The 288,358-nt window shown below is 41.2% G+C and overlaps 2 protein-coding genes across 2 annotated transcripts; both read left to right on the top strand.

The window, feature by feature from the left end:
- Window positions 1-4,203: 4,203 nt before the first annotated feature.
- tmem67 (transmembrane protein 67) lies at window positions 4,204-175,894 on the top strand. The gene is made up of 27 exons (XM_060824041.1): window positions 4,204-4,312; window positions 5,066-5,157; window positions 21,580-21,644; window positions 24,992-25,058; window positions 25,613-25,687; window positions 40,759-40,821; window positions 43,998-44,158; window positions 50,657-50,765; window positions 59,286-59,372; window positions 66,563-66,628; window positions 70,243-70,399; window positions 72,739-72,862; window positions 75,877-75,982; window positions 98,048-98,104; window positions 109,570-109,668; window positions 120,580-120,678; window positions 121,163-121,249; window positions 125,282-125,381; window positions 137,352-137,491; window positions 146,726-146,866; window positions 151,294-151,374; window positions 151,499-151,615; window positions 159,129-159,245; window positions 159,335-159,439; window positions 170,100-170,202; window positions 171,077-171,219; window positions 175,814-175,894. Exons 1-27 carry the CDS (start codon window positions 4,204-4,206, stop codon window positions 175,892-175,894), a joined length of 2,751 nt encoding a protein of 916 aa, XP_060680024.1.
- A 30,163-nt stretch (window positions 175,895-206,057) lies between these two features.
- Window positions 206,058-217,780, top strand: pdp1 (pyruvate dehydrogenase phosphatase catalytic subunit 1). The gene is made up of 2 exons (XM_060823665.1): window positions 206,058-206,149; window positions 213,075-217,780. Exon 2 carries the CDS (start codon window positions 213,119-213,121, stop codon window positions 214,742-214,744), a length of 1,626 nt encoding a protein of 541 aa, XP_060679648.1. The 5' UTR covers window positions 206,058-206,149; window positions 213,075-213,118; the 3' UTR covers window positions 214,745-217,780.
- The last annotated feature ends 70,578 nt before the right edge of the window (window positions 217,781-288,358 follow it).

Consider the following 288,358-nt stretch of genomic DNA (forward strand, 5'->3'; position numbering starts at 1 on the left):
CTCCCTCTTTATGGGCATTTAAACGGACATTGGATAGGCATATGGAGGAAAGAGGGCTAGTGTAGGTTAGATGGGCTTGGATCGGCGCAACATCGAGGGCCAAAGGGCCTATACTGCGCTGTATTTTTCTATGTTCTATGATAACTGCATACTTAGGGTCACTCATCTCTTAACCCTACATGCAAATAATGCAATGTAGCTGCAGTAATTTAACATGGAAACCACAAACATGTTACATGAGCGGATGAGCACAGCAGGACTACCAGCATATATAGATTTAAATTGTGACCATCCAATAGAGATTGCCAGGGTACACATGATTGTCAAAGACCAAAAAAACTTAAACTGAGTAAGTTCAGAAATTCCATTAATTGTACCTGACAGGTTTGATGTTGCTTGAAATTTCAAAGGTTACGTCGTATTGCACCTCAGAAAAAATGCAATTCTATCAATTAACCATCCTAGAAAGAGCAAAAATTCACATACAGGAAATGAATTAGATGATGTCGAATGTGCATTACCACACAAACACCTCAAGGTACACTGAGCCAATTGGAAGTCTGCATAAGGATGCAGACAGCAGCATAGATGTGTTAAACTTCAATCAGAACAGCAAATGACTCACAAATGAAGACATTGTGGAAAGGAATCATTGAAGTTTGGCCTGACATGATACAAAAGGTCACAGGCATTCATAGATGATTTTGGCCTCTTAGAGAAGAACTTGGTATCTGGAAATGTGTAATCTTCAAAAGGTACTTGTACTCAGAGCTTTTTCTGCTCAGACATGTCACAACTACAGCAAAGACAAAATCGCATAGAGCAGATGAGATGACTGACAAATCATCTCATTGAAGATCCCTAGCCATAGAAAAGTTAGTGAGGATATGCGACACATGTCAAATCCACCAGCCATCATTTCATAGAGAACCTCAACATCTGCATGAAATTGTTTCAGTCTCTTGATCCAAAATCAGCACTGGTCTTATAGACAGCTTTATCGTAGTTGTTGATTATTTCTCCAAATTTCCAATTATCAGCCAGGTGAAAAAAAGAACTCTTCAAGCTCATCAGTAGCAGACATACTGAGTGCCATTTTAGTCTGTTTGGAGCAGCTGAAAAAAGAAAATTTCTAACATTGGGCTGGCACATGTTCAAGGATTTGTGTGCCACATGGGACATGAACCATCTAACCTTTTCACTACATTACCATAGATCAAATTGTCTTGCCAAGTAAATGGTGCACACCATTAAATCACTTATCCTGTAGTTTAGGACAACAAAACAAAGTTTTTAATGTTGCTATGTTATAGCTTGGAGCTACCTCTCTAAATAGGGGATTAACATCACCTTCAAAGATCATGTTCAGAACTTAAGTGAGAAAGGTCTTGGCAGAATGTTTTTATTGACAAACAAGGCAGGATGAATATGGTACATGATTGACATACAAATGCAGAATTGTTTCCACTACACGGAGGATAAATTGTCAGAATCGCTATCATGGAAACATGCAGAAATGTGCAAAGTGTACCAAAGTCTAATAATGCCACAATATCCAACAGAGTAATGTTGAGAAGGAACAAAAGCCAGCAAAGAAAAGCACATCATATGTAAAGTGAGCACAGTGTATACTAAAGCAGGCACAGGTGGAAACACTATGATGGAACAGAGGCATAACAACCAATGCACCAATAACATAGCTACAAACCAAGAACTACCATGGACAAAAATCCATATCTCCAGAAGGCTACACTACACAAAGATCTGGAAGAGCTGTCAAACTACTGACATTATCTATCGAATTCTTAAGATGAAATCTTTCCAGGCCTAAATGTTGTGGGCTATGGCGAGAAACTTTGGGAAACTCAGTGGAAAATCCAGTGAGGAGTTTCTCAACATCAACACCATATCACCCCATTTTCTAACCAAGTTTTGAATGATCAGATGAGATTCATGCTAGTGAGTAACAAGAGGTCTATTAGGATGTATTAAAATAATTATTATTACCTTATCTCATCTTATCAATATGTAGTTTGCCAATCTCCCAAATGCCATGTAGGAATTGGACAGTGACAGTTCCCAACATGAAAGTCATACTGGTAACCTGACGACTGATATTCACCACTTGCACCTCTGGATTCTCAACAAGTCATTAGTTTCTCAGCATACATTCCATGGACAGCAACCACACACATTCCCCATCTATCAGAACTCCACTGGCAAAGTGAGATGCCAATTGCCTGCTACCAGTTATCTTCTGACCTACTTGTCTTGAGCAAATAAAATGAGCCATGCAGGACACTGTTATGTGCTCATGCATTTTATGATCACTATCTCTATACATATAAATTTTACAATCACTAACTCTACAATTAGTTTTGCGATCAACCAATGTCATTGTCTTTTCATTTATAACATACAAGAGCTATTTTTGGGAGATAAAAAGGGAATGTCCCGTTTAGAAATTCAACATGCCGATGACAATCTTGATCAAATGGACCAATGGGCTGAGAAGTAGCAGATGGAGTTTAATTTGGATAAATGTGAGGTGCAGCATTTTGGGAAAGCAAATCAGAGCAGGACTTATACACTTAATGGTAAGACCCTAAGGTGTGTTGCTGAGCAAAGAGACCTCGGAGTGCAGGTTCATAGCTCATTGAAAGAGGAGTTGCAGGTAGATAGAATATTGAAGAAGGTGTTTGCTATGCTTTCCTTTATTGGCATTGAGTATAGCAATTGGGAGGTCATGTACAGGATGTTGGTTAGGCCACTTTTGGAATATTGCAGTTCTGGTCTCCTTCCTATTGGAAGGATGTTATGAAACTTGAAAGGGTTCAGAAAAGATTTATGAGGGTGTTGCCAGTGTTGGGGAATTTGAGCTATAGGGAGAGGCTGAACAGGCTGGGGCTGTTTTCCATGGAGAGTCGAAAACTGAGGGGTGGCCTCATAGAGATTTGTAAAATAATGAGGGGCATGGATAGGATAAACAGATGAAGTCTTTTCCTTAGGATGGGGGAGTTCATAATTAGAGGGCATAGGTTTAGGGTGAGAGGGGAAAGATATAAAAGGGAACAAAGGGGCAACTCTTTCACACAGAGGATGGTGCGTGTATGGAATTAGCTGCCAGAGGAAGTGGTGGAGGGTGGTACAATTGCAACATTTAAGAGGCATCTGGATGGGTATATGAGTAGGAAGGGTTGAGAAGGATATGGGCCAAGTGCTGGCAAATGGGACTAGATTAGGTTGGGATATCTGGTCGGCATGGACTAGTTGGACCAAAGAGTCTGTTTCCATGCTGTCCATCTCTATGACTCTATGACCCCAATGACGTAACCAGAGGCAATGGGCCCTATAGCACTGTTGACAAAGGATGTGTCATGTTCTGTCTGTACTTGGTTAACTGTTTAAAAATGCATCAGAAATTTTTAAGTAAATTGAATCCACATATTCATTTGTGTTATATATAGGCACATTACCCACTGAAATTATTATCCACCCTTATTTCTTGAGAAAATGAGTCTACTTCTTGAATTGCTGCAGTTTACCTTCTCAATTTACTTTGGCATAACTAAGAACCTTGTAAGGTAATTTCAAAAGCAATTAAGAGTCCATTGTTTTGCTGTATGTCTACAGTCTCTTGTAGTATAGTGGTAGTTAGGAGGCCTTGGTTCAAATCCCACCTGCTCCAGCGATGTCTGATAACACATCTGAACAGGTTGATTAAAAATATCTTGCTGTGAGCCTGAATTCACAGATAGACAAGACAAAAATAGCAGATTACCTTCCCTAAATAACTTTTTTTAATCAATTGCACCTTTAAGAACAACCATTTATTTTTATGGTTATCGTTATTACAATTAGCTTTTACTCCGGAATTATTAAGATAACTGAATTTGAATACATCTCCAGATTGTTGCTCAAATTCTCCAGTAGAAATTACTCCATTACAATACCAGGAACTTTGTATTGTAAATGCCATAATGTTAGGACGGTAGTTTAAATTTTAAGTCATCAGAAACTTATAACTAGCTCAGTTATGCTGGTGATGCGCTAGCTATCTGATAGTTATGAGTACAAATCCCACTGTAACACATGGTGAAATTTAACTTGCAATTGAAAAATAACTATGAAAATTGCTGAGCTTGCTTAAAGGGACAGATTTTTAGAAATTTGTAAAAGTTGGAAAAAGTAAGGGTAAGGGCTATGGACAGGAGGTTGAAGGCTCTGACTCAAATATTGGAGCAAATGGACAGCAGAATAAAACACTTTGAGGAAGGGTGTAAGTTCAGTGGAACTGGTTATGGCCATCACGGTAGGAGAGTGTAATTGCAATTTGACAACTTTATATAACTAACATTAAATGTAGCTATAGAACTCTATCATGCAAATATAGGAATTAGGAGCGAATGATTTTAAAGTGATAAGTAAATTACATCTATATACCTGAAGCCAACCTCAAGCCCATTTGCCCCAAATAGCACACTTTGTCTTAACACTTCACCTACTGGAGACACACCACTACTCCAACCTCCCCACCTCCCAATCCCACATCCTGCTCAGTAATCCCCATGTAATACAATAGGACCTCAACTAGGAAAATAGATGAATCATTTGTCTGTGCACTTACTATATACAATATCTCTTTCCCTGTTATACATTTTTGGCAACATTTCTCAAGTATAATTTACATTTCCGCATTTGCTGTTAAGACTACCAATGTAAAGTTGTTATACTACAATGATACTTCATACTTGTACTTATACTACAAAGTTGTAGGACTTCAGCTTTAGACCCCAGTACTTATCAGAGGAAGGCTTCCATATTCTGCCAAATTACCCTAAGTTTTGCTATAAATAATAATATAAAGTTATTATAAATCATTAAAAACTGTAACTATAAGAAGGGAACTGAAGCTTGTTTGTGTGTTATACTTCATGTATACACTGCCCGCTTATTCCTGTTCACCTTAACAGTAAATTGAATCATGACTCCGTATGCTTTACCATGGAAGTTTGTCCTGCGTGTAGTTTTGATTTGACGAAAAAAATTTATTATCTTCTTTCAGGTACATCATGTGTGTGTCTTCCTGGTTATAAATTAGTCTCGAACAATGGTGGCCCTGTCATTGAATGTAAAAAATGCCCCATTGTATATTCAGTAAGTAAATTGCTTTAGTATTTTATCTGAACTTGTGTTAATTTTCATTTCGTCTTGATGTCAAGCACAGTTGATCTGTCTTCACCTGTGGAATTGAAATCTTTAGTTCATGTGAGAGCCCAAACTATGATAATTTCTGGACCTGAATGGTAGAACACAAATTAACCATTGATGAAGAGGTTGCTGTTGAGTAAGTGGTGCTTGATAAATACTATCAACAACACCTTTCAACAATCAAGAGTGGAGTGCTGGAAAAGCACAGCGGGTCATGCAGCATCTAAGGAGCGGGAGAATTGACATTTTGGGCAAGAGCCTGATGAAGGGCTCTTGCCCGAAAAGTCAATTCTCCTGTTCCTTGGATGCTGCCTGATCTGCTGTGCTCTTCCAGCAAACTATTCTCGAGCCTGATCTACAGCATCTACTGTCCTCACTTTCTCCTAGTTGATTTGAACACCTTTCAACAGTTTGCTGATGATCAAGAGCAGGCTGATTGGATGATTGGTCAATTTGTCTTACTTTTTGGCATTGTACATGTCTTGGCAATCTTCGCTATTGTCAGGCAGACATCTGTGTAGAAGCTGTACTAGAACAGTTTGGCCAAAGAGATGGCTAGTATTAGAGCACAATTGTCAATACCAATGCCGGCTGCTTTTGAGGACTGGGATAAAACCGAGGAAAATGTCAGCGAAAAATTTCACAGACTTCAGTCAAACTCTAGCCAAAAAGTGATTTTATTAGTAAAACATCAAGAATTTTTAAGCAATATCCAGTATTTGTACATATTTTATCAATTGAATGAAATAAAGACTCTGTAAACATGCTTTTTTTAATCTAATTATGTTCAGTATGGCTTCCTTTGTTTATGATGAGATCAGTTATCCGAACAATCAGTTATCTGAACAAAATGCTCCCCACCTGTCTTGTTCAGATAATCGAGGTTGTTCTGTACAAGACAATATTGCCTGTCCCACACAGTCTTTGCTGTGCCCTGCATGTTTAGCCATTTCTAGATAGCAGATTGGAATGTCTGAAGATTGAAATCTATTACAGCTTAGAATAAGGTCTCAGCAACTAATCTGTATGTAATTCATAACAACTTTAGGCAGTGCTGGTTGCACTCCATGCTGATTAATGCACGCCTGACTGTGTGACATTTTAATACATGATATAGGTTTACATTGGAGGTTCAAAATGACAGCACAGGGGTAAAATCACCATGATTGTGCCTGTACAAATCCTTTTAGAAGAAACTGAAGAGGCCTTATGGGTCCAAAAAGGCTACAGAGCCCATTTTTGTTTCTCATAAAAACCACCTTAAAAGAATGGAAAGATGGAAAAGGCAAGACATTTGAGGAGGAACCTCTAAAATATAGAGCAAAAGCAATGTACATGTACAAATTCCATAAATGCATTTTGACAGTTTTTTTTGACATGGCTGTATAATTTTTAAAAATATATTTTAGTAATTATTGTAATTATTTTCAAGGCAGTCACCCACGATGGATGGAGCTGTATTAGATGTCCCCCAGGTGCCAGTGTAGACAATCATGGAAAATGTCAGTGTCTACCAGGATACATCCTGGGTATGTGTTGCATTATGGTACTGTGAGATGGAAATATTTTTCCTTTGTGCTAATATTAGGAATTAAAACATGGTTTGTTTTTAATTCTTTAAAAGAAGAAAAGTTCCAGAACATTGTACTGTTAAAGTTGAGACTCCTAATTATTGTGAAATCAAGCTCCAGCAGCTCTGAATGTCCATGCTGGCATCAGCATCTCTTTGTCATATAGAATAAACCTTTTCTCCGATGTCATCCATGAACCATGTTCTGCGCAACTGTTGATTCTTTTGTTGCCTCACACATTGTCACATCATAGTATTGATAGTAATCTGATTGAAGTGTGGTACCTTTTCCTCAATTAAGCCATCACATCTGATTAATCTTCCACTACTTACCCTGTCAAGTCTATCACAATGTCTACACGGTGCTTATCATCAAATATCACTCCAGCTGAGTCCCTATACTGCTGACATTTTCTTCTTAACTCTTAGACAAAATCATCATTCACTACCACCATTCCAAAGTACAATACAAATTCTCTCCCTTTGTCCTCTGCATTGAATCACTTCTCATTCTCAGCGAGTTCAACATCCTCTCAGTCTCACTATGTTCATGAATATAAGAATTAGGAACAGGAGTAACTCATTTGATCCCTCAAGCCTGCACTATCATTCAATTAGATTATGGATGATCTGATTGTGACTTCAACATCATTTTCCTGTCTACCATTGATAATCTTTGACACTATTGTTCATGAAAAACTCTGTTCTCTTTTCTCTGGGTCATCTCAAAATTCTATGCAAATTCTTCAGCCCATATTCGTGGCCACCGTCTTTGATGTTCTCATCTCACATGGACCTGCTACACTGTGTTATCAGTAACAAGTAAAGTCGACTCTTTTTTTTCCATAAATTCCTTTCACTCCCACCCTACCCCAATGCCGTTATTATGTGTCTGACACTTGAAAAAGACTTGCTGAATTCACTTAGAACTACACGGGTGGCACGGTGGCACAGTGGTTAGCACTGCTGCCTCACAGCGCCTGTAGAGCCGGGTTCAATTCCCGACTCAGGCGACTGACTGTGTGGAGTTTGCACGTTCTCCCCGTGTCTGCGTGGGTTTCCTCCGGGTGCTCCGGTTTCCTCCCACAGTCCAAAGATGTGCGGGTCAGGTGAATTGGCCAAGCTAAATTGCCCGTAGTGTTAGGTAAGGGGTAAATGTAGGGGTATGGGTGGGTTGCGCTTCGGCGGGTCGGTGTGGACTTGTTGGGCCGAAGGGCCTGTTTCCACACTGTAAGTCTAATCTAATCTAATCTAATCTACACTTTCAAAGCTCCAGTTGTCTGCCTTTGGTCTTCCATTCATTACAGTATTTCTGTAGCTATTAATTTGTTTAACCATACACCCACCTTAACTTTGATACACAATAGACCCAATAAAATCATTCCCCACTTTCTCGTCCTGCTACACTACTAATGTCTATTTCTTTAGATCTAAGCAATAAAGAGTTGAAAGGATACAGCATCCAAATGGTTTTTCATCCAACACAAAAAATGATTGTAGCTCATAAAATGCAATAAAGTCCTGCTTATTTTTCTGAAACTGGTCATAATTATAGGATCACCCTGGAATGCTAAAATAACCCCGGTATCTTTTCTCTTATGCTTACAGTCTTCGTAAACCATTCACACTTGTCTCCTCGATCATCACATCTAACAATATGTACAAAAAGCTCATGAGCAGTTTTGTCAATAAGCTGGATAGCCTTTAATCACTGAATCTGCTGTATCCAAGCTCGTTCACTGGTTCAAACTTATTGTAAAGGTTTCTATTTTCCTGGCCCTGAACTTGTGACTTTCTCAACTTTTTTCTACAACCTTTCCTCATACCAACTCTGAACTCTGTTGACATTATTCTGACTTAATTGCTGACCATTGCTCCTCATGCTAGCCAATTTTTTTTTCTTTTTTAGATGGTGACTCTTTATCTCCTTGGTATCTGATAGCATCACTTATTTCCTCAAAAAACCCTTGATTCCACCACTTGCAAACTATGACAACCTCCCCATCTACATATTCCTTTCCTGTCCAGTGTCCATGAACTTACTGATTCTTCCCAAATCCATGCCCAGCTTTCTCAGAACTCTAAGTTTGAATTTGTCCAATCAGGTTTCCACCCTTGCCATAGTATTGAAATGACTCTTATCAACATTCTAGACTGTTGCATACGATTCATTCTTATCTAGCTTATCATTGTTCAAGTATCACTTGTCATAACTTCTCTGTCCACTGCTCTGTTTTTGCAAAATATAACTTCCGAAAGTGCTTCACAAGAATGTTACAAAACACAATATCACCACCTTCTCAAGGTCAATAAGAAGTGGGCAGTAAATGCTGGCTTAACCAGTGATGACCACATCACATTAACAAATTAAAAATATATGGCCCCGAACTACAGATGTAAGTATTAGTCAGATGACCAAAACCTGATATAAGTTAAAATTTAAACAATATTTTAAAGAATAAATGAAAGGTAGAGAAGTAGAATGGTTGGGAGAAGGAGTTCCAGTTGCTGGTCCAGACACAGCTAACTGCACGGTCAGCAATGTTAGAACAGTTAAAAATGGGGATATTTTTGAGGTTGAAATTGGACAAGTTAGATTTTACCGGGGGTGAGTGACTGAATAAGTATACAGAGTTAGGAAGTTGTGAGGCCATGATAGGATCTGGAAAAGAAGATGGCAACTTGAACATCAAGACATTGCCTGACCTGGAACTAATATAGGTCAACTCTAGAAAAGAGTGAGCAATGAGCAAGGTTGTCTGCTTTCTGCTTCTGCTTTAGTTGTGTTATGGCAGACTACTATCCATGTTCTACTAACATTAATATAGATTATACTAGCTAAACCAGATGCATTCTGCTGAAATGGTGGTAATGTTGATGATGAAAGCCTTCAAATAGAAATAATCGAACGATGGGTCTTGAAGGTTTGACAATCTTGACAATTTCCTTTGTCAGCTTGTTCCACTGCTGTGAAAACAAAATGCTGCAGGTGTTGGAAATCTGAAATAAAAGCATAAAATGTGAGGCAAATTCAGCTGATCTCAACTATGGAGAGAGAAATAGAGTTAATATTTTGAACCCGTCCATTAATTCTGCCTCTCTCCACAGATGCTGTCAGACCTGCTGAGTTTCTTCAGTACTATGTTATCGTAATACTGCAGGATTGCTCTTAGGAAGAAAGATTGTTGATACATGGTCTTGGAAATAAATAGTCTTTGTAATTGTATGAATGGATACTTTGTGTTTCGTCATTGCTGGAGGGTACTAAGTACTTGTATTTCTCAATTTCCACCAGTCTATTCCATATTTTATTGATCATGATACTTGTTGTGGTTCTGTTCGCCGAGCTGGGAATTTGTGTTGCTGACGTTTCGTCCCCTGTCTAGGTGACATCTGCAGTGCTTGGGAGCCTCCTGTGAAGTGCTTCTGTGTTGTTTCCTCCGGCATTTATAGTGGTTTGTCTCTGCCGCTTCCGGTTGTCAGTTCCAGCTGTCCGCTGCAGTGGCCGGTATATTGGGTCCAGGTCGATGTGTTTGTTGATAGAATCTGTGGGTGAGTGCCATGCCTCTGGGAATTCCCTGGCTGTTCTCTGTTTGGCTTGTCCTATAATAGCAGCGTTGTCCCAGTCGAACTCACATTGCCTGTCATCTGTGTGATTGGCTACTAAGGATAGCTGGTCGTGTTGTTTCGTGGCTAGTTGGTGTTCATGGATATGGATCGTTAGCTGTCTTCCTGTTTGTCCTATGTAGTGTTTTGTGCTGTCCTTGCATGGGATTTTGTACACTACATTGGTTTTTCTCATGCTGGGTATCAGGTCCTTTGTCCTGGTGAGTTGTTGTCTGAGAGTGGCTGTTGGTTTGTGTGCTGTTATGAGTCCAGAGTTATATTTCTGGACTACCTAAAGTGCACAAACCTGACATCCTGCTCAGACCAATCATATCGCTACCAGGGACATCATCACACAAACTTGCTAAAGAACTACAACAGAAACTGAAACACCTGATCAGCAGATCCAGACACTCTATACAGTCAACACAGGAATTCTTGGACATCATCAGAAATATACACATAGACAAGGAAGAACCTATGGTCTCATTCAATGTAATGGCACTATTCACCTCTATCGACAAAGCCCCAGCCAGAGAAACAATAGCCAACCTGCTGGACATCCAGAACAGACAACAAGAAAGGGAACCTATCAACAAAGACTGCATACTCCAACCACTGGATCTGTGCATCAAACACACTTCACATTCAACAACAAATATATGAACAAATCAATGGCACACCCATGGGCTCACCCATCTCTGGACTCATAGCGGAAGCTGTAATGCAAAGATTAGAACAAACAGTCTTACTGCAAATTCAACCCAAACTCTGGGTCAGATACATGGACGACATCTTTGTAATCATTAAAAACACAGAAATAGAAAACACACACCGGATCATCAACGCCAAATTCACAGGAATCAGATTCACTAGAGAGGAAGAAAAGGACAACCAACTCCCATTCCTAGACGTGATAGTACAGAGAACACTGAACGGAGAATTCACTACAAAGGTATACAGGAAAGCCACACACACAGACCAAGTTCTGAACTATGAAAGCAACCACACTAACACACACAAAATAAGTTGCATCAAGACATTGTTGAAAGGGGCCACAACACACTGCAGCACACCAGAACTGCAAAAAGAGGAAGAAGAACACCTTTACAATGTATTCGCCAAAAACGGATACCCCCGCAATTTCATCAACACATGCCTAAGGGAAAGACAACAAAATGAGGACATGCCACAACCCAAAGGACTAGCCACACTACCATACATCAAGAACATTTCTGAACTGACAGCCAGACTACGACCACCACTAGGACTCATAACAGCACACAAACCAACAGACACTCTCAGACAACAACTCACCAGGACAAAGGACCCGATACCCAGCATGAGAAAAACCAATGTAGTGTACAAAATCCCATGCAAGGACTGCACAAACACTACATAGGACAAACAGGAAGACAGCTAACGATCCATATCCATGAACACCAACTAGCCACGAAACAACACGACCAGCTATCCTTAGTAGCCAATCACACAGATGACAGGCAATGTGAGTTCGACTGGGACAACACTGCTATTAAAGGACAAGCCAAACAGAGAACAGCCAGGGAATTCCCAGAGGCATGGCACTCACCCACAGATTCTATCAACAAACACATCGACCTGGACCCAATATACCGGCCACTGCAGCGGACAGCTGGAACTGACAACCGGAAGCGGCAGAGACAAACCACTATAAATGCCAGAGGAAACAACACAGAAGCGCTTCACAGGAGGCTCCCAAGCACTGAGGATGTCACCTAGACAGGGGACGAAACGTTTGCAATTCAAATTCCCAGCTCGGTGAACAGAGCCACAACAATGAGCACCCGAGCTACAAATCTTCTCTCAAATTTTGATCATGATACTTTACTACCTCCATTGTTGTAGTGACTTCCATTTCAAAGCTCTGATCATGTATACCAGAAGAAGTGGTAGAGGCCAGTGCCGTTGCAACATTTAAAAGACATTTGGACAAATAGGAAATGTTTAGAAGGATATGGGCTAAATGCAGGCAAAAACCAAAATAGTTCAGCTTAGGAAACTTGGTCAGCATGGACAAGTCGGACCAAAGGGTCTGTTTCCATGCTGTATGACTCTGACTCTATGTCATGTTAGGGTGTTTCCAGCGCTGATTTGTGATGCACGTCTTTGGATCACCACAACCTTATTGATATTTCTCATCAAATGGGAATCCCACATACCATTTGGTTATACCAGGTTTAGACAACAACATGCTTCATAAACAACAACTCAATAATATTTTTGTTCCAGTACCAAAAGTTCCTCCTCAGAAATACATGAATCCGTTTATTTTGGATACTACCTGGTGGAATCCCCAATGAAGATGGTTTTCACGTTGTGAAACTTGAATGGGTTCAGAAACGATTTACAAGGATGTTGCCAGGATTTGAGCTATAGGGAAGGGTTGAGTAGGCTAGGGCTGTTTTCCCTTGAGTATTGGAGGCTGATGGGTGACCTTATAGAGATTTATAAAATCATGAAGGGCATGGATAGAGTAAATAAACAAGATCTTGTCCCTGGGGTGGGGGAGTCTAGAACTAGAGGGCATAGGTTTAGGTTGAGAGGGTTAAGATATAAAAGTGACCTCAGGGTCAACTTTTTCACGCAGAGGGTGGTACACGTGTGCAATGAGCTGCCAGAAGAAGTGGTAGAGGCTAGTACAATTGTAGCATTTAACAGGCATCTGGATAGGTATATGAATAGGGTTTGGAGGGATATGGGTCAGATGCTGGCAGGTGGCACTAGATTGGGTTAGGATATCCAGTCAGCATGGACGAGTTGGACCGAAGGGTCTGTTTCTGTGCTGTACATTTCTATGATTCCATGACTCTATAAACCATCAAGTCTGACTGTGCATCTATCTACTGGAGAATTTGACTACAAATTTAGAGCCATCAAATGCCATTTCCTATTTGTCCTCCCATATTTGCATTTCTAGAAGATCATTTTGCATTTTTCTCTCATTTATAAACCACATGGTCATCTGCAAATAATTACACCTTTTTTTAAAATCATTTGGAAGACCACTTACGTATGGCAGAATGTACAAAGGTCCCAAAACTGTTCACTGGATACAACTTAAAGGCCATCCCTAGGAAAAGATGTTTGCCCTTGCATACTAGTCTTTGCTAAGTAATGTTAGATCAAATTTAATAATGTGGAACCAGCTTGAGAAGTTGGTTAGTGAACTGTATAATGGGATTAAGATCTTCAACGGTTCAATTCTAAGATTCACTGATTAAATTTGAACCTAAGAAATGTGCAATTTCACAAGTTGTCATGTTGAAGTTGTACAGGACATTATTTTGGCCTGTTGTGGAGTACAGTATGCAGTTTTGATTGCCCTCCTATCAGAGATATCTTACTAAATTGGAGATGGTTCAGAAAAGACTTAGCAGTTACTTCCCGGTATGAAGGATTTGAGTTCTAAAAATAGGCTGCATAGGCCAGACATTTTTCACTGGAACATAGGAGGTTGACGAGTGGCCTTATGGAGGTTTATAAAATGAGAGGCATAGGTAATGTGAATAGCAAGGGTCTATTGAATAGACTCTATTCCTACAATAGATGAGTTTAAAGCTAGGGGCATATTTTTAACGTGAGAGGAGAAAGATTTGAAAAGAGGCAACGCTTTTACACAGACAGTGATTCATGTGTGAAATGAACTGCCAGAGAAAGTGGTGAATGCTGATAGAGTTATAACATTTAAAAGGCATTTGAATAAATACATTAATAGGAAATATTTTGAGTGATATGGGCCAAACACAGGCAAATGGGACTAGTTTAGTTTGAGAACATAGTTGGCATGGACTAGTTGGACCGGAGGGTCTGTATCCATGCTCTCTGATTGTAAGAGATACAGGCTTATTTCAGAGAGGACATTACTGCTAACGGACCAGCTCAAACATATGGATTGTTGCCAATAATATCCTTTCTCAGATGGATAGCGCTAAATAGAGAGTAAATATTGTGAGAATTTGGAAAATTGATTTTAATAAGGCAAATTTTTGTTTGATAAAATCGCTGAACAGGTTGAATAGGACAAAAAAGTTAAATAATGTTGCTTTAAATTAACACAGGCTAGTTGATCTTCCTTGTTTGCAATGAGTAATTGCCATCTGGGTGCCTTTCAAGTGTGTGGCACCCTCACTGCTAGAATGTACTAGTGGGGTGAGATCTTCCTGCCTGCTCAACACCACCCCATTAGATTTGCTGTTGCACTTGTGCAAAAACCTGTATCTGGGAACCATGATTGCGTAAAAGAAACACCCAATCAACCTTAAATGAAAGTGACTGTTGCTGGACTACACTTCCTAATAGAAGATTTTGCCAAATGTCTTTGATTTTCTTTTCTTCATTTACTTATCAGTGCAAATTCCTGGACTAATGAATCTCAATAGTGCTAAACTAACAATAATTATTCAATCCAGAACTTTGTTTCAAGTTTTACAGAAAATATCTAATCTCAGAAGATAATTTGCTGCGAAATATGCTCACTCCCAAATCGCAATGGTGCGAAAGTGGTGACTGAATCTCTTAGTTTCAAGTTTTAAAGAAATGCCAATAATATTTATCCTAAAATGCATTATTGTCAGTATGTACATCAACACTTTTAACAGGTTAGGCAATGAACTGAATAATGACTTTGAGCATCAGATGAGAACATTGGATAATTTTATACAAGTAGTTTAAACTGCTCGCTTTGTTAACAGCTATTTAGTGTTTTAGTGAAAACATGCTAACTATATATTGTGTTTGTTGACAATGTTTAAAGCTCTGGCTATTGCATTAAAGGAGTATTATTTTACTGAGCTAAGAGTTCTATATTTATGTGGTGTTATTTATTGACTGCAACTCTGATGGGAAACTGACATTTTTAAAGTTTGGGTGAACTTAATCGTAATGATCCAAACTATTTATACTCAAGAACATATTACAATTAAAATTGTTTAATATGGAATTTTTATTCCTTTTAAGTGGAAAGGCATATTAATGGACCACCATTAAAAGAAGCAAAGTGTGAGCCGTGTTATAATACTGCCCCATCTTTCTCTACGCCAGACGTTTCTGCAAAACTGTACGTAATATTTACCAACATTCTCATATATTAGCAATGCAAATTTTTATATTAAATATCATTTAAACTTTTTTATGAGCTATAGATTGATCATTAATGGGTGCTTTCTTTTTGAATAAATGTTGTCAGAAAGAAAAATTAAGTAAATGGCCAACTATTGATACTACTGAAAACATGGTTAAAAACATGGAAAAGATTTGTGTTCAAGTTATATTTTTTCAGTAAATTATATTATGGTAGACGGTAGTTTATTTCTGTGTTTGAAAGTTGAAACTGTAATCCTTGGCATGCTTACACTGATCATGATAGAGCTTTGAGACCTAATTTGAACAATTGTAGTACAGTCCCGACTAGATCCTGTGTGGCATTTCTCTCCATAAAACTATTGACAGCTTATGCAAACCACAGGGGTTTAAATGGCATTGCAAGCAAATAATATACCAGGCTGCTTTAATTTCTAAAGAAGCAGTCCCTATAATAGTACAACTGCATGAATGAAGTGACAGTTCATAGATAACTCCTGCTGAAGACTCAACTGAAAGGAATGTTGCAGTGCTCCAGGGATTGGGCTATTCTGGAGGTCAGGAGAGGTGCCCTCATTGTACCAATGACATGAAACCTTCACAGAAGGGAGGGTGTGCAGATGGCATGATCCAGGATGTCATGCTGACAAGACTGTAATGTTGAAAAAGCTTAAGGACTTGACTAGAGTGGTCAAATGGGTGACCACACTGTTGTTGGAAATCTTCTAGAGTCTAAAAAAGAAATAAGGACATTTAGAAAAGCTTAACACAATCAAACAAGAGTCAACATATTTTCATGACAGGAAAATCATGTTTGACAAGTTTTCCAGAGTTCTTTGAAGATAGAGCAAGCAGTTGATAAAGGAGACCAGTAGATTGAAACTGTTCAGAAAAGATTTACAAGAATGTTGCCAGGGTTTGAGCTATAAGGAGTGGCTGAATAGGCTGGGAATGTTCTCTTTGGAGCTTCGGAGGCTGAGGGGTGACCTTATCGAGGTTTATCAAATCATGAGGGGCATAGATAGGATAAAAAGACAAGGTATTTTCCCTGGGCTGGAGGAGTCCAGAATTAGAGGGCATAGGTTTAGGGTGACAGGGGAAAGATTTAAAAGGGACCTAAGAGGCAAATTTTATGCAGAGGGTGGTGTGTGTTTCGAATAAGCTGCCAGAGGAAGTCGTGGAGACTAGGACATTTAAAAGGCATCTGGATGGGTATATGAATAGGAAGGGTTTAGAGGGATGTGGGCTAAATTCTGGCAAATGGGATTAGCTTAGGTTAGGATATCTGGTCGGTATGGACAATATGGACTGAAGGATCTGTTTCCGTGATGTACACCTCCATGATTCTATGTAGCGCATTTGGGTTGCCAGAAGGAATTTGTTAATGTTCTACATAAAAGTTTATTCCACAAGATAGGACCTCATCATATCGGAGTAATGTATTAGTAGTGACTGAGGATTGATTAACACACAGAAAACAGAGAATTGAAATCAATGGGTCTTTTTCATGTTGGAAATATGTAAGTCGTAGTGTTCTGCAAAAATCCATTCCAGGCCCTCAATTATTTACGATCTACATTAATGAGTTGAAGGAGGGGGAGGGTGTAACGAATCCAGATTTGCTGATGTTGGAGAAATTGGTGGGAGTACATGCTATGATAAGGAGATAAGGAGCCTGTAAAGAGATATATGTAAGTTGTGTGTGTGGACAAAAACATGAGAGATGGAGATGGAGTTTCATGTAGGAAATGGAGAGAGCCTGCCACAAACTGCAGCACAGCCAAATGTGGCTGTTCTTGTGAATGAAATACAAAAAATATCAGCATGCAACTACAGCAAATAATCAAGAAGGCAAATAGAATTTTGGCTTTTATTGTCTGAGGTTTGCAGTTTAAAAATAGAAAGTCCGATTAGAGTTGTGCAAGATGTTTGTGAGGCAACACTTGGAATACTATATTCAGTTTTGGTCTCTGTATTTAAGAAATGATGTACTGACATTGGAGATAGGACAAAAGAGGGTCAGTAGGCCTATTCCTTGGATGAAGAAATTGGCATTAATAACAGATAACCTTTATTCATTAGAGTTTAGAAGAATGGGGGTGATTTAAATATTCAAGATTTACAGGAGGCTTAACAGCCTGGATGTGAAGAAGATGTTTCAACGTGGTTACAAAATAAATCCATCTTGAGAGGTGAAGGAATTTCTTCTCACAGAGGGTAGTGAATGGCTGGAATTCTCAAGTCTAGACAGTTATGGAGGTTAGATGACTAGAAGTGTTTAAAGAATAAGTCAACAGATTTTTGAAATATTGAGGAGTTGAGGGTTTTGAGGAACTGGGAAGAAAGAAGGTTTGTAGCGTCTGGCAGATCAGCTATGATTCTACTGCTTGAGGGGCTGCTCTTGCTCCTATTTCTGATTTTCTTATGTTCTTTGCAATAGTCCTCCCTTATATCTTTGGGCTTTCAGGTTGTTAAGAACTTACACCTTCTCAGCTTACAAAGGGATATGGAAAATGCAACCCATAGACCTGTGTAGAGGAGACACTATTGTCTGACCTTTAACTCAGAGTCACCAGTTCACGTTTAGGGGTTGGCATAGAGTCACGATCAGCCTTTGCAGTCTGATTCACCAAGCACAAGTGAGATGCAGCCAGGCCAGGCAATAGATTGTCAAATGTTGTAATGACATCACAGCACTTAGTGGGATTAATCCTTACAGTTGCTTGAAAGAGTCAAGAGTGCTTGAAACAAGGATTTGTGGTCCACACAGTAGGTTAATGATGAAGGAACCTACATATTATGTATTAGTCACAGGTGCCTTTCATCTGTACTTTATAGGTGTCAGTGTATGTCCTGTGAAGGGCCTCTCATCACAGATTGACATTTTCCTCTCACAGAAGGAAACAATTATCCACCCACTTCACTTTTTTTTAATTCAGTCTCACTTAGCCAACATTCATTGCTCATCCCTAGTTATCCTTGCAAAGGTTCCAGTGAGCTACCTTCTTTGAACTACTGCAGTTAATTTGGTTATTTACACCCATAATGCTTAAGACACTCTTGAGAAATCTCTCTTTAAGTTCATAGTAGAATGCCATAGAAAAGCAAGCCATTGGTAATGACAGAAAAACCAGCAGAATTAGGACAAGAGTCTGAAAAAGGTGAAGAAGTCCATGGAAAAGTAAATTAAACCATTATCCAGCAGCTGCAGAGAAGCTGGCTTCCCACTTTGCCTCTCTGCCAGCCTCCCAGACAGTGATACAGAAGAACATGCTGCTGATAAGTCCTCTGAAGAGCTGTGAACAATGGGAAGTTAACGCTGCAAGCGGAAGAGATATATTGGGGTTAGGGAGGAAGTGGGAGATAAAAAATTAAATGTTTGTGCTTAAATGATTGAAAGGGACACCATGAAGAACTTGCAGGCAGGGCGGGGCGATGTAGAGTAAGTGGGTCTTTATACCACAGCTCTAAGGATAGCTTCTTCCATGTGTGAAAGGAACTATATGATAACAATGTCAGATCATATGGAACTGGAGCTAGTAGGATTCCAGAAGACACTCTCTTTCAATTGTTAATGTTTAAAGACCTTAAACAGTTTGTGCAAGAAAATGGTATTGAAGATCAGCCATGATCGTAATGAGCAAAATGGGATCAATGTGGTGAATTTTTTTCGGTTCGTGTGTGCTCCAGTTACGTGCCAGTTATCAAGTCTGAATATTGTTCAAGTCTTGCTGCACATGGATCTAGACTCCTTCCTCTAGACTCTGAAGAATCCCACATGTTGCTGAACATAGTGCAGTCATCAGCAGACATTCCCACATCTGACTTTATAATGGAGAGTAACTAATTAAGAGGGCAGCTGAAAGTGGGACACTACCTTGAGGAACTGCTGCAGTGGAGCCTAGGGACTGAAATTATTGATGGACAACAACTGTAAATATCTTCCTTTGTAGTAGGTATGACCTTGACCAACGGATATTTTTCCCCTGATTTCCTTTGACTCTAGGTTTGCTTGGGCTCCTTGATACCCATGATATTCCTTTACTTATTCAAATGCTGTTTTTGATATTAACAAAAGTTGCTTCCATCTTTCCTCTGGAGTTCAGCTCTTTTCTTGGATCAAAACTGTAACAAGGTTAGAAGCTGAATAGCCTTAGCAGAACCTGAACTGAGTAAGTGCCATAATAACGTGATGTCAGCATCTCTTCCATTACTGGTGATCAAGAGTCGATTGATCGGACAGTAAATGGCATTGTTGGATAGTCCTACATTTTATGGACACAACATAACCGAGCAATTGGAGGTAATTGGAGGCATTATTGCTGGACTGTTAATCCAGAGACCCAGGTAATGTTCTGTTGATCTGGGTTTGAGTCCTGCCACAGCCAGTAGTGTACATGAATTCAATAAAAATCTGGAATTAAGAGCCTAATAATGACCATGAATTCATTGTTGATTGTCAGGAAAATCCATCTAGTTCACTAATGTCTTTTATGGAAGAAAACTGCCATGTTTACCTGGTCTGGCTGACATGTGACTCCAGATCCATAGCAATGTGGCTGACTCTTAACTGCCCTCTGGGCAATTAAGGATGGAGAATAAATACTGGCCTAGCCAGAGACACTCTCATCTGTGAATGAATAAAAATAATCTTCCCACATTGTCGGCCAGGTGTTAGTTTTGTAGCGGTATTAGAACAGTTTGGCCAGGGGTGCTGCTATTTTTAGGGCAGGTCTTCAGTAATATTGCTGAAATATTGTTAGGACTTATGGAATTTACTGCATCCAATGCCCTCAACTTTTTCCTGATATCATGTGAAGTGAATCAAATTGACTGAAGACTGGTAGCTGTGAGACAATGGATCTCAGAAGGAAGCCCAAGATTGGTTATCCGCTTGGCATTGCTGTCTGAAAATTGTTGCAAATGTTTCAGCCTTGACTTTTGCATTGTCTTTTGCTGAGCTCACTGCTATTGATGGAGGTATCTGTGAAGTCTTCTCATCCCCCTGTGTTTTTTTAACTGTACACCACCATTCATAACAGGATATCACAAGACTGCAGAGCTGAGATCTAATCTGTTAGTTCTGTGTTTTCACCTGCTGCTTCCACTGTTCGGCATGATAGTCTTGCATTACAGCTTCACTTGGTTGACAGCTTTTTTTTTGGATATATCTGGTGCTGCTCCTGACCTGCTTAATGCACTCTTCACCAAATGTCCCTTCTTGATGTTAATGGTAGGATGCGGGTAAGCCATATCAAGAGGTTACAGATTATGGTTGAATACAGTTGTTCTGCTGCTGATGGCCGACAGCTCCTTGTGGGTGCCCAGGTTTCTGTTGGAAGATCTGATGATTAGGGATGGATTAAGCACTCTACTAGGTGAGTACAGATGGGAGTCGGTTGGTGGATATCAAAAAGATAGAATGTTTCTGTCACATTCTTTATTATCATCTATGGAGTAGATAGTGAGACTAGGTAAGCTTCTGGACTGCAAAATTTAATATTCTTTTATTCTTATTAGAGAACGCAAAGCATTCCAAAGCATTTTTGCTCTATGGAAAATGATAACTTGTCATTATACATAACAATAGCTTGACTGCAGACTAAATTTTATAATATGTAGTCAGTCTTGATAAGATGAAAATGCCTGAAAATGTTATTTTTTTCTCTGTGGTTAATAGTCACAATAACTCAAATACAAATGTGTTGCTTTTCAGTATCAATAAGTCAAAGAATGGATACAATAAAGTAATTCTTTAATTCTATGTTGTCAGTGTTATACGCAAACAGGAAGAAGGAAGGGTACAAACTACAGATAGAAAATAGTGGCTAATTGCACTAAACACTCAAGTGAATAGATAATATTAACTTGTTTCGACTATTTATAAGGGAGATGAGAATGAGGGCAAAGATTGAAAAAATTACATTTCGTTTTGCATCATTCATTTTATGTGCTATTGATAATTGTAATAAAAGCCTAAAATCCTTGCATTAAATAACAATTAACAGTTATACACCTACTGAAATTTGCATTTAGTTTTAAAGTGAAATTGTGTTGTATAACATTTCTAGGCTTATTCCCTGGATTCCAGTGGGCAGTATATTACTGATTGGTCCCTGCATGGCTTTACTGCCAAGTAAGGGAATCACGGGTGAATCCATGCCATACATTAGAAAGATGCGAAACTACAAAATTATCACATCATCGAGTCTGACCAACTGATGAAAAAGCTAGAACCCCAGATGTTCCATCCAAGAAAGATGAAGCAATGGTCGCAATTGTTGCCAGGGGCACGGTTTTCACAGGGGTTTCATCTTAAGTGGCCTGTAGTCAGGCTCTCAATCCTATATGTCCATAAGAAATAGGAATAACAATAGACCATTCGGTCCCTCAAGCCTTCTGTGCCATTCAATAGAATCATGGCTAATCCGACTAATAACTCACATCCACTTCCTGCGGTATCTCCATAACTCTTGATTCCTCTACTCTTCAGGAATCTATTCTTCTCAGCCTTAAATATACACAAGGACTCTGCCCCAACAGGCATCTGTGGCAAGAACTTCCAAAGACTTACAACCCTCTGAGTGAATAAATTCCTCCTCACCTCATTCTGAAATTGGCAGCCCTTTATTTTGAAGAGCTGCAGGGCCAAATACCTTGTAGATTGAAGAACATAAGAAAGTAGCAGCTGGTAGTTGAAGGCAAGATTAAAAAGAGAGGGAGCTTCAAGAAGGAGGCGCTCACCTGCCAATTTTTTAAGTTTGAAATTAAGAAATAGATCAATCACTGGTGGGCAGGAATGGGATTAATAATGAGAAGGCTACTGGCAGTGCAGCCAGTGAAGGCCTTCAATCATTCTTAGAGTGCTCATCCTCCAGTCTGCTGTGGGGACACCAACTCCAGGCACCTAAACTAGCCACTGTCATCTAGAGGAAGTGGAAGCAGACTGGAAAATCCCAGACATCTTTCATTGGTCTTTCTATTACTGAAAAGGGAAGACTCTGAAAGCAGTAATGAACATGGGAAGACTTCAAAGGTGTAACTGAATTTTTAAAAGGAAGATTTGAAGATAGGCCATCTGCTAGATTTCAAAACTCTTCCAGAATAAAACAACTGGAAAAGGACAACATTCGAGAGGCAGATAACAAAGACCTCAGAAGACTTTGATAACAAAGTGATAGTGCAGAAAGACTCCAAAAGGCATAAAAAAGAACCTTGGAAGACATTGAATCATAACAATGAACTAGGAAATCTCTGGAGAGGATAAACATAATTGGAATGTCTCAGCAGTAAGAAGGAAAACCCAAAATATTCACCTGGGTCAGTCAGATGCAGCAGAATTTCAGGTTGGTAGGTCAGATAGACCATTTGATAATGTGGAAGGAAAACTGTAAGGCCAAAAGTGGGAGCACTGGAGGCAGCCATTTTAGCACTTGATGTGGGAGAAGTTAGTTCAGTACTGGTAATTGGCTTGCAGTGGTTGAAGTCTGTGTAAGTCAGATCAGCAAACATAAAACTCCAAGGTCTAATAGACATGGACCTTCACATTGATTTGTAAATAACCATGGAGAACAAAACATCATTGAGACATTATTTGCACACAGAAATCAGAATACCTCATTTTGAGCTGGAATGCATGTTTTAATCTAGTTCTGTTTGAGAGAATTGATGCAATACTTCAGAATGAACTCAGGAGACAATTTCACTAAGAATTTCAAAAACTAGTCAAGTGTTTAGGTTATTGAAGTAGGAGTTTCATGGTATACAACAAGAACATGCTAAACTAATCAGCTTTTACACTCCCAGGAAGTTTCCTCATTGTTTGTTAGGAACTGATTGAAAGAGGAGTCACATGTCCCAAAAAAAACATAAGAATAGGAGTAGGCCATTCAGCTCCTGAAGCCTGTTCCATCATTCAAAGAAACCATGACTGATCTATGGCCTAACTCTACATAACTGCCTTTGGCCCAAATTCATGAATACCTTTGCTTATCAAATTATTATCTACCTCAGATTTAAAATTAATAACTGATCTTGTATCAATTGCTGTTTGAAGAGAGTTCGAAATCTCTACCACTCTTTGTACAGAAGTGCTTCCTAACATCTCTCCTGAATGGGCGAAATTGAGGACTCCAGATGCTGGAGATTAGAGTCGAAAGTGTAGTGCTGGGAAAACACAGCAGGTCAGACAGCATCATAGAGAGGGAGAATTGAAGAGCTTTTGCCTGAAACATTGATTCTCCTGCTCCTTGGATGCTGCCTGACCCGTCGTGCTTTACCAGCACCACATTCTCGACACTGTTTATCTTGCCCTCCTTGCATTCAAGTTGATGCTATGGTTCTTGGATCAAAATCTAATTGTCATTTTAATTCATTTGCATCTCTTCTTTAATGTATGGTCTGCATTCTTTATTGATTTTAATGCGTGCCTGATCTGCTGGGTGGGGGAGGGGGTTAGATCCTTCTTCATTTTACCTTATCAAACATTTGGTAAATACTTTTGTTTTCCTTTCAGGATTCAGGACACTGATTATACCAAGCCTCATAGGAGGTCCCTAAAGGCAGATAATTGAATGTAGTCAGTATTTTGAATGCTTTGTCAAGCTTTAGTTGATTTTTTAAAAAATGGATTTTCTTTACTCCTTGGTATAACTGAGTGAGTACCACACACAATCTCAGTGCTACATTGTCTTAGGAACAATTACTAGTCCTGAGCACCAGTAAGTTTACAAAAATGGATAAACTGGATATCAGGGGTTAAGCTATGTGGAGGGATTATACAAATTAGGCCTGTTTTCTTATTATTATCTTTTTCTTATCCCAGATCCAACCTGTCTTTCTCCCTCAAAACACTTTCCAGCAAAGACTGAAAAATGAAAATCAGAGTCTAGGAAATTCTCCCCTTAACCTTATCTCTTCTGAGTAGTTCCCTAGGAACTCTAAGTTATTAACATGCAATCAGAGACACAATTGACAGGTTTAAAGTTGGCTTAGTTCTAATTAGACTTAGAGCTGGTAACACAAGACCACTGACAAAACATCTGTTCTGTGTGGTTAGACTTTCAATGATCAGACAATTGTAAATGAAAGTTTGAATTTAACTCTTCAATAAATAAATTTTGCTTGTGTGGCTTGTATGTTGGAGGATTACATGCAAAATGTTCCCTGTATTTTTTAAGAATGTAAATGCAAGATCAAGATTTTCTCCTTAGCCAAAAGTTCCTGAGTAATTTACACTCACTGGAAACAGCAAACCTAATGGATTTTATATGGATCTTCTATTGGCCTTAAAGTAATCAAATTTATGCTTCATTGAGCAATCTAAATTTGATGAAATGTCTGTTTGGTGCAGCATTGGTGGATGTAGGGGTGGAAGATGGTGCAATATGCATATTTTGGGGGTGGTGGACTGAAGGTAGTGGGGCGCAGGATGGCAGGGTATTAACTTAAAAATGTTTTAAATGTTTTGGCTCTTTCCACCAGCTGCATCAGATGTCATGAAACATTCATCAATACCACACACTCTTGTGATTGCCAGTCAAACATTCTGGTAAGAAAATGTTATTCTGAAATTATCTCACAACTATGCTGTAACTACTAGGGGTAAAAGGTTTGCTCCTCATTTCTCAAAATGTGCACCAATGTATGGATTGGAAATCCACTTAATAGCAATGTTATTTTGTCAAATGTGCAAACATATGCTTGATAATGTTACACTGTATCGGCAGGAGAAAGTGAGGACTGCAGATGCTGAAGATCAGAGCTGAAAATGTGTTGCTGGAAAAGCGCAGCAGGTCAGGCAACATCCAAGGGGCAGGAGAATCGACGTTTCGGGCATGAGCCTGAAGAAGGGCTCATGTCCAAAACGTCGATTCTCCTGCTCTTTGGATGATGCCTGAACTGCTGCGCTTTTCCAGCAACACATTTTCAACACTGTATCGGCATACAAGTATTTAAAATCTTTTTTTTTGTTCCACTCTAATATCATTGTTTTAAAATTTCAGGATAAGATTATTTAAAATAATATGCTCAAGGGAGGAACAAACCTGAGGGGGAACTACAGTTAACTGATCTATTACCAACATTACTTCTGTTTGTTTCTAGACTGGAGGATTGTGTTTTCATGCTGATCCAAAAACTTTGACTTCTTCAGTTATTACAAATATTATCTATAGAAAGGTGAGCATTACAAGACTTAACAGTGGTGCCGGAAGCAAATGAATAGTCTCAGCCTAATTTCTGTAACATTGCAACTGTACATTTAGGTATGGAGAAGAGCTTATATCTTTTAGCAATAATTGTGGAAAACATATTATTGATATTAATGCAAATCAGGATATCTGAATGTATTTTTCTGTGCATGAATATCAGGAGTGGCAATTTTATAATTTTAATGATAGAACGATTTTTAAAAATTCAAATAATCATCATTTGTGGATAACTCAATGTCCATGTACCATCCATTCTTAACTAAAAATGTTAAAGGTAGTACCAAGCATAAAAAAAAGCATAAAATCATGCAAAGACTTATCATAGGTATGAAAATTGGACAGAATATAAAAACATATATAAATAAAATAAATATATGCAAAACAAAAATGACCAAAAGAAGCAGGAAGTTATGTAATGAGAGAAAGCTAGACAAAAATATGAATATAAACATTAAACGTGTTATCAATATTTTAAAAGGAAAAGCATTAATAAAGTGAACGTTGAACCTATAAAATATGAGTATCGAGAATAGATAATAGAAAAGAAAGAGATTTGAACGGAGCAGGTGTTTGACTGCTTTTCTCTATAGAGATGAGTGACATCAACAGAAGCAGCTAAATCTGGGGATGTCTGGGATACAGAAACTCAGAGACATTACAATCTCCAGAAACTCAGTGGTACTGAATAAATTGTTGGAACTGTTGCTGACAAGCACTGTAGGATTTAAAGGAAGTGGCTAATGAGGTAGTTCATGCATTGTTTTAAGTTTTCCAAAATGTCCTTAATTTCAGGAAGATCCCATCAGATTTGAAGATAAAAAATGAAACTTCTTTATTCATGGAAACATAGAACAATAGATAGGTTACAGCAAAGGTTGGTGTTCAGCCTGTACCAGTACTTGCACTGGCTGAATAAATTAACAGGCATTCCACTCCTACTTTCTAACACCTCGTCTATGTGCGTTAGAACATGTTGCACTTATGCTACAGATCCAGCTTCCTTTTATATAGATTGAGGGTGTCCACTTCAAGGACCAAACTGGGTACCAAATTCTGGAGACCCACTACCCAGCGAGTCAAAAAGGTTTTGCAAAAGTCCCCTCTCGTTCTTCCCCTAATCACTTGAATCTGTACCTCTAATAACTGACCTCTGCAGGTGGCAGATCTTGCCTGTCCACTCTATCCAAATAGGCGAAAGTGCATACTGCAGATGCTGGAGATTCGAGTCAAGATTAGAATAGTTCTGGAAAAGCACAGCAGGTCAGGCCGCATCCGAGGAGCAGGAAAATTAATGTTTCGAGCAATTATGTCACCTCTGAGCTTCCTCTGTTTTCAGGAAAACAACCTTGGCCTATCTAATCGCTTCTCTCAGCTGCAGCTTTCAAGCCCCAGATAATATTTTTGTAAATCTCACTGCACCCTCTCAGAGCAATTATATCCCTTCCTGTAAATATGGTGACTTGAACTGTATACAAAATTCCAACACTAACCAATGTCTTGTATTGTTCCAGCATTACTTGGTACTTTTGTATTCAGTACCTGACAAATGAAGCAGAGCATTACATATGCCTTCTTTATCACTTTGCCTAAATGTTCATCCACCTTCAGGAACCAGTGGAAATGTACTCCAGATCTGTAACTTCCTCTGCCCTTCTCAGTCCTTGATTATTATGATTATTCCTTGTTTTGTTTGTTCTCACCAAATGCATAAGCGTACACTTTCCAGATTAAAATCCATTTACCACTTTTCCACCCACTCAACCAAGCTATTGATATCATCTTGCAGTCATCAGACACCGTCTTCACGATCAATCACCTAGCCAAATTTTATGTTGTCTGTAAATTTCCCCATCATGGCTCTGACATTTAAGTCTAAATAATGAAAATATAATAACAAGAGACCCAATACTGAACCCTGTGGAGCACTATTGGAAACTGCTTTTCATTCACAAATGTCAGCTGTCAATCATTACCCTTTGTCTCCTTTCACTGAACTAATTTTGGATTAGCGCATCACATTCCTCTGTGTCCTATGGGATTTAATTTTTCTGACCAGTCTGTCATGTGGGACCTTGTGAAATGCCTTTCTAAGAACAATATAGACAACATCCATTGCTCTGCATTCAAAAATTCTCCTGTAACTCCCTAAAAAACATTCTACTGAGTTTATAAGACATGACCTTCCTTTAAAGAAATGATGTTGATTGTCCCTAATTAATATATGCCTTTTCAAGTTACTGATAATCCTTTCTCTCAGTATTTATTCAAATTTTTTGCTCATTAATCACCTATAATTATTCAGCTGATCACTTGCACCCTTTCTTGGTTAGTAGTGCAATGTCTGCAAACCTTTAATACTCTGGTATTTCAGCTCTCTCTAGTGCAAATTGGAAAATGATTCTTAAAGAACGAGCTATTTCCTGGCAATATCTGTGGAGAGAAAGCAGAATTAATGTTTTGAGTCTGGTTATTCTTCTTCAGAACCCATTTGCAATGTTAACTCTGCTTTCTTTCCACAGGTGCTATCAGACTTGCAGAGTTTTCCCAATTATTTCTGTTTTTGTTTCCACAACAGTTTTTTTTTATGTTGTATTTCCTCCTCGGCTTCTTTTAAGAGCCTGGATACTATTCATCCAGCCTTCATCATTTATCCACCTTGAAGAAAGCCAATCCATCCAATACTTGCACACTCCATGAGAAATGCAGGTAAAGGCTGGGTCTGGTTGAGATGAAGTTTGGAGGGTCACTGTGGACTTGATGAGCTGAATGGCCTGCTTCCACACTGTACATCTCTATGATCTATGATCTATTAAGATTGATATCTACAAAATAGTCACCCATTGTACCTTCATCCGCTTAGAGTCATAGAGATGTACAGTATGGAAACAGACCCTTCGGTCCAACCCGTCCATGCCTACCAGATGTCCCAACCCAATCTACTCCCACCTGCCACACCCGGCCCGTATTCTTCCAAACCCTTCCTATTCATATAACCATCCAAATGCCTTTTAAATGTTGCAATTGTACCACTCTCCATCACTTCCTCTGGCAGCTCATTCCATACACGAACCACCCTCTGTGTGAAAAAATTGCCCCTTAGGTTTCTTTTATAGCTTTCCCCTCTCACCCTAAACCTATGCCCTCCAGTTCTGGACTCTCCGACCACAAGGAAATGACTTTGTCTACTTATCCTATCCATGCCCCTCATGATTTTGTAATCCTCTCTAAGGTCACCCCTCAACCTCCGACGCTCCAGTGAAATCAGCCCCAGCCTGTTCAGCTCTCCCTATAACTCAAATCCTCCAACCCTGGTAACATCCTTGTAAATCTTTTCTGAACCCTTTCAAGTTTCACAACATCTTTCCGACAGGAAAGAGACCAGAATTGCACACAATATTCCAACAGTGGCCTAACCAATGTCCTGTACAGCCGCAACATGACCTCCCAACTCCTGTACTCAATACTCCGACCAATAAAGGAAAGTATACCAACCGCCTTCTCACTATCCTATCTACCTTTAAAGAAGCTATGAACCTGCACTCCAAGATCTCTTTGTTCAGCAACACTCCCTAGGACCTTTATGTGTATAAGTCCTGCTAAGATTTGCTTTCCCAAAATGCAGCATCTCGCATTTATCTGCATTAAACTCCATCTGCCACTTCTCAGCCCACTGGCCCATCTGGTCCAGATCCTGTTGTAATCTGAGGTAACCCTCTTCGTTGCCCACTACATCTCCAATTTTGATGTCAGCTGCAAACTTACTAACTGTACCTCTTATGCTCACATCCAAATCATTTATGTAAATGACAAAAAGTATTGGACCCAGCACCAATCTTTGTGGCACTCCACTAGTCACAGGCTTCCAATCTAAAAAACAATCCTCCACCACCACCCTGTGTCTTCTACCTTTGAGTCAGTTCTGTATCCAAATGGCTAAGTCTCCCTTTATTCCGTGAGATCTAATCTTGCTAAACAGTCTCCCATGAGGAACCTTGTCGAACACCTTACTGAAGTCCATATAGATCATATCTACCGCTCTGTCCTCATCAATCCTCTTTGTTACTTCTTCAAAAAACTCAATCAAGTTTGTGAGACATGATTTCCCACGCACAAAGCCATGTTGACTATCCCAAATCAATCCTTTCCTTTCCAAATACATGTACATCCTGTCCCTCAGGATTCCCTCCAACATTCCCCCTACCACCACACCCACTCCAGTTACTGACTACACCCCCTCCCAGCTCCACGCCTACACCGGGTCGTAGCTCCCAGCCCTGCCGAGTTTTCACCATATCCCCCTGAGGTTGAATGATCAGTCCTCAGCAAAGGCCTCACCTTTATCCCCCTCCGCCCACACATCAATGAATTTAATACACACCGTGACGTCGAACACTTCTTCCGCCGCCTCCTCCTCTGAGCTTACTTTTCCAATCAGGACTCCCGTCCACCTTCAGAAGACCCCTTTTCCCGCCTCCAGCACACTCCATTCACCTGAACATCCCGCGCTGGCCTATTACACACCGTCGATCTCTTCATTTCCAACTGCTGCCGAGACATTAACTGCCTCAACCTGTCTACCCCCCTCCCCCACTTCAACCTCTCACCCTCACAACGCACAGCCTTCCACTCCCTCTGCTCCAAACCCAACCTCGCCATCAAACCAGCAGATAAAGGGAGTGCAGTGGCAGTTTGGTGCACTGACCTTTACACTGCTGAAGCCAGACGCCAACTCAAAGACACCTCCTCCTATCGCCCCCCTCGACCATGACCCCACCCCCCCCATCACCATACCATCATTCCCCAGACCATACAGAACCTCATCACCTCAGGAGATCTCCCACCTACAGCTTCCAACCTCATAGTCCAGGAACCCCGCACTGCCCGGTCTACCTCCTTCCCAAGATCCACAAGCCTGACCACCCTGGCCGACCCATTATTTCAGCATGATACTGCCCCACTGAACTCATCTTTACCTACCTCAACACTGTCCTATCCCCCCTAGTCCAGGAACTCCCCACATATGTTCGAGACACCACCCACGCCCTCCATCTTCGCCAAGACTTCCGTTTCCCCGGCCCCCAATGCCTCATCTTCACCATGGATATCCAATCCTTCTATACCTCCATCTGCCATGACCAGGGCCTCCAAGCCCTCCATTCCTTCCTCTCCCGACATTCCCAATAGTACCCTTCCACTGACACTCTCATTCATTTGGCTGAACTGGTCCTCACCCTTAACAATTTCTCCTTCGAATCCTCCCACTTCCTCCAGACCAAAGGGGTAGCCATGGACACCCGTATAGGCCCCAGCTATGCCTGTCTCTTTGTTGGCTATGTAGAACAGTCCATCTTCCATAGTTACACCGGCACCATTCCCCACCTCTTCCTACGCTACATTGATGACTGCATTGGCGCCACCTCATGCTCCTGCACAATTCATCGACTTCACCAACACATTCCACCCTGGCCTCTCCATCTCCATTAATGACGACCGACTTGACACTGACATTTTTTACAAACCCACCGACTCCCACAGCTACCTGATTACACCTCTTCCCACCGTACCTCCTGCAAAAATGCCATCCCGTATTCCCAATTCCTCCGCCTCCGCCGTATCTGTTCCCAGGAGGACCAGTTCCACCACAGAACACTCCAGATGACCTCCTTCTTTAGAGACTACAATTTCCCTTCCCACGTGGTTAAAGATGCCCTCCAACGCATCTCGTCCACATCCCGCACCTCCACCTCAGACCCCAACCCTCCAACTGTAACAAGGACAGAACCCGCTGATGCTCACCTTCCACCCTACCAACCTTCGCATAAACCACATCATCCGACGACATTTCTGCTGCCTCCAAACAGACCCCACCACCAGGGATATATTTCCCTCCCCACCCCTTTCTGCTTTCCGCAAAGACTGTTCCCTCCGTGACTACTTGGTCAGGTCCACGCCCCCCAACAACCCACCCTCCCTTCTGGCACCTTCCCCTGCCACTGCAGAAATTGTAAAACCTGTGCCCACACCTCCTCCCTCACCTCTATCCAAGGCCCCAAAGGAGCCTTCCACATTCATCAATATCATTTATTGTATCCGTTGCTCCCGATGCGGTCTCCTCTACATTGGGGAGACTGGATGCCTCCTAGCAGAGCGCTTTAGGGAACATCTCCGGGATACCCGCATCAATCAACCCCACCGCCCTGTGGCCCAACATTTCAGCTCCCCCTCCCACTCTGCTGAGGACATGTAGGTCCTGGGCCTCCTTCACCGCCGCTCCCTCACCACCCGACGCCTGGAGGAAGAACACCTCACCTTCTGCCTGGGAACACTTCAATCCCAGGGCATCAATGTGGACATTTACCAGTTTCCTCATTTCCCCTTCCCCCACCTCACCCCAGTTACAACCTTCCATCTCAGCACCGTTCCCATGACCTGTACTACCTGCCTATCTTCCTTTCCACCTATCCACTCCACCCTCTTCTCTGACATATCACCTTCATTCCCACCCCCATTCACCCATCGTACTCTTTGCTACTTTCCCCTACCCTCCTCTCTGACCTATCACCTCCATACCCACCCCCATTCACAAATTGTACTCTATGCTACTTTCTCCCCACCCCACCCTCCTCTCATTTACCTCTCCACCCTGCAGGCACCCTGCCTCTAATCCTGATGAAGAGTTTTTGCCCGTAACGTTGATTTTCCTGCTCCTCAGATGCTGCCTGACCTGCTGTGCTTTTCCAGCACTACTCTAATCTAGATTTTGAAAGTTCTTGCCTAATACCGTCAAAATTAGCCTTTCTCCAATTTAGAACTTCAACTTTTAGATCTAGTCTATCCTTTTCCATCACTATTTTAAATCTAATGGAATTATGGTCATTGGCCCCAAAGTGCTCCCCCACTGACACCTCAGTCACCTGCCCTGCCTTATTTCCCAAGAGTAGGTCAAGTTTTGCACCTTCTCTAGTAGGTACATCCACATATTGAATCAGAAAATTTTCTTGTACACACTTAACAAATTCCTCTCCATCTAAACCCTTAAAATTATGGCAGTCCCAGTCTATGTTTGGAAAGTTCAAACCCGCTACCATAACCACCCTATTATTCTTACAGATAGCTGAGATCTCCCAACTAGTTTGTTTCTCAATTTCCCTCTGACTATTAGGGGGTCTATAATACAATCCCAATCAGGTTATCATCCCTTTCTTATTTCTCAGTTCCACCCAAATAACTTCCCTGGATGTATTTCCAGGAATATCCTCCCTCAGCACAGCTGTAATGCTGCCCCTTATCAAAAACGCCACTCCCCCTCCTCTCTTGCCTCCCTTCCTGTAGCATTTGTATCCTGGAACATTAAGCTACAAGTCCTGCCCATCCCTGAATTATGTTTCTGTAATTGTTATGATATCCCAGTCCCATGTTCCTAACCATGCCCTGAATTCATCTGCCTTCCCCATTGGGCCCCTTGCATTGAAATAAATGCAATTTAATGTATTAGTCCTACCTTGTCCCTGCCTGCCCTGACAATTTGACTTGCTTCTGTTCTCAACTGTACTAGTCTCGATTGATCTCTTTCCTCACTATCTCCCTGGGTACCCTCCCACCTTACTAGTTTAAATGCTCCCGAGCAGTTCCAGCAAATTTCCCTGCCAGTATATTAGTCCCCTTCCAATTTAGGTGCAATGCCTCCTTCTTGTACAGGTCACTTCTACCCCAAAAGAGATTTCAATGATCCAAAAATGTGAATCCTTCTCCCATACACCAGCTCCTCAGCCATGCATTCATCTGCTATATCCTCCTATTCCTTCCCTCACTAGCTCGTGGCACCGGGAGTATTCCAGATATTACTACTCTCAAGGACTTCCTTTTTAATTCCCGCCTAACTCTCTGTAATCACTCTCTTCAGACTCTCAACCTTTTCCCTTCCTATGTCGTTAATTCCAATGTGGACAACGACCTCTTGCTGGCCCCTCTCCCCCTTGAGAAAATTCTGCACCCTCTCTGAGACATCCTTGATCCTGGCACCATTCTGATTTTTCAGTGCTGGCAATAGAAATGTCTGTCTGTACCTCAGACTAGAGAATCCCTGAACACAATTGATCTCTTGGAACCCAGTGTACCCCTCGTTGCATTAGAGCCAGTCTCAATACCAGAAACCTTGCTGTTCGTGCTACGTTCCCCTGAGAATCCATCACCCCCTCCATTTTCCAAAACAGCATACTTGTTTGAAATGGGTATAGCCACAGAAGGCTCTTGCACTAGGTGCCTCCCTCTTTAACCTTTCCTGGAGTTAACCTATCTATGTGACTCTATCTGAGACTTTTCCCCTTCCTATAACTGCCATCCATCACATACTGTTGCTGTTGCAAATTCCTCATTGCTTCTAACTGTCTCTCCAACTAATCCATTCGATCTGATAAGATTCGCAACCAACAGCATTTATTGCAGATATAATCCGCAGTAACCCTTAAACTATCTTTAAACTCCCACATCTGACAAGAAACACATATCACTCTACTAAAGGCCATTTTTGCTTCTTCACAATCTACATGCCCAGAAAATAACACCATCTTATTCCTCTACAAAACACTGCCCCAGGTTAAATGAATAATTATGGCTTATATATCAAGAGACATATCTCAAAAAACATATAATCAAGAAAGAACTCACTCTACTCACTACTGCAGACTTTCTATTGGCCACTTAAAACAATTAACTTATCTGATTCTGTGCTGTGAACTTCGCCCAAACAGTTCCTCCAAGATCAGTTGTGAATTTCACTGTTTTTTAATTTTCCTAGATGCACTCCGATGTCCAACGATACATGAATTCAAAGAGCAAAGGCAGTAATTGTGCAGGTTCACTGCTGTGCCAGTTTCTTCCTCTCTCTCTCTCTCTCTCTATCTCTCTTCTGCACTGACCTCACCATGTGCTTCCTTTGTCTGTTCTTCTCCCTTTTAAAACTGCTTTTGACATTTTTTTCCCAAAGTTCCAAAGCAATGCAACAGCATATAAAACAGTAATTGCTGCTCCTGGAATTCAAGGAAATCACCTCCAGCACTTAAAATATCTCAAAAAAAGGAGCAGCTGTTACAGCCAGAAATTTTTCCCATCCTCCATCTTGGATTACCCACTTGCCAAACTTAATTTCCTAAGACTAATTTTAAAATTGCATCCTCTCTCATTGGGCTTGTGAATGTAGTTCAAGCATTTTGTGCCCTCTGTCTCTTTCACACTGTATCTGATATTTCGGTAATTGAAGCTGGCAACTTTTAGAATCATATAATCATAAAGTAGAGAATCCCATCTAGTTTGCACTGATCAAAACTACTCTAAATCTACACTAGTACTTTCCAGCATTTGGCCTGTAGCCTTGAATGTTATGACATTTCAAGTCCTCATCTAAGTACATTTTGTGAAGTTTTCTGCCTCAACTATCCAACCAATTCATGCTTTCCAGATTCCCATCAGTGTCTTGGTGAAATGGTTTTCCTCCCATTCCCTCTAATCCTTCTGCCTTTCACCTTAAAATTATGGCCCCTGATCATGTCTCTCATAATGAGCAGGGTGGATAGAAAGCAGCTGTCCCTTAGTCAAAATATACTGGCACGGATAGAGGATTGGTTGACTGGTAGAAGGCCGAGAGTGGGATAAATATGTCTTTTTGAAGGTGGCAGCCGGTGACTAGTGGAATTCTGCAGGGGTCAGTGTTGGGACCACAACTATTCACGTTGTACATTAATGATCTGGATGAAGGAACTGAGAACGTTATTGCTAAATTTGTAGATGACACAAAGATTGATGAAGGGACAAGTAGTTTTGAGGAAGCAGGAGGTTTCAGAAGGATTTGCTTGGGCCAGGAGAGTGGGCAAAGGATTGGCAATTGAAGTACCATGTGGGGAAGTGTGAGGTTATGCACTTTGGGAGGAAGAATAGAAGTGTAGACAATTTCTAAATGGGAAAAATCTTCAGAAATCTGAAGCACAAATGGACTTAGGAGTACTAATTCAGAATTCTCTTAAGATTAACATGTAGATTCAGTTGACATTTGGAGAGGCAAATGGATTGTTAGCATTCATTTCAAAAGGATGAGAATATAGGAACAGAAATGTAGTGCTGAGGCTGTTTGAAACTCTGGTCAGTTTATATTTGGAATATTGTGAGCAATTTTGGGCCCCGTACCTATGGAGGGATGCGCTTGTGTTGGAGTAGGTCCAGAGGAGGTTTACAGAAATTATCCTGGAGATGAAGGGCTTGTCATATGAGGAGTTAAAGACTCGGGGTCGATACTCAGTGGAATCTAGAAGGATGAGGGAGAATCTCTTGGAGGCTTACTAGGAGGCCTGGATAGAGTGGTTACGGAGAAGATGTTTTCACTGGTGGGAAAAACTAGGACCCAAAGGTACAATCTCGGACTGAAGATATGACCCTTTAGAATTGAAATGAGGAGGAATTTCTTTAGCCAAAGGAAGGTGTACCTGTTAACCTCATTGTTGAGAAGACTGTGGAGTTCAAGTCATTGAGTGTATTTAAGGCAGAGATAGGTCGGCTCTTGCTCAGGAAGGGGATCTAGGATGATGGGGAGAAGGCAGAAGAATGGGGCTAAGAATAGACTCGATGTGCTGAATGGCATGATTCTGCTTCTGTGTCTTATGGTCTGTGCTCTTATAATATTATAAACTTCAATCAGATCTCCTCTCAGCCTCATCTGCTCTAAGGAAAACAACCCGAGTCTATCCACCCTCTCTTCATAGCTTAACAGCTCCATCCTCTACAATTCTTCCAGTGCAATTACATTCTTCTTATGGTGTCCAGAATTGCATACATTATCCCAGTTGTGGTTTAACCAAATTATTGGCCTATTGTTTTTTAACTCAGAAATATGCCTCCATATTTGCTGCTCCAACTCTCTCCTGTAATTTCAGGTCTCTAGCAGTGTGGCTTTTTGAATTTTTGAATTTTTTAATCCCATGTGGCCTCTTTTATTTTTCATTTCATACATCGATTCTCCTCATTGCTGTAGTTGATTCATGAACTAAAAATATGACCGTACCTTCTCTCTATTCTGCTTGGAAGACTCCATATTGTTGAAAGCTGAGCTGACATTTTTGCACTTTTAAACTAAGTTTCTATTGTAACAATGCTGTCATGATATCTGTACCATCAGCTCATTTGCTTAATTTACTGTACTCCTTGCATTTACATACATGTGGTTTCATACAGTTAAATTCCTGTGCTGTACAACTTTTGACCTTTGTGCTTCTTCTATCTTTCAGTCACTCAAAATATTGTCACTTCATTTTCTGCTGTGAATTTGTCATCAGTTTCTCAAACCCTGCCTATCCAGCTTAAACCTTCCCAGACAGAACAGGCAAATTTCCCTCAGATGTAGATGATCTAGCTTGTATAGGCTCCATATTCCCCTCAACCAGTTGCAGAGAACACAAATCTGACTCCCACCCTCTCATACCAGTTTTCCAGGCATTTGTTCAATTGGTCAATTTCCAGGGCATGCGACTTGGAGTAACCTCACACTACTTATTTTGAGTTCCTGCCTTTCAATCACCTACCCAGAGATATGATTCCATCTGATGGTACTATTAAACAAACAAGATCCCAGAATGAAATCTGGCTTGAGGCTTAATATCGGAGAGGACTTGAAAGAGATGACAGATTACTGACCTCTGTTGTTATAGCAAGACCTTCAACCTCTTGACTTTACAAGGATCCCTAGACCAGCCTGCCTCAAGGCAACAGCGTCCCTCAACCTTTAAAATCTCTATGCCAACCATTTCAGTGCTCCACAGGATGCATTAGTGGCATGCAAGATGTAAGGAAGTGACATTTGCCATGTTCTGAAGGATCAATTATGTCTCAGTTATTATTGCCAGGTGAAAAGATCAGTTAGCTTCAGCATTAGCCAGCAGTTCCCACAAGTACATGGGTAAACAACGACATGCACATGCCCATTAAGGCTCACTGGAAGTGATTAACTGCATTTGTAAATCAAAAGAGATTTCACTCACTTAATGTTCAAGTTGCCTTTGAACATCAGAACTATACAGATATGTGCTTGTTTCCAGAGAACTTCCATGAAACATACATCTAAAGGATTGGATACTGGATAATGTGGGCAATCCCCTCTGAACAGGCTCTTGGTGCCAGTGCATCATTCCCAGTGCCTGCAGAGGAACATTACAATGCTGAACATTGCTCAACACAAGCAACTAAATCGGACATTAGGATTGTCTGAGTTGCATTTCTGATACCTTAACTGGTCCAGCAGATCTTTACAGAACGTGGCTTGCATGATATCAAGACTGTTTTCTGCCTTATCTTGCATGACATTGCAGAGATAAGGATAATGCTAGTTGAGGACATGGAGGAACCTGTAACCTTCTTATATGAAGATAAGGGGAAGATATATGAGGGTAAAAAATGAGATCTGCAGATGCTGGAGATCACAGCTGAAAATGTGTTGCTGGTTAAAGCACAGCAGGTTAGGCAGCATCCAAGGAATAGGAAATTCGACGTTTCGGGCATTAGCCCTTCATCAGGAATGAGGAGAGTGTGCCAAGCAGGCTAAGATAAAAGGTAGGGAGGAGGGACTTGGGGGAGGGGCGATGGAGATGTGATAGGTGGAAAGAGGTCAAGGTGAAGGTGATAGGCTGGAGTGGGGTGGGAGCGGAGAGGTCAGGAAGAAGGTCAGGATCTTCACGAAACGTCGAATTTCCTATTCCTTGGATGCTGCCTAACCTGCTGTGCTTTAACCAGCAACACATTTTCAGCGAAGATATATGAGGATAAGGAAGACAGAGATGTTGTGCCAGTTCTTGCCATGCAAAGTTGCTGTGAGGAACGAGCTCATCTTCAGTTCTGGAAAAGAGTGAGGACTGCAAATGCTGGAGAGTCAGAGTTGAAAAGTGTGGCACTGGAAAAACACAGGCAGCATCTCAAGAGCAGGAGAGTTGACATTTCAGGCAGAAACCCTTCATCAAGAATGTGGAGGGAGATGGGAGCTGAGAGATAGAGGTTTGGTAGTTGGGCTCTTTTCAACTCACCTTCAATTCTCCCAACTGATGCATCTGACAAACCTTAGTTTCCTCCCCTGCAAGCCTCTGCCTGCTAGGATTGCATAAGCATCTCTGCTAGCCTCCATGCAAATCTATCTCAGTACAGAGTACTTCTTCCATTAGAAGATCGAGTGGGTTGACTATTCTCAAATGGCTGAAAAGAGATTATTCCCCTAGAGAGTGCCAAATGTCAAGATTAGATTACTTATAGTGTGGAAACAGGCCCTTCAGCCCAACAAATCTACACCGACCCGCCCCCCTCCACCCAGACCCATTCCCCAACATTTACCCCTGCCCCTAACACTACGGGCAATTTAGCATGACCAATTCACCTAACCTGCACATTTTTGGACTGTGGGAGGAAACCGGACCACCCAGAGGAAACCCACACAGATACAGGGAGAATGTGCAAACTCCACGTAGTTAGTCGCCTGAGGCGGGGATTGAACCTGGGTCTCTGGCGCTGTGAGGCAGCGGTGCTAACCACTGTGCCACTGTGCCGTCCACAAAGATGTTTCGTATGCTCAAAAAAAATCAGTGTGTTTCCTCACATTACAAATGTCAAAGGTTGTAGGGATAATGCAGGAATATGATGTTAATGTAAGATATCAGCCATGATCTCATTGAATGGTTGAGTAGGTTCAAAAGGGTGAATGACCCCTTCCCACTCCTATTTGTTATATTTATATTTCTCTCAGACTCCTTTATTCAGCAACGGTTGCCAAACGTGAAGTCTCCTTGACATCTCACTTGTGCAGGCAACAATGTGGTAGTGTGTTAGAGATTAGTTGCTGTTGGATGTTAATATATGTGTATGAGATTTGTATGTTTGAAGCAATGTGACATGTGTGCACAGACATCAGTCACTGACATCTCCATACATGATGAGACAAACTAGTTAGTTGGAGAAATTGACAAATGTGAAAAGTAATGTGATTTTGTGTAATCAGGGCTTTGACAATGTGGACAAGAAGCAGCAAAATCATCCATGATAGCTTCACTGACTATGCTTTCAGTGCAAAATTGGCACCCTATAGGGGAGTCATCTCTTTCAGACCATTTGAAAATGGTCAACCCATTAGATTAGACACATAACAGCTTTGTGCGGTCTGATACACCTTTGCTGGTCCTTCCAGTATGAAAAAAATCATTGATTTAGTAGATTATAATTGTAAAACCACAGTGGCTGTAAGAGTGCAAAAGAAATGTGTAATTGACACAAAGCTCGTGATGACTAAAATACCAAGAGAGTAAAAATGTATAAAATTAGATAAGGTATACCTTATAACACATACCTAATTGTATCTTCAATGATTTTCCATTTGTTAATTTCTGCCTAGCAAATTTGGACAACCATTTCACACATACAATTTATGTTTGTAGCCTTGTATAGGAGCACAAAAGAAGCAATGCCCAAGATGTCTTTAACACATAAGTAAAGGCTGATAATGTAAGAAAGTTGCTGCTGGCCATTATCACTTAGTGCCAATATGAGTTATAAAATAATGGAGTTCTACTGGAATAGACTATCAGACACATGAACAATAAGGGATCTTGTTTATGTGAGAGAATGCCTAATTACTTCTACGCCTACATGAATATTGGTGCTTTCCTCCTATCAATTTAATATTTAGTTTTTTGCATTTCTTGTGGCTTTGCTTAAGGCAGCCTTGTTAACAGCTTTTCAACAATAACGTGTGAGTAATAATATCTCAATTTTCACATAATCACGTTGCTGAACTTTAACATTTTTGTTCTGTAGTTATTTTAATTCTTCCTTCGTAAAGCAATTTTCATGGAAGCAACTAAAACTTGTAACATTCATAGCTACAAATCTGAAGATAACGTTATTGCATGCATATCCTGTTAATGTGCAAAACTTGAAACTTTATTTGAAAATATTCAAAAATCTTCGGTATTCCGAAGTATTTGTTTCAAGTTGACTAAGACTTATGTTTTAACTTTACAGAATTTAATTGTGTCATCTGCCTGGTTTGCCAGCAACTTGAAAGCATCAGCTATTTCATGTTTGGTAAGTTCCAGGAAAATATTTTCGGCAGAATTTTAACTTTAACATTTTGAAATCTCAAACCTGAGTCCAACCTGCCTCCGACATATCATGTTGTAAAAGTGGATTCTGGATCACTAAGTGTGTCAATCGTCTGCTTTTCAGACAGGGAACAGCCAGTAACAGTTTTACAAAGGATTCCTGCCACCCTTTTGACAGGATTTTTTTTGCTAACCAATGGAGGCAGAATTTTCAGATCCAGCAGGAAAAGAAGCCAAAAAAGGTCTGATGCAAACATCAAACACATTTACAATGCTGCTTGAGGCCAGTGAGAACAGGAGTATTTCCTGTTGACCCAAGTTTACCTCATTATAGATCCAGTAATCAGTTCATTCTCCAAACAAACCTCCAAAGCACTGAGTATGTGTACGCCCCCTCCCAACCATAACTTTCTGAACCTGGGCAATCTCCAACTCCACCCCTGCCTCATCAGCGATTTCTTGCTATCCCATCTCTGTAGTCTCCGCCACCACTGTGATCACTTACAATTCCCAGCTATCCCTCCCTAACCCCACATCCACAATACCAGATTCACCCTGTGATCTTTTGCGCATCTTCCCCATGATATCTAATACCACCCCACTTGCAATCTGATTTATCTCATCCTTCCACAATATCCAACTCTCAATATTCAACTCTCAACTTCTGATATCTCTTCAACTCTGTGATCCTTAGTGTCCATTAAGAACATCAACTCTTCCAGGCCAACAGAGCCTCCAACTTCTTCTTTGTTCCTAACCTCACAAACACAAGAATACCAGAAATGCGAACAAGCATCAACCATATAGAGTCATAGAGTCATAGAGATGTACAGCATGGAAACAGACCCTTCAGTCCAACCTGTCCACGCTGACCAGATATCCCAACCCAATCTAGTCCCACCTGCCAGCACCCAGCTCATATCCCTCCAAACCCTTCCTGTTCATATACCCATCCAAATGCCTCTTAAATGTTGCAATTGTACTAGCCTCCACCACATCCTCTGGCAGCTCATTCCATTCATGTATCACCCTCTGCGTGAAAAAGTTGCCCCTTAGGTCTCTTTTATATCTTTCCCCTCTCACCCTAAACATTAACCCTCGAGTTCTGGAGTCCCCGATCCCAGAACTATTTATCTATTTGTCTGTTTATCCTATCCATTCCCCTCATAATTTTGTAAGGTCACCCCTCAGCCTCTGACACTCCAGGGAAAACAGCCCCAGCTTGTTCAGCCTCTCCCTATAGCTCAAATCCTCCAACCCTGGCAACATCCTTGTAAATCTTTTCTGAACCCTTTCATGTTTCACAACCTCTTTCCGATAGGAAGGAAACTGGAATTGCACGCAATATTCCAACAGTGGCCTAACCAATGTCCTGTACAGCCGCAACGTGACCTCCCAACTCCTGTATTCAATACCTTAACCAATAAAAGAAAGCATACCAAATGCCTTCTTCACTATCCTATCTATCTGTGACTCCACTTTCAAGGAACTATGAACCTGCACTCCAAGGTCTTTTTGTTCAGCAACACTCCCTAGGACCTTACCATTAAGTGTATTAGTCCTGCTAAGATTTGCTTTCCCAAAATGCAGCATCTTGCATTTATCTGCATTAAACTCCATCTGTCACTTCTGACCCCATTGGCCCATCTGGTAACCCTCCTCGCTGTCCACTATACCTCCAATTTTGGTGTCATCTGCAAACTTACTAACTGTACCTCTAATGCTCAAATCATTTATGTAAATGACAAAAAGTAGAGGACCCAGCACCAAACCTTGTGGTACTCCACTGGTCACAGGCCTCCAGTCTGAAAAACAACCCTCCACCACCACCCTGTGGTTAGTTCTCCCTTTGTTCCAGGAGATCTAACCTTGCTAATCAGTCTCCCATGGGGAATCTTGTCGAACGCCTTACTGAAGTCCATATAGATCACATCTACTGCTCTTCCCTCATCAATCTTCTTTGTTACTTCTTCAAAAAACTCCATCAAGTTTGTGAGACATGATTTCCCATGCACAAAGCCAATTATGCCTGCTGCACTTAATAAAAACCAAAAGAACTGCAGATGCTGTAAATCAGACACCAATACAGAAGTTCTGGAAAAGCTCAGCAGGTCAGGCAGCATTTATGAAGGGAAATCAGTTTCGGGTCCAGTGATCCTTCCTCAAGCCTGCTCTGTTTGTTAATTTAAAGCGTATTGATCTTGGGCTTTACCTCCATTTCCCAGATCCCCTCACCATATCCCTTGCCTTCCTGAGAAACCAAAATATCTATCTGAGCTCACACACTTCTGCAGCAGCAACTCACAGTTCTGAGGAAGGGTCAGTTGACTCCAAACATTAACTCTGATTTCTCTTCACAGATACTGCCAGACTTGCTGAGATTTTCCAGCAATGTCTGTTATTGCTTCTGATTTACAGTATCCACAGTTCTTTCAGTTTTTATTTAACATCAATATGGAGTCTGACTTTGGTCTCCCCTCCACCTCCCACCCCAACTGAACCAACCCAGTCGCCATAATCTCTCTCCCACTATCCATTTCTAATAGCCCTCCAATCTTTTCCTCCCCCTGCTCTGCAGCTCCCTGTGATCTTCTGTCACAGGTTTATCCCCCAACAGGCAACCTGCCCCTCCATCAGGCTGGTTGTCAAGAATCCTTGAAGAAAAATGTTTAAAAGACAGGTTCTATTAATTTTAGTAAAATATAAGGGGATTCCCTGATGGAAATCTATCTACCAACAACCTCAGCTCTCTTCACTATCCTGTTTTAAATAGCAAAGCTTTTGAATTCAATATCAAGCTATTGAAACTTCTAAACTTTTGTTTGCATAAACACTTAAAATAAATTCTGACAAAGTAAGAAAAAAGCTGCAATGTACGAACTATAGCTTACTTTTATAATGTTCCTTTGTTTGCTATTTGAGCAGAGACATTAATATTTTAAAATTATCTGGTTAAAATAGCCAAAAAAGCCATTAAATATGTTTAGTATCGTACACCTACATCAGACACAGCAAGTGTTAAGTTTCATTTTATTCACTGTGTCGTTAATTAGTCTAATGCAATAAGTGAAATTTTATTAAGTTGTATCTATTAATGGTGATTCCCTTTCATTCAAAAATTAATTGTTTTACTTCACACTCCTATGTTTATATTTTCAGAGGTTTGCAAATCTGACTGCTTGCCAGGCTTTGGGAAACATGTGTGTCATGACAATGAATTCAATAAACATTGAAGCACCACCTAATGATGCTTGTGGACTTTTTCAAACAATACATAAAAATACTGTACACCTTGGAATTACCCATTCAGTACCTTCTTGGTAAGTTGGAAGAATTTTCCTTTGCCTGACATTGAATAGTCAGCATTTTGATCATCAAATAAGATGATGTATTAAAATCAATGTGTTTTTCTGGGATTCAGCATGTAAAATAAAATAAGAATTGCAAGATTAACTCGGCAGATCTGATTGCAACTGGTTAACATTTCGAGTCCAACAGCGCTTCTCCAGAATCTTCTTTGGAAGATGTTTAAGACAGTGTCTTGAAGACAGAGATACATGGGTTCTTGATTGGTAAGGGATCAAGGGTTAAGAGGAGAAGGCTGGAGAATCAGGTTGAGAAATATATCAGCTATGATCAAGTTGCAGAGCAGACTTCACTGAAAGCAAAAAATGCTGTAAATCACAGTGAGTTAGGCAGCATCGGTGGAGAAAGAGCAAACTAACACTTCACCAGCTCTGAAGAAGAGTCATCTAGATTCAAAACATTAGCTTGCTGTCTCCAAGGATGCTGCTTGACTTGCTATGATTTCCAGCATTTTTGCATTCAGTACAGATTGTAGCATCTGCAGTATCTTTTCCTGCAGAGCAGACTTGATTGTCCAAGTGTCCTAATTCTGCTTCTATCTGTTATGGTCTTTCTTCTTCAGTTCTGAAGAAATCATCGAACTTGAATTTTAATAGTGTTTTTCTCTCTCTACAGAAGCTGCCAGAACAGGTGATTTTCTCCAGTACTTTCTGTTTTTATTTCAGATCTCCAGTATGCATAATATTTTACTTTCATATTGTATTTTACTTTTATATTATCTACTTTTTTGTTTTCTGTGTAATATTAAAGGAGAATACTGATGCTAACGTTGCCAGTGGGTCAGACACATTTTAATAGGCTACCCCTTAATGAAATAATCCACAGGCATGGGATCAGCTTTCACATGTACGCTAACATCTAGCCCAATCTCTCTCTCAAATATCTCTATGGTATCAGATTATTTGTCAGGCATCAAGTCCGGGATGAATCACAACTTTCTTTTGTTCAACATTGGGAAGTTTGAATATATCACCTAAGAACTCCATACTTCTGGCACTGAAACCATCCATCTTTTCTTTCAGGCTATTAGCTATTAAGATTATTTGCAATCTTGGTTTCCTGTCCTGTTTAACTTGAGATGATCTTAAATTCTGCATTTACAAACTAATCAGTTCAATCTCTGCAGCTTTGCTGGCATCCCTTCATACTTCAGTTACTTCGCTACTGAAACTATGATTAACTTTTGACTTGCTTATTGCTTTCCAAATTGAGCCCTCATCTGCAACTCTTCATTAACTCAAACTCAAAACCCTAACTGAAAATTTTGTTGCCAATATCCTGTTTCAAACTATTTTCCAATCACCAATCAGTCCATTTTACTGATATGTTTTGAAATATATTCACCAACTGCATTTGTTTAAAATTATGTCCATATGAATAAACTATAACTTGATTTACCTTTATTCGTTCATGGCCAATCCTTAAAACTGCACTGTAGTACTTCAGGCACCGAAGAAGTTTGAGATGTTTTCTAATCACCTGAGATGTTATTATGTGTCTCTGGAGCAGGTGGGACTTGAATCTGGTCTGCTGGCTCAGAGGTAGGGACACTAGCACTGCATTACAAGAGTCTACTAAAGAAACTTTAAGGTGGTTAAGGAAAGTTGAAATACCAATGTAACTCAGTCAAAAATCATACGACCCCAGGGTATAGTTTGCGGTTTCAAATAAACCTGTTGGACTACAACCTGGTGTCATGTGATTTTTGACTTTGTCCACCCCAGTCCAACACCAGCACCTCCACATCAGTGTAACTCAGGCTTAGTGAAAAATGCCACTGGGAGCTTTGCAAGAGTGACCATCTGGAGAGTTGATAAGGGGCTGATTACCTCAATAAACTGACTGCAGAATATTTTGATGGAAAGTGCTTAACTTAATGCACTTTCTGAAAAGCATCAAGCTGATTGGAACAATTGAATTGCAGACTATCTTGAACTTTAATTAACAATGTACTTGTTTTTTCCTGTTCAGTTCCTACTAGAGATTTCAACAGAACTTTTAATAAACATTAGGAGAGTTATGGTGCACTGTTAAACTTCACCAAATATCTTCACATTTATTTTGGAAATTCTCTGAGTACGTCTCGGAAAAAGAGCAAGTGATGTGCTACTCCTTCTTCAAAAACAGAATTGCTGGTGAAACTCAGCAGGTTTGGCAGCATCAGTGAGGAGAAAGCAAAGTTAATGTTTTGAGATCAGTGATTCTTTATCAGAACTCATCATTGACTCTGATTTCTCTGCGTAGATGCTGAAGACCCAATGAATTTTGCCAACAATTTCTGCTTTTGTTTTGAATCTCCAGTATCCGCAGTTCTTTTGTTTTATTGTATCATGCTACTCCTTCTCATTGAACACCTTATACAAATCACCAGGTAAAATGTTTGTTAAGCCATCTGGTTGCAAGCCCCTTGGTCTGCAGAATGAATGTGAGGAAGACGTGAAATTAGGCAGAGCAGGACTAGCTGCTGCAAGAATCTGTTTCTTGAAATGGTGAAGCTGTCCTACAAAGAGAGACAGAGAAGACTGTAATCTGTGGAGTTTAGACAAATGAAGTTATCTCATATAAACTTACAGAATTCCTAAAGGAATTGGTATACATAGAAAAGGAGGTTCCTCTTGGCTGTAGACTCTGGAGCTAAAGGACATAATCTCAGAACAAAAGGCAAGCCATTTTGCAATTAGCTGAGCAGGAACTTCACTTAGAGGGTGGTGAATGTTTGGAATTTCTCATCCGAGAGAGTTGTGAGAACTCAGTCATTAATAAATTCAAGAGAGAGAGCTTGATGGATTGATAACCAAGATTCTTTCCAGAACCTCTGCTTCCTTTCTTCCTGGCACTCCCTGTTGATCTCATCAGTACTGAGCTTTACAATGTTTCCACACACCACTTTGAATTACAACTACATCTCTCAACATCATCCCTTGAACCCCATTCCTGTAGTTTAGCCATGCTAACCATCATGTTGCCTGTTCCCCATTGAGCCTATGGTGGTGGTGACCATGAATGAAACCTTCTCACAGATGTTAGTGGGTATAATAGGGCCTCTCAACAATGTGAGATTCTCAACTTGCAATTCAACACTTGTTTTAAATGTTGAGAATTTCATTTTTGCCACTCTCACACAATTTTCCCAACTTTCTCACCAATGTTCACATTGTTCTACATTGGGAAGAGTCCAGATTCTGGATTAGTGCTGCTGGAAGAGCACAGCAGTTCAGGCAGCATCCAAGGAACAGTAAAATCAACGTTTCGGGCAAAAGCCCTTCATCAGGCTTTTGCCCGAAACGTCGATTTTACTGCTTCTCGGATGCTGCCTGAACTGCTGTGCTCTTCCAGCACCACTAATCCAGAATCTGGTTTCCAGCATCTGCAGTCATTGTTTTGACCTGGGAAGAGTCCACCCTAGTTATGAATTATATCAATGGAAATGGAGATAATATGTAAATATTGCATTGAGACAAATGATCAGCCACAATCCAGAAGGATGGAGAAGGCTCATGACGCTGAATGGCTTATTACTACTCCTATGTTCAGGTGCTGCTGCTTGTTTCCAGCTAACTCCACATCTTCAGTAGAAGTGAGTAAGTGGAGTGCACCAAGACTGCTCAACTGAAATAGTTTCTAATCAGCATTTAAATGTTGACTCTGCAATTCGTTTTTAATCATGATAATCATCAGCTAACCTCAAATCTCCACGCTAATGCTATACTTTCAAATAAGAAGTAACCATCTGCACAAGAGAAAATCTAACCATCGGCCCATGATGTTCAATGACATTGCCATTTCTGATTCTACCACTATCAATACCCTGAGGAGACCTTAAACTAAATTGGATGAGCCATGTAATAATGTGGCTACAAGTGTAGATTAAAGTCTATGAGTTCTATGATAAATCAGGGTGATTAAGAAGGTCTTTGTGACATTCTTGCTTTAATCATTCAGACCTTTAAGTGTACGATTTGGAACGTTGTGTTGAGATGATACAGGAAGTTGAGACTATACAGGATAGAGTACTTCTGCAATTGTGGTTGCCCTGTTATAGGAAAGATATTATCAAAGTGAAGGGGGTTCATAAAGATTTACCAGGATGTTGGCAGGAGTTGAGAGTTTGAGTCATAAAAATCGGCTTTCACGGAAGCGTAGCAGGTTGATAGGTGACCTTGTAGAGGTTTATAAAATCATGAGGGGCATAGATAAGATGAATAGGAAATGTCTTTTCCCTAAGGTGGGCGAGTTCAAAATTAGGGTGCATGTTTTTAAGTTGAGGGGTGAAAGATTTAAAAAGGACATGGGGGGCAACTGTTTTATACAAAGAGTGGTTAGTGTGTGGAATCAACTGCCAAAGATTTTGGATTTCGGTACAGTTTCAATGTTTAAAATACATTTGGACAAGTGCATGAATAGCAAAAGTTGGAAGAATATGGACGAAATGCAGGTAGGTGGAACTAGTTTAGATTGGGAGCTACAAGATGCTCTGCTGTGACTTACCAAGTCTCCTTTAACAGTGCCTTCCAAAACCACAACCTCAACCAATTAGAAGGACAAACGCAGGCACAATCCAGGAACCAAAACAGTTCAATCACCATACCTTCTTCAGGGCAATTAGGATGGACAATAAATGCTGGCAGAGCCAGCGATCACCACATCTAATGACCAATTTTTACATGGCATGTAATGATCACAGAACTCATTAGCAACAGTTTTAGCCCTTTCAAAAATGTTACCACGTTGTATTTAAAACTGTTATGGAGCTTGAACCTATTACCTTAATATCTGAATGCTATCAGGTGTATCAAGTTTGCATGTTTAAAACGGGTTAAAATTATGATTACTTTATGGCACCTCATTGTGTTTAAAATTGTTATGGAGCTTGAACCAATTACTTTAAGATCTGAATGCAAACAGGTATATCAAATTTGCATGTTTAAAACGAGTTCAAATTATGATTAACTTATGGCTCACTTAAGGAACATTGAGAACTGCATGTGCTACACTTTATGCTTCTAGCAACTAACTGTATCTAACTATATGTAAATATATTGCAACAATGCAGTCAAATCTACCTTTTGTACAGCATGAGTGGTTACTTAATAGAATGTTATAAGAATATAATATCTGTAACCAAAGCAATGTAGAAACTAAAGGCAACATTAATTAGTAAGAGAAAAGAGCCAGAGTCATGAATGGCATTCAGGAAAGCCATTCAGCCTATCATGTCCATGCCAATTCCCCTGACAATAGTACAGTTCATAAGACAAGAAGTTGTAGGTGCATGAGTAGGCTATTCAGCCCATCATTTAACGAGAAAATGGTTGCTCTGATAATCCTCAACTTCATTTTCCTGCCTTTTCCGTATAACATACAATTTTTATGTTGATCACAAATCTCTGTGTCTCAGCTGTGAATATACTTCATCCAGCCTCATCACAACCCTCTAGGGTAAAAAAACATTCACAGGCTCATTACACTTTGAGAGAAAAAGTTCTTCCTCCTCTCTGGCTGAAATGGGCAACCACCTTGAGGTATTGCCTTTGATCATTGGCACTTCCACAAGCGGACACCACCTCCCTTTCCTATCAATCCTCCCTAAGAAGCTTGTATCTTTCAATAAAATTGCCTCTCACTATTTGAAAGTCCAATGATTACCTGTCTAACCTACTCAACCATCAAAAAAAAAGAGTATTAGTCATCTGTTGAGCAATTTAGTCACCATTACTTGTGGTTTATTTGTTTCATAAAAGGGCTTCATGCTTAAAGTTTTGTCCCGATTCCTTCAAATTGTTCTTTGGAATTTCAAATATCTTTTAAAATACTATTGGTTTCTCTGGGATTCCAGCATGTGGAATATTTCACATAGCTCACAAATAGATGGGTAAAGCATGGGCCAGAATCATTGTTCTGAAGAAGGGTCACTGGACCCAAAATGTTAACTCTGCTTTCTCTCTGTAGATGTTACCAGATCTGCTGAGTTTTTCCAGCAATTTCTGTTTCTGTTCCAGAATTGTTATTCTGTTTTTTTTTCTCTCCACAGATGCTAACTGACTTGTTGAATATTTCCAGCATTTTCAACTTTATGTTACAAATCTGTGTTGGCTATCTCTATTTAGACAATATTTCTTATTCTTTACTTATGAATTTTAATACTTTTCCCAGACTGATAAGTTGCTAGTTTTCTTAGTTAGGTTTCTGGTAGGTAGCTGATGACATAATGGTGATATCACTATGCTAGTAATCTCAGCCTGGCTAGTGCACCAAGGGTATAGGTTCCAGCCCTTACGATTGCAATGGGTAAGTTTTAATCAATAGATTAATTTTAGAAGTTTGATGTTGGAAGTAAATCTCAATAAAGATCAGAAAACTAGCATGTAAGAATTGATCTGTTTTACTCATGCCCTTTAGCAGTGGAAGCCTGCTTATTTGTAACAAATGCATTGAAAATTATCTTTTCTCAGGCGTAGAAATCTGCCCTGGTTGTACTATGAAGGCCACACAGATGGTTTAGCACCCAGAACTTTTCATCAAGATCCATTTCCAACAGTATTTTATTTCAAGACATTTCAAGTTAGTGTATCAGTTTTTTTTTAAATTTTAGTAAATTTTATCATTGATGAGTCAAAATGGCATGAAAGGAAATTAAAATAAAGTTCCTTATATATCAGGATTTACTGGCTCCAAAACCTGGTTTTTGCAAAGCTAAAGTCACTTACAGATTATCATGACAATGTGAAAAGGAATAAGGATTTTAATGTTTAAACGTAGCTGGTACATAGTGGATTATAATGATTCCCTTGTCAAAAGTATTTACCAGTACATGCCATTAGTGATAACACTGTAAAGACATAAAGAGTTAACTCTGAAAATACATGGCTTAGAAGCACAGTGCATTAAATCTTTATGTAGTGTTGTATAATTTTGTTTCATATTAACATTGTTCATAAAATAGTTTCAATATATCCATTTAATGTTGTAAGTTTTTCTGTAATCATAAGTTTTTCTGTATTAATCCATAATCTGGTCTCACGCCTCAGAACTGCAATTGTTATGGTGCAGAAAGAGGCCATTTGGCCCATCATACCTGCATTAACTGTTCAAATAAGCATTATTATCTAGTGCCAGTGTCCTGACTCCATCTTTCCAGGCAGTGCATTCCATATTTCCATGTTTTGTGTGAAAACCTTTTATGAAAGGGACCAGCTTTAAATATCTACTCCAACCAGCCTACTCATGATTTTGAAAACTTCTATCAAATGCTGTCTCGGCCTTCTTCTCTCAAAGGAGAAGTGTCCAACTTCTTAGATTCATCCTCATAATTGAAGTTTCTTGTTCCTGGAACCATTCTTGTCAGTTATTTCTGCACTGTCTTCAGTGCATTCACATCTTTCCAAAATGTGGTGCCCACAACTCCAGCTGAGGCCTAACAAGGTCTCATACAAGTTCAACATATCTCTTTGCTCTGGAAGTGTATGCCCCTGTTAATAAAGCTGAAGACACTGTATGCTTTATGAACTGGTATCCACTTGACCTGCTACCTTCAATGATCTGAGCACATATATACCTAGGTCCCTCTGCTCTTGTAACCCCTTTAGCATTTAATGTTGTCTTTCAATGTTCTTCATACCAAGAGCATCACATCACACTTACGTGTATCAAAGCTGCTACCCATCCATCCACATCACCAACTTGTCAAAATTCTTTTGGAGTTCCATACTCTCCTCTTCACAGTTTACAATATTTCTAAGTTTTGTGTTACCTGCAAACTTTGAAATTGTCCCCTGCACACCAAGACCCAGATTATTAATTTATGTTCGGAAAAATGTCCTTTTCACTAGTGTTTGTGCCAGTTCTCTCATTTATCTTCTCCCATTCCCACCCGGTTTTCTTACTTTTAAAGTTCCCCAGTATCCAGTACTACAACTGGGAACTTCAGCTGCTTTGCTATGTCTTCCAGTAGGCTTCCAGGATATTTTCCACCCCAGCTTCTGAAATGGCTACTGGCCTTGAACCAGTTCTTGGCCTTGAACAAGCTCCTGGCCTTGAACCAGCTCCTGGCCTTGAACAAGCTTCTGGCCTTGAACCAGCTCCTGACCTGCTGTCCTTGGCCTCAGTCTCTGTTGTCGCTGACTTCTAAACTGCACTTTGTTCTTACCCTAGTTCTAGGATCTATTCTTCACATCTGGCTCTTGGATGCTGGGCCCTATTTTGAATTGAGTCTGATGTCCTGGGCTCAGTCTAGTGTCAGATGTTGGCCAGTAAAACATTGTTCACGTTCTTTAATTTCTACCTGTAATGATCAACTTCTACTAGAAATCACCTTGTCAATATTAAAATAATGTACAAAAACAGAAATTGCTGAAAAAACTCAGCAGGTCTTGACAGACCTGTGGAGAAAACACAGAGTTAAAGTTTCAGGTCCAGTACTGAAGGGCCACTGGACCCAAAATATTAACCCTGTTTTCTCTCCACAGATGTTGCCAGACCTGCTGAGCTCTTCCAGCAATTTGGTTTTGGTTCTGATTTCTAGCATTTGCAGTTCTTTAAGTTTTTTTCTAAATACTGTGGTGTGAGAGAGTGGGGAAAGAGGGAGGTCAGACAGCTCAATCAGCTGCGCAGCTGATTGCTAAATTGTTAAAGTTAACTTGAGAATGTAACTTTTAAAAACATTTGCGATTTACATATGAAAGAACTGAAGCCAACATGGTCATTCTAACCAATGAGAGACTTAACAAACAATCCAGGTCTTTTGCAATATATAATTTCAGTTACATCACATAGTAAACTTTTGCTCTCAATTTTGTATCTTACAATCTTATACTCCACAACCACCTGATGAAGGAGCAGCACTCAGAAAGCTAGTACTTTCAATTAAACCTGTTGGACTATAACATGGTGTTATGTGATTTTTAACTTTATACACCCCAGTCCAACACCGGCATCTCCAAATCATGCTGGGAGCTGGTTTGCCATGCAGAGTAAAATCAACAGTGTGGTTTTGATTCCTCACCAAATGCAGTTGGCATGAAAGGTTGTATCTTCTCAATGTCACCCAATCACAGATGACCCTCAGGTTACACTAACACCAGTCATCGCTCTCTCTCTCTCTCCCTCTCTCTCTCTCTTTCTCTCGCTCTCTTGCTCTCTCTCTCTCTCTAATGAGAGACTGGCCCTATGGCGGTATTACTTCAAGGAAGTAATGATTTTGCCATGTATTGTATTGCTTTTGTGAAGTAATAATGTATTTTACAATCTATTTCAACTAACAATGCATAGCATTATACACATGCGATACTATATGTTGCTTTTTTTGTGCAGAGGAACATAATCCTAGCATTAGCATTAACTTCTATGGTAATCTATGATTTACTTAAAATTGTTTCACTGAAAATCATGGGACTCTCTACACGATTGAGGACTTCAGCAATTACGTTATGACAAGGGATTAGACAAATTAGGGCTGTTTTGTCTAGAATTTAGGAGGTTAAGGGATGATCTGATCAAAGTCTTTAAGATATTAACAGGAAAAGAGACAGGGTAGGTGAAGGTAAACTATATTGACTGGTTGGAGATTCTAAAACTACAGGCAAAATCCAAACATTTGGGCAAAATCATTCAGGAGAAATGTTAGAAAGGCTGGTGTGATTTGTAAGTATCTTCCGCAAATGGCAGTTGATGCTATATCAGTTATTAATTTTAAATATGAGATAGATCATTTTTTGTTAAGCAAAGGTATTTAGAGTTATGGGCCAAAAACAGACATCTGGAGTTAGGCCACAGATCAGCCATGGTTTCATTGAATTGTGGTTGAAAATGTGTTGCTGGAAAAGCGCAGCAGGTCAGGCAGCATCCAATGAGCAAGAGAATCGACGTTTCGGGCATAAGCCCTTCTTCAGGAATGAGGAAAGTGTGTCCAGCAGGCTAAGATAAAAGGTAGGGAGGAGGGACTTGGGGGAGGGGTGCTGGAAATGCGATAGTTGGAAGGAGGTCAAGGTGAGGGTGTTAGGCCAGAGTGGGGGTGGGGGCGGAGAGGTCGGGAAGAAGATTGTAGGTTAGGAAGGCGGTGCTACGTTCGAGGGATTTGACTGAGACAAAGTGGGGAGAGGGGAAATGAGGAAACTGGAGAAATCTGAGTTCATCTCTTGTAGTTGGAGGGTTCCCAGGCGGAAGATGAGGCGCTCTTCCACCAGCCATCGTGTTATTATGGTCTGGCAATGGAGGAGTCCAAGGACCTGCATATCCTTAGTGGAGTGGGAGGGGGAGTTGAAGTATCGAGCCACAGGGTGGTTGGGTTGGTTGGTCCTCACCTGCAATCTTCTTCCTGACTTCCTAACCTGCAATCTTCTTCCTGACCTCTCCGCCCCACCCCCACTCCAGCCTATCACCCTCACCTTAACCTCCTTCCACCTATCGCATTTCCAACACCCCTCCCCAAGTCCCTCCTCCCTACCTTTTATCTTAGCCTGCTGGACGCACTTTCCTCATTCCTGAAGAAGGGCTTATGCCCAAAATGTCGAATCTCCTGCTCCTTGGATGCTGCCTGACCTGCTGTGCTTTTCCAGCAACACATTTTCAGCTCTAATCTCCAGCATCTGCAGTCCTCACTTTCTCTTCATTGAATTGTGGAACAGGCCTGAGGGCGTGAATGGCTACTCCTGTTTCTATGTTTCTAAAATGCAGTAACAATGGAAAATTAGATTCTTGATGTCAACACAAAACATCTGACTTTCTGCAAAACATTTTAAAAGACAACCTTTTATATGGTAATCCTGTTATTGAACTGCAAGGGCAATATGCAGGTTGCTATTTTACTAGGCAGTGGAGAGAAACTATCCAGTGACAATTTTTAAAACTTCATTCATGAGATGCAGATATCACTTGGCAAAATCAGCATTTATTGCCCATGCATAGTTACATTCTCCAAAATTTCCATAGACAGTGTCTATCAGCACTTCACTAGCTACAAATTTTGGCATTAACAAAGTGCTAGCTTTGTCATATCACGTAGGCACATCTCAAGCTCACTTATAACACAATTCACCACTTTGAATACTGAATTTTAGAGCTCACTAAAATCTTTCATTACAACATGCCAGGCCACTTTGCATACATGGCCAGGTACTGTCTTATACATTAGAAGAAAGTGCACCTCTGGGCTCTTATGTTGTTTTCTGAGCACTCACTCATTTTGCACTTACTTGGATGTCTTCAGCATTTCTGCTTTACCTTCCTTTTACATTGCTGCTTCATTCAGAACTTATAGGTTCACAGTAATTCTGTACTGCCTTGTCTTTTAGTGAGAACAGAAAGCCAGATTATAGTCCAACAGGTTTAATTGGAAGCACTAGCTTTCGGACTTCTCCAAATTTCTCACCATCTCTGTGGCCTTTGAGAACCCTCTTGCCCCCAGGACTTACTGAGGCCTATGTCTGAACTGATTTGAGAGGACTGGCCTAACTAAAGATGACTTGGATCTCAAACTGATCTCTGCACAGCTCCCCAACTGACTGATTTGCATTCCCAGGACTTCAATCAAAAACTAACCTGTTGGTATGTAGAAGAGTTAATGTGAAGAAGCACAAGTCAAAATAAGTCAATGGAAGACGACAGAGCATTGGAGGCATGAACTACTGCACCAGTGTGTGGTCATCAAAGGTCACCCTGGCTACGATTGAGGGAAGGCAGTGCATAACAATGTTGGGCATCACTAAGCAATAAGCTAGTAATCAACATGTCGATTACAAATCCTGGACACAAGGAATCCTGACCATGACATTGATTGTTACGAATTAATCCCACCATTTCTGTGACTTATGAAATGTCACCTGCAGTCCACAGATCATAAATATACTGTAAGGCCTCATATGCTGCACATGGGCCCCAGTCACCTTTCTTAGATCATTTGGAGATTGGGGCTGGTTCCTCCCTCATTTACAATATTTTACTGTTTGTATTCAACATGAATTGTCGAGCTTAAATCTAAATAGGTCAAACAAATGTTAAAGATCCATGTAGTGGCATCCCATGGTGCTCATTGTCAGAACTTTCCATCTCCTACTGTTTTTGAAAACTAGAGCAGACTGCAACTGCTGACTGATCACATTGTTGAGGAGTTTGGTGAAATCATCATTCATTGACTATAAATTTAGTGATAGTTGAAAGGCAAGCGGCTCCTGTTATTCATATTTTTGTTTTTTTTTGTAAGTGTATACTTGGAAAATAGAAGTTTGGAATGCTTGTTGCAGAAGATGAGTCTTTTATCTGTATAACTCGAAGTAAAAGTGGAACTTTCTGCAGGAGCTAGACTTGCCAGTGTTCATTCGGAGTAATATGTGGCTACATGTTCAAAGGTGAAGAAAGAACTGGTGGCTGGCCAGGCCGGCCTTTGGGAAGCTGTTATTAGGATGCTGCTGATGTCTGCAGAAGACAAGAAAGGGAGTGAGTTGTGCAAAAACATTACAGATTCATGAGTTCAGAATTGTGAAGATGGATACCTTCTACTGTGTTGGGTGGCACTAGCTCCATGCTAAATGAAGGATAGAGTTCCAACTGTTCCATCATATCAAGATTGGACATCCTTGAGGTGCTGTGGGCCATCAACAGAAGCAGAATTGTGATCTAACACTATTTGCAATGTTATGGCCTAGCATAACAACCATTCAACCATTATCATCAAGCCAGTCTAAAGAAATGGGCATACCTAGAGCAACAGCAGGCATACCTCAAACTGAGTTATCAACCTGGTGAAACTATAAATCAGGAGTACTGTGTGCTAAACAGCACTGACAGCAAATGATCAGGTAAGTAATTGCACAACCAAAGGGTTGGGTCGAAGCTCTGCAATCTTGTATTATCTAGTCATGAATGGTGGTGGACATTTAAGCAATTCATTGGAGGAGGAAGCTCCTCAAATATCCCCATTCTCAGCGATGGAGGAGCTCTGTACGTTAATGCAAACAATAAGACTGAAACATTTGTAATAATATCTAACCAGAAGTGCCAAGCAGATGATCCATCTTAGCCTCCTCAAGAGGTTCCCAGCCATCTTACATGTCGGTCTTCAGCTAGCTCAACTCACTTCACATATGTCAAAAAATAGTTGAAGGCGCTGGATGCTGTAAAGGCTCCAGTCCTCAAAATAATATTTGAAGAGGTGTGCTCCAGAAATTGCTCTGCCCCAAACAATCTGGAAAATGTCCGAGGTATGTCCCATACACAGAAAGGAGGACAAATCCAACTCAGTCAATTACGAATACACCGATTTACTATCGATCATCAGTAAAATGATTGAAGGTGTCATCAATTACTTTCAAGCAGCACTTGGCTAGCAATAATCTGTCCACTGATGTTCACTCCCTGGATACCCAGGACCACTAATTTCCTGACTTCATTACAGCCTTGGTTTAAGCATTGACAAGAATCGAGTTCCAGAGGTGACATGAAAGTGACTGCCTTTAACAACAAGGTTGTGTTTGACTGAGAATGGTATTGAGGAGCCCTAGCAAAACTAATTTCAGTGAGAGTTGGGGGAAATCTCTCTGTTTGTTCAAGTCATGTCTAATACATAAGAAACTGGTTGTGGTCATTGGATGTCAAACATTTCATCTCCAAGACCTCTCCACAGGTGTCTTCAGGATAGTTCCCTGGACCCAAACATCTTCAGTTGGTTCATCAATGACCCTGTCTCTGTTATGAGGTCAGAGGTGGAGATGTTTGCTGATGATTGCATAAGACAGCATCAGCAACTAGCCTGCTGAGACTTCATAATCCTTTTAAATAATACGAGCAAGCAATAAATATCGTTTAATGTTTCCTGATATGCTGTCAAGTTAGAGCTTCAGTGTGAAATTCAGAAAGTGAAGTGAAGGCTACAAATCAGCATTATTACTGACTCATGTTGTTATCACCCTGTTCTGTGTGTCACCAGTGGTCATTAGGCATGTATCTTCACATACTTGCACCAAAATGTCTTGCTCACTTCTACTTGGAAATTTTATTGTGCACATGGGATCCTATCTTTTCCTTTTTGAGCTTGATGCAATCACACAACATCTTTAAAAAAAAGAGGTTAAATAGACTAATTAAATTATTAGTATGTTACAGGTAGGTACCTTTGATGGATTTCACTCAATCAGCTACTTGAAACATTATCCTGCACCCAGACTTTGCGCACGGCAAGTTACCACATTTAAATTGATTCAAGTTAATTGTTTTTGATTGTGGATCGATTAATTGAATAATTTTAGGCATGGACCTTGTAAAATTCTCTGATCACTTTCAAGATGTTCCACAGTTCTTTTATATTTCCTGAAAGTGAAGATTTGTCCTAACTTTCAAAGGTTTCTCCAACTTATAACTTGAGAAGACCTTTTTCTTATACTAATGTAATTAATGAAGACTGGTGAGACAATTTTAATTCATACATATAATGGGGTGACGGATAAACAAATAGAAGGTGTCTATAGCTCACTCACAGTCTGGTAATGAGACCCGAGTTATTTCAAGCAGCAAGTGTGGAAGACAGAAATTTAATCAGATTGCACACTAGGCTCATTGATGGTTGGAGGGTGGAGAAAATAGGCTATACTGTTTTCTCCCTCATTCTTCCCTTTCCTCGCTGGAGAGTTATTCCTGCTGTATAACATAACATTTGCTTTGTCAAACAAAAGTATGAATTGATCAGAAATACAAAATCTGCATTTTCCATATTTGCTTCAATTATTTCTTATTTGAAGATAAACACACAAGCTAAATTGTGGTTCTGAGAAGGTATACAATTATTAAATTAATAAATCATATCTCAGCTGGTCAGTTGCAGTGTATTAATCATCTTGAATCTTATCTTCCCTTTCTTCTGATTGTTTCTGCAAATACCATCCATAGACACTATAATCTACCATTTTTTCCCCGACTTGAAAAGTCAACTAGATTAATCATGTCCCTCACAAAATGTTGGTAGTTTAATTTGACCATCTGATACTTTTCCAAATGGTTGTCTATATTGTGTGGTACCTTTAAACTTAAATATAAGAAAATGCTGTGAACCATGATTACAGTTATTCTTTATTATTAACTTTTTTCTGCTGACAGCGTATGGAACTACAGTTAATTATTGCCAAATTTGATGCACGTGGCTATTTTCTTGATTGGGAAAAAGTAACTGGAGGCACTCTACAGGTAATCTTTGTAAAATATTTATTATATAAGGTGTTATTTGGATGACCTTTACTTTTTATTAAATTTCAAACTTTAAGTCTCAAAAACTCACTTAGTTACTAACTCATTGATTTCTTGTTAAATTTTATCATAGTTAATTGTCAAATTATTAAATATTAGGAAGACTGGAACCATTGTTTTCTATTCATGCCACTTCCAAATTGACCACTCTATCTCTCTCACTGGCAACAGTGCGATTAAGCCAATCTGTTCTCATCCTTACTTTCACATTTCACCTCTGAGCAGAGGTTCTGATCTCATATTTGCACCACCACCGATTCTTCCCTTTTGCGCACTGGAACATTGCCCAACTTCACCCTTATTGAGAATTGCAAAATTGTTACAGAAGGAGGCAAGTTGGCCCCTAGTGCCTACACCAGTTCTATTGCCTTATGTCAATCTCCTTCCTTTTCCCAATAGCCCTGCACACCATTTCTATTTAAAGAATAATCCAATGCTCTGTTCAGTACCTGAATTGAACCTAACTCCACCACATTTCCAGACATTGCATTCCATTCCGTAACTACTTGCTGTGTGAAAAAGTTTTTTTTTCACACATCAGCCTTGCTTCTTTTGAGCATCATGATAAATCTATGCCCTCTCATTTGTTTCTTTTTCATGACAGGGGATAGATTCTTCCTTTCTACTTATTCACCACACTCATGATTTTAAAAACCTCTATCAAATCTCCTCTCCGCCTTCTTCTGTCCAAGGAAAACAGTTCCAAGTTCCTCAGTCTGTCCTCATAACTGAAGTTTCTCACTCCCAGAACCACTTTTGTAAATCTTTTCTGCACTCTGTCCAACACAATTCAGATCTTTATTATGATATTAGTACCCACAACTCTACACAATACTCCAGCAGATGTCGAACAAGTGTCCTGTGCAAGTCAACATCATCTCCTTTTATACGCTGTCCTTTTAATATGGGGTGGGGGGGGAAAGAGAGTGGGGGGAGATTGGCAATGGTTTTGGACCAAGTAGTCTTAGGCTAGTAAAGTCCTTTAGGAACTGAAACTGCCATCTTACATGCTTTGGCCTACATGTGACTCTAGTCCATAGCAATGAGGTTTACTCTCAACTGTGTTCTGAAGTTGTCGAGCAAGCTATGTAATAATCAGTGCAAAGTCTTAACAGAGAAATGAAACTGGCATCAACCTAAGCAACTGAGGAAGTGGCAACACTGAAACAGCTCCTTACCCAAGTGCCAAAATTGAAAGTGCTCAGAGACTATTCATCTGATATACCTTACAGTCAATGTCCCAGACACCACCATTGCCAATAAAAGTGAGTAAAGGCCAGGCGTTGCCCATCTTCAATTCTTGAGAATCCATCCACCACCATTCATGACATTAACATCATGTAATCCCCCAGTATCAACGTTCTGAGGATTACTATTGACCAGAAACTCAACTGGACTTATCACATAAATGGTTTCTACAAGATTAGGTCAGAGGCTAGGAATACTGCAGTGTGTAACTCATGTTCTGACTCTCCTGTCCACGATCATAAGGCGCAAGTCAGGAATGCGATGGAATACTCTCCATTTGCCTAATTGAGTGCAGCTCTAACAACACTCAAGAAGCTTGACACATGCAGGACAAAGCAGCCTGCTTGATTGATACCACATGCACAAACCTACGCTCCACCCAGCACTGATGCTCAGTAGCTGCTGTATGTACCATCCATAAGATACACTGAAGAAATTCTCCAAAGATCCTTAGACAGCATCTTCCAAACCCACAACCACTTCCATATAAATAATAAGGGCAAAAAATCCTTGGGAGCATCACCACATACAAGTTCCCCTCCAAGACATTCACAATCCTTAGAAATATATCAAAATCTTGGACTCTGATGGCATTGTAAGACTATTGTACACCACATGGACTGTAGCAATTCAATAATTGCACCACCTTCGCAAAGGCAACTAGAGACAGATAATAAATACTGATCCAACCAGTGATGCCCACGTCCCACAAGTGAATATAAAAAAGCCAACTGCACTGTATGCTTTATTAACTGCTCTCTCCACTTGTTTGCTATCTTCAATGACCTGTACAGATACACATCCAGGCCTCTCTGCTCCAGCAGCCCCTTTAGAATCGTGCACCCTATTTTGTATTGTTTTTCACAAACAAAGCGCACTATTTCACACTTCTCTGCTTTGAACTTTTTCTGACACCTATCCGTTCACTGCGCCAACCTGTTAATATATTTCGGGAGTTTTACACTGCCCTCCTTACAGTTTGCAAGTTTTCCAAGTTTTGTTTCATCTGCAAACTTTGAAATTATCCCCGGCATACCAAGCTCCAGATCATTTACATATATATCAGGAAATGCAAAAGTACTAATACTAACATACTAACTCCATGGGGAATTCCACCACAAATCTTCCTCTAGCCTGAAAAAAATCCATTGACTGTTACTCTCTGTTTCCTCAGTTTGCCAAATTTGTATCAATGTTGTTTTTATCCCTTTCATACTCTGGCTTTCTTCACAAGTTTGTTATGTGGTACTGCATCAAATTCCTTCTAAATCGAAATATACCACATCAACAATGCTGTCCTCATCAAATACTTGCTGTTATATCTTAAAAAAAAATTCAGCAAGTTAGTTAAATATGATTCTCCCTTTTAGTAATCTGTGCTGACTCTTCTCAATCAATCCAACTTTTTCCAGGGATTACCAATGGGGATCCACAGGGATCAGATCAGGGATTGCAACTGACCCAATATAATCTGGAAAAATGTGATGTTGTTCATTTTGGAAGCTATTTTAAAAAACAGTATAGTAACTGTACAAATCTGCAATACACCAGGACTTGATGGTACTTGTGCACAAAACACAAAAAGCTAGCACACAGATGCAGCAGGTAATCAGGAAGGCTACTGGAATGTCATCCCTTATTTCAAGGCGGTTGGTGTATAAGAGGAAGGATGTTTTACTGCAACTGTACAAGTTGCTGGTTGAGACCATGTCTTGAGTACTTTGAGCAGTTTTGATCCCCTTATTTAAGGAAAGATATTGATTCATTGGAGGCAGTTCAGAGAAGGTTCACTTGATATGGAAAGATTGTCTATTGAACAAAAGCTAAAGTTAAAAATCACACAACACCAGGCTATAGTCTAACAGGTTTATTTGGAAGCACTAACCTTCAAGGCGCTGCTTTTTCATCAGATGGTTGTCCTGATGAAGAGACAGTGCCTCGAAAGCTAGTGCTTCCAAATCAACCTGTTGGACTATATCTTGGTGTTATGTGATTTTTAACTTTGTCCAACACCGGCACCTCCAAATCAGAACAAAAGCTAAACAGATTGGAATTTAGAAGAATGAGAGATTATCTCATTTAAGCGTTTAGGATTCTTAAGGACCTTTCCAGGGTAAATTCTGAGAGGATGTTTCACCTCATGGGAGAGTTTAGGACCAGAGGGCATCTGGGGATAAAAGGGTGACAATTTAAGACCAAGATGAGGAGGAATTTCTTCTCAGGCTTGTGAGTCTTTGGAGCTCCTTGCCACAGAGAGCTGGGGCGAGAGTCTTTGTGAATATTTACGACTGAGAGATAGATTCTTGATCAGCATGGGAATGAAGGGTGAAAGAGAAAAGGCAGGAAAGTGGATGTGAGAAATATTGGAGCAGTCATGATCCTACTGAATGGCTGAGCAAGCTACTCCTGTTCCTACTTCTCATGGTCTTATGCTCTTACTAATTCTGTCCCGACTAATTGTTTCTGGAAGTTCCCCACTGCTGAAGTTAAACTAATCATTCTGTAATTATTGGAATTATCCTTACAATCTTTCTTTAACAAGGTTGTAATGTTACAATCCTCTGGGCGTCTGGCACATTCCCCATGTCCAGAGAAGACTGAATGACAGTGACCAGTGCCTCCACAATTCCTATCCTCACTTCTTTAAAATCCTTAGGTGCATCATGTCTGATCAACTTTAAGTGCCAACAATTTATCCCGGATTTCTTCCTTAATAATTTTGAACACTTCTAGAGAGCGAGAGAGAGTAGATTTTATTTATCATTTCTACCATATACAACTGATACAGTAAAAAACGAGACCGCGTTCGTCCAGGACCAAGGTGCTACATGGACAGCACAAACCACACGATCGTACAAAGGGCGGCATAAATGCATAAAAAGTTCTAGTTCTAGTTACGGAGTTTCCTCCTGTGACACCGTGGCTTGGACAGCACCCTCTTTTGTCGAGAGAGATGCAAAGTATTCACTTAGCACCTCAGCCATGTCTTTGCCTCCATGTATAAATCCCGTTTTTGTTCTCTGATTGGCAATACTCATCTTTTAATGACTCTCCTACTGGTTTTGAACTGAAAACTTGCAGATTTTGATTAATTGCTAGTCTATTCTCATACTTCCTCTTATTTAAATTTTCACTTCCCACAAACCTTCAGTATTCCAATTGAGTCTTCATTCCACTGATGATTAAACATTTTCCCATAAAGTGTAGGAGACTAAGGAATGACCTCATAGATGTTTATAAAATTATGAGGAGCATAGATAAGGTGAATAGCCAATGATTTTTCCTCAGGGTAGGACTGTTCGAAACTAGAGGACATAAGTTTAACGTGAGGGTGGTAAGATTTAAAAGGGGCGACTTTTTCATACAGAGGATGGTGTGTATATGGAATGAGCTGCCAGAGGAATTTGTAGAAGTAAATACAATCTTAGCATTTAAAAACATTTGGATAGATATATGGATAGGAAGGTTTCTTGGGTCATGGACCAATAGCAGCCAAATGGAAATAGTTCAATTTAAGAAACCTGGTCACATGGATGAGTTGGGCCGAAGGGTCTGTTTCCATGTGATGTGCCTCTCTGACTTTATAGCCTACATTTAATCATTTGTTATCCATATATTGACTACTCAGTGCAATCCTGTCTGGTCTCCCATGTTCTGTCCTTCAAATTGCTGTTGACCATGATTTAATTTGAGTCAAATCCTGTTTACCTCTATCCAGCTTTATTTACCGATCTACTTTGGCTCCAATTCAAGCAATTTCTTAATTTTAGAATAACCATCCATGTTTTCTAATTCCTCCATGTCTTTCCTTTTCTCTATCTTCTCCCTAATGTCCAAAGGCTTCCAAACTATCTTCACCTACTGACTATCCTCGATTTGAATTGCCTAGGACTTCTGTTGTCATAAATTCTGGAATATCCTTCCAGTTCTACTTCTAAGACATTCATTGAAACCTATCTCTTTGAACAAACATTTGGTCACATCACATAGTCGGTTGGATTATGTGTTCCCCTGCCACATTTGAGGATGGGGTAGCATGCAAAATTCAGCAAGAGTCTTGCTGAATTAAGCATTTACCTGCCTGTACATAGCTCCACATCAGTCAAATGAAGACAAAGACTTTGTCAGGTATCTCATCCTCCCTTTGGCTGCTGAGACTTCTACATGACCAATTTGTGGAAGTCACTTAAGAGAATGGCCCATGCCAGTCAGTGAGCCTTGCAGCCTTACTCATTTCAGACAGATGTTGGGCAAGAATTATCTCTTTTAAAGTTACCCTGGGATAAACAGACATATCTCCAGTTATTCTTCTCATTATGGCAAGCAAGAGGGGATTTAGCTTTAAATTGAGGGGTGATAGATATAGGACAGATGTCAGAGGTAGGTTCTTTACTCAGAGCAGTAAGGGTGTGGGATGCCCTGCCTGCAATAATAGTAGTAGACTCGCCAACTTTAAGGACATTTAAATGGTAATTGGATAAATGTATGGATGATAATGGAATAGTATAGGTAAGATGGGCTTTAGATTGGTTTCACATGTCTGTGCAACATCAAGGGCCTGGACTGCGCTATAATGTACTGTGTTCTTTGTTCTCCCCACCCTTGCTTCTGATACCCACCTTCTCCCCATCTCTCAATCTTCAGTGCCTATTAGAACTTTGGACCCAGATTTGTCTGGACTTTTCAACATATACTTTCTGCAATGGACCCTTCTCCCAGTGATATGGTTAGCAGCTCTGTGGTACAAGGTGTTTTCCCAAGTGGGGCAAAATGGGGATCTTATAGAACTGTTTTAGATTATAGAATCATAGAATCCCTACAGTATGGAAACAGGCCCTTCGACCTGACAAGTCGACACTGACCCTCTGAAAAGTATCTCACCCTACCCTATTACTCTACATTTGCCTCTAAACTACACATCCCTGAACACTGTGGGCAATTTAGCATGGTCAATTCATCTAACCTGCACATCTTTGGATTGTGGGAGGAAACCGGAGCACCCAGAGGAAGCCCATGCAGACAAGGGGAAAATGTGCAAACTCCACACAGACAGTTGCCTGAGGCTGGAATCAAAACCAGATCCCTGGCACTGTGAGGCAGCAGTGCTAACCATTGAGCCACTGTGCTGGTGAGAGGCATGTCATGAGAGGCATGGATAAGGTGAATGCACTCAGTCTTTTTCCCAGGAATTGAGGACTAGAGGGTGTTAGTTTAAAGTAAGAGGGGAAAGAATAAAAGGGGACTTGAGGTGCAACATTTTTACACAGAGGATGGTATGCATATAGAATGAGCTGTACAACATTTAAAAGGCATTTGGATAGAAAAGATTTAGAAGGATGTGGACCCCGTGCAGGGAAATAAGGTTAGTGTGGATGGGCATTTTGGACAGCATGGACCAGTTTGAGCATGTCTCCGTGCTGTAGGACTCTCTGACTGTATAAGTCATGCTAACAACTAGTTAATGCTTAACTGAGACTACAGTAATTGGTTACTGACTAAATTCAACCTAACACCTGATGTGGCTAGATGTGATATTGTGTTCTATAAAGCTGTTCAGACAGACTGGAACATTTTATTACTTTGGAGATGCTAGATAAATTTGGGTTGTCCTTATTAATTTGCCTTGAGGCCTATTTCATCACATTAATCCATGTAAAATATTGTGATTCTCCTTTAGATTAAGAAAAACACATCACTAATATTTCCAGTTTCCAAACTATCTAAGTAGGAGATACAATATTTATATATATATATTATATACATCAGATGTCTTTTGTTTTTAAGTTATTAGGTTTAAAGTCTATTTATACTTACAGTCTAAGTATAGCCACAGTTTATTTTGATATGAGAGTAAATGTTTTATTTATTGTTCATCCTTACAGTTGTGCCCAGATACCATGGCTAAACTGAATGCTGCTTATGTCTTTGGAATTACGTATCAGCAGCAAGTGAGTGGGACTAACGCTATTCATTACTAAATGATATCCAACTTTTTATGCTATATTTAATCTATAGAGATACTGAAGTTTATTTATTTTAGACTTATAACACCACCTTTAAAGAAATCAAAGACAGGAAAAAGAGGGAACTGCAGGCAAGTTAGTCTGATAAGACACATGAGGAAAATGAAGAAACCCATTCTCAATAAAGCAGTAATAGCACTTCGAAACTTGAGTAAGCAGAGTCAGCATGGTTATTTAAGTGGAAAATTGTGCTTGAAAAACTTACTAAATTTTTTTTTACGATGTCACTCACATCATACATAAAGGGGAATTGATGGTTATAAATTTTTGAATCTTCTAAGTTATTTGACAGGATGCAACATTGTAAAACGTTACACAAGACCTCAATTCTACATTCCTGCCTAAACCCAATAATCTTTCATTCCATTGCTTGTCAAAAGTCTATTTACTTCCATCTTAAAAATATTCATAGATAATGCCTGCTTTTGAGGAAGAGAGTTCCAAAACGTCACGACCTCTTATTTTAAACAATGACCCCTATTTCCAGGGAATTCCAGTATTTTGATCCAATGACAATGAAGGAATGAAGATGCATTTCCAAGTCAGGATGGGTTCGAGGGGAACTTGCTAGTTCCCATGTATTTGCTGCCCTTATCCTTCTAGGTGGAAGTGGCCATGGGTTTGGAAAGTTCTGTCAAAGGATCTTTGGAGAATTTCTGCAGTGCTTCTTGGAGGTAGTACACACTGCTGCTACTGAGCATCAGTGATGGAGGGAGTGGATGCTTGAAGATTTGGTGCCAATCCAGCAGACTGCTATGTCTGAATGGTGTCAAGCATCTTGACTGTTGTTGTCGTTGAATCCATCCAGACAAAAGGAGAGTATTCTATCACACTCCTGACTTGGGCCTTGTCGATATGGATAGATTTGGGGAATCTGCAAATGAGTTACTTGCCACAGTATTCCTATAACCTGACCTGCTCTTGTAGCCACTGTGTTTAGCCAGTTAGGTTTCTGTCAAGAGTAATTTAAGGATGTTAATAGTGGGGGATTCAATTATGGTAAACCGTTGAATGTCAATGGATGCTGGTTCTATTGTCTCTTATTGGAGCTGATCATTGCCTGGCATTTGTACAGTTACTTGTCCAGTAGTAACATTAGTTGGGATCATAACATTTTCCATTTCAAGTTTTCTTGATTCTGTATCTCTTTACTCTTTGTTCTTTTCCTCTTCAAGTTTTTTTTAAAATTTCTAACTGTGTCTTAGCTCATTGCAGTTGTGACATTTCAATTTCAGATTTCTCTTCTATCAGTTCCAAATGTTGGCTATCCCTTGGAGTATTTCTTCCTTATGAAATCCTACTTTTATTTCCACCATTGATTTATCTGCTAATTCTCTCAGTTTAGCTTCAGACAGAAATTTCAAATAACCTACTGTTACATCTTCCATTTCTTAACATGCAGATCATGCTCAACAGGCTATTACAAACTACTCCTGTTACCATTTTTTATGATCTTACGTTTCTAAACAGTATCTGTTTCCATGCTGTACATCTCTATGACTCTAAGTTTAGTATTTTATACATTTTATGCTTCAATTTATCTTTTTTGTAAAATAGTTAAGCATAGATTAATTAAAATGTAATTTAACTCCAGTCTGGAAATGTAACTTATTTAGAATGGTAACATGCTTCTTCAGTACTTACTAAAGGTCTTTACAAGTTTAAATCAATAAAAAAAGCTGCTGAATAAGCTATTGCATTGTAGCATAACATGATAAAGCTCCAAAATTGTTACACTATAGAATAGTTGTACATCTATTTACATTTTCAATACCAAGCAACTTTCAAGTATGTCCCAACAAGAGAATAAATCAGTTATTTTCCCATATACCCCTTAGAAATCTTTGTTGACTGATCCAAGTTAAAGCATATTTCATTAAATGCTATTTCGGAAAATATCATAGGTTCTCATGGCATTCTAAGAATTTCATTTTTAAAAACTGCCCTGTAATTTCCTGAATTATCTGTTTCATTTTCTTAAGAAAAAAATTATATTTGTAACATGGCATTTCGGCAGAATTTCCTTGCAACTGATTTCACAATTTACAGTCAGAGACCGCACAATTTATTTCCCAGTTTTCTTCAGTTAGTTTTATAGACCTAAGACTCCAAACCCTAGATTGCCTAACTTGTGTAAACGCTTTGGCATAATTACTCTTTAAATGGTTAACTCCAGTTAACTTTTAAGCACAGAGAAAAACATAACTTACATTTATATCCTGCCTTTCTGACCCTTGCACAGCCTGAAATATTTTTCTTTTGCCTAATACCTATATGTATTTAATAGATTTTTTGAAATAGGACAATTAATGTGCCTATAAATGGAAGTAACATTCTTAACCATGATCTAGAAATTAACACATTTTCTAAAATTCTGTAAAGTATGAGGAAAATGGGAAACGAGTAAGCAAGTATATCTTACATAAAGTTGTTTAAAAATTACCTGGAATGAATTCAGAAGGCCAGTAAACCGGATTTTGGGTCAGTGCAGTCATCAACCTTTAGCCAAATCCTTACAGTAAATGTAGAGTTGAAACCTTTACTTTTTTAACACCCAGGTACGGTATCTTAATGCATTTCAATAGCATTTATTCTTTCTAAAGATACTTCAGAACACTATTGAGAGTAGAAATTTTGCCAAGGAGCAAAAATGCAGTTGAAAAGGAAGATTCTAAAAAAATGATTGACAATGTACAGAGAAGTGAAAAGGCAAAAATGCAACAAATGAGAGTTCTACAGGTTGAATGTGGAATGAACCACTGTTGTTAGAGGGGGAGAAAACATAGAAACTTGGGAACAGAAGTAGGCCATTCAACCCTCTGTGCCTGTTCCACCATTCAATGACATCCTTGCTGATCTGTGGACTAATTCGAGATATTTGCCTTTGGTCTATATCCCTTAATACCTTACTACCTTTGCTTAAAAAGTATAAGGACAAGATGTAAGATATCAGTGGAAAGTGCATGCATGGATGTGCAACTGGAGGAATTCATAGAAATTGATCAGAGACTGCTGATCAATTTGAAAGTGAAGATGAAGACCTTAACATTGATTCTCTCAATACAAGAGGTCAATAGAGTTCAATAATTTCAAAACAATGCAATTAATCACATGGGTAAGAACTTATACTATAAGCAGAAGTAGAAACTTAGTAACAAGTTCTTTGGAGAAATCAGTCATAAGCTCTTCAATGTATATATTGGGAAATTGGAGAGCAATATTGGCTAGACAATATTGTACAGGATCATGGTTAGGAATGTTACATCCATTTTTAGGCACCTTAATTGCTCTATTTCAAAAATCTATTAAATACCTACAGGTATTTGCTAAAACACTTGTTGACAAATTACATGTAAGGAAAGAAGGTGAGTTTGAGAGTTAGGAAATATGTTTAGTTCCATAGCTTGGATTAAATTCTTGGAATGGATATTTTAAATAACACAAGTCCTATAATGTCATCTGAAGATTATTTTCCCTTCTAAGAGAATTTTTACACATTGTGTCATTTTTTTAACTTGTTTATTTTCTTTCTTGAACAGTGTATAATTCCTGTTTCCAAGCTTTTATCTGATTACGATGACATTCAATTTTATGACTTATACATGCTTTACGAAGGGGAAGATGGCGAGGATAAACTTCATCCTATTGCAGTTCGTAACTTAAACTTTCAATATAATGGACAATTCATTAACCAAGGTAATCATGAGACCATTATATAGCATTTATTGTTGAATTACCGAAGTTTAATTCACAAATATTTCTGACTTAGCCAAGTGCAAGATAATACTGTAACTTTATTGAATTAGACATTAAAAATATTTGTTCCTACTTGTGAGCCCTTTTTATATAGGAGGTCTTGTGGCACAACATTCTTGCCTCTCAGCCAGGCATTCTGGGTTCAAGTCTCACTCTGTGCCGTGCAAAGGCATTTGTAACCTAGCTGAACAGATTGATTGTCAGCCACCAAATACTTTTAATATACTATACTTCCACCACCTCATCCCAGATCTAACCCTCCAACTTGGCACAGCCTTTTTGAACGGTCCTACTTATATATCTTCCTTCCCACCTATCCATTCCGCCCTCCCCCTGACCTATCACTATCACCCTCACCTGCATTTATCTATTGCCTTCCCAGCTGCCTTCTCCACACACACACCTCTGATGAAGGGATTGTGCCTGAAACGTCAACTCTCCTGCTGTTTGAATGCTGCCGGACCTGCTGTGCTTTTGATGCTGTGGTTCCTATCCTCGATTAATGGGGATGGTTAGCAGCAGGAGCCAGCTGTAAAGCCAGCTGCCCAATTCAAGGTGATCTGCCAGCATTATGGTAACTCTATTTAAAATAGGACAAAGTTAAAAAAGGTAAACAATTGAGAGAGATTTTGGAGGAGCAGTACCATCAAATGCATGTTCCTTTCAATTATGCAACTAAAGTAACTGAAAAGTTTGATTTCTCTTCTGACTTTTAAATAATAGAAGTTACTTGTCCATTTGCTATATTCTTAAAACATTTAATGGTATAAACTACTTTGTTTAGTTGGGAAGAGAAGTAGGCTGTTTGGCTCTTGCTGTTCTGTCATTTGATTAAACGATGACTGATCTGTTTTTTTTTACACTGCTCCTGCAAGTTAGTTCAGATTGTGCATATTTTGAGGATATTAAAGTAAGTTACTCGGATTTTATTTGTGAATTACGAGATAATGCTTAATTTGACTGAATACAAATGTCTCGATAGAAAGGTTGGCCGCTTCCATAAAAAGCAAGGTTCACAAAAACATTCAGCAGTTGCTGGAAATGTACACAAACCTGCACTCCATGACTTTAGCTATTACTGCTCAGCATCAATGGCAAGGGGATCGAGGAACCTCAACCTCACTCCAGATGCGCTCCAGAGACAATGTGGTGGTGCGAGCTGGTTCCCGCAAGAGAAGGAACATCATATAGGCCTCCCCAAAAGACTCGTCTCAGAGCATTCCAGACTGTTCCATCTTAATTGAAGGGAAACTCAAGACTAGGAGGTCATCTGGTAGAGAATGAAGTCTATTTGTTGTAGATCACCTCTCAAAGAGGAAAAACAATTTCAAGAGAGAAGAGGTACTTTTAAAACACCTGTCATATAGCTGTGGCTCTTTCGTGCTTTTGACAGTTTTTATTTCATTCATTTTATGATGAGAACAACATTCCAGCTTCCCAAGAAATTCACATATACCTGCATGATCTGAGCCCTCCATTCACAAATGCCCCTGGGGACCATCCGCTCAAACCTTTAAGGACAGAAAACTCCAATATAGGACAGAGCACTCAGCCATGGAGGCTGTGACTATACCTAGATATAGTTGAAGGGTAAAGAAAAACTGATCTCTGAGGGCACATAGTTGGCACTTCATTGTACAGGGAATATCATGCTTGTATAGATATTGGCACTTTAAATTTGATAATTATTTTAGTTGCAGCTATAAAGATGAAAATACAGAAGCTATAGTATCGAAACTAAGCATGTACTGATTCACCTTTACCCACTTTGCTTGTTACAACTTCAAAGAATTCAAATAATTCAAACACTATTTCCTCTTTATTAAACTTGACTCTGCTTCATTGTTTATGATTTTCAAATTGTCCTGCAACTATTTCCTTAATGATGGATTTCAGCAATTTCCCAATGAAAGATTTTGAGTTAACAGACCTGTAGCTTCTTACCCTTCATCTTCCAGTTTCTTGAATGACATGTTACATTTGGGGTTTTCCAATTCCCTGATACCTTTCCAGATCCTGGCAATTGTTTGAAGATTGCAACCAATGCATCCACTATCTTTGCAGCCATTTGTTTTACGTTCCTAAGTTGCAGGCCATCAAACCATGAATGTACATCATTGGGAAATTATGGAACCTCAGTTTCCCAGCCTTTAATTCTAATAGCAAGAAGGTGATAGATTGTGGAGGTCAGTTTCATTATTATTTTCAGTATATGCCTGGAATTTAAAAACTTTGTGCTTGTTTTTGAATTATTTTTCAAACTGTTTTTCATTTCACAGTTAATACAGAGAATAACTGGCGTTTTACTAGACGTATTTTCTTGGTGGATACTTTATCTGGTCGTGAAACTAACCTAAAGAACCAACCAAAGGTGATTAGAGTTGCTAACAGTATAACAATCAGGTGAGAAAAAGCTTTGGTATGAATGCAGACTGGAAATGTTCAGTTTTCATGTAAGTTGCCTGACATACTTTTGAGATGCCCTGGTTAGCCAAAGAGGGTGAAAATCTTATGGAGTAGTGTTTTTCCATCTTCACTATATTTAGGGAATATCACTTTGCTAGACCCAGTCGAGAATGAAGCCTATCTTTATCTCTCTATACAAAAAAAACTAAAATTAATGTTTTTATTCATTCCTTTTATTATTAGAACAACATTCTAACTTCCCAAAAAAGTCACATATACCTGTGTGATCTGCTTGTAGTCAGGATTTGCACATCAGGCAATGGGTCTCCTTCCTATCCACAAAGGCATCTCAGATGAAACCTTGGTGATCAAAGAATCCAGTATGTGATTCCCCACTACCTGCACCTGATGGAAACTAACCACTATTCTCTCAGTCTGAAATAAAAGAAAACAGCATAGATCCTTTGATAATCTGAGAAACGAACCTCGTAGAAAATAGTTGAGAGTCAAAATCACCCTTAATACTATTGGTGTTTTTAACTTTTAATTCTCAATTCCTCAACAGTGCATTTCATTGGTGCTTTATCTATTGCATGCCAAGGCCACTGAGGTAACACACAGCAAGAAACTGACAAGGTGGAAAGGCTTTGATCAAAAGCATGAAAGAGCCACAGCCATATGAGAGATGTTTTAAAAGTATCTCTTCTCACTTGAAATTGTTTTTCCTCTTTGAGAGGCGATGTGCAACAAGTCAGAATGCAGTTCACCTGTCTAGCACTTCACTCTTCCCCTGCTGCTCTGCTCTGCTGCCAGCCTCATCAACAGCACAGATGCAGCTTGTGCACCTGTATCATTTACTTCAGGTAGAGGGACAAGATCAGAAGCCACATTACTTCCAGCTGCACCAGCAGGAACAACAGTAGCAGCAGCAGTTTCTTTCTCCTCAACAGGGTAATTGGATGAAAATGAAGAAGGTTGTAGTTGTAAGGAGGTGAAACCTCCTCTTTGTAGGCACACTACCTGACTGAAAATTACCAAACTCTGATATCTTATAGAAAAACTAGTTATAAGGCTGATCTAGTTCAGTTTCTCAGCATTGGTAACACTGAGGATGTTGATAATGCAAGATTCAATGATGATAATGCCAAGTAATGGCAAAGGAAAATAGTTAAATTCTTTCCTGTTGAAGATGGTCATTGCCTGGCATTAATGCAACATTCATTATCTACTTCCTTGCCAGCACTCAGTATCCTATAAGTCATTTTACGTGCTCAAAATTCTGAATCAATCAATGGACTCCATATTTTATCTTTAAACTTGAGAACTCAATGCCAATTTCAGTATGACTTCCATGATGTGAGTGTTACTTGCAACTCACTAACCTAAGTGAAATGTTGTCAAGGTACTGGAAGAGCTTGGCTAGGGATACAGCTAGTTCTAGATCACAAATCTGAAGTTGTACAGCCAAAATGTTATCAGGGAAATAGCCTTCGCAATATCCAGTGTCAGTAAATTCTTGACATTACAATGGAATGGATCAAATTATTGGTGAATTTTATTTTAAAGTCTCTTCTTCTGGTTAATTGTTTTAATTGTCTACAATCATCCACAACTACATGTTTGATTTGAGCCGTGGTTGTGAAATCACTTAGCTTTGTCAAATTGGCTGATTCTTTTTGACGCAAATAAGTCAATATAAGTTTATATCAAAACTTGCAACATTGTTGTAAAATAGCTGCCTCCAAAGTTCCAGTCTGAACTTGCCCATAGAGCTTGTATCCTGATGCCAAATGCAATTTCTTAGTATAAAAGCACAATAACTTGTATTTACATTGCACCTTTAATATTGTTAAATTCTAAAAGCATTTCACAGAGTAGATAGATACTGGTTAGGAATAGTTATGTCAGAGGATGTAACTGAGAATATAGATAAATATGTAGATTTTGAGGAGTTTTTAAAGTTAGGTAAGAGTTTGCAAGTCAGAGGAGTTTATTAAGGGAATCCCAAAGAGAAGAAGTTCTTTCATTGGAAATAGAACGTACAGGATGTTGAATCTGTAGACCAAAGGAGTAGAACTGTGGTGAAAGTTTTGAGGAGGTTGCATCAATGTGGCCATGTTTAGCTAAGAACAGATTTGTTAAGTGAAAACAATTAGTTTTATTTCACTAAACTGTGGGTTAGGAAACTCTTTTCAAGAAGACATCTAGGGATCGATTCTTGTGAACTGGATGGAAAGGCGTATCCACAGAACCTAAGTAGATGGCTAGACATCTTTGTTTCTTTTCCTGGCAACCTTACAGGGACTGCTGGCTGAGCAACAAGATTGGCAAATACATTCAGTTCAACAGACGTTTGAGTGATAATTTTGTTTGATTGATATCTTTATTACCCTATGATAACCTGATCTTTTAAAGAGTTTTTTTCATGTATTTATGTATGTATTTATTTACATAAGACTAATAGATGTGATTATGATTTTTTTGTCATTGATGCTATGAACATTTTATGAGAAGTGATGAGGGGCAAGGTATTTCAAAGGCAATGTTGAAAAGTGTTTAGTCTGTTTCTGACTCAGGACTATGGATCCCCTACTTTTCAGAACTCCTCTGAGGTGCCATGATCTACTAACAGAGTATGCTCAGTGTCATCAAAATTGTTGAAATGTCTGAAATGCCGCAAATGGATCTATGAAGGGTAAAAGTGCCATTGAGCTCATTGGCTGCACCATTATGCCATGCTGACAAAAATAGGCGAAAATAGCAATGGAGTTAGGAATACAGGAATCACGCCTTGCCCATCATTTGATCCAGTCCAACTCCAAGATAGTCCATAAATTTAAGCATTTCTGTAAAATGGGAGCACTACATGCTGCCCATCAGAATTTCAGTCAACTAATTTATTTACTAAATTAAAGAAAACAGTAGATATAATTTCTTATCAGATCATAACTTGTAGCTGAATTTGTGAAAACATCCAAATGGATTTTAACTTTATTGACATCTTGTTACAGGGTCAATCTTGTGCCTAACACTCTACAAGGAAATATCTATCCTCCTACTCTGATTGTCTCCTACAAAAGTATTAAGATCCAAGATCCAGATCAACAGTCTGTTTCAGTAAGCAAAATTTCCACTTCAAAAATATTCAAAGAGCAAAGTGTAGATGAACAAAATTGACTCTGATTCTCATAGTGGCACACTTTGTGGCCAGCAGCAAAACAATATCATTTGCCACTGACCTCAGAGAAAGCTGCCCACAAAAAGCAATCTTCAGGGTATCCATTTTACCTTTCCAATGTTAATTTGAATCTGACATTGAGAATAGTGATCTTATCAAGGGGGATAACCAACCAAATTCTTTCAAGTATTCTCATATACAACAAACCATGAAATAAAATGTACTGCTGTGACCATGAATTATGAGCCACGAAGAGCAGCACAAGAGGAGGGTTATTTGATAAATCCCTGGTTCTTATTAAGGAGTAAATGAACTTTATGAACAGGGAATTTAGAATTTTGTTTATTTAGATTCCAGTAAAATTATTGAATAAAGCATCAAACACAAGACTGGTTGACAGGCTGAAAAGCACACCATAGATCAAGTATTAAAATGGTTAGAAAGTTAACTGAAACAGGAAGAAAGCAAAGTCTATTTTTATGGACTAGACTGGGCCCCCTCAAAATACATTAAGAATAAAACGTAACGTCTAACCTTTTCTTATTTTAAAGGCAAGTGCCAATAGTTTCATTCCAGATGCAATTCAATTGGTCAAATTACCAGTCTTGAAGCAAAAAAAAACTTTATTAATTCACAATAGTTAAAACACAACAAAAGAAAGAAGCAATTAGAATAACTTAACTCTATTGGAAAACTTAACAGAATGATAGATTATTTTCCTACTAAACAGTATTTATTCCAATGTAGTAACATCCTATGAATGCACCCTTAGTAAAAGGCAAGTTTGAAGAACAGGTTGTCTCACATGCAACTCCAGCAGCAGGAGGGAAACAAAACATCAAGAGACAACTCTGAGAGAGACAGTAGCAGGGAGAAATACACTGCAGCCTCCATCCAGTTTCAAGACCCAGCAACAACTGCTGAAAAACTAAAAGAAAAATCCTGGTTCTTTGGAAGCTTGTTCCACTCATTCAGGCTGCTTCTGTCATTCCTGCTTTAAAAATAAATCCGAAGGTCTCACAAGCTGTTTACTTGAAGATATTTCAATAGACAGCTCGATATCTCTGCCTTACAACCTCTCTTCAAAAACAAAAGCAAGATAAACCCCGTGTCTGCGTGGGTTTCCTCCGGGTGCTCCGGTTTCCTCCCACAGTCCAAAGATGTGCGGGTCAGCTGAATTGGCCATGCTAAATTGCCCGTAGTGTTAGGTAAGGGGTAAATGTATGGGTATGGGTATGTTGCGCTTCGGCGGGTCGGTGTGGACTTGTTGGGCCGAAGGGCCTGTTTCCACACTATGAGTAATCTAATCAAGTAATCTAATCTAATCTAATCAAAATATACCTCTTAAAACCATAGTATCATCATACCCTGGAACTGAATTTATACCCAAAATGTCAATTCTCCTATTCCTCGGATGCTGCCTGACCTGACATGTTTTTCCAGTGCCACACTTTTTGATTCTGATCTCCAGTATCTGCGGTCCTCACTTTCTTCTGAATTAATGCAAGCCCAGGTATTATTTTTAACATGCGTAGATAACATGCAAGTGAAGGCAGAAACAAACTTTTTCAAATTTGTTAATGCATTAAATTAGGGGTGTAATAATCAATAGGGAATAAGGGAGTTCGAACTAAGGAAGAACTAGATACTTCGGGTAGTTGGGCTTGCATTAGTAATGTCATCAATTTTGGCTAAATGTAAATATATGTAATAGTAAATGAAATAGGTATCAGTAAAAAAAAACTATAATAATACAAGTTTATAGTTTTTTACAATACAAAAACCAGGAGAGAAATTTGAGCATATTGATACACAGATCCATGGGTAGGACTGCACTGGGAAACTATGGAGTAGAGCAAGCATTTTATTAAATGTTTAAGCTTGGAGCAGAGCATTCTTGGTGTTAATCATAATCTAAGATAAAGAGATGCTGGAGAAGTTGGGCCTGCTTTCATACAAAAAGAACAGGTTTGGAACTGATACTTTAGTATCATGACTCTATCTATCAACAAAATAAATAATATGGCATAGTAAATTGGAAAGAAAAAGGGGACATTGCTTCAAAATTATAAACATTGTGGTGCAAAGATCATTTATATTGAACTACCACAGTAGGCAATAGCGTAGTGATATTACCAGTAGACTAGTAATTCAGAGACCCGCATAATGCTCACAGGACCTGGCTCAGGCTTCAGATCCCATGACAGCAGATGGTAGAATAAGAATTCAAAAAATCTGGAATTAGAAGTCTAAAGATAGCCATGAACTCATTTGTAAATATCTAGCTGGTTCATTCATGCCCTTTATGGAGGGTAGTCTGCTGTGCTTACCTGACTGACCCCACACCAGAAGTGTAGCAATGTGGTTGACTCTTAGCTACCCTCTGAATGGCCTAGCAATGACTTAGTGGTCAAACTGTTTAAATGACTCTAAAGAATAAAATCAGGCAGACCATCTGGCAAAAACAATGGAATTAAACCAACATCAGCAATTCCAGTCAATTGAGCCTGCAAAATTCATGGTACGAACATCTGGGAACTTGTCCCAGGCGTTGGGAGATAGACTAGTCAAGCAACAGCCAAACATTGTCATACTCAGAATCGTCTCCTGATGCCATCATCACCATCCCTGAAGAAATAGCAAAATAAGATCATAAGATATTGAGGCAGAAATAGGCCATGTAAGTCGATAAAGTCTTCTCCACCATTCAATGTGATCTAGCAATCCTTGACTCCACTTTTCTACTGTTTCCTATAATCCTTGATTCCCTTACTGATTAAAAATCTACTTATCCCAGCCTTCAATCTTCTTAACAACCCAGACTCTGCAGCATTCGATGGTAAAGAATTCCAGCGATTCAGACATCTCCATCTCAAATGGGCCAATCCTTACACTGAGATTATGCCCTCTGGTCCTATTCTCCCACAAATAGAAAGAAACTTTCCATATCTACCCTGTCAAGTGTTCTAGGAATCTTATATGTTTCAATAGATTGCTTCTTATTCTGAAAAACTGTGATGTGTACAACCCCACTCTATTCAATTCCTCTTCATAAGAAAACCCTTTCATGCCTGAGATCAATCTAATAAATGTTCTCTGGAATGGATATAATGCCATTATATCTTTTCTTAGATAATGAAACCAAAATGGGCGGCACGGTGGCACAGTGGTTAGCACTGCTGCCTCACAGCGCCTGAGACCCGGGTTCAATTCCCGACTCAGGCGACTGACTGTGTGGAGTTTGCACATTCTCCCCGGGTCTGCGTGGGTTTCCTCCGGGTGCTCCGGTTTCCTCCCACAGTCACAAAGATGTGCGGGTCAGGTGAATTGGCCATGCTAAGTTGCCTGTAGTGTTAGGTAAGGGGTAAATGTAGGGGTATGGGTGGGTTGCGCTTCGGCGAGTCGTGTGGACTTGTTGGGCCAAAGGGCTTGTTTCCACACTGTAAGTAATCTAATCTAATCAAAACTGTTCATAGTATTCTGGGTGTTGTCTGGCTAGTACCATATGTGTTTGTAGGAAGACTTCTCTCTGTGTTTATGCCATTACCTTTGAAATAAAAGCCAAAATTTGCTTGCATAGTAGAGATTAGAATTATTTGTAATCATGGCATTATGCATGCAGTGGGGTTCAAATGGTGTCCATAAGCAATCATGACCAGATTGAAGTGGTATTTGAATAGTCATAATCACAGGAGACCTTAAAAGTGCGACCAGTAGCCACAAACTACAAAGTTAATGCAAAATCTCATTGACTGTACAAGACACGGAACTGATACTTCTCACCTTCAACTGGAAGTATTTTGCAGTATACTCTTATATACAATTATGCTTTTCTTAGATGATGCGGGGCTGGGAGTACAAGGTCTCGGTACTCATGTAGTACTTAAATTATTTTACTGTTTATTTGTGATGTTACTGCTGCTGTATTCATTGGAATAAGGTCCAATATCATGTAGAGCCATTCTGTGGCCCTCATTGTCAGAGTGCTCTATGTCCACTGTGTGGAGGAGTATGTTAAGTTGTCATGTGTGAGTGATGTGAATGCTTTATTATGGAGCTATGTTATAGACCAGACCAAGTCCACTCAAAGCATGTCAAGGAGATAACTGAGACCCGAACTTTTTTTTAATTTTAAAGGCATTGCATTTCGGTTGCATCAATTGATAAAACAATCAGGTTTGAAGCAAAACAGCTTTATTTATACACTACAGAAAAATACAGATAAAATAAAAATTAAAGAATTGCTGAACTATAACTCTATCAAAGTACTTAACAAAATAACAAACTACTCATTAACTGTTTCAGTATAGTAATATTCCATAAGCATACCCTTTGCAAAGTTAAATTCAATAAACATAGATTTTCTCACATGCAATTCCAGCAGCAGGAAGATAACCCAAATGTTTAGCTGGGTTATCATCATTCACAATTTCAACAGCTACAGAAAGCTGAACTGAAATCCTGGTTCTGTGGGTGCTTGACCCCACCCATTCAGGCTGCTTCCATTGTTCTAACTTTCAAAAAGAAACCAAAGCCACAGAGTGTTTACTTTATTGGCTTGAAGTAGATGTTTTTAATCTTCTGTCTCAACCTCTCTTCATTAAAAAAAGGACAAAATACACCTTTTAAGGCCATAGTGTTGTCAAACCTCCCCTCTTAAATAAAAATAACCATCAACATACAAAGATAGTTTCATTATTAATAACTTTAATCTTAAGCTATTAGTACACTACAATATATTTATATTACATTGACTCTAAGCATTCACTACTACTGTCCATTTCAGTCTATCTTTTCCTACCACCAAAAGTCTCCATTGTCCTTCATCAAAGTCGCAACAGCACATTGGCAAGTACGTTTTCTCGTCCGGCCACAGATGCAGCATGGGTTCATGAAAGGCAGGTTATGTTTAACTAGTTAGTTAAACAAATTATGTTTAACTTTACTGTAATTCTTTGAGGACATTACAAGTACAGTGGACAACAGGGAACTGGTGGATCTGATGTATTTAGGTTTCCAGAAGGTATTCAACAAGGTGCCGCACAAAAGTCTGCTGCAAAAAACAAAGACAGATAATGTATCAGCATGGATTGAGGTTTGATTAATAGACAGAAAGCAAAACGTGGGATTAAATGGGTTTTTCTGGTTGTAGATCAGTGTTGGGACCATAATTGTTGACAATTTACGTAGATGATTTGGAGTTGGGGACCAAGTGTGTGTCAAATTTTGCAAATGACACTAAGATAAATTGTAGAGCAAAGTGAGCAGAGGACACTGAAAGTCTGCAGCGCATATAGGTAGGTTAAGTGAGTGGTGTCTAGTGTATAACGGAGTACAATATTAGTAAATATGAGGTCATCCATTTTGGTAGGAATAACAGCAAAATGCAGTATTGTTTAAATGGAGAAAAATTGCAGCATGCTGCTGTGCAGAGGGACCTGGGTACTCTTGTGCATGAATCTCAAAATGTTGGTTTGCAGTGCAGCAGGTAATTAAGAAAGCAAATGGAATATTGCCCTTCGTTGCTAGAGGGCTGGAGTTTAAAAACAGGGAGGTTATGCTGCAGCTGTATAGCGTGATACCTGGTGTATTCTGTACAGTTTTGGTCTCCTTACTTGAAAGAGGATGTACTGGCACTGGAAGGGGTGCAGAGGAAGTTCACTAGATTGATTCCAGAGTTGAGAGGGTTGGTTAATGAGGAGAGATTGAGGAGACTCGCACTATACTCATTGGAATTTAGAAGAATGAGGGTCATATAGAAACGTATAAAATTATGAATGGAATAGATAAGATAGAAGCAGAGAGATTGTTTCCACTGGCAGGTGAAACTAGAAGTAGAGGGAGCGGATTTAGGCTGCAAATGTGTTGCTGGTCAAAGCACAGCAGGTTAGGCAGCATCTCAGGAATAGAGAATTCGACGTTTCGAGCATAAGCCCTTCATCAGGAATAGGAGAGAGAGAGCCAAGCAGGCTAAGATAAAAGGTAGGGAGGAGGGACTAGGGGGAGGGGCGATGGAGGTGGGATAGGGAGCGGATTTAGGACAGAGCTGAGGTGGAACTTCTCTCAAATGGTTGTGAACCTTTAGAATTCCCTGCCCAGTGAAGCAGTTGAGGCTACCTTATTGAATGTTTTTAAGGCATATATGTTTAAACAGTAAAGGAATTAAGAGTTATGGTGAGCGAGTGAGTAAGTAGAGCTGAGTCCACAGAAATGATTAGCCTTGATCTTATTGAATGGGGGAGCAAGCTAGTGGCACCTGATGGCCTACTCCTGCTCCTAATTTGTGTGTTCTTATTATGCATAGTGTCCACATTGAATGGCTGCAATAACAAGTTCCATTACATAGTCTGGATTTTTTAACCTTAATATATTTCCAGAAACTGTAAAGGGTTATGATCAATATGTACAATTATTGAAATGTAACGCCAACACAAACTCAAAGTCTTCTTCTCAATTCTGGAATATTTCTGTTGATGATTATTCAATTCTCTGTAAAAATAGCTGGTACTTCTTTCTATCTTCTCGTCATCTTCTTGCAAGAGTACAACACCGATACCTACATCACTTGCATCAATAGCCATTTCAAATGGATTCACGTAATTAGGTGTGGCTAACACTGAGACAGTGGTTAGCACAGTTTCAGGCTGTCAAATGCCTTCTTACAATCCTCCATCCACTGAAATTTTCTGAACTTCTTCGACAAGTCAGTTAGTGATGCAACCATACTGCTAAAGGTTGGCATGAATTTGCGACAAAAAACATTCAATCTCAAGTTAAAAATCACACAACACCAGGTTATAGTCCAACAGGTTTAATTGGAAGCACACTAGCTTTCAGAGCTCTGCTCCTTCATCAAGTGGTCATGGAGGACACAATTCTAAGGCATAGAATTTATAGCAAAACTTTGCAGTGTGATGTAACTGAAATTATACATTGAAAAATACCTTGATTGTCTGTTGAATCTTTTATCTGTTCGAACACCATGATAGTTTCACTTCTTTCATGTGTAAATCACAAAACTTTTTTTAAAAAAGTTGTATTTTCAGGTTAACTGTAACAATTGGTGTTAGCTAGACAATATGTTGAAGGTGTTAGCCCTCTGTGTTCTCTGTCTATGCCATGATGTTTAGATTGATTCTAATCTAAAAAGTGAGATAAGAGTTTTACATGAATTCATGCCGTTTTTGAGCAGAGTACAATGTAACTCTGCAAGTACAAATTCACCCCACAAAATATATGTATATGTGTGCATGTGGGTCTGTCTGTCTGTCTGGTTTGGAGGGTTGTGAGTGTGTGCGAGAGTTATATGTGCGCGTGTGTGAGTGTAGATTGTCTTAAGTCCGTGCGGGGGTGCATGTGTGAGTGTAGGTGTGTGTGTGTGTGTGTGTGTGTGTGTGTGTGTGTGTGTGTGTGTTAGGAGTGTCTGTGTGTGTATAGTGCAATGGTGGTCACCTGTAGTGTGACATGAACCCAAGGTCCTGGTTGAGGCCTTCCCTATGGCTATGGAACTTAGCTATCAGCCTCTGCTCAGCCACTTTTCGCTGCTGCCTGTCCCAAAGTCTGCCTTGGAGGTTGGTCGCCCAAAAGTCCAAAATCGAATGTCCTGGGCTGCTGAAGTGTTCCCCAACTGGGAGGGAACACTCCTGTCTGTTGATTGTTGTGCGGTGCCCATTCATCCATTGCTGTAACCTTTGCTCAGTTTCCCCAATGTACTATGCCTCAGGGCATCCTTGCCTGCAAGGTATAAGATAGACAATGTTGGCTGAGTCACATGAGTAGCTGCTACATACATAGTGGGAGGTATCCTCACGTGTAATGGTGGTATCTATGTCCACACTCTGACACGTTTTGCAGCACCTACAGTGACAGGGTTGTATGGAGTTGTCCTGATAGCCGGGCAGCTTGGTATGAACAATGATCTGTTTTCAGTTTGGCGGTTGTTTAAAGGCAAGCAGTGGAAGTGTGGGGAAGGCCTTTGCGAGGCGCTCATCCTCTTTGATAATGTGTTGCACGATGAACATGGCGTAGTTTTTCAGCTCTTGGGAGGTACTGAACAATGAAGGGTACCCTGTCGGTTGCAGCACGTGTCTGTCTCCTGAGGAGGTCATTGCGGTTCCCTGTTGCGGCGCGTCGGAACTGGCGCTCAATGAGTTGAGCATTGTATCCTGTTCTTATGAGGGTATCCCTGAGAACTCCCAGGTGCCCGTCACATTCCTCCTCATCTGAGCAGTTCTGGTGTATGCATAGGGCTTGTCCATAGGGGATGGCTATTTTAATATGTTTTGGTGGAAGCTGGAGAAGTGTAGCATCATGATGTTGTCTGTGGGTTTGTGGTAGAGTGTGGTGCTGAGGTGTCCATCCTTGATGGAGATGCATGTGTCCAAGAATGAGACAGATAGTTGAGAGTAATCAATGGTGAGTTTGATGGTGGGATGAAACTTTTGATATCACTGTGAGATATCACCCATCACTCGCCATGGGTGCAGAGGAAGAAAACGTCATCAATGTACCTGATGTATAATGTTGGTTGGAGATCCTGCGTAGAGAAGACATTTTATTCAAACCTGTGCATGAAGAAGTTGGCATATTGGAGTGCATATTTGTTCCCCATGGCTGTTCCCTCTATCTGGATGAAGAGCTGGTTGTCAAAGGTGAAGATGTTGTGATCGAGAATAAAGCGGATGAGTGGTAGGATGGTGTTTGGAGATTGGCAGTTGTTTTTGTTGAGTACTGAGGCTGTTGCCGCGGTGCCATCATTGTGGGGGATGCAGGTGCTGAAACATCCATCGTGACGAGGAATGTTCCCGGTTCGACTGGTCCATGGGTGCTGGGTTTCTATAAGAAATCCGTAGTGTCACGATAGAAGCTGGGAATCCCCTGTACAATAGGTTTCAAGATGCCTTCAACATAGCCGAGAGATTCTCATACAGGGTCCCATTGCCTGATACGATGGGACGTCCTGGAACCTTGGGTTCATGTCACACTCCAGGTGACCACCATTGCACTACACACACACACACACACACACACACACACACACACACACACACACACACACACACACACACACACACACACACACACACACACACACTCCTATACACAATGACACACATATACACAGACATGCACACAGACACTCACATACACCCTTACAGACACACACATTCCCACACTCACACATGCATCCTCTCAGAGACTTAGACCACTCTACACTCACGCAACACATTTACACTCTCTCTCACAGACTCTCACAACCCCCCACCTCAGACACACACACACACACTCCTACCCTCACAGACTTAAGACACTCTACATTCACATACCACACATATACACACTCTCACACTCACAACTGCCCAACCCAGACACACATACACAAACAAAGACCCACATACACAGATATACATATATTTTGTGGGGTGAATTTGTTCTTGCAGAGTTACATTGTACATTGCTCAAAAACTGCAAGAATTCATGTAAAACTCTGTATCTCATTTTTTAGATTAGAATCAATCTAAACATCATGGCATAGACAGAAAACACAGGGGGGGGCTAACACCTTCAAAGTATTGTCTAGCTAACACTAATTGTTACAGTTAACCTGAAAATGAAACTTTAAAAAGGAAGTTTTGTGATTTACACATGAAAGAAGTGAAACTATTATGGTATTCAACAGATGAAAGATTAAACAGACAATCAAGATATTTTTCAATTTATAATTTTACACTGAAAAGTTTTGCTATAAATTCTGTACCTTACAATTGTGTCCTCCACAACCACCTGATGAAGGAGCGGCGCTCCGAAAGCTAGTGTGCCTCCAATTAAGCCTGTTGGATTATAACCTGGTGTTGTGAGATTTTTAACTTTGTACACCCCAGTCCAACACCGGCATTTCCAAATCATTCAATTCCAAGAATTATAATACTTTCCTCTTTGTTGGTGGTATGAGAAACTTCCCAATAATCTTTGATTTTCATATCCCATGGAGCCATTTGACCATGTTCAATGACATGGCCCAGGAGTGTGCATTGAGCTTTTGCAAATTAATTCTTAGCCAGTTTTATCACCAAGCCCAGCTCCAAGTTGATCAAACAATTCTGATAGATGCAGCAAATGTTCCTTCCAAGAGTGACTAAAAATCACTAGATCATCGATATACACCACAAAATTGGGTAACCGTGAAATTACCTTTTTGGTTAGTCTTTGAAATATGGCTGGTGCATTTTTATAACAAATGGAATGACTTTGAACTGGTATAGGTGAAAGTGAGGACTGCAGATGTGAGAAATGCAAGAGTGTGGTGCTGGAAAAGCACAGTCAGTTGGGCAGCATTTGAGGAGCAGGAAACCTGACGTTTCAGGCAAAAGCTCTTCATCAGGAAAGAGGCTGGGAGCATTCGGGTGTGGAGAGATTAATGGGAGGGAGGTGGGGCTGGGGGGAAGATAGCTGAGAGCGCAATAGGTGGATGGAGGTGGGGGTAATGATGATAGGTCAGAGGGGAGAGTGGAGTGGAAAGGTGGAAAGAAAGATGGACAGGTCATGAGGGCAGTGCTGCGCTGGAAGGTTAGAACTGGGATAAGGTGGGGAGGGGAAATAATGAAACTAGTGAAATCCACATTGATACCCTGACGTTGGAGGGTCCCGAGGCGGAAGATGAGGCATTCTTCCTCCAAGCGTCGAGTAGTAAGAGAGTGGCGATGGAGGTGGCCCAGGACCTGCATGTCCTTGGCAGATGAGGAGAAGGAGTTGAAGTGTTCGGCCACGGGGGGGTGGGGTTGATTGATGCGGGTGTCCCAGAGATGTTCTCTGAAATGCTCTGCAAATAAACGTCCTGTTTCCCCAGTGTAGAGGAGTCCGCATCGGGAGTAACGGATACAGTAAATGGCATATGTGGAAGTGCAGGTGAAACGTTGATGGATGGGGAAAGCTTCTTTGGGGCTTTGGATGGAAGTGAGCGGGGAGGTGTAGACACAGGTTTTACAATTCCTGCAGTGGCTGGGGAAGGTGCTGGGAGGGCAAGATGGGTTGTTGGGGGGCATGGACCTGATGAGGTAGTTGCAGAAAGCGGATGGGGTGGAGACGGAAATATGTCTCTGGTGGTGGGACCCATTTGTCGGTGGCAGAAATGGCGGAGGATGATGCAATGTATTCGGAGGTTGGTGGGGTGGAAGATGAGGACAAGGGGATATCTGTCCTTGCTGCAGTTGGAGGGGGTGAGGTTCAAGGGCGAGAAGTGGATGAGAAACACTGGAGGACATCATCAACCAAGTGGGAGGGGAAATTGTGGTCTTTAAAGAAGGAGGCCATCTGGTGTGTTCTGTGGTGGAACTGGTTCTCCTGGGAGCAGATGCAGCAGAGGCAGCTCTAGTGAGGCCCCAGAGGCCCAATGGATAAGGAGCTGGCTTCCTGAGCCAGGGATTATAGATTCAAGTCCCATCTGGATAGGGCATGAGATTTGTTCCCCGCAGTTACACTGCCACCACTCCCCACCTTTTCCTCCTTTATTTTGAAGACTGCATCAGCACCACCTCGTGCTCCCACGAGGAGGTTAATCACTTCATCAACTTCACCAACTCATTCCACCCCGACCTTAAATTCACCTGGACCATCTCAGACACCTCCATCCCCTTCCTGGACCTCTCTGACTCCATCAATGGTGACCAACTCAACACTGATATTTTCTACAAATCCACTGACTCTCACAGCTACCTGGATTACACCTCCTCTCACCATGCCTCACATAAAAAAAATGCTATCCCTTATTCCCAATTCTTCCACCTCCACTGCATCTCCTGCCAGGAGGACCAGTTCCACCACAGAACACACCAGATGGCCTCCTTCTTTAAAGACTGCAGTTTCCCCTCCCTCATTGTTGATGATGCCCCCAGTGCATCTCAGCCACTTCCCGCCCCTCAACCCTCGAATCCCAACCCCTCCAACCACAAGGACCTCCCACCCCAACAACCTCCGTATACATCACATCATCCTCTGCCATTTCCACCATCTGCAAACGAACTCCACAACGAGAGATATATTTCCCTTCCCTCCCCTATCTGCTTTCCATAAAGACCACTCCCTCCATGACTTCCTCGTCAGGTCCACGCCCCCCAACAACCCACTCTCCCCTCCCAGCGCCCCTACAGCACGAATTGCAAAACCTGCGCCCACACCTTCCCATCACCTCTGTCCAATGTCCCAAAGGAGCCTTCCACATCCATCAAAGTTTCACCTGCACTTCCACACACATCATTTACTGTATCCGTTGCTCCAAATACAGTATCCTCTACACTGGGGAGACACCATGCCTTCTCGCAGAGCACTTTAAAGAACATCTCTGGGACACACGTACTAACCAATCCCACTATCTCGTGACCGAACACTTCAACTCCCTCTCCTATTCTGCTGAGGACATGCAGGTCCTGGGCCTCCTCCATCGCCACTTCCTTACCACCCTACGCCTGGAGGAAGAACGCCTCATCATGCGCCTCAGGTCCCTCCAATCCCATGACATCAATGTGGATTTCACCAGTTTCCTCATTTCCCTTCCCCCCACCTTACCCTCGTTCCAACCTTCCAGCTCAGCACCGCCCTTATGACCTGTCCTACCTGCCCATCTTCCTTCCCACCTATCCACTTCACCTTCCCTTCCAACCTATCACTATTCCCCTCACCTCCATCCACCTATTGCAATCTGTTACCTTCCCCCCAGTCCCATCCCCCTCCCATTTATCTCACCACCCCCGAGACTCCCAGTCTCATTCCTGATGAAGGGCTTTTGCTCAAAACATTGATTTTCCTTCTCCTCAGATGCTGCTTGACCTGCTGTGCTTTTCCAACACCACATTCTTGACTTTTAACTGGTACAGTGTACTTGGTGTCACCAAAGCCGAAATTTCTTTTGCTTTTTCGGATAAAGGTACCCGCCAGTACCCTTTGAGTAAGTCCAACTGAGAATTACAAGTTGCTTGTCTCACCTTCTCAATGCAGTCATATGAATCAGATTTTGCATTGTCTTTGCAATAGTCCACACATAATCATTGTGTACCATCTGGTTTTGGTACTATTGCAATGTGTGAGCTCCATCAGCTGCAACTCACTTCAATTATAATGTCTTCAAGAATGTGTTCAATCTCTTTTTGAACTTGTGCCAACTTTAAAAGATTAAGTCTGTAACCATATTGCTTAAATTGGAAAAGCAGTTTCCTATTTCTATATCATGTGTAATTAGATTTGTACTTCCCAACTTATTCCTACAAATCTTTCCATGTGATTGTAATAACTCTTTCAGGTCATTTCAATTTTACTCTGAAAGGTAATTCAATATTTGTCACAATTTTTGAGAACTTTCTCAGTGTTGAATTTAATTTCAGGAATGTCAAATTCAGAATTCTTTGAACTTGGTTCTTCACTTTGTATTGTAACCAATAACACATTCTCCTTTTGCTTTCCTTCCCAATCAAAATGCCTTTAGAGGATACTTACATGACACACTTTGTGAGATTTCTTTCTATCTCATGTTTTTATTAAATAATTCAGTTCAGTCAATTTCCTCTCAATTTGATAAGGCCCACTTAACCTTACCTTTTAAGATTCACTGACATTGGTAGTAAAATTAAGAGTTTATCATCACTGACTATTTTTGCTTGTCGACTTCCATTTTCATCACATGCTGTACCAATTTTAATTGCTTTTGCCCAAAATGTCGATTTTCCTGCTCCTCGAATGCTGCCAGATCTGCTGTGTTTTTCCAGCACCACTCTAATTTTGAATCAAATCTCCAGCATCTGCAGTACCCATTTCTGCCTACTTTTAAATACAGTCTAGCCAACTTGCCAGCTGTATTTTTTCTCTCCATAAAATTTGACACATAGTCCACAAATGTGGTCTCTGAACTGAAATTCACCAATTTTCTTTAATTACTTTTAGTGGTCCTCTCACCTCATGCTCAAAAACAAATTCGAATGGACTGAATTTAGTTGATTTGTGAGGTGCATCTCTAATTGCAAAAAATACAAATGGACTTTCTTTATCTCAATTCTCTGAATAGTCTTGATCATAAACCAGCAACATAATTTTTAAAGTTGGATGCCACTGTTCTAATGCTCCCTGCGATTCTGGATGGTATGCACTGGATTTGCATTGTTTTATTCCTGTGCTATCCATAACTTCCTTGAATAATTTTGATGTAAAATTAAGTCCTTGGTCCAATTGCATCTCTGCGGGCAATCTGTAAATGGTAAAAACAAGTGACTAATTCCTCTACAATCCTTTAGCCATGTATTTGTGTAATGGAATGGTCTCTGGAAATCTAGTAGACATGTCCATTATGGTCAACAAATACTGACTCTCACTTTTTGTTTTAAGTAGCGGTCCTAAGCAATCAATTATGACGCTTATCAAAGGTTCCTCAGTTGCGGGAATTGGTATTAAGAGCATTGGTTTTATCACAGCTTGAGGTTTTCCAAATACCTAACACCTATGACATATCAAGCATTAGTCAACCACATCCTTATGCAATCCAGGTCAATAAAAATGTTTTTGTATTTTGGCTTGAGTTTTCCTTATTCCCAAATGACCTCCTAATTCATGTGTTATCCATAACATCTCCTTTCAATATCCTACTGGTAATACAACTTGATGAACTTCTGCCCATTTTTTATCTGCCTGAATATGTGATGGTCTTTGTTTCCTCATCAAGACATTTTTTTAGGATATATTTGAGATAGTGACATTCTGGAGTACACTCAAATTATTTTTCTGTGTATGCTTTTTGATAGAACTGCTTTAGTTTTTTTTACCTTATCTTTATGTTGTAATTCAATTAATTTCTCTGAACTAAAAACATCCAATTAGTACTTGTTTTTTCCTCAACATTTTTTCATCAAACATGGTCTCTGATAATTGTACTTCAACTTCATTATTTTAATTCCTGGATTTCTCTTCCTTTCTGCTCCTCCTGTGGCTTTGTGACCTTGGTACTACACAGTAAGGAATAATTCCACCATATACTTCCTGTAAAACTTCATTTGCCTGAGTTTTCACTGGCTTGTCAATCACAGTAGGGATCACTCTCACCTGTGATTCAGCTGTATCATTACCCAGGATAAGCTACATTCTGGAACCGAGACTTTCTCTTATTACTCCTATCACCATTTCGTTAATTTTCACCAGATTCTCCTTCCGAATTGCACATCTTTTCATCTCCTACCCCATCAAAAACTCAGTTCCTTCCGTATATTTTAAAATTTTAGTTTCTCGACCTACTTATCCTTGTATCCTCACCCAAGCAAATAGATTCGTCTCAATCAACCCCCGATCATGTTGTACATTCTTTATTAGCTTTTTGGTTTCAACTGTGTTACCTTTTACCACTTAAACAACGTTCACTAGCTTATCTTGTTTGTCCATATCTGTCATAGAGTCATAGAGATGTACAGCACAGAAACAGGCCCTTCGGTCCAACTTGTCCATGCCGACCAGATATCCCAACCCAATCTAGTCCCACCTGCCAGCACTGACCCATATCCCTCCAAACCCTTCCTATCCGTATACCCATCCAGATGCCTTTTAAATGTTGCAGTTGTACTAGCCTCCACCACTTCCTCTGGCTACTCATTCCATACATGTACCACCCTTTGCATGAAAAAGTTGCACCTTGGGTCCCTTTTATATCTTGCCCCTCTCAGCCTAATCCTAAGCACTCTAGTTCTGGACTTCTCCACCCCAGGGAAAAGACTTTGTCTATTTATCCTATCCATGCCCCTCATGATTTTATAAACCTCTGTAAGGTAACCCCTCAGCCTCCGACACTCCAGGGATCATTCTCTCCCTGTAGCTCAAATCCTCCATCCCTGACAACATGCTTGTAAATCTTTTCTGAACCCTTTCAAGTTTCTCAACATCCTTCCATTAAAAAGGAGACCAGAACTGCATGCAATATTCCAACAATGGCCTAACCAATGTCCTGTACTCAATACTCTGACCAATAAAAGAAAGCATACCAAATGCCTTCTTCACTATCCTATCTACCTGCGACTCTATTTTCAAGGAGCTATGAACCTGCACTCCAAGGTCTCTTTGTTCAGCAACACTCTCTAGGACCTTACCATTAAGTGTATAAGTCCTGCTAAGGTTTGCTTTCCCAAAATGCAGCACCTCACATTTATCTAAATTAAACTCCATCTGCCACTTCTCAGCCCATTGGCCCATCTGGTCAAGATTCTGTTGTAATCTGAGGTGACCCTCTTTGCTGCCCACTACACCTCCAATTTTGGTGTCATCTGCAAACTGACTAACTATACCTATTATACTCACATCCAAATCATTTATATAAATGATGAAAAGTAATGGAACTAGCACCAATCCTTGTGGCATACTTTTCATGTCGAAACAAATTTCTCATGTGTAAACTGTTCTTCCAAGATGTTCAGAAGTTCTAATATTCTTTGCTATTAGGTAATTATCTTATTCTGTGTTTTAGCCAGCCATAGTTCCATTGGTTGCATTATAGTCTCTCAGCCAGAGGGTCTAACTTCCACTCCAGAGACCAGAGTTTAAAAATCAAGGTTGACAATCCTAGGTTTCTGGATTAGTGATGCTGGAAGAGCACAGCAGTTCAGGCAGCATCCGAGGAACAGTAAAATCGACGTTTCAGGCAAAAGCCCTTCATCAGGAATAAAGGCAGAGAGCCTGAAGCGTAGAGAGATAAGCTAGAGGAGGGTAGGGGTGGGGAGAAAGTAGCATAGAGTACAATAGGTGAGTGGGGGAGTGGAGGGCCCCACCCCCACCCTCCTCTAGCTTATCTCTCCACGCTTCAGGCTCTCTGCCTTCATTCCTGATGAAGGGCTTTTGCCCGAAACATCGATTTTACTGCTCCTCGGATGTTGCCTGAACTGCTGTGCTCTTCCAGCACCACTAATCCAGAATCTGGTTTCCAGCATCTGCAGTCATTGTTTTTACCTAATACTAGGTTTCTTTCATTCTCAACTGGATGTAAAACATCACACAGCTCTACCTTGTGGAATAGTTCAGACTTGGAAGTTCTCCCTCGCTTTCTTGCTAACATAAGCACAGTGACTTAATTTGGTCCACTTTATTACAGTGAAAACACCTGACCATTTTTACTTCTCTTTCCCCATCATGGGGTTCCTTTTTACCTTATGGTAAACCCATCTTTACTGTCGTCAATGAGATCTCCTTTCCTTTCTCTTTTTCCCAATTTCCATCCCTCACAGATTGAAATTGTGTCTGAAGCTGAACTTTGATTTATGAACCAACACATAATCATCTGGCATTTCTGCTGCTATTATCACAGTCTTAACTCTGTGCCCTTCAACATGAGTTCTCACTCTTTCAGGAAGTGACTTTTGAACTTCTTCAAAAAATACTCTTTTTACAAGTGTTAAATGTCTGATTTATTTTCAATGCCCTTATTCACCTATCAAAATTACTTTGTTTAATCCTTTCAAACGCAATGTAGGTTTGACCATGGTTCCTTCTTAGATTCCTAAAATGTTGCCTGAGACTTCTGGTACTAGCTCATATGCACTTACAATGGTACATTTCACCTCACCATAATCCCCAGATACCTTCTCTAATAGTGATGCAAATACCTCACTAGATCTGTAAAGAACAACACAACACAGGAACAGGCCTTTCAACTCTCCAAGTCTGAACCAATACATTTTGCCCTTGCATATTGAAACCATGTTCACCTACAAGATCCGTATCTCTCTATTCCCTTCCTATTCATGTATTGATCCAGGTGCTTCTTGAATGATGCTATTGTGTCTGCTTTCAACACCTACTCTGGCAGTCTGTTGCAGACAATCACCATTCTTTCTGTGAAAAAGCTTGCCTCGCACATCTCTTTTCCATTCCCCCTCACACCTTGAAACTGTGCTCCTAGTAATTGACCCCTCCCAATAATTGAAAAAAGCCTCATACTTTCCACTCTATTCTGGCAAAAAGCTTGTACTTCCAAATGAATCTGTTGGACTATAACCTGGTGTTGTGTGGTTTTTAACTTTGTCCTCCACATCATCACTCTATCCATGCCATTCATAATCTTATAAACCTCTATCAGGTCACCCCTCAATCTCCTGCGTTCCATTGAAACAAACCCAGTCTATCCAACTTTCCTTCATAGCTAAAATCCTGCATACTAGGCAACATCCTGGTAAACTTTTTCTATACCTTGTCCAAAGCATGCACAGCCTTCTGGTAGTATGGTGAACAGAAATGTATGCAATATTCCAAATGTGGCCTAACTGAAGTTCTACAAAACTGGAGCATAACTTGTCTATCTTTATACTCAATGCCCCTTCCGATGAACACAAGCTTGCATTAAATCTATTTTACTACCTTACCTACCTGTGCTGCCATCTTCAGTGATCTGTGGACCTGCACACCCAGATCTCTCTGCATGTCAATCCTCCTAAGGGTTCTGCCATTCACTGTATAATTTCCATCTGTACTTGACCTTCCAAAATGCAACACCTCATATTTGTCTGGATTAAACTCCATCTGCCATTTTTCTGTCCTTGTCTCCAACTGCTGTATCCTCAGACAATCTTCCTCACTATCCGCAACTCCACCAATCTTTGTACCATTCGCAAACTTAGCAAATAGATCAGCTATATATTTCTCCAAATCATTTATGTAGATCATGAACAGCAGAGGTCCCAACACTGATCCTTGTGGAACACTACTAGTCACAACCCTTCATTCCGAAAAGCATCATTCCAATGATACCCGCTGTCTCCTATCACTAAGCCAGTTCTGTATCCATCTTGCCAGCTCACCCCTGATACCATGTGACTTCACTTTTTGTATCAATCTACCACGAGGGACCTTTTCAAAGGCTTTACTGATGTCTATGTAGATAACATCAACTGCTTTTGTCTCATCAATCAACTTTGTCACCTCCTTAAAAAACATGATCAAGTTAGGGAGGCATGACCACCCCAGCACAAAACCATGTTGTTTATCACTAATCAGTCCATTTGCTTCTAAGTGCTAATAGATCTTGTTCCTGAGAATCTTTTCCAATAATTTCCCTAACAGTAATGTGAGGTTCACAGGCCTGTAATTTTCTGGATTATTTCTATAACTCTTTTTAAACAATGGGACAACATTGGCTATCCTTTAGTCTTCTGGGATCACATCTGTGGCCGAAGAAGATATAAAGATGTCCGTCAATGTTCCAGCAATTTATTCTCTTGCCTCCATCAATATTCTGGGAGAGATGCCATTATGACCCTGGGCCTATCTTTTTTAATCATTTTAAGATGCAGAACGCCACTTCCTTCTTAACAGCAACTTGGCTTAGAAGTTCAACACTCCCTTCCTTGAGATCAGCTTCCACAAATTCTTTCTCTTTCATGAATACTGATACAAAGTATTATTCTAAGACCTCACTTATCTCTTTGGGCTCTGCACATACATTCCTTCCTTTGTTCTTGAGTGGGCTAACCCTTTCCGTGGCTACCCTCTTGTTTTTTGTATATGTATAAAAAGCCTTGAGATTCTCCATAATCCTGTTTGCTAATGACTTTTCATGACCCCTTTTAGCCCTTTTAATTCCTTCCTTAAGTTATTTCCAATTTTCCTTATACACTTGAAGGACTTTGTCAGTTCCCAGCCTCCTAAACCTTCCATATGCATCCTTTGTCTTATTTTATTTGTTTAGCCACTTTCTCAAATAAAATGAAATGAAAATGTCTTCTACATCCTTCTCATCAACCTTAAGCAATGCTTGGACACATTTAAACAGATCCCCACTAGGCCTTTGGCTACAATGGGATTGCTCTCTGTCACTGTCTTCATCAGTATTCCTACTTCTTATCCCCACCTCCATCATTTTAAGTTGACTTTGAGTTTTCAGTTCCAACCTCTGAATCTCAAAAGCTCTCTCTTTCTCCCTTTCTTCTGCTCGGCCATCCCTTCCTTTTCTTTTTCCTTTGCTTTTAATCATAATTCAAATGGTTTCATTTTCTTTTCTCTGTCTTTTTGGTCTGCCATTTTTATTTTGTCCCTCGTCATTGCTTCTAATTCAAGCAGCTTCATATTCAATTGAATTTTAGCAATCTCCAATGACTCTGAATGCTGGCAATTGTAAATGCTGTGCTATTGCCACAATTATTATCCCTTTCTCCACACATAGGGGTAAGTCCAACTAAAACTTGTTTGCTAATGCTGAAAGTTTTGCCTTGCTCACTTTGTGTAAAACACACAAAGTGACTTGTCTACACACAGAAATCTCTGAGCGACTGAAAGAGCCATTAATAGACAAGGCACACCCTGTTTAAACCAAGGGCATGTGACATCTGAAATTTAAAAAAGGACCAACATATGCCACTCACTGCCTTTGAATCCAATAATCGTAAACCCAACCTGGAATTACAGATTTTGATCCCAACAAGAGTCCCCAATTTGTTATGGACCAGACCAAACCCCTTCAAACCATATCAAGGAGATCACCCAGACCCTAACATTTTCGTATTTTAAAGGCAAGTGCTAGGCATTGCATTCCAAATGCAATTTGATTGGTCAAACTATCAGACTTGAAGATAAACACACTTTATTCATACACTCTGATTAAAATAAGACATAGGGTCTTGTTTTTATATAATGCTTTTAATGTAATAAAATGCCAAAATGTGCTTCTTGGAAGCATTGTAGGAATGCACAGATACATATGCAATGAAGCGTAAGTTGTGCTACTATTGCGTTCTGATGTACATTACCTTCTGGTTGCTGTTTGAAAACACCCACAGTGGAAGACAACTCTGGACTGCTAATGCTTAACCAAGTGAATGGCTTGGGTGGAAAGATGGCATTAGTGCCAGGGATCCTAGGATATCCCAGTGGTGGCAAGAATTTCTGCCCATCATGAATGACAGCCTAGGACAAGTGAGGTACCATAGGGATATGGTTAATAAGTTTAGGTTGTGATAATAGTGTGTGAAAACTTGCTTGGCACATCAAACAGAAACTTTTTGAAACTTGAGAAAAATCACTGCCGATTTCTGATAAAACTCAACCCAAAACATATCTGAACAGATGATTAAAGGTTAAATGAGAGGGCAAAGAAAAAGGGCATATGGAATGTAATGCTGAAAAATGTGGTTATCTACTTTGGCTATCGTGCAAACGAACTTTGATGTCATTATGCACAAATCATAAAAGGTCTGCATGCAAGTACAGAAAGTAGCTAATAGGCAAAGGAAGTATTCACCTTTATTGAAAAGAGGATGGAGTTTAAAAGTTGATAAATCGAGCTACAGCTATATAGGGCATTGGGTTAGATCTCATCTAAAGTACTGTGTATTATTCTGATCACTTCAGTTAAGGTGAGATATATTGAAATTGGAGGCATTTCACACAAGATTGCCTAGGCTGTTTCCTGGGATGGAGGAGTTGTCCTATGAGGAAAGAATCTGCAGATTGTCCTAAATATATTGGAATTTAGAAGAATTAGAACTTACCATAATAATGAAAAATAAGATTCTGCAGTGCCTTGACAGGGTAGGTGCGAAATAAATGTTTTGTTTCATGGCGAATCTTGAATAAAGGCGCAGTGTTTAAAATTAGGGGTTCTCCCATTTATGATTGAGATGAGGAGGATTTTTTTTTCTCTAAGAAGGTCATCAGTGTTTGGAATTCTCTTTGCAGTGTGCAGTGGAGGCTGGGTCATTGTACAGGCTGTCTTAAATTATTGATCAACAAGTGAACCAAGTTTTATGGAGAGAGCCATAATTATACTCTGGTGGAACAGCTCAAAGAACTGAATGTCCTAATCTCGCTCCTATTTCTTAAAACTTTCTTGAGGCCATTGATATTGGTCAATTAGCACATACCTATTCCCAAAATTCTGATTGTCCTCATCAAACACAACCGTTGGCATCTAAATTTGCTACTTAGGTTTTTAAGGAATGAGCGATTAGCTTGAAATAAACTTTGGATGCTTTATTTGATTTTTTTTCCCTTATGTCCAACAGATATCCTTTTCAGTTGAATATGAAATGGACTTGTCATCAGCTTATCAGAATACAGAGGTAGGTTTCTGTTTGAAAGAATTATTCTGTTATTTCAACTAAAGATTCGCCTTAGTAACCAACAGTTTGTTCTTGTCACTGAAACTTTAATCATGATAATCACAGTTGTTTATGGTTCACAACGAACCTTAACAATAATTAACTTCAAGGTGTTCAAAGTGAAGGTAATTGAAGTAATATAAAATCTGAAAGCGGAACAGAATGAGACATGACCTTTACAGTACAAGTGAGCTACAAGTTTGCCCAACAGATTCAAAGATCAGATTACCATTATAATCAGAGTTTGAGATTAAAACAGAGCGTACTGGAGAAACTCAGCTGGACTGTCAGAAAGACCGAATTAACTCTCCAAGTTTAATATAATTCACCTTCAGAGCCCACAGATGCTGTCAGATAGGCAACTCAGCCATCAGGATTCACTCTGTTTGCTTCAGAAAACATGTGAATCTCTCTCATTATACTGTCCGCTGCTACCATTACATTCTTCTTTGCACCACACCCCCCTCCCCTTAATGACTTCAGGTACCACAAAGCCACTATCAGAGCTAAATATGTCCTACACACAAAAAAACAGGATAAATCCAACCAGGCCAATTACTGACATGCCTGACTCTCGATCATCAGTGATGTGATGAAAGATGTTATCAACAGTGCTATTAAACAGCACCTGCTTAGCAACAACCTGCTCATTTACTCCTAGTTTAGATTCCGCTGAAATCGCTCAGATCCTGACCTCATTACAGCCTTGGTTCAAAGGTGGACAAAAGAGCTAAATTCCATAGATGAGGCGGCGGTGACCGTCCTTGACATCAAGGCTGCATTTAACCGAGTGTGGCATCAAGGAGCACTAGCAAAACTGAAATCACTGGGTAAAAGCAAATTACTGCGGATTTGAAATCACTGGGACTAAGGAGACAAATTCTCTTCTATTTGGAGTCATACCTGATGCATAAGAAGATGGTTGTAGTTTTTGGAAGTATGCCATCTCAACTCCAGGTCATCTCTGCAGGAGTTTCTCAGATTAATTCCTATGAGTTCCTAGGAACTAAGGCCATCATAAGGTCAGAAGGGATTTTGATGATGATTGCATATTGTTCAGCACCATTCAAGACTCCTTAGATACTGAAGCATTCCATGTTCAAATGCAACAAAATCTGGACAATATCCAGGTTTGAGCTGACAAGTGGCAACTAACATTATGCCACACAAATGCCAGGCAATAACCATCTCCAATAAGAGACAATCTAACCATCTCAACTTGACATTCAATGGTGTTACCATCACTCTCAACATCCTGGGGATTACTATTGACCGGAAAATCAACTGGACTCACCATATAAATACAGTCACTACAAGAACAGGTTAGAGGCTAGGAATACGGCAGTGACTTATTCACCTCCTGACTCCCAAAGGTTTGTCCACCATCTACACGGCACAAGTCATAAATGCGGTAGATTACTCACTATTGCCTGGATGAGTGCAACTCTAACAACACTGAAGAAGCTTGACACCAACCAGGACAAAGCAGCCTGCTTGATTGGCACTACATCCACAAGTAGCACTGCTGCCTCACAGCGCTAGAGACCTAGGTTCAATTCCCGCCTCAGGCGACTGACTGTGTGGAGTTTGCACGTTCTCCCCATGTCTGCGTGGGTTTCCTCCGGGTGTTCCGGTTTCCTCCCACAGTCCAAAGATGTGCGGGTCAGGTGATTTGGCCGTGCTAAATTGCCCGTAGTGTTAGGTAAGTGTAGGGGTATGGGCGGGTTGCGCTTCGGCGGGTCGGTGAGGACTTGTTGGGCCGAAGGGCCTGTTTCTACACTGTAAGTAATCTAATCTAATCTAATCTAAGTATTGCACTCCCTCCACCATCGATGAGCAGCACTCAGCAAATATCCTTAGACAGCATTTTCCAAGTCCACGATCACGACCAAATACAAAGGCAGCAGATACCTGAAAACAACGGTAGGTTTCCCTCCATTCCACTTACCATCCTCATTTAGAAATATATGACTGTTCCTTCAGTGTTGTTGGGTCAAAATCATGGAATTTCTTCTCTAAGGACATTGTGGATGGCAGCGGATTATGAAGGCAGATCACCACCGCATCTCAAGGGCAACTATGGACGGGCAATAAATTCTGACCAACTATTGACAGCTATATCCCACGAGTGAATATATAAATAAAAAGTTGGTTCATGCACCCTGCAGCCTTCCCTCTCGTCCAAACAAGGTGGACAATTGCAAAGGCTGAGGCTCCTACCCTGTGGCTTCCTGTACCTGTCTCACTTGAAGTTACACCCTCCTATCCCTAACAACTGGCCAAATCAAATTGCTATGTTTGATTTTCATTTCACCATTCATTCCACAAGTAAAGAAATAACCACAAAGACCAGTGGTGTCGTGCCATTCATGCTTGTGGAAGAGTTCTTTGATCTCTCTGCAGATATGCACAGTGCTGCTGGGGCACCTGCCAGTAATATATTGAATCTTCTTTGCTACTTCTCCATCGATATGAAGTTTCTGAAAACCTCAAAGGATAGCATCTGTGTCTGCTGAGTAGGGCTTGGCAGATTTTGCAGTACTCCACATAATATCCAATTCCAACTCTCTCCGTAAGCAGCATTTGCACACTTTAATGTGTGAGTCATCAAGCGAACACCCAACAATGATGCTGTCAGCAAGTTAACAAGAATGCACAAAACAAAGAACTGTAGTTGCTGGAGATCTGAAACAAACAAAACAGAAAGTTCTGGAAAAATTGACAGGTCTGACAGCGTCTGTGGAAAGAAAGATACAGTTCTTGTTCCAAGTCCAGTGACCTTTGTCAAAACTGAAAGCAGCTGGAAAATGTCGGTATTTATGCTGATGATGAGGAGGAGGAATGATATGGATAGTTGAAGACAGTGTCCAGAGAATGAAAGAAAGGGAAGCAGACAAAGGGATTGTTGATGGTAAGCCAGGGAAGAAGGGAAGCTGAATAGCTGCTTTGAGTGGCTGAAAATGGGTTGGCTGTGCTTGACATCCTCAGACCCTTTAAGGACTTCATTGCTTCTAATCTGATGATTGCACCTCGCTCAGTTAGGCCTCAAACATACCACTTCTTTCTCAATCGAAGATTCCCCAATACCATGGCCACCAACCTGGGGCCTCAGCTATGTCCAGCCATCTCCCACACTTCTGCTGTCACCCCTTTCCTTCCCTCCCACAACAATGCTAGAGTACCTCTTGTCCTCACTTTCTACCCCATGAGCTTCCACATCCAAAGGATCTTAAGCTGCCATCTCCAGCAGGAAGCCATCACCAAACAGATATTCTCCTCCTCTTCCTTGCCAGCATTCCACAGGAACTGTTCCTTCCAGGACCACCCTGGTCCATTCTCGACCACTTCTAATACCTCCCAACACCCCATGGCATCTTCCCATGAAATCATAGAAGGTGTAATACTTCCCCATTTACCTTGTCCCTCCTCACTATCCAAGACCCCATACATAACTTGCAGGTGAACCATTGATTTTCCTGCATTTCATCCAACCTCGTCTACCATATTCACTGTTCTCAATACAGTCTCCCATGCACCAGGGAGGTAAAATACAGGCTGGATGGCTGCTGTGAAGAACTCATATGCTCTACCAGTAAAAATGACTCTGAGCTTCTAGTTGCTTTCCACTTCATGGCCCTTCACGTTCCTATGCCAATATTTCTGTCTCACACCTGCTGAAGTGCTTCAGTGAGGCTCAACACAAGGTGGAAGAACAACAACTCATCTTTCACTCAGACACCTTACAGCCTCAGGACTCAATATTGAGTTTAACAATTTTAGATGATGAATACATCCCACCTTATTCATAACTTACCCCCTTTTCCGTCCCCACAAACACATATCTCCAGGGCCTGTCCTGTCCTTGTTCCCAGCACAGCCAACACATTTTCAACCACTCGTGGTCCGCATTATCACCTGTTCAGCATTTATTCTTCCCTGATTTACAATTCACTTGATTACTTCATTTTTTTCTTTCTTTGGGCACCATCTCCATTTATTCAGCTCAGTTATCAACAAAAATACCACCATTTCCTAACTGCTTTCAATTCTGACAAAGAGTCACTGGACTCAAAATGTTAACTCTGTTCTTCCCTCGACAGATAGAAAAGTGCTCTGGTCTGCAACTGTTAAGTTTGTTAAAACTCCACAAATGTCCAATGGATCTTTCTCTTCGGCTTCCAGTTGAGAGATAACAAGAGGGTGCTATGGACCAGGCCAGACTCCCTCAAAACATTTCAAGAAAGTAGCCTGGACCCGAACTTTACTAGTTGTTTTAAGCAGGTGTACAGTGGATATTCCAGGAGTGATGCAGCTGGCCCAACCATTTAGTTTTAAACAAAACAGAATTTTTTGCAAGATTACCAAATGTAACACAAAAGAAAGAGAACCAAATAGAGAATAACTTAATCTATAGAGTCATAGAGATGTACAGCGCAGAAACAGATCCTTTGGTCCAACTCATCCATGCCAATCAGATATCATCACCTAATTTAGTCCCATTAGCATCTGGGCCATATCCCTCAAAACCCTTCTCATTCACATACCCATCCAGATACTTTTTAAAAGTTGTAATTCTGAAAACCCAACAGATTATCCCAGTTTAATAATGCTGTTCCAAATCCCTGCAACTAAAGGTAAAATTAAACACAGGGTTTTAAAGGAGAGATGTCAGAGAAATTCCACATAGAACACCCTCCATGTAGCTGTTTCTTTGACTAGTTGCCTCAAAACTGAGTGCCTGCTTTCTCTGAGCAGCCAGACTGCTAAAACCAATCCAGAGAAAAGCTGAACTGGGAGAACTGGCCACTCCCTTCTCATTGTGCAAGTGTTTAATTTTAAACTTGAAAGCCTTTTTCTTGAGGCAGTAAATGTTAGCTATAATCATCTTGGCCCTAAAACCTAACCAAACTAGACCTCTCAGCAACTCTGCCTCGTACAACACTTTTGAAAAAAACCAAGGACAACATACCTTTTTAAAGAAACAGTGTCATCACAAGAGCCAGCTCCAGCTCCCTGATTCATGAAACATGCTTTCTTTTCTAAAGAGAGAAAGAATAGACATTTACGAGAAAGTAATGGCATGAATTGAATAAATGAATGAAAGAATGAACAAATGAGATAGATGCTCCTGATAGATAAGTTGATTTGAGGAGTGACATACTGGAGTAAGCTTGAAAAGGCACACTGCTGGGGTCATTCATATTAGACTGTAAGTGAATGTATCTCTGCATTTCTGCTTTTAGATTTTAATCAAGGAGCAATGCACCAGAGTCCTGCTGCAGACCACATGTATAGCATCCAACCATGCCTCTCGCTTTCCCTAGTTCACCTCTTGCTTCCATCAGTAGGAAGCAATAGCTCCTTATGCACCCTTATAGCCCCAGCATCACAATCAAGGTGGAGTCACTAAAAGCAAGGCACAACCTTTGAAATGTGTACTACACTTCTTCAGATTTCCTTTTATACTGGAGTTGACTGAATCAGGTTATCAATATACTCCCCCAAACAAATTTGGTTGCAAAACCAAGAAATAAAATGGTAACAAAATGATTAACTTATAAAGTCACTGATAGATGGACTCCAACTACTCCTTGGCAACAGGGAAATGGAATCCTGACATGAGAGAGAAGAGAGGCTGAGATAGAATTAGAAGACAATAGTGACTGAGATTGGAAGGAAAAGGAAACAGAGTAGGTAAGAAAAGAATAAGTTTAGCAAGGGTAAATGGAATATATTTAGATGCAAGGAACCTGAGGAATAATATAGATGAGCTGGGGGTACAGTTAGGCACATTTGACTTTGATTTTATAGCTATGCCTGAAACTTGCTGAAAGATGTCAGTAATGGCAGTCCAGCATTCCTGATTTGTAGTATATTTAAGTGAGATAGAGAGGGGGATAAAAGAGGACAGTGAGGAGGGAATGTATCTTGGAAGAATCATCAAATTTTGCCATATAGTTAGAAGAAACACACAAAGGGCAAACACACTTGTGGGTGTTTATATTGGCCTCCAGTCAGGGACATAGAGGGATGAAGCATGTAATCAAATTTCAGAAAACGGTAAGAATATTAAAGCAGTAATATGAAGGGATTTTAACCACCCAAATATTCACTAAGATAGTTCTAATGTGCAAGGTAGGGAATGGACAAAATTCTTAAATCAAATCCAGAAGTACCTTTTTTAGCCAGTGTGTAGAAATCTCAAAAGGACAGGGGGCAGTTTTCAACCTAATATTCAGAAATGAGCCCAGACAGGTTGAGAGCATATCCATAGTGAAGAAATCTGGAGTTTGTGGCTATAACTTGGTTATATTTAGGATAGTTACAGAAAAGGATAAGTATGGGCTATGAATGAATGTTCTAAACTGGAAAATGCTGATTTGACTAAGTTAAGTTAACAATAACTTAAGATCCATGGGTGACATGACAAATTGGATCCAAAATTGACTTAATGGTAGAAAACAAAGAATGGTAATAGAGGCGGTTTGCATGACTGGAAACTGGTGTCTAGTGGCATTCTACATGGATCAGTGCTGGATGCTTTATTGTTCTGTGTGGGGGAATGATAAGCAAGTTTGTGGATGACATGAAGATCGGCTGGGTAATTAACAGATCGAAAGAAGGTCTTAGGAATTTGTTAGATGAACAAAGAAGTGTGACTTGGAATTTAACCCTGAAATGTGTGAGGTGATGCACTTTGGAAGAAGTAGCAAGATAAGGGCATACTTAGTTAATGGTGGGACCTAGAAAACTCAGAGGAACTGAAGGATCTTAGGGTGCTTGTTCACAGATCTGTGAAGTGTAGGGTAGCTAAGGAAGTTTATTAGACACTTGCCTTTACCAGTTATGACAGATTATAAGAGCAGAGAGGTTATGTTGGAACTAAACAAACCTTTGGTGAGGCGAGAGTTGGAGTACAGTTCTGGTTACCACAGTATAGGAAGGCTTTGGTTGTATTGGAGGGAATGCAGAAGAGGTTCACCAGGATGTTGTTTGAGGTGAATTTTTTAGCTACAAATAGAGGCTGGATAAACTCAGGTTGTTTTGTTTGGAGCAGAGAGAACTGAAAGGGGACCTGATAGAAGTGTATAAAATTATGAGGGGCATGGAAAGGGTGGATAAAAAGCAGCTTTTTCCTTTAGTTGCAGAATCATTAACAAGGGGGCATAATCTTAAAGTGAAAGACAGCAGGTTTAGAAGTGTTTTGAAGATTGTATTTTCACCCAGAGAGTGGTGGGAATCTTTAACGCACTGCCTGGGAGGGTGGTTGAGGAGGGTTACCTCATAACCTTTAAAATGTACTTGGATGAGCGCATGAAATGTGATCCCATTCAAGGCTATGGTCATAATGCTGGACTTGTGCAGATTATAGAATAGTTTTAATGGTGCAGACTCGATGGATCAAAGATTCTCTTTTGTTTGGTATGATTCTGCAATTTGGCCCAGAGTAGCCTGGGAGCAGCCATTTGCAGATAAAACTGTCAGAGCAATGGGAGGCATTCCAGAACGAAGTAATGAGAGTACAGGCAAATATGTTCCAGTAAAGACAAAGGGTGAGACTAGGACCATGGACTCCTGGGTGTCAAGGGTCCTTAACGTTAGGATTATGTTAAAAAAAAGATTCTTTTGGCAGATATTGACAGCTCAATCTTGCAGACTCCTAGGAGAAATGCAGGGGTGATCCACTGTGGTTGTTTTCCTTAGAGCCTTGAAGTTTGAGAGGAGACTTGATAGAGGTGTATAAGATTATGAGGAGCAGAGATAGGGTGAATAGGAAGCATTTTCTCCATTAGTAGAGGGGTGAATAAACAGGGATCGTAGATTTAAGGCAGGGCACTAAACAGAGGAGTTGAAGCAAATTTTTTTTCGCTCGAGTGTGGACTGTGTCTGAAACTCATATCTTGAAAGAGTGGTTGAGTCAGAAATTCTTGTAACATTTCAGCAGTACTTGGATATTCACTTGCATTGACATAGCCTGCAGGACTATGGGCTAAATGCTAGAAAATGGAATTAATGCAGTCAGATCTTTGTTCACCAGCACGGAAACAGTGGACCAAATTACATTCTTCTGTGCTATAATCGTCTATGTATGTGTGAGACTTACAATCAACCATTTTTAATCTTTGGACATGATGATTACAGTTTTTCCCTTGTATCATTCTGAAATAGTTGCAAGAGACTAAGTTCAAGAAGATACAAATCTGTATAGACTTTATCTTATGAATGACTTGTCAGTGTCTCTTTCACAACCTGATTCATAATACCTTATTCGTTATTTCTTATTTGATCCATCTGTACATGACTTTTGAAAAGTATGTTAGGTGCTGGTAATGTTTCAAAGTTTTTTAAGCTTTGTTTGCTGCATACAGTAAATTACATTTATGATGATTTGAGAAAATTATCACAATTATTTTTTAATTCACTCATGGGATATGAATGACACTGGCTGGGCCAGTATTTATTATACATCCCTAGTTGCCCTTGAGAAGGTGGTCATGAGCTGCTTCTGCAGTGTTTGTGCTGTTGGTCCATCACCAGTTCATTAAGGATCATCCATGATTTTAATGCAGCATCAGTGAAGGAACAGTGACTTTTTCTTTACGTATCTGGATGGTGGGTGGCTTGAAATGAAGTTTGCAGGTGGTGGTATTCCCATGTATTTATTTTTCCTCTCCTTCTAGATAGTAGTATTTGTGGTTTTGGAAGATGCTAATGAAGGAGATTTGGCAAATTTCTGCAGTGCATCTTGTACACCGTGCTGCTTCCATGTGTCAGCAGTGAAAAGAGTGAATGTTAGTGGGCGCAGTGCCAATAAAGCTTTGTCCTGGCTAATGTAAACATTCTTGAATATTGTTGGAGCTGCACTAATCAAGGCAAATGGAGAATATTTCATCACACTCCTGATTTGTGCCTTGTAGATAGTATAAAGGCTTTGAGGAATCAGGAGGTGAGTTGCTCACAGGATTCTTTGTCTCTTACATACTCTTGCAGCCACAGTACTGTATATGATTAGTCCAGTTTAACTCCTAGTCGATGGTAACCCCCAGGATGTTAGTAGTGGGGGATTCACTGATGGTTATGTCTTTGAATGTTAAAAGGTGATGTTTAGATTCTTTTTGGTTGGAGATGGCATTGTCTGGCATTTGTGCAGTGTGAATGTTATTTGCCACTTTTCAGCCCAAGATTGTCCAGGTCTTGCTATATTTGGACTTGGAACTGTTTCAGTACCTAAAGAGTCATGATGCTGAACATTATGCAGTCATCAACAACGTGCCCACTTCTGACCTTATGGTGAAGGAAAAGCCATTGATGAAGCAGCTGGAGATGGTTCAGTCTAGAACATTACTTTGATGGTTTTCTGCAGAGATGTCCTGGAGCTGAGATGACTGACCTCCAACAACCATATTAATAAGTCACTGTTGATGGAACAGGTAAATATAATTATGAGAAGAATTATTTTGCAATATTTATTCTTCAGTTACTCAATTGAAATTGGTATGATACTGATACTGTTTTCAAGTAGGTTTTTCTTTGCTTTAACATCACTGGCTCTAAGGTCTCACCTATGCACTTCCAATTTAACTGCTTACCAATACACATTTATACAGTTTTTTAAAATGTGTTATAGAAGGAGTGTTTAGAGAAGATTGCCATAATGCCAGAATCAGTTGTCAAATGGTTTTTGTTGGCTGCCCATAACCACTGATCAAATTATCTGAATAAAAAAGTTATTTACAAAATGCATATGTATGTATTAGGCTTGAGGGTCAATACATTTACATTTAAGTAAAATAGACCTTTTGGAAGCATTTTGGAAATTCTTTGGTAACTATGGTAATCAGCAGGACGACCTGTCTTTCCTACCACCCATCCAAAATAAAATCTCAGTTTGAGAATTAAAGGGGTAAATTAGAACATAGAACATAGAATAATACAGCACAGAACAGGCCCTTCGGCCCACGATGTTATGCCGAACATTTGTCCTCGCTTAAGCACCTATCCATGTATCTATCCAATTGCTGCTTAAAGGTCACCAATGATTCTGACTCTGCCACTCCCACAGGCAGCGCATTCCATGCCCCCACCACTCTCTGGGTAAAGAACCTACCCCTGACATCCCCCCTATACCTTCCACCCTTCACCTTAAATTTATGTTCCCTTGTAATACTCTGTTGTACCCAGGGAAGAAGTCTCTGTCACCCCTCATCCTTCGCCATTCCAATGAGAAAAGGTCTAGCACTCTCAACTTATCCTCATATGACCTATTCTCCATTCCAGGCAACATCCTGGTAAATCTCCTCTGCACCCTCTCCAAAGCTTCCACATCTTTCCTAAAATGAGGCGACCAGAACTGCACACAATACTCCAAATGTGGCCTTACCAAGGTCCTGTACAGCTGCAACATCACCTCACGACCCTTGAATTCAATCCCTCTGCTAATGAACGCTAATACACCATAGGCTTTCTTATAAGCTCTATCTACCTAAGTGGTAACTTTCAAAGAGCTAGAACATAGACCCCAAGATCCCTCTGCTCCTCCACCTTACTAAGAACCCTACCGTTAACCCTGTATTCCGCATTCTTATTTGTCCTTCCAAAATGGACAACCTCACACTTGACAGGATTGAACTCCACCTGCCACTCCTCAGCCCAGCTCTGCATCATATCTAAGTCCCTTTGCAGCCGACAACAGCCTTCCTCACTATCCACAACTCCACCAATCTTCGTATCATCTGCAAATTTACTGACCCACCCTTCAACTCCTTCTTCCAAGTCATTAATAAAAAAAGATTCTTGCGATGCCATCCACTTTTCTTTTATGAAACATTTGTTAAGAGTGCTGCATTTATATAAAAAACTAATGTACTTATTAGGTTGACTTAAAAGAGATTCTGTTTGAGTAGCTGATTAATTAATTAGGTAAAAACAAGGACTGCAGATGCTGGAAACCAGATTCTAGATTAGAGTGGTGCTGGAAAAGCACAACAGTTCAGGCAGCATCCGAGGAGCAGGAAAATCAACGTTTTGGGCAAAAACCCTTCATCAGGAGGGCCTGCTCTGATTAATTAAGTAGTAAATTCAAGGACCTTTTCTGTTATCCAGCTTCGCTTGAACAACATATTTAGTAGACTTGATTAGGTCATCTGAAATTGACAGGGAGATAAAGCGGAACAAGGAGGGGACTTTACACATGGGAAAGGAGGAACTCACTTGCATAACTACAGTAATGCAAAATCCAGATTCTGCAAGTTGGCCCTATCTACTCTCATAATCAGTGATAAAAATATGTTGACAAAGTGCAAATGTTGGAGTTGGGGGTTGAGGGTCAAGGAGAGGTGTGTGAGTGGATGATATAAAGTAAAAGACAAGAAAAACTTTTATAAACTGAATTCATTGTTCTTTGGTTCCTTTTTCTCCTGCTTTAGATCGCATTGGGTTTCCTGTGTGGCTTATCAGTGATATGCTCTGTTTTGAAGACAGCCAGTTGGAGAAGACGAGTTGGATATCAAATGATTGACGTTCCAGTAAGTGTGCATTTAAGAAGTTTTTTTTTATTATTGTGTACCTCTTATGGGAGAACCTAGTAGAATTTGGAGAACTTGTGCATATAACCATCCTAAATTTCTAATATGTATTTGGGGCATGAACTTACGAGAGCTCAAGTCTGGGACGTTACTTTTAAAATGATTTTTTTTATTATCTTCATCAATTCAGTTGATATTTTGTTTTCTCCTTTAGTGTTCCTGATGCCATGTATCATTCCCGAACTGAGAGGGTGGCATACAAATCAATAACGTCTTTGCATAAATACTTAGTGGCTTGTGGATTCCTTATTATTTGTGATATTCATTTGGTGTAAATGAGAAAGTAGGGGGGATGATAAATCAGTTTGCGGCCAGGAGGTTGACAGTGAGGAAGGAGGTGTTAGGTTACAGGAAGATAGAAACCAATTGGTTAAATGGGCAGATCATTATCAGATGGAAATTAACTCTGATAAGTATGAGATGACACACTTTGGAAGAAGGAGCAAAACAAGGGAGTACTCAATGGTTGGCTGGACACTAGGAAACTCAGAAGAAAAGGGGAATCTTGGGGTGCTTGTCAACAAATCCCTGACGGTCACTGGAGCATAGAAGGTTGATGGGTGACCTTATAGGGGTTTATAAGGTCATAAGGGGTTGAGATAAGGTGAATAGCAGAGGTATTTTCCCTAGGTTTGGGAAGTTTAAATTAGAGGACATAATGTTAAGATGAAAGGAGAAAGATTTAAGAAGAATCAGAGGGGCAACATTTTCACACATTGGATGGTTTGTGTTGTAGAATGAACTGCAAGAAGAAGTAGTAGATGCAGATACAGTTACAATATTTGAAAGACATTTGGACGGATACATGGATAGGAAAGGTTTAGAGAGATATTGGCCAAATGCAGGCAAATAGGACTAGTGTAGTTTTGAAATGTTGATTGGCATGGACTAGTTGGACTGAAAGGTCTGTTTCTGTGCCGTATGATTCTATAATTCTATGACAGGTTAATTATGGAAGGCCTATGGGATGCTTACCTTTATCAGTCACAGCATAGATTATAAGAGCACTGAGGTCATGTTGGAGCTGTACAGAATCTTGGTTAGGCCACAGTTTTGATCACCACACTATAGGAAGGGTGTGATTGCAAAGGAGATTCACCAAAATGTTGCCTGAAGTGGAGCATTTCAGCAATGGAGAGAGGCTGAATAAGATCAGGTTACTGTATTTGGAGTAGAAATGTTTGTGGGGAAACCTGATGGAGGTGTATAAGATTATAGGGAGAATGGACAGAGTAAATAAAAAGAAGCTTTTCACCTGAATCAAAAGGTCAGTAAGAAGAGGGCATAATTTTAAAGTGAAAGGCAAGAAATATTGAGGGGATTCAAGAAAACACTTTTCACCCAGAAATTGGTGATGGTCTGGAAATTACTGACTGGGAGGGTAGTTGATGCAGAATCCTCACAACTTTAAAAAGTACTTGCATGAGTACAGGAAACGTCAAAATATTCAAGGCAAAGTGCCGAGTGCAGGAAAGTGGGACGAGTGTAGGTAGTTCTTTTTTTTTGATGTCACTGGGGGCGGAAGTTGCTGCGGCGACGGCAACCGAAGGGGCGGAAATGGTTGTGGCGATGAAAGAACCATTGTCATTCCCGATAGCCGCGGAAGTCGATGATCTTCCTGGCGATCGTGGAAGCGGTTGTCTGGGCGGCGATCGCGGAGGCTGCGAGGTCGGTGGGGGCGGAAGTGACGTCACGGTCGGCGGCGGCCGTTGGTGCCGCGGGCGCTGTAGCGGCCGTGTGCGTAATGGCGTCCGACAGATTGCAGAGGCCGATGGAAGATTCTGGAACAGTTGAGGAACCACGAGTGTGGGGTTAAGTACATGAAAGTTTTCGGTACTTACTGTCTTTAATTTCTGATATGGCTAGGAAGAACTGTTTGTTTAGTGTATGGATTCTTCTGTAGATGAAGGACAGTAGAGGTCCTTTACATGTTTGTGAGAGTGTTGTCCTGAGCTGGGATAGGGCTGATTGCAGGGAATGTAGGTAGTGACGCATGGCTGCAAGGGTGGAGTGGAGGATCCGGAGGGAGGTCTGTTGCTGGAGGCTTCGGATTTGTTGTAGGTACAGGTTGTCCTGGTTGGGTCCAAATTTTGTTGGTTGGAATGTAGTCCGGAGTCCGTGTGGGATCAGTCGGTTCCGTAGGCAGGTGCTGTGAGGAAGGAGATGTGGCTGTGGTAGCGGGTCTGTTTGAGAATGTGGCTGAACAGCTTCTGTGCAGAGGAGATGACCAGGGGGGTGCAGTGAGAGGGAGACTCACTGAAATCCTTGTAGAGGGAGGAAGAGAGCTTCTTCAAGGAAGGCATCCTTGCAAGAGAATTCGCAGTAGGTTAAAATCTTCGAGTAAAAAGTGAGGTCTGCAGATGCTGGAGATCAGAGCTGAAAATGTGTTGCTGGTTAAAGTGCAGCAGGTCAGGCAGCATCCAAGGAACAGGAAATTCAATGTTTCGGGCAAAAGCCCTTCATCAGGAAGGGCTTTTGCCCGAAACATTGAATTTCCTGTTCCTTGGATGCTGCCTGACTTGCTGCGCTTTAACCAGCAACACATTTTCAGCTCTGATCTCCAGCATCTGCAGACCTCACTTTTTACTCGAGTGTAGGTAGTGGCATGTTCTGTCTCTCTCTTTCTTAAAGCTACAGTACACGCATTCAAATTCATAACACCTCCCCCTATTTTGGACAATTCAAAAATGATGGGCCGAAGGCACTCTTCTGTGCTGTACTATTCTATGATTTATGGGGAGGTGTTAACATTGTGATCATGTCATTGGACTACTAATCCCAAACCCTCGACCTATATTTAAGAGCCATGTGGTCACATCCCCCAATTGTAGATGGTGAAAGTTGAATTCAATTTTAAAATAGTCTAGAATTAAAAAGCCAGTCTAATGTCAACCATGTAACCATCATCAACTCTTATAAAAAAAACCCTGTTTCAGAAATGTAATTTAGGAAAGGAAACCTGCCATCCTTAAACAGTCTGACCTACATGTGACTTTAGACTCCAGCAATATGGTTGTTTGTTAATAAATGCTGACCTAGCCAATGAACCCATATTCCCGGAACAATATAAAATGAAATTTGGCCTCCAACATGTGCAGTAGTCATAATCAGCCAGTATCTTTTACTAAATTCTATGATTGTCTTGCCTAATGTTGGCCTCAAAGGGAACCTAACCTCTGGGGACAACCTTCACCTAAAATAGATAGTTGGCTCGGATGGATAAGTGGTTTATGGTTTATAAGACAGTTAGTGTCTGAAAAACATTAATTGACATCAAAAGATAAGCTCAACCATCAAATGTAAAAGATTGTTCCCATGAGAGGCAAGCAAGACTTCTTTCCTATGAGTTCTGCAATGGTAACATCATTAGCCTGTCATTATACAAGTTGATGGTAGCAATATGTTTCTAAAGATTTCATTTAGATGTAGAACCATGAAATGATAGAAATGATACAGCCATTTGGTCCATTTTCTCCATGAAGACCAAAACACACACAGATATCTTTTCTAATCCCATCTTCCTGCAAACAGTTCATAGACCTGCAGCTTACAGCACATCAGGTACAGATCCAGATACTTTCTGAAGGAGTTTAGGGTTTCTGCGTCCACCACTAACTCAGGCAGTGAATTCCAGATACGTGAGCTTGAATCTATGACCCCTAGGTTTTGAACTGTCTGCCAAAGGAAACAGGTTCCTCTTATCTATCTCTACCCCTCGCAATATTGTATACCTCAATCATGTTGCCCCTTAGCCTTCTCTGTTCCAAGGAAAACAACCCCAACCTCTCCAATCTATCCTCATAGTTACAATTCCTCAGTCCAGGCAGCATTCTGTTGAATCTTCTCTGCACTCTTCCCAGAACAATTATGTCTTTCCTGACCAGAACTGCATACAGTGCTCCAGTTGTGGACTTGCCGTGTCTTATACAGTTTCATCATTATATTCCTACTTTTGTAATACCTCGAGCATTCTAAATGCCTTCTTTTCAACCTGATCTACCTGTACTGCTACCTCTACTACTATCACTTTAATGCCAAAATCTGTCACTTCATCTACCCATTTATATCATTTGGTACTTACAGCTATCCACTTCACTATCTACTACAGGACAATTTTTGTGTCGTCTGCCAGTTTCCCAATTATGGACGAAAGTGGGTACTGCAGATGCTGGAAATTAGAGTCAAGATTAGAATGGTGGTGGAAAAGCACAGCAGGTCAGGCAGCATCCGAGAAGCAGGAAAATCGACGTTTTGGGTAAAAGCCCTTCATCAGGAAATTGTGCCCCACATTAAAGTCCAAATTGTTAATATATTAAACAAACAGCTAGGGTACCAACACCAAGCCCTATGGAACACCACTTGAAACAGCTTTCTATTTGCAAGAACAGACATCAACCATTACATTTTGTTTCCTATTGTTAAGTCAACTTTGGATCCAATTCACCACATTATGCTGTATCCAATGGACTTTTACCTTTTTGACCAGTCTGCCATGTAAAACCAAATGCCTTACAAAATTTTATGTAGATAACATCCACTGCACTACCCTCATGATCCTCCTTGTCACTTGCTCAATGAAAATAATTATATTTGTAAGACATGACCTTCCCGTAACAAACCTATGCTGACTTTCCTTGACTAGTCCATGCCTCTCTCAGGATTGAATATAATAAGTTGCCCATCACCAAAGTAAGACTAACTGGTCTATAATCATTTGGCATTTCCTTTGTACCCTTTTAAAACAATGGAACCGCATGTGCTTTCCTCCAGTCCTTCGACACTGCACCTGTGTCTAGTGAAGAGTGGAAATTTTCCTTCAGAGCATCTGCTATTTCCTCCCTGACCTCTAGGAAACAATCCACAAGACCCTGGCAATTTTTCTACTCCAGCTCCTCTAACACTTCCTCTTTTGTTATGATTTCTTTGTGCAATATGTCATATTGCTTCTTTTGGCTGACTATATCCACACCATCCCCTTCTTTTGTGAAAGCTGTTACAACATGGAGATGAACCTTTTCTGTTAATGAACCAAACACCCGGAAAAGCTCACCTCTCCTTGTAATCTGTTAAAATGTGAGTGACAGAAAACTCCCAAATTCCACTATTTAAAGAAAATAAATTGATGTATTTTCTTTAAACATCAATTTATTTTCTAACTGTAAAAGAGAACATTAAACAAAAAACATTCACAAATCTAAGCCCGCCTTTCTCTTAACTGCTTACTATCTGCCTCCAACTCTATAACAATATGCTATTCCAATAAGTTTTTAAAATTATATCAACTTAATTTCAAAACCACCTAGTCCCTATATTCTTCTGTGCCTTCGCTCTGGCTGTGAATCTTTCTGGATCATCTTCGTTCTTTTTACTGTGATTATGTTTCACATGAAAAGGTACCTTTGATAGAGAGTGTTTTTCTAATTGCTTGGAGAGCAAGATGTTAGGTGGGAAAATTGCTGTCCAGTTTCTCCCTCTATGGGAGTTGCTCTCTGACCAAATTTCAAAATGGCTGCATTTTTATAGACCCCCAACATTGATCATCTCCATTGGTTTGATGTTGGCAAAACAATAAATTCAAACTCGATTAGGTTTTAGTATCCTGTGGCATAATTTAATCTCATTGGTTAAATTTTAATTGTTAGCAAAACAGCATCCAAAACTCAGATATCCATTTCACAGCCAAATGTTACATAGTTTCAACTTTCCTGTACATCTAGTCATATACACAGGTGCTGCACGCTCTTGGTTCAGAACAGCATTCTTTCTGTCTTAAAGGTACAATATATGCCTTCAACTTCAGAACACCTCCTCCCTTAAGAAGAAAAATTAACCATCATAATTTTTTTCTCTAATTCTTAATCTCATTTATATGAACTACATATGTCATTCGTATAAGTTATACTTTACAATTTAAGTTCTGCACACATATATAACATTGAAATCTGTAAAATCTTATCTGTACTTTTTCCTTTAAATCTGCCATAATGCATCTTCTATCACATGTTTACAACCCGCAACATGTACAATTTGTAAATTAAAAGTCTGTAACATAACACTCCAATCAAATAGTTTCATATTTTTGTCTTTAAATCTTTCCAAGAATGTAAGAGGATTATGGTCGGTGTACACAACCATCTCCGACACATTGTACGTCACATAAACATTAAAATGTTGTCAGACCAGCACCAAAATCAATAATTCTTTTTCAATGGTAGAGTAATTACTCTGGTGGGTGATGAGGTTCTTTGAAATGTAACCAATTTACTGTTCAATTCCATTATCATCTTCCTATAGTAGTACAGCTTCAACTCCTACATCACTAGCATCGATTGCAACTTTGAAGGGTTTCACAAACATTGGTGTAGCTAAAACTGGTGTTCTGGTTAATATGGCTTTTAAATTCTCAAACACTTCTTGCATTGTTCTGGCCACTGAAATTTTGTGTTCTTCTTTAGTAAATCCATAAGCAATGCCTCCATACTGCTGAAGTTTGGAATAAACTTCAAGTAAAATCCGCTCAGTCCTAAAAATTGAAGCACCTCTTTCTTCAAGGATGGGCATAGAATTTCTTTCATGTTCCCTGGGGTCAACCTTCTATGTCCAATGTTATGTCCCAAGAACAAGGCCTCTGTCTTTGTGAATTATGTTTTCTTTAAGTTATTCCAGTTTTGCTTCTCATACTCATTCAAAGAGCTCTGCCAACTCTACCATGTGATCTTTCCATGATCACTAAAGACCACTCCATCATCCAGATAAACTGCACAGTTTGTTAATCCACCACAACTCTGTTCATGAGTCTTTGGAATGTGGCTGAGGATTTATGCACGGTGGCGCAGTGGTGAGCACTGCTGCCTCACAGCGCCAGAGACCCGGGTTCAAATCCCGCCTCAGCTGACTGTCTGTGTGGAGTTTGCACATTCTCCCCTTGTCAGCGTGGGTTTCCTCAGGGTGCTCCAGTTTCCTCTCACAGTCCAAAAACATGCAGGTTAGGTGAATTGGCCATTCTAAATTGCCCGTAGTGTTAAGTGAAGGGGTAGATGTAGGGAATGGGTCTGGGTGGGTTGCACTTTGGCGAGACGGTGTGGACTTGTTGGGCCGAAGGGCCTGTTTCCACATTGTAAGTAATCTAATCTAACCTAAGTAATCTAATTCTTCATTCCAAAGGGCAACACTTTGAATTGATATAGCCTATTTGGGGTTACAAATGCAGTAACTTCTTCTACTTCCTCTGGTAAAGGTACCTGCCAATAATGCAGTAAGTCCAACTTCATGATATAAGTGGCTTGACGTACTTTCTGTATACAGTCCTCTGATCTTGCTATTGGATAGGAGTCCAATTTTGTTACAGCATTGACCTTCCAATAGTCCACACAAAATTGTCAAGTCCCATCAGGTTTGGGAACTGACACGATTGGCAAACTCCACTCACTCTGACTCAATTAAATGATATCTTCATTGATCATCTCATCCACTTGCTTTTGGCCTGTGGGGCTTTGAAAGCATTAAGCCTGTAGGGGTGTTGTTTTGTCGGAACAGCATTTCCATCTTCTGCCTCATGCACCATAGTATTAGTCCTCCCCATCTTATTCTTGCATATGTGCTGAAACAAACCTTTCAACTCATTTCTTTACTCTTGAGACAGATAGCTTTCTAACCTATCCCACACCTCAAGGACTTCCTCATTATTTAACGTATTTTGAGGCACAAACGCCATGACATCTGGATTTGATTCTCCACTCTGCAGGGCAGTAACTAACATTTATAGTAGTTCCCTGTCTCCACTGTATTAAGGTTTCAATATATTCACGTGATGTACCTGATACAGTATTTTCCTATCGACATCTTTACCAGATAGCTTACCTGACTGAGCTTTTTCTCAATTTGAAAGGGACCCTAATTTTGGCTTTGGAGGGATCTCCTACCACTGGTAACAATACTAATACATCATCCCCGCAGGAAAACATCTGAATTTTAGATTTTATTATCTGCCACCTGCTTCATTCTATGCTGTGCCCTCTTTAAATGCTGCTTAGCTAGCTCACCTACCTGATTCAATCTGTCCCTCACCTCAGATACATAATCCGGGTATGAGATCTCTGACTTTGGCCTAATCATTTTTTCTTTAATTAATTTCAAAGGTCCTCTCACTTCATGTCCAAATATTAACTGAAAGGAAGTACCTGAGTAGATTCATTTTGCGCATCTCTAATGGCAAACAATATGATTGGGATACCTTTATCCCAATCATTCGTGTAATCCAGACAGTATGCTCTTAACATGGTCTTCAGGGTTTCCAAGGCTCCCTGGGATTCAGGATGGTACACATTTGATTTAAAGTGCTGTATACCTAAGCGCACCATGACTTCCTTAAACAGCCTAGCAGTAAAATTAGACCCTGACTGAATCTCTGAGTAGCTCATGCCTTAAAACTCTGTAATGGAATTGCCTTTTGAAACCTGGTAGACACATCCATTATTAGATTAGATTAGATTACTTACAGTGTGGAAACAGGCCCTTCGGCCCAACAAGTCCACACCGACCCACCGAAGCGCAACCCACCCATACCCCTACATTTACCCCTTATCTAACACTATGGGCAATTTAGCATGGCAAATTCACCTGATCCACACATCTTTGGACTGTGGAAGGAAACCGAAGCATCTGGAGGAAACCCACGCAGACACGGGCAAATTCCATACAGTCAGTCGCCTGAGGCGGGAATTGAACCCAGGTCTCTGGCGCTGTGAGGCAGCAGTGCTAACCACTGTGCCGCCCACTGATGATTAGATTACTTAGTGTGGAAGCAGGGTCTTCAGCCCAACACGTCCACACCTACCCTCCAAAGGGCAACCCTACATTTACCCCTTCACCTGACACTACAGGCAACTTAGCATGGCCAATTCACATAACCTGCACATCTTTGGACTGTGGGATGAAACCAGAGCACCCATGCAGACAGGGAGAATGTGCAAACTCCACACAGACAGTTGCCCAAGATGGGAATTGAACCCGGGTCTCTGACGCTGTGAGACAGCAGTGCTAACCACTGTGCCATCGTGCCGCCCATGGTTAGTAAGTACTGGTTCCACTTTTAGATTTTAGGAGGGGACCTACACAATCAATCATAACCCGTGTGAAAGGTTCTTTGAATGCAGGAAATGGCAACAAAGGTGCTGGTTTTATTATGGTATGTGGCATTTGCCATATATGTCAAAATTTGGCAGTTTTGACATATATGGCAAAATTTAACCACATCTTTGTGCAGTCCAGGCCAATAGAAGTGGTTGTGTACATTAGCCTGAGTCACTGATTTATCCTTTAACAGTCCTGTCCAGACTATCTCAACTAAATTACTTCTCCATTTTGTAAAATTTGGCTTAACCAAGTTTAAAACTTTTACTCCTGATTTATCTCCGCCCTTTTATTATTGCATCCTTGTATTTTACAATGTGGTACCAATATTACTGTCTCGTAAAATATATCAGCAGTGTGATATCCTAAAAAAAAACTTCAATTCATCAAAAGTCATATGCAACATAAAAAAAGGAAAAAAAGTCTAAAAAAAAAGTGTCTCTTGAAATATTCAATCATTGAGGAACACACGGAGCATGTCATACTCTGCAAAGGTAGCAGCAGAAGTAATAACAGCTCCTAGAAATGTGAACCAGCCAGAAACAGTGAAAAACGTTGATGAAGCTCATGTAGACCAGGGAGATTTTTCCAAAGCTGCAAGGGAAAAAGTCCAAATATAGTCGAGGATACAGTGATTGATATTGGACATCTTAAGTAAATTTAGTCCCTTAGAGGAAGGGTCAAAGTTTTTACATTGAAGTAAAATTTCTAAGAAGACACTAGTGGAGCATTAAATTGCTATATTAATAATCATACATTGTTAAAATCAGCTAAAATTATGAGAAAAGTAACAAAACTTCTTTGCAAAAAATGACACTCATTCAGAAAATCATTGGAGCAGTGGTCCTATTTGATGAATAGGAGTGAGATATATATATTATATATAGTTAAACTGAAATTATTGCTTTAAGATGTCAGAGCAGTGTGACACCATACTCTTTCCAATGTAAAATCATGCAAAATGCTTGAAGAAGCACACCAATATCCTCGGCAGTGTCAAAGGGTGCAAACATCACCAAGAGAAGGGAAGAAGGTGCAAAGTAACAGTCTTCTGCATCTTGGGCAAAAATAAAAAATCTCCAAATTTTAAAGCATTTTAACAATTTTTAAAATACTTTTTCAGCAGAAATTAGAACATAGTCCGGAAATATTTGGAAGTTTTCCAAATTTAATTACTAAAAATTACAGAAATTTCTGGATAAAATAAACTAGGAAGATAGGAATTAAGATTCTTCCTTAAAACAACAAAACATATGTACAAAGCTTTATTCACAATTCATTTTCAGAATACATCAGTTAAGAATACTTACAATATTCGAGACAGAAAATATTTTAAAAACATGCTTGAAATCAATATTAATACAATTTTACTAATTGTATAATTTAAACCACTGAAGAGCACAATTATCTATATTTAAAAAATAAAAAAAAACTTGCAACAGCTTTCAAATCATTGAAATAGGGGAAACAACATCCATGAAATAGGATGACAATGGAGAAGGACATTACACTTGCCAGCAAATTTAATATCAAAAACCATTCAGACAAGGAATTGAACTGAATTTTATGATACAAACAAGACAGAAACTACAAAAGAGAAACGTGAAGCCTGAATAGTGTAAAAGCAAAGCTGCAGAACTATTATTTAAATAATAACTATAGATTAGTTACAGCCTTAAATGAGACAAAAATTACAATTGATATTTTTTTTCAATCCAGATAATCTTGAAGTTCTTGCTGTTTTATGCTGGAGACTTGGCGAATGCCTTCTTTGTTGTGTTATTTGGAACAGGCCTTTACTGGCTTATATTTTTCAAGGTATCTGTAAACATATAACACTATAATTTAATGTGTTGCAATTATAATATCACTACAAATTGTATGCTCCATATCAAGTAATATTTATTTCAATTTGTCAATTTCTAAGTGTTTTGATTAAACCTATTATAAATCACATATTCATTCAAAGCACATTTATTTTTCTAAAGATACCGTATCTGACTGTTTTCTCGGCATAAGTTCAGTGCATCAGCTGTTTATTACTTACACTGTATATCTTCGAGTAAGACCTTCCTTTATAAGCATGTTATTTGCTATCAAAATAAGTTAATAACGAACACATTGGGGATCGACCCACACCAAATGCACTGTAGAAGTTCAGAAAGTCAGCTGAGCAACACTTTGTCAAGGATGTCCAGGAAAAGGCAATAAATGTTTGTCCAGCTAGCAAAGCCAACATCCCACAAATGAATGTTTTTAAAAATTACATTGATACTTGTTTAGATATTATTTGTTTCTTCAGGGTCAACGGATTGCTTCTGTTTTTCTGCCCACACCTAGCCAAGAAAGACACTTTATTGCATCTGTGGTCAGTGCATTTGCCCTAAAGGTATGTGCATAAAGGATATCTTTGGGTTTGCACTGCAATGTATCCTCAGGTCAATGTATTTTAACAGATGTTCTTTCCCAACTGCCACTGATCAATGAAAAAGCATAGAATCGGTTGGAAGACTGGAGGATGTTACAGAGCTAGCTGCAAATGTGTTGCTGGTCAAAGCACAGCAGGCCAGGCAGCATCTCAGGAATAGAGAATTCGACGTTTCGAGCATAAGCCCTTCATCAGGAATAAGAGAGAGAGCCAAGCAGGCTAAGATAAAAGGTAGGGAGGAGGGACTAGGGGGAGGAGCGATGGAGGTCGGATAGGTGGAAGGAGGTCAAGGTGAGGGTGATAGGCCGGAGTGGGGTGGGGGCGGAGAGGTCAGGAAGAGGATTGCAGGTTAGGAGGGCGGTGCTGAGTTGAGGGAACCGACTGAGACAAGGTGGGGGGAGGGGAAATGAGGAAACTGGAGAAATCTGAATTCATACCTTGTGGTTGGAGGGTTCCCAGGCAGAAGATGAGGCGCTCCTCCTCCAGCCGTCGTGTTGTTGTGTTCTGCCGGTGGAGGAGTCCAAGGACCTGCATGTCCTCGGTGGAGTGGGAGGGAGAGTTAAAGTGTTGAGCCACGGGGTGATTGGGTTGGTTGGTTCGGGCGGCCCGGAGGTGTTCTCTGAAGCGTTCCGCAAGTAAGTGGCCTGTCTCACCAATATAGAGGAGGCCACATCGGGTGCAGCGGATGCAATAGATGATGTGTGTGGAGGTACAGGTGAACTTGTGGTGGGTATGGAAGGATCCCTTGGGGCCTTGGAGGGAAGTGAGTGTGGAGGTGTGGGCGCAAGTTTTACATTTCCTGCGGTTGCAGGGGAAGGTGCCGGGGGTGGAGGTTGGGTTGGTGGGGGGTGTGGATCTGACGAGGGAGTCACGAAGGGAGTGGTCCTTGCGGAACGCTGATAGGGGAGGGGAGGGAAATATATCCTTGGTGGTGGGGTCCGTTTGGAGGTGGCGGAAATGGCGGCGGATGATACGTTGTATGTGGAGGTTGGTGGGGTGGTAGGTGAGAACCAGTGGGGTTCTGTCTTGGTGGCGGTTGGAGGAGCAGGGCTCAAGGGCAGAGGAGCGGGAAGTGAAGGAGATGCGGTGGAGGGCATCGTCGATCACGTCTGGGGGGAATCTGCGGTCCTTGAAGAAGGAGGCCATCTGGGCTGTGCGGTGTTGGAATTGGTCCTCCTGGGAGCAGATGCAGCGGAGACGAAGGAATTGGGAATATGGGATGGAGTTTTTGCAGGGTGGGAGGAGGTGTAGTCCAGGTAGCTGTGGGAGTCAGTCGGTTTATAATAGATGTCTGTGTTGAGTCGGTCGCCCGAGATAGAAATGGAAAGGTCTAAGAAGGGGAGGGAGAAGTCTGAGACAGTCCAGGTGAATTTCAGGTCGGGATGGAAGGTGTTAGTAAAGTTGATGAACTGTTCAACCTCCTCGTGGGAGCACGAGGCAGCGCCGATACAGTCATCGATGTAGCGGAGGAAAAGGTGGGGGGTGGTGCCAGTGTAGTTGCGGAAGCTTCCCCGGTCCCCAACGCCTTATTTTCACTATGGACATCCAGTCCCTGTACACCTCCATCCCCCATCACGAAGGACTCAAAGCTCTCCGCTTCTTCCTTTCCCGCCGCACCAACCAGTACCCTTCCACTGACACCCTCCTTTGACTGACTGAACTGGTCCTCACCCTGAATAACTTCTCTTTTCAATACTCCCACTTCCTCCAAACTAAAGGAGTTGCCATGGGCACCCGCATGGACCCCAGCTATGCCTGTCTCTTCGTAGGATATGTGGAACAGTCCATCTTCCGCAACTACACTGGCACCACCCCCCACCTTTTCCTCCGCTACATCGATGACTGTATCGGCGCTGCCTCGTGCTCCCACGAGGAGGTTGAACAGTTCATCAACTTTACTAACACCTTCCATCCCGACCTGAAATTCACTTGGACTGTCTCAGACTCCTCCCTCCCCTTCTTAGACCTTTCCATTTCTATCTCGGGCGACCGACTCAACACAGACATCTATTATAAACCGACTGACTCCCACAGCTACCTGGACTACACCTCCTCCCACCCTGCAAAAACGCCATCCCATATTCCCAATTCCTTCGTCTCCGCCGCATCTGCTCCCAGGAGGACCAATTCCAACACCGCACAGCCCAGATGGCCTCCTTCTTCAAGGACCGCAGATTCCCCCCAGACATGATCGACGATGCCCTCCACCGCATCTCCTCCACTTCCCGCTCCTCCGCCCTTGAGCCCCGCTCCTCCAACCGCCACCAAGACAGAACCCCACTGGTTCTCACCTACCACCCCACCAACCTCCGCATACAATGTATCATCCGCCGCCATTTCCGCCACCTCCAAACGGACCCCACCACCAAGGATATATTTCCCTCCCCTCCCCTATCAGCGTTCCGCAAGGACCACTCCCTTCGTGACTCCCTCGTCAGATCCACACCCCCCACCAACCCAACCTCCACCCCCGGCACCTTCCCCTGCAACCGCAGGAAATGTAAAACTTGCGCCCACACCTCCACACTCACTTCCCTCCAAGGCCCCAAGGGATCCTTCCATATCCACCACAAGTTCACCTGTACCTCCACACACATCATCTATTGCATCCGCTGCACCCGATGTGGCCTCCTCTATATTGGTGAGACAGGCCGCTTACTTGCGGAACGCTTCAGAGAACACCTCCGGGCCGCCCGAACCAACCAATCCAATCACCCCGTGGCTCAACACTTTAACTCTCCCTCCCACTCCACCGAGGACATGCAGGTCCTTGGACTCCTCCACCGGCAGAACACAACAACACGACGGCTGGAGGAGGAGCGCCTCATCTTCCGCCTGGGAACCCTCCAACCACAAGGTATGAATTCAGATTTCTCCAGTTTCCTCATTTCCCCTCCCCCCACCTTGTCTCAGTCGGTTCCTTCAACTCAGCACCGCCCTCCTAACCTGCAATCCTCTTCCTGACCTCTCCGCCCCCACCCCACTCCGGCCTATCACCCTCACCTTGACCTCCTTCCACCTATCCCACCTCCATCGCCCCTCCCCCTAGTCCCTCCTCCCTACCTTTTATCTTAGCCTGCTTGGCTCTCTCTCTTATTCCTGATGAAGGGCTTATGCTCGAAACGTCGAATTCTCTATTCCTGAGATGCTGCCTGGCCTGCTGTGCTTTGACCAGCAACACATTTGCAGCTGTGATCTCCAGCATCTGCAGACCTCATTTTTTACTCGATGTTACAGAGCTAGACTGGAATAGGCCTATAGACTATTTTGTAAATGAAGATGTGGATCTTGAATGTGATGTCCTTGAACACAGATGCACATTCAAAGATGGTGAATGTATCATGTAAATATCAAATACACAAAGAATAGGAGGTCCTCACTCATTCCATCAAAACATGTTTCCTGTTGAAACTGTCAAAAGGTTTTGCAAGCACTAAACCTAGAAGGAATCCCATGAGAAGCTGTCTATTTGGATATACATGGTATCATTAAAACTGAACTTGACTGCATGAGATCAATCATGAGAAATCCTTTTACTCAATGAGTGATTAGGATTTGGAATTCACTACTCAAGTATGTGATGGTGTCAGATAAAATCAGGGCTTACAAAAGGGAATTGGAAGAACCTAGACAGAAAACAAATGCAGGCAACAGGTAAGGGTGGGAAGTGGGATTAGATGACTTGCTCTTCCAGAGAGCAAAAAGTGGACCATATAATATTGGTCCATGCTCTAAGCATTCTATGATTCTATAATATGTAATGATCCAAACGTACCGTGAAAAACGCACATACTGCAGTTAATCAAGTATATTTATTGCTCAACGCATTATCTTCACAATTCCAGATCCCATCCCTAAACTGATATTACTGTAATCCTTTTATTTCTATGTTTTACTTGTTCATCACATTGTCATGTTTACTCTGTTCAATTTATTTTAACATCAAACTTATTATTTATTTTTATTTTCATCATTTTTGTTGTCAACTCTTAGTTTATTCAGCTTTTACATCAACTGGGAATACAGTTAACTATGGATATCTTTTTCATTGACTGGGAAAGACCCAAGGGTAAAATTGTTAAGTCCGTTGCAGGTAAATATTACACTTTGTCATCTATATTTCCTACTTTGCTATTTCGTTCAAATACTCACTTTTAAAATGTTGACAGATTTATTAATTATTTTGTGCATTTCTATTGTTGTTATGATTCCATTTTTTAAACCATATGAAATTTAAGTCTGAATGTCATCCACTGGAAGATGCTTACAGGACTAGAACATACACTTTACAATCCCATACTGTTATCTTTTACAGCCTGCCAATCAGAGATTCTCTTGACCTGAAATGAGTTTCATGCAATATTAAAAATTATGACCAGGGAACTGTAGGCTCATTAATTTAATTTCAAATATAACTGATTAATTCAATTATACGTTTGTAGTTATACGTTATGGTTGTCTAATTCAAAAAAAAGGTTGTGAGGATCAGTCCAACAATTACAGACTAGTTAGTTTATCATCACTGATGGAGAAATATCTAGAAACAATTTTACTCGGGATAGAAATAACAGTCATGTTGGAAAATTTAGTTTGATTCAGAAGGGTCACCATGGACTTGTTAAGGGAAAATCATGTCTAACTAACTTGCTGAAGATTTTGATGAGGACAAGACTGTTGGTGTGATAAACATGGACTTCCAAAATGTATTTAAAACAGTAGCACACAACAGACTTGTGAAAAAAATTATAATCCGTAGATTGAAAGAAACAGAAACAATAGTTTCCTCCGGCGGTCCGGGGATGTGCAGGTCGGGTGGGTTGGCCATTCTAGGATTGCCCCTGGTGTTGGGTGCAATGGTCAGGGGTGAATGGGGGATGGGGGACTGGTTAGTCTTCGGGGGTTGGTGTGGACTTGTTGCGCCGAAGGACCTGTTTCCATTCTGTAAGAAATCTAATCTCACTGGGCCACCATGCCACCTTGTTTTATGAAATGATGGAGTAATTGTATCAGAGAAGCTTGTATTAAATTAGATTCCCTGCAATGTGGAGGCAGGCTCTTCGGCCCGGCCGGTCCGCGCCGACCCTCCGATGGGTGGCCCATCCAGACCCTCTTCCCTCCGGCTGGTGCGCCTAACACTATGGGCAATTTGGCATGGCCACGCAGACACGGGGAGAGTGTGCGGACTCTGCATGGACAGTCGCCCGAGGCTGGAATCGAAACTGGGCCCCTGGCTGGCCACTGAGCCACTGTGTCGCCCTAGATTAGATGATTGCAAAGCTCACACTGGCTAGTTAGAGGAGGCTGGAGAGATCAAGAGAGGCAAGATGATGAAGGAATTTAGATGTGCAGATATGAATTTTAAAATAGATTCAGGAATCAATGTGGGTCACACAGCACAAAGTGAAGGGAATTATGTCCAAAATAATACAAGGCGTATGTGGTTCAGATGGCCTCCTGTTTATGGAGGGTACAGTGTTGCTCGTTGGCAGCTGTCTCAGTGAGTTACCATTTTTGAAGCTGCACATTGTGTGAGGCTGTGAATGAGGAGTGGGATGGAGTGTTTTGGAGATGTTTGTTGCTTGGTATGACTCATCCTTATCTGTGATGAGTGTGTTTGCAATTCCATGCAGTGCTAAGCTTGTAAAACCTGTACTTAAGTGAAAGGAACTAGTGTAATGTGCTATCAGTACCGAACCCTACTTTACATATTTAGCAGTCACAGAATGCATTCTTCCTCATAGGCCTTCTATATATAACTACCTCAGCTTTCAATACCAGCCCCCCAGACTTGACAATCACTGATACAGAACTTTCCACTCAGACTCCCAAACTAATGTTTATAGGAATGTTATGAATTTACATAATGACAATATTCCTGCTGATTGAGTGATAGCGTCATTTCACCCTTGTCAAATCTGTTTTCTTTGTGCCCTACATAATAAGAGAGAGGTGATGGTATCATCACTGTACTGTTAATCCAAAGACCTAAGGAATGCTAGATTCAAAGGGGATTACAGCATGGAAACAGGCTACCCAGTTTTCACAATTAAACTAGACACATTTCCTCCATTTGATCCATATCTCTCCATACCTATCAGATCCATACATTTCTTCAAATATTTATCTTTTTAATAGAATCTCTACAACGTGGAAGTTGGTCATTCGGCCTACCAAGTAAAGTCAGACCCTCCAAAGAGGATCCCACCCAAACCAACCCCTCTACCCTATCCCGTAACCTTGCATTTCCCATGGCAAACGTGAGGACTCCAGATGCTGGAAACCAGTTTAGATCAGAGTGTTGCTGGAAAAGCACAGCCGGTCAGGCAGCATCCGAGGAGCAGGAAAGTCAATGTTTTGGGCAAAAGCCCTTCATCAAGAATGGAGGCAGGGAACCTCCAGGGTAGAGAGGTAAATGGGAGGGGGATGGGGGTGGGGAGAAAGTAGCATAGAGTACAATAGGGGAATGGGGGTGGGGATGGAGGTGATAGGTCAGAGAGGATGGTGGGACCGGGGTGGAGGATTTAAGCTATAGGGAGAGGCTGGATGGGTTGGGACTATTTTCCCTGGAGCATCAGAGGCTGGGGGTGACCTTGTAGAGGTTTGTGGAATCATGGGGGGCATGGATAGAATAGGGGGCCGGGGTCGGGGTCTTGTCCCTGGTGTCGGTGGGGGGTGGTTCCAGAGCTGGCAGGCGTGGGTTTGGGGTGAGAGGGGAAGGATATGGAGGACAACTTTTTCACACAAAGGGTGGTACGTGTATGGAATGAGCTGCCAGAGGATGTGGTGGAGGCTGGTACGATTGCAACATTTAAGAGGCATTTGGGTGGGTATACGAATAGGAAGGGTTTGGAGGGATATGGGCCAGGTGCTGGCAGGTGGGGCTAGATTGGAATGGGATATCTGTCGGCATGCACGGGTTGGACCGAAGGGTCTGTCTCTGTGCTGTACATCTCTATGACTATGACTCTAAGTACAAAATTGGCTGAAGGCTTAGAAACAGAGATTAATGGTTAATGAATACTTCTTAAGTCTGAAGACAGTTTATGTAGAGTTCTCCAGGAACTAGTAGCGAGACCATTGCATTACTTGAGAAATATAATCTAGCTCTTGGTTTGCAGTGGACAGTTTCAAAGTTTCAAATTGCATAAAATTTGGGAATGTTGTAAAAAGAGAGATATAGATTAGATTAGATTAGATTAGATTCCCTACAGTGTGGGAACAGGCCCAACGAGTGCACACCAGCTCTCCGAAGAACAACCCACCCAAACCCACTTCACTACATTCACCCCTGACTAATGCACCTAACACCACGGGTAATTTAGCATGGCCAATTCACCTAACCTGCATATCTTTGGACTTCAAATGTGCATTAACACATTGTTGAAGTAGCTGGTTAATTGGCAGATAAAGTCCAGTGTGGAGATGTGTGAGGTGATGGTACAAAGAATATGCACAGTGTAAAGTATAGGATATTATTCTAAGGGTTTAAAGGAGCAGAGACACCTAGGTGTTTATGTGCATATGTCATTAGAGGCAGCAGTACAGATAAAGGATGCTGTTAATAAAGCATTGATTTCATTGATATGGAGATAGCATACAGGAAATTATGATGAACTTAAATAAGCCATTGATTAGATCTTTCCTTATTTCTGAAGAAGGGCTTATGCCCGAAACGTCGATTCCCCTGCTCTTTGGATGCTGCCTGACCTGCTGCGCTTTTCCAGCAACACATTTTCAGCTCTGATTTCCAGCATCTGCAGTCCTCACTTTCTCCCCATTGATTAGATCTCAACTGGATTACTGTGAACAATCAAGTAATCAAACAATCAAATCGTGGGCTGAAGGGCCTGTTCTGTGCTGTGTTCTAAAGGCATAATTCTGCAGATGTTGGAAAATTTGAAATAAACACAAAGAATGTTGGAGAAACCCAGTAGGTCTGGCAACATCTGTGGAAACAGGAACAGAGTTAATATTTCAAATCCAGTATGACCTTTTTCAGTATCCTGAAGAAGAGTGATATGGAGAAGAGTCATACTGAACTGGAAACATAACTCTGTTTCTCTATGTTCAAATGTTGCTGAATTTCCCTAGCATTCTTTGTGTTTGTTACCTTGTACAGTTCTGGGTGCAACAACAAAGGAACAAAGTGAATGAATTGGAGAGAGTGGAGAAGACGTTTAAGAAAATAGTGAAACTCAGAAGGTCTGGCAACATCTGTGCAGAGAGAAACAGTTAACATTTTGTATCTGCTATGACTGTTTTTACTATGGAGAAAGAAATGGAGGCCAGGGAACTCAGAGAAATAAATATTGGTGTCTTGAAAAGAGTCCGCAATACAGAAAAGGAAGCGCTGGATAGCTCAAAAAACATAAAGGTGAATAAATGCCTCTAAATATACCTTAAAATCTTCCTATTCATGTATCCATCCAGATGACTTTTAAATGATGTAATAATACCCACCTCCACCACTTCTTCTGGCAGCTCATTCCATACATGCACTACCCTCTGCATGAAAAACTTGTCCCTCAAGTCACTTTTAAATCTTCCACGTCTCACCATAAATCTATGCCGTCTGGTTTTGAACACACCTACCCTGGGAAAAAGACCTTTAATCATCCTATCATAAAATCATAGAATATCTACAGTGTGGAAGCAGGCCATTCCGCCCATCAAGTCAACTCCACCCCTCCAAAAAGCATTCCATCAATGCCCCTACTTTATCCCTGTAACCCTGCATTTCCCATGGCTAATCAATCTAGCCTGCACATCCCTAGAAACAATGGGTGATATAACATGGCCAATCCACTCAACCTGAACTTATTTGGACTGCAGGAGGAAACCAGAGCACCCGGAGGAATCCCACGCAGACATGGAGAGAATATGCAAACTCAATACAGATAGTCACCCGAGGCTGGAATTGAACCCAGGTCCCTGCTAACCACTGAGCCACCATGCCACCCTAATAAGGCTGTGTGATGTTTATACAATTAGATGACATGCCACGCTATGGTGGTGACATCCTGATCATGCCCCCTAAAGCAATATCACACACCTACTGTGAGATGTAACACATCTCCCTTTTTCCAAAGAAAAGCAATCCCAACAGACAAATGTCATTCATACATGTCAATTCAATGTGTTGTCGATTATGCTGTCAATTCAACAATTTGACATACATGTAAAAATAGAATTAACAAGATTAATAATTCAAACTTTGATATTATATCTTGCCGGGTGAATCCACTTGGCACTTCTGGCTGAAGATGAATAAAAATGCTTAAGCACCATCTTTTGCACTTATCTGCTCAGCTCCCCCATGATTAAAGGTGGCATTTAAGATGTAGTTGCCATTTCCAGGGAGTTGTTTAATGGCTGTATTTGTTGACACCAATGTATGTTCTTTATGCATCACTTTAAATTAACCTTTCCAGTTTTCCAAGTGGAGGGGTGGGGGAGACGTAGCTGGTGATGGATGGAGAAATCAGGACTGGTGGGGGGGGTGGGCAGAATTAGGACACGGGGGTGTGGTTGTTGTGGGTCTTTTCTGTGTAGGTTAAGGAGACTAGCATGGAGACAAGGAGAGGGAGATTGAGACTGAGAGAAGACCAAAGGGAATGGGGAAGAGAGCCAGGGAGTACAGAAAGGACACTCCAATGCCTTCCTTCCGCCCCGTCTTCTCGGATCATAGGCTCTCTATGTCTCCTCCAGAATCCAGAAATCTCCTTCTTACCACCCCATGCTGTGGCTTCTGTGCCTTCTTCCCTTCTTATTCCGAGGGTTTTCCCACTCCGCCACCACTGAACCCCAGTTCAAAATCACGCGTGCTTCCTTCTGCATGCTCAGCACTATACTCCTCACGATTTTATAAGCTTTGATAAGGTCACCCTTCTGGCTCTGAAGCTCCAGCGACAAAACCCCAGCCTCTCCCTATTGCATAAACCCTCCAATCACAGCAACATCCTTGTACATTTTTTCTGAACCCTTCCAAGTTTAACAACATATTTCCGATAGCAGGGAGACCAGAACTGAATGCAGTAATCTGAAAACAGCTTAACCAATTTCAGTGCTTCCAGATCTTTTTCCTAGGTAACCCCATTTTCATGTCTCAGACTTTGGAGACTCAGGATGAATTTCTTTTGGGGGAGGCAGTGTAGTAGTTTCAGATGGTGGGGTGCAAGAAACCTTTGTTTGTTACACAGAGTGGTAGGGTTCTTCAGAGTATCACAGAATCCTTACAACATGGAAGCAGGCCATTCAGCCCATCACATCCACATGACCCTCCAAAGAGTATCCCACCCAAACCCATCTCCTACCCTATCCCCATAATTCTGCATTAACCACGGCCAATCCCACCTAATCTGCACATCTTTGAATTATGGGACTAAACCGGGACACCTGGAGGGAACCCAAACAGTTACAGGGAGAATGCGCCAACTCCACACTGACAGTCGCCCGAGGTGGAATTGAACCCTCATCCCTGGTGCTGTGAGGCAACAGTGCTCACCACTGAGTCACTGTGCTGCCCCAGTTGTGTTGCATCAGTTGTAACCCTTGAGTGAAAGGAATTGGTCATGCCCACCCTCTTTAATTTCCATTTCCCCCTCTTTTTACCACGGCTCACATTTCAACCGGCCACCTTTCGTCATCTGTATTCTTATCTTCCCCCACTCACTCCCCTGTGGGTCAACTGATGAAAAGGCAGGTGGAATGAACTTATCCTTTTTCCGATGCTGGGAATCGAGTCTCGAAGTGGTCAATTAAACCATATCCAGGAGAAGCCTTTTTTAAAAGAGCCTTCCAGCTGTCCCAAATTAGCCTAATTCCGCTGCAGCCATTGGTGTTTTAGAGCTAAAACCACAAAATCCTGTCTGCCAGTTTGGGAAGCCCTGTACTGAGAGACAAGGAAGTCCAGGTGTCCAAAGAGACCTGGGTGTCCATTTTCATGAGTGACAAAAAGTTAAAGATTTGAGTTCAGAAAAAAAGTTGTCTTGTTGCAGTGGGGCCATGTTATTTCGATAGGGGCAGACCATTAAGACAGAAGGAAAGGAATTTCTTGACAGGATGATGAATGTTTGTAATTGACTATACCAGTGGACCATGGAAGCTGAATCATCCAGTATATTCAAGACAGAGATTGATAGATTTCAGGAAACTCTTGACATTAAAGGGTCTAAAGAGAGCACAGCAAACGGATAGTGGAACAACCTCTTTGTGCTGAATTGCCTACTACTGCTACTCCATCATTCAAGGAGAGTGGTGGGAAAGGGGGTTTTGATGTCAATGCAGTGACTGAAGCACAGAGCATTGCCTGAGTTGACCCACCCCTCGTCAACCCAGGCCACTCGACTGTTCCCAGGCTTTTCGATCTTACTTGACTCTCCTCCACCCATCCTGTCAATCCCGCTTGTATATCTCTCCAACCTCCCCTCGTAACCACACACTTGATGCTTTCGATCTCACTTGCCTCTCTTTTCCCTGCCCAATCCTGTCGATACCGCATATTTCTTCCTCAAACCAACACTCCTCACCACATTCTGTCAAAGCCACTTCTTCCCATTCCCCATCTGGTCACTCCCACAGCTATCAATCCCGCTCCTGTATCCCACCCCTGATCTTATCAATCCTGCTTGCCTCTCTTTGCACCCTTCTTCCCTGATCCCATGCATCCAGCCTGTTGACCCTACGTCTGTCTTCCCTCGATCCTGCCTGTCTCAAATCCTGCCCTTTATGCTGTCCATCCATGCCTATCGATTTTGCTTCTCTTCCCCTGTCTCTATTTCGCTTGTCTCTGTCCTCTACCCCCATCCTGTCAATTCTGCTTGTCTCCCTCGCACTCACCACCACTTCATGTTGTGCTTTTATTTAAGAAAGGCTCTAAGGAGAAGCCTGGGAAGTGTAGACCTGTGTGTCTGACATCAGTGGTGGGGTTAAGTTGTTGGAGGGGATTCTGAGAAATAGGATTTACATGCATTTGGAGAGGCAAGGACTGGTTAGGGATAGTCAGCTAGCTTTGTGCATGGGAAATCATCTTACAAACTTGATTGAGGTTTTTGAGGATGTAAGGCAATTACTGAAGGCAGAGTGGTAGACGTTGTGTACATGGATTTTAGTAAAGTCTTTGAACAAGATCTCTTTACAATCTTAGATAACCTGTTGACTACACCATCAATTTTTGTGTCATCTGCAAACTTACTAACCATACTGCCTAAATTCTCATCTGAATCATTTACATAAATTATAAACAAGAGTGGGCCCAGCACTGATCCCTGCAGAACATTGCTAGTCACAGGCCTCCAGTCTGAAAAAACACTCTACTACCACCCTCTGTCTCGCACTGTCAAGTCAATTTTCTATCTAATTGGCAAACTCTCTCTAAATCCTATATCATCTAACTTTACTAATTAGTCCATCATGCTGAGGACTCAGTTTTCAGCTGCTAGATCTGCAGTGAATGCAGAAAGGCGGCACAGTGACACAGGGATCAGCACTGCTGTCTCACTGCACCAGGGTCCCAGATTCGATTCCAGCTTCGGGCAACTGTCTGTGTGGAGATTTCACATTCTCCTCGTGTCTGCGTGGGTTTCCTCCGGCTGGTCCGGTTTCCTCCCACAGGATGTGCAGGTTTGGTGAATTGACCATGCTAAGTTGCCCATTGTATTAGATGCATTAGTCAGAGGGAAATGGGTCTGGGTGGGTTAGTCTTCGGTGAGTCGGTAAGGACTTGTAGGGCCGAGGGGACTGTTTCCACACTGTAGGGAATCTCAAAAAAAAATTACTTCACATGGTAGTAGTTCTATAGAATGCTCAGTGTGAAGATGGGTCCTTGTCTCTACAAAGACTCTGCTGGTGGAAGGAAGCATCACAACAGATAAGTAACTGAGATGAGGAAAAAGCTTTCCATCTTTGTTATCCCACTATCTACTGCACTCCCAGTTCAACAATAATTTCCTTCAAGGCGTGGAACCGAACCAATCTTGCTGATAGACATTGACATCCACCTACTCCCACCCTCCTCTTCTCTTCTCCCTATCTCCTCTCTCTCACACACACACACACACACACACACACGAATACACTTTGAAACGGTTATTCTACAAGATTGCTAAAACTGTGTCTACTTATAGCTCCTCTGGCTTCTTATCTTAATCTGTTGCATTTTCATAGTTTTACCACAGTGATTAAAAAACTTGCTACTATTGTTTCATAAAAGGTTCAGCTGTGATCTGTATCTTTGTTGCTTTTCTGTGGCTTCCTATGCCTTTAGCAACTTTCAGAAGCTCTGTAAGTTCCTGTGTTCCTCTATTATTAGCTGTACTCTGACACCACGTTACAACCTTGCAGAGTAACAGTCTGGCTCATATTGTGGCTTTACTAAAGTGGTGAATGAGGTTGCCTGCAGTAATGCTGCACATACAGGTCAAATGATCATGGCAAGTCAGGACAATCATTAGTACTGTATTGTATTTCTATCCAAAACAATGCACTACAAAAATTAATTTAATGTGTTGTCTGCTGCCAGACTAATAGGAGTGTGAATCTTACCCTGTCCCACTTGTAGAGAACTAAGTTTTAAAACTAACTCACAAATGTTTCTGAAAATCCAAATACAACGCCTCCTCCACCCACCAATTAATAATGACTGCAAAATAAAACATTTGTATCAGAAAGATGCAATGGCCTAGAAATTTGATCAAGCCATGTCCATTTTTGGCTTGATCAAATTTCTAGGCCATTGCGTCTTTCTGAAACAAATGTTTTATTTTGCAGTCATTATTAATTGGTGGGTGGAGGAGGCGTTGTATTTGGATTTTCAGAAACATTGGTGAGTTAGTTTTAAAACTTAGTTCTCTACAAAGATAGGATTTTGGTAGGAAGACTTTAGACTGGATTAGTATTCGCTGGTTTCCTGTAGGCCGAAAATGGTTACTGATTACAGCAGATTTTCTTGCAGGCCAGTTCCAAGTGGTCAATATTGTGACTACTCCCTCTTGTGATTTTCATTAATGATATGTATGTTGGAGGAATAGTATATAAGTTTGCAGTTACAGAGTCACGCAGCATAGAAGCAGACCTTTTGGTCCAACTCATCCTTGTCAACCAAGTTTCTCAAACTAAACTAGTTCCATTTGCATGCATTTGACTAATATCCCTCCAAGCTTTTCCTATTCATGTACCTGTCCAAATGTCTTTTAAATGTTCTAACTATACCTGCATCTACCATTTCCTCGAGTAAAGAGTGAAGTCTGCATACGCTGGAGATCAGAGCTGAAAATGTGCTGCTGGTTAAAGCACAGCAGGTTAGGCAGCATCCAAGGAACAGGAAATTCGACGTTTCGGGCCAGAGCCCTTCATCAGGAATCCATTCCACATACAAACTATCCACTGTGTCAAAAATTTGCCCCTTAGGTCCCTTTTAATTCTCTCTCCTCTCACCTTAAAATTACGCACTCTATTTTTGAACTCCCCAACCCTAAGGAAAACCCTTCGCTATTCACCTGATCTATGCTCCTCTTGATTTTATAAAACTCAATCTCTTATGCTCCTTCAGAGATCTGTGGAGAAGCACACGAGATCTGTGAGTACAATAATATTGGATAAAAGTAATGCATACAGATCTTGATATGGTAGTGGAATGGGCTCAAGTTTGGCAAATTGGCAAATCAATAGGCATGTGGACATAGTTAATGCAAAATATATTTATATCCAAACAAAACAGAAATCAGTATTAGAGAAATTATTTTTCATAACTAAAGCCATTAGTACTAGCTAAAACAAATAGAGTATTAAGTTGATTGCTAGGAGTTTGGTCTTTTAATCAAAGAAAAGTTGTAATAGCATTAGAAGCAGGTCAGGAAATGTTAAATTTACAGATTCCTTTACTGAGGTTATGTTATGAGGACAGTTTAGACAATTTGAGCCTGTATCCATTGCAGTTTAGAAGTATTGGAGTTGATCTTATTGAAACATCAGCTCCTGATGTTAATTGACAAGATGAAATCTAAGAAAATATTTTCCCTTGAGGGAGAGACTAGAACTCGGGAACACAATTTAAAAAATAAGGATCATTTAAGATGGATATGTCGAGAAATTATTTTCTCTCATAGAATATTTCATCTAAGGAATTCTGTTCTCCAGAGAGCATATTTTGAGACAGATTCTTCATTGTAAAGAGGGACAATATGTATGGAATAGACAGAGAAGTAAAATTGAGGCCACAATTTCATCAGCTACAATCTTATCAAATAGTGGAGCAGACTCAAAGAGCTTACTTCTGCTTCAAATTCATACGTTCATGTGATTCACTATAGAAGGAAAGATAGAATGATGGTCGACAAAGGGAAAAAAAAGCAGTTGGTATTTTCAGCATAATTTTATGCCAGAGATAAAAATTAAATATGAACAGTTTGGTTGAGTTGGAAAGTAAGAGTGGAGAAAGGTAAAAGATGACAGGTCAATTATTAAAGTAACTTTATAATAGATTATTATAAAAGTGGGATGCTTTTAGATAATATGAAAGGTTATCTCTGCATTACATGAAAATACATTAAAATTATTAAAATACATTAAAAGAATTTCTACATTGGTAAAAGGAAAGGCACACAAATGGAAATAAATAATGAATTTACAAACTGATATAAATAGAAGGCTTGAATGAAAGCAGAAAATGCTCGAAAAATAATTATGTCCAACTGCCTTAAAAATCTTAAAGGAAAATAAACTCAAGTTTCATTCACTCCTCATCAGAACTGTACTCTGGCAAAATTTTATACACAGATTGTCATTTCTAAAACAGAAACAGGATCTTTACTTATTTAATACTACTGCTTTCTATAAAGGGAAGTGGAAGTGTAGCTTAACCCATGTGTTACTAAAATCTATATTCTGACTACAATATTGCAGTGGGTCCAAGTGAATTATGAAATACTGCTACTGAGCTTAGTAACATGCCTTTCCTTTGTTTAAAGCTGATTATTTTGTGATGCATTTTCTATTCTGTGTCTGTTTTGGATTTTAATACTTTTTAATTCATATATAAATCAAATTGTTTGTTCATTGCTTATAGGTGGAGGTGATATAAAGACTGCCCCAGCTCCTGTGAGCATTTGGAGGACGTACTTTGTCGCAAATGAATGGAATAACATCCAAACAATCAGAAAAACTAATCCTATTTTTCAACTTATTACTGTTATTTTCTTTTTGAAAGTAAGTTTAACATCAAATAGGTGAGGAAAAGAACAAGCATTCAAAAAATTGAAATAAAATTAAAACCAGTCAAAGTAAAATTAAATTCATTTAAAATAACTTTAATTGAATAATATACTTGAGATTGCTACAATCGTAAGAAGCTGGGGGCAAAGACACAACCTGAGAAGGGGAAAGGTATACGAATAATTTAGATTATATCCCATTATGTACGTGGTAATATCTAAGATAGGCAGCCAAATAAGAGATTGCAGGTCCATGCTTGAGTATGCATTTGAGGAAGTGGGTGATTAGGACTATTACTGTTTCAAACTTGAATAACAATAAAATGCTGAGGATGATGGAAATCTGGAATTAAGACAGAATGTTCTTGGAAAGATTAGACAGGTCTGACCCTATCAGGCAAAAAGAGAAACAAAGTTAACATTTGGGTCCAATGTGACTCTTCTTCAGAAGTTTAGAGCAATTGGATTCAAAAGGTTAACTCTACTTCTGTCTCCACAGATGCTGCCAGATCTGCAGAGATTTCTCAGCATATTTTATTGTCCTTTGGGATTTAATTTGCCTTTTTTCAATCTTGTACTTTCCCAGATTTCAAAGACAAAGTACAAGTTGTTACTGTTTATGGTCACCTTTATGGAGAGGAGGTGCTTTTGTACGTTTTCGGGCAATACAGTTAGTCATCAATTCAGTGATTACTCAAGATATAAACATTTTTATTCTTCCACTTTACCTTACATTTTCCTGTATACAAAGGTATACAGGAAAACCACACACACAGACCAAATCCTGAACTACGAAAGCAACCACCCCAACACACACGAAAGGAGTTGCATCAGGACACTGTTCAAAAGAGCCAAAACACACTGCGGTACACCGGAACTGCAAAAAGAGGAAGAAGAACACCTATACAATGTATTCGCCAAAAACGGATACCCGCGCAATTTTATCAACAGACACCTAAGGGAAAGACAACGGAACGAGGACATGCCACAACCCAAAGGACTAGCCACACTACCATACATCAAGTGCATTTCCGAACTGACAGCCAAACTACTGCGACCACTAGGACTCATAACAGCACACAAACCAACAGCCACTTGCAGTCAACAACTCACCAGAACGAAGGACCCGATACCCAGCATGAACAAAACTAATGTAGTGTACAAAATCACATGCAAGGACTGCACAAAACACTACATAGGACAAACAGGAAGACAGCTAACAATCCACATCCATGAACACCAACTAGCCACAAAACGACACGACCAGCTATCCTTAGTAACCACACACGCAGATGACAAGCAACATGAGTTCGACTGGGACAACATTACTATTATAGGACAAGCCAAACAGAGAACAGCCAGGGAATTCCTAGAGGCATGGCACTCATCCACAGCTTCAATCAATAAGCACATCGACCTGGACCCAATATACCGACCACTGCAGCGGACAGCTGGAACTGACAATTGGAAGCGGCAGATTCAAACCACTACAAATGCCGGAGGAAACATCACAGAAGCGCTTCACAGGAGGCTCCCAAGCACTGAGGATGTCAGCTAGACAGGGGATGAAACATTTGCAACACAAATTCCCAGCTCGGCGAACAGAACCACAACAATGAGCACCCGAGCTACAAATCTTTTCACAAACTTTACCTTGTCCAATAAAAGAAAATATTCAGATTTACTTCTTTTTCCTCTACATTACCTATCTTTCTCACAGCTTCAAAGATCGGTGGACATGTGCTCCCAAATCTCTCACTTCCTTTTTCCCTCTCAAAATTCTCTCATTTGTTCTGTCCCCTGCTTTCCTTGCCCTCACAAAATACATTACGTCATACATCTCTGTATTGAATTCCACTTGTGACTATTCTATCCACTAAATTAAAACTCTGAAATCCATTCTGGAGTCAACAACTATCTTCTTTGCCGTCAACTACCTTGCCAAATTTTGTGTCATCTACAAATTTCCTAACTACACCTCCCACATTTAAAGCCAAATCAGTAATATATATATATATAAAACAAACAGCAAGATTATCAATACTGAGCCTGTGGAACGGCATGGAAACTACTTTCTGTTTGCAAAAACATTTTCGTTGTTTGCTATCACTGAGCCAAGTTTGGATTCAACTCACCTGAGACCTCTGCATCCCATAAGCTTTTATATTTTTGACCCATTACCATGTGGTAAATGTCCCTTTAAAATACATGTAGACAACATCTACTGCAGTATCCTTATCCAGCACCTTGTTATTTCCTCAAAAAATTCAATTAATTTAATAATTTACTTTTCATTTACAAAATCAGGCAAATTTCTCCTGATTATGCTTTGCCTTTCTACGATAGAGACAAAAAAAACTGCAGATGCTGGAATCAAAAGTAGACAGGTAGGAGGCTGGGAGAATACTGCAAGCCAGGCAGCATCAGGAGGTGCTGAAGACGACGTTTCGAAGGTAACTCTTCTTCAGGAGTGGGGGTGGGAGCTGCAGATAAAGGGGGTGACGGAGGCAGGGTGGTCCCCCTCAGCCTGGAAAACTCAAAATTGAGTTCTCCAGTTTCAAATAACCACCCTCCCCATCCCCTAACTCCCATCCCAGCCCCTCCTCCTCCCACTGCTCCTTGCTACCATCAGATTCATTCCTCCCATTGACCAACCAGATTGTACCCACTACCTTTCTTCACCTATCCCCACGTCACCAACCTGCCTCCCACCACCCCCTTTATCTGCAGCTCCCTCTACACCTACACCCAGTCCTGAAGAAGGGTTACACCCAAAACGTCAACTTCTGCGTCTCCTGATGCTGCTTGGCTTGCTGTTTTCTTCCAGGCTCTGTTTCTCTGAATTAATTCAAACAATTTGCCTACCAAGGAAGTTGGGCTAATTAGTCTATAATAATTTGGCATTAACCTTTTGTGGTCAAGTGACTCTGAGCCCAAAATTGGACATCTCAATTGACCCATAGCCAGAGAAATTGGGCCTGACAGAAATAGACTACACTAATTTAAACTGCTATTACCTACAGTGGAAACGAAGGTTAGAGAGATCATGAAGATTTAGGAAAACCAGTTACAACCAGTCCAAGGGTTGTACATTGGAAAAGCATAGATCAGATCTCTGTATCTGACTTCCACTCAGTGCCTGAAGGCATGCATTTGACACCTCCCCAGCATTGGATGTTGGCACAACACCATTGGATGCTTTGAACCTCACTCATGATCCAATTGGTCAGAAGCCATAGAATATTCAGAAAGGACAGCACCTCATTTTCTGCGGGACATCCACAGCCTTTTGGATTCAATATTGAGTTCAACAATTTTAGGGCTTAAGACATCTTCGCCCATGTCCTTACCCCAACCCTACCAGGCCTTGTTATCACATGGTCTGCTATTACAGAGCAGCCATCATTAGCCGCTAATTGTATACTAATAGCTATTCATTCTCCCCAGCTGATCATTATCCACTCCTTAGTCTTTCTAACCTCTCTTCGCTCTTCTCTCTCTCTTTCTCTCTCCCTCCCTCTCTCTCTCTCTCTGTCTGTCTTATGGGCTTTATCTCCACTTATCATATACTCTTACCTGCTCCCTCCACTCTATCGTTTGCATTAAAAAAAACAACCTTTTTCCTAGCTACCATTAGTTCAAAGGAAGAGTCACTCAACCCGAAACATTAACTCTGATTTCTCAGCACAGATGCTGTCAGACCTGCTGAGCATTTCCAGCAATTTCTGGTTTTGTTGTTTTTAAATATTGGTACAGTGTTTGCAAAGTGCCATTCCTCTGATACCTTGCCTGTATTTCTTGAGTTAAAATTCTTGTCTTTGTTTTCTTTTTTTCCTGCTCTCCCCAATTTTCTATAGTCCTCTGGGCTTTCTGTAATATTAAGTTGTTTGTGATTATTATAAGGTTTCTTTTCCTGTTTTGACTTAGCTGGATATCCATTGAGTTCTAATGTTGGCAGCATTACCTTTTGTCTTTGTCTTTACTAATTTGTCATTGATATTACTTCACATTTCTGTATCCAATCTCCTTTTGCTCGACCACCTCTCAATTTTCACACAATCATAGAATCCTACAGTGTGGAAGTAGTCCATGGGCCTATCGAGTCCACACCAACCCTCTGAAGAGGCACCCACCTATCCTATCCTGTCCCTGAAACCTTACATTTCCCATGGGCTAATTTATGTAGCCTGCACATCCTTGGACACTATGGGACAATCTAGCATGGCAAATCCACCTAACCTGCACATCTTTGGACTGTGGGAGGAACCTGGAGCACCCAAAGGAAATCCACATAGACACAAACTCAACGCAGACAGTTGCTTGAGGGTGGAATTGAACCTGGGTCTCTGGTGCTGTGAGGCAGTAGTGCTCATCACTGAATCACAGTGCCTCCCTTTGAACTATTATGCCATCCTTTCTGCACTAGCTTTCCAGCAATGTATTCAGTTCTTCTCCAAGGGTCATCACTAAAATAAGTCATAAGTTCAGTTTCATTTCTGCTACCAACTAACCAGCAGTCACTGTCCATATTAGTATATTGGTACAATCAACATAGATAGCAAGAGGAATGAAATACTGCAGGCAGAGTTAGAGCATTAAGAAAAAGATCTAACAAATAGGACATCAAGGATAGTAAGTCCAAATTCAATCTCCGTGTGAGTATAAAAGTAAGACAAAGTTTCTGTAGAGGACCATAGGGTTAACTTCTCATTAGAGCGAGATGACTGGTCATGAATTATCTTGAGGGTCACTATGCCTCAGGCAGGAGGTGAGATTGGGAATGTGAAACCTTCGGTGTGACCTCAGCCAGAAAAGGAATTGGAGCTGCATTATTGGTGTTACTCTGCAATGCATTGCAAACCAGCTGTCCATTCAACTGAATATAACATAAAAACAGGAAGGTAATAAAGATGAATACATGGCTGAGGGGATGGTGCAGAAGTAAGGGCTTTAGATCCCTGAACTCAAACTCAAAGTCAATTCTGGAAGCTGAAATACGGACAGATTGCACCTGAACAGAGTCACTACCAATTTCCTTGCAGCAGTTTGCTAGAGCTATTGGGAAGAGTTTAAGCTGCCTTGGCAGGAATGTAGTAGCCAGGAAATATTATCTATTGAATTGTAAAAGACAAACAGTCCCAGTACAGAAAAAGCATGGAAGCAAAATACTGCAGATGCTGAAAATCTGAAAGAAACACACAGAATGCTGAAGACCCAAAGCAGGCTGGCAGCATCTGTGGAGAGAGAGAGACAGAGTCAATGTTCTGAGTCTGGTATGACTTGTTTTCTCCAGCATCCTCCATATTTGTTCGAAATAGTATGATATTAAATAGGGACAAAGTAAAAAAAGGTTGATGAGGGGCATGGATAATGTTAATAGCCAAGGTCTTTCCACGTATGGAGTCAGATATTACGAGGGGGCATAGCTTTAAATTAAGGGGTGGTAGGTATAGGACAGGTATTAGGGGTAGATTCTTTACTCAGCGAGTCGTGAGTTCATGGAATGCCCTGCCAGTAACAGTGGTGGACTCTCCCTCTTTATGGGCATTTAAATGGGCATTGGATAGGCATTTGGAGGAAAGTGGGCTAGTGTAGGTTAGGTGGGCTTGGATCGGCGCAACATCGAGGGTCGAAGTGCCTGTACTGCGCTGTATTTTTCTATGTTCTATGTTCTATGTCTTTTTCCCAGGGAAGGGAAGTCCAAAACCAGAGGACATAGGTTTAATATGAGAGGGGAAAGATTTAAAAAGGACCTGATGAACAACTTTTTCACGCAAAGAGGAATATGTAGCCCTGGCCAGATCCAGGAAAATGGGGCTGATTCAGCATGGTTTTTTTCAAGGGGACATCATGCCTGAAAAATCTGGTAGAATTCTTTGAGAAAGTAGACAAAGTTCTTCAAAAGAGCCAATGGACTAATCCATTTGGATTTCGAGAAGATCTTTGACAAGATGCTCCACAGAAGGTTTCTAAAAAGTGCCCATGGTGTTCAGTGTAAGGTACTGGCACAGTAAGAGAATTAGCTGACTGGCAGAAGACAGAGAGTGGGGATAAAAGAGTCTTTTTTTCAGGATGGTGCCAGTGACACAGACTATTTCTGAAACATAAAAGGAATCCTAGTTCAGCATTCTCTTAAGATTAACATGAAGGTTCAGTTAGTAGTTGGGAAGGCAAATAAATGGTAGCATTAATTTCAAGAAGTCTAGAATACAAGAGCAAGGATGTACTGCTGAGGCTGTATAAGGCTTTGGTCAGAATGCATTTGGAATATTATAAGCATTTTTTGGCCTCAGGAAGGATGTGTTGGCATTCGAAGGAGTCCAGAGGAGGTGTGCAAGATTGATCCTGAGGATGAAGGGCTTGTAACATGAAGAGTGGTTGAAGATTTTGGGTCTGTGTTTGACAGACTTTAGTAGAATGGGGAGAGGAGATCTTATTGAAAGTTACAGAACGCTGAGAGGCTTAGATAGAGTGTACATAAAGTCATAGAGTCATAAAGATGTACAGCATTGAAATAAACCCTTCAATCCAATGCTGTATTGTCCATGCTGACCAGATATCCTAAACTAATCTTGTCCCATTTGCCAGCACTTGGCCCATATTTCTTTGAACCCTTCCTATTCATAAACCCATTGAGATGCCTTTTAAATATTGTAACTGTACCAGCCTCCACCGTTTCCTCTGCAGCAGCTCATTCCATTCATGCACCACCCTCTGCATGAAAAAATTGCCCCTTGAGTCCCTTTTAAATTTTTCTCCTCTCACCCCAAACTTTTGCCTTCAAGTTCTGGACTTCTCCACTCCAGGGAAAAGACCTTGCCTATTTACCCTTGTCCATGTCCCTCATGATTTTATAAACCTCTATAAGGTTACCCTTCAGTCTCTGATACTCCAGGGAAAACAGTCCCAACCTATTCAGCCCGCCCTATAGCTCAAGACCTCCAACCCTGGCAACAGGCTTCTAAATCTTTTCTGAACCATTTTAATTTTCACAAAATCTTTCCTACAAAGAAGGAGACCAGAATTGCATATAATATTCCAAAGTGGCCTAACCAATCTCCTGTACAGCCACAACATGACCTCCCAACTCCTATACTCGATGCTCTGACCAGTAAAGGCAAGCATACTGAACACCTTGTTCACTATCTTATTTACATGCGACTCCACTTTCAAAGAATTATTAACCTGCACTCCAAGGTATCTTTGTTCAGCAACACTCCCCAGGACCTTCCCATTAAGTATATATGTCCTGCCTTGATTTGCCTTTCCAAAACACAGCACCTCACATTTATCTAAATTGAATTCTATTTGCCAAACCTCGGCCTATCTGATCAAGATCCCGTAGTAATCTGACGTAACCTTCTTGAGTGTCCACTCCATCTCCAATTTTGGATATACTGGAAGAGACTTAGGAAAGATGGAATTACTGAGGCAATGACCATAATTCTCCATTCCACCTTAGACAGAGGGGTAGTCCCAGAGCACTAGGGAATTACAATGTTGCACCTTTATTTAACATTTTATGTCAGAGTACAAGACACTCAGATGCTTGCCAGAAAAGCACATGAGATGACTGTAAGCAGAAATCATGTGTACACAGTTAGTGCAACAAGCTCAAAAATCAGCACTACAGACTTTTACAAGTTATGGTTCTGCAGAAGCCATCATCTTCTACATTACTGAAGTGACCATTCTTCATTTTTGGGCCTAGATAGTAAATTGAGGGCATCACAGTGAAAATTGATTTTGTTATCTCCCAACAGCACATGTACAGTCCAGAAATAGTGACTGTATTGTGATAGGGAACATAAGTTTGACAAATATTGTTTTTTATTCTTTGCTCACCTTAAGGTTGCTGAAGCTCATTACAAAACCTGAGAATAATATTGGTCGTGATCAGAAATAGGATCTTTCTTGTGCCTGGTGTCGTGGATAACACCAATAATTTGATTTTACATAGTGACTTCACACAGAAATAAATCCCAAGACATTTCAGCAAAATACAAGAGTTGTTGACCACAAATAACAATTTGATTTTGCAGTACTGCTATAATATAAAGGAAATGCCACTTGCCTGTGAAGGAATGAACAACTACTCTGAGAGGTCATTCTTCTGTCTTTAAGCTCCTCAAAGGCAGTTGTGTCACCTGTGGCAAATATAAGCATTATTGTCAATCTCATTATATATTATTCCTTCTTGATGGCTAAGGAAGGGGTTTATAGACAAGCAGGCAGAAAACCATATTGTTGAGGCTTTAAATGTGCTGTTGAGTGTACCACACCACATGGAACTCAGTGTCTCAAGAAAGTGTCTCACCACTACATTCTCAAGGCCAGCTGGAGTAGGCATAGTGATACACACATCCCACGAATAAAATAAATGGTGACAACATCAGTGAAACATACTGCTAACTGGTCTGCACAGATCAGCATCAGAGCTCAACGCCAGGAAGATAAATCCTGTCAAGCCTGTTTCTGTTTTGCACTGGTTTCTCCGTTGCAAACTTTATTGCAAGATTACTTTGTAGGTTTTGCTGTGGATATACTTTTTTTGTCTAATTTTATGTTTTGTACATCAGTGTTCTTTTTGTTCAAACTTTGATTTTCGACTGACCACATGATATAATACTGTCATATAACATAACCTATAATGCGCTTAGAGTATTGTGTTCAGTTTTGATCAGCTGGTTATAGGGAGGATATTATTAAACTGGAAAGAGGGCAGAAACTATTTACAAGGATGCTGCCTGGACTCAATGCTTTGAGTTATAGGGAGAGGTTGGACAGGCTAGGACCTTTTTCTTTAGAGCGTGGGAGACTGAGAGGGTACCTTATAGATGTGTAAAAGATCATGGGAGGCATGGATAGGGTAAATGCACTGAGAGTCTTTTTGCCAGGGTAGGGGAATTGAGGACTAGAAGGCATCAGTATATGGTTAGCATGGAAAGAATAAAAGGAAACCTGAGGGGTGACTTTTTTACGAAGGGTGGTACACATATGTAATGAGATGACAGTGTAAGTGGTTGAGGATGGTACATTAATAATATTTAAAAGGCATTTGGACAAATACATGGAAGGAAGGGATTAGAGTGATATGAGCCAAGTGAATGGGAAGTGGGGTTAGCGTGGACAGACATTTTGGTCCAGATGGATCAGTTTGGGCCAAAGGTCTTGTCTCTGTGTTGTAGGACTCTATGAATCTGTAATAATTTTGTTTTCTTGTTTTCAGGTTGTTGGTTTTGAAAATCTAACTTCAATGGATCCTTATTCTCAGTTAAAAAGAACTCCTGAGAGCGATGTTGTACCAACAAGCCGTGTACTGAGATTTGGCGTGGCTAGCAGCGTTTGGTTAACAGTTGGTCTCATTCAGGTGGGGATGGTGTTAAGCTGTGATTTTTTATTTCGTTCTTCTTTACTCAGATCTGGGCATTATGCAGGGCTAACATTTGTTGCCCATCCCTAAATGCCCTTGAACTGATTGGCTTGCGAGGCCATTGAAGAAAACTGATCAGACTGATCTACATTGTTGTGGGTCTGAGTCACACATAGGCCAGACCAGTAAAAATGACAGACTTTCTTTCCTAAAGGGTATTAGCGAACCAGATGGGTTGTTACAACATTCATACACGGTATAATGGCCAGAGAGCATGAAGAGAAATCCCCCCCAAAAAACTTCTGTAGTTTAATATTTAAATTCTATTTCTGTTATGAATGGACAAACTTGATGGACTCTGGAGGTGAGCCTGCTGCTTTCAGCCAGCCTTCATCAAAGTGAAACATCAAGATTTGTTATGCTAAAATGAGTGCTAATGCTTAATTACCACATCAAGTTACAATGGAAACTCTAAGGAGCAGAGATTGAGGGTTGGGGGAGATGTTAAAGTTACACAGTTAGCTGAAGACTTTTGAAACATCCTGCCAAGATCAGCTCCTGAAATGCTTGTCCTTGTCTCAGGACTGAATATGACTGAAATTGGGGCTGGTTGAATTGATTAAATAAACGTGTCTGGGAGGCTTAGATGGGATTTGAAGAGGAATTTTTACTATTTGACCTCCAGAGGGACAGCAGAACTCTAGGGTGAATCAGCAAGCTGCTGCAGAATCTCCTTCTCTGTCTCAAGTGAGTTTACCAAGGAAACTAATATTGGACACTGACCTCAGGAAGTTGTAACTCTTGTGAATTGATTTACCAAAAGTTGTAATTTAGAGTGATAGAGTTTTACAGCAGGGAAAGAGGTCATTCAGTCCATTGTGATTACGCCAGTCATCAAGCAACTATCTGCACTTTTCCCAGTTTATAGTACTTGGCCTATAGCCTTGATTGTTATGCCATTTCAAGCAATAATCTTCTTAAATGTTGTGATGATTCCCACTTCCACTGCCCTTTCAGGCAGTGAGTTTGGAATACCCACCTCCTTTTGGTGGAAAAAAATTCCTCTTCAAATCCCATCTAAACCTCCTGCTTTTTTCCTTAAATCCATGCACCCTTGTTATTGTTTCCTCTAAGAAGATTTTTTTCTCCCTACATATCTTCTCTATACCTCATAATTTTATCATTTTGTCCCCTCACAAACTTGTCTCCTGTAAGGAAACCCCAGCCTACTTAGTTTCTCTTCATAAATGAAACACACCAGCTCAGGCAATGTTCTGGTGCTCTCCTCTACATGATTGTCATAGCGTGGTGATCAGAACTACATACAATACTCTAACTGTGGCCTAATAAACAACTTACACAGCTCCATCATAACCACCCTGTTCTTGTGTTTTATATTTTGACTAATAATATCCAACATGCCTTTTGACCACCTTATTCAATGATCAATGAACATGCACACCAAGATCTATCCGATCCGTTGTACCTCCTAATGCCCGAATTATTCATTGTGTACTCGCTTGTTTCATTAGTCGTCCAAAGTGCATCACTCACACTTTTCAGGATTAAATTTCATTTGCCATTGTTCTATCCATCTAATGAGCCACTCTACATCGTCTTGTGGTCTAAGGCCTACTTCGTTATTATTTAACCTACCACTAATTTAGTGGGTCATCTACAAGCTTACTGATCAAATCTCCAACACCCACATCTAGATCATCAATATACACTACAAACAGCAAAGAAGCCAGCACCAAACTCTATTTTACTCCACTGGAGACAGGCTTCCAGTCACATAAACAACCTTCAACCATCACGTTTTGCTTCCTCCCACTAAGCCAATTTTGTATTCCAATTTTCCAAATTGCACTGTTTCCCATGTGCTATTAACTTCTTGACTAGTCTCCTGTGTGACACCTCATCAAAAGCCTTACTGAAGCCTATGTATACTATACCCAGTGCATTACCCGCAGCAATATATCTGGTCATCTCCTCAAAAACTCAAACAAACATGTCAGACATGATCTCCCCCTGACAAAACCATGCTGACTATCTTTAATCAATCATTGCCTCTCTCAATGGAGATTAATTCTATCCCTCAGAAATTAGGCCTGGAAACACAGGCAGATCATATCCAAACTATCCCCAAGTGCATTGATAAAGTATGAAGATAAGTGAACTAGATATCAGAAACCATCCAACTAGAAAATCCTTGCATGGGATTTTGTACACTACATTAGTTTTGCTCATGCTGGGTATTGGATCCTTCATTCTGGTGAGTTGTTGTCTGAGAGTGGCTGCTGGTTTGTGTACTGTTATGAGTCCTAATGGTCACAGTAGTCTAGCTGTCAATTCGGAAATGCTCTTCATGTATGGCAGTGTGGCTAGTCCTTTGGGTTGCAGCATGTCCTCGTTCCATTGTCCCATGCAAGGACTGCACAAAACGCTACATAGGACAAACAGGAAGACAGCTAACGATCCGCATCCATGAACACCAACTAACCACGAAACAACACAACTAGCTATCCTTAGTAGCCACACATGCAGATGACAAGCAACATGAGTTCATCCACAGATTCAATCAATAAGCACATCGACCTGGACCCAATATACCGACCACTGCAACGGACAGCTGGAACTGACAACCGGAAGCAGCAGAGACAAACCACTATAAATGCCGGAGGAAACATCACAGAAGCCCTTCACAGGAGGCTCCCAAGCACTGAGAATGTTACCTATCATGGGACGAAACGTCTGCAACACAAATTCCCAGCTTGGCGAACAGAACCACAACAACGAGCACCTGAGCTACAAATCTTCCCACAAAGTTTATTACACTTCATGATTTGGAAATGCCGGTTTTGGACTGAAGTGTACAAAGTTAAAAATCACACAACACCAGGTTATAGTCCAATAGGTTTAATTGGAAGCACACTAGCTTTTGGAGCAACGCTCCTTCATCAGGTGATAGTGTCTATCACCTGATGGAGCGTTGCTCCGAAAGCTAGTGTGCTTCCAATTAAATCTGTTGGGCTATAACCTAGTGGTGTGATTTTTAACTTATTACACTTCACCTACCATGCATTTTCTCACTCAACTTGTTCAAATTACACTAAGCATCTCTGCATCCTCCTCACAGCTCACCCTCCCACCCAGCATTGTCTATTGCAAAACTGCAAACATTACATTTAACTTCCTCATCTAAATAATTAACAAATATTGTGATTAGCTGAGGCCCACACTGGTCCTTGCAGTACCCAACCAATGACTGTTTGCCACTCAGGGAAAAAGCCCCATTTATTTCTGTTCTTTGTTTTCTGTCTGCCAACCAGTTTTCTATCTATGTCAGTACCTTACCCCAAGTCCCATGTGCTTTAATTTTACATGCTAATCTCTGATGTGGAACTTTGTCAAAATGTCTTCTGAAAATCTAAGTAAACCACCTCTCTCCTATCAACTCAACTAGTTACATCCTCAATAATTTCCAATAGATTTGTCAAGCATGATTTTCCATTTGAAAATTTATGCTGACTCTATCCAATCCTGTGACTGTTTTCCAAGTGTTCTGCTATTAAATCCTTTGTAATGGTTTCTGGCATTTTCTCCACTACTGGTGTCAGGTTAGAATGTCTATAATCCCCAATTTTTGCTCTACCTCTTTTTACATTAACCATTCTTCAATTCATAGGAACTGTTCTAGAGTTTATAGAATCTTGAAAGATGACCCCCTAATGTATCCATTATTTCTACAGCCACTTCCTTAAGTACTCTGGGAATTTATCAACCTTTAATCCCATCAATTTCTCCAATACCTTTCCCCACTAATTCTGATTTCCTTCAATTTCTCCCTCTTATGAGACCTCGTGTTCCCCAAATTTTGGGACTTTATTTGTGTCGTACGTTTTGAAGTCAGAACTAAATTTAATTGGTCTACCATTTCTTTATTCTCCATTATAACTTTCCCAGTTTCTGACTGTAAGGGATCTACATTTGTCTTCATTAATCTTTTTCTCTTTACATACCTATGGAGCCATTTATAATTAGTTTGCATGATCTCGACAAGCTTACTCCTGTGCTCTGTTAAGCCCTTGTAATCAATCCCTTTATCGTCCTTTGCTGAATTTTAAACTGCTCCCAATCCTCAGATACACTTTGGGACGGGAAATCAATACTGGCCCAGATAATGGCACCTAGATCCCATGAATTAAAAAAAGTTATCCATAATTCTTTAGATTTGAAATTGTCTCTTTTTCTTGCTTTGCTGCCAAAATTCCTGAAATTTCAATTGAATAAGTAACTGTCATATTTATGATATAGTCAATTTGTAAACGGAACAGGACCAAGTATGAAAATAAAGCGTTGTACTTTTGTGATCATTTTGAAATATTACTTCAAATGGATAAATATGCATATTTTGTTTGTAGATGGTATTCTGCACTGCTATTTATGAACGATTTGTAGAAGACAGAATAAGTCAATTTATTGATGTATGTTCAATAAGTAATGTGAGTATTACACTGTAATATTTTATTTCTTTCTCAATGGAAGAAGTATTACCAAATTTTTTAAACTTGTTTTTTTACAAAATGAAACCAGGTATCTATTATTGTTCTGCATTTTCATTTTCAGATATCTGTGATAATTTTCTCACACAGATGTTTTGGATACTATATCCATGGGAGGTCTGTGCATGGACATGCAGACACCAACATGGAGGAAATGAACCTTAATCTAAAGAGAGAGGCGGTATAGTAACTTAATGTATGATGCCCTTCATTTAGAAAACTGAAGTAAAAACTAAACAATCTAAAAACAGACAAATGTTCCTCTGAAAATGGAGGTGATTGATTTAGCTGATGTGAAGTTTGTATCTGAAGCACTAACCTGCAGATTCCTTGCAGTGAATAAGCTTTTGCATATTCCAAAATGTTTTGAGTTTATTTATGGTTATTCGGCTTTTGTAATTCACATACTTATTGATGCTAAATTAAGCCATTTAATTTTAAAGGGATTCGAATATACCTATTTTATGGAATTCAGATGTATTTTTTACATTTTTTAATAAAGCTTTTTTTTTAACTTTAACCTTCTAAATTGCTCAGAACTAACTGTTGTCCTTTCCTTTAAAATTATGAGACATCTACTATGTAATATGCCATCTGTTTAATTTTAATCATACATCTGTCAGGAGATGATGTGTAGTGGTTCTGTCACTAGACAAGTAATCTCACAGCCCAAGTTAATGGTCTGGGACTATGGGTTCAAATCTCATCATATAGCTGATGGAATTTAAATTCAAGTAATAAGTTTGGAATACAAGCTAATCTTTATAATGTTAATAGTCACCATGAAATTACCACCAAAGTTATTAGAAACTCAACCTTTTCATTAATATCCTTTGGGAAAAATTTGTTGTCCTTAACCAAAGTGACTTTCATGTGATATTTCACAGCCCTCTGAAATAGTCTAACAAACCATTCAGTTCAAGGACCATTCAGGGTCAAAAGTTCTGCTCTTATCAGTGATGTGCACATCTCACGAGAAAATTTTTAAAAATATTGTTGTTAGAATAGATCCTCTGATCAACATAGTTCACATGTGAATGTTCCAGGTGCTTACACTCCAATTCTGAGTATCATGTTGTGTCCTAATTCAGCACAGACAATTATGTAGAATGAGTAGAAATGTCCTCTAATTCTGTATTGAGAAGACTGATGCCATTGAACAGAACAGGACAGGACAGATGGCCACCCTACAGCTGAAATGCATCCTTGCCAATGTAGGCACAACCACAACCATTTAATGCTCAACTGAGAACAAACTAGCTGGAGGCAGGAATTCAACCCCTCTCTCATGAAAAGGTTCTGCCTCTGAGCAATGTTATCCAATATATTTGACCGTACCTCTGTAATTCTAGCAGCATCATCGAGGGTGGCCACTGCTGGGTCTACAGTCTCTCCCTGCTTCCTGCCAGGAACCAGGATCCAGTTATTTTGGGAGACCAGTGGTAGAAACTAGAATGAATGTTCTGGAGAGCCAGACTTGGGACACAGCAATGAGTTTGAAAGGTGAAGTGCGAGAGTAGGAGTGGGAGGAGCTCCGATTGAGCAATGGGGCTATCTGTGAGGAACAGCCCTTCTTGTCCAATTTCCACCAACTCCCCTCCACCCCCTCCCCATCCCCACCCCCAATCCTTGACCTCCTGCTGTCAACTTTGAAATTGCAGTGCAGTGGGTAGTAGCTATATAAGAGGCTATTAATTGGTCAGTTATTTATTGTAGTGAAGACTGGTAGGTGTAGCTAGGCCTTAGCAAAATTGTTACAAATTTTAAATATATGGGAGAGAGTAAATAGATACTGAGAAAGTCACCTGGAGAGTTTTATGGCTACCCGCAAAGCAAAGCTGGTGGTTTGTAAAATTCTGCTAATGCTCTTCAGTCACTGAGAGAAAACCTACTTCCATGCCACCGACTCCAGCGCTCTCTTTCATGATCATCAGAGGGTGAAGCAGGCTCCTACCACTTTCATGTCATATTTGGCTGCAAGGGAAATCACAGAATCATAGCATCGAAAGAAGCCATTCAGACCATTTTACCTCTAACCATTGTCTTTCCTTTGTCTGAAAATTTGCACTGTTTCTATTCAAATAAGCTTTCAATTATCCATGCCATTAAAAAAACCACTTATGGTTCCCTCTGCAAAATCACCAACTCTGCACCATTTCAGCTCCTGAAAAACTCAGTCGCACCAAAGCTATCCCGATCTGGTTATTTTAATACATTGCCTGCCAGCCACCATAAAACTGAGGTTATCCATAACCGTACTATCTCTGTTTAAACTCACCAAAACCCATATATCCATCATCCTTCTTCTAGCTGACCTAGAGAAGTGCTATAATATCTAAATTTAAAATTACCATATTCTTTTTAAATACTCCACATCCTGGACTCTCCTCTAGCTCCTCACAATCCTTTAAGATATGCACTGTTTTCTGCTCCATTTCTGGCCTCTTGGACAACCTGTTTTTAAATGTTCTCGTGTTAGCAGACTTTTTATCAGCTGCCTGGGTACTACACTCAGAAATTCCTCCTTAACAGGCTTAAGGGCCAAAATGGCTTCCTGCTGCTCCTAATTCATACGTTCATCAAAATTGTTGCCTCTTTATATTGCTTTCTTCTTTTAATACAATTCTAAAACCTACCTCACTGACCAAGCTTCTCTCTATTGGTTCAATATCGTGTATTGTTTAATAATTTGTCTGTGAGGAGCTTAGGCATTTTATAGTATTAAAGGGTGCAATATAAGCTTTGATTATCAGGGAGTCTAATACATCAGTGCAGAGAGATAGTGAAACTTTTTTTTCTATTAAGTCATGGAGGGTGTGCTTCACTAGCTAGGTCAGCATTTATTGCCAATTCCTAGTTGGCTTGAGTTACTTCTGCAAGATTCCTAGCTTCAGACCTGCTCCTGGAACAAGTATTCATACAGCTAGTCCAGTTTAGTTATGGGCAATGGTAACCTGTGGAAGATTCAGTGAGGTATTGTAATTGAATATCAAGGGTAGTTAAATTCTCACCTCTTGGACATTGTCATTGTGTGGCTCTTGTGTGGGGGATATGTTACTTGCTATTTGTCAGCACAAGCCTGAATATCATCCAGACCTTGTTGCATTTGGACAATACCACTTCAGTACCTGAGGAGCTGCAAAAGGTGCTGGACATTGTGCAATCATTAGCGAACATCCCCACTTCTGACTTTATAATGGAAGGAACATCATTGATGAAACAACTGAAGACGATTGGACCCTAGGACACAACCTTGAGGAACTCCTACAGAAATGACTGATCTGCAGCAGCCACAACTCCCTTCTTTTGTGCCAGATAAGATTCCAACCAGAAATGCCCCCTGATTCTCACTGACTCCAGTTTGGCAAAAACTGAGTAGCCCTGATGGAACCTAAGCTGAGCATCAGTGAGCAAGTTAGTGCTAAGCATGTGTTGTTTATTAGCATTGTTGATGATCTCTTACAACACTTTACTGATGTTTGAGAGTAGACTGATGGCCTGGTAATTGTCCTGGTTGGATTTAACTTGCTTTTTGTGTGCAAAATATACTGGGGCAACTTTCCACATTGTCAAGTGATTGTCAATATTGCAGTTGTATTGGAACTGCTTAGCGGGGCAAAACAAGTTCTGTAGCACAAGTCTTCAGTTTTATTGCTATAATATTGTTTCTTTTGCAGTATGTAATGCCTTCTGTTGTTTTTTGACACATTGTGTGGTGAAATGAATTGACTGAAGACTGGTATCTGTGATGCTAACCACCCCCAGAAGAGGCTAAGATAAATCATCTACTTGGCACTGCTGGCTGAAAATTGTTGAAAGTATCTCAATCTTCAAACTGATGTGATGGACTCCTCCATTTTTGAGGTGTACTTCTCCAGTGAATTGGTTAATTGTCACCACTGTTCATGTCTGGACATGGTAGGATCTATTGTTTGTAGAATTGATTGGTCCCTGTACCCTGATAAACACATGAACAATTCTGTGCTCCACTTTCACTTGGTTGATGCCTTATTTTAAGGTATACTTGATGCTGTTCCTGACAGCATCCTGGCATGCCTTCTGCACACTTCATTGAACCAGATTGATCCCCTGGCTTGATGTAACTATAGAGTAAAAGAAATACCAGACATGATATTGTCAAATTGATTTTGAGTTTGAGTCAAGATATCCCAAAGTATTAAACTCCCTGGTGAAGATGGTTGAACTGGCTCCACTTCTTTATTTGTGCATCCCCTTGGTTGGTTACAACAAGGTTAATTTGAAAAGGATCCTTTCCCTTGTGGATATTTTTTCCCCAGGCCCAAGTGAACTTATGTTTTAACAAGAGCTGATATAAACAGAGTTTCTTAAATTAACAAAAGTTACCAGTTGCAAAAAGAAATACTAACAAACCCAACGTGCATACACACAGATTGAAAATTAGAGGTGAGTCTAAAAAGATAAACATTAGTAAAACAAGTATACAGAGCAATCTGAATTATTCATGAAGAGCAGATAATTGAACTTCCCAGATGTTGCAGTCAAAGATGACTAGCAGCAATGATGTTACTAGTTGCACAGTTAGTTTGATGATCCTTGGTTTTACAGATTGCCTGAGATTCTGTAGTTGTAATTCCTTTCAAGTATGATTGAATTCCAGTATTTCTGATGAAAGAGAATCCTGCTTTCCTTTTCCTTTCATCTAGCTGCTAGCTAGCTGACTTCAATGCTCAGCATGACAGAACTGCTTTACTTGCAACACAAGGGCAACGAGAGGATAGTTCTTTGAATGTGATATTCACAGCAGCCAGATACACATGAGAGCAATTAATCCCATTTGTCCACTTCAGTAAAGTTGAAATTGATCTTTAAATCCCTTTCCTTGTGTTTTCTTTTCAGGAAAAACTCAAAATGTGTCTAGTTTGAGAAGGAACCCAATGAGCTGTCTTGCGGTTATCAATTCCTTGTTATCTCTGTATTCACAATCCAACCTGCTTTGACTTCATTGGTGTGAAATTCCATCGTTCCTCTCTCCATGCAAACACTTAATTTAATCTGCAGCCATCTTGGCTTGATTAAATAGGAAAGTCACCATTGTCCCAAATGACTATAGGGCTGCATATATGAGAGAATTGGTGGTGGTTTTAACCTGAGTGTTACCACACCTCAGGTGAGAGGACAAGTTGAGAAAGTGAGTGCTCTAGAGTAACCTCAACCAGTAAAGAAATTGAACCTGTGCTATTGGCATCACACTGTATCGCAAACCAGTCATCCAGCTAACTGAGCTCATTAGCCCTTTTTTAAAGAGCACATTTTGAAATTACAAGTTAGAAGGTGTCCACAGCACTTCTTGATTCTGACTGGTGGTTATGACAGCTGATGCTGATGATCCACATCCAGATAAATGGATATTCTTCAGCTTTTAGATCTGTTCAAAATTCATCCCAATTCACACGGTGGTAATGCAACACAGCACAACAGTGAGTATTCTAAATGTGAAGACAAGAATATTGTCGCCACAAGAACTGCGTGGTGATCATTCTCACCAATATTGTCTCGGACAGATGCACCTTCTACAGGCAAATTTGTGAAGATCATGTCAAGTATGTTTATCACTCTTGGCTCCCTCACTATCAGTCTCCAGTCTCACAGCTATATGCCTTTGGGGCTCATCTAGTTTGATCAGTCAGTGTGCTGCTAAGCCAATCTTGGTGGCAACCTTAAAGACTCCCACCAAGAGTACATTCTGTTCCACTGCCACCCTGAATGCTTCCTCTAAAGAGTGCTCAACATGGAGGGGTACAGACTTATCAGCTGAGGTGTTGATATGTGGTAGTCAGCAAGAGATTTCCTTGCCCACGTTTGACCTTATATCATGATCATGAAGCAAGTGATGCTATGAGGATGGTGGCAGTGTTATCTGACATGTATAAGATGTGATTCTATGCATATGATTATATCAGATTGTTGCTTAACTATTCAATGAGACATCTGTCCCAGCTTTGGAATGACCTAAATACTGGTAAGGATAGCTTTAGAGTGTCAACAGGGCTGAGTTTTCCATAGTCATTTCCAGTGCTTAGGTCAAATGGTCTGATCAGTTTCATTCCTCTTTTGAGACTTTTTGGGTAATTTCATAGAATCAAATAGATTGGCGGCCATAGCAGATGGCACTTAAGAATCAACTTCATTGCTGTGGCTTATTAAATATAAACCAGACCAAGTAAAGACAGATTTCTTGCCCTCCATGGAAATTATTGAACCAGATGAGTTTATACAACAGTTGACTTATGGTTATCATTAGACTTTTAATTCCAGATTTATACAAATCAGATTCCACCATCTGCCATGGCAGGATTTGAACCTGGAACCCCAGAGAATTGCCTATATGTCTGCATCATTATTCCTGTGACCACGCCACTACAACATCACATCTCCATTTGCAACCCAAAGTTCCATGTTTTGGTTTCATCCTGAGGTTCCTAGCATCACACAAGCCAGTCTTCAACCAATCAACTGACTCCACATAATATCAAGAAATGGTGAAATGCACCAGACGCAGCAATGGCTAAGGAGCCTGACAACATTTGATAGTCCATTGAAGTCTTGTGGCTAAGAATAAGTTACATACCTAGCTATGTTGTTCCACGACAATTACAAACTGGTATCTACCTGACATTGTGGATAAGTAGGAGAAAGTGAGGACTACAGATGCTGGAAAGTCAGAGTCGAAAAGTGTGGTGCTGGAAAAGCACAGCAGCATCCGAGGAGGAGAGTCGACATTTTGGGTATCAGCCCTTCATCAGGAATGAGGAGGGAGAAAGGAGTTGAGAGATAAATAGGGGTATGGGAGTGCGTTTAATAGGGAAGGTAGCTAGGATGGCAATAGTGGATGCAGGTGGAGGGTAATTGTGGTTGGTCAGTGGGGCGGGTAGAGTGGATAGGTGGGAAGGAAGACGGACAAATAGCACAGATCAAGAGGGCAGTGCTGAGTTCAAGGGTTGGATGAGGCGGGGGAAACAAAGATTTGGAAACTAGAGAAGTCGATGTTGGTGCCATGTGGTTGAAGGGTCCAAAGACGAAGATGATGTGTCTTCCACCAGTTGTTGCGTGGCTTGGATTTGATAGTGGAGGAGGCACAGGATTTGCATGTGCTTGATTGAGAGTGACAGGGAGTTGAAGTGGTCAGCCACAGGGTGGTGGAGTTGTTTGGTGCGTGTGTCTTAGGGATGTTCCCTGAAACACTCTACAAGTTGGCGTCCTATCTCCCCGATGGGGAGACTACATCGAGAGCAATAGACACAGTAGATGAGGTAGGGAATTTGGAGTACACAGTAGATTATTGTGGATAATTAACAAGTATGTCCTTTCCACACATAACAGAACAGAACAAACCTAATCTAGTCAATTACCATCACATCACAGTGCCCTTGATCATCAACATAACAAAGGAAGGTGCCACAAAAACAGAAACTGCTGCAAAAACTTGGCAGGTGTGACAGCATCTGTGGAGAGAAAAGTTAACATTTTAACAGTTCTTCAGAACCTATTAAGTTCAGAAAACCAAGTTGACTTTGTCTGATTAAGTTGAGATTTTCTTACAAATGTAAAGATTATAAGAGCTGTTGTGAGGATTATTTTTTCTAAACTATTCAAAATTTTTATGAACTTTATTAATTTTAAATATGGCTATTTTGATGACTGTTTCTTCCCAGGAAAACCTGTGCAGTCAAAGAGGCTTGATTCCGAACACTGACATTGAGACATTTGAGATATTCATCACAAACAAGTTTAGAGAGCAATATGACAAGATTCGAGAGCCATTACATTGGGTAGCAATTAATATAGTTCCTTCATATATTTCCAAAACACAGTTTAGAGAGTCATTCATATGTTCCTAACTTTTGGTCCAATTTTACAGAGAAGTGAATCTGACCGCCTCTTGAATCAAACCAGTGATTTATTTGAACGTAGATTGAAGGCTTATAATACCACTAATAAATTTCTTAGTTCATTCATCGATCATGTAAGTAATCTATTATATTGATCTACTCTGAAAGTCATAACAGTTTACTCCATTAGCCAGCTTCATACTTTTATGTTTATGTTTGTCATGACAATGATTACTTTATCTTGATAACTGATTTTATATGTCTAAACAGAATCCTGACTGCTACATGCTTACCATGCAGTTATTAATTTATGTAAATAATTATTTGGAAAATTATGTGCTTGGCTCATTAAAGCACTGCTTCTGAAGTAATGAATAAAAATTCACCATAATACAAGTCAAACACCTAAGCAGTGCCCCCATAGACCTGTATAAATTAGGAACTTCAAAGAAGAAAGCTTGAATTAGATTAGGTGGAATTTTCCCTCCTTGGTATGGCACGATAATAACGAGCAAGGTGACTGAATAGGGTGAGAAGGAGAAATCAGATTCTTAACATTGAGGAAAATTTCTCTGATTTTACCTTCAAGCCTTAAATGGTGATTTAGGTCCACCAACTACATTGTATTCATATATTAATTCATTGGATTAATACATTAACTTGCTGTATTAGAGATAGCACTTCCAATTTTCTTCTCTACCATTGAGGAACCTAACATGCAATGCCCAACAGATAAACAAATCAGGTACATACATAGAACATAAGTACTAGGCTACTTGTCTCAGCATCTGTTTCAGTTCACAGAATTTCTGTGTCATAGAGTCATAGAGATGCACGGAAACAGACCCTTTGGTCTAACTCGTACATGTCGATCAGATATCCCAACCCAATCTAGTCCCATTTGCCAGCATGTGGCCCATATCCCTCTAAACCCTTCCTATTCATGTATCCATCCAGATGCCTTTTGAATGTTGTAATTGTACCAGCCTCCACCACGCCCTCTGGCAGCTCATGGCATACATGCACCACCCTGTGCGTGAAAACCTTCAATCTTCATACATTTTCTTCTTTGGTGCAATGTTCCTGCAGGGTCCTTGACTCTTCTCATTAACCCTACTACATTCACACAATTTGGCATTAGCAAACCGTTGATGTCACCACATCATCATACCTGCTCTTAGAATGACTCAGTCACCACTTCACGACTTCGGCTACCTACTTTGGAGCTGGGTCTTAGCTTGCATACTGACTTTAGCACTTACTAAGACCATTCAACCTCTGTGGGTGGAATTCAGCTCTTTTGTCCATGTTTGGATCAAGGCTGTAATCAGCTCAGGAGCTGAGTGACCTCGTGAAACCTAAGTCACGCACCAGTAAGCAGGTTATTGCTAAGCAAGTGCATTTTGATATCACTTAACTGATGATTAAGAGTAGACTGATGGAGCAGTAATTGGCCTGGTTTGATATGTCCTTCTTTTTGTTGATCGGACATACCTGAGAAATTTTCCACATAGTCAGGTAGATGTTGATGTACTGATGTGCTTGGCTAGGTTTAGTGCAGCTTCTGGAACACAAGTCTTCAGTATTATTGCAGAATGTTGTCAACACTAATAGTCTTTGCAGTATTCAGTGCCTCCATTCATTTTGACTGTGGGAGGAAAGCAGAATATCCAGAGGAAACCCACCAGAGATAGGGTGAATGTGCAAACTCCACACTGACAGTCAAATGAATTCAATTGACTTCAGACTGGCAGGGATACTTAGAGGGAACCACCAAGGATACGCAGGTAAATTATGAAATCCTGGATTTATAGGGCTCACTTTATTTTTTTCTAACTATCTGAAAGACGGATTATACCATCATCTCTAAACTATGTCATCTGTTGAAGAAGAACTTGCACTCACAAAGATTGGGTGGCTGTCCTGTCTTAGTGGCTGTCATTTGTATCCTAGAAGCATATTTAATCCTCAACCCATAAATGCATTTAGGATGTTACTGAAAGCATTTCCACCAGAGCACCTCTCCATATCATTCCCCTTTGACAGTGACAATCATGCTGCTCAAGTTAGAATTCTGTAGTATCACTGGTTCGCACCCCTTCGGCTGCAGAGTTCTCATGACTTACCACCACGCTTTGAGAGTGACTTATCAGCAACTATTTGTGAACAGAGGCTGGCGTGGTGTCTCAGTGGTGAGCACTCCTGCCTCACAACTCCAGCCACCAGCTACGATTCCATTCTCAAGCAACTGTCTATGTAGAGTTTATACATTCTCCCCATGTCTGCATGGGTTTCTCCGGGTGCTCTGGCTTCCTCCGACAGTCCAAAAATATGCAGGTTAGTTGGATTGGCCATGAGAAATTGCCCATAATGTCCAGGGGTTGCAGGCTAGTTAGATTAGCCATGGGAAATGCAGAGTTGCACAGATCAGGATGGGTCTGGGTGGGATTCTTTTTGGAGAATCGGTGTGGATTCTATAGGCCAAATCGCTTGCTTCCACTCAGTAGCAATTTTATAATTGTATGAAAAGGGTTCTACTCTTTTGACATGCAGGGATTGTAGATGAGATTCCTGAGCATGTTGCCTGAGACGGATCATCTTATCTTTGAAGAGAAGCTGGATAAACTTGAATCTGTTTTTTTTTGGAACAGAGAAGATTGAGGAAGGGATCTGTTAAAGGAGTATAAGATTATGAGGGGCAGTGACAGGGTGAATCAAAACAGCTGTTCCCTTTAGTTGAAAGGTTAAAATAAGGTGAATGCCGGAGATTTAGAGGGTCATGCGGGCTCAGAATGTATTGCCTGGGAAGGTAGTGTAACTCAGCCTTTAAAATCTACTTGAATGAACACTTGAAGTGTCATAACTCTGTTGTAGATATTGTATATTTTTGGTGGTAGACTCGATGGACGGAAGACCTTCTGTATGATATAATTCTATGATTTTGACTCAGCAACAGTGTGGGTCTCCCTTTGGAATTTTTCCTTCTTGTCTATTCTGTGTATTTTGAAATATCTCCTGAAATATCTGCCACTAACTTTCTATTATCTATCCCTAATTTAGCAGTTTGATTTATTTAGCTCTGCTTTCATGCCTTCAAAATTGTGTTTAATTGTGTGTAATGGTGTGAATCCACTCTTCTCTCTCTCTAACTGAATATAAAATTCAGTCATTATAATCGCTGCTACCTAGTGTTCCTGCTGCTGGCCTAGAAAACTGCCAGGATAGGTTGTTGTCAGCGATTCTGAATGTTACAAATGCATTGAACTGTTATGCCACAAGCTTCTACCCAGAAACTACATGAGATTTCTTTCATATCCTCCTTCAGGGCATGATTGTATCATTGATGTTTTGTTAGTCATGGGGAGTAAATTAATTCCTTTGAAAAAGAGTACAGCAAGTGTGAGGTGCTCACAGGCTTCTCTGTCACAAAGAGCTGCTTCTGTATTTCACTCCATTCCCTAGTCCTCCAATCAAATTATCTCCAAGCTGTCATGCCTTGTCCAAACTAATCTTGTGCATGAGATCCATCACTTGCTCCTTCAATCCTATTTGTACACTGGCCACCAGCTTCATTTCATGACCTCCAAAATAAATGTTATTGTTAATAGCTTCCTTTCATCAGGTAATGACATCCTCAGTTTCTAATCTGTGGTCAACATCCCGAACAACCTCAACTGTCTCTGATCCCTCAATACTTGCAAACTCTTGCCCCATCTACAGCTGGACAATCCTCATCCAAGACCTGAACATGTTGCTATTCCTGACAGTAGTGTCCATAATTCCTTCAAATCCACGACTGAATCTTCCAACCATATTTTCTCTCCTGCTATAGCACTAAAATTATGCTTAACAAAGTCACAAAACATACCGTACATGATAGACCATGATGAATTGTCCATTCTCATCCTTCAGAAACAACACAGGAGAAGAGGAACAGAAATAAGCCATTAAGCCTCACAATCCTGCTTCTCCATTCAATGAGATAATGGTTGCATGGCAACCTCAAAGCCATCTTCCCAGATTGTCCCCATACCCCCTGATATTATTTATATCTAGAAATCTAATGATCTGTCTTGAATATACTCGATGATTGAGCTTCCACAATTTGCTAGCATAGAGAATTCCAAAGATTCACTCGCATTGAGTGAAGAAATTCTTTCTTATCTCAATCTTAAGTTACTTGACTTGGAGGTACCGGTGTTGGACTGGTGTGGACAAAGTTGAAAATCACACAGCATCAGGTTATAGTCCAACAGGTTCATTTGGAAGCACTAGCTTTCAGAGCGACGCTCCTTCATCAGGGGTTGAGGAGGTTACGATCATGCTCACAGAATTTATAGCCAAAGGAGTCCAATGTCATGGAGATGTGATACAGTAAATAATCTTAGATTAAAAGTTTCATTTTTTAAGGGATGTGCAGATTTCTGTTCTTTGATAAGTAATTCCCGAAATTCTTCTAAATTTCATTCCCCATTGTAATGCGCAAGCACACACACTCTACATACTCACACACCTAAACAGACGCTCCCGCACACACAAGTTCTCTATCACATACATCCCCCGCACTCACATCAACACATGCACCCTCTCACACATACCCGATCACACTCACACACACACACACACTTAACCAAGCTTACACTCACACATATATGCGCACACACTCTATCACGTGCACTCACACCCACATGAACACTCACATGCAAGCTCAGTCTGTCGCTCCTACATGTGCATACATATAAGCTTATGAGGTGAATTTGTTTTTGCTGAATTACATTTTATTTTGCTCAAAAACTGCATGAATCCATGTAAAACTGTCCAGAGGATTTGTCAGTCTGACATAGCATTGGGACACAGACAGACTTCACACCTATTGTTTAAAAGCTGAGCTAACTTGAGAATCAGGTTATCACCTGATGAAGGAGCATTGCTCCGAAAGCTAGTGTGCTTCTAATTAAACCTGTTGGACTATAACCTGGTGTTGTGTGATTTCTAATTTGAGAATATAATTTAAAAGAAGTTCTGGGATTTACATATCAAAGAACAGAAACCAGCATATCTAAGATTATTTACTGTATCACATCTCCATGACACTGGACTCCTTTGGCTATAAATTCTGTGAGCATGATCTTAACCTCCACAACCATCTGATGAAGGAGCGGTGCTCCGAAAGCTAGTGCTTCCAAATAAACCTGTTGGACTATAACCTGGTGTTGCGTGATTTTTAACTTAAATTACTTGCTCCTGATTCTGAGACTGTGTTCTCTGATTCCAGATATCCCCTGCCCCAACCACGCGAGAAAAGTCTGTCTCAATCTACTCTGTCTCACCTTGTAAGAATTTTGTAAGTTTCCACGAGATCACCTCTTATTCTTATGCACTAGTGAGTGCAGACCCTGTCTCCTTAATCTCACTTCATAGGACAGTTCTACTACCCAGGAATTATTCTAATGAACATCGATCACACTTCCTCTATGGCAACTTATCCTTCCTTGGATGAAGAGTCCACCTTCAATTTCATAAAATTGAACAAGACATCTTTACTTTTCTACTCAAATCCTCTTGCAGTGAAGGCCAATATGCCATCTGCCTTGTTAAATACTTGGGGTACCTGCATGTTAGTTTTCAGCGAATTACACACGAAGACATCCAGGTCCCTTTGGAAATAAACACTTTTGAATCTCTCATCATTGCATAAATATTTTGTGCCTAATTTCCCCATACCGAAGTGGAAAATTTCACACATTATTTTCCATTTATCCACATTCTTACACACTTACTCAGCCTATCCAAATCCTCTTGAAGCCTCTTGGTGCCATCTTCACAATACATTCCCAACTAATTTTCAGGAGGTAGTGACAGTCTTAATGTCACTGAATGAGTAATCCAGAAACCCAGCCTAATGCTCTGAGGCATAGAGTCAAATGTCACAATGGCAGATGGTGCACTTTGAGCTCAATAACTACATGAAATTAAAAGCTTAGTCAGTCTAATGGTCATTATTTAACTATAAATCAAGTGTTATAAAAACTGATTGGTTCACTGTAGAGGAGACAATGGCCTTGTGGTTATTGCTAGACTATTAATCCAGAAACTCCACCAATGTTCCCGAGATTCAGGTTCCACAGCAGGTGGTGGAATTTTATTTCAATTTTTAAAAATCTGGAATTAAGAATATATTGATTATCATGAAACCATTGTCAATTGTTGGAAACAAAAACCCATCTGGCTCACTGATACCTTTCAGGGGAAGGAAATCTGCTGTCCTTACCTGGCCTGGCTTACATATGACTCCACACCCACTACAATGTGGTTGACTCTCAACTGCCTTCTGAAATGGCCGAGCAAGCCGCTCAGTATCAATGAAAAAGCAGGACAAATCCAACCCAGCCAGTTACCACCCCATCAGTCTACTCTCAATCATCAGTAAACTGTTGGAAGTGTCACCAATTGTGCTATCAAGCAGCACCAGATCAGCAATAACCTGCTCACTGATGCCCAGTTAGGTTCTGCCAGGGTCATCAGTCTCCTGATCTCATTACAGCCTTGGTTCTAACATGAAAAAACAGAGCCATAGTGACAATGGCAGCCCTTGACATCAAGGCCACATTCAACTGTGTGTTGCATCAATAGCTTGCATATCAGGGGACAACCCCTCTGCTAGTTAGAGCCATACTTGGTAAATAGGAAGATGGTTGTGGTATTAGGAGTTCAGTTATCTCAGCTGCAGAACATCTCTGCAGGAATTCATCAGGGTGGTGTCCTAGGCCCAATCATGTTCAGCTGCTTCATCGCTGACCTTCCCTCCATCGTAAGGTCAGAAGTGGAGATGTTCACTGATGATTACACAGTTTGCATTTCCTCAGATGCTAAAGTGGTCCACCTTCAAATACAACAAGATTTGGATAAATGGGCTGATAAGTGACAAGTAAGAGACAGTCTAACCACCACCCCTTGATATTCAATGGTGTTCCCAACACTAAATCTCACACTATCAACATCCTCGGGGTTACCATTTTCAACTGAATGGGCCAAAAAACCAGAGGCTACAAGATCAGGTCAGATACTTGGAATACTCCATTGAGTAACTCATCTCCTGCCTCTCCAAACCCTATCCCTGATCTACAAGGCACAAGTCAGTAGTGTGATGGGATCCTTTCCACTTGCCTGCTATAACAATACTCAAGAAGCTTAACACCATCCAGGACAAAGCAGCCCATTTGATTGGCAACACATTCACTCCCTCCACCACTGATGCTTAGTAGCTGCAGTGTATACTGTCTAAAAGATGCACTGCAGAAATTCACCAAAGATCATTAGCACATTACAAACCCACAGCCACTTCTATCTAGAAGGCATGGGCAACAAATATATGGGAACACCACCACCTGCAACTTGCCCTCCAAGCCACTCACCATCCTCACTTGAAAATATATTATTGTTCCTTCACTATCTCAGAGTCAAAATACTGGAATTCCCTCTCTAATGACATGGTGGATCTTCCTACAGCATGAAAACTGAGTGGTTCAAGAAGGCAGCTCACCTTCTCAAGGGCAACCAGGGACAGCAATAAATGCTGGCCCAGTCAGTGACTTCCATGTCCTTCAAATCAAGTTTAAACAAATGACCCTTAGCTAAGGAAGTCTGCCATCCCAACCCAGTCTGGCCTACATGTGATTCCAAATCCATAGCAATGCGGTTATCTCTTAACTGCCCTCTGAAATAGCTGAACAAACCATTCAGTTGTTCGAAATTACTATAAAGCTTAAACAAAGGAATGAATTTCATCAAACCACCTGGTATCGATCTGGGCAGCAGAAATGCCGATGACCAACACAGCCCTCTCCAACATCCTACCTGTCAACATCTAGGCAAGCGCCAAGGAGAGCTGTCCCACAGACGTGTTAAACAACAGCCTGACAGTAATACTCATGTAATCATACCTTACACACTACATTCCACATACCACCATCATCATGCCCGGGTATGTTCTGTTCCATAGGCATGACATACCCACTAAATGTTGTAGCATAGTGCGACACAGTCAGGACGGAGTTGCCCTAGTTGTCCTCAACATTGCCTCCATGCCTCATGAAATCTCAGGCATTCAGTCAAACATAGGCAAGGGAAGTTCCTGCTGATTACCACATATTACCTATTCTTCAATTGTTGAAATCAGTATTCCTCCATATTCAACACCATTTGGAGGAAGCACTGATGGTGGAGTGCACAGAATGAACACTGCTTTGGGGACTTCAATGTCTATTATCAACAGTTATTCTGTGGCACCACTCTTGATCAAGTTGGCTGAGCCTAAAGGGTAGAATGGGTCTGCTGCATGTGGTGGGGTAACACCAAGGGGGAAAAATCTACTTGACATTGTCTGCACCAATCTATTTGTAGTATTTATTGCACCCCAACAAAGTCCGTCTTCACAATATCAAGATCATTTGTTGTGATTTGTGAAATTACTGCCATGATGAATAGGACAGACTTTGAATACATGAGGTAACTGGGCAATCATGAGACCTGTGGGCCATCAGCAGTGGTAGAATTGTATTCAACCACACTGTAACCTTATGGCCCAACAATTCCACCACTCTACTGCTACTGCCAAACCAGGGGATTAACCCTTGTTTAATAGAGAGTGAAGGAAGACATGTCAGGAGCAGCTCCAGGCATATTTAAAAATGAGGTGCTAGCCTAGTGTAGCTATAATGCAAGTAAAAAATGAGGTCTGCAGATGCTGGAGATCACAGCTGAAAATGTGTTGCTGGTTAAAGCACAGCAGGTTAGGCAGCATCTCAGGAATAGGGAATTCAACGTTTCGAGCATAAGCCCTTCATCAGGAAAATGATGAAGTTTTTCCTGATGAAGGGCTTATGCTCGAAACGTCGAATTCCCTATTCCTGAGATGCTGCCTAACCTGCTGTGCTTTAACCAGCAATGCATTTTCAGCTAGCTATAATGCAAGACTATTTGCACTCCTAGCATTCAATAACCAGAGCTAACTGATTCCATAGTCAATGGATCAGATTTGAGTTCTGCAGCCTTGCCAAATCCAGTTATGAATGATGGTGGCAATCGAAACAATTTCCCGAAGGAGAATTTTCCACAATTAGCTCTATCCTCCATGATGGAGAATCTCAGTACATCAGTGCAAAAAACAAGACTAAACTTTTGCAAGCATCTTTAGTGAAGTGAACAATTCACCTTGGCTTTCTCCTGAAGTCCTTATAAATCACAGTTGCCAGCATTTATCCAATTCAACGCTATCTGATTTCAAGAAATGTCTGAATAATACAAATGCTCTTGACTCTGACAACATTCCAGCAGGGGTATTGAAAATGTATGCTCCAGGGCTAACTGTTCCATAGCCAAGTTGTTCCAGTCCACTTTGGATTTGAAATGTTAACACAGAGATTTTCTCTCGAGATGCTGAGACCTGCTGGATTTATCCAACGTTTGTGTTTTTATTTCTGATCTCCAACATCCACAGCACTTTGCTTTATCAATCTGGAATTTCCTCCTCTGAACTGCTTTCAGTGCATTTACATCCTGTCTGAATAAGGAGATCAAAACAGCACATAGTATTCAAGATGCAGTCTCTCCAGTGCGCTGTATACCTGAAACATAACATCTTTACTCTTATCTTGAATAGCTCTCATAATAAAAGATAGTTTCCTGTTAGCTTTCTTGGTTACATGCTGTAGCAGCATACTAATTCATTGTGGTTCATGCAGGCGTTTCCAAACAACTATGTTTGGACCCCTCCTGCTATTCACAGACTGTTAGAAGTGACATCATCCCAAAACACAACTTGGATGTAGATAATAGTCTAAGTTGGGCATTGGGAAGCCAGATCTAAGCTTTTTGGCTTTGACAACAGCAGGACATCACTTGCTCTCAAGTGTCAGGTTAGCATTTCCAATTGCATTTTAGCAGAGTGAGCAGATGTGAGTTTGATGAGTGGGTATTTCTAAAATCTGGTCCAGTCTGCAGCAGCAATTAATGTTGTTTACTATGTAAATAAAGTAAAGTAAATTAATAAAGTAATTAAGTAAAGTTAATAAGTAATGTTATTTAGTTGGTACCTAACATAAGATACCTAACATTCGGTCTGCTCTTTAACAATGTCTATCTCATTGGTATAACATGTTGCTAACATTCAAGAACCTACATATATAAATATTAACTACAAGCCAAATGGACGTGCCCACAGAACTGTCAAAGCTCTGTAGACAAAACTTTTGCTGATGCCATCAATGTACTATTTAACTTCTCTGAATTAAATAAACATTTCTCCTTCGGGTGCAATCCGGAATCATCTGCTGAAACTTGGAACCTTTTTCTGGATACGAGCATCTTGTGACTGCTACAGCTAAACCAAACTAGAAAATACCTGAACGGGGAGAACTGGCCACTCCCTTGTCATTGCTAAACTAGACAATTTGTCACCCTTGCCTTTACAGCCTCACTTGAAAAAAAGGATAAAATAAGCTTTTTAAAGTGACAGCAGCATCAAAACAGTGGTAGTATCCCTACGTCAAAGCTGGAAGTCTGAGTGTAAATCCCACCTCAGTTCCATGTGCACAGAGCCCAATCAAATTAAGAGGGACTCCAACCTGAAATTTGACCTGCACAACCACTTTGTTGGAATAGTTTTGCTTGTGTTTTTATTATAGATTTCTGGAGTTTAAAACTCTTCAGAAAAACATAACTTGTGAGTGATTCTTTCTGTTCAGATAAGGTACACCATAAAGCACTGAATTTATATTTTCTGCATGTTTACAGGCGATTCGTGACATGGATTACATTGTACAGGATAAACTATTATTGGAAAGAATAATTGGAATGGAGCTACATGAGCCTATAGACAAAACCATTTTCTACAACGGTATAACTCTGAGTTTCCTTCTTTCTATAGTTACATATTTCCATAAATCTAATAATAGCAAGTTGTAATGTCTTAAAAGAATATAATCAATTCATATTTCACCATTGAAAAAAGATAATTTGAGAACTACTAGTATAAGAAAAAAAATTTTGAAATAAATACTTGTTTTCATTTAATTTGATTAAATATGTCTTTATATTAATATTTGTGAATGTTTTGGTTGTGTAAGGCATATGAGTGATGGAAATGGTTTCATTTTCAAATATGTTGTCATGTAATGAACTTATTTATGTCACAAATGGACAAATAGAATTAGTTGAAATAACAAAGTAATTATTTCTCAGCGATAAAAGCACAGCTAGTCTTGGGAATCTGGCTATTTCCCTCTTGATTATTTTAATTATTTTATTATAACTGATACTTTATTAGTTACTTCTAAAGAAACAAAATATTTTTTCTTAAATATTGAGATCTGACCATTTCTGAAATAAGTGGTTTTCTAGAGGCTAGTTTTGATGAAGTGGTGTACAATGTGAAATTAGGATTCCCAGGTTAGCTCTGTATTTTCTCGTCGCTAGGTAGCTCAATAAACAAGTTTCTACTGAATAAATAGGCTTAGCAATGAACACTGTTTCAGTAGTCCGCCTGGACAGAAATTACTCATCTATCACTTTAAAGTGAGGTAAATTATTTTGCTTCCAATAATCAGTAATCAAATTAAAGTGGTGATTGTTGATCTAAATTACATAAGGAAGTATCAAAAACAAAGCATTTATAATTTGAAACAAGTCAGATCTTCAAATTGTCATAGAACTGTAAAGATATTTTCTTACTTTGCGTCAATACTGAAAAAATTCTCTTTGCTTTGTCTCAGATGAAAAACTTTCATTTGCTGAAGTTCTGTACTATGGCAATGAAAGCACACTCATTATTTTTGATGTGCTGTTTTTCTGTATGGTGGACCTTGCTACTCAAAGTTTCATTTTTGCTGCTTTTCTAACTTATATACAACAAAAGGTATGTCTAACTACAAATCTGTATTCACATGTATATTTAAGTAATTTAAATAGGAAAATAAAAGACTGCCAATTCCCTTTAGAAGTTTTAGCTTGAATCCAATTATCCTCTTGTGTCATATGATATCAGTTGTGACTCACTTGATGTCACACTCACCTCTGAATACAGTTTGTTGCTTTAAAGACTCACTCCAGCATCCTGTGTGCAAAACTCTAGCTTGAGATTTTGGGGAGGTTAGAGGACTGGCCTTTTGGATGAGATTTTAAATCAAGGAGTCATCTGCTCTTTCAGATGTTCATAAAAAATCCCATGGCATTGTTTCATAAATGACCAAAGCACCACCACTATTCTCGTTAAATTCTTCAATAAACATCAATGAAAACAAATTTTCTGGCTATTATAATATCGCTATTTCTGAAATCTTGATTTGTGCAAATTAGCAGCCAGGTTACATACATTAATGACTGTACTTCAAAACATCTGGGGATGTCCAAATCCAGGTCATTAATATTTATCAAAAAAAGCAGTGGAAAAACAACATGCAATTCAAAATAACTATTTATCACTACACTTTTCTTTATGTCCCTCAGATAATTTCATATGCATATTTCCACTGTCTCTTTAATCCCATTACTCTAATTTTTGCTATAAAGTCTATTATGTGGAGTTTTCTCAAATGCACTTCAAAGTTCAGAAACATCAACTGAACTATCCTCATCAATCTTTTTCATTACTTCACCAAAGAATCAAGTTGATCAAATATGATTTGCCTTTAGCAAATTTGTGCTAACTTTTATTTATCAATTTTCTAAAGGTCAATTAGTTTTGTCTCGTTGCTGAATATACACCCATGTTCTTTTGATTAGTTATAAGTTGAACTCCATGAGTATTTTGTATTGGTTTGCTCTGTAGTGACATCACAGAAACATCTGTAAATGAGGAAATGGAAAAGAAGGGAGGTGTAACTATCACCAAGAAAGTAGGACTGAGCAAATCATTGGAGCTTTGTAAAGTTAAGTCTTTGGATCCTGATAAACTTCATCCCGGGGTTAAAAAATAGCGGTTAGTGAGAAACTAGTAAATATAATTCCATTATTCAAAACGAAAAGGAAACAGAAAGTTGGAAGCTACAAGTCAATTGGCTGAACACTATAGGGAAGATATTTGGAGCTGTTGTACTTTAGAACAGGGCACTTAGAAAAGTTCAAGGTAATTATGCTGTTACAGCATGATTTTACGAAAGGGAAATTGGAATCATATATGACCAATTTGTTGGAGTTCCTTCAAGAGGTATTATGTGCTATGAATAAAGAGAATTGTGGTCCATGTAAATAATACTTTCTTCCATGTAATTGCTGGTGTATTTTTCAAAATTCAACCAGCAGAAGGCTCAGTGTTTCTTTCTTAACAATTGAATGTTTTTGTTGACATGCAGCCAGTTAGTTTAAAAGATGACTGGCAGTCCATTAAATCATCTCATTATCTTGTGTAAACCAACAATGTTGCTAGTATCAACAGCCAGTTTGAAGGGCTTCCCATTTTTAGGCATGGCTAAAATTGTTGTTGTTGTCAGCTCAACCTTTTCAAGGGTACTTTGAAATTCATACACCCATTCAAATGTTGTGCCTTTTGTGAACAAGTCTGTTAAAGATGTAATGACACTGCTGAGGTTCAGAACAAACTTGCAATAAAATCCACTTATGCCAACATAACTTAAAATTTACCTTCTCATCCTAAAAGCCTGTGAGTTTTTTTTTACAGTGTGGAAATAGGCCCTTCGGCCCAACAAGTCCTCCGAAGAGTAACCTACCCACACCCATTTCCCTCTGACTAACGCACCTAACCCATGGGCAATTTAGCATGGCCAATTTACCTGACCTGCACATCTTTGGATTGTGGGAGGAAACCAGAGCACCCGGAGGAAACCCACGCAGACACAGGGAGAATGTGCAAACTCCACACAGACAGTCACCCAAGGCTGGAATCCAACCTAGGACTCTGGTGCTGTGATTCAGCAGTGCTAACCACTGAGCCACCATGCCGCCTAGCTCTTTTTCTAATAGCTACTTGGCCTTGTCCCACAGAATAGCCCAAATAAACCATCTTTGACTTGGCAAATTCACTCTTAGTGAAATTAATGTCCAAATTGGCATTTTGTAGCTGACCTAAAAGTTCAGTCCAATGATGTGAATGTTCTTCCCAGGTTTGGCTAAAAGGAGCCAGAACATGAATAAATTGTACAACTACATGGTCCTTTAAACCTTTATTGCTTTATTGTTGAATAATTGCTTTTTCATTTTTCATTCATAATAACATGACTTTGCACTCATAAATTCCATCCAGAGTTAGAAAATATAATATTTCTTTAACTCTATCTATTAACTATGATCACTATTCGGTTTCCATCCACCTTTCTTTTTCACTTTTCTCACGTCAAGTTTTATTAACTCTATTTCCCTGTTTTCCTCTCTCGTCTCATTAAAATCTTTTCATTTCTCTTTCTCTCTATTTAAATCTATTTTGTAGCTAAATTGCATTGTGACATTGCAATTTCAGGATTCCTTTCTTCTAGTTCTAAATATTGTGCGATTACTTGTATCATCTCATCCTCATAAATCCAGCTTTTACTTCTATCTTCAATTTATCTACTAGCTGTCTTTGTTTAGCTATAGCAAAAGATTGTAAACAATCCATTGTTATAGAGTCATAGAGATGTACAGCATGGAAACAGACCCTTCGGTCCAACTCGCCCATGCTGACCAAATACCCCAACCCAATCTAGTCCCACCTGCCAGCACCCGGTCCATATCCCTCCAAACCCTTCCTATTCATATACCCATCTAAATGCCTCTTAAATATTGCAGTTGTACCAGCCTCCACCACTTCCTCTGCCAGCTCATTCCATACACGTACCACCCTCTGCGTAAAAATGTTGCCCCTTAAGTCTCTTTTATATCATTATATCTTCTACTTTTCAAAAACTCTCAGGAACATTTAAAGCCACCTTTAATAAATTCTGTGTAATAAATTTACCACAACACAGCTGCTTTGTGCCAGACCACTACATAGCCCACACTCTAACAAAAAATGATACATAATCTTCTTAAAACCACTGAATTCAAATGATAATGAGGCCATGAGCTTCATTCAACTTTTCAACTTTAAGTCTATGTGGATTTCTCGAGCTATCAGGAACTAAGTAGCTTAGTCCCACAATCATATATCCCCTCCAACTTCTCTTCTCTGTCCTAGGCCTCTGATGCCACCAAACAATCTTCAAGTTTCCCACTCTTCTCTCCCTGCTAACAAGACCACTGGTTCCTCCCACCACTGTCAAATTTCCAATTTTATATCCCAAAACCACTCCACCCCACCAACAGTATCAGGTCTCTGATTTCAACATTCACCAAAGCACCCAGACCCTGATTCCCTCTCACCATTAGGCTTCAGATTCCCCCACAGGTTTCTGATATCCCCCTACTTCCTAATAAACAACCAGTTCCCCCAACCCAGTAACTTACTCTTCCATCATCATGCCATGAGTCCCACCAAGTTCCCACCACCAAGCTCCTGTCAGCCCCAGCACAACCAACGTGTAGTCTCCTCCCTGCTCTGTAATGCATTGTCTGATTTACCTTTTACTCGCTTCAGGGTCAGTAGACTACCCAATCAGCTACTTAAACTCAGCTTTCTTTGGGATTAGCATCTCCTCTGCCTTAAAATCAACACTAACCTTTCCAGTTGGATTTGCCTTTTTCTGTGGTCTTCATCAACCATGTTCTTTCATTTTCTACAAGTATTTCCCCAATTCACCAGTTAGCTTGAAGAAAATATGTGACAAATACCATCAAAACAGATCAAAATTTGGTTCTTCACAGTACTATGTGTTTATATGTTTATTGCATTTAATTTTATTCAAGTAGAAAACATCAGCTGGGGATTCACCTTACTTCCTCTAAGTAGATACAGAGTGAATATGTAGTTGTGGGTTATGTAATGTGCATCCTCTAAATAAATGCTTAGAAATGCTAAATGTCAGCAAACATGTGCTATAGCTTTGAAAGACAATGCTAGGTTGAGAAAGCAACTCTGCACTGATTATAATACATAAATGTCTTATCCAGACGTTATTAAGGGACAACCCCCACTCTCCTGCAATCCTGAAGCAGTGAAACATTGAAGTCACTATGTTTCAGGGTCTCAACCAGACATCACTTTTAGGGGTATTAACTACTTACACAAAACCAAGCCCTAGGAATATTCTATCCACTACCTCTGAGACAGTGACAAGAAAAATCAGCCAGAGCTGACACTACTAATTACTATCCTAGGAAGTGTGAGAAGATGGTAGAATCTGGTTGTGATGAGCTCCAATCACTAAATGTTTGGATGCTCAACGACCCCAGATGACCAGAGTTCAAGTTCAAAACTTTTGTGAAAATGAGTCGCATAGTCCCATTATTTTATTTAAAATTCCGATTTGCCTTACCTTCATGCTTTGTTAAAGATGATGCATTTTGATCAGAAGCAAAATAAATCCTAACGGTTCTGCACATTTCTCTAAAATTATTGTTTTGTTCTTTCTGATTCAAAGGTTATTCAGTTTATTCGTCTTTCACTAGGACGCAAGAATTTAGCTGCAAAAACGCTGGTTGATGAAAGATTCCTTCTCTGAAATGAAAATGAGTTTATTAGGAGGACAGACTGTCCAAGTGGAACTCTAGTACTAAAGAATCTAATGTTCTTGGACTTGTTTTGCACTAAACAAAAACAATCCTGTTAATATTGTGTTCCTTTGCTGTGGGTACAAATTGTTCCAATAGTCTTTACAATGTTGTGTTGTCTAGTGTTTTAGGTGAGTTTGTCATTTGACAACTAACATACATCTAAATATTCAGTTTTTTCCTCTTCCTTTATCTTTTCTGCATTTGCATTGCGAAGTAATGTACTTCCAACAAATGAATTAGTTTGTAACTTCGGCTGAGCAATGTTATTCTGTATTTTCATTAGAATTTACCATTCTTTACTCTCTCACCATTGGATCAATTTACTTGATTGACTTGATCTTTATGAATTTTGAGTTCTTTGTTAGGAATCGTCATAATCTTTTGTTTATATAAAATGTCAAATATAAATTTAATAATAAAAATTTAAAAACATTTTTGTGTTTATTACTGAATATACTTGCATTTATTAGTAACTGAGATAAACGAATCAAGATCACTGCTAAAGTCTGAAGCACCTTCCCAACTTCGACCTTCATGGATGATTCCCATGAAATTAAATAACATAATTACAAAGGAAAGGTTGGACTATTGAATGCATAGTCTAACTCCTAAGTGACTAGTGAATGGTGGCTCAGTTTCTGCACTGCTGCCTCACAAAGCCAGGGACCCAGGTTTGATTCCAGCCTCGGGTGACTGTCTGTGTGGAGTTGCACATTCTCCAGGGACTGCATGGGTTTCCTCCAGGTGCTCTGGTTTTCTCCCACAGTCCAAGGATGCACAGGTTAGGTCAACAGGTCTCAACCTGACCATGCTAAATTGCCCATTGTATTCAGGGATGTGTAGGTTAGGTGCATTAGTCAGGGGAAAATGTAAGGTAATGGGGTAGGAGTATGGTTCTGGTGTGGACTTGTTGGGCCAAAAGGCCTTTCCAAACTGTAGGGATTCTACGATTCTATGACTCCATACTTACTTCACTCACAACCCCTAGATCCCTTACTCACATATCCTGGACAAACATCCCTTTGGGCCCTGAGACTCACCCCCTCTAGGACTCTACATCCCACCAGAACCTGTCATCCCCACCTTGGGAAACAGCATCTCCTTTGCCCTACTGGAACTGAATTGATTCCCACAGTTGCCAGACTAGACCCTGTGGGACCCTTGCCCCAAGATCCCCAACACCACCACACTCAATCTGACTCCTTGCCCTACTAGAAACAGTTAACCACACCCCCATCCCTACCACCAGACCAAGCCATCTGTCTCCCCCCACCCCGCTTGCTGTAGGACAACCCCAGACCTGACAAATGCCCTCCCAACCCCCTCTGAACCCTGTTTCTCCAACCGACCTCAACATACCCTATACACTTACCTTTCCCCTTGCATCTTACCTGCATTCTAGTTGGCACCCTACCTGCCTCCCCCCCACCTCAACTGCCACCTTATATCGCCGGCATCCAGCCCTCCCAGCACCTTACCCTTTGTGCTTAACCTTTGACAGCAAATATCAAAGAGGCTGCCAGGACCGTTAGATTTCAGAACAAAGCAGCTGACTACTGTAAAAAGGGGGCCTTTTTTAGTGTTCCTCAACCATTTTGTGCTGTGAAAGAACTATCAGAATGGACCTAAGTCTCTACTTTTGAATCTCCATTCAGGAATGTAGAGCACCCTTCTTTTGTAAAAAGAGGCAGAGTTCCAAGTTGCATGAGATTGCCTCTTGCCAGAAAATCTGGCCCAATCTGATTCCAAAAGAGAAGATGGATGGTTTTAATTTCAATATTTTTTCAAAGAATGGAGGGTACATGTGTATTGCGTTTTGTCATTCATGGAGACCAGAGTTTGGGGGAAATTATGAACTTATTTGGTGCTGAGGAAATCTATTCAGTCAGTAATATAAATTGTAGCTGCAGATCGATCTGAGACGGGTACAGCTGAGAACAGAAGTGAGTCAAACAGTCAGGGCAGGCAGGGCCAAGGTAGGACTAATACATTAAACTGCATTTATTTCAATGCAAGGGGCCTAACAGAGAAGGCAGATAAACTCAGGGCATGATTAGGAACATGGGACTGGGATATCATAGCAATTACAGAAACATGGCTCAGGGATGGGCAGAACTGGCAGCTTAATGTTCCAGGATACAATTGCTGCAGAAAGGATAGAAAGGGAGGCAAGAGAGGAGAGGGAGTGGCATTTTTGATAAGGGAGAGCATTACAGCTGTGCTGATGGAGGATATTCCTGGAAATACATCCAGGGAAGTTATTTGGGTGGAACTGAGAAATAAGAAAGGGATGATAACCTGATTGGGATTGTATTATAGACCCCCCCAATAGTCAGAGGGAAATTGAGAAACAAACTTGTAAGGAGATCTCAACTATCTGTAAGAATAATAGGGTAGTTATGGTAGGGGAATTTAACTTTCCAAACATCGACGGGGACTGCCAAAGTGTTAAAGGTTTAGATGGAGAGGAATTTCTAAAGTGTGTACAAGACAATTTTCTGATTCAGTATGTGGATGTACCTACCAGAGAAGTTGCAAAACTTGACCTACCCTTGGGAAATAAGGCAGGGCAGGTGACTGAGGTGTCAGTGGGGGAGCACTTTGGGACTAGCGACCATAATTCTATTTGTTTTAAAATGGTGATGGAAAAGGATAGACCAGATCTAAAAGTTGAAATTCTAAATTGGAGAAAAGCCAATTTTGACGGTATTAGGCAAGATCTTTCAAAAGCTGATTGGAGGCAGATGTTCGCAGGTAAAGGAAAGGCTGGAAAATGGGAAGCCTTCAGAAATGAGATAACAAGAATCCAGAGAAAGTATATTCCTGTCAGGGTGAAAGTGAAGGCTGTTAGGTATAGGGAATGCTGGATGACTAAAGAAATTGAGGGTTTGGTTGAGAAAAAGAAGGAAGCATACGTCAGGTGTAGACAGGATAGATCAAGTGAATCCTTAGAAGAGTATAAAGAAAGTAGAAGTATACTTAAGAAGGAAATCAGGAGGGCAAAAAGGGGACATGAGATAGCTTTGGCAAATAGAATTAAGGAGAATCCAAAGGGATTTTACAAATATATTAAGGACAAAAGGGTAACTAGGGAGAGAATAGAGCCCCTTAAAGATCAGCAAGGCAGACTTTGTGTGGAGCCACAGAAAATGGGGGAGATACTAAATGAATATTTTGCATCAGTATTTACTGTGGAAAAGGATATGGAAGCTATAGACTGTAGGGAAATAGATGGTGACATCTTGCAAAATGTCCAAATTACAGAGGAGGAAGTGCTGGATGTCTTGAAACGGTTAAAGGTAGATAAATCCCAGGACCTGATCAGGTGTACCCGACAACTCTGTGAGAAGCTAGACAAGTGATTGCAGGGCCTCTTGCTGAGATGTTTGTATCATCGATAGTCACAGGTGAGGTGCTGGAAAACTGGAAGTTGGCAAACGTGGTGCCACTGTTTAAGAAGGGTGGTAAAGACAACGCCAGGGAACTATAGACCAGTCAGCCTGACCTCGGTGGTGGGCAAGTTGTTGGAGGGAATCCTGATGGACAGGATGCACATGTATTTGGAAAGGTAACCCCGCCCCCACACCGAACCCCACCCCTGCCCGATCTCCATCCCCGCCTAACCCCGCCTCCACTCCCAGCTCCAGCCCCACACCAGATCCTAGCTCCCAGCCCTGCCGTGTTTTCTCCATCCCTCCAGACCTCCCCGTCTCTGAGAATGAAAGATCAGTCCTTGGCAGAGGCCTCACTTTCATCCCCCTACGCTCTCAGATTAACAAGTTCAACACTCGGCGAGACATCGAACAATTCTTCCGCCGCTTTTGCCTCCGCGCCTACTTCTTCAACCAGGATTCTCGCCCACCCTCTGACGACCTCTTCTCCTGCCTCCAACACACCCCATCCACCTGGACACCCCGTACTGGCCTCTTACCTGCCCTCGATCTCTTCATAGCCAACTGCTGCCACGACATTAACCGCCTCAACCTGTCCACCCCTCTCACCCATTCCAACTTCCCATCCTTGGAACGTGCAGCCCTCCACTCCCTCCGTTCCAACCCCAACATTACTATCAAACCTGCATGCTGGATCAGTGGTGCTGGAAGAGCACAGCAGTTCAGGCAGCATCCAAAGTGCAGCGAAATCGACGTTTCGGGCAAAAGCCCTTCATCAGGAATAAAGGCAGTGAGCCTGAAGCGTGGAGAGATCAGCAAGGGGAGGGTGGGGGTGGGGAGAGAGTAGCATAGAGTACAATGGGTGAGTGGGGGAGAGGATGAAGGTGATAGGTCAGGGAGGAGAGGGTGGAGTGGAAAGGTGGAAAAGGAACTAGGCAGGTCAGACAAGTCCGGACAAGTCATGGGGACAGTGCTGAGCTGGAAGTCTAGAACTAGGGTGAGGTGCGGGAAGGGGAAATGAGGAAACTATCGAAGTTCACATTGATGCCCTGGGGTTGAAGTGTTCCGAGGCGGAAGATGAGGCGTTCTTCCTCCAGGCACCTGGTGGTGAGGGAGCGGCGGTGAAGGAGGCCCAGGACGTCCATGTCCTCGGGAGAGTGGGAAGGGGAGTTGAAATGTTGGGCCACTGGGCGGTGTGGTTGATTGGTGCGGGTGTCTCGGAGATGTTCCCTAAAGCGCTCTGCTAGGAGGCGTCCAATCCCCCCAATGTAGAGGAGACCGCATCGGGAGCAACGGATACAAAAAATGATATTAGTGGATGTGCAGGTAAAACTTTGATGGATGTGGAAGGCTCATTTAGGACCTTGGATAGAGGTGAGGGAGGAGGTGTGGGCACAGGTTTTACATTTCCTGCGGTGGCAGGGGAAGGTGCCAGGATGGGAGGGTGGGTTGTGGGGAGGCGTGGACCTGACCAGGTTGTCACGGAGGGAACGGTCTTTGCGGAAGGCGGAAAGGGGTAGGGAGGGAAATATATCCCTGGTGTTGGGGTCTTTTTGGAGGTGGCAGAAATGTCGGCAGATGATGTGGTTTATGCAAAGGTTTGTAGGGTGGAAGGTGAGCACCAGGCGCGTTCTGTCCTTGTTACAGTTGGAGGGGTGGGGTCTGAGAGCGGAGGTGCGGGATATGGACGAGATGCATTGGAGGGCATCTTTAACCACATGGGAAGGGAAATTGCGGTCTCTAAAGAAGGAGGCCATCTGGTGTGTTCTATGGTGGAACTAGTCCTCCCGGGAGCAGATACGGTGGAGGCGGAGGAATTGGGAATACAGGATGCTATTTTTGCAAGAGGTAGGGTGGGAAGAGGTGTAATCCAGGTAGCTGTGGGAGTCGGTGGGTTTGTAAAAAATGTCAGTGTCAAGTTGGTCGTCATTAATGGAAATGGAGAGGTCCAGGAAGGGGAGGGAGGTGTCAGAGATGGTCCTGCACTTTGGATGCTACCTGAACTGCTGTGCTCTTCCAGCACCACTGATCCAGAATCTGGTTTCCAGCATCTGCAGTCATTGTTTTTACCTCATTGATATCAAACCTGCAGACAAGGGAGGCGCGGTAGTAGTTTGGCGCACCGTCCTTTACACCACTGAGGCTAAACACCAGCGCGTGGACACCTCCTCCTACTGCCCCCTTGACCATGACCCCACCTCCCACCACCAAACCATCGTCTCCCAGACCATCCATGACCTCATCACCTCAGAGGATCTCCCATGCACCGCCTCCAACCTCATAGTCCCACAACCCCGCACCGCCCGTTTCTACCTCCTGCCCAAAATCCACAAACCTGACTGCCCCGGCCGACCCATTGTCTCAGCCTGCTCCTGTCCCACTGAACTCATTTCTGCATACCTCGATACAGTCCTGTCCCCCTTAGTCCAAGAACTCCCCAGCCACACCCTCCACCTCCTCCATGATTTTCGTTTCCCCAATCCCCAACACCTTATCTTCACCATGGACATCCAGTCCCTGTACACCTCCATCCCCCATCACAAAGGACTCAAAGCCCTCCGCTTCTTCCTTTCCCGGCATACCAACCACTACCCTTCCACTGACACCCTCCTTCAACTGACTGAACTGGTCCTCACCCTGAACAACTTCTCTTTCCAATCCTCCCACTTCCTCCAAACCAAAGGGGTAGCCATGGGCATCCGCATGAGCCCCAGCTATGCCTGCCTCTTCGTAGGGTATGTGGAACAGTCCATCTTCCGCAGCTGCACTGGCACCACCCCCCACCTTTTCCTCCGCTACATCGATGACTGTATCGGCACTGCCTCGTGTTCCCACGAGGAGGTTGAATAGTTCATCTACTTTACCAACACCTTCCACCCCGACCTCAAATTTACCTGGACCGTCTCAGACTCCTTCCTCCCCTTCCTAGACCTCTCCATTTCTATCTCGGGTGACCGAATCAACACGGACATTTACTGTAAACCGACCGACTCACACAGCTACCTAGACTACCCCTCCTCCCACACTGCCCCCTGTAAAAACGCCATCCCATATTCCCAATTCCTTCGTCTCTGCCTCATCTGCTCCCAGGATGATCAGTTCCAATACCGAACAACCCAGATGGCCTCCTTCTTCAAAGACCGCAATTTCCCCCCAGACGTGATCGACGATGCTCTCCACCGTACCTCCTGCACTTCTCGCTCCTCTGCCCTTGAGCCCCGCCCCTCCAATCGCCACCAGGACAGAACCTCACTGGTCCTCACCTAGCATCCCCCCAACCTCCATATACATCACATTATCCGCTGTCATTTCCACCACCTCCAAACGGACCCCACCACCAGAGATATGTTTCCCTCCCCTTCCCTATCAATGTTCCGAAAAGACCACTCCCTCCGTGACTCCCTCGTCAGGTCCACACCCCCCACCAACCCAACATCCACTCCCGGCACCTTCCCCTGCAACCGCAAGAAATGCAAAGCTTACGCCCACACCTCCCCCCTTACTTTCCTCCAAGACCCCAAGGGGTCCTTCCATATCCGCCACAAATTCACCTGCATCTCCTCACACATCATTTACTGCATCCGCTGCACCCGATGTGGCCTCCTCTATATTGGGGAGACAGGCAGCCTACTTGAGGAATTTTTCAGAGAACACCTCTGGGACACCCAGACCAACCAACCCAACCACCCCGTGGCTCAACACTTCAACTCCCCCTCCCACTCCACCAAGGACATGCAGGTCCTTGGACTCCTCCATCGCCAGACCATAGCAACACGATGGCTGGAGGAAGAGCGCCTCATCTTTCACCTAGGAACCCTCCAACCACAAGGGATGAACTCAGATTTCTCCAGTTTCCTCATTTCCCCTCCCCCCATCTTGTCTCAGTCCCAACCTTCAAACTCAGCACCACCTTCCTAACCTGCAATCTTCTTCCTGACCTCTCCGCCCCCACCCCCACTCTGGCCTATCACCCTCACCTTAAGCTCCTTCCACCTATCGCATTTCCAATGCCCCTCCCTCAAGTCCCTCCTCCCTACCTTTTATCTTAGCCTGCTTGGCACACTCTCCTCATTCCTGAAGAAGGGCTCATGCCCGAAACGTCGATTCTCCTACTCCTTGGGGGCTGCCTGACCTGCTGCGCTTTTCCAGCAATACATTTTCAGCTCTGATCTCCAGTATCTGCAGTCCTCACTTTCTCCTGATTGGGGATAGTCAACATGGCTTTGTGCGTGAAAAATCATGTCTCACAAACTTGATGGAGATTTTTGAAGAAGTAACAAAGAAGATTGATGAGGGCAGAGCAGTAGATGTGATCTATATGGGCTTCAGTCAGGCGTTCAACAAGGTTCCCCATGGGAGACTGATTAGCAAGGTTAGAACTCATGGAATACAGGGAGAACTTGCCATTTGGATACAGAACTGGCTCAAATGTAGAAGACAGAGGGTGGTGGTGGAGAATTGTTTTTCAGACTGGAGGCCTGTGACCAATGGAGTGCCACAAGGATCGGTGCTGGGCCCTCTATTTTTTGTCATTTACATAAATGATTTGGATGCGAGCATAAGAGGTACAGTTAGTACGTTTGCAGATGACACCAAAATTGGAGGTGTAGTGGACAGCGAAGAGGGTTACCTCAGATTACAACAGGATCTGGACCAGATGGGCCAATGGGCTGAGAAATGGCAGATGGAGTTTAATTCAGATAAATGCGAGGTGCTGCATTTTGGGAAAGCAAATCTTAGCAGGACTTATACATTTAATGGGAAGGACCTAGGGAGTGTTGATAAAGATAGAGATCTTGGAGTGCAGGTTCATAGCTCCTTGAAAGTGGAGTCGCAGGTAGGTAGGATAGTGAAGAAGGCATTTGGTATGCTCTTCTTTAGTGGTCTGAGTATTGAGTACAGGAGTTGGGAGGTCATGTTGCGGCTTTTCAGGGCATGGGTTAGGCCACTGTTGGAATATTGCGTGCAATTCTGGTTTCCTTCCTATCGGAAAGATGTTGTGAAACATGAAAGGGTTCAGAAAAGATTGACAAGGATGTTGCCAGGGTTGGTGGATATGAGCTATAGGGAGAGGCTAAACAGACTGGGGCTGTTTTCCTTGGAGCGTCGGAGGCTGAGGGGTGACCATAGAGAGGTTTACAAAATTATGAGGGTCATGGATAGGATAAATAGACAAAGTCTCTTCCTTGGCATCGGGGAGTCCAGAACGAGAGGGCATAGGTTTAGGGGAAAGATATAAAAGAGACCTAAGGGGCAACTTTTTTACGCAGAGGGTGGTACGTGTATGGAATGACCTGCCAGAGGATGTGGTGGAGGCTGGTACAATTGCAACATTTAAGAGACATCTGGATGGGTATATGAATAGGAAGGGTTTGAAGGGACATGGGTCGGGTGCTAGCAGGTGGGACTAGATTGGGTTGGGATATCTGGTCGGCGTGGACGGGTTGGACCGAAGGGTCTGTTTCCATGCTGTACATCTCTATGACTCTGTGAGGTCCTTATGACTGGCAATGATCCCTACTGGATTCTTTGTATATATAGATATCCTTACTACAATTATATGTCAGATTAGCTATAGTAGTGTTCTCATCTCTGAGTCTGAATTTTAAAGTCTGAAGTCCCACATGAGTCCAAGACTTTGCTTGTTTCAAAGTATAACCATGGGAGTACTTCACTGTTGGCATTGCAGTCTTTCAGATGTAATATTGAACTGAGGCCTCACCTGTCATAACAGGTTGAAAAAGAATCTCATGACACTGATACAAATAGGGAAATGGAATTCTCACTAGGGTCTTGGACAATATTTATTCCTCAACCAACATCACTAAAACAGATTATCTAATTGTGATTAAAGAATGATACATCACAGAAAAAGAACACCGGGCCATCATACCCGTGGCTCTTTGAAAGATTCGCCCAATTGTTTATCTGCTCTTTCTAATCCTGAAAATGTTTCCAATTTCAGAAGTTAACCAGTTCCCTTTTCAAAAATTATCTATTCTGCTTCGATTTACATGCCCCTTGTCACTCAGTATGATCCAAATTATAATAACGTGTAACATCTTTTCACCGTGTCACCGTTGGTTCTTTTGAGAATTACCTTCAGTGTGTTCTCTATAATCAGTTTTTTTGACAATGTAAGTTTTTTCTCCTTATTTACACTATCAAAAACCTTCATGATGTCGATCATCTCTACCAAATGTCTCCTTAATATTTTCAACACTGAAGAAAACAACCCTTGTTTCTCTAATCATTCCATGTAACACAAGTCTTTCTTCTCTGGTACTATTTTATTCAATCTCCTCTGCTTTTTGTTTTTGCACTCGAGGTGGAATTTTAAACGGAAAGTCCCTGGCCAAGCAACAGGACCATTAGTCACTGAAACCCATTGGAATCTCCAGTGGACTTCAATATAACTCTTTAACTGAGCCGCAACATTAGCAGTCAACTTCTAGTCTCCTTGACCAGTTAGGGACACAAGCTGTGATGATGTGTTAGATCAGTGAAAGGAAGTTCTAATTAAAGGACCATAATATTGGTTAGAATGTTGCACCTGCATATGGAATTTTTAAAACTGCAGTAACCACAGAAGTAAAGGAAAGACCTGAAGAGGCTGCTCCCCAAGCATCTCACTCTGACCTGTGGGTCTTGCTGAAGAGTCTGATTGGCTTCAATGAGGTGACATCTCCCAAGGACAGGTGGAAGAAGACACTCTGTCCATTGAAATTGACATGGATAGAAACAGCAAAGAAAGTAAGGAAGAATTGTGCTCATTCCAATCTGGATAGAGACAAAAAAAACTCCAATCCGGAGGAAGCGCACCAGGACTATTCAGAACTTAACTAGTATGGGAAAGCTGTATACTTTGTACACTTGAAAGTGCCATGCCTCACACCCTAGCTTTTCTAGCATTGTGATTTTTGAGAAGATTTGTAGCTCAAGTTGAGGTTCAGTTTGTAAGTTTGGTCACTGAACTGGAAGGTTTGTTTTCAAATGTTCCATCGTGAGCCTCCGGTGAAGCACTGGTGTTATGTCCCACTTTCTATTTATGTGTCTTGGCCTCTTCAGATGGGTGGTATCATTTCTGGTTCTTTTTCTCACAGGTTGGTAAATGGGGTCCAAATCGATGTGTTTATTCGTGGAGTTCTGGTTTTAATGCCAGGTCTCTAGGAATTCCTGTGCATGTCCCTGTTTAGCCTTTCCCAGGATGGATGTGTTGTTCCAGTCGAAGTGGTGTCCTTCTTCGTCTGTATGTAAAGGTATGAGTGATAGTGGGTCATGCCCTTTGGTGGCTAGTTGGTGTTCATGTTGGCTATTTTTCCACCTGTCTGTCTGATGTAGTGTTTGTTACAGTCCTTGCATGGTATTTTGTAAATGACATTCATTTTGCTGGTTGTTTGTATCGGATCCTTTAGGTTCATCAGCCGCTATTTAAGTGTGTTGGTAGATTTGTGGATTACCATGCTGCCATGGGGTGGGAGTAGTCTAGTAGTCATTTCAAAAATGCCTTTAATGTATGGTAGTGTGGCTAGAGTTTCTGGGCACATTGTGTCTGCTTGTTTGGGTTTGCAGTTAGGATTCGGCAGACTATGTTTATCGGGTACCCATTCTTCTTGAATACACTGTATAGGTATTTTTTGTTTCCACTGCTCATAGTTCCTGGGTACTGCAGTGTGTTGTGGCCCATTTAAATAATGTTCCGAAGCATTATTTGTGAGTGTTGGGATGATTGCTTCCGTAGTTAAGTATCTGGTCTGTGTGTGTGTTGCTTTCCTCTAGACACTGATCTGAAGTTCTCCATTAACTGTTTGTTCCACTATGACGTCTAGGAAGGGAAGTATGTTGGTTGTTCTCCTCCTTTTTTGTGAATCCTTACTGGCATAAACCTAAACAAGCAGACACAACACGTCGAGAAACTCTAGCCACATTACCATACATCAAAGACATTTCTGAAATGACTATCAGACTACACCGACCCCTTGGCATCATGGTAGTCCACAAACCTACCAACATACTTAAACAGCAGCTGTGAGAAAAAGAACCGGAAATGTTATCACTCACCTTAAGAGACCAAGATACATAAATAGAAAGTGGGACATAACACCAGTGCTTCACCAGAGGCTCACTGATGATGTTACCCAGCATGGTGATGAAACATCTGAAAACAAACCTTACAGCTCAGTGAGCAAACTTACAATGTTTTCCAGTATTTTTTGACATAGCACTGCTTCGGACATGTCACCCTGCAACTTCACTCATTCTTCGTCAGGCATCGTACATCCCCATCTGAGAAGCCAACATTCATACACATCCTGTTGCCTCATGCACATTTCTCATCATCAACCTTCAGAAATATTGTCTTTCTCTGATGTCTACACATTGAAACTACACACACTTATAGGAGGGAAGAAAAAAATCTCAGAGAGAGGCAGAAAGTCAGGAATGGGTGGGTTTGGATAGTGCAATGAAGTAGCCCTCAAGTGACACTGATATTGGCACTGTTTGCCCTGCTTTTGTTCCAGAGAGCTGCAGATATTAGCAACAACTTGCTGAGCTACTTGAGACAGATGCTCAGACTTGTTATGGGAACTGATTGCGGCTAGCAGTAGAGACGGACAGCTGACTGTGAGTGAAGTGCAAGACAGGAGAGTGAGTTGCAAGTTGGCAATCACCTATCAAGTAGTGAAAGTATTCTCTGAGACGGAGTGCTATGAACAACAGCCTCTTATTGGCTTGGCTGCAGTTCTTCAGTTTCAATGATCAAAAAGTGTCCTAGATTCACAGCTTCACTGAAGAAATACTCCCTATTGACCACTTGCCTCAACCTATCCTAACAAGTTGCTGACAGGTCATTCATAGGTCCACTGGCTGTCAAAACCAAAATTTACAATTAAAACAGAATTTTAAAACTTCTTTAAATATTTAAATTCTATGTGACACATCTGCATAGAAGACCTTCAAACCCACCCAGATGAAATGTGGAAGAGAACTATGTAACATTGAGATTCTGACCCAGTGTCACTTTTAGGTGGCTTAACTCTACCCATACATTGAATCCTGATGCCCCTTACTGTAACAAATCTTCCTACTGCGTCTATTTTTAAAGCCAAAGATATATTTTTCCCAAAAATATTATTTTTCCATAAAATCTTTAAAAGTATATTACAAATAATTTTGTCTTGAATATTACAGACAGCGCAATTTATTCAACTTATCTCTAGATGCCGTTTTCCATCTTTAGCTCAAAACTATTGTAATGGTCTTAGTCTTTACAATATACATGCCATGTCAGGCAAGTAGCCAGAGGACAAACTATAACTTGAAAATGCTATAATGTGCAGTCGATTCAACTTTTCTCCATGCACCGTGTTCCATTCTGAGATGCTTCAACACAATTTCAACACACTTGAAGTCGACAATATGCATTACTGTCTGGGTCTCTTCCCTTCCCAACTCCTTAACATAGAATTCACCAGTTTCCCAATCCCCCCATCCCCCACCTCATCCCAGACCCAGTACTCTCTCTCCACCATGCCCCCTTAATCTGACCCTACCTGTCCATCTTCTTCCCACCTATCCACTCCCTTCCCACTGACCAATCACAGTCACCTTCTATCTGCATCCACCTATTGCCACCCCCCCACCCTCCCCACCATCCTTTCCCAGACTTATCCCCTCCCTCTATTTATGTAAGGTGATGAAAGGTTCCAACCTGAAATGTCAACTCCCCTCCTCCTCTGAGGCTGTTTAACCTGCTGTGCTTTTTCCAGCTCTACTCTTTATCCACTCTGACTCTCCAGCATCTGCAGTTCTCACTATCTCCTCTTACTCTTAAGGTGGGCTACATGAGGAAACCACAGTCACTTTCCCATTAGGCTTCAGATTAGAGTTGCAGTTGAGGTCACTGGCCTCATCTGCAAATTTCAACATAGCCCATTTTGACATTCAATTCCATTATCATCACCATCTCCAAATCCCAATATCAGCATCCTGGGAATTACCATTGACCAGAAACTTAGCTGGACATGTTATATACATATCCTGGTTAGAAAAGCAGTTGAGATAGGAGTATTCTGCAATGAGTGACTTACCTCCTGACCTGCCAAAGCCTCTCCACCATTTATATCCACCAGGAGTGTAATTCAATGTTTTTGACTTTACTAGGTGGATGCAGTTGCATTAAGAAGCTCATAAGCATTTAGAACAAGCCAATCCATTTTATGATCATCTACCAGTCTCAAAATGTGCTCAGGAATTTATTAGCTGTAACAGTATCTCTTGCATCAATTTCCTTTTGTTTACTGTATGATTCCATAACTCTACAACCTTCCAAACTCATGAGACCTGCCATACAGATTAGATTACATTCCTTACAGTGTGGAAGCAGGCCCTTTGGGCCAACCAGTCCCCACTGACCCTCCAAAGAGTAACCCACCCAGACCAATTTCCCTCTAACTAATGCAGCTAACACAATGGGCAGTTTAGCATGCCCAATTCGACTGACCTGCACATCTTTGGACTGTGGGAGTAAACCGGTGCATGCAGACACGGGACTGTGCAAACTCCACACAGACAGTTGCCCGAGGCAGGAATCGAGCCTGGGTCCCTGGTGCTGTGAGGCAGCAGTGCTAACCACTAAGTCACCGTGCTACCCTTTTTTTTGGAATTAAAGAGAACATAGAAGGACAAAGAAACAGCTTCACTTCCGAGCTGTACTCCAAAACAACATCCGAAATTGGATGAATATATCATCTTCCTTCATCGGTTAAATTTCTGAATCTCCCATCATCTTTGTGCATGTATCTTCACCAAATAGACTCTTTGGTTCTAAAAGAAGGTGAACCACTACTTCTCCAGAGCACCTATGGACAGCAGTAAATACCAAGCTTGCCACCAATGACTACATCCTAAGAAGATTTTTAAAAAGATCAGACATAACTCAAAGCTCCCAAATTCACATCTCACCAGCCAGATTCAGCAAGATTACCACAATTATTTGACTGTTTGTTATTCACAAAGAGAAGCAAGCACTTCTATTTTAATTAAAAAAAGAATTTATAACCATTTTAATATTAGAAATAATGAGAGATGTTCACTGCATCTGACTGTGCTGAAGTGGGAGATGGCACGGGCAGGGTGACACTAGGCACACGGATAGACAATTTGGCCGTTGAACCATAAGTTGGCCACTTGACGTACAAGATGGCTGCCCAAATATAATATGGACAAAGAAAGCAGAGCAAACGCAGATACTGCCTGGGGCCACCAGAATGCCAGCACAATGCACTCACAACCTAGTTGATTAGTTTAAGGCGGATGGGCGTGAGGATACACATGAGTAGCATAAACTGCTTGCCAAAGTGTCTGGGTCCAACATTTCCTTTGACAGAAATGCTCACAGTTTGATACAGACTCAGTACAAAGTGCTAATTGCCAGGGCAGCAGTAATCATCCTTCTCAGGAAGAGTGATTAGCATCCATTACTCCAGCAATGGATTTCCACGCAGACATTGAAACTGACACTTTCAATGTCTGCGCTGAAACTGACAATGGCTGCACTGAAATTAACAAAGGCTGCGCTGGAACTGACAATGACTGCATCAAGACTATCAACGATTCTGCAAGGTTTACAACAAACAAACTATGTTACAGAAACAAGAACCTCATCACTGACCTATTATATCACAAAATGTATAAAATTACCTTGACATGATTTCCCACTCATAAAGCCATGTTGACTATCCCTAATCAGTCCTTGCCTTTTCAAATACATGTACATCCTGTCTCACAAACTTGATTGAGTTTTTTGAGGAAGTAACAAAGAGGATTGATGAGGGCAGAGCGGTAGACAAAACACAATGATAGTACACTATTCCATCAGGGGCATATAATACATTTTGTGAAAAAAGCAAGTTGGTAATCTGTTCTTGAAATGTTCCAGTAACTCTATGTGCTCCGGGTTGAGAGAAGAATCGCTGCTGACCACTGTGCTGTTGGTGTGTTTCTCTCCCCTTGTACAATAAACCCTGTCGTTGAATCCCGACTCTGACTCTGAGGCTGGTGATTTACCCCACAACAGTGCTATCCCTAAGCTCAGGGTGAATGTGGCGGCACGGTGGCACTGTGGCTAGCACTGTTGCCTCACAGCGCCAGAGACCTGGGTTCAATTCCCGACTCAGGCGACTGACTGTGTGGAGTTTGCACGTTCTCCCCGTGTCTGCGTGGGTTTCCTCCGGGTGCTCCGGTTTCCTCCCACAGTCCAAAGATGAGCGGGTCAGGTGAATTGGCCATGCTAAATTGTCCGTAGTGTTAGGTAAGGGGTAAATGTAGGGGTATGGGTGGGTTGCGCTTCGGCGGGTCAGTGTGGACTTGTTGGGCCGAAGGGCCTGTTTCCACACTGTAAGTAATCTAATAATAATACTGAACACCTAACATTGAAAATTATACTTATTCCCAGCATTTAATGGCAGAGTTTAAATTTTATTGTTCTGTTTGTTTTTATAAATTGTCAAAAGTTACTGGAAACCTAACAATTTCAAGAACAGATTACCAATTTGCTTTGTGCACAAAATGTATTATATGTCCGATGGAATAGTGTAATATCATTGTGTTTTGTCTACCGCTCTGCCCTCATCAATCCTCTTTGTTACTTCCTCAAAAAAACTCAATCAAGTTTGTGAGACAGGATGTACATGTATTTGGAAAGGCAAGGACTGATTAGGGATAGTCAACATGGCTTTGTGAGTGGGAAATCACGTCTCACAAACTTGATTGAGTTTCTTGAGGAAGTAACAAAGAGGATTGATGTATATCCTGTCCCTCAGGATTCCCTCCAACAACTTGCCCACTACAGACGACATAATCACTGGTCTGTAGTTCCCTGGCTTGACCTTACCACCCTTCTTAAACAGTGGCACCATGTTAGCCAACCACCAGTCTTCTGGCACCTCCCCTGTGACTATCGATGATACAAATATCTCAGCAAGAGGCCCAGCAATCACTTCTCTAGCTTCCCACAGAGTTCTCGGGTACACCTGATCAGGTCCTGGGGATTTATCCACTTTTATGCATTTCAAGATATCCAGCACTTCGTCCTCTATAATATGGACATTTTGCAAGATGTCACCATCTATTTCCCTACAGCCTACATTTTCCATATCCTTTTCCACAGTAAATACTGGTGCAAAACACTCATTTAGTATCTCCCCATTTTCTGTGGCTACACACAAAGTAACCAATCCTGTCATGTGTTGTAAGTTGTAAGCCTCTTAATTGACCCTCTCACCTATTTTATGTTCAGAGTCGAACTAATATCAAGACTTGTGTGTTTATTTCGAGCATAAGTGGGCAGGATCAACAGGTGGTTTCCTCGGTTGGCTGTCAAGTGCTTGGGACTGCCTGAGGTTGTTAAACACACTTTATAAATTTGTTCAGTCTTTCAATTACTGCAACCTGTATGTATACATGATTCCATTGCTTTTAACAAAAGATTGCTTAAACCACATTAAACATTCAACCACAATACTCCATAAACAGTATAAATCCAGGAAGTAATTTTGCATATTCAGTTTGTATGTCTAGTGTTGATATTAAACTCCAATACAAATAACTCTAAGTGCAGGCTGTAACTGTGCCACCTAAAGCTAAAAGTAAAAGTTTACTGCCACCTCTCGTTCTTTGCCTGTTGACCGATTTAAGCTGTCCTCAAACGAAACGTATTACTGCCATCTACTCAACTGTAAACAGTTATTTTAACATAATTGTGTATCTTTTTAAGTAGATTTTGATTCTGCAGAAACTGTTCTGTCTTTTGAACACAATGATTTCTACAGCAGTGGGACTGGAGGTCATCATTGTGAAACTGTATGAGAACAGTTCCAAATCATAAATTGCTATCAAATCCTCAAGTCAATTAAGGATCATTTTACATATGCCCTATGACAACAGTTCATCATTGTTCCAAAATCTTTGTTGGTATGCGATCAACATTTTAGTGATTTTTCACATGTCAAATGTTTCTTAAATTAAAAATAGAGAAATACATCCAGAATACTATACATAAAGGAGCTATTGTTAGTATGGGTTTATCCACATTTTCTAACTCAATGGGGGAGGGTGGAATTTTTCAAGTTGGGCCCATGGAGGGATAAAGTTGGCTAACAGCAATTCTGCAAACTCATTGGTACTCATGTCAGTGCCATGTCACATTGAGACACTGTTCCATATCACTAGTGATCTGTGGGCATTCTGTGGGTGCTCAGCAGCAGAACATTGTTTCTGGGAGGATTCTCCTACTCCTTCCACATGAACTATAACTTAACTGAATGTGACCTGTCTTGAGCATCCCGAACAGTCCCTTTAAAGACATAAATTCATCTGCTCAACTCCTGATGGAGAAAATCTAAACAACTTAATCAGTAACCTGTATTCAAGCAACCTACCTCCCTGCATCAGACCCAACTGAAAATTGCAAAGGTGTACTATTTGTCACGATTTTCTACCTTCGTAAATACATATCCAATTTAAGCAGCAACATTTTTAATCTCCTTCCATCCAGGGAGACACTTCATTGACATCGACAGTATGGTGCTGGAAAAACGTAGGTCAGGCAGCATCTGAGGAGCAGGAGAATTGAAATTTCGGGCATAAGCCCTTCATTATTCCTGATGAAGGGCTTTTGCCCGAAACATCAATTCTTCTGCTCCTCGGATGCTGCCCGACCTTCTGTGCTTTTTCAGCACCACACTCTCAACTCTGATCTCCAGCATCTGCAGTTCTCACTTTCTCCTACTTCATTGACATTGTTGATCTTGATACAATGAAGGAGTTCAATATTTTGGTTAATGTATTGTAATCAGACAGTAACCTACTCTTAAAGTAGCATTTAAAATGGAACATCAACAAGTAATTGCTGTTGTTATATTTCACACAAACGGTAACTTTAAAGTCAGATCTGCAATTTTTCAGAGTCAAAATGTGTGGCACTGGAAAACCACAGCAGGTCAGGCAACATCTGAGAAGCAGAAGAACTGATGTTTCGGACATAAGCTCTTCATCAGGAATGTGGGGGAAAAGGAAGGTTGAGAGATAAATAGGAGGGTGGGGGTGGGGTTGGGGGAAAAGGTAGGTGGATGCAGGTGGGGGATGATTGTGATAGTTGGTGGGGAGAGTGGAGTGGATAGGTGGGAAGGAAGATGGGCAGGTAGGACAGGTCAAGGGGGCAGTGCAGAGTTGGAGAATTGGATCTGGGATGAGGTGGGAGGAGGGGAGATTTGGAAACTAGTGAAGTCAGTTTTGATGTTGTGTGATTAAAGGGTCTGAAGGCCAGAGATGAAGTGTTCTTCCTCCACGGGTCAGGTGGCTTGAATTTGGCAGTGGAGGAGGCTCAGGACTTGCACGTCCTTGATGGAGTAGGAGGGGGGAGTTGAAGTGGTCAGCCACAGGGCGGTGGGGTTGTTTGGTGTGTGTCCCAGAGATTTTCCCTGAAACGGTCTGCGAGTTGGCATCCTATCTCCCTGATGTATTGCAGTTCTTGAAATGGGATGTCCTGGAGTGGAATTGCTCCTCCTCCTCAGAGCAGATATGGTGGAGGCGGAGGGATTGAGAGTAAGGGATTGTGTTTGTACAGGAGGTGCAGTCCAGGTAGTCCTCTCTCTGTAATTTTTCAGCGATGTGGAGAGCCTGGATAGACTCCAATGGTAGATAATTGATGCAATCCAATATAGTTTCTATGAAGATACTTTCATGTGGCTCAAGAGGTAATATACTAATGAGGAGAGTAACCAGGATGTAGAATATGTGGGTAGCAGCTACTCTTAGTCTATCACGCAACTTGCAACATTATGGAGTGTAGCCGTGCTTTCACGTGACAAATACTTTCCAGTTTCTGTAATAAATTTGTATGTTAATCAATCCTATCAAATCTTCTCAAAACTCACTAATCCTCGGCACGGTGGCACAGTGGTTAGCACTGCTGCCTCACAGCAACAGAGACCTGGGTTCAATTCCCGCCTCAGGCGACTGACTGTGTGGAGTTTGCACGTTCTCCCTGTGTCTGCGTGGGTTTCCTCCAGGTGCTCCGGTTTCCTCCCACAGTCCAAAGATGTGCGGGTCAGGTGAATTGGCCATGCTAAATTGCCCATAGTGTTAGGTAGGGGGTAAATGTAGGGGTATGGGTGGGTTGCGCTTCGGCGGGTCGGTGTGGACTTGTTGGGCCGAAGGGCCTGTTTCCACACTGTAAGTAATCTAATCTAATCTATCATGAATTTTCAAAAAGATAGAACCTCGGCCATTTACCAGATTTGAAGTGAGGTAGGTAAATTTGTCTGATTAAAATGAAAACTACAATATGATCCATTTGAAGAATGGAAACCAACTTGTAAATCAGAAACACTCGCTATCTTCGCCTCTTCCCTGGCTTAGCCCCATTCGAGAAAGCCTTGAAGTATATATGCATTCAAACAGGCAAAGTACCACAACTGACCAATCTCTCCGAGGTTACTGGAAGATTGTCCTTCTTCTCCAACACTTTCCCAATTCCCAACCTGCCCATCTAACCATTCACACACCCATCTTCTATTCTTCCCAAATCTTGTATATCAGGCCAGTCCCAGCCATATGTGGCCTAATCAGGAATCTTAGCTCATCCTCCACCTCAGTTCTAAACACAGGAGGTAGATGGGAAAGTCTCAGGAAGGAGATATTCTTGAATCTGAGACTGTTTCTCTTTTGTGTTTGCTGCAGCACAGGTGGGGAGAAATGGCAGCTAATTGGAAGTGCAATGAGCCGCATGGATGAGCTTCACTGAGACACTGGAAGTAGTGATAGTGGTGGCTGTGAGTCTGCTGTGAGGTGGAGAGGAAGGCGACAGAAAGAGACTGGAAACCTGCTAGACAGGTGTTACGAAGTTAAAAGCATGTATGTTCACTTTAAAATAGAAAGTGTTTTCTGAATTTTGAAGTAAACTTAAAGTGCAGGCTCAGCTGTCCGAATGGAAAGGTTGGGAGATGAGTTGTTCCAAAATAGATACAAGTAGCAAATGGCTATTAAATGGATAGCTGAGTTTTAGTTGCTGTTTTGACATTAATTTAAATTTAACTAATCAGTTTAAACTTTGCCCAGGATACTAAAACCCAATGGAATTTGAATCTTATTGTTTTGACACCCGGAAACCAATCAAATTTAAGAATTTAATGTGTCGAGAGGGTATAAAAATGGAGGGCATTTTGAAAATTGGTCAGAGAGTAACTGCCATCAACTGCAGAGCAACTGCCGGAGAGCTAACTGCCCAGCTAACATCTTGGTCTCAAAGAAATTAGAAAACACTCTCCATCAAAGGTACCTTTTTCTTCTCTACTGAAATTCTTGTTTATAGTTATGCCAGACCGTAACTTTCTGAAATTTGCTTACCACCCACATCCCAGAGAAAAATTGAAGTGTGCCTCCCTCTGTCACCACATGGAAAGGTTGGATAACCCTGGTATAGACCATCCTCTTGCTCCCATCTTTAATGTGTTTGTATTATTGGTCCCAACAGTGCAGCTGTCTTTTTAAGCCTTCAACTCTGTTTGGATGTCAACCAATGACCAATGGGGAAACTGCATAATTACAAATTAAAAGTGTTAAGTGATTTTGTGGGTGGATGGCATTATGAAACAGACCAAATGTTGGAATAATCATCAAGGCTTTCTCAGATATTAAATGATGTTGAAGTACTGATTTGTCTTGGTGAACCTTTCATGTGGAAAATGAATCTTCTGCCCACTTCTGCAAACATTCATTTACATTCTATAAATTGTACCATCAAATTTATAATCCTTATTCTTTCTACAAAATGCATCACTTCAGATTTTCTGCATTTAGTTTAATCTGGTATCATATTGCAAAGTTCACCAGGCTGCCAATGTCTTCCTCAAGTCTGTTGCTGTCCTACTTCTTTTGACATGCTATTGGATTAAGGGAGAAATTAGAAGGAGATACACTTCCACAGGAACAGGAGGACGCTTTCAGTAAGTTTGACTGACCCATCTAAAGGATAATTAACATGCTTTTTACCACATTTTTACTATTGATGCACTTATGAAAGTCTCCCTTTCCATATCTTATTTTAGACGTTTCTGATTGTCAAGAGACTCATGAATTCAAACAATTTCTATGATATAACACAATCACAAATAACTCCGAATTGTGATTGTATTGCAGCATAATGAATATGTCTATTGTGATCAGATTGGCCAGAATCTGAATGGATACTCACAAAACCAGTACAGGCAACCTTTAAGCAGCCAGGCCCAATGGGACTTCCAGGACAAGTCAAGCACAAAGCAAAGGCAAGCAAGGACTTTCCCAGGAAAACACGACGGGTTTGTGTTTTAGAGTTCTATGAGCAGACTTGCCAGAATCCTAGGTTCCTGCCATGACCAAGCAAGGAGAGAGGCATGAGCCCTTGACACATCAGAGGATGGATGATGAAGGCAGCTCCACTATTTTCACATATGGTATCAAGGATTCCGTATCAATTGATGAATATTCCAACAGTAGGTCTTTCTCATAATGCCACCCAGACACAAAACACTTACACTTTTAATATACAATTGGGAAGTTTCCTGTTGGTCATTAGGCACCATGAGCTTGACCATGAAGATTGATCGGCTGAGGGTCAGGAAGTATTGTGGCAGGATGAAGGAAGGAACACCTATTAGCTATTCCCTCAACGAAGACTTGATTAAGTCCAGGAGCTCCAACCACTTGGAGAGAAAAGATGACCACATGTGAGACCAACCTTTGCCAAGTTCAGAGCCAACTACTTGGCTGACCAAAGTCAAATGTGTAGGGAGGAACTGGACCTAGTCTGCTAGTCAGAAGTACTTCAGATAGGGATTGCGACAGAGACTTAACATTGCAATGGCTAAACATGTAAGAATCAAATGTTTTATAACAAAAGAGCAGACTTTTAGATAATAATGAGCCATATGGCCCCTTTGTGTTATTAGTGTATTTTGTGAATAGAATTATGCTGAATTGCAAGTCAACCCTGACCATTTTGTTCCTCTCACAAAGTATAGTTTCCAAGTAAAACAAGTTTTCATAGAAACTGATCAAAGCATCCAAAATGCAGACAATGCTATGCTTTTAGTATTTATTTTTATCCATCCATAACTGACTGAGAAGATCTGTTTCAAAATCCTGAACTAAAGATCATACCTATGAATGTGGTGCTGGAAAAGCATATCAGGTCAAGCAACATCCAAGGAGTTGGAGAATTGACGTGTCGGGCATAAGGCCTTCATTAGGAATGAGACTTGTGGATCGGGGGTGAGGTTGGGAGAGAGCGATAGGTGGATGAAGGTGAGGGAGAAGGTGATAGGTCAGAGGGAACAGTGTTGAACAGGTCTGGAGGGCGGTGCTTAGTTAGAGGTTTGGGACTGGGATAATGTGGGGGGAGGGAAAATGAGGAAGCTGTTGAAATCTATATTTATCCCATGTGGTTGAAGGGATGCAAGGCGGAATTTGAGGCGTTCTACCTCCAAGCATCGGGTGGTAACAGTTTGAAGGTGGAGGGGGCCCTGGACCTGCATGTCCTTCACGGAGTGGGAGAGGGAGTTAAAGTGTTCAGCCACAGGGCGGTGGGATTGGTTGGTGCGGGTATCCTAGATATGTTCTATGAAACATTCTGCAAGAAGGCGTGCTATCTCCCCGATGTAGAGTAGACCACACTGGGTGCAATGGATGCAGTAGATGACATTGATAGAAGTACAGGGGAATTTCTGACAGATGTGGAAGAATCCCTGGGGGGGGGCTTGGACGGAGGTGAAGGGAGTGGTGTAAGCGCAGGTTTTGCACTTCCTTCGGTGGCAGGGAAAGGTACCAGGAATGGGATGTGGGCTGGTGGGGGGTGTGGACCTGGCTAGGGAGTTGCGGAGGGAATGCTCATTTTGGAAAGCTGGTGGGGGGGTGGGGGGTGAAATATATCTCTGGAGGATGATGCTATGTGTGCGGAGGTTGGTGGGATGGAAGGTGAGGTTCAGGAGTGTTCTGTGCTTGTTGCATTAGGAGGGCTGGTGTTCAGGAGCGGTGGTGCATGAAGTGGAGGAGATGCACTAGAGAGCATCGACAACCACATGGGAAGGGAAGTTGCAATCGTGAAAGGAGGAGACCATCTGAGACTTTCTGAGGTAGAATTGGTCTTCCTGGGAACAGATGTAGGGCAGAGGAATTGGGAATAAAGGATGGCATTTTTACAGAAGGTAGGATGGGAGGAGGTGTAGTCTAGGTAGCTGTGGGAGTCAGTGATGTGGTTAGATGGTCATCAGAAACAGTGATGGAAAGGTCCAGGATGGGGCGGGAAGTTGCCGAGATAGTCCAGGTGAATTTGAAGTCGGGGTGGAAGATATTGGTAAAGTTGATGAACTGTTCAACTGCCTCCATCGCATCTGTTCCAAAGATGACCAGTTCCACCTCAGAAAGGCCCAGATGGCCTCCTTCTTCCATGATCACAACTTCCCTTCCCATGTAGTTGATGATGCCCTCCAGCATACCTCCTCCACTTCACGCACCACTGCCCTTGAGCCCCACCCCTCCCAATGCAACAAGGACAGAACCTCCCGGTCCTCACCTTCCACCCCACCAACCTCCGCATACATAGCACCATCCTCCACCACTTCTGCCACTTCCAAACGGACCCCACCACCAGAGATATATTTCGCTCCCCACCCCTATCAGCCTTCCGAAAAGAGCATTCTCTCCATTGTCAGGTCCACACCTCCCCCACCATGCAACACCACTCCCCTCACCTCCGTCCAAGGCCCCAAGGGATCCTTTCACAAGCATCAGAAATTCACCTGTACCTCTACCAATGTCATCTACTGCATCTATTGCACACGGTGTGGTATCCTCTACATCAGGGAAATAGGATGTCTTCTTAAGGATCGTTTCAGAGAACATCTCTAGTACACCTGCACTCATCAACCTCACTGCCCCGTGACTGAACACTTCAACTCCCCCTCCTACTCTGTCAAGGACATGCAGGTTCTGGGCCTCCTCCACCTTCAAACTGTTACCACCTGATGCCTGGAGGAGGAATGCCTCAAATTCCACCTTGGAACCCTGCAACCACACGGGATAAATGTAAATTTCAACAGCTTCCTCATTTCCCCTGCCCCCACATTATCCCAGTCCCAAGCCTCCAACTTGGCACCACCCTCCGGACCCATTCATCACTACCCCCCTGACCTATCACCTTCTCCCTCACCTCTATCCACCTTACCCTTTCCCAGCTACCTCCCCCCCACCCCACCGCACCAATCCCATCCCCCTGCCATTTATCTCTCAGCCCTGACTCACAAGTGTCATTCATGATGAAGGGCTTATGCCCGAAACGCCAATTCTCCAGCTCCTTGGATGTTGCCTGACCTGCTGTGCTTTTCCAGCACCACATTCTCAACTCTGATTTCCAGCATCTGCAGTCCTCACTTTCTCCAAAAGATCATACCCTATAGCAACTAGGTTATAGGAATGTATTCCCGTCAAAACTGTTTATCTGTAGTTGCCGGTAGCCTGACGTCTTTAAAAAAAACAGGTTTGTCTCCAAATTGTCAGTATTACATAAAGACTTGAGGTATTACTGGGATCTCAAATGAACTTAATGCCCTATGCTATTTATTAGCTGCTCCCATAGCCAGTGACCTTTAGCTGGATTGTCTAATCAACATTTACTTTGCCAGTGTGAAATAGAATCCTGGTTAAATGCACCATCTGGACTTATCATGATAGTCTCCTTGGGTTCAGATGGCAATAAGTATAAAGGGAATTGCTTTTCTTTCTTGTCATTATTTCCTTCCTTCACTTAAGGTACTCTCAGATACCATTCTCTACTAATACTTGAGTCCACAATTAATTTGTGGAAAATTATTGCAGTGCAGTGTCATGTTATTTAGTTTTGAAAAATAGTAGAATATTGTTGATTGCTTCGGCATTTATTTAATAAGTGATGCCAATCGGTTTGTTTAAGTACTATTACATATTTTTTGTTTAAGTACTATTATATATGTGTAGGTTCAAGTGCGTCACAATTTATAACATGTTGTAACAGATTCACTGTGAAACCTACTTTAATGCACATGTTGTTCTCTTTCTGAAGAAGAGGGTCACATAACATAGTATTCTGGTTCTGGCTCAAAATCAAATGCTCTTTAAATAGATGCAGAAACATTACTCCAAAGGTAATAACATCAAAACAATATTAGGAGCATTTTAATAGGCTGCTTAAGGCAATTCATTCTTAAAATTCCTTATTTAATATTTTATAGCTTGTCATAGCAGTTTTGCATTAAAACAAGCAATGCATTTTAAGGCTGATAATTTTATTTTTCCAGAATATAATATACAATAAAATCTATGATATTATTCAGTAGTCTTTATTTTAAAATTTTTTATAAATAGCTTTATTTGATTTTCCTTGGTGAAAAGTAAATCCTTCTGCTAATAAGAGATTACATGTAACAGGATTACAGCTCGTCATTGCACCTGGGATCAGATTCAAGCATTGTCGGTGAGTTAACCAGAATATCAAATTAGGGTTTACCTGTCTCAAAACTAGCTGCACTTACACCAAAACTACATCATGTAGCCCAAACATTTTCAGTTATGGCTTAATTTGGCTGCTACGAGATATGTTTGGTGCAAATAATAAATGGTATGAATATAAATTGAGTTACTAACTATTATCCATTTTGTATATTTACACAGTATAAAGATCTACCCACAGAAATTCTGTTTTCTGCGATGGGACAAGTATCTCAGAAAAATTTCATATTTACTCTTGCACTATAAAAATCATGTGAAGGATAAAACTGAAGCCACTCTTTGCACGCTTTCACAACTTCATTTGCAGATATACATACATACATCCCTATACATTAACTACAGTTGCAGTATGTTCCTACTTAGAAGGACATAAGTATAACATCCACTATCTGTAAGCAATTTAAAGTAATTTACAGATTTACTGCCCTTATGTTAGATCAAAATTTAGAGTTTATAAGGACAATTGAAATTTCAAAATAAATCAAATACCTGCATAAAATATTACATTACAGAGACCCCTCCTCAGGCATTCCTAATAAATTTACATACCACAATCTAATGATTGATGACTTACATCCATTCATTTAACTTTAGAGATTACCTTTTTTTCCACAATTTCTTTCAACCAACAAGGTCAATTCATAATCTTTACTCAATTTTACAATTCCACAATAAAGGAGAGATGATATAATCAATAGACCCAGGTAATGTTCTACGGACATGGATTTGAATCTCATCATGGCAGATGGTGGAATTTGAATACAATAACAATCTGGAATTAAAAGTCGAATAGTGACCATGAAACTATTGTTGCTTGGGAGACAAAATACTTTATTTGGATAACATTTTTCATTCCAGGCAATTGGCCTTTGGATGTGATAGCTCAGTCAATCGTGTCATGATCACTCACATTATCACTATCCAGTGTGTGATTTACCATAATCTGTTCTTCAAGACCTACATTACAAAACACATGAAAATCTGAAGTTTAAGTTTCATTGATTTCTTCTATCGGCTACAGAGTCCAAAATTTTGTGATTAACTCAGACTCATCGTAAGTAATAAACTTGAATAGTTTGATCACGATGTTTGTTTAATAAGTATTGTTTTACCATTACAATCTGTGACTTTACTATAGTCTTTCTATTCCTTTTATACGTAAAAACTTCTGAATTGAAATTTCAAATCCTTTTATATACTTTTGACTTTTTTTTCTTCATAAAAGCTTGTCTCCATGCATTAAAAATATTGCTGATGTGCTGGTTAATGCTGAGTGAAAATCTAAATGGCATAGAGAATATATGGGGGGCTATTATGTAATAGTTATTCGTTATGATTTGGTTATTAAACTCAAAGTCACACTGGAGTCAGACTGAAAGGAAAGATGGAGCTTTGTTAGACATGAAATTAAGCCTGCTGTAAAATTCTACAAGATCATTGCAGATCTGACTCAGGCCTCATCTTCTCTTTCATGCCAGCTCCTCATAGCCCTCAGTACCCCAACGTTTCAAAACTCTAGCTACTTTCTCTTTAAATACTTTCAGTAATCCAGCCTCCACAGCCCTCTGGGGCAAAAAATTCCAAATATTCATTATCTCCTGGAAGAAGGCATTCCTTTACATCCCATATTTATATGAATGCCAGTGTATGCTGTAACAATATTTGTTAGTTCAAGATTCCTGCAGTAGTGAACACTTCTTCTGAGTAACTACCCTATCAAGCCAATTCAATAATATCATTCGTGTGATTCTTCTAAACTCTAACAAATAAAGACCTAAACTGTTCAGCCATTCATGTTAAGTCAACCCCTTCATCCTAGAAATCAGCCTTATGAATCATTTTCCAACCGCCTCCAATTCTAGTATACCCTTTCTTAAATACAGGGACCAAAACTGTAAACAGCACTTCAGGTGCAACCTCACCAACATCCTCTACAGTAGTAACAGACTTCCCTACTTATAAACTCCAATGCTTGAGGCAATAAAAGCCAAAATTCCATTTGCCTTTTTAATTACTTGCTGCACATGCAATCTCACTTATTGTGTTCCCTGCACAAGAATACACAGGCCCTTCCTTACCTGCTGCAATTTTTTTGGAATCTGTCTCTATTTAAATAATAGTTGGCCTTTTGATTCATTCTATCAAAGTTCCTCACTGTCTCACACTTTCCTACACTAAACTCCAATTGCCATGTTTTAACCCACCCATTCGACATCTTTATACCCTTTTTCCTTATGTCCTCAACAAAACATGCTATTTTTGTACAATCAGCAGATTTGGATACATTACACTCTACCCATCCTCCAAATCATTAATATAGGTCGTAAATGATTGAGGCCCTAGGACTGATTCTTGTGAGACTTCACTAGTTATGGTTTTACAACGTGAAAAATACCATTAATCTCAACTCTCCTGTGTATTAACCAATCCTCACTCTTTGCTAATACATTAGTGGTATGGCAGCTCAGTGGTTAGATACTCCGTGGTGCTACCTCACTGCACCAGGGTCCTGGATTCAACCTCCGTTTCTGTGCGGAGTTTGCACATTCTCCCTGTGACTGCATGGATTTCCACCAGGTACTCCAGTTTCTTCCCACTCTCTGAAGTTGTGCAGATTAGGTGGATTGGCAATGCTAAATTGTCCCTTAATGTTGAGGGATGTATAGGTCAGGTGAATTAGTCATGGTAAATGAGGTTATGGGGATTGAGGGTGGGGGAGGTGTGCTGAATTTAGATAGGATGCTCTTTGGAGGGTTGGTGCAGACTTGATTGGCCAAATAGTCTCTTCCTGCACTATAGAGATTCAAATCTAATATTGTGGATCCTATCTTGCACAATGCCCTTTAATGTGGCACACTATTGAATGTGTCATCCACCTATCCTCCACAGCTGTAAACCCTAGGTGATGCATCACTGAAACCCAAAACCTACCGTTAACCTTATGAACACTGAATGTTCATTTTCCAAAGCTCTACTCTCACAGACTGAAAATACCATAGAGTAAATGGTGTTTGAGGGAGGTGGTTCTGGGTTCAGAAACAATCCCAACTCTTGCTTCCTTCTCTTGTGAAGATTTATCCCAATTACTCTGTTTAACTCTATTCCTACTGCTGAGATCAAAGCCAGTCCTTGAGGATGTCTTTGAAATGTTTCTACTACTTATCTAGTGGAACTGGGAACACAGAGCATGTTTTGAAGGATGAGTATTCAGTATTCTGAGGCAATGGCCAGATCTTCTAGACACAATAGTTATGTTATATTTCGAGATTTCTCAAGCATCAGCAATGTATCACTCTGGTTTTGCAGCCACAGAGGACAATCAAGTGAAAGCTGCCTTGTAGGCTGCAACCTGTGACCTTCTGCAGGTCTCATGACTTGCCTCAGCAACTTCTCAAAAGAGGAAGTTGAGCACTGCGTACGATCTCCAGGTTCATGCTCAGGAAACTACTAGGACAAAAGGCTACAGAGTTAGCAGAAATAGTGGGTTTGTGATGCTGGGAGGATTTGGTACTAGCCCTGTTTTGGCAGGATAAGACTTCTTACTTATCCCCATTCAGTCGCAGTCCTCATGCGCAAAATGTTTCTTTGAACACTTCAAGAGTGTTCTTAAGTTTTCTTCTTCTACGTGCACCAGTCATTTGTATTCCAGAGGTCATTGCAATTGTATTCAAAAATTAGGTCTTTTCTTTCACCCTTGGGAAATTGAGTAGATTTGCATCAAACTTATACTCAATCAGACTAGTGTGCTAGACAACCTCCACAATGCAAGTCCTGCATTCCCAATGTGGAGCTGACTTCATTTGCTTCATTCATCTGGCTTATTACCCCTACCACTTACAACTCGTTTTCTTCACAAGAGCTCCACCCCCCGCAACATTTTATTTCTCTATCTCTATACTCCATACCCGCCCGCCTGGTTTAGATGGATTGATAACTGCTTTGTCTCTCCTCATTTCCAGGTTTTGGACAACATGAAGCACCACCTCCCCCACGTGATAACACCCTTCCCTTTACCCGGGATCAGCACAAACCCTTCACAGCCGCTCGCGCCTTCGCCGTGACGTCTCAGTGGAATCCACCCCCCGCACTCAGCCAATCAGCGCGGCACTGGTGTCAATGTCAAACGGTCGGAGCGCGTGCGCGCCCGGCGGTTTGTTGGTGTTGCTGTCGCGAGTCGGAGCGCGCGGACGGGGAGAGGAATTCCTCCTCTCGGGCTGTGACTGGCAGGTTCGTACCGGTTAACGGTGGGCGTCCAGCCACCACCGCCGGTGGTGGTCGTCACTTTCCGTGTACCGGGAGAGAGAGAGAGAGGGAGGTAGGTAGGCAGGCAGGCAGGCTCGCAAGCCAGCTTTGGGAGAACCGGACGAGGAGGCTCGGGCTCTCATTACCGAGTGTTGGGGATGCCGGACGGTCGGTATGATGCGGTACCGTGCCTTTGGGAATGGATTGAGCAGTGTCTGTCAGTCCGAGCTGTCAGCCTGCGGTTTGGGCGGTGCCCGGAAGGCTGTGGGGGCGGTGCTACTCGGGTGGGGTCCCGCGCGGGCTGCTATCCCCGGGGTCTGCTGCTCCGACTGATGAGTGTTACTGGACCCCAAATGTGCGAAGTATGTATCGAGCCCAGTGGTTGGTACCGCACCCCATGCTGTCATTGAGCTGAAAGTGGGAGTCGACATGCGACAAGGTGTTAATGCATTACAACTAAAATGCAGCAAACGCTGCAAATAACTTAAATTGGGGTTTTGTTTTCGTTCATTCATTTCTTATTAGCTCAGTGCGCTGGACGCCTGATACAGTGTGATGCCACAGTGTGGGTTCAGTTCCTGCACCGGCTGAAGTTATTGTGGAGAACTCCTCAACCCTTTCCCTTGATTTTGATGCATCGTGACCATCAGGTTAAATCACCACTCTCTGTTTCCAATGAGAGAGCAGTCTTATGGTCAGGTTTGACTATGGTGACTATACCATTGCTCTGTAGAAATATTGTCGATTATGTAAAGGTTAAAAATGTACTACATATTATTTTAGTGGAAGAGACTTGGAATATGTTTAGGTTTAAATGTTTGCACTATTTTTCTTCAAGTATCAAATGCTGTAGTCTCTGGATTATTTGGGACCAGATGTGCATTGTGGATGTCGCTACTGTGCAGAAATTTCAATGTCTAGATTAGTGGTGCTGGAAAAGCACAGCAGGGCATGCAGCATCTGAAGAACAGGAAAATCGATGTTTCGGGCAAAAGCCCTTCATCAAGAATGAGGCAGAGAGCCTTTGGGGTGGAGAGATAAATGGGAGGGGGGTGGGGCTGGGGAGAAGGTAAGAGTACAATAGGTGGATGGAGGTGGGGATGAAGGTGATGGTTGGAGAGGAGGGTGGAGCAGATAGATGGGAAGGAAGATTGGCAGGTAGGACAGGTCATGAGGATGGTGCTGAGCTGGCAGGTTGGAATTGGGGTAAGGTTGGGGGGGGAGAGGGGAAATGAGGAAACTGGTGAAGTCCATATTGATGCCCTGGGGGTGAAGTGTTCGGAGGCGGAAGATGAGGCGTTCTTCCTCCAGGCGTCGGGTGGTGAGCGAGCGGCGGTGGAGGCGGACCTGGAACTGCTGTCCTCGACAGAGTGGGAGGGGGGAGTTAAAATGTTCGGCTGTGGTGGGGTTGATTGGTGCTGGTGTCACGGAGATGTTCCCTAAAGCGTTCTGTGAGAAGGTGTCCAGTCTCCCCATTGTAGAGGAGTCTGCATCGGGAGCAACAGATACAATAAATGATGCGCAGGTGAAACCTTGATGGATGTGGAAGGCTCCTTTGGGGCCTTGGATGGAGGTGTGGGTGCAAGTTTTGCAATTCCAGTGGAGGCAGGGGAAGGTGCCAGGAGGGGAGGGTGGGTTGTTGGGGGGCATGGACCTGACCAGGTAGTCATGGAGGGAATGGTCTTTGCAGAAAGGGATGGGGAGGGCTATATATCTCTGGTGATGGGGTCCGTTTGGAGGTGGTGGAAATGTCGGCGGGTTATGCAGAGGTTGGTAGGGTGGAAGGTGAGGACCGGGGGAGTGGGTTCTGTCCTTGTTGTGATTGGAGGAGTGGGGTTTGAGGGCAGAAGTACATGACGTGGATGAGATGCATTGGAGGGCATTTTCAACCATGTGGGAAAGGAAATTACGGTCTTTAAAGAAGGAGGCTATCTGGTGTGTTCTGTGACGTTTGAGGAAACCTCTCTGGGACACCAGCACCAATCAACCCCACTGCCCCATGGACGAACATTTCAACCCATCCTCCCACTCCTCACTATGCAGGTCCTGGGCCACCTCCATTGCCACTTGCTCACCACCTGATGCCTGGAGGAAGAACACCTCATCTTCTGCCTCGAGCACTTCTCCAGTTTTCTCATCTCCTCTTCTCCTCACCCAGTTCTAATCTGCCAACTCAGCACCATCCTCATGACCTGTCCTACCTACCAATCTTCCTTTCCACCTATCCACTCCACCCTCCTCTCTGACTTATCACCTTCATCCCCACCTCCATCCATCTATTGTACTCTTGTACTTATCTTGTACTTCTCCCCAGCCCCACACCCTTCCCATTTATCTCTCCACCTCGGAGGCTCCCTTCCTCATTCTTGATGAAGGGCTTTTGCCTGAAATGTCAATTTCCTTGCTCCTTGGATGCTGTCTGACCTGTGCTTTTCCAGTACCACTCTAATCTAGGCTCTGATCTCCAGTGTCTGCAGTCTTCACTTTTGCCTAGAAATTCCAATGTGCTGACCTACATGGAAATGACCTGGGTGGCTTTGACTTTAGATGCGCAATTATGCTGTTTCCCCAGATCCTCTGAAAATTTCAGTCTTCAGCTATTCTGACTGACTTACCTAGAAAGTTACCCAGGAAATTTAGAACTAACCTGCCTCACTATAATGCATATTAACTCAAACCCATTGACTACAACACAATTCTGCCATCTTATCAACTTATTGATATTCTCATCCAGCCTATGTATCCATTCGCTCATTCAGAGCAATCAAATTGAGCCTTTGAGCTTACCGAAAACTTGTGGGAATCTGAAACAAAAACAAAAAAAACTGCTGGGAGAACTCTGGTCTAGCTGTGTCTGTGGAGAGAAACCAGTTAACATTTTGGGTCCAGTGACCCTTCTTCAGGACTCCACTTTAGACTTACCACTTGGCACTAAGTGCTATGAAAAAGGTGTGCTCTACCTTTTTTTTGATTGAATGTAACTCTGAAATGGAGACCGCACTCCACATTTCTGGAGTAAATCTGATTCAGAATGATCCAGAGTAAATACAGCGACGTGTTGGAGCAGTGAATGTTTGACCAGAGCAGCAACACAATTATAATTGCCACTCTTCAGAAGATCCAGGCCCCTCTCAGTACACTCATACATGTGCTGAGCAATAAAATGCACATTGGTGTCATTCAAATGAATATTGTAATGAAAGCTTTTAAATGGAAATAAGCTAAAGATGTGTCTTGAAGATTTGAAGTGATGGGGCTGTGAGAATTTCCTATGGCAGGTTGTTCCATTGCGGTAAAAGCAAAACACTGCAAATGCTGGAAATCTGAATTTAAAAATAAAGCATTTGTGAAACTCTGCCTCTGTCTGTAGGTGCGACCAGACCTGCTGAGTTTCTCCAACTCTGTTATTGTTACACTGCAGGATTGTTCTTGGCAAGAAAGATCGTTGATACATAGTCTTGGAAACAAATGGTCTTTGTGTGGATGGCTACTTTGTGTTATGTCGTTGTTGGAGGGTACTTAGTACTTGTTTCTCAATTCCCACCAGTCTGTTCCATATTTTATTTATCATGACACTTTACTACCTCCATTGCTGTAGTGACTTCAATTTCAAAGCTCTAGTCCAAGTATGACAGAGGAAGTTGTAGAAGTGGGTACAATTAAACATTTAAAAAGACATTTGGACAAGTACATGGATAGGAAAGGCTTAGAGGGATATGGGCCATACACAGCCCATACATATGGGACTAGTTCAGTTTAGGAAACCTGGTCAGCATGGACGTGTTGGACAGAAGGGTCTGTTTCTGTGATGTATAGCTTTATGCATTTGAGAATTCTTTTAAGAAAATTGTCTTTCTCATTTGTCAATATTTCAGGCCAATGACTTTTAAAACCAGACTGAAAGAACACTTGCATCCAGTTACTACATGAAATGCCAAGTGGATAATCCCTGTCTGCTTCCTTCTGAAGATCCAAGCATCACCAATGCCTTGTCCAAAAAGAGCAGGACAAATCTAACCTAGCCAACTACTGCCCCCTCTTTAAAAGCAAAGTATAGTGGCTGGGAGTCTGAAATAAACATAGACAGTGCTATCAAGTAGCATTTGTAAACGAATAACCTTCTTACTGTTGCTTGATCTGGGTTTTTTTTTAGATTAGACTTAGTGTGGAAACAGGCCCTTCGGCCCAACAAGTCCACACCGACCCGCCGAAGCGCAACCCACCCATACCCCTACATTTATCCCTTACCTAACACTACGGGCAATTTAGCTTGGCCAATTCACCTGACCCGCACATCTTTGGACTGTGGGAGGAAACCGGAGCACCCGGAGGAAACCCACGCAGACACGGGGAGAACGTGCAAACTCCACACAGTCAGTCGCCTGAGTCGGGAATTGAACCCGGGTCTACAGGCGCTGTGAGGCAGCAGTGCTAACCACTGTGCCACCGTGCCGCCCAGGCCAACTAAGCTTTTGATCTCATTGCAGCCTTGGTCCAAACATCAGAATAAGAACTGTAATCCAGATATGAAGTGAGCTAAAAGTGTGACTGCCTTTGAAATCAAGGCAATATTTGACCCAGTGTGCAATCAAGGAACCCTAGCAAAAGTTGAGTCAATGAAGGGAAAGCTGTCCACTGAGACAAAGGAATTTGATTCCAATTGTTGGAAGACAATCATCTCCAAATAAATCATTTGAGGGAGTTTCTCAGTGTAGTACCCTGTGCCCAAATATTTTCATCACTGACCTTATCCACTATGGATGTTACGATGGAGGGATCATTCCACTCCTCCTACTGAAGAGGTCCCTCAATGTGTAGAAAGACCTGAAAATGTCCTGGCTTGGGCTGGTGAGTGGCAAGTAACATTTGTAGAATATCATCTCCAAAAAGAGAATCTAACAATCATGCCATGACATTCAATGGTTGTAGTGAATCTACCACTACCAACATCCTAGGAGTTATCATTGACTAGAAACTGAACTGGACCAGTCATGTAAATGTGGTCTTATGATGTGCTGTGGCTACAAGAGCAGGTCAGAGTCTAGGAATTCAGTGACCAGTAACTCCTCCAGTCTCCCCAGTGCTAGTCCAAGATTTACAAGACTGGAGTCATTGGTGGACAGTATCCCATTCCAAGAACCTTTTAAGAACCAATCTGATTTTCAGTGCCCAGTGATTGGCATGCCAGCCTGGTTCACAGCTTTGACTCATGAAAATGGTTGCCATACACTGATCTCAAAGGTCCATACAGAGGAAAATATATTACAGGCAATGTTACTCTTTGCTTCCCTGTTTGGGTGCCACTCTAGTATCACTCAAAATAAACTCATCCACTTAGGACAAAGCAGCTGTCTTGATTGACATCCCTACACCAAATTCAACATTCAATTCCTGTACCAATGAAGCCCAATGGCAGCAATATACGCCATCTAAAAGATACATCACATTTAATTCACCTAGCCTCCTTTTGACTGTTCTTCAGAAGTGGATGTGGACTCGAGACCGAATCACCTGCTTCCACACTGTCGGAATTCTGTGATTCGAAGTTTCATAATCATCATTAGATGACCACCATCATTATAAGCCTTAGTTCCAGATTTTTATTGAATTCAGTTTTTACAGGCGGCCGTAGCACGATTCTGATCCAGATCCCTAGAATGTTACCTGTGTCTCTAGATCAGCAATTAATACCAGTAGGCTATCACCTCCCTTAAACCTCAAGGATCACAGCACTTCAAGAAGGCAGCCTTTTGAGTGCTGTATTCAGTTCTGAATTCCCTGTTATGGGAAGGATATTATTAAGTTGGAGAGGGTTCAGAAATGATTAACAAGGATGTTGCTGGGAATAGAGCGTCTCAGTTATGAGGAAAGACTCGAATGTTTTTCACTGGAGTCTGTAGGAAGTTGAGAGGTGACCTCTTAGAGGTTTATAAAATCATGAGAGGTATAGATGAGGTGAATGGAACCATATTTTTAAGATGAGAGGATAAAGATTTTAAAGATGTGAGGGGCCTTTTTTTTTAGTGATTCATGTGTAGAATGAACTTTCAGAGGAAATGGTAGATGTGGTTACAGTTAGTGATTATAAGACATTTGGATGCTTATGGGCCAAGCACAGGTGGGTGAGACTAGTTTGGGCTTCTGCTCAACATGGATTTGTTGGACTGAAGGCCCTGTTTCTAGTCTGTATGACTCTGACTACCACGTTTCAATGCAATTAAGCATAGGCAATGATTTCTGGCTTAGCTGGTGGCATCCATCTCAACAATGAATTTTCTATTTAGAAAGACCTGAAGAATTAACTTTTGCTTCTTTAACGCTGCTACCTGAAATGCTGATTGTTTCCAGAATTTTCAGTTTTAATTCTAATTTCAGCATCTTCAGCATTTTGCTTTTGTTGTTGTACCAATATTTTAAACTTGCTCAAGTTGTGTGAAATATTTTATTGTATATTCTGTGTAGCAATCCTTGAACTTGATGACCTCAATATATTTAATCCCCTAATAGTTTTGTTGTTCTTGGCTTAGAAAACAAAGGACAGCTTGAATATTGGGAATTGCTACAAAAAGTTGTATTCGTTCATCCGAGTGTTATATTTATTCAAAATTATGTTATTGTTCTTTGCTTTTTAAATGCTTTTGCTATGAAATACATTTGTAGGGTAAGAAATCCTTAAGTCTACCTCTTTGGTCAAACATTCTGTCATCTGTCCAGATATCTCCTTCTGTATCACAAATGTTTTTGGTGATATCAGTCTGATTAAGTATCTTAGGATGTTTTAGTGAATGATAAATATTTGTTATAAGCGTCATTGGTTAATTAGCTACCTAAAACTATTATCTATTTTTAATTTTTCCCCCATTCTTGTTTATGCATAGTAAAAGTGAATATCTTTCCTCTATTTTTATAGGAAATGCATAAAAGCTGTCCTATTGTCCACTTTATCCTGAAGAAATGTTGGTGCCAATACACCTTTTGTTTCCAGCACTTCGAAATGGAGAGATGAGCAAAGTATATGTCACAGCTTGCCGCTATCATATCTTACAGAATTATCTATCAACACAAATCAATTGGCAAGCAGCAGTTAGATCCCTGCGAAATACTTTTCTAAGACCTTTCTTCAAATGGAGCAAGGCTGAAGATTTATTTGGTCGTTTTTGTTCAAGGAACTACAGGACCACAATTGTGCAGTTTTATAACCTTACTCCTCCTCAAGTTAACAGCATCCTGAAAGCAAATGAGTATAGTTTTAAAGTACCTGAATTTGATGGGAAGAATGTTAGTTCTGTTTTGGGTTTTGACTCCAATCAGTTGCCATCCAATTCTCCAGTTGAAGATCGAAGATGTGCAGCTACCTGTCTTCAAACCAGAGGTATGCTGCTGAGTGTTATAGATGGGCATGCAGGATGTGCCTGTGCACAGGCAGTCAGTGAAAGGCTGTTTTACTATATTGCTGTTGCTATGCTAAACCAGGAAACCTTACTGGAAATAGAAAACGCAGTGGAAAATGGTCGTGTTGTATTGCCACTTTTACAGTGGCATAAACATCCTATTGACTACTTCAGTAAGGAGGCTTCAAAAATGTACTTTGATAGCTTAAGAACCTACTGGCAAGAACTGATTGATCTCCACAGTGAAGAAACACCAGATGTAATGGAAGCTTTGACCAATTCATTCAAAAGACTTGACAATGATATTTCATTAGAGGCTCAAGTGGGTAACAACAATTCCTTTCTCAATTATTGGCAGTTGCGTGTGGCCTTTTCTGGTGCAACTGTCTGTGTTGCACACATAGATGGTTTAGATTTGCACATTGCAAATGCTGGAGACAGCCGAGCTGTGCTTGGAGTTCAAGAGGAAGATGGAACGTGGTCTGCACTCACATTGTCTAATGACCATAATGCACAGAATGAGAAGGAAGTGGAAAGAGTCAAGTCTGAACATCCAAAATCAGAGGTCAAAACTATTATTAAACAAGACCGTCTGCTTTCCTTGTTAATGCCATTTAGAGCTTTTGGAGATGTTAAGTTCAAGTGGAGCATAGATTTGCAGAAACGGGTGCTGGAGTCTGGTCCAGAGCTGTTAAATGAGAATGAATGTACAAAATTCTTCCCACCTAATTATCACACTCCCCCATACCTAACAGCTCAACCTGAAGTCACTTACCATAAACTAAGGCCTCAGGACAAATTCCTTGTATTAGCCACAGATGGTCTCTGGGAAATATTGCATAGGGAAGAAGTTGTAAGAATTATTGGGGAGCATCTAACTGGTGTCCACCTTCAGCAACCTATTTCTGTTGGTGGTTATAAAGTGACCCTTGGTCAGATGCATGGTATATTAATGGAAAGAAGAGATCGTATTTCATCTGCATTTGAAGATCAAAATTCTGCAACTCATCTTATAAGGCATGCTGTTGGCCAAAATGAGTTTGGAGCTATTGATCATGAGCGTTTGTCCAAGATGCTAAGTCTTCCTGAAGAGCTAGCAAGAATGTATAGGGATGATATAACCGTTACAATAGTGCAGTTTAATTCACCTGTTATAAGTACACATTATAAGCATAATACAGAAAACTGAAAGCTGTGGTTTGTGTGGTAAATGTAGGTCAGAAAAATTTTAGATACACAAGGTTTTTGAAAAATGGTACCGTAATTATGAAGACCACTTTCATTTCACATGCAAACATTATTAGTTGGGTCTCTAGTAATGATCTTGGTCTCTGACAGTTGGTGGTTGACTATCTTACGTTAATACATTGAAAGAGATCTGCAATACTTTGTTAATAAACAAGGCCATACATTTAGCTTTGTCTGAAATGAAAGTTAGATTAATTTGAAGGTCACCAGGTACAATGGAATTCCTAATAAAGTAATGTTTATCTATTTGTGTAAAACAGTGTCATGTAATGATATATATTGTAAAATTATATTGTATGCAATTGCTTTGCTGCTTTCATGTTATAGATAATTATTCCAGAAAGTGAAAATGAAATATAACACTGTTGCAGTTTTTATGTTCTAGTTCAGATGCTGGCTTCTTGGATCTGAATTAAGATGTAAATGCAGGTTATTTCTTTACAGCTACAGTTAACAGTCTGCACTAAAGTTTGTATTTTGTGCTGCAGAGGCAGTTAAGGTATGAACATTTTAATTTATTTTAAGAACTGCATTCACAGTTTAAATATATTGAAAGAGTTCTGTCAAATGTGATTGCTGTTCCTGCAGTGAAGATTGTAATACATTATTACAATCTGGTATGGAAGGCTATTGCAATTGGTGGTTGTGATTGCAATTTTTTATATTTATAAGGAATGTATTTTCCTCTGTTTTCTCGTACAGGTTTTTTCATTTACTCAGGAGAAGGATAAGAAAAGGATGTTTTTTTAATGAGTAGTTTTTGTTTTACAAATACAGTAAATATTCAAATTATTGAACATTTAAGACACATTTCTTTTGGGACAATGGCTCAATTAAACTAGCTTTTTGGTGTTTTTGTGCTTTTTGATAAAATTTACAAACAAAAATAAGCAAGCTGACCGTGTACATTTCATACTAGTCTCTGGTCATTAACAATATACTTTTTGATGGTGGAACATGTTTTGATGGACTGGAGTAGTGTCATTCTATAATTTTGTTTCAATTTTATCAAATGGCACCACTGCAGCAAGACCTGCTGTAAACTAAAGAACTGACAGTTACGAAGCATGTGTGTGAATATGTCTAAATATCTTTAGGCCTCTTAATTGTTGGCTGGTCTGCTGAAAAATGCTATACTGTAAAATAAATTGTATATTGCCCTCTATTCTGTTTGTCACTTAAATAACTGTTATTTTGCAGAAACTCTTGACAGTCCCCATGCATTTTGGGCAATTTTTAAGCCTCTTGATGGGTCAGGTGCTTAAATATAGAATTCTGAATTGAAAAGCAGTAAGAATGCTTTGCATTTGCTGTATTTCAGTATTCCTTCTGATTTGGTTTTTAACCACCTGAGCAGCAATGAAGGACTGCTCTGTTGGCTTCTATTGAAGAAATTCCCAAAGTTTGATTTGTGTTGCATATTATGTTATTTATGCTGTTATGTGGGTGAATGTGTGTAAGTAAATTGACAAACTACACTGTTACAGTTGTGAAGAGGTTTTCTTCAATGGATTTATTCATTTTTGTTAAAGGACAAACTGTATTTATCTAGATTTATCTTGTGTATGTAATATCCGCAACATTAATTTGATATTGTGCAGAAAAATTATAAGGAGCTACATTACTGTTTTGCAGACCTGCAATCTCTTTATATTTATCAGCAACAAATCCCATCGACAGCATTTTGGCAGCTTTAGTTGATCTATATTAAAATTTTAAAATATTTCTCAAGTAGTCACATTAAAAAGAGAGCTTAGTGTACATTGAGTATTGTAAAACAATTTTGGCAATCCAAGTAGCTGCACCCATAATTTATTATAATTATATTACATTGAGAATGATTAGCCATCAAAACATAATATGTTCCCAGATTAATATAGTGCCAAGTTTAATAGGTTTTGACTCTCCAAAGACTGCACAAGTGTTCATGTATGGACAAAGAGGTCTATTTCACCCATTGATGGTGACATTCAAAAAGAAAATAACACTTTTTTTCTCCTTTGCTCCTTCTACGATCCCCCAATCACGACTTCTTTTGTAACTGATTTAATATTTTACTTCTGCTATTCTTCTTGGAGGCCCATTTCACATGTTGTTCCCTACATGGATTAACATCCTGGAGAGGGGAAATTCCTAAATTTCTTCCTCCTTACTGGCTCCAGTTTAATTTTTAATAGATCCAGAGTTACTTATTTTAGTGTATAATACTGTAACAAATGTATTTCTTGTCTATGCCAAATAAATCATTGTTTACAGTCTTTCATTATTCATCACCCTGGTCCAGTGGATCAGGTTCAAAGCCCTTTAATCGCGTTCAGGCCTTGAATATTCTATCCAAATTAGGTGCCCAACAATTATGTAAAGTAGCACCTGCTAAAAGCATTATATTGTTTAAACAATATAGAATGAAGAATTCTGGGTACTGAAAATTTCTGGTGAAACTCATTAGGTCTGGCAGTGTCTGGAGAAAAAGCAGTTTATGTTCCGATTCCAATGAGGCTCCTTCAGAACTTCCATGAGTCACACTGGTATGATTATTGACAACACAATTTAAACATATGCACAGCCAATAATTGGATCTGATAAGTAATGAGCATACTTAGTTTTTGATTTGACCATTTAACTCAACATCTGTGTTTTTACTGTCTATTGCTGCTGCTTTTCTTGCATGCAATACTTTACACTTATGCATGGTGAAAGTCATTTGCCTTGTTCAGTCTGCTTTTATACAACTTGTGGCAGGCATACAAGTAGCAGTTATTGAGTTATTTGTTCGAGGAAATAAAATCTGTTACATCACAGCTCTACTGTAAATTCCTATACTGTGAATGGATAAGCCTGTTACAAGTCATGCTGACAAATGTAATATTATTCTTCTGTTCAAATAATTACTAATTGTTGTAGCCTCTGTTGACCATTGTATCTGCTTTAATACAAACAATTAATTATTTTTAATAAAGACATTTTCAGATGTTTACATGTGAGATTGTATAATACAATTTAATGTTTTTTTTAAAATGCTTTCCCGAGTTACTCCTCCTATACGGTTTCTTTTCTCTCCACTAGTAAATGATTGTTTAAGTGATACTGGGTTGGATTTTGTTGTAGAAGCAAGAGTAATGCTATCAACATTAAAATGTGCTTCTAGTAACTGGACTTTGGTGTCACTGGCCGGCCAGCATTGATAGCCCATCCCTATTTGCCCTTGAGAAGGTGATGATGAGCTGCCTTGAATCGTTGCAGTCCACTTGCTGTGGGTTGACCCACAATGCTAGTAGGGAGGGAATTTCAGGATTTTGACCCAATAGCTGTGAAGGAATGTGGTATATTTCCAAGGCAAGGTGGTGAGTGGCTTGGAGGGGAACTTGAAGGTGGTGATGTTCCCAAGTACTTGTTGCCTTTGTCCTTTTTGAGTTGGAAGTGGTCATGGGTTTGTAAGAAATTGTCTAAGGATCTTTGGTGAATTTTGCAGTGCCTCTTGTAGATAATACACACTGCAGCTCCTGAGCGCCAGTGATGGAGGGATTGAATGTTTGTCAATGTGGTGCCAATCAATCAGGTTGCTTTTATCCTGGGTGATGTCAAGCTGCTTGACTGTTGTTGCAGCTGCATCCATCCAGGCAAGTGGGGAGTATTCCATCTCACTAGTGACTTGTACCTTTGTAGATGGTGGATAGTCTTTGGGTTGTCAGGAGGTGACTTACTTGCCGCAGTATCCCTCATATCTGAGCTGTTCTTGTAGCCATTGTGTTTATGTAGTGAGTCCATTTGAGTTTCTGGTCAATGGTAACCCCAAGAATGTTTATAGTGGGGTTTCAGTGATAGTAATACTGTTGAATGTCAAGGTGGTGATTACAGTGTAGTTAAACATAGAAATTCTGAATTTTCTGACCTTGTGGTCGTGCTACATGTAAAGCCTAGGAGTAGTTCCCTCCCTGGAATTATGGCCATTAGAATTTACATAGAAAAGCATTAAGTGGCTGTACTTCCTGATTATATACGTGTCAGGCCTTATTCATTCCATCATTAAATACATAGTTTTATGAAGGAGGAGAAAGTGAGATCTGCAGATGCTGGAGATCAGAACTGAAAATGTGTTGCTGGAAAAGCGCAGCAGGTCAGGCAGCATCCAAGGAACAGGAGATTCGACATTTCAGGCATAAGCCCTTCTTCAGGAATCAATAGTTTTATGAAGGGCTGCTTCAGATCGATAAACTTTTCTGTGTTCCTTTTAGATTTTAAGTCTTGGGAGATTGTTTTGCACACCAATCTTTTTGTTTATACTTTTTTTTTATTATCTCAATCCAACATTGCTTTTCTGAATCAGATTTGAGGGAAAAAGTGCGAACTGCAAATTCTGGCAATCGGAGTCAGGTGTGGTACTGGAAAAGCACAGCAGGTCAAGCAGCATACCAGGAGCAGGAGAATCTCCTGGTCCTTGGATGATGCCTGGCCTGTGCATTTCTAGCACCACACTCAACTCCATCAGATTTTCAGCAATGAACCAGTTTCAATAAAGTCTGTGCCTTTGTTAAGGTGAGGACATTGTCCCTGGACAACTATTAGGTCAAGATCTGTTGCAACTTTGTTGGAGCTGCCACATGTCCCTAACCCCTGTTGACTGTGTTTCTTCTGAAGTTCTATACATAATTTGCAGTGTGTCTTTGGAGATTAAATTCTGCACTTACACTTTGTAAAGTTTTTCGTAAGCGCCTTGCTTTGTAGTGAGTCCAACAGCTCAAACTATGAACAGCCTTATCTATTCATTTTTTTTTGTCACGCTCCTTGTCAGTTTTTGTTAAGATAAAGATTGGAGATGTGTATCTTTGCTTTAATCCCATTAATCCACTGATCATAACATAAGCATCTCTTCTCTCATTACCAAGTTGAGCAATAAGTTGTCTATCTCAAGATTTCAGCAATAGGATTAACCTGGATTCTTAAGTGCAATTGATATATTTATTTTCAAAACAAACTCCATTTTTTTAAGAAAGGAATAATTGGCTATTATATAAAGTTGAGTAATATAGTTTTCAAATGCTTATCCCTCTAAATTTCTGGGAAACGCATGCAAGCACTCGCACTTACTCTTTTTAAGAAAAAGATAAACCCTGAGATTGGTTTTCTAAAAAGCCAAAAACTTTGGTTGATGTTCTGGCTGGTATGGTCAAATAACTGATCGCATGTAGTTGGCTGAGAGGGCTTGTAGACATAGTTTGCACACTGGAATCCAATCTGGAAATGTTAATTCAGCCACTCTTTCAAAGGGTGAAGTCAATTTCACCCTGAGCAAAAGGGGCTTTCCTTTCCAATCAACTGGATAGATTATTCTTGGTAGGCTTTCTTCCAACTAAACCAGATAAAAACAGTGACCAGATTGAAGAGGTACATGTTTGAAAACAGCTCCAACAGGAGTCAACCTCTTGTTTTGATGTAATCACCAGTCATGAGATTTATAGGAAACCTTGACTTAGAAATATCTCCAATGCCCTCTGAATTTTTTAATGACGTCTGAAGAAAAATCATTCCATGTATTTGCATAAAATTTGAAATAACATTTTGAACAATCATTTCAAATAACAGTATTTCACACTTAACTTATGAAAATACTTCAAATTTATCCTTTCTGATACATTTTTTAAAAATTCCTCCTAGCCCTTGCTTTACCTTTCGTAGGAAGTGAAAAGGGAGCTGATTTTGCAAAAGTGAGGGAGTGTTTAGGATGAAAGCTGCAGGAAGTGTGTGTCTCTGTGTGTGTGTGTCTCCTTTTGTAAATGATAAAGAAACCCTTTTTGTTTCCTTTTTTTTTCCCTCCCTCATCCTCTGTCCTCTATTGTAGTGATAGATACTCAGGAATGGAGGATATGGTTGGGGGAATATTTCACCTCACTATTAAACAATGAACCATGAAAAATTGATCATCCACCTAGGACATTGTGTCCTTAGTCATGGCCTTTTCCACTTCTTTGAGTCCTTGAATGGCTGATGAGCCCTATCCGAGGTGTTTCCAAGAGACGGAATTGGAACTTAAAAGGCTAGGGTCTATGTGTTTTCTGTTGCCAGTGGGTGTTCTTGAAGCATTTTGAGATCCATCCAGACCATATCAAATCCACAACACGTTCAAGAATAGCCGAGAGCTTGACAGTTTGTTTCCTAGGAGTCTAGGGCCAGAGGTCAGAATCTCAAAAGAAGGGGGTCACTCCATTTGGGTAGACAAGGAATTTCTTCTCTGAAGGTAGTGAAGCCTTTTGAGTAGGAGAATTCATCATTTCTAAACTCAGCTGATTCAGGAATTTACCATTTTGATCAAGTTACCATGAGCCCACAATCAGGCATTCTAAATTGACCTACAGCTGGGGAAATTAGGTCTGACAGAAAATTGGCCAGACTAATCTAAACGGTTGAGCGGAGGATCCGGAGTCACGACGCTTGACCCCGCCCCCACACCGAGCAACGTCACCATGTCTAACTCCGCCCCTACATCGATCTCTGTCCCTGCCCCTAACCCCGCCCCCAGCTCCAGTCCCACACCAGGTCCTAGCTCCCAGCCTTGCCGGATCTTCACCATCCCTCCAGACCTCCCCCTCTCTGAGGATGAAAGATCAGTCCTCAGCAGAGGCCTCACCTTCATTTCCCTACACCCTCGGATTAATGAGTTCAACACGCGGTGAGATATTGAACAATTCTTCCGCCGCCTTCGCCTCCGTGCCTCTTTCACAACCAAGACTCCCGCCCACCCTCTGACGACCCCTTCTCCCGCCTCCAACGCACCCCATCCACCTGGACACCCCGTGCTGGCCTCTTACCCGCCCTCGATCTATTTATAGCCAACTGCCGCCACGACATTAACCGACTCAACCTGTCCACCCCTCTCACCCACTCCAACCTCTCACCCTCAGAACGTGCAGCCCTCCGCTCCAATCCCAACCTCACCATCAAACCGGCAGACAAGGGTGGCACGGTAGCAGTTTGGCGCACCGACCTTTATACCGCTGAGGCCAAACGCCAGCTCGCAGATGCCTCCTCTTTTCGCCCCCTTGACCATGACCCCACCTCCCACCACCAAACCATCATCTCCCAGACCATCCATAACCTCATCACCTCGGGGGATCTCCCATCCACCGCCTCCAACCTCATAGTCCCACAACCCCACACCGCCCGTTTCTACCTCCTGCCCAAAATCCACAAACCTGAATGCCCCGGCTGACCCACTGTCTCAGCCTGCTCCTGCCCCACCGAACTCATCTCCGCATACCTTGACACGGTTCTGTCCCCTTTAGTCCAAGAACTCCCCACCTACGTTCGGGACACCACCCACGCCCTCCACCTCCTCCAGGATTTTCGCTTCCCCGGTCCCCAACGCCTTATTTTCACGATGGACATCCAGTCCCTGTATACCTCCATCCCCCATCACGAAGGACTCAAAGCCCTCCGCTTCTTCCTTTCCCGCCGCACCAACCAGTACCCTTCCACTGACACCCTCCTTCGACTGACTGAACTGGTCCTCACCCTGAATAACTTCTCTTTTCAATCCTCCCACTTCCTCCAAACTAAAGGAGTTGCCATGGGCCCCAGCTATGCCTGTCTTCGTAGGATATGTGGAACAGTCCATCTTCCGCAACTACACTGGCACCACCCCCCACCTTTTCCTCCACTACATCGATGACTGTATCGGCGCTGCCTCGTGCTCCCACGAGGAGGTTGAACAGTTCATCAACTTTACTAACACCTTCCATCCCGACCTCAAATTCACCTGGACTGTCTCAGACTCCTCCCTCCCCTTCCTCGACCTTTCCATTTCTATCTCGGGCGACCGACTCAACACAGACATCTACTATAAACTGACTGACTCCCACCCTGCCCCCTGTAAAAACTCCATCCCATATTCCCAATTCCTTCGTTTCTGCCGCATTTGCTCCCAGGAGGACCAGTTCCAACACCGCTAAGCCCAGATGGCCTCCTTCTTCAAGGACCGCAGATTCCCCCCCAAACGTGATCGAGGATGCCTTCCACCGCATCTCCTCCACTTCCTGCTCCTCCGCCCTTGAGCCCCGCTCCTCCAACCGCCACCAAGACAGAACCCCACTGGTTCTCACCTACCACCCCACCAACCTCCATATACAACGTATCATCCGCTGTCATTTCCACCACCTCCAAACGGACCCCACCACCAGGGATATATTTCCCTCCCCTCCCCTATCAGCGTTCCGCAAAGACCACTCCCTTCGTGACTCCCTCGTCAGGTCCACACCCCCCACCAACCCAACCTCCACTCCTGGCACCTTCCCCTGCAACCGCAGGAAATGTAAAACTTGCGTCCACACCTCCTCCCTCACTTCCCTCCAAGGCCCCAAGGGATCCTTCCATATCCGCCACAAGTTCACCTGTACCTCCACACACATCATCTATTGTATCCGCTGCACCCGATGTGGCCGCCTCTATATTGGGGAGACGGGCCGCTTACTGGCGGAACGCTTCAGGGAACACCTCAGGGATGCCCGGACCAACCAACCCAACCACCCCGTGGCTCAACACTTTAACTCTCCCTCCCACTCCACCGAGGACATGCAGGTCCTTGGACTCCTCCACCCGCAGAACATAACAACACGACGGCTGGAGGAGGAGCGCCTCATCTTCCACCTGGGAACCCTCCAACCACAAGGGATGAACTCAGATTTCTCCAGTTTCCTCATTTCCCCTCCCCCCCACCCTCCTAACCTGCAATCTTCTTCCTGATCTCTCCGCCCCCCACCCCACTCCGGCCTATCACCCTCACCTTGACCTCCTTTCCCCTAAGTCCCTCCTCCCTACCTTTTATCTTAGCCTGCTTGGCACACTCTCCTCATTCCTGATGAAGGGCTTATGGCCGAAACGTTGAATTTCCTATTCCTTGGATGCTGCCTAACCTGCTGTGCTTTAACCAGCAACACATTTTCAACCAAGACGAATCTAAACAGCAGCTATTACCTAAGAGAACAGTGGAAACCAAGTACAAAAAAGTTTCAAGGGGAACCACTTACAACCAGCCTGAGGATTGTGTATTGGAGAATTATCAATCAGACTTTCTGGCACCTTGACTGCCAGTCAGTCTGTATTGTACTCCTCCCTCCCATGGTAACAGTGAAGGGTGTTGACATAATCCTGTTGGTTGCTTTGAACTATTCTCATCACCACATTGGCCAAAGTCGCAGAACATTCAGGAAGGTCTGGGGCAAAGGGGGTTAAAAAAAAACACCTCTGGAAGCCACCTCTCACTGAAGACTCAAAGCAGCAGGGATGTGGTGGCCCTGGAGAAGATACCCCTTGACCTGCAAGACCCACCTTTGTGGAAGGCAGTTAACATAGCCCTGCAACAGAGAGGAAGACAAACGGCCCAGCTGAAACATATGGATCATTATGGGTAATACCGTTTCCCAGATGGATAGAGCTAGATAAAAGGTAAATATTGTGGAAATTTGGGAAATGTTGACAGTATTTTTGATAAGGATATTTTGTGAATAAAATTCAGTTGAACTACAAACTGAATTCTGTGTCCCTTTATCCATCTCACTTTTAATAGTGCTTGGGTCAAGTATTTTAATGCACAAACTGGTCAAAGTGTCCAAAGCATGAACTATAGCCTACACTGTTGACAACACTGTACGTTGCAAACCAGCCAACTGAGCAAATCAGTCCCCTCTCAAACAGTCATTCAACTAACACAAAATAAAAAGACTTTGCAGAGGTGATATTTTAAAACTCATGAGAGAAAAGATTTTTTTTTAAACGAGCTTTGCCTCAGATGGAAATCAGCTGGGTCCAAGTCCGTGGAGAGTGGTCAAAGTTCAGCTGCTTAGGATTTACAAAGTCGTAAAAATACTACCGAATAGAATGTTTATTAGGTTCTCAAATGTTTCAATCAAAAGAGGAAGGGAAAAACTTGCTTTTAATGCAAACTTTGGAGGCTTTTTTAATTCCGATTTTCAATGTTTATTAAAAGGAAACCAAGACCAGAAAGAGTTGCTATGAAACCATCAGTACAGAGCCCAGAGGTTAAGGCCAATACACCTTTAAAATATTTGCTTGCTTGTTTTTCCATAACCATTTGATATTCTTAGGTGACTTCAGCCTACACTAAATCATTGAGCTCAATCCTTAGGAATCCAGTTCAATATAGAAAATGTCCATGTTGCACAAAATCTTCCAATTTTTCACTAGCCAATAACCATAGATTTGTAGTCCCAGAAATAATTCTGTTCCTTGTCCTCCCTAACCTTTAATGAAATGACCTATCCATATTGATAAAGTCGAATTCATTCATTATTTTAAATATCGGAATCCTCCTTGTTATCTGACTTTTTAAATACTACCTACTTTTGTAGCAACTTTTAAACCAGGTCTCAATGTAGTAGTCCGACTTTGACAACTTCACAAGACCTTATTAAACCTACTAAGTGAGAGGATCAAAGCTGGACCCCTTGTATTCTAAATATGAAATAATTAAGATCTTTATCAAAAACAGTATAGTGTATGTGTTTATTCATCCAAGGAATATATCCTACAGTTATCTGCTTCTGAAATATATTGGTCATGCAGCCATCGAGTCATAAAGTGTACAGCACGAAAACCGACCTTTCGGCCCAACTTGTCCATGCCGATCAGACAACCTAAATTAATCTAGTCTCGTTTGCCAGCATTTGGTCCATATCCCTCAAAATCCTTCCTATTCATATACCCATCCAGATGCCTTTTAAATGTTGTAATTGTGCTAGCCCCCACCACTGGGGTCTCATTCCATAATACACATCTCCCTCTGCATGAAAACATTACCTCTCTGCTCCCTTTGAAATCTTTCCCCTCTCACCTTTAATCTATTTCTCTAATTTTGGACTCCACCACCCTGGGAAAAAGACCAAGGCTATCCCCTCTGTCCATGCCCCTTGTTATTTTAAAAACTTCTATAAGGTCACCTCTCAGCCCGGCATATTCAGCATCTCCCTGTAGCTCAAACCCATTCAACCCTGACAACATCCGCATAGATCTTTTTTTGAACCCTTTCAAGTTTCACAATATCTTTCCTACAGCAGGGAGTCTAGAATTGAACACAGTATTGCAAAAACAATCTAACCAATGTCCTGTACAGCTGCAACATGACCTCTCAACTCCTATACTCAATGCTCTGACAAATAAAGGCAAACATACCAAATTAATCATATTTTGCAATGCTTTTGTCTTTCTGGCACTCAAAAGCCAGGATCTCACAATCCTTTTTGGCAGTGTTTAAAGTACAATTTTGAGAATAGCCATCCACACTTGCTGACAAAATTAAAGTCAGTTTACACTCAAAAAAATTAATTTGATCTTAAGGATATGAGAGGAGGTGAAAAGATTTGTGAGTTACGTTATCATAGAATGTACAGCATGGAAACAGACCCTTCGGTCCAACCCGTCCATGCCGACCAGATATCCCAACCCAATCTAGTTCCACCTGCTGGCACCTGACCCATATCCCTCCAAACGCTTCCTATTCATATACCCATCCAAATGCCTCTTGAATGTTGTAATTGTACCAGCCTCCACCACATCCTCTGGCAGCTCATTCCATACACGTACCACCCTCTGACTGAAAAAGTTGTCCCTTAGGTCTCTTTTATATCTTTCCCCTCTCACCCTAAACCTATGCCCTCTAGTTCTGGACTCCCCGATCCCAGGGAAAAGACTTTGTCTATTTATCCGATCCATGTCCCTCATAATTTTGTTTAACCATGAGGGAGAAGTGAGGTGAATGGGGAAACTGAAGAAGTTAATCAGGAAACTGGAGTATCCGTTAAACAAGGGAATTGAATTTCCAATTGAGTGGAGCTATTGAATGTAAAAGATACAATATTAATAACATACATGAAACTTCCACAGTGCTGTCCATTTTCACAATGTTTAATCAATTACTGGAAGGACATTATTAACCTGGACAGGGTTCAGAAGAGACTTATCAGGATGTTGCCGGGAATGGCGGGTTTGGGATATATGGAGAGACTGCATAAGCTGGGATTCTTTCACTGGGCATGAGAGGTTGAAAGGTGACCTTATAAAGTTTTATAAAATAATGAGTGGTACAGGTAAGGTGAACGGCAGGTGTCTTTTCCCTAGGGTGGGGATTTGAAGACTAGGGGACTATTTCTTTTAGGTGATAGGAGAAAGATTAAAATAAGACATGGGCAATTTTTTTTTAACAGAGTGGTTTGTTTGTGGCATGAACTTCCAGAGGAAGTGGTGGGTGTGAGTACATTCGCAACATTTAAAAAACATTTAGATGAGTACATAAATAAGAAATGTTTGGGTGGATATGGGCCACACACAGGCAGTTGGGAGTAGTTTAGTTTGGGATTATGCTCGGCATGGACGAGTTGGACTGAACAGTCCATTTCCATGCTGTATGACTCTATAATTAATGAGTTGAGAATGTGGAAAAGCGCAGCAGGTCTGGCAGCAGCTGAGAAGGAGAATCAATGTTTCGGGCAAGAGCCCTTCATCAGGAATGAGGTTCATGAGCCAAGGGGAGGAAGAGATAAATGGGAGGGGGTGGGGTTGGGGGGATGGTAGCTGAAAGTGTGGTAGGTAGATGAAGGTAGGGGTAAAGGTGATAGGTCAGAGAGGAGGGTGGAGCGGATAGGTGGGAAGGAAGATGGACAGGTAGAACAGGTCATGAGGATGGTGCCATGTTGGAGGGAAATATATCTCTGGTGGTGGGATCCATTTGTAGGTGGTAGAAATGATGTAGAGTGATGCAATGTGTATTGAGGTTGGTGGGGTGGAAGGTGAGGACCAGGGGGTTTCTGTCCTTGTTGCAGTTGGAGGGGTGGAGTTTGAGGGCGGAGGTGCGGGAACTGGATTAGATGCACTCGAGAGCGTCATCAACCACATGGGAGGGGAAATTGTGATCTTTGAAGAAGGAGGCCATCTGGTGTGTCCTTTGTTGGAACTCGTCCTCCTGGGATCAGATGCAGCAGAGGCAGAGAAATTGGGAATAAAATATTGTGTTTTTATGGGAGGCAGGGTGGGCGAAGGCGTAATCAGGTGGGTTTGTAGAAGATGTCTGTTTGGCACACTGTCCTCTACTCCACTGAAGCCAGGCTCCAATCCGAAGACACTTCCTGCTGCCCCCTTGACCATGACCTCAGCGCCCCCATCACCAAACCATCATGTCCCAGACTGTGCACATCTTCATCATCTCAGGGGACGTCCCACCCATAGCTTCCAACCTCATAGTTCAAGAGCCCTGCACCGCCTGGTTCAATCTCCTACCGAAGATTCACAAACCTGACTGCCCTGGCTGACCCATTGTCTCAGCCTGCTCCTGCACTACCGAACTCATCTCCGCATACTTTGATACTGACCTATCCATCCAGTACAGGAACTCCCCACATACGTTCAGGACACCAACCACGCTCTTCACCTCCTCCAAGACTTTCATTTCCTGGCCCCCAATGCCTCATCTTCATGATGGACATCCAATCCCTAAAAACATCTATCTGCCATGACGAAGGCCTCCAAGTCCTCTATTTCTTCCCCTCCTGGCATCCCTACTAGTATCCCTCCTCTGACTTTCTCATTGGTTTGGCTAAACTAGTCCTCACTCTCAATAATTTCTCCTTTGAATCTTCCCACTTCCTCCAGATGAAAGGTGTAGCCATTGGCACCATCACGGGCCCAGCTATGCCTGTCTATTTGTCGATTACATGGAACAGTCCAATTTCCACAGTTACACCAGCACCATTCCCCACATTTTCCCCTGCTACATTGATGGATGTATCAGCGATACCTTGTGCTCCCACAAGGAAGTTGAACAGTTCATCAACTTCACCAACATATTCAATCCTGACCTTAAGGAAGGGGAAGACACCTCACTCCCCTTCTTGGACCCATCCATCTCCATCAACGAGGACCAACTCAACATTGACATCTTCGATAAACCCACCAACTCCAACAGCTACTTGGAATACACCTGCTCCCACCCCGCCCCCTGTAAAAATGCTATCCCTATTCCTAATTCCTCTGCCTCCCCTGCATCTGCTCCCAGGAGGAAGAGTTCCACCAAGAATACATCAGATGGGCTCCTTCTTCAAAGACTGCAATTTCACCTCCCATGTGATCGATAATGCCCTCCAGTGCATCTCATCCACTTCCCACATCTTAGCCCTCAAATGCCACCCCTCCAACTGCAACAAGGACAGAAACCCCCTGGTCTTCACCTTCCATCCCACCAACCTCAATATATATCGCATCATCCACCACCATTTCCACTACCTACAAACGGACCCCCACCATCACCAGAGATACATTTCCCTCTCCACCCCTATCCATTTTCTGTAAAGACCATTCCCTCAGCGACTCTCTTGTCTGGTCCGCGCTCTGCATCAACCCACTCTCCCCTTCTGGCACCTTCCCCTGCCACCACAGGAATTGCAAATCCTGCACCCACACCTCCCCCTCACCTCCGTCTAAGGCCCCAAAGCAGCCATCCACATTCATCAGAGTTTTACATGCACTTTGACACGTCATTTACTGTGTCCGTTTCTTCTGATACGGTCGCCTCTACATTGGGGAGACAGGACGCCTACTTGCAGAGTGCTTCAGACAACAGCTCTGAAACACCCACACCAATCAACCCCACCCTTCCATGACCGAATGCTTCAACTCCCCCTCCCACTTGGCCAAGGGCATACAGGTTCAGGGCCTCCTCCATCACCAAACCCTAACCACCCGATGCCTGGAGGACGAACGCCTCATCTTCTGCCTTGGGACCTTCCAACCCCTGGATTTCAACAGTTTTCTCATTCCGCCCCCCTCCCACCTTTTCCCAGTTCCAACCTTCCAACTCAGCACTGCCTTCATGACCTGTCCTACCTGACCATCTTCCTTCCCACTATCTGCTCCACCCTCCTCTTCGACCCCACACCTTTACCCCTACCTCCATCTACCTATCGCCATCTCAGCTACTTTCACACTAGCCCCACCCTCTCCCATTTATCTCTCCACCCCCGTCATTCCTGATGAAGGGCTCTTGCCCAAACGTCAATTCTCCTGCTCCTCGAATGCTGACTGGCCTGCTGTGCTTTTCAAGCACCACACTCTGGACTCTGATGTCCAGCATCTGCAGTCCTCACTTTCTCCTCAATAATCTATGATTAGATTAGATTACTTACAGTGCGGAAACAGGCCCTTCGGCCCAACAAGTCCACACCCAACCCCCCGAAGAGCAACCCACCCATACCTATTACCCTGCATTTACCCCTTCACCTAACACTCCGGAGGAAACCGGAGCACCCAGAGGAAACCCACGCAAACATGAAGAGAATGTGGAAACTCCACACAGCGGGAATTGAACCCGGGTCTCTGGAACTGTGAGGCAGCAGTGCTAACCACTGTGCCACTGTGCCGCCCACTATGAATCTGGGATCTCAATTTTGCACAGCCACCTAGTGGCAGTATTTGGTACTGCAGCCAGATTTACACCGAACTCTTCAATCGTGAATTACATCAATTCACAGCAGATTTTGACTTTTGGGCAATTAACCAATTGTTCAACTTTGACCTTTCTAAGTGTACAGGATACATTGTTGTAGCTTTAGAGACAGTTTACTAATGTATAAAAAGAAAATAAACAACTTGTCCAGGCACATACATCGAAACACCCCTCTCTCTTAGATTCCTCCTCCATCACCCAACTACTAAACAGTGTCCATAACATTCTTACAAATTACAGTACAGGAAGATGTTAACCACATACGTGCACAACGATTCTTAGCATCACCTACAATACTCAGTGATCAGTGATGGATCAGCCCAGTCTCTTTAATCCAGGTCAAACATAATCCCACAGGTTACCATCTATCCGTCTGATCACTTCCCCACCCCCATCCCCACCCTCAGCTAATAAATCAACATTCCCCATGTTGAAAATCAAGAGTGTGAGAAAAGCATAGAATGTGCTTTGAGTGGGTGGTTTCAATGATAACCACCAAGAGTAGTTTAGTAGGACCATTACTTAACAAGCTGGCAAAGTCCTAAAGAACATAACTGCTAGGCTGGAACTGACAGAACAAACCAGCGAGAAAATTCTAAACAATCTCAGCCTCCCTGAGCTATCTGTTACAGATGCTATGACCATCAAACAGCAGATGAATTCTATACCAAGCAACATTGACTTTGATTTTTTTAATTCCAGCATTTGATTTTAATACTTGAGATTTTTATGCACCAAAATAGTTGTTAAAAAGACTTAAAATTGACACAGGGATTTGCTGACAACACACATTCACCAAGCTTCATGAAACTAATGTAAAGTAAATGAAATTATTAGATTACTTACAGTGTGGAAACAGGCCCTTCGGCCCAACAGGTCCACACCCCACCCATACATTTACCCCTTATCTAACACTACAGGCAATTTAGCATAGCCAATGCATCTGACCCGCACATCTTTGGACTGTGGGAGGAAACCCACACAGACATGGGGAGAACGTGCAAACTCTACACAGTCAGTCACCTGAGGCAGGAATTGAACCCAGGTCTACTAGTGTTGTGAGGCAGCAGTGCTAACCACTGTGCCACTGTGCTGCCCACTTATCTGAAGCATATTTAAAATGTTATAAAAAGATGTTGAAACCCGTCCACCCAAATCAGATGATCCCAACTCGATTTATACATGAATGACAAATTTCATATATTGGAGATGAAATACATCACGTTTCAATTATTACGCTTGGAAGTAACAAACTGTAAAATTGAAATACAAAATACAAAAATCAGCTTACATTTCATTGTGACTGCATCTGCTTTTGCCTCTCTTGGCCCAACAAGAAGGAGAAATACCTAATGACATAAATTGTTTTAAAGAAACACCAAAACAGCAAAAACTCAAATTTAAACTTACATCAAAACCTTACAACTCAATGACACCCTAATAACTTTAAAGTGTATATTCCTTTCATTTTCCTTTTGTACTGAACTTTTTAACTCTTTTTAACTTTATACACGAGTGTGTGTATGCTTGATGTTATATCTTTTGTGTGTTTTTTTTTCAGGTTCGCCTATAATAATAATGCTGTTGCTTTTGCTTAAGAAACCAGACAAATAGCTCCATATTGATACTGTAGTATTGGTAATCTATTTTCCTTTGAGAGTGGTGTAGCTGGTGTTGTGAAAAGAATTTGTAACATTTGTTAAAGCTAAACGTGGAGATTTAAAAAAGGAAGGCAACTTGCACCTCCTCACTTTGTTGTAAAATCAGCCACAATTTGTAACTTCATGGCCTGGCTTAGCACCCACCGTTATTACTGAGCTGGATGATCAACTTTGTTTCAATGAAGAGTAAAGGAGTGAATGCAGGAGCGTTCAGCTGGAGACCCTACAACACAAGATAGCAGGAATTCCTGATAACATTTAAGAAACACCCTTAAATGTGCACTTGCGATGCCAAGGCATATAAAGCTATCGGCAAAAGTGAGGACTGAAGATGCTGGAAACCAGAGTTTAGATCAGAGTGGTGCTGGAAACACCTGATGAAGGGCTTTTGCCCGAAACGTCGATTTTCCTGCTCCCTCAGATGCTGCCTGACCTGCTTGCTTTTCCAGCACCACGCTGACCAAAAATATAAAGCTATAGGCCAAGTACTAGAAAGTGGGCTAAGAATAGCTAGATACTTGTTTTTGACCAGCACAGACCTGATAGCCTGAAGGGTATTTTTCTTTGCTGTAAACCTCTATGAGTATGACTTTATCTCAAAACTATTTGAATGCTAAGCATCAGAAACAGCATGCAGCAAAATGTTCCTACAATCAATGGATGAAAACTATGCTCTGCAATCATGACCTAACCAGTTGTGAATGGTGGTAGACAATTAAACAACTAATAGGAGGAAGAGGATCCACAGAAATCCTCTATCTAAATGTCGGGGGAGCCTGGCACATCAGTTTGAGGGCCAAGGCTGACGCATTTGTAATTATCTTCAGCAAAATTGATTTATTGTCGCATGTCGTGAGATACAATAAAAAGTGTTGTTTTGCGTGTTATCTAGCAAATGCACCAGGATAGCAGAACAGAGTGCAGGATGCTGTGTTATAACAACAGAGAAGGCGCAGAGAGAAAGATCAGAATTAATATTTGAGAGGTCCATTCAAACGTCTGGTAACAGCAGGGACCAAGCTGTTCTTGAATCTATGTGTGCATGTATTTACACTTTTATAACTTCTGCTTGTTGGAAGACAGAGGAAGAGGATATATCCAGGGTGGGAGGAATCTTCGATTATGTTGGTTGCTTTCCTGAGACAGCAGGAAATAAAGATGGAATCAATGGATGGAATGCATGATCCTCCTCAGGTCCCCAGCATCATAGAAGCAGTCTTCAGCCAATTTGATTCATAACACGTGATGTCAAGAAATGGCAGAAGGCATTGGATACTGTAACATAGTTGACAACATGCTCCAGAATTAGCCGTGTCTCTAGTCAAGCTGCTCCAGTTCACTTACAACTCAGACATCTACATAGCAGTATGGAAAATTACCCAGGTCTGTCCTGTCCAAAAGAAGCAGGACAAGTCCAACTCAGCCAACTACTGCCCAGCAGTCTATGCTTACTCATCAGTAAAGTGATGAAAGGAATTGTCAGCAATGCTATTCAGCGGTTCATGCTCAGCAATAACCTACGTACTGACAGTCATGTTATGTTCTGCCAGGGTACTTAGCTTCTGACTTAATTATAACCTTGGCCTAAACATGGACAAAACAGCTGACCTTGAAGTGAGATTAGTATGGTTACCTTGACATCAATGCAGCATTTGACCAAGTATGGCAAAAGGAACTCTAACAAATCCAGAGACCATTTTTCTTTTACTTTCCTCAGTTTTTTGGCTTGGAACTAAAAGTTGAAATTAAGAATTGAACTCTTAATAGCAGATTTTTCTAAAAGAAAATAGAATAAAGACAAATGTTTTCTGTTGGGAATTCTCCGGAAAAGAATGCAACTTAATTATTTATCTTAGAATACTGCCGATGAATTGGCATGGATGCTATACTCAAGGCTAGCAGCAGGTTGGGAATATAGAATTGGTCAGTAAAGGGAGAACTGGTGCTGAGCATAGAGAATATTGATTGAAAAGAGAACAAAGAAGATTGCTTCTGACTGGGTTTTGGCAGGAACAAGTATTATTTTTGTGTGTTTCTGGGACTGTACTGTTTTGTTTTAAAGTCTCTATCTACTTTCTCTCCAGATATTTAATTGTTGAATGTTCTGAGAAAAGAAACCATGTATATAAGAAATAAATAAATGTTTCTAGAAGCTTTTCAAACTGTTTGTATTAACTGGTAACTTCAGAATTCAAGCAAGATATACAGTTCTACTATCCCGTGAACAACCCCATTGTCTGAAGATTACATGAAGCCTGATATTCAATGTTTGAAACTGTTAATTTTCCTGGGTAATTGCAAAACTTTTACTTTCTTTCTAATATTATGCCTTCACTGCATTTGTCTGTCTGTATGAGTGGACAGTTATGATCAAAAGAAGATTGGGCTTTAGATCATAGATATTAATGAAATTACATTATTGATTCTCTTTATTTTGTTAAAGTTACATTATTAATAATAAACTGTTAACTTTCATTTAAGTAAGAAACTCGGTGTCCAAGATCTGTTATTCAGAAAATCTGGTTAGGAACAATTAGGGAATTAGGTGGGATATTGAATGTTCCAATTTCACTGCATTGCTAATCCAGTGATAGTGAAGCTGATTTGGTTTGGATTGCTATTCCTATGTTGTAACACAAAACAAGAGCCAATGCAGTCAAGAGTAAAACTTTCCACTGATTGGAGTCATACCTATTACAAGGCATTCCTTCCCTTGTTATACTAGAAATCAAGTTGTTCATTGATATTGTATAGTAATCAGCACCATTCACAACTCCTCAGATGGAAGCAAGCTTTGTCCATTTACAGAAAGACTTGGACGACATCTAGGCTTGGGCTATTAATTGGCAAGTAACATTTGAACTATGTAAGTGTCACGCTTGATAGAATCCAATGAATTATCCCTGACATTCAATGATATTACTATCGATGAACTCTACCACTATCACCAGTTTCTGTCCACCTCCGACATACTGGTGATAGTGGTGGAATTTCCACTTGCCTGGACGATTGCAGCTCCAACTATTCTCAAGGACCATGGCACCATCTGGGAAAAGGCACTGCACTTAATTAGCAGCCCATTCACCTTCCATGTGGGCTAGGTCAAGATATTCTAGAGATTATTCCTTCTGAGGTTATGATTTGAATTTGGAGCCTAATTCCTCGGATTCTTTCAATAGAACGCCATTCCTATTTATGTCATTGTTTGCTATGTGGACCAGGACAACTGGATCCCTGCACCCCCATTGAAACTTCTTGTCCAGCAAGGAGAGTTCTTTAACACTGGCACCTACAAGTTACATAACTTTTGTGCAGACAAGATGAGCCTAGTGACTTTCTTACGTGCTGTAACAATTCTGTGATTCTATGAGAGGTGTGGAAGTCGAGAGTTTGACTTCATGGGTCATTGGCATCTGTTCTGGGCAAGGAGTGATATGTTTCATTGGATCTAGCTCCACTTTACACCAGGATTGAACCAGTGACTTGGTAAATAAGTAGAGTCGCTGATGGGACTTTAAACTAAAATGTGAGGAGGAATGTGATGTAGGAGAACTAAACTTTTATTAATGTGACCATCAAGTGCACTCATTGTACAGTTCTTGTGATTATTCCCTGCTCAGCAATTCACTTATCAAATATTAAATAGGAGGATTCAAGAAAAGAAAATATTAAACAACAACAAGAAACATGACAAGACTCTCAAGCAGATTAGGATTTTGATAAAAATAAGAAGAGTAGATCAAGGAGGGATAAAGAGAGTAGCAAATGTATAGAGCATTAATGGCCAAAATGATTTCAGGGAAAATTGCAAAAGAGTAAAATCTAAATGCTTAAAATCTGAAAGTGCAGTATATTTTAAACAAATTGAATGAATTAATAGCACAAATATAAATCAATAAGTTTGTTCTAATAAATACGAATGCAATGTGGTTGTAAATTGGCTGAGTTGTGTAATAAATACTGTAAAATACTTAACCTTTATACTTAACTTGACAAAAAGAGAAAAAGCAGAAGGGTAACCCTAAAATTAATGAATAAGATAAAGACAGCAGAGAGGAAACATTTGTTCAGGTAAAATCAAGAAGTAGAGCGAAAAAGCTTCAGTGGCAGAAAACCTAACGGGAATTGTTTAGAGAGCCTGACATTAGTTTGGGGTGGCACGGTCGCACAGTGGTTAGTACTGCTGCCTAACAGCACCAGAGACCCGGGTTCAATTCCCACCACAGTCAACTATCTGTGTGGAGTTTGCACATTCTCCCCGTGTCTGTGTGGGTTTTCTCCGGGTGCACTGGTTTCCTCTCACTGTCCAAAAATGTGCAGGTTAGGTGAATTGGTCATGCTAGTGTTAGGTGCATTAGTCAGAGGGAAATGGGTCTGGGTGGGTTACTCTTCGGAGGGTGGTTGTGGACTTGTTGGGCCGAAGGGCCTGTTTCCCACACTGTTAGTGATCTAATTAGTTCTGGGGTCAGCCAGGTTTGAGTCAGGGAGCAAATAACAAAGAAAATATAAGCACAGGGAACTTTCAACTTCATATAGACTGGACAAAGTAAATTTATAGCAGTGCTGGATGAGGTTATGGAATATACACTCAATGGTTTTCAAGATCAGTCTAGAAACAAGGAGTGGCAGTAGGCCATTCAGCCCTTCGATCCAGATCTACCATTTACCATGACTGCGGCTGATCCTCTATCTCAATGTCATATTTCTACTTTCTCTCCAGAGCCCTTGCTACATTTAATATTTAAAATTTATAATAGTTTTATTAAATATACTCAGTATCATGGCCTCCCAACTTTCTCAGGTAGAAACTTCCACAAGTTGACCATCCACTGAGTGAAGAAATGTTTCCTTGTATCAATATTAAATGAGGCACCCATTTCCTGAGACTGTGTCCCCTGGTTCTCCCCAGTTAGGCGAAGCATCTAGTCTACCTAGTCTAAAATTTTATATGTTTTAATCAGACGCCATCTCATTCTTCTAAATTTGAGTGAATACAAGCCCATCAATCCAATCTCTCCTATACAACAGTTTTGCCTTTTCTAATGTTAGTCTGGTGAATCTTCACTGCACTTCATCTATGGCAAATGTATCCCCTTTTTAATAAAGAAACCAAAACTGCACACAATATTCCAGGTGTGGTCTCTCCAAGCTCCTGTATAATTGTAGTATGCTATCCCTACTTCTGAAATCAGATTCTCATGCAATGAGGGCCCACATATCATCTGCATTCCTAATTGCTTGCTGCACCTGTCTGTTTGCTTTAATTGAGTGGAATACAAGGACACCCAGATCTTTTTTGAACAATCATATTTCCCAATGTATTACCACTTAAATAATACACCGTCTTTTTGCTTTTCACACTGAACTGCACAATTTCATAATTATCCACAAATTACTGTGTTTGCCTGTGTTGATGCAAATTACCCCGAAGCCTCCTTACATCCTCCTCACAACTGACAATCTCATCTAATTTTGTGTCATCAGCAAACTTGGAAATATTGCATTTGATTCCCTGACCCAAGTGATTCAGTAAATAGCTGGGGCCCAAGCACCGATCCTTGCAGTACATCAGTCGTCCACACCCAGAAAAAGATCCATATATTCACAATCTTTGTCTGTGAAATCTCTCTCAATTCACACCAATACATTGCTCCAATCCAATGTGATATAAATTTACCCACTAACCTGTTATGTGGGACCTTATCAAAATCCATTTTGAAATTTGCCTGTGTCACATTCACTGGTTCTCCTTTACCTATTCTCCAGTTACATCCTCAAAAGATTTCGGAAGATTGAATAAGTATGATTTCCTTTTCATAAACCTATGTTGACTTTGTCTAATCCTGTTAATGCTTCCCAAATGATCCGTTATTACATCTTCTATAGTAGACTCACATTTTCCCACTTCTGATGTCAGGCTAACAGATTTGTAATTCTTGTTTCTCTTTCTCTCTCCTTCCCTTTTGCAGGGTGACATTCACCACCTTCCGATTTGACTACTCCAAAGACTATGGAATGTTGGAAGACGATCACCAATGCTTCCAATATTTCCAGGGTCATTTTCTTTAGTATTCTGGGATGTAAATGATCAGGTCAAGGTGACTTGTCAGCCTTTAACTGCATTAATTTATCTTGTTGCAATTTTCTTTTACCTATTAGTACTGGTTTCTTCCATTCCTCCATGTCACTGGATCCCTTGTTTCTTACATTTCTGGGAAATTATGTGTTCTCTTCTGTGCAGACAGAGCCAAACTATGTGTTCAATTCTTTTGTCATGTCTTTGTTCCTCATTATAATTTCCCCTATTTCTGATTGTGAATGACCTACATCTGTTTTCACTAATCTTTTTCTCTTCACATATAAATAGTAGCTTTCATGGTTAATTTTTATGCCCTTGTAAGTTTAGTCTCACCCTATGCTTTCCTCTGCTTGATCAAACTTATTATTCCTTCTGCTGAATTCTAGACTATCTCCCTGTCCTTGCTGTTTTTTCTGGCTATATTATATGTCTCCTGTTTGGTTCTTATACTATCAGTAAATTCTTTTGTAAGCCAGAGTTGATCTGCCATTACTGTACTATTTTTGAGTCAGATGCAAATGAATATTTTATGTAATTCATGCATACATTCCGAAATATTTGCGATTTTCTATCCACTGCCTACTCTCTTAGTAAAGTTCCCCAATCAATCATTGCCATCTTGCACTTATACCCTCATATAGTATGTCTTCATTTTGATTTGGAACATTAGTTTCAGATTCAAATTCTTCACTCTCTGTCTTAATAAACAACATTATCATTTCATGGTCGTTCTTCACCAATGAACACTGCACAAAAAGATTGTTAATGAATTATTTCTCATTACACAACACCCAATCTGTCTAGTTGGTTCCTCATGTTGGTTCCTCTTTCAAAAAAACACACACATACACACTCCAGGATCCCTCTCCACAGTATTGCTACAAGTTTGAGTTATCCAATTTATATTTAGGCTAAAGTCACAATATTACAACTGTTCCCTTATTGCTTGTATCTCTAAGTTCCTGTTTACTAGCTTCCCTTACATCTTTTCTATTACTCAGCAATCTATAGACATTGATATTTTCTTGGTGTTTCATACCCTCACCCATACATATTCTGCAGCACGATTTTGTGAGCAAATAGTTGCAAATTACCCACTAACCCACTAATTGCAAATTTTGCCTTCAATAAAAATGCTACCTCATCTTCATTCTCTATTTGTCTGTCATTCACGGCTATTGAATATTTCTGGACATTCAGTTCCCAACCTCAGTCACTCTGCAATTAACCCTCTGTAATTGCAACTACATCAGAACATACATCTCTCTTGTGATGTTAATTCATCTACCTTATTTCAAATATTCCATATGTTAAGACACAATGCCCTGAGACTCATTCTTTTAACCTTGTTGTCAAGATTGGATTACTTACAATGTAGAAACAGGCCCTTCGGCCCAATTGTTCCACACCAACCCGCCGAACTGCAACCTAATATTTACCCCTTCACCTAACACTACGGACAATTTAGCATGGCCAATTCACCTAACCTGAACATTTTTGGACTGTGGGAGGAAACCGGAGCACCCGGAGGAAACCCATGCAGACACGGCGAGAATGTGCAAACTCCACACAGTCAGTCGCCTGAGGCAGGAATTGAACCCGGTTCTCTGGCACTTTGAGGCAGCAGTGCTAACCACTGTGCCACCGTGCCGTCCACAAACTTATTTTAATTTGCACTATAGCCCCATTTGTTTCTCGCCCTCGTATCTGCTTCCACTTTTGCTTCTGATTTTTCGGTATTTTATTTCTCTCCTTGTTTCTCCCCCTCTCTGTCTCCTTTTTCAGGTTCTAATCTCCCTGCTGTTCTAGTTTAAACCCTCCCTAACAACATAAGCAAATAGCATCCTGAGGACATTACTCCTAACCCTGCCCAAATGCAACCCTACTTGTTAGTATCAGTCCCGAAACTGATCCCAGAATCCCAGGAATCTGAATCCCCTGCCCCGCACCATTCTTTCAGCCACGTATTTATCTGACATATCCTGTTATTTCTACATCACCAGTACATGGCACTGATAGTAATCCTGAGATTTGAAGTCTTAATTTAAGTCCGAGCTGCCTTGTAGGGTCTCATCCTTTATCTAAACCTATGTTGTTGATACCAATACATACCATGATCAAAAGCTGTTGACTCTTCCACTTCAGAATGCCCTATGGCCTCTCCGAGATTTCCTTGACCCTGGCGCCAAGAGACAATATACCATCTTTTTTAGCTACAGAAATATCTGTCTGTTCCTCTTAACATTCAATATCCTAAAACTATAGCCCTACCATTTTCCTTCCTCCCACCTTGTAAGCCAATGCTAACTGGGATGACGTAGACCTGGCTTCCGGCTCTATCATCTGAGAAATTGTCTTCACCAACAGTTTACAAAACTATATATCTGTTAGAGAGACAGATGGCCACAGGGAACCCCTGCACTACCTGCCTTCCTTAACTCTGCCCAAAGAACACCCACCACTTTCTGCTGTTCAATCTTTACCTGCGGTGTGACCACTTCACATAATGTGCTGACCACGACTTTGTCAGCATCACAGATATTTAACGGTGTGTCCAACTTCGAAACATGATTGGTCAATATTATTTACACTAAGGTCCTTTTACAACTTTGAATACTCCCACTATTGGACTTTAAGCCATTGGACTGCAGCAGTTTATTTAGTAGAAAGTGTGGAAATAGAAATACTCATCTGATCCTACTCTGGGTGCTTCTTATTTTAGAGTTTGTTGCAAAATATACTTCATTCATAGAAAGAAATGTTGGTACCTGTACAGTTAATGTAGCCATTTATATCCATACCCTCTTTACTTACACAGATCAAATTAAGTCTTTTATGTTCACCATTCTCTATATTTGCAGTCAACCTTATTTTCTTTTTATTTTATTTCAAAACGTATTTTATTCATAGAAAATAAATCTTTGGTACATGGACAGTTAATGAACCCATTCAGACCTATTCTCTTTTTACTTACAGATGACAAATTAAATCTTTGATGTCCACCACACTCTACATTTACATATAACCTCTTGGCCTATAGCTGAGGCGACAGTGGGGCCCAGTTGCTGAATGGGCCGCCCCTTATTCTTCAGCAGAGGGACCTTACACGGTGGTCTTTCCCCACCATGCCTTGGCGGCAGCTGGCCCACGCTTCAATGCGTTCCTCAGCACTGGACCTTGTCCTGGACCTTGGAATGTGCCAGTCTGCAACCCTCAGTCAGGGTCTACTCCTTCAGTTGGAAGACCAACAGGTTTCGGGCAGACCAAAGAGTGTCTTTTGCCAAGTTGATGATCCTCCAGGCACAGTTGATATTCAAATCGATGTACGTCCCGGGAAACAGGCCGTAGAGAACAGCATCTCACGCCACAGAGCTGCTCAGGAAAAACCTCGACAAACACCACTGCATTCCTCTCCAGACTTCCTTTGCGTAGGCAATTCCAGAAGGAGGTGTGTGACAGTCTCGTCCCCTCTGCAGCTGCTTCGAGTGCAGTGTGCGTGGTGCAGAGAATCTGGGCATGCATAAAGGATCTCACAGGCAGAGAGATCTTCTCACCATTGTCAAACCATATCCTGGTACGTGTTGGAAAGTTCTGGCGATGAGACATTCTGCCAAATGACTTTGACAGTCTGCTCAGGGAACCGCTTGACAGGATCCGCCTTCTCAAGGACACTACGTGCTGACCACTTCCTGATGGAATTGTGCTCAAAGGTGCTTTTCCTCACAAATTTCCCCACGAAGGACAGGCCCACCTTCACAACACTGGGGACAAGTAGAACCTCAGTACGTAGTGACGCTTGGTGTTTGCATATCGGTGATCCATGCAGAGCTTGATGCAGCCACACACAAAGGTGGTCATCAGGGTGAGGGAAGCATTGGGTGTGTTTTTTCACCCCTTTCTTCAGATCTTTGTACATGGTGTCTCTTCGAACACAATCCATCTTTGATCTCCACAAAGCCTGGGTGATGGCCCAGGTGACTGCGGTGATGCAGGTTTGGGGATAGGCCAGAGCTGCGCCACATATGACAACACTGAGAGTACCTCACACCACCGTTGCTCTCATCTGCCCGGTTTCTGCCTCGCTTTGGTGATATGGTCCTGCCAAGTCTTGGCGCAAGCCCCAGCCCCCCCCGAACCAAATATCCAGCACCTTCAGGTGGTCTGCCCTGTCAGTAAAGGGTATAGAGGATTGGTCAGCCCAGTTCCTGAAGAGCATGGCCTCATTCTTGCCTCGATTTACCTTGGCCCCTGAGGCTCGTTCAAACTGGTCACAGATGCACATGGGTCTGCGCACAGACAGTGGATCCGAGCAGAGAACGGCGATGTCATCCATATACAGGGAGGCATTAACCTGTAGGCCCCCGCTGCCAGGAGTAGTCACCCCTCTCAGGCTCGCATCCTTCCTGATGGACTCAGCAAATGGCTCTATGCAGCACACAAACAAGGCAGAAGAGAGAGGGCAGCCCTGCCTGACTCCAGCTCTGACTGGGAAGCTATCTGATTCCCACCCATTGATTGAGACTGCACTGACAATGTTGGTAGAGAGCAGTAAGATCCAATTGCAGATTCCCTCCCCAAAGCCCATTTTGGAGAGAACCTCTCTCATGTACGTGTGCAATATCCTGTCAAAGTCTTTCCCCTGGTCCAGGCTGATGAGGCAAGTGTCCATATCCCTGCCCTGCACGTAGGCAATCATATCCCTGAGGAGTGCAAGATTCTGATACTTCACATGTTTGGTCAGGGTGAATCACTGATCTCAGAGCAGACCTGACTCATTCAGCAATGACCTTTGACGGGGGGATCCAAGATGGCGGCGACCCAGCAAGACTGAGTCCACAGTGCTCTACCCAAAACTTGGGAAAAGTGGGCTATCCACCCCCACCACACTCACTAAACCATTTATAATAGTTGTTAACCTTAAATAGTTACCTATTAGTACATTTAAATAGTCTAATACTAGCTGGAAAATGAGTAAAGGGAAGGGAACAGGCGGCTCTAAGAAAGCAGGGACCCCTCCCCCACCTTCTCCCTCTTCATCTGCAACAAAGGTGTCTTCAGCTACTTCAGGAGATTTACCAATGAAGATGAGCTTTGAGGAGATGTTTGCCAGGTGGGAGGCGAAGATTGATGCTTTTATCGATGAGTCTCGGCAGAGCAGAGAAGCACTATCAGCCGAGCTGCAGAAGCAGGGCAGAGACATTCAGGAATTGGAGTGCCGAGTCAGAGAGGTGGAGTCGAAGGCCGCAGCCTCAGAGACTGGGATAAAATCAACAGCCGACCACATCCGTTTTCTCGAGAATCGAGTCCAGAACCTAGAAAACCACATTGATGACCTCGAAAATCGATGTCGTAGAAAAAATATTCGGTTATTGGGCCTGCCCGAGCAGGAAGAGGGAGGTCAGCTGACAGCATTCTTAGAGCATTGGCTGCCACAACTTTTAAATCTGCATAATGGATCAGGCCAGGTAAGGGTAGAATGGGCCTACCGGGTCACAGTACGTGGGCCCGGCTCAACCCAGCGCCCACGCCCGGTCCTGTTCCAGCTGCAGAGCTATAGGGAGAGGCAGATGCTCCTGGAAGCCTCAAGAAATCTGGGAAAAGATCCCCAAGCTATGACCCACAAAGGATCCAGGATCATGCTGTTCCAGGACTTCTCCCCAGCTTTGGTCCGAAAGAGGAAGGCATTCGATGAGGCGAAGAAGCGTTTAAGGGACTTAAATATCCAGTACTCCTTACGATATCCAGCGACGCTATGCCTTAGCCACGAAGGATCCATATATAACTTCGGATCACCGGAGAAGGCTAAGGAATTCTTGGACTCTCTTAAATAAACTGTAAGAGATTGTGGACGCTGGTCTGCCTTTCCCATTATTTTGGTTTACATCCTTTCATCTTTTCTTATCTTTCCCCCTATGTGTGTATGTATATATATATGTTGGGGCGTTTGGTTAATGTTGATGGGGAGAGGTGGTTACCTTATTCTATTTTACTTCTGTTTTTAGGAGCGGGGTTGTTTTTCTTTCCCCTGTTATTTTGTGGTATTATATTTAAGTATTACATGTTGAGATTGTAATCTTATAGTTATATATGGTATTAATATTCCCAAATATATTTAGATGTGGGTGTGGGTGGGGGTGGGGTGTTCACTGTTAACTCTAGCTTTATATTATATTTGAATTCTCCTCATTTTATTGAGGAACACCTGGGTCAAGGGTGGGGCACTGGTTGGAAGAGGGTAAGATGGACTGTGGGAGAGGAAGTGACGCTCCCTGGGAACAAGGGAGAAAATCTCCAATTCGGAATGTTTTATATTTTTTATACTTAGAAAGAGTTTTTTGTTATATTGTTTTGAGTGTATCAGAGAGTCTTTACTTTTGTAAATCTTGTATGCTCCATGCTCGGGATGTTCTAGATAGGGTTTCCCCTCCCGAGGGGTCTCGGATCTGTCCAGATGATTATGGCTGAACAGTCGGTTAAGTGGTGCACCTGGAATGTCAGGGGGAGTAATTCGCCAGTTAAAAGGAAGAAAATATTATCAAATCTTAAGAAGGAGAGAGTTGATATAGCTCTCCTACAGGAGACACACCTGTCGGATAAAGAACACTTAAAATTACGACAGGGCGGATTTGATCAGGCCTTTTTTTCCTCTTTTAATTCAAAAAGCAGGGGAGTCGTTATCCTTGTCCGGAAGAACTTCCCTTTGAAAAATCTAAATCAGATAAAAGACGAATCTGGACGATATATTTTGATTAAAGCCCTCATAAATGGAGAGGAATATGGGATCTTAAATGTATACTGCCCCCCGGCACACCCCTTTAAATTCATAACGGAAGCTTTTTCAAAACTGATGGCCTTTGGTGCCCGTCATACAATTATAGGGGGAGACTTTAATTGTATTATGGATCCGGAAATAGACAGGATTCCCAAGAGTGCCGCTGGAGTATCTCCCAGATCTAGACAACTGGCGGACCTGAATAAAGAATTAGGATTGGTAGATGTATGGAGATGTCTCCATCCACAGGGTAGAGATTTTTCTTTCTACTCTAATCCACATAAATGTCACACAAGAATTGATATGTTTTTTGCCCCATCGATTTGTCTAAACTCTATAGCAACCTGTAAAATAGGTACTATAGCAATCTCTGACCATGCCGCTGTATACATGGAAACTAAGGTAAAGAACAATGGGACATCTGCTCGGCATTGGCGTATGGACCCCTTCCTGATAAAAGATAGCAAATTTTTAAAGTACTTCTCCCAAGAACTTAAAACTTTTTTAGAAATTAATACTGGTACGGCTAGCAATCCGTCAATGATGTGGGAGACCATCAAAGCTTATGCACGAGGTTTGATCATCTCCTATTCAGCGACCCAGAGGAAAATGAAGGGAGAGCAACAGCGTCTGCTCGAAGCTCGCCTAAAAGCAGCCGAAACAGCATACGCTGATAGACCTTCTATCACAAAATTGCAGAGGATTACAGCTCTTAGGACAGCTTTAAACACAGCGCTTACTCAAACGGCTAAAAGGGAAATATTATTTGCGAAACAAAGATTATATGAATATGGCGACAAACCGGGTAGATACTTAGCATTTCTTGCAAAGAAAAAGAAAGCCCCTCAAACTATTCCGACCATCAAGGAAAGTACAGGTACCCTGACTCATGATCATAAAAAGATCAATGCGACCTTTAAAGAATTTTATTCTGAACTATATAGATCGCAGGATTGTGAAGATAGGATTAGGAGGATGCAGTCATTTTTAAAAAATTTGACCTACCCGGGCCTGACTCCGGAACAGGTGTCGGCCCTAAATACCCCTTTAACAGTCCAAGAAATACTTGAGGCAATTAGGCAACTTCAGAGCGGAAAAGCACCGGGCCCGGATGGTTTTCAAGCTGAATTCTATAAAGAATTTACAGGAATATTGGTTGACCCACTTATGGATATGTATAATTTTGCGCATAGTCAGGTCTGTCTCCCGCCCACGCTGAAAGAAGCAAATATTTCTCTTATCCTCAAAAAAGGAAAAGACCCAGAAGATTGTGCATCTTACAGACCAATATCCTTACTAAATGTAGACTTTAAAATTCTCTCAAAAATGTTAGCACTAAGACTAGAAAGGGTACTGCCATATATTATAAAGGAGGACCAGACGGGATTTATTAAGGGCCGCAGATCATCCAATAATATCAGAAGGGTCTTGAATATGATCCAAGCCTGTCATCAGGGAAAGATACCAGGAGTAGTAATTTCATTGGATGCGGAAAAGGCATTTGATAGGGTTGAATGGTCATATTTATTTTACACATTGGAAAGGTTTGGCGTTGGACAGGTGTTTACCAAATGGGTTTCAACATTGTATAATGACCCCAAAGCAGCTGTTATTACTAATGGGTTAAGATCGGATGGCTTCAGTGTGGGTAGGGGCTGCCGTCAAGGATGTCCTCTCTCACCATTGTTGTTTACACTGATAATCGAACCATTAGCAGAAGCCATCCGGACTGATCCTAATATAACGGCCCCGAGGATTGGTACAGGTAAACACAAAATTACCCTCTGTGCAGATGACGTTCTCTTATTCCTCAGTAATCCTTTAATGTCAGTGCCTCGTCTAATTCAAGTTATTAATACATTTAGTGCATTCTCAGGCTATAAAATTAATTTTTCAAAATCGGAAGCCATGCCAATGGGTGGTCTGGCTATGATACCCCACTTAATGGACGGATCCCCTTTTCCCTTCCGTTGGTCCCTGGAGGGCTTCATATATTTAGGTATTTTTATCACGCCAGTATTTGATCAGCTGTATAGGGCTAATTTTGTACAATTAATGGAAAGGATAAGGCAGGACCTCCAGCGATGGAGAGACCTTCCGATTTCCTGGCTAGGGAGAATAGCATTAATTAAAATGAATGTTCTGCCCCGTCTCTTATATCCTATGAGAATGCTTCCGCTGATGCTGCCAAGGCTAGCCCTACGTAAATTATATGGCTGGTTGGGCTCCTTTATTTGGAACCATAGACGGCTCCTTATTAAGCTGAAGAAGCTACAGCTTCCACAGGCAAGGGGAGGACTGGACTTCCCAGACTTTAGGAAATATCAGTTAAGCTCCCTACTAAGTTACATAGCTGATTGGGTTTCATCTGATCCACAATCAATTTGGCTGGATATCGAAGCCTCCCAAGTAAAATACCCACTTATTAACCTTTTATTTTCAGATAAGAGGAAAATCATTACAGACCACTGTAAAAATCCCATAATATTAAACACAATTAAGGCCTGGAATATAATGCGGCAAAATGAGGGTAACTCACATAAAACATCCCCCCATGCACCAATAGTAGGCGCATGGGGATTCCAACCGGGGATTACAGATGCCACCTTTAAACTCTGGAGATCCAGGGGCATCTCATGCTTAGGGGACCTATTTAAAGATGGGATCCTGATGTCCTTTGAGCAGCTGCGTCTGAAATTCGGAATACCTAATGGGGATCTCTTTCGATACTTCCAAGTTCGAGATTATATACAGAGGAAGACTACATTAATAGATAGTCTTTATAAATCAGACAGAGAACGTAATGTCTTACGACCAGCGGGGGCATCCTCCGTTAGTACTATATACCATTTGCTACATGATGGAGTCTCAGGAGACATGGATGACCTGCTTAAAACATGGGAGCAGGACTTGGGGCTAGAAATCTCTGAGGATATGTGGAATGACATTTGGGAAAATGCTAGAAGAATTGCTATCTGTAACAGAACTCAGGCTATCCAACTAAAGATACTTCATAGGGCCCATATAGCTCCGGCTCGACTGGCAAAATTTAAGGCAGGAGCATCTCCAATGTGTCCTAAATGCAAAATAGAGGTGGGTACTCTTGTACATTGTCTGTGGACTTGTCAGAAAATCCGCAGATACTGGACTAAAGTGGCAAATACCCTGACAGAAATTTTAGGAACGGAAATTAGGGTGAACCCTGTATCTCTCCTTTTGGGCTTTTCGAACCTCTCATCTCTGGATATGCATGGGAAGAGACTATTTTCTATTCTCTCTTTCTGTGCAAGGAAAAATATTTTGGTGAACTGGGTGGCTGAGGGCCCCCCTGGACTTTCAAATTGGCACAGATTAATTATGGAATATATCCCCCTTGACTTCCTCACAAATATGGTGCACCGAAAGACTGAATTATTTTATAAAATATGGCAGCCCTTTTTGAATTATATAAATGCAGATATTTCGGCTATCCCAACAAGGGCTTTTATTTAGTGAAGATTTCAGACCGGGCTGCTCCGGGGCCCCTTGGGAGAGGAATCCTGCGCGAATACGGGTTTTATTATATTTGATGTTTATACATTCCGAGCATGTAAGAGACTTAGGTATACACTCTGGTTAGTTATAGGTTAGATTAGTAGAAAGTTGAGTTTTTTTTTCTTTCTTTTTTCGTTTCTTTTTTTTTCTTTTTTTGTTTTCTTTCTTTCTCTTTTCTTTGTTAAATTATGACTATTGTATATATGATTTAATTGTACATCAATGTTTGTATTTGAGAGTTTTGTTTATTTTTGTAAATTTGCAAAAATGTTAAATTTCAATAAAAATATCTACAAAAAAAAAAGCAATGACCTTTGACAAGATTTTGTAGTCCACATATAACAGTGAGATTGGTCACGAATTTCTAATTTCCTCTCTCCCCCTTCCGCTTGTAGGTGAGGATGATGATGCCTTTCCTCATGGATTCACTAATGGTACCTGCCTGAAGCATACTGACATACACCTCCAGCAGGTCCTGGCCGATCGAGTCCCACAGAGCAGAATACAGCTCGACCTGGTAAGCCATTGCCTCCGGGAGTTTTATTCTTTTCAAAGGACTTGAGGGCCTTGGGCAGCTTGTCCAGAGATAGTGAGGACTGCAGATGCTGGAGATTGGAGTCAAGATTACAGTGGTCCTGGAAATGCACAGCAGGTCAGGCAGCATCCGAGGAGGAGAAAAATCGACGTCAGATGCTGCCTGACCTGCTGTGTATTTCCAGACCACTCTAATCTTGTCTACACATAGTGGCTGATCCAGCCTCTCCTGCGTGCTGTCACCTAAGACCTCCCTGATAGAGGACAGGAACGATTGGGAGGCCGTGCTGTCTGTGGGCTTTGAGTCATACAGACTGGCATAAAAGGATTTACTGATCCTCATGATGTCATCTTAAGATGACGTCACCGAGCCATATTCTTCCTTCAGACTGCTGAGCACAGAGGTCTCCTTGTGCACCTTTTGGAAGAAGAAACGTGAGCACGTTTCGTCCGCTCCACAGAGTGGACCCTGGACCGGAAGATTTTCTTGGAGACCTCCGAGGTGAAGACCTCCATCGTCTGCAGCAGGAGCAGGTTCTGCATACGTTCCTGGAGTCTGGACTGTTATCCCCGCCTCTCTCTCACCTTCTGAATGCCCTTGAGGATGAGGAACCTCTTAATGTTGCCTTTTATCGATTCCCACCAGTCTGCTGGAGACTCAAAGTGGGGCTTCATCGTTCTCCAACCTGTGTAATCCTTCTTGAGCTCCTCAATGGTTTCTGGGGTCAACAACCTTCCACATTCAGCTTCCACATTCCCTTACCCGCCCGCTGCTCGGCCTGTAGATGACAGTCGGCCAACAGGAGGCAGTTGTTGGAGAAGTACACCAACTTGACATCAGCGGATCTGACCAAGAACGCTCAGGACACAAACAGGTAATCTCTGCTTGAGCAGACAGACCCATCCGCCTGTGACCAGGTATATCTATGCTGCGCTCTGTCTGTGGGGTGCTGAAGACCTCATGCAGCTTGGCATCTTTGACCGTTTCCATCAGGACTCTGGACGTGGCATCTAGTTTACCGTACCCCCCCCCCAACCAACACTGGATCATTTGTCTGCATCAATGATACAGTTCAAGTCCCTGGCCAGAATGACCGGCCTGGATGTGGCCAGCAACAGTGGAAGCTGCTGCAGGACGGCCAACCGTTCACTGTCACCCACTGGGGCGTACACATTAATCAGTCTCAGGGGAGCATTTCTGTACACAACGTCGGTGACGAGGAGGCACCTCCTTAACCTTGGAGATGGTGAAGTTGTCTCTTCGCAGCAGGATACCCAGGCCGGAGGGGCAGTTATCATGACCCCACCCCACCTCCCACCGAACAAACTGACGGCCCACAAGTTCGACCATCTCCTGTGGCTGCTGAGGTACGATATCCCACACTCCTGCAAAAACAGTACATCTGCTTTAATGTTGGTGAGGAAAGCCACCTTGAAAACATATTGTGTAGAAGATATGATGCTACACACGTTAATACTAGCAATTTTAACGCCCATTTTATGGTTAATGAGGTTACCGTTGTCCATTTACCGATGGTTCTGTCCCTGGACAGCTGCCTGCATCCCCGTGATGTAGGTGAATGGTTGGACCCTCGTAAGGCTGAGGCAGCTGTCCAGTTCTTCCTTGGGGTCATTTCCACACTCTGGTGTCATCGAGCTGAGACCAGAATCCACAGAGTCCAGTTCTGAGTCTGAGAGAGGGGTTGCCAGAGGATCGCGGCTCCCAGATATCTGGAGTTGTGGGGCAGTGGATACCTCCTGGTTCTCACCGGGTGTGAGCTGGGCTTTATCTGTACCCTTGGAGGGTCTGTCATTTCCAGGTTGGGGGGGGCACTCTTCTCCTTTTGCCCCGTGGCGCTCTGCCTCTTTTTTTGGTGATGACCATCCTTCCGCCTGTCTTCGCCATCTGAGGGGCTGCTGGAGTCATCCTTGTGCAGCTGTCATTCCCCCCTTTCCTGTGAGGCTTTGGGGGTCTGGCGGGTTTTCCTTTTCCTGTATTTCACCACAATCCATGCCCCCACCTCCTGGGTTTCCTCCTCCTCCATTGCCTCCACCTGTCCAGCTGGACCTCGGCTCAGCTGCTCTGTCTCCACTCTGGCTGTCGTCTGTCCCACTCAGCCTGTTCTTCCTTTTGGGTGCTGCCTGGCTCTATTCCCCTGTTGGATGGTGGTGCCTTGCTGATCTTTGGGGGTCCACGACCCACATTGTCACTTCTGGCCATCTGAGCATATAGGGCACACCCCACTGTCTTGGGCAAGTCTTGTACATGTGGCCCGATTCTCCATATAGGTTACAGCTTTTCGATTCCTTACAGTCCTTGGTCAGGTGGCCTTCCTGTTTGCAGTTCCTACAGATGGTCACCTTACAATCCGCTGTCATTGCCCAGCCCTCCTGCAGGCTCGGCACATCAGGTAGCCCCTTCTCCCTCCAAATGCGAAGCTGGAGGATAGGTGGAGGATGTTTCCACTGGCATCCACCCTCAGCCTCAACCTGCCACTTGCTGGTCCAGATTCCAAAGGAGTCCACAACATCAGTGCTGTCTCCTTCAAGATGCACATACCTTCCCAGGAAGATCAGGACATCAACTACTGGGACATGTGTGTTGTATACATGGATTGAAACAATCTAGCTCCTCTGTGCAGGGAAAACACACAAAACCACCACAGATGGGATGGAGAACAGAGCCTCCCTTTCTTTCTCCTTGAATACCTTCAGGAGATGCTCACATTGCTTCACACTCCTGCAGATAATGTCAAGATATTCAGCATTGGGGAACTCCTGCAGGCAGATATCTGCTGTTTGGATTTTCTTTTTTTTATTTCAAAAATATACTTTATTCATAAAATATTTTGATGATCCGTACAATTGGTCATGCCATACATACATAAACATTCCATTTCTTTGCATACAGGGATCAGAATTTATCATTTGTATATACAGGTCTGTACATTTACCAATCATATATCCATATATTTAGCTGAGGCATCAGCGGAGCCCACTTACTGCGTGGGCCCCTGTTCTTTGGCAGGCAGACATTACACGGTGGTCTTTCCCCACTGCGCCTTGGTGCCGCTGCCCCAAGTTTCTGCGCGTCCCTCAACACATAGTCCTGGACATTGGAATGTGCCAGTCTGCAACACTCAGTCGGGGTCAACTCCTTCAGCTGGAAGATCAACAGGTTTCGGACAGACCAAAGAGCATCTTTCACCGAGTTGATGATCCTCCAGGCACAGTTGATGTTCGTCTCGGTGTGCGTCCCGGGGAACAGGCCGTAGAGCACGGAGTCCCGCGTCACGGTGCTGCTTGGGACGAATCTCAACATACACCACTGCATTCCTCTCCAGACTTCCTTTGCGTAGGCACATTCCAGAAGGAGGTGTGTGACAGTCTCATCCCCCCCGCAGCCGCTTCGAGGGCAGCGTGCGGTGCAGCTGAGAGTCCGGGCGTGCATAAAGGATCTCACAGACAGAGCCCTTCTCACCGCCAGCCAAGCCATATCTTGGTGCTTGTTGGAAAGTTCTTGCGATGAGGCATTCTGCCAAATGGCTTTGACAGTCTGCTCAGGGAACTGCTCGATAAGATCCGCCCTGTCCTTTTCCCGAAGGGTCTCAAGGACACTACGTGCTGACCACTTCCTGATGGACTTGTGGTCAAAGGTGTCTTTCTTCATAAACTTCTCTACGAAGGACAGGTGATACAGAGATCCTTTATGCATGCCCGGACTCTCAGCCGCACCGCACGCTGCCCTTGAAGCGGCTGCGGGGGGGACGAGACTGTCACACACCTCCTTCTGGAATGTGCCTATGCAGAGGAAGTCTGGAGAGGAATGCAGTGGTGTTTGTCGAGGTTCGTCCCGAGCAGCGCCGTGACGCGGGACTCCGTGCTCTACGGCCTGTTGCCCGGGACTCACACCGAGACGAACATCAACTGTGCCTGGAGGATCATCAACTCGGTGAAGGACGCTCTCTGGGTGGTCCGAAACCTGTTGATCTCCCAGCTGAAGGAGTTGACCCTGACTGAATGTTGCAGACTGGCACATTCCAAGGTCCAGGACTACGTGTTGAGGGACGCGCTGAAGCTTGGGGCAGCTGCTGACAAGGCGCGGTGGGGAAAGACCACTGTGTAATATCTGCCTGCCTAAAGAAGAACAGGGGGCCCATATAGTCATTTGGGCTCTGCTGACACCTCAGCTAAAAAAATGTAATTGTACAGACCTGTAAATAGGAATGATTACTCTGTTTCGATATGCAATGAAATGGAATGTTTACATATGTATAGCATGTCCACTTGTATAGATCATCAAAGTATTTTATGAATAAAGTATATTTTTGAAATAAAAAAATCTCCCCTGCCAGGTAAGTTGGTATCTCCTCTTGACAAACACTGTACGATCGACTGGTGTCCACTCCTCCACCTTTGTTACAGTCACCCTGACTGTGTTGCAAATACCCTGGCCTGGGCTGCGAGTGGCTGCTGAGGCCATAGCTCTGAGGTTGGCTGGTACCTGAATTGGTGTTAGGTCAAAGCTAGCCCTTCTCACCACCAGCCAAGACATGTCTTGGTGCTTGTTGGAAAGTTCTGGCGATGAGGCATTCTGCCAAATGGCTTTGACAGTCTGCTCAGGGAACTGCTCAATAGGATTCGCCCTCTGATTTTCCCGAAGGGTCTCAAGGACACTACGTGCTGACCACTTCCTGATGGACTTCTGGTCAAAGGTATTTTTCTTCATAACCTTCTCCATGAAGGACAGGCGATACGGAACGGTCCAACTACTCGAAGCATTCTGTGGCAGCGAGGCCAGGCCCATCCTTCGCAACACAGGGGACAGGTAGAACCTCAGCACGCAGTGACACTTGGTGTTGGATTTTCTGTAAAAATTCCAGCATCTGCAGTAATTTGTTCCTCCACTTTGCTATGATCCTGCCTGTTGCAGGTTCCTCCCAGTCCACCTCACAGTGGTACTGACTGCTGCACACATCTCATTCAGATAAATGCGAGGTGCTGCATTTTGGGAAAGCAAATCTTAGCAGGACTTATACACTTGATGGTAAGGTGAGGGAGTATTGCTGAACAAAGAGACCTTGGAGTGCAGGTTCATACCTCCTTGAAAGTGGAGTCGCAGGTAAATAGGATAGTGAAGAAGGCATTTGGTATGCTTTCTTTTGTTGTTCAGAGTATTAAGTACAGGAGTTGGGAGGTCATGTTGTATGGACATTGGTTAGGCCACTGTTGGAATATTGAGTGCAATTCTGGTCTGCTTCCTATCGGAAAGATATTGCAAAACTTGAAAGGGTTCAGAAAAGATTTACAAGGATGTTGCCAGGGTTGGAGGATTTGAGCTATAGGGAGATGCTGAACAGGCTGGAGCTTTTTTCCCTGGAGGGTTGGAGGCTGAGGGTTTTCAGCCTATAAACCTATAGAGGTTTACAAAATTATGAGGGGCATGGATAGAATAAATAGTCCGGAACTAGAGGGCATAGGTTTAGGATGAGCGGGAAAATTTATAAAAGAAACCTAAGGGGCAACTTTTTCACAGAGAGGGTGGTACGTGTATGGAATGAGCTGCCAGAGGATGTGGTGGAGGCTGGTACAATTGCAACATTTAAAAGGCAGTTGGATGGGTATATGAATAGGAAGGGTTTGGAGAGATATGGGCCGGGTGCTGGCAGGTACGACTAGATTGGGTTGGGATATCTGGTCAGCATGGACGGGTTGGACCGAAGGGTCTGTTTCCATGCTGTACATCTCTATGGCCACATCTGTATGACCTCACTGTGATGTGACTGCTGCATATTCCTCCCGCTGTCCTTGACACCCTCTCAGTCTGCTTCACAGTGATTTTTTGATTTATTCACGAGGGTTTTTAATCCCTAATTATTCTGAAGGTAGGAGTCAACCACATTGCTGTGGGTCTGAAATCACATGTAAGTCAGGCCAGGTAAGGGTGGCTGAATGTCCTTCACTAAAAGACATTAGTGACCCAGATAGGTTTTTTCCAACAATTCATGCCTTAGACTCCTAATTCCATTTTATTGAATTCAAATTTCACAATCTGCCATGGTGGGAGTTGAATACAAGTTCCCAGAGCATTATCTGGGTCTCTGGGTTAACATTCCAGTGATAACACCACTAGGCCATCTCCTCCTCCTGATGTGATGACAGCACACTCCTCCCAGTCCATGTACTCCTCAGAGTCCAAAATGAAACAAACCACTGCACTACTCCCACACTATCTTGTTGCTGTGTACACATCATTCCTTATGAGTGAATGAGGTTCTTAGTCGATCTTGATTTTGGTGAACTTCAATGAAAACAATTAATTCAGACACAAGATGGCAGTGTAGGAGCAGACATAAATAGCCAAGTTAAGACTTATCACTGAATTAGAACTGGCATTGTTGATGCTGATCTTGGTAATGGAGAAAGGGAGGGAGATGCTATTTAAATAATCTTGGTGAGTTGCTGCTCTGCATCCTAAAATTGTAACTACCATGAACTGGTGATGCAGAATAATGGATGTTAATTCCATAACATCCACTGGAAAGCAAATCGCTGTGTCTTCAAATTGTGATCAGAGGCTTGCATTTTAGAGTAGCTGCACCTATAGGTGGTGATTTCTCCATTACATTCTTGACTTTGATGGTGGAGAGACTTTGAGCAGGAGGAAGCTGAGCCACTTGCCACACAATGCTCACTTTCTACTCTTCCGGGTTTGTCCAAGTGACTGATGCTTCCAAAACAAAATCCCCAAGATCAAGGTCTTAATGTTAATTACGCTACTGAAGTTATAGGGCGATATGTAGGATTTCTCTTCCTCACAATGATTAACATCCAACACTATATTACAACTGAAACTGGATGCTATTAAACAGGACGGGTCATTTCTTAATTTGAGAATTTATTAATGGAGAACTGACAGCAAGTAACTCCACTCTTAAACTTAACATGGAGGAAAGGTCATTGATAAAACTTTAATCCAGGAGTTAATCTGAGGACCCTTATCTGAAAGACCTCTGCAAAGAGATTCTGAGGTTATGATGATTGTCCTCACAACCATCTTTCTTTTGAAACATGGAAACAGGGGAGCAGCAGGAGGCTGTCTATATCACCCTGAAACGTCTTTATATCTGCCTCACAACAGCTTATACTCCCACCAAGTTTTGAATCAACTACAAACGTGAAAATATTACAACCGATGCCCATGTCCAAATCATTGATATAAATTTTGAAAAGCTGGAGCTCAAACACTGATTGTTGTGGTAGCTCACTGGTCACAGCCTGCCAATCTGAGAATGACACTTTTTGTATACTCTCTGCTTTCAGACTGTCAACCAGTCTTCAATCTCGCCTTCGGATGACTCCTATCACTGATTACATTTCTCTTTGTTCTTTTACCTCAGTTTTCCAACTTTCTTATGTGTAATAAAAACAAAGCTACTCTGATATCTTCTAATCAACCTGCTCAGAGATGTTATTGCACACTGCTGGAACAGATGGGACTTAAACCTAGGCCTCCTGGCTCAGAACTAGAGATGGTACCACTGCACCATTAGAGCCTTTCAATAAATACTCTCTAACATCAGACAATAGAGGCTGGAAATTTGAAATCAGAAGGAGAAGTACTGGAAATGTTCAGCTGATCAGAGAATAGGCATTGAGAGAGAAAGTCTTCAATTCAGATTTTTGATTTTCAACAAAAATTGAAGCTGAAATTTCCACTTCTAACAATAGGCCATTGACCTAAAACACAATTATATTTCTACTTCCACAGATTTTCCCTAAGATATTTAACAACGTTTATTTTTATGTCTTTAAAATATGTTGATTACAACATTGTAGAACAAAGAGACATGGGGGTTCAGGTTCTTTGAAGTTTGCATTATATATGATGGTTAAGAATACGTTTAGCACGCTTGCCTTCATTGCTCAGATATTTGAGTACAGGGGTTGGGATGTTAAGTTGAAGTTGTACATGACGTTGGTGATGCCACCTCTGGAGTACTGTGTCCAGTTCTGGTATCCATGTTATAGGAAGGTTATTATTAAGCTAGAGAGGGTGCAGAAGCGATTTACCAGGATGTTGTCAAGAATGGAAGCTTTGAATTAGAAGGAGAGGCTGGAAAGGCTAGGGCTTTTTTAACTGGAGTGTCGGAGGTCAAGAGGCGACCTTGTAAAGGTTTATAAAATCATGAGGGGTATAGATCAGGTGAATAGAAGGTGTCTTTTCCCTAGGGTGGGAGATTTCAAGACTAAGGGATGTATTTTTAAGATGAGATGAGAAGGACTTTAAAAAGACATGAGGGAGTGGGTGAAATAATGCACATCAGGACCTGAAGGTATCATTCATTTCATTGCTTCTTGCCAAATCTTACTGTATGTGGTTCATGTGTGAAATGAACTTCCAGACGAAGTGGTGGATGTGGGTACAGTTACAACATTTAAAAGACATTTAGGTAAGTACATGAATAAGAAATGTTTGAATGGATATGGGCCAAATACAGGCAGGTGGGAGTGGTTTAGTTTGGGATTATGGTCAGCATGGACTAGTTGGGCCAAAGGGTCTGTTTCCATGTTGAATGACTGAATGACACTATGATTCTATCTGAGGTACTCAGCCTTGAATTAATTAATTATGTAATTACTTCGATAGCAAGCATGATTTTTATCTCACTAGAACGCTGAAATTCATACCGAAGACCTAATCTCAGAAAGTGTTCTGACTGCTACTCAATTTTTTGCTGGCTATCTTTCATGGGAATTTTTTTTTATGGACAAGCCCATAGGGGGCGTATCTTGAATTGGCAGGGCCCCAGTTAGTCATAAAGGAAGTTCATCAGATATTTATGACAACTCTAAAATAAACCCATTATAGTTACAAATATTTAACTATTTTTCCCAAATATGTTTCCTTCTGATTAAGGCAGATAACATGAAGGCAAGAGAGTTAAAGACCCTTTTTTTATAAAAAGGAAGCAAAAAGAATTTATATTTACTGAAGGCTATGTGGAATTTCAGGTTGTGACTTTGTATTTCTCTGCCAGTCATGTACTTTGTAGGTAGTCACTCTTGTAATGTAGGAAAACGTGATTGCCAATTTACATACAGTAAGATTTGGCAAGAAGCAATGAAATGAATGATACCTTCAGGTCCTGACGTGTATTATTTCACCCACTCCCTTCAACAAAAGTAAAATATTATTTTAACTTAATTGGTTAAGTTTCACTTTTTTTCATTATAGAGCCCCTTTGATTGTTTATCAATTAGTTAATTTTTTTTGATAGTTTAGTTAAAAAATTTTACTCCCAGCACCAACCTCTGGGTACTGCTTTCCACCTTGCTCCCCAAGTACCTTCTGATACATCACAGTATGAGTTATCAGTTTAAGAACACACAATCTTTCTCTCTTCTTCTGTTCATCATTTTTTAATAAATGATGTGCTCTATTGTTGTTGGGGGATGTGGTGTCAATTAAATCAGCTGTTTTGTCCTGGGTTGTATTGAGGTTCTTGAGTTTGTTGGATCTGCATTCATCCAGAATAATGGAAAGTATTTCTTTAGGGGAGGTGATGCCCCAGAGGCATTATTGCTAGACTATTAATCCAAGGAGAAAGTGAGGACTGCAGATGTTGGAGATCAGAGCTGAAAAATGTGTTGCTGAAAAAGCGCAGCAGGTCAGGCAGCATCAAAGGAGTAGGAGAATCGACGTTTTGGGCATAAGCCTGAAGAAGGGCTTATGCCCAAACGTCGATTCTCCAGCTTCTTTGATGCTGCCTGACCTGCTGCTCTTTTCCAGCAACACATTTTTCAGCTATTAATCCAAGGACCCAGGTAATGTTCTGCAGACATCGGCTCAAATCCCACCGTGACAGATGGTGGAATTTGAAGTCAATATAATTCTGAATTAAGAGTCTAATGATGACCATTGGCAATTGTTGGGAAAATCCATCTGGTTCACTTACAGATTCACTAATCTGGTTTGGACAGCTCAGTGGCTCAGTGGTTAGCACTGCTGCCTCAGGGTCCCAGGTTCGATTCCAGCCTTGGTCAACTGTCTGTACAGAGTTTGCACATCCTCCCCCGTGGATTTCCTCTAGGTGCTCTGGTTTCCTCCCACACTCCAAAGATGTGCAGGTCAGGTGAATTGTCCATGTTAAATTGCCCATAGTGTTAGGTGAATTAGTCAGAGGTAAATGGGTTTAACTGGGTTACTCTTCAGAGGGTCGGTGTGGACTAGTTGGGCCAAAGGGCCTGTTTCCATGCTGTAGGGAATCTTATCCTTTGGAGAAGGAACTGCTATTGTTACCTGATAAATCCTACATGTAACTCATGATACACACCAATGTGTTAAGACCATAAGACATAGGAATGGAAGTAAGGCCATTCGGCCCATCGAGTCCATTCCGCCATTCAATAATGGCTGATGGGCATTTCAACTTCACTTACCCGCATTCTCCCCGTAGCCCTTAATTCCTTGAGACATCAAGAATCTATCAATCTCTGCCTTGAAGACATTTAGCGTCCCGGCCTCCACTGCACTCTGCAACAATGAATTCCACAGGCCCACCACTCTCTGGCTGAAGAAATGTATCCACATTTCTGTTCTGAATTGACCCCCTCTAATTCTCAGGCTGTGTCCACGGGTCCTAGTCTCCTCACCTAACGGAAACAATTTCCTAGCGTCCACCCTTTCCACGCCATGTATTATCTTGTAAGTTTCTACTAGATCTCCCCTTAATCGTCTAAACTCCAATGAATACAAACCCAGGATCCTCAGCCGTTCCTTGTATGTTAGACCTACCATTCCAGGGATCATCCCTGTGAATCTCCGCTGGACATGCTCCAGTGCCAGTGTGTCCTTCCTGAGGTGTGGGGACCAAAAATGGACACAGTACTCCAAATGGGGCCTAACCAGAGCTTTATACAGTCTCAGTAGCTCAACGGTGCTTTTCTCTTCCAACCCTCTTGAGATAAATGACAATATTGCATTCGCTTTCTTAATCACAGACTCAACCTGCATGTTTACCTTTAGAGAATCCTCGACTAGTACTCCCAGATCCCTTTGTACTTTGGCTTTACGAATTTTCTCACCGTTTAGAAAGTAGTCCATGCTTGTATTCTTTTTTCCAAAGTGCAAAACCTCGCATTTGCTCACATTGAATTTCCATCAGCCATTTCCTGGACCACTCTCCCAAACTGTCTAGATCCTTCTGCAGCCTCCCCACTTCCTCAGTACTACCTGCCTGTCCATCTAACTTGTTGTTGACTCTTAACTAGGGATGGACAATAGGGATGAAGCAGTTGAAGATGTTAGGGCCTGGGAACTCCAGCGAGGGTGTCCTGGTCTGAGATGGTCATCCTTCAACAACCAAAACTATTGTCCTTTGGGCCATGGCAATCACACTTATCTAATCTTTTGAGTTCAGCAGTTTTGTCTATACTTGGGCCAAGACTCTTATAAAGTCAGGGGGAAAGTGGTCCTAGCAGGACTCAAACTGAGAATTGGTGAGCAGGTCATTGCTTTATAAATGCTGTATAAATACTGCTTGAAGGCACTGCCCATTATACTTTCCATTACTTTGCTGATGACCATGAGTAGGTTGTTGAAACGGTAAGTGGCTCCATTCTCATCACATGCTGAAAGACCCAGTCTGGCAAAAATGTTCTTCAGAACCTATCTGTACAAACAGTAGCCCCACCCTTCAAGATGGACATTGAAGCACCCCTTGTAGAGTGCATTCTGTGCCCCATGATAATGCTTCTTCCAAGTGGTTTACAAAATGGAGAACTTTATCCGGCAAGAGGTGTGGTAAGTGGAAACTTCCTTGCTCATGTTTAACCCAATGTTTTAATACTTCATGGTGACCTGAGTCAATGTCACAGCTCCCATAGCAACTACCTTCTTAAAATAAGCAAAATACTGTGGATGCTGGAAATCTGAAACAAACTCAGAGAAAAAGAGTTAAGTTTCAACTCCAGTATGATCTTCTTCAGAAAATCAGTAAAAGAAACATTTACTTTTTTTCTCTCTCCACAGATGCTGCCAAATCTGTTGAGTTTCTCAGCATTGCCTGTGTTTACACTCTCTTGAATATGTAGCTCTGTGCAACTGTAGTCTCTGCTGGCTCTGTCTTTCTGGTTGAAGAGGGCCTTTCCAAGAATAATGAAGGATATGCCTGAGATATTTGGTGAGGGGTACGCCTGTGTCAAGCTGTGGAAAAACGTATCTGTGGGCAAGCATTCACAATTTTAGGCACAAACCTCAGGTTACTGAAGAGGGCTTTGCCGGACCATCTGATCCATTGTAATTTCCAATGCCTAGATTGATGCCCCAGGTGATGTGTCTGATTTCAGTCCTTTTTGTTAGATCATTTCAGATGGCAGAGAGTTAATCATATTGTATGAGTCTGCAATCACATGGAGTTCAGGCCAGGTAAAGATGATAGATATTCTTCCTTAAAAAACATAAGAGAATCAAATGGGTTTGATGGCAATCAGTTAAGTTTCATGTAAGCTGCTCCTGAGACCGGCTTTAATTGATGTATCGATTGATTTGTTTTTCCACTAGCTGCCATGACCATGAGCATCAGCATGGACCTAATCTATCAACTCTTCCACTTTTGCAGTATGTTCTTCCTTGATAAAAGCTTGCACATACTCTTCTTCTGCCTTATGTGTAGCTCTCTATCCATTCCATCATGGTGAAAATTATTTTGTGAAAACGCAACAGCAGAGCCCATCTTCAAGAGTCTCTGTCATGTGGATATAATCACTGAAACAAATGCAGCATCACCAATCTGAAGCTGAGTGGAAAATGGAATCATGGAAAAGTGATTTAAAAAGCAGTTTGGGAAGAATTCCAATTTCTAGTTACGAAATGGTTTTATGAAAGCCACAAAAAGATCAGCCAAATCTAAGAAAAGATCATGTGAGCTTGTAACAGACTTTAGTAAAGGAAATTATGAGTAATTAACAAATCAGAGGAAGCAAACAGAAATTGAATTTGCACTGTTTTTCTTTTGGAAAAGTAATAAAAGATTGTGGAAAAGCCTTTTCGTGGTAAATTCAGACTTAAACTTTTAGATTTAGGTTTATTGTCACATATAATCAAGTACAGAAGTATAGGAGCACAATAAAAAGTTTTCAATGTTGCCACACACAGTGCCATCTTACGTACAATTACCTAGGTACAAAAACTTAAGAACAAATTAAAAAGAAACCGGGACAAGTTAAACATTATTGTCGCTCTTAGTATAGTCTACAAAGTAAAGAAATAAAGCTAAAAGTTAAACATTACAGTCATTCTTAGTATTAAGTTGAAAAATAAAGAAATAAAGTTAAAAGTTCAACCACTATAGTCTTTCTTCAGTGCTTAGCTATCCCAGGACTGCACTTCTTAAAAGTGCTTAATCTCTTCCATTTTGGCATGCTTTATGGACTCACTCCTGTGATCTTTGTCTACCAGAGTCTTGAACCAGGCTTGCAGCCACTGCCACATATAGGACTGCTAAAGCCTGATCCATGTGCTGTCCATGTCAGGCCTTGGCCTTGCCTTTGGCCTGTGCACTGGGTATTGGGAACTCTCCAAGAGTCCTGGGTCAGGCCCCCAGCTGTTGCCTCTCACTGGATAAACAGCTGACTGCGAAATTCAATGAGCCCAATACCACCACCACTACTGCCTCTCACCTAAAGATAAGTTAGTAGAAAAGAAAATTAGAGCTATTCTTATCCCCACACCTGGTGTTGCTTTTCCATGCTGCTCTCGGTGTTGTTAATTTAAGATGAAAACCAGAAATGTGGATGTTGAGCAACTAAGTAGTATAGTGATAGATAAAGATGAGGTGTTATAAAGGCTGACAGCTCTCAAGGTAGGGAAGTCACCAGGCTCAGAAGCATTGTTGCTGAAAGAGGTGAGAGAGCAAATTGCAGCATCATTGAAAGAGATTTTCTAGGCTTCTCTGAGCCCAGGATTAATCCTGGGAGGCTGGAGGATTGCAAATGTAACACTGTTGTTTAAAAGAGGGGCAAATGATAACTCAGGAAACTGCAGACTTGTCAACTTGACACTAATAATGGGAAAACTTATGGAATCCATAATATGGGATATATAAATATACACTTAGAGAATGTAAGTTGATACAAGACAGTCAACATGCTTTGTCAAGGGCAGGTCATGTCTGACAAATTTAATTAAATTCTTTGATGAGGTGACACAGACAATGGATGAGGGTAGTGATGTGCATGTTATATAATTGAACTTTCAGGGACCATTTGATATGGTGCAACATGGCAGATTAGTTAGCAAATTATAAATGTTTGGAATTGATGGGTCTTTGTTGGCATGGATTAGAAGTTGGCTATAATATAGGAAACAGAGAGTAGGTATAGATGGGCATTTTCAACGGAGACCATTTGAAAATGGTGTTCCCCTGGGACTGGCTTTGGGACTCTAGCTTTCTCTGATTTTTATAAACAACCTGGAGATGGATTTTGAGGTAATGCATTTTGTTTGAAGCAACATGAAGAGACAATACAGGCTCAATGGTACAACTCTGAGAGGAGTACAGGAGCAGAGGGATCTCAGGGTTCACAAAATTCTCTGAATGTGGCTAGGCAAGTTGAAACAATTGCTAAGAAAGTTTATAGTATCCTTGGATTTATAAATAGAGGCACAGAGTATAAAAGCAAGGAATCGATGCTACATCTCTACAACGCCTTGGTCAGACCACATTTGAGTACTGTGTTCAGTTCTGGGCACCTTATTTAAGGAAGGTGTTAAAGCCTTGGAGAGAATGCAAAAGATATTTACTAGACCGAGAACAGGAATTAGGGATTTAGATACAAAGAAATATTCGAGAGATTGGGCTTATTGACCTTGGAGCAGAGAAGATTAAGAGGACACTTTATTGAGGTATTCAAAATTATAAACAATTTTGACAGGACTAAGAAGGATATTCTGTTTACATTAGTAGGTACATCAGTAGCTAGGGGTCACATTTCCTTGATTGTCAGTAAGAGAACTAAGAGTGAAATGAGGAGAAACTTCTTTATGCAGAGAGTTGTTGGGATTTGGAATGTGCTGTTTGAGAGGGTTGTGGAGGCAAATTCCATGTGATATTTCTAAAGAGAGATAGATATAAATTTGAAAGTGATTAATTTAAAGGGGTACAGATATAGGATGGAGAATGAGACTAGTTAGGCAGCACTTTTGGCAGCTGGTAAAGGCACAATGGATCAAATGGCCTCCTATTGCACTGTAACCTTCTCTGCTTCTATAAATGCAAAGGGGGTGAGGCCCAATCAGCCTCACTGCAGGTAGTAAAGGTGATTAATTCAGGCTATCCTCAATAAGCAAGTTAATATCGGAATGAATCAGTGATACTAATCTGTGGCAACCTATTCATTCTGAGAATGTTAATGGTGAGAAATTTCATTGATACAATTGCACTGATATTGCCAAATAACAATACTATTGTAAAGAGCATTTATACATAGCTTGTTGCTCCTAAACTTTACACCATCCATGTTTAATGTACAGAATGAGTAGATTGGAGACCCTTTTGTGGGACCAGTTCCTGGCCCTGGCAAAATCCGCTGTGTGTAGATTGTCAGGATATCTTCTCTCACTAATGATCCATATTGAGTCAAAAGAGAAGCTTCAATGTTTCTGCAAATATACTGACTACAATGACTGCAGTGTTAGAACTGCGAGCTGGAGGACACCCTTAAAGATTGCTCATGCCTAAAATTAGGTGAGGTTTTGAAAAACAACCTGACTTTGAGGCACATGGTTTGGGTCACATAAGGTAATAAGCAGTCATCTCTTCACCCTTTATTTGCTAAGATATTGACTGAACTTCACCTATAACTCCTCCCCCACCTCCATCTCTCATATGAATCATCCAGTTCAATGTTTTCACTTTTATTATCTAATTCATCCAGGTGACAGTATCTGACCTGATGAATAAGAATGAAAAATCAAGTGACAACTGGGTGATTGGAGTAAAAAATGGGGCAGGATCTTGTTCCTAGGACTCCTGCTTGTTCTGGTACTCATTCTCCTTATTATCATTGTCAATAAGCAAAAAAAAATATTCCCTGCTGTTCTAGCTCCTAATCATGATACTGGTCCTTCTCCACATTATGGCTGAAAATGTGTTGCTGGTTAAAGTGCAGCAGGTCAGGCAGCATCCAAGGAACAGGAAATTCGACGTTTCGGGCAAAAGCCCTTCATCAGGAATGAGGAAAGAGGGCTTGATGATGATTCCTGATGAAGGGCTTTTGCTCGAAACGTCGAATTTCCTGTTCCTTGGATGCTGCCTAACCTGCTGCTCTTTAACCAGCAACACATTTTCAGCTCTGATCACCAGCATCTGCAGACCTCACTTTTTCCTACTTCTCCACATTATCTGTTATACATTGCTATGATGCATCTATAGGAGAGAGGATAAGTTAAGATTGACCTCTGAAATTATATTGACAAAGTAGGTATGGGAAACTTTTGTTTGGGTTGTGGTTCAGTCATGCTACAATTGTATTATCCTGAAAATACTAAACATTGCAGCCACGGTAAGTCAATTGTCATGGGAAAGTGACTTTCCATCAGCTTGACAGCCTAAGTGGGAGGGTATGAGATGTTAAATTTGCCAAAGTTGCAGCTTCCCCATCAATACGCTGCTTTTCATGGACGTTGTGTACATATTTCCCCTGTAGCAAAATTAAATGCTTCAGCTGGTGGCATCAAATGATTCATGTCAAAATTTTGACTGCAAGCAATTGCTGTTAACGTGGATGGCAAGAGGCCTTGTTAGTGACTCCATTCACCACATAGTGCACACAAGGTGATATGTGAAAGTAAAATGTTTGGAGGCTGAACATGCTTCTCAAGGAAGGGAAAGTGACCCATGTGCTGCCTATAACTACAGAGCGTGCTTGTACTGGAAGGAGAGTGTAATAAAAATTATGGTTTTACATGAAAATGTTTCATTCTAAGTCTTGACAAAGGAATTGATTAAAGAAAAAATAGCAGCAAATTATTTGGTTACTTATTTGAAGGTTGTATTAAAAAAGCCAGGTCAGAAAGTCCTACTGAAACAATGAACTAATCCAATAAGCATCAGTTAGAAAGGAAGCTCTACGCAGTTAAGAATAAATGTTTGTATCCTGGTTATTTATAACTGACAGATAAATATTAAAGATCTCAGAGAAAAACAAAAATTGCTGGAGAAACTCAACAGATCTTGCATCATCCATGAAGAGAGAATTAGTGTTTCAAGTCATAGAGATAGACAACATGAAAACAGACCCTTTAATCCAACTCATCCATGCTAACCAGATATCCTAAATTACACTTGTAACACACTTGTAACACACAGACCTTTATTTACAAGGGGCATTTGTTTATCGTGGTGATGTTGAGAAGTCACATCATACTGATTGACTCTTGCAACATAATCAGCGCTAGCTTACATTCCTGCTTCTGAGAGAGTTTGTTCCTTCCAGATGAAGGCTGTGCATAAGTGCACCTTAATATTTCTTTAACATCTCTCTCTTTAATCAAGCAATAGTTAGCATTGAATTTTACTTGCTAACACGCCCATGAACCTTTGATGCTCTACTATATTGAAGGCAAAGTTAAAAAGGGGTAGTTATTATGATTACAATTATTAGAACTGTTGCTAATGAGGTGATGTTCTTTCTCCATTTATCTAATAAATTGAATGCTTCCAGAAGGAGAGTTTTTGGAGAATTGTTGATATATTTTATAAATCCGTACCGGCCCTTTACCTTGTTAACCTTACAAATGTTGATATGGCACAGTGATCAATCAATATATTTCTCCTTCCTCCTTTCTCTACCTCCCTCAGGTGACTCTCTGTGTGGAGTTTGTACATTCTCCCCGTGTCTGTGTGGGTTTCCTCCGGGTGCTCCAGTTTCTTCCCACATTCCAAAAATGTGCAGCTTAGGTGAATTGGCCATGCTAAATTGCCTGTAGTGTTAAGTGAAGGGGTAAATGTAGGGGAATGGGTCTGGGTGGGTTGCGCTTTGGTGGGTCGGTGTGGACTTGTTGAGCCGAATTTCCACATTGTAAGTAATCTCATCTCATCTAAGCTAATGTGAATATAATGGCCAGCTTTATGACAGTTTAAAGTACCCACCATCCAGCACCACTTTCTGTTCATTATATACTGGTTTGATATATTGAATAGATGAATGCTCACCCATCTCCTTTGTCTCAAGTGTTAATCTGCCCTCAGATCAATTTAAATAAGATCTGAGGATTTAGATTAAACAGTGAATTAATCTAGCTCAACATTACTCTTTAAACTTAGAGAGGGAACATATATTTGAACATGTCGCAACTAATTGTTTAACAGGAAAGATTCCATAAAATGTGTGAGTTTTTCATTTTGATCTGAAGAGTTATGCTGCTAAGCTGTGAAAATTATTTTATTTGCTTTATTAATATGACAATTTCATAATTTTATCTAACATGAAACAATGTAAATAAGCTTTAGTGTGAAGGTATGGGATACAGCTATGTTCTTGAACAACTCCCGCTATCTGTTTACAACTATTGTATGTTCCACTATGACTACATTTAGATTGTTGCAAAAGTTTCTTGTGGTATGTTGACATTTAAGATTAATTTATTATAAAGGTAGCTAAATGTCTCAATCACATGCTATATTCTACATCAGAGTCTGGGTAATTTTATATTAATTTCAATAGTAGGCAATTTTAGTTAAGCAAGTACAACAACACGTGAAAGAAACGTACCACAAAAAGGCAGAAGTAAGCCAGCCAGTCCTTTGAGTTTGTTTTAGTCAATCATGTAGCAATTTGACAGTATATTATTCACCCACAAGCACAAACATCATCTCCTGGGAATGGACCTTTTAAAATCTAACCAAATTAGGGGGTGAGTACTTGTGGGAGATTCCTCTTTGATTCCTGAACTCAATTGAAATTTCCTAAAACAATTCAATTAGCAGATCATCAACACTGATCTTTCAGAATCATAAAATGGAAATAAAAGAAACAAGAAATGCAAAAATAGAAACAATGAGAGAAATAATAAAGATGAAACCAGTGAGTTTATAATTGTCATTTGATACCAAAGAACTTGAGTATTACTGAATAAAGGCACATTTTGCCAAAGCTTTTCATTTTGTATTGTCAGACTATGTATCTTTTAATTTGCATTCTTGCAAAATGTCCTGATGACTGCAAGATGAAAAGCTTCAACAAAATGTGTCTTTTTTTCAGAAAAAATCCAGTTTACAATTGTCAGTTGATAATCGTGTATCATCCTGATTGAACAAATCCAAAAAACTATGACAATGAATATATTCCCTCTGTGTTTTGGATTTCCATTCTTGTGTAGATGCAGGAGAGTACATAGAGGAAAGAACCAGGAAAGTAAATGCAGAAACAAAGATATGTTCTATTGTATAACAGGACAGTTCCTGATATAGGAGAATTGTAAACACTTTCAAAGAATTCACATGATGAAACTGCTCTTCCAAAAAAATACAATTCCTCTCTTCACATTAACATTACGTAAGTTATTTCAACTTTGCGACTTACAAATGGGGATTCTAACAGTTGAGAGACCTATCAACAACAATCAAAACTATGTATGAGTCCAACTCAAAAAATTGAAATAACAAAGATGAATGATTTGAATCAATCTCATTGTGCAAACCTCACTGCAATAGCATGACCTAACTCAGCAACGCAAGTGGGTAGTTTCTACATTGTGCTGTGTTTTTCCAGCAAGCTGATACACAGTGCCATTTTTAATAGAAAGCATAAATATTTGTTTTATAGCAGTAACCATTTTTGAAGCTAGGGATTGTTATTCCAATGAGTAACATTTTATTTGTTTAATTTGTGACATGCTATTAAAACAAAATACTGTCCCTTCAGGGTATCATGTCACTTATTTATAATGAATATGAATGAACAGTAAATCTTCATTACAAGCTTATTTATATCAGAGATTATAAAGTTTTACTAAACAGGATTCCAAAGTGATTATTACATCAAAGTATCTGATGCTGTTTATACACTGCAGTTTTTTTCCTTCTCTTAAATGCATAACATATTTATCATTCATTTGTATGTGAGCATGTTTCATAACCATGTTTATCAGTGTTTCATGTTAATACAAATCCACAATAAAGTGTGGCATGTAGAAATAATTTGTATTTATTCATGGGTGGTCTAAATTATGCTAAAGGTGGATAGCATGCCTGAATTTATTGTATCTTTGCTGTCTGTAAATTTCATAAACTACTTAACCACTTTACTTCTGCCAACTTTATAGCAAAGATACCAAGATTAGAAATTTGCATGTATTATGATACAGAAGGTCTACACAATTGCTAGGAAGTTAAAATGGAACCCCCTCAACCCCCAAACAACCCATAGCTGGATTTAGTGCTGGCTATAGGTGTCTTGCCGTTGGACCCAAAAAGGAATTGTAATCCTGCTGTGGCAAACGATGGGACCCATGTCAAGTCTGCCATCCCCATTCAGAACCAGGTAATGTGTTGGCTTCTTCAGCTGTGCTTTCAGGAGAAGGCCCCATTTAAATATGGTCCCGTATTAGTAAGAAATGCCTTGGTTTTCTTTTGGAACCGCAGGGAATGCCAAATTCCAATGTTTGTTTGTTCTTCATGTGTAAGGACTGTACAGGAACACTTCAGCAACTGTGTATGTACATAAAGTTTTTTGCCTGAATAAAGTCATTTTTGCAATACAAAACGGAGTGTGAATTGATGGATCTGGCCCCTACAAACAATTATGTAGGATCTGGGACAATTAAGGCTAGATAGGGAAGACGAGGCAAGTGATTAGTGAGACTTAGGGATGCTGTTGCTACTGGAAAACACTTCTGTGGGTCAAACACTGGCAAAAAAGACATGTTCCCCTGCCCTCCCAGGGTATACCTGTTGGCTTCCTCACAAAACATTGCCTACAGCTCCACCTCAATTCATTGAATGTCAACAAGACATTGAAACAATTGATTTTGTGAGTTGATTCAATTTGGCTTTGGGAAGAAAACCAACTGCCTTTCCTACTGCTAACAGGTATTTTATTAGCCCACTATTACACAGGCAATCCCCAAATGACTGGAAAATACAGCTCAGTTTGTCCTTTTAATCAGAATTTTGTTTTCTGTTATCAGCAGTGACCATAATTCTAGGCAAAGCAGTTAAACCAAATAAAAGTGTTCAACTCATGCAAACTGCTGTTAATGACAGACATAAAGCCAATTGTTTTTATCCAGATTTTCAAAAAAGTATTGCAACTTGCCATAGCACTATTATTAAACAATGTTCATACATTCAGTGATTAATGGTTTGCTATTGCTTGTAATGACTTGCAAGTTTTTTAAACAAATGCAGTGTGCATCTGTGTTTGCAATCTGTGATTTGCCAAATGTCTGTTTCACATTAATGAAAAAAAAGTTAAAAATCACACAACACCAGGTTATAGTTCAACAGGGTTAATTGGAAGCACTAGCTTTCGGAGCGATGCTCCCTACAACCACCTGATGAAGAACTGGAGCTCCGAAAGCTAGTGCTTCCAATTAAACCTATTGGACTATAACCTGGTGTTGTGTGATTTTTAACTTTATACACCCCAATCCAACGCTGGCACCTACAAATCATGAAAAAAAGTTACTCCAAGCCAAAGTTATGATTCAGATTGGATTTCTGTCAGCTCTGTCCTAATCTATGCTCTTTATGATATTTCCATTTCATTTGGGAATTTCCAACTTTGCAGATTTGTTTCTGGAATGCCTGTATCTGGAATTTGTTCCAGCAGCTCATGGTAATCAGCTGGGAAATCTGTGCTCTCCAGGTGGCAACTTTGACTTCCCACTTGAGATCATTGGATCATTGGAGTAATTTTGGGAAATGGAAAAGGATATTTCTTTACAAATCGCTCAACTCACTATTAGTGAGTTTCCTGCCAAAAGTGATGAAGATGGATCCACCCATATCTGGGTGACAAGATTATCCATGTATTTCTCCTACTGGGTGCAATAAATTCTGTTTCCCCTCAATGTATTACATTGTAATTGTTGATAGTAAAGACCTTTGTCAGTAATCCAAGTGATATTGAAGTTGAACAATTCAGCCCAATAATATGAATATGAACCTTGCACCAAAGCTGTGTAGGCAGAAAATCTTGATCATACCATCACTCTGAGTGACCGTTGGGTACCTGTTCTTTTTGAATACACTGTATAGATGATTTTCCTCTGCTCTTCATAGTTCCTCTGTGCTGCAGTGTGTGGTGGCACTTTGAAGTCATGTTTTAATGCAGCTTTGTATGTGGATGTTGTCATTTACAAAATACCTTGCAAGAACTGTAACCGACAGTACATTGGACAAACAGGCAGCAAACTAGCCTCCAGGATACATGAACATCAATAGTCACAAAAAGACATGACCCACTCTCACTGGTATCCTTACATACGAATGAGGAAGGACACCACTTCAACTGGGACAACACATCCATCCCAGGACATGCTAAACAAAGACATGCACAAGGATTCCTAGAAGCATGGAATTCCAACTGAAACTCTATCAACAAACACATTGGCTTGTATTCCATTTGCCAACCTCTGAGAAAAATAACAGGAAATGAGATCACCATTGGAAATGACGTCACCACAGGAAATGACACCACCAACCCATGAAACCCAAACATATAAATAGAAAGCAGGTTACATCATCAGTGCTTCATCTGTTAGGCAGAAGTGGGTACTGCAAATGCTGGAGATTAGAGTCAAACTTACAGTGATGCTAGAAAAACACAGCAGGTCAGGCAGCTTCTGAGGAGCAGGAAAATTGACATTTCGAGCAAAAGCCCTTCATCAGGAATGAACTGAAGACAAACCTTCCAGCTCAACGAGCAAACCTACATCCCGATCCTGCAACTCTCTTCCTAACAGTAATGTTGATGTAACTACAGCATTTGGTGGTTCAAGTAGACAGCTCGCCATCACCTTCGCAAGGGCAGCGAGGGTAATCCTCACTTTCTCCAAGACAATAAATGATGGCCTAGCCTGCTACACCTATTTGCCATGAAATAAAAATGTGAATCAGCAGGGTTATGTCTTCAATAAAACTGAATCAGAAGCAGGGCAATAAACTGGGTTTGTGGAATAGATAATACAGTCAGTTCTGCTATAACGTGTATTTCTTCAATGTGAATTGGTTTTAACATGATTGAAGAATTTAGAGATTATTTGTAGAACTCGAAGTTCCCTTACGTGTATGGGCTATAATGCAATTCCAGTTCCATTAGGTTAAATGGCATGGCTATTGCACCATTTCCTTATCACGTGAAATCGCACAAGAACAGACCTATCGTGTTATATCAGAATTGTCTGTATTCATTATGAATTTGCATATATAAGAAACAATTATAATATATTATGAGAGGTTTTAGAAGAGGCTGAAGAACTTCAAGTCATGGAAAATTTTGTGATCTTATTGTATCTTGAGACATCTTGAGATTTGGCAGGCTATGTCGTAGTCATTGGGCTTTCATCCAAAGTGAAACAATGGGAGCTAGAGAGTTTCTCTTGTATTAATTTTCCATCAGAGATTGACAAAAAGAGTATGCTTTGTAGTTTTACCATGCTTGTAGATCATTATACTGAAATAGCTGATAACTATGAAACCTTTGCAGGTCATCTTCATTGTGCAAACAGAAATGGGTTATTCAATAGTTTATATCATGTTATCACATTCAGAGGCTTCATTTTTTCTAAGTTACATTTGTGGGAAGCTGAACAAGCACAGCCTGCCTGGCCACCCAGGTTTGTGGAGGAAGGTCCAGCACGGATCTAATGACTGATCCACAGACCAATATTTAACCTCAACCAACCATCAAAGAAAGGGCTATCTGGCCACCTATTACTTGTTAATTGTGAATTGGTACACAAAGTAGCAGCAACATTAGGTAAACGATTGACTCCTTTAATAACATATTGAAAATGAGACATTCTGTATAAATACAAGCTATTCTCCTTTCTCATTATGAATAATTGTGCTATATAACTTTGTTGATTTAATTCCAAAATGTCTTTGTGTGCTTTGACATTGCTATATTTGGTATTAATTAGCTCAAAATTGTACGTACTGCAGGTTAAGGTAGATAATTCTCTTGTATAGAAATGAAGGATCTTCTTCCATTAATAATTTTGAAAGAACATAAGCCCAAGAAAACGATATTGAAACTGTTTTGCAACAGATCCGAAAGATGCCCTGTTTGTAATTGGGTTATTTTGATTGTTTAAGTTAAATTATTAAATTGTTTAATTTTTTTTAGGGGAAGTTAGGACATTATATTCAATATGCAAGAATATGCCTCTTGGCTCCAATCACTTTTGTCATATATTAGTCCAAAAAAGACCCTGAATTTCCAGGGAGTTTCTAACAATCTCCTCAACAGAATTCCTTACCAGAGAAACGGAGCAAAGTGCTACATAAAACAAGGAAAATCACTATATGTCCTTGGAGATGATTCTGAAGAATAGGTTTGATATGCATTTGGAGAGGCAAGGAATGATTAGAGAGAGTCAGCATCATTTGTGCAAGGGAAATTGTATCTCACAAACTTGATTGAGTTTTTCTGAGGAAGTTACAAGAATGAAGGGTTGTGGGCGGCACGGTGGTACAGTGGTTAGCACTGCTGCCTCACAGTGCCAGAGACGCGGGTTCAATTCCGGCCTCAGGTGACTGACTGTGTGGAGGTTGCACGTTCTCCCCGTGTCTGCGTGGGTTTCCTCCGGGTGCTCCAGTTTCCTCCCACAGTCCAAAGATGTGCGGGTCAGGTGAATTGGCCATGTTAAATTGCCCGTAGTGTTAGGTAAGGGGTAAATGTAGGGATATGGGTGGGTTGTGCTTCGGCGGGTCGGTGTGGACTTGTTGGGCCGAAGGGCCTGTTTCCACACTGTAAATAATCTAATCAAGAAGATTGATGAGGGTAGAGTGGTAGATATTGTTTACTTGGACTTTAGTAAAGCCTTTGACAAGGTTCCATATGGTAGACAAATTAATAAAGTTAGATCACATGGGATTCAGGGTGAGCTTGCCAGTTGGATACAAAATTGACTCAATGGTAGGAGACAGAGAGTTATTGTTTTTTGGTCTGGAGGACTATTACCAGTGGTGTTCCAAAGGGTTCAGTGCTTTTGTTTGTCATTTATATAAATGATTTGGATGAGAATACAGCAGGCATGGTTAGTAAGCTTGCAGATGGTATCAAAGTTGGTGGTATAGTGAACAGTGAAGAAGGTTATCTAAGATTACTAAAACATCTTATTGTGTCAATAGGCTAAGGATTGGTCGGTGGAGTTTAATTTGGATAAATGCGAGCTGTTGCATTTTGGTAAAACAAACAAGGGCAGGACTTGTACCATGAAAAGTAGGGCACTGTGTTGTATTGTAAAACAGAAAGACCCAGTGGTTCAGGTGGAAAATTCTTTGAAGTTTGTGTTACATGTAGACAGAGTGGTTAAGAAGGTGTGGAGCCTTCACTGCTCAGACTTTTGAGTATAGGATTCGGGATACCATGTTGAGGTTGTTGGTGAGACCACTTCTTGAGTACTGTGTCCAGTTCTGGTCATCCTGTTATCGGAAGGATATTATTAAGATGGAGAGAGTTCAGAAAAGATTTACCAGAATGTTACCAGGAATGGAGGATTTGAGTTATAAAGCAAGGTTGGATAGGGTGGGACTTTATCACTGGAGCATTGGAGATTAAGGGGTGACCTTTTAGAGGTATATAAAATGATGAGAGGTATAAATAAGGTTAAAGGAAGTTGTGTTTTCCCTAGGTTGGGGAAATTTCAAGACTAGGGTGCATAATTTGAAGGTGAGATTTTAAAAGGACATGAGCGCAACATTTTTACACAGAGAGTGATTTACGTGTCAAATGAACATGCAGATAAAGTAGTGAAAATGGGTGCAGTTCCAATGTGTAAAAGACATTTGGATAAGTACATAAATAAGAAATGTTTGGAAGTATATAGGTCAAGTGGAGGCAGGTTGGACTAGTTTAGTTTTGGAATATGGTCATTCTGGGCTGGTTGGACTGAAGGGTCTGTTTCCATGCTGTATGACTCAATAACAGTCGTGAATTATTAACATCCTTTCTTCATCATAAGATGATTTCAGTAAATTGCACTAGTTCAAATAAATAAGAAACAGGGAAATATATCTTCTAGCAACCATGTGCAAGAATATCATAAACAATTGTACAAATAAAACATTTGTAATGTGTTACTGATAGTACATAAACAAAATATCCCCCAATCCTAACTCAACCCCATCATGCAAACAGTCTCTTATTTTCAAAGATATTCTAATTTTCAGTTCAGAGCAGCCAAAAAAACAGGCAAATGGTTTCATTTGCATTTAATGTCAAGTTTTTAGCATACTGGTTAAAAAAAAGCTCTGACATTTCTAGCTTTCCATTCATTGAAGCCAACGAGATCAGAAACCTCCTGACATCTGACCGTAAACCTGCTAACGATTTCTCTGAAACAATTAAGGATAGCTGCTATGTGCGAATGGAAAACAGTCACTTTGAAAGATGGTTTCAGTGTTGCAGATGAATCGCTAAAAAAAGAATGAGGGCTGGGAAGGAAGCTGGTTATTGCAAAAATGTTCTTTCTGCTAAACGTAAGCTGTTTGGGGTCTGGAATCTTTCTATAAACACTCAGTTCCTAACTTTTTGTTATACAAATATTGATAAGGTTCACAGCTTCATTGTTTTTCATCAGCACTGATCAGATCATATAACTAAAAGTTAAAAAAAGGTTGGGAGGAAAAGGGCTCAAGAACATTTTTTCCGAATAAGCTCACACAGCAAAAATTATTATTGTTAACAAATGGAATGAGTAGTTAGAATGGAAATATGATCCCTGTGTGTTTCAAAATCAAGCTGTGCTGACAAAGAAATATAGAGCTGTTGGAAAGGGTACAGGAAGAGCAATTAAGGATATATCAATTTACATAACAGATGATCCTCTAGAGGATAAAAAGGAGGTAGAATTCAAGTTAAAGACATGGCAGACAAAAGGTACTTTGTGTACAATGAGCAAGCCTGAGATATACTGACCTGTAAGAAACTTCGATCTGTTGTAAATCATATTCTCACTTAGCAGGAAGATACATTATTTCTAATGAGGAAACTGACAAGAGTGTGATCAATTCGGTCGTAAAATGCTGACAATGGCAATTTGGTTCAATTGATATTATTTATGCTTCAATATGTAAGACACTGGTGAGACCAAATCTTGAATACTGTGAGGTTTTGCCCTCCTTTTTTTAAGGAAAGATGGAAATGCATCAAAGGCAGTTTGGAGGCTGTTTACCAGACTGACACCTGGAATAAGTCTTGCACCGCTGGGATTGTATACATTGGATATTAGAAGAATGAGAGGTATCTTGATTGAAGTGTTTAAGACCCTGAATGGTCGTGGCAAGGGAAACATGGAAAGAGAGAGTCCTCTTATGGGTTAATGCAAAGCAAGGGGGCTGTGTTTTTAAAACAAGGGTCACCCTTTCGGACTGAGATTAGGAGAAATTTTTCTTTCAGAGGATTGTGCAAATTTGGACACCTCTGTCTGAGAAGGCGGTGGGATGTGGGATCATTGAATACTTTCAAGACAGAGATGGATAGATTCTTATTAGAATGAGGAATCAAGAGGTTATCAGAAGTACATGGAAATGTGGAATTTAAATCACAAACTGATCAACCATAATTGTATTGAATGGCAGAGCAGGTCTGAGGAGCTAAGTGGTCTATTTCTGCTCCTATATGGTGTGTTTTCTTTTTGTGTGGAACAGAATTTGTTTCCAGACTGTGAAAAGGCAAACACTAGGAAGAAGAAGAAAACAAAGTGTTAAGTAAAAGCATTGTTTGAACTTGGTAGGTAACAGTGATGCAAAATCAATAAAGTGGATTTCTTTTGTTTGGTTTTTGCATTATAATTTAAAGTTGATAAATTTAAAAACACTTTAAAACTTTACATTAAGCTATTAAGTAGAGAAATCTTTCATCAACATACTTACTATATCCTACACATAATGAGCATGAGAATTCTTCTTACCCTAATGCACTGAAATTGCACTGTGATTAAATAGTAATCACACTAATGTGACTATTACCAAACACTGTACCATATGGAAATTTTAACAGGGGAAAGTTTAAACTAGGAAGGCAAAGTGACTGAGCATAGAAGTGAGGAAAGATCATTTCAAAGAAAGGGGAATGATAGTGTGTGATTTTGTTTACTAAATATGAACAAACTCACATGAAATTCTTTGCTCACTAATTGACGAAAAGTTTATTGGTTTGCTATAATTGTTTTTAAACAGTGAAGGCATATATTTCACAATAATTGCTAATACTTTTATTAAAATCAGTATCATAATATTATATTTTTAGCCAGACATCTTTGAGAAAGCTAATATTATCTCAGAACAATGTGAAGAAGCAGCTGAAGTCTATAACAAAGAAAAGAAAAAAATGTAACACTATTTTATTATTGACTCTAATGAAAAGGAAACTAGTTCTTAGAGCACACTTTTGGAGGAGCCTATAATGCTTTCACCAAAACAAATACTTGAATTGCTCCAGCCTTATACATGCAGCACAGATAAAGATAAACTAGTTTGCAGCCAGGATAGAGTTATTGCTATTTCTACAATACTTATTGGTTGAAATATCGAATTTAAAATGATTTCAATTTCATTCCACTTCAGTGTGGCAAAATTATGAGATAAAGGTAGTTTCATCCTTAAACATGCAGATGAAAAATTATTTGCTGTTAGTGAATATTTGTTTCAAATCGAGAAAAGTCTTGAAGTTTGAATGAATGACATAAGATCACGAACATTAGTATTCTTCCCTTCACCACCTGGAATAAAGTTACAGAACATAAAATAATGTGGCCAAGAATACATATCTTGGATTTGTCAGGCCAGTTTTTATTTTTTTTCCACTTGAGCAGTAAGTTGGCAAAATATGTGAACAGACGAATTAGGAGTTTAATTACCTACAATCTGCATTTCCTTGATTTCAAAACTTCCACCAGTGGGAACAATGTTTTCCTTCTTAGTCTGTCCAAGATTTTGAATACCTCTCTCAACTTACTCTTTTCCAAGAAAAACATTTCAAACTTCAACTGAAGTTTTGCATTGCTAGAACCATTCCCATGAATCCTTGTTTCACGAAGTCTATCTTCATATCCTTTCTGAACTGGTGTGCTCAGAACTAGACACAATACTCCAGTTTAGGTTAAACTAGTATTCCATACAATTTGATATAACCTACACGCTTTTACATTCAATGGTCCTCTTAATAAAGCCTAGATATATGTATGTTTTAGTAACTTTACTCCCAAAATGTACTGCAAATGAGTTGCTGGTCAAAGCACAGCAGGCCAGGCAGCATCTCAGGAATAGAGAATTCGACGTTTCGAGCATAAGCCCTTCATCCTGATGAAGGGCTTATGCTCGAAACGTCGAATTCTCTATTCCTGAGATGCTGCCTGGCCTGCTGTGCTTTGATCAGCAACACATTTGCAGCTGTGAACTCCAGCATCTGCAGACCTCATTTTTTATCCCAAAATGTACTGCTGCCTTCAATGATCTATGTGCATATACATCCATGTTCCTTTTCTCCTGAACCTGCATTTGAATTTTAAATTGTCTACCTGAATCCTTCTGAACAAAATAAATTACTTTGCACTTCTCTTCATTGAATGTTATCTGCTACGTTTTTTGCCTATTTTACCACCATCTTTACATCCTTTTGATGTTATCCATTATCATTCTTACATTTCACAATGTTTCACATCATCTGCAAATTTTGAAATTGTCCAGTGACTCCACAATTTCCTTTTTCGCTTCACTCATTATTCCTGAATTTGTCCTGGCCAATCCTGGTGCCTCATCTTATCAGAATATTGACAGCCTATTGAATACTTCCTCCTTATCAATTTTAAACCCTTCAAATGTTTGAATTTCCTCCTATTTCTTGAAGGAATATGCAGCATCAAGTTGATTGATAAAGACAGATGCAAGTATGAATTTATGACTTTTGCCATACTTCCTACTTCCAAGTGTACATTTCCTTTTTTTTGGTCTTTAATCAGACTCACCCTTCCTTTTCCATCTTATTAATATTTATAAGCCTAGACAAGACTTTTGAATTTCTTTTTATTTTAGCTGCTGATCTCTCCATACTTTTTCTTTGCTTTTCTTGTATGTTGTTCACTTCTCCTCTTGATCTTTTACATTCATCTTAGTCTCCACCTCTTCGATCAACCAGGCAGTTATAAGTATAATATTATGGTACTGTTTGCCCCACCTCTCCATTTTTGTGAGAATTTACCTTGCCTGTGCTAGTGGTCTGTTTCATTATGATCTTTGTTTTGCATGTGAATAAAGATTGTGAAATTTATAACAATATGCTTCCACCAGCCATAAGAATTCCATCGTAAAACAAAATTGTTGGATGAACCAACTATGAAGCTGATGACTGGTATGTGAAGACTTAACAAGTGTTTTCATTTTGAACATTGATCTGCTGCCATCTTTCCCTTGGCAAATATATCCTGGATTGTGTATATTTATGATGATCTCTTTTTTCAACTCCTCAGCTTCTGAAATATTCAGAAAAAGAATGAAGTAAGTGATGTATGAAGTAGTTACTTTGTTTTACAGAGTCTGGAACAAAGTGAAATAACAGTTCAGACTTCACGATATGGAAAAGCTCAAAAGAAAACTATTAGCTTTTTAATATTATGCTTCTTTAGTAATTTTGAATGTTCGTTATTTAATAATTCCTTTTTGACATGAGATGGTGAAGAATTTGCTTTTCTTGTGTTGCTTTTGTGTGTACGAAAGTAGACATAAGCCAAACAAACAGTTTTATCCTGAGGCCTGATCAAAATTGAGCCTTGGGTTTTAATTTTAAATATTTGGCATTCTTGCAATATAAGCTTGGCTGACTATACCAGCATTTATTGCCCATTTAGCAGATATGAGTTAACCTCATTCTTGTGGATCTTGAGCTACATGTAATTTAGACCAGGAAATTACTGCATATTTCCGGCCCTGGAAGGCATTAGCAAACCAGATGAGTTTTTATAACAATTAACATTGGTCACCTGGTCACCATTAAGCCAACTTTTAATTCCAGGTTTTTTCTGAATTCAAATGTCACTGTCTGCCATGATGGGATTTGAACTGACATCCTTGGAACATTAGTTTGAGGTTCTGGATTACTTACACATTCCCATGACATTATTATTATACGACTGTTCCCCACTTTTGTTTGCAAAGGTTCAGTAATCTGGAAATCCCAATATGGTTTTTAAAAGCAGTTTGATAACTGAAGATTGAACAACTCAAATTGGCTTTGAGATTAAGTCAGACTACTGTATGTCCTGGAGAGATTGGAGTGGCGAAGGGGAGGCAGAGTGGGCGGAGGGAGGGAAGTCCTGGCCACTAATGTGGACAATTCTTTTGTGGACTTACTACTGCTACCCCTGGATCCACTGAAAAATGACTTGAAAATATTTTCGGATGGTTTTGTTTGGAATGGGGTCCAGTACTGTCTTTAAGGACCACTCATTAGATAGATGGAGAACCGGAATGATCAGGTGGACTATGCATGTTTCGTATTTGCTGACTAATTGCAAGATCCAATTTTAGGTACATTGATAATTTGTTTATATAGGCCCCTAGCACTTGTTTCAGCTGTGTGTATCCTAGACCGTAGGAGGTTGAGAGCAACCTGATAGGAGCTTATAAAGTAATGAAAGATATAGATAGATTTAATGGTAGGTGCCATTTTCCTAGGATGTGGTATTTCAACACTGAGGGGCACATTTTTAAGGTGAGAGGAGAGAGAATTAAAAAAGACCTGAGAGGCAATTCTTTTACACAGAGGGTGGTTCACATGTGGAATAATCTTCTTGAGGAAGTGTAGAGACATGTGTAGAGTAGAGTACAGTACCTTTTTATTTGTCATTTCTACCATATACAACTGATACAGTAAAAACAAGACAGCAGTCCTCCAGGACCGAGGGTGCTATGTGGACAACACAAACTACACCAATTGTATGTAGTGCAATTATGCATAAAGTGCATTAGAAGTGCAAAACACACAAGTTACAGTGTAATAGAAGAATGAAAAATAATAGACATTTTTCTAGCAGCAATACAAAAGAATTTTCAGATGGAAAAGAGACCGATCATTCTGTGTTAAGGAGCCTGATGGCTTGCTGGCCATGAGAGACCGCATGCCCCGGTATCTTCTGCCAGATGGCAAGAGGGAAAAAGAGTTTGAGTGAAGGGTGTCTGGAGTCTTCCACAAAGTTCTTAGCCTTTCAATTGCAGCGTGTGGAGTAAATGTCTGTAATGGAGGGAAGAGAGACCCTGACGATTTTCTCAGCTGTCCTCACTATCCATTGTAGGGTCTTATAATCAAAGACAGTGCAATTCCCGAACCAGGCAGTGATGCAACATCTCAGGGTACTCTCAATGAACCCTCTATAGAATGTTGTTGAAAATGTATTGCTGGTTAAAGCACAGCAGGTTAGGCAGCATCCAAGGAGTAGGAAATTTGACGTTTCGGCCATAAGCCCTTCATCAGGAATGAGGAGAGTGTGCCAAGCAGACTAAGATAAAAGGTAGGGAGGAGGGACTTGGGGAAGGGGCGATGGAGATGTGATAGGTGGAAGGAGGTCAAGGTGAGGGTGATAGGCCGTAGTGGGGTGAGGGCGGAGAGGTTAGGAAGAAGATTGCAGGTTAGGAGGGCGGTGCTGAGTTGAAGGAACCAACTGAGACAAGGTGGGGGGAGAGGAAATGAGGAAACTGGAGAAATCTGAGTTCATCCCTTGTGGTTGGAGGGTTCCCAGGCGGAAGATGAGGCACTCCTCCTCCAGCCGTCGTGTTGTTATGTTCTGCCGGTGGAGGAGTCCAAGGACTTGCATGTCCTCGGTGGAGTGGGAGGGAGAGTTAAAGTGTTGAGCCACGGGGTGGTTGGGTTGGTTGGTCCGGGCGTCCCTGAGGTGTTCTCTGAAGCGTTCCGCCAGTAAGCGGCCCGTCTCCCCAATGTAGAGGAGGCCACATCGGGTGCAGCGGATGCAATAGATAATGTGTGTGGAGGTACAGGTGAACTTGTGGCGGATATGGAAGGATCCCTTGGGGCCTTGGAGGGAAGTGAGGGAGGAGGTGTGGGCGCAAGTTTTACATTTCCTGCGGTTGCAGGGGAAGGTGCCAGGAGTGGAGGTTGGGTTGGTGGGGGGTGTGGACCTGACGAGGGAGTCACGAAGGGAGTGGTCTTTGCGGAACGCTGATAGGGGAGGGGAGGGAAATATATCCCTGGTGGTGGGGTCTGTTTGGAGGTGGCGGAAATGACGGCGGTTGGTGGGGTGGTAGGTGAGAACCAGTGGAGTTCTGTCTTGGTGGCGGTTGGAGGAGCGGGGCTCAAGGGCGGAGGAGCGGGAAGTGAAGGAGATGCGGTGGAGGGCATCGTCAATCACGTTTGGGGGGAATCTGCGGTCCTTGAAGAAGGAGGCCATCTGGGCTATGCGGTGTTGGAACTGGTCCTCCTGGGAGCAGATGCGGCGGAGACGAAGGAATTGGGAATATGGGATGGAGTTTTTACAGGGGGCAGGGTGGGAGGAGGTGTAGTCCAGATAGCTGTGGGAGTCAGTCGGTTTATAGTAGATGTCTGTGTTGAGTCGGTCGCCCGAGATAGAAATGGAAAGGTCTAGGAAGGGGAGGGAGGAGTCTGAGACAGTCCAGGTGAATTTGAGGTCGGGATGGAAGGTGTTAGCAAAGTTGATGAACTGTTCAACCTCCTCGTGGGAGCACGAGGCAGCGCCGATACAGTCATCGATGTAGCAGAGGAAAAGGTGGGGGGTGGTGCCAGTGTAGTTGCGGAAGATGGACTGTTCCTCTATAGAATGTGATGAGGATGGGTGGAGGGGTGGTAGGAGGTGGGCTTTCCTCAACCTGCGCTGAAAGTAGAGATGCTGCTTGGCTTTCTTGGCTATAGAACTAGTGTTGAGGGTCCAGGTGAGATTCTCTGCCAAGTGTACACCAAGAAATTTGGTGCTCTTCACGATCTCCATGGGGGAGCCATCGATGTCCATCAGAGAGTGGTCACTCTATGCCTTCTTGAAGTCAACAACCATCTCTTTAATCTTTCCCATGTTCAGAGACAGGTTGTTGGCTCTGCACCAGTCTGTAGCCTCTGCACCTCCTTTCTGTATGCTGGCTCGGTGTTTTTTTTTGATTAGATTAGATTCGATTCTTTACAGTGTGGCAACAGGCCCTTCGACCCAACAAGTCCACACCGACCTTCCAAAGAGTAACCCATCCAGATCTATTTCCTTCTAACTAATGCGCCTAACACCATGGGCAATTTAGCATGGCACACCTTTGGACTGTGGGAGGATACTGGAGCACCCGAAGGAAACCCATGCAGAGGCAGTGAGAATGTACCAACACACACAGTTACCCAAGGCTGGAATTGAACCTGGGACCCTGGCGCTGTGAGGCAGCAGTGCTAACCACTGAGTCACCGTGCCGCCCCATCAGTTTATGCTGATGAGACCCACTACAGTCATATTATCAGTGAACTTGATGTGATTTGACCTGTACATCAGTGCACAGTTGTGTGTCCGCAGGGTGAACAGCAGTGGACTGAGCACACAGCCCTGGGGGACCCCCTACTCAGTTTATTAGTGTTGGAGATGTTGTTCCCAATCCGGACTGATTGAGGTCTCCCAGTCAGGAAGTTCAGGATCCAGTTACAAAGGGAGCTATTCAGGCCCAGCAGACTCAGCTTTCCAATCAGGTGCTGAGGAATGATTGTGTTAAATGCAGAACTATAATCTATGACAGCAGACTGACATAGGTATCCTTCTTCTCCAGGTGGGTCAAGACCAGATGGAGGGTGGTGGATATGGCATCATCTGTTGAGCGGTTGGGTTGGTACGTGAACTGCAGGGTGTCCAGTGAGGGGGGGAGCAGGGCCTTAATAAGCCTCATCACAAGCCTCTCGAAGCACCTCATTAAGATGGGTAGAAGTAGTCATTGAGACAGGATGCTAAAGACTTCATCGGCACAGGGACAATGATAGCGTCCTTGAAGCACATTGGAACTATGATACAGTTCAGACAGATGTTGAAGATGTCCGTGAGAACATTCACCAGTATGTCAGAACATCCTCTGAGCACTCTGCTCAGGGATGTTATCTGGTCCAGCAGCCTTCCGTGGGTTGACTCGGCATACGGTTTTCCTCAAGTCAACTGTGGGAAGACACAGCACCTGGTTATTGGGAGGGGGAGTAGACTTCCTCACTACCACATCATTTTCATGCCTCAAACTGTGCATAACAGGGTAGAAATACAATGTTTAAAAGATGTTGGATAGGTGCATGAGTAGGAAAGGTTTGGAGGGATACGGACCAGGAGCAGGGAGGTGGAACTAGTTAAACTTGGGTTATGTTTGGCATGGACTGGTTGGACTGAAGGATCTATTTCCCTGCTGTATGACTCTTTAACAGAGTATAAGAAAAACAAAGTCACAAATCCAACTTGGCAAGATTGCAAGAAGATTAAACATAGGAGATTATGACCCAAAAATACATCCCACCAGAATTCATTTTCACATTTGACATTCACAAAATTGGTGCAAAAATATTCCTACAGGGAACAATCTGAACTTGTAGGAACAAGTCAAAAGAAATAGAACTAGGCCATTCACTTTTAAAATGTGTTCTGCTATTTAATTAGATGATGACTGACCCAGACTTCTTCTTTATTCACATGTCTTTGTTCTACAACAATTGATGGTCTGGCGTAATATAAATCTATTGATTTCAATATGTAAGTTTACATTGTTCCTGCATCCAAAGGTTTTCAGCGAACATTGTCACCCTTCTAGTATTCTTAGAACAAAATGTTAAGATTATGCCTTATTGTTACTGCATTCCCCAACTTTAGAAAAATAATTCTTTGTAATAACCCTGACAACTTCCTTCACCATTTTACAAACTTAAACTAAATTACCCTTCCCTACTCAAGGGAATAAAAACCATGTTTATAGAATCTGTCATCAGAATTTACCTCTTTAGTTTTTATTATCATTTTGATAAGTCTGTGATACACTCCTTCCACAGCCTTGCATCGTAGAAACTTCTTTTACAGAATTCGTAATGCGCAAGAAGAGATTATTGATGTGACAAAATGATAGAGATCATTATGAAGTGATAAACTGATCCAAGAAGACCTCTTAATGCACTTTAAAACTACAAGGAAATTGCTGTTTGGATTTTGCATCTGGAGTGCCAGTTTGCATTCAGAATTCAGTTGTCGATGCTGGTGGATCAGAGCAGACAGGTCAACTTGGAAGGTGGAGGCTAGATCCAGGAGCTGGGAACATGCAAATATCCTCAGTTGCTGCAACAGTTTTTGTTGTCTTCAAGATAGCATTAGTAAATCAAAAGTTGACGTAAGGAGAGTTGAGGACGTTTTGCAGCTGTATATCATTTTGGGGCCCCTGGTAGAAAGCATGGGGGAAATTTATTTTTAAGTAGTAAATGGTTATGATCTTCAATGTGGCAACCATTCTGCAATTGTCTGGGGAAGGTTTTGCTGTGGACTTTGGGATTTTGATTTTGGGATGAAATGGATGTTCCTTGCTAGCATAAGAGCATACGCACACACTAAAATGTTAAAAAAAGTAAAGTTTGAGTTCGTGAAATCAAAACCATTTGGGACAAATGCAAACTGTTTCATGTAACATAGCAATGAGAGACATGCCAATCAAAGTACAGTCAGTAACCCATTTTTGGAATACCGTTGAATATCCACCCACTTGGAATGCAAATATGTAATTTCCTTCTGGTTTTTGGGAACAGTAAAGTAAAGGTAATGTTGGGAAGTCATCAGCCAAAGGAAATGAGCAAGATAAACACCACAAGTACTCTGATCAGAGTTACAGTCACTTCTTAACTGTTCTGACACTTCACAAAACTCACAATTGATGCAGTGCCCTGATCCATTTTGAAATCATTATGCTGTGGCTCATCAGCAAAGCCTATGTGAGGACTTTCATGTTAGAGTTGAATCAGCCAAAATATTTTTCCCACTACATCTTTCATCTAGCGATGTCTTATTTTCCAGACAAATTTAGCTAGCTCTGGATGAAGTCAAATTACTAAACCATGACCGAATGAACGCTGTTTTGACAGTTCAGCAGCTGTTTGGAGATTTGCCATCATTTTTAAAACATTGAAAGCAAATGCAATGCTGTCTTGAGGTCTTTGTTCTCAATTATGGAAAATAATATCAAATGTAAATTGTCAGTTCAGAGATAATTTATTGAAACATTCAAAGTGAGGATAAACATTTGCATCAAACTAACAGATACATAAACTTTCACGGTCCAGATTCTCAGGCCATCACATGAAGATGACTAGCTTTGAAAAATAAAAAGGCACAAAAACAGAGTAGATGTAAAAGAAAACAAAATCGCAGATATTGAAAACCTAAAATAAACAACAGAAGGTGAATGCCTTGTATGCTACTATCTGGACTGTTGAACACACCACATATCCACCATTCCCACCCAACAATCATGACTTTTGCCTGACTTACAAAGCTTCACCTGACTTTCATATATTTCACACTGTTCCAATCCTCACATCTACATCTCACAGCTCACACACAGTGACAACTGGGCCAGTGGGCTGAGGAATGGCAGATGGAGTTTAATTCAGAAAAATATGAGATGTTTTGTTTTGGTAAACAAACCAGGCAGGACTTAAACAGTTAAGTTAGGGTCCTGGAGAGTTTTATGGAACAGAGAGACCTCGGGGTGCAGGCATATGGTTCCATGAAAGAAACATCACAGTTAGACAGAGTGTTGAAGAAGCTGTCTACAATGCTGGTTACACTGCTTTGGGAAGGATGTTATTAAACTGGAACGGATGCAAAAAAAATTTACAACAATGTTACCAAGCCTGGAAGGTTTGAATCAAAAAGAGAGGCTGAATAATTTGGGACGATTTTCCCTGGAGCATAGGAGGCTGAGGGGTGACCTTATAGAGGTTTATATAATCATGGGGGCATAGAAAAGGTGAATGGCCAAAGTCTTTTCCCCAGGGCAGGAATGCCCAAAACTAGAGGGCACAGATTTAAGGTGAGAAGGGAAAGATTTAAAAGGGACCAGAGGGGCCACTTTTCGCACAGAGAGTGGTGCATATATAGAAGGAGGTGCCAGAGGAAGTGGTAGAGGCAGGCACAATTACAACATTTAAAAGGCATTTGGGCATGTACATAGATAGGAAACATTGAGAGGGATGTGGTACAAATTGAGGCAAATGGGACTAGTTTAGGAAACTGGGTTGGCATGGACGAGTTGATTGTTTCCATGATGTATCACTCAATTAAACTATAACAGTCACATAATCTAAATAATTGTGTCATGTTCATTGACATACTCCCCACCCTCTTGCACTTGCAACTTTCTCCTTCTGTACTCAACCTGATCAAGTAGTGATAGGACAACAAGAAACAGATAAGCAACAAATCACTGATAATGAAGGAGCATCAAAGTGTGATTTGATATTCACAGACATCAGTTGAAATATTGACACTTCACATTGTTAGAGCTTCCATTGATTTCTCGTTATTTTTGTTTCATTCTTTTATCAGTTTTGGTTTAGAGCTGTGAAATAGGAACAATGAGCTAAAGGTGACTTTTGGACTATGGGTAACAACTTGTGTGGAAAGAAAAACAAAGAAATAAGCTTTTGCTTATTTGTGAGGCCCGGTTTTGAAGTTAATTAGAGTTTGGTTCCTGACCAAGCTTCAGCAGATGCTTCATCACTGGGGAAGATCACTATCGTTAAACAGAGATCACTTTGTTCAAACAGAGAGTGGAAGTTGGCCAATAATGTGGAAGTAAGTACCTGGGGCTTGGTTCCAGTAAATCTGCAAAAGACCTTTATGCTTGAACAGATGGCAAAAATGGAATGGTAATGGGACCTTGCAGAGGAGACAGTCAGTGTGTAAGAGAGTGGTCAGAGTTGAATTGTAATTTGGACTGTGTTTTCTGCGAAAAAGGAATATAGCTGTAGGTATACAGCATGAAGACTTGAAAGCTGCCTGCCTAATCTCCTATGATCATCTGTTAGAAGCTCAGAGAGTAAAAGCTAAGTTATAAATATTATAGTCTTTATCTGAGTGAACTGCAAAGGTGATGCATCAGAAGAACATAATCTGGCCAGTTTTGTTACTTTCTTTTACTTATCCTTTAACTATTTGTTTGTTGTCTTTTGTATGAATGGGACTGAAAGCAAAGCTTTTTGGGTTTATTGCTTAGATCAATTAGGGAACTTTGTTC

This window comes from Hemiscyllium ocellatum, chromosome 4 (assembly GCF_020745735.1).
Source record: "Hemiscyllium ocellatum isolate sHemOce1 chromosome 4, sHemOce1.pat.X.cur, whole genome shotgun sequence".
Classification (NCBI taxonomy): Eukaryota; Metazoa; Chordata; class Chondrichthyes; order Orectolobiformes; family Hemiscylliidae; genus Hemiscyllium; species Hemiscyllium ocellatum.

Bases quoted from the DNA above. Each gene is read 5' to 3' on its own strand.
- tmem67 (XM_060824041.1), top strand. From the start codon at position 4,204: ATGGACAGGAGGTTGAAGGCTCTGACTCAAATATTGGAGCAAATGGAC. The intron at 21,645-24,991 runs GTAAGGGAATCA...TCTTTCCACCAG, and splicing joins CTGCATGGCTTTACTGCCAA to CTGCATCAGATGTCATGAAA. The intron at 98,105-109,569 runs GTAGGTTTCTGT...CTCCTGCTTTAG, and splicing joins CAGCTTATCAGAATACAGAG to ATCGCATTGGGTTTCCTGTG.
- pdp1 (XM_060823665.1), top strand. From the start codon at position 213,119: ATGTTGGTGCCAATACACCTTTTGTTTCCAGCACTTCGAAATGGAGAG.